Source organism: Myotis daubentonii, chromosome 2 (genome assembly GCF_963259705.1).
Source record: "Myotis daubentonii chromosome 2, mMyoDau2.1, whole genome shotgun sequence".
NCBI classification, from domain to species: Eukaryota; Metazoa; Chordata; class Mammalia; order Chiroptera; family Vespertilionidae; genus Myotis; species Myotis daubentonii.
The window spans coordinates 17,540,130-17,828,487 of NC_081841.1; the positions used below are offsets into that span (position 1 = coordinate 17,540,130).

Sequence of the window (288,358 nt, forward strand, 5' to 3'; positions counted from 1 at the left end):
TGTGGTGCATTTGTCACAATTATGAACCAATATTGATATGTTATTACTAACTAAAGTCTGTGGTTTACATTTGAGTTCACTCTTTATGTTATACAGTGTGTGGGTATGTCATACATGCATAATGTCATGTATCCAACATCATAATATCATACAGAAAATTTCACACCCTGCAAATCCCCTATGCTCCTGCTACTCATCTCTTTTCTCTCCTGCCCCCCCTAACCACTGACCTTTGTACTGTGTCTGTAGTTTTGCCTTTTCCAGAATCTCATAGTTGAAATTATACTGGCTTCTTTCACTTAACAATATGCTTTTAAGGTTCCTCCATGTCTTTTGTGACTTGATAGCTCATTTTTACTTTATCACTGAATAGTATTCATTGTATAGATATACCACAGTTTGTTTACTTATTGAAGGCCATCTCAGTGGCATCTGGGTTTTGGCAATTATGAATAGTACTGCTATAAACATGTGTATGCAGGTTTTCATCTTAAGATTATTTTTCTCCTAGATTCAAACTCTAAATAATGCTCCTCTTTTTTTTGCCTACTTATTAATTTATTTTATTTTTTTTAATTAAATCTTTATTGTTCAGATTATTACATTTGTTCCTCTTTTTTCCCCCCATAACTCCCCTCCTCCCAGTTCCCGCCCCACCCTCTGCTCTCACTCCCACCCACTGTCCTCATCCATAGGTGCACGATTTTTGTCCAGTCTCTTCCCGCATCTCCCACACCCCTTTCCCCCCCAAGAATAGTCAGTCCATTCCCTTTCTATGTCCCTGATTCTCTTATGATCACCAGATTATTCACTTGATTCTTAGATTCACTTGTTGATAGATGCATGTTTGTTGTTCATAATTTGTATCTTTACCTTTTTCTTCTTCTTCCTCTTCTTAAAGGATACCTTTCAGCATTTCATATAATACTGGTTTGGTGGTGATGAACTCCTTTAGCTTTTCCTTATCTGTGAAGTTCTTCATCTGACCTTCAGTTCTGAATGATAGCTTTGCTGGATAAAGTAATCTTGGTTGTAGGTTCTTGGTATTCATCACTTTGAATATTTCTTGCCATTCCCTTCTGGCCTGCAAAGTTTCTGTTGAGAAATCAGCTGACAGTCGTATGGGTATTCCCTTGTAGGTAACTGAGTTTCTTTCTCTTGCTGTTTTTAAGATTCTCTCTTTGTCTTTTGCTCTTGGCATTTTAATGATGATGTGTCTTGGTGTGGTCCTGTTTGGATTCCTTTTGTTTGGGGTTCTCTGTGCTTCCTGGACCTGTAAGTCTATTTCTTTCACCAGGTGGGGGAAGTTTTCTGTCATTATTTTTTCAAATAGGTTTTCAATATCTTGCTCTCTCTCATCTTCTGGTAACCCTATAATTCTGATGTTGGTACGCTTGAAGCTGTCCCAGAGGCTCCTTACACTATCTTCGTATTTTTGGATTCTTTTTTCATTTTGCTTTTCTGGTTGGGTGTTTTTTGCTTCTTCGCATTTCAAATCTTTGACTTGATTCTTGTGCTCCTCTGGTCTGCTGTTGGGAGTCTGTATAGTATTTGTTATTTCAGTCCGTGTATGCTTAATTTCTAGTTGGTTCTTTATTATAACATTGAGGGTCTCATTAGTTTTCTTGAGGATCTCACTACATTTATCGGCGGCTTCTAGACAGTTCTTAAGAGACCTTAAAAGTGTGGTTCTGAACTCAATATCCTCCATTGACAGTTTTGTCCTGTTTCTTTGTCTCTGCATTTTTTATGCTTTCTTGGTACACCCCCTAGTGGTCTTTGTGCGCAGTCTTGTTGTAGTTAAGCCTTGATTGATGTCGGCAATACCAGGGGTGATTTGACCTCCAGGCTAACTGGCTATGAGAATCCGCTGTGTCTGCAGTGGGAGAGCTTCTGTGCTGGATCTCTAGGGCGGGGCTAATCTAGCGTTTGCCTGAGGCTATCCGGCAAATGGCTCTGCGCAGGGCTTGGGCGGGGCGGGTCCCTGGGGATCTACAGGGCGGGCAGGAGCGAGCAGTTATGGCTGCTCTCAGTTCCGTCCCTAGGGGCTCTGCCTCACAGAGTCCCAGCAATGGCTGCAAACCTCGGAGAGAAAGCTGCCTTCGAGTTCCAACCGAAGCCAGACAGTCCCACTTCTCCCGTTTGAGTCTGGGTCCCTAGAGACTCGACCGGATCTGGAGCTCAGAGTCTGAAACTCCCTCCCAATTGAAAACAACAACCGCACCCTCCGCCACCAGCCCGCTCCGCGTGCGCACTCCGCACCTGAGTATTTCACTTCAGCACTGCGCCTCCTCTGAGTCTGGGTATGATATTCTCTTTCCTCCTAGTTGTAGAATTTCCACTCAGCCAGCCTTCCTTTGGTTCTGGATGATGTCCGTTCCGTCTTTAGTTGTTTTTCTGAAGTGGTTGTTCGAGGCAGCAATCTCTGGCGTTAACCTATGCCGCCATCTTGGTTTCTCCTCCAATGTGTCTCTCCTCAATAATGCTCCTCTTAAAATTATCTTCTGAACTGTGTCTTGCAAAGAAGAGTCAATAGGAACTTGCATTAACACCTGATAATTTTTTTTTAAGTAAAATTGCAATCTTTGCCTTCCCTTTTAGAGTTTCTTTAAAAGCCTAAGAGATTGGTTATGCCTTGATATTGAGGCACACTTTTAAGAAGAATGGTTTCTATGAATGATATATTTTGCCCCTTAATTGTACAATTGGCTGCTTCTTTCTTTTACCATGACAGCTTTGGAGACATTTACACATAAAATTAAAATCTAAAAACATTAAGATATTTATTTTAATCTGAACATAGTTGTTTAGTGATGCCTTTTATGTTACTGGTTGGGTTTTCCAGCTCAATTGGTGCTCGGAGACAGTCTTCATTTCTGAAAGGATTTCTGAGAGGAAGCGTCAGCTGTGGGACCCTGAATATGATGCCCTCTAATGTGTTCTCCAGATCACAGGACCTTCCCTCCGTCGCACCTCACCACCTCACACCATATAGGCAGACCTGGTTTTATTCCACTTCACAGATGTTGCATTTTTTGAGGGGTTTTTTTACAAATTGAAGGCAAGACCCTCCACCAACAAAAAGATCAGGATTCACTTTATTGTGGTGATCTGGAACTGAACCCAAAGTATCTCCAAGGTCTGCCTGTACAGTATAAGGTTACTCATGTCCGTGCCCCTTAGAAGGCAGGAACTGTGGATATTGTATCCCCTGAGCCTGCTGTATAATAACTATCTTATGAGGTGGTTGTGATGGTTCAATAAAGGAATGCCTGTAAGGGGGTCTCAAAACAAGTTGACCTCTTCCACCAAATGTTTGAGAAACAAATACGTTGATGGATAGATTTGCTTTGGATTACTTCATTTGTTTTTCTCCAACTATAATGCCAGTGTCCCAGTCATTGCTTTGGTTTTCTTCCTACACAACTTATAAGGGAGTATTCAAAACTTATTTCCAGTTGTTAGAGGCCATTGCCAAAAGGGGGAAAAATGAAGAGAAATTGTAGATACTTAGTGTATGTAATTTTGCAGTTCTATACTTTGAGGTGGTAATTTGTCCTTAAATCAATTGGGAGTTGCCTCTTTTAAATAATGTGTCTACAGAACTGAACTTTACAAAGCAGTAAGTTCATTGCTTTGGCCTTTCAGCACCTCTTTGGTATGAATAGCTCCCACTTCTAAGATTCCAAGAGGCACAATGTTCAGTGAAAGGAGGGATTTGCTGTGGCCAGAGGACGTTCTATTCCATTTTGCTTCCTGAGACTTACATATACCCCAACCCCCAGCCCTAAATTTTGCCCCAGGGCTTAATTGTCACTAATATGCAGGACTCTATCACTTCCCTCATTAAATATGTTATTAGGAAACATCTGCTTCTGTAAGAGGTAGGCCATGGTATTTCATGTAATACTCTCTGAAACATGACATTCTCTGATCCCATAGTTGATGGTTAGTGTTGTTCACAGGTATTTGTACTCAAGGAAATTTCTCTCTTAAAAAAGAAAGAAAAAGAAATACCTATTTTTAATGCAATAAAGTAGAAATCTGCCTTCCTGGTGTAAGGAAGGAAATATTTTAAAATTATTTTAAAGTCAGGAATAAACAAATCTCCCAGGGGATTTCGGTTTTAGAACCATTATTTCCCAACGGGCTTAGTTTTACCATAGTTCAGATTTCTTGTTGACTCTGTTCCCCTTATATGATTTTTAAACTTTCTGGAAGCAATTCTAGAGTTGAATTTTCCAGTATATAGATTTCCAAATAGCTGTCTGTGCTGTAGTTGAAGTGTGAAGAATCTTTCTTTTCTTTTCTTTTTAAGACTTTTTTTCTATGCTTATAAGGAAACTAATGGTGGAGAATGGATTGGAAAGCTTGAAAAAAAGTTAACTTTTAGAATTAGATGAAATGTTAAAGTAAGACCCCTTTTTCTTAGAAGAGATTCAAATTAAAGTTGTGTCCAGTTCTTCTGTCCTTATACAAACCCCTCAAATCCCTTCTATGAGGAATTGTCATTTTTAGAAATAATTTCAGGGACTACTTCTTAGGAACCAGCTGGGAAAAACTTATAAACAACGTTTTTTAAAGTCTCTGTTGCCCAAGTTTCCAGGAAGAATCAAATATTTTATCTTTCACTCTCTCCCAAATACTACACAAGTCAGGTGAATACAGATCTAAGCCCACAGATGTGTGTGTGTGTGTGCGCACGCGCGCGAGCATTAAAATAACACTACACATAAAGACACATCCACACTTCTAACTCTTCTAACTCTTTATTGCTGAGCTTTGGTTATGTGTACTTTTTGCTCTTCATATCCTAGTTCTTTCTTTTTTATTTTTGTTTTTATTGCTCTTATTAATGACTTTTCTCCCATATAATTCCCACTCCTGTCTTTAATTCCCACTTGTCTTAAACTCTCTTTCTGGATGTGTTGAGTCAGTTGTCATTGGTCCAGGTGTATTGCTCTGCTGAATGTTCATTGTTGCAACCACCATTTCCCTGCCATCCTAGCTTGTAGCACAGAGATTATTCAGTTACGCTCACAGATTTTTATTTGACTTGTGTTTTCTTTCACCAGTGGGGTGCTGTGCTTTAGAAAGCTAAGTGAACACGTTCATTCTCAGAATGACAGTAGTAGCTAAAATCTGTTGGTGTTCACTCATGCCAAGCACTGAATTATGTAATCCTCACAACAGCTCTATAAAGTAGATGCTCTATTACAGGCGTGGGCAAACTACGGCCCGTTTGAAATGAATAAAACAAACAAAAAAAAAAGACCGTACCCTTTTATGTAATGATGTTTACTTTGAATTTATATTAGTTCACACAAACACTCCATCCATGCTTTTGTTCCGGCCCTCCGGTCCAGTTTAAGAACCCATTGTGGCCCTCGAGTCAAAAAGTTTGCCCACCCCTGCTCTATTAACATACCCATTTTACAGATGAAGTAACTAAGGCAGAGAGGTTAAATACCTAGCCACACAGCTCAGAAGGGGTGGAGCTTAGACAGGAAACCAAACATGCCATCCTGATTCACTGCACTACAGTGCCTCCTGGAGGAAGGAGCTTATCAGTGGGTCCCTTTTTAAATTCAAGATGATCACACACACACACACACACACACACACACACACACACACACACACACATTCTTTAGTTGTACTTACAAGTGATGGGTTGAAAAGTCAGTGGGGTTTTTTCCCCACATATATACAATTGGCTTTTTTAACTTTAAAAAATCATCAATTTTTAAAACTTTACATTTTCTAATTACAAAAGCAATACATGGTCACTATTACCCAATTTTAAAGTAGAGATACAGAAAGGAGAAATAAAAACCACTGTAAATGTACCACTGAGAGGTGGTAAACACCTTGTTCACATGTAAATCCCCAGACCGATTATTTATGCATTTGTAGGCATCACTTTTCTACAAAAAAAATAGAAATACTCTGTGTGTTGTTTTATAATCTATTTTTAAACACAACAATATAATTTGAAGTATTTTTATTTTAATAAATATTCATCCCCAATATTACTTGTGGTCGCTGGTCAGTATTCCAGTTTATCACTGAACCAAACTTATTTAACCAGTTCTTCTCGTTAGGTCATTTCCCATTTTTTCAAATTGTAGCCAATACTGTGGGTAATGTCCCCATACCTAACTCTTTCAAAACTGGTCTGATTATGTCCTTAGAATAAGCCACTAAATGTAGAATAGCTGGTTCAGCGGGTATACACATCCGGAGACTGGGTAAGAGTTGCCAGGTTGCCTTCCAAAAAGCTTGTCCCAGTTCAGACCCCCAGAAGCAGGACCTGGAAACGTGTTGACGTTTGCTTGTCACATGTCACAGGGGCGAACACTTAATATCTCAGATGTGCTCCTGGGGAGGGAGAGCGGGGGAACTTTCATGGGAAAACTGTACGTCTTCAGCATGACCCCTGGGCTTATGGGCTCTGTCTGACCGACATCTATCCTAGACGTAATTCTACAGTCTGTCTTTATGAAGAACATTTTATACTTTCACAGCCCTTGAGAGATCGTGGAAGAATTCAATAACTCTTAATTGCTCTGAAGACCGAGAGCTGCAGTTGAGTGCTAACTAAGGGTTTTTGGAAATCACTTGTCAAGTGGAGAATAGTGTGTTTTGGTAAATTAACTTCTCTCTGACTTAATGTAGGATGCAGTTTACCTGCACAGCAGCAGCGAGCGGGTCTGACAGTGACTTCCCATCAAACTCATCAACTGCATTTTTAGAGCAGAAGTTCTCAAAGTGTGGTCCCCAGACTAACGGCATCTGGAAACGCGTTAGAAATACAGGATCCGCTCGGCCAGAGTGGCTTAGTTGGTTGAGAGTTGTCCCATGCACCAGGAGGTTGCTGGTTCCATTCCATGTCAGGGTTGGATTCCTGGTCAGGGCATATGCCCGGGTTGATGGTTTGATCCCCAGTAGGGGCCTTGCAGGGCACACCCAATCAATGTTTTCATCTCTCCTTCTCTGAAATCAATAAAAACATATTTCTAGCCCTAACTAGTTTTGCTCAGTGGGTAGAGTGTCAGCCTGTGGACTAACGGGTCTCAGGTTTTATTCTGGTCAAGGGACATACCTCGGTTTCAGGCCATAGGAACCCTGATACAAAGGCTGGGCGAACACGGCCCCGGTCAGGGCACATGTAGGAGGCAGCCAATCGATGTGTCTCTCTCGCATCGAAGTTTGTGTCTCTCCCCCTCTCTACCACTCTATAAAATTCAATGGAAAAATATTCTCAGGTGAGTATCAACAACAAAAAATACCAACTATAATAATAAAAGCATAATATACTAATTAGACCGGACGAGCTACCGGACAAAGCCACCGCAGCAGGGGCCAAGGCAGAGGCAGCCACTGTGGCTGCAGGGGCCAAGCCCCTTGCACAAATTTCATGCATCATTTTTTTAATAAATAGACTAGAGGCCCGGTGCACAAAATTCATGCACAGGTAGGGTCCCTAGGCCTGGCCGGCTATCAGGGCCGATCAGGGCCTTCCTTCCCCTGGCTGCCGGCTGGGGCCTTCCTTCCTTCTGCACCACCCCTGGTGGTCAGCACACATCATAGCAAGCGGTCAAACTCTTGGTCAGTCAAACTCCCAAGGGGACGATTTATATATTAGCCTTTTATTATATAGGATAGATAAATAGATAGATGAAAGAAAGAGAGGGGGGGAGGGAGAGAGAGAGAGAGAGAGAAAGAGAGAGAGAGAGAGAGAGAAGAAAAGAGAAAAGAAAAGAAAGAAAAGGGAAAGGGAAGGGAAGGGAAGGGAAGAATCTTAGGCCTTACCTCAGACTTACTGTCTGTCTGTTTGGGCTGCTGTAACAAAAATACCATACACAGGGAGAAATTTACTCCCCACAGCTCTGGAGGCTGGGAAGTCCAGGTCAGGGAGCTGGCAGATCAATGTCTGGTGAGAGCTCTCTTCCTGCTTCCTAGAGAGCGGTCTTTTCACTGCATCCTCAAATGGCAGGAGCAGCAGGGGAGCTCCGTGGGGAATCAGGAGGGCCCACCCGCATGTCTCGTCACCTCCCAAAGGCCCCACCTCCCAGGACTATCACATTGGGTGTTAGAATTCAACATGAATTTTGGTGAGACAACTATTCAGCCCATAGTCTGTTATTTACCGAGCCCTCCACGGGATTCAAAGGCACTGGAGAGATCGGGCACCACGGCCTTGGTCCACTGGGCACCCAGTGAGGCTGCTGATAGACAGGCTGCCCTGGGAGGATCCCTCTGCCACGGTGCCAGCAAACCAGCTGCAGGAAAGGAGACAGAGGCATGGCTCTGCGCTGTGCCAGATTTGGCCCGGATGTGAGTTCCTCTGGGGGACAGCAGCCGTGTCTAAGGCCGGAGGAGCAGTTCGCATGGCTGCTTGCCCACAGTCTGTTCATGTCACATGGTCTCCCACAGGCTCTGCATTCGCCCAGCCTCTGTATCAGAGTTCCTGTGGCCAGAAAAGCCCTTGAGAGGTCATTTAGCTGGTTTCCCAGACAAAGGAGACTGAGTCATGAGTGACAGGTAAATGCCCAAACTATCTCTAAGACAGCGGTCGCCAACCAATGGACCACTGGTGGTCCGTGAGGTCCGAAAGGTTGGCGACCGCTGCTCTAAGACCTCCCGAGGGAGAAGCTTCCCAGCTGCCCTCCCAGGAGGTCTTTCCTCATCTCAGCGCTCGCCATCGGAGCTGGATTTCTGTTGCGGAAATGAAGGCTTCTCTCCCGGAGGCTGGAAAATCACCAGATCTGTGGAGCGTTTGCCACCCCATAGGAATCTCCTGGTGTATCTTTAATCACATCTGTGGTTCTCCAAGTTCCTTCAAGGCCTCCGTGCCTGGCTCGGACACTGAGGTTCTCTGAGAGTTTGCTGAGCTCTGTGGAGGAGCTGGCACTGTGGTAACGTCGGCGTCGTGCTCATTACCATACATGAACTCATTTGCTCATTCATGTAACAGTCACGGATTTCAGCAGCTGGTACATGGAACCCTAGGAAACTGCTCCAAGTTAGCCATTTTTGACCCTTAAACATGGCAGTTTTGCCTGGCCGGTATGGATCCATGGATTGAGCGTCATCCCATATACCAAGAGGTCACCGGTTCAATTCAGCTTACACAAATAAATAAGGCTTAACCCTAGCCAGTTTGGCTCAGTGGATAGAGCATTGGCCTGTGGACCAAAAGGTCCTGGGTTCAATTCCAGTCAAGGGTACATACCTTGGTTGCAGGCTTCTCCCCGGCCCGGGCTCTGGTCAGGGCTCGTGCAGGAGGCAACCAATCGATGTGTTTCTCTCACATCGATATTTCTCTCTGTCTTTCCTTCTCTCTTCCACTCTTTCTAAATCTCCATGGGAAAATATCCATTGGGTGAGGATTAACCAAAAACAAACCACACAAAAAAACACACAAATAAGGCTTGGATTCTTAACATACACAGATGGGAGTGTGAACCCCCCAGCAAAGCTGCAGATAGATAGGCCCTAGAAACCGGTGTTGCCTGGCAGTGCGTGCTGTAACGTGAGCGGTGACCAGGTGCCGATGGGGATGCGTGGCCACCCCAGCACTGTCTGCCATTCACACGGGCCTGTCACAGCCTGCATCATCGGCACAGCACCCCAGCCTGCCTCCAGTGAGGAGACGGAGATTCTTGGCACCCTGGAAAGAAAAGGAAAGGGCCCTCCTTTATCTTTCCTTCTCTGTTCAGCTCCGCTGAGCAGATTACGTGGAATCTTTGTATCAGGACAGAAATCCCCGCTAATGCCTTCATTTCAGCCTGAGAGTGTGCCCTGACACGCTGACTGCCCCATCTCTCTACTCCCTTTCACGGACATTCGCTGTGTCCTTTGTCTGCTGCCACCGTTCTGAAGCGGCTCTTAATAAACTCAGCGACAAATTTTCTAGCTGCTAACGCCAGAGATTTCACCCAGGAGACCCCATAAAAGTAGCCGCTCCTCCGTGTGCCAGCCACTAAGCCAGGCTCAGATTTCTCGGCCTCTTCAGTCCTCAGGGCATCAGGCACTGTTCCCACCTCTGAAGGAATCTTCTTCTCGACTTCCGGCTCCCAGGCTGCTTCCAGCTCTGTTTCATGTGCTTTCATGGGCTCTTCTTCCTGCTGCAGCTGGTAAATATTCTCTTTCCTCACGGGTGGATCTCAGACCTCCTTTTGCTCACTCCCTCGGCTACCATCTCTTCAGCCATATCCTCTATGTGGGTATGTGGGTGGATTTCCAGATCTGATTCTTTTTTTATGTTTTTATTGACTTTAGAGAGAGAGGAAGGAGAGAGAGAGAGAGAGAGAGAGAGAGAGAGAGAGAGAGAGAGAGAATCAGTTGCCTTTCACACGCACCCTGACAAAGGATCAAACCTGCAACCTTAGTAAGATACGTGCCCTGACTGGGAATCGGACCGGCAACCCTTCGGTGCACGGGATGACACTCAACCAACTGAGCCACGTGGGCCAGGGCTCCAGATCTGATTCTGGTTTCTGATTTCCTCCTGATGATCAAACTGAGCACGTTCAAAAGGATTGTGTGCAAAAGCGAACTCCCCTCCAGTGTTCCTTATCCCAGCGAATGGCCTCTTTACCCGTGACGCCCTCTCGTTCTCTCACTCCGGGCGGATCAGTTAGCAGATCCTCTTGTTGCCTCCTCATTGGAACTGTGGCTCCCTGGTGCATGCTCCCGCGCCTCTACTTCATCCCGGCTGCTTAGGCTCTCTCGTTGGGTTCGTACCAGAGCTTCCTGCCTCCCTGCACTCAGCCTCTCCTTGTTCCTGTCCATCCAGCCATCAGAGCTATCTCTCTGCGACACAGATTTGACTGTCTCACTCCCTCCTTAGAAGCTGCCACTGGATCCTAGCTGAGCAGAGCAAGTCACAGTCTTCCAAACCTACTGCACCAGCATCATCTCCTACCGATTGCCCACAACCACCACATTCTTTCTTAGTTCCAGGCATATGTGTATGTGTATGTTGATTCTGCTGCTAAAACAGCCTCTTTTGCCACCTGGAAATTCCTACTTGTCATATATATATACATATATATATACATATATATATATATATATATGATTGATTTTAGAGAGAAAGAGAAAGGGAGAGAGAGATAGAAACATCAGTGATGGGGATGATCATTGATTGGATGCCTCCTGCACTCCCCCTACTGGAGATGGAGCCCACAACCCCAGACATGTGCCCTGACCTAGAATTGAACCTTGACCTGCTGGTTCATAGGTTTATGCTCAACCACTGAGCCATGCCAGCCCAGCTCCTATTTGTCTTTTAAGAGCCAGCTGGCAGGCAATTAGTGTTTGTTGAATGGATGAATGAATGAATGAATGAATGTCTTGCCCCACTCTCTTATGCAAACTGAGGCTTTGCCTGCTCAGTACTCTGTTGACACTTTGTTCATATCTCTGTCACATTAGTCAATACTTGTAGCCGTTCACTCTATCAGACCAGGCCAGGAATGTGCTGCTCTTCCTCTCCCTCTCCCAGGGCAACTTCATCCCCAGCCCTCTTTCCCACAAGCCCAGACACAGGCTCAGAATCCTTCTCAACACAGCCCTTCAGACAGCCCTTTTCAGCCAACTGCAACTAACACACAATTTGAGGTCTGTTTCATGTCCCCTGAAATAGATTCTAAGTTTTTCCAGAGCCCAATGAGCTGCCTAATATAACCACTAAATGAATGACAACTGGGTTTTTCTTGTTTTAATTTTTAATTTGGGAGGGGGTTTCTTAATTACTAAATAAATGTTGATATTTTAACCTTATGTGGTTAAATATTGTTTCATATTACCAATAGATCTGTTCAGGAGAATATGCCTGGTATTCAAGGCAAGAGATAGGCGAGGTGTTTCGTTGCAATCCATTGTTACTCTTTGCAAAAAATTCTTCACAAACTGCACATTCAGCCCACCAAACCCCTTCCCGTGCCTGCCATAGCCCTCTCTCTTTCCAGAGTTCAGCCCACCGCTTTTCCTTAAAATCAGCACACTGCACATCATTTCTCCTAGCCTGGCCTGTGATTTATCTTGCACATGTTTAAGAGTTGGTTGGATAAAGCATTAAAAAGGTAAAAATATCTAACCTTACATCCCAATTTCATGGTGTCTTTTCTTGGCAATCACAAAAGAAAATTGGTGAGTCTGGGTAATTTTAAAACTCGTTTAAAAGGCCCTCAAGTTCTGGCTGTGTTGCTCAGTAGTAAAGCACTGGAGGGTCTCGAGTTCTATTCCTGGTCAAGGACACATACCTGGGTTGCAGGTTTGATCCCCAGCCCCGGTCAGGGTATGTGAGGGAGGCAACCATTCCATGTGTCTGTCTCACACAGATGTTTCTCTCTCTCTCTCTCTCTCTCTCTCTCTCTCTCTCTCTCTCTCTCTCTCTCCCTCTCTCTCCCTCTCTCTCCCTCTCCCTTTTCCTTGTTTTCCTTCTCCCTCCCTCCCTTCCACTCTCTCTAAAAATCAATGGAAAAAAATTTTCTTCAGTTGAGGATTAACAACAACAAAAAAGCCCTTCAAAAGAGCTGCTTTTTCTATACTGTATGAAACACCTAATAAATACTAAGTAGCAATCCTCTTAGAAATCCATTATCTTTATCTTTGAAATGGGTATAGTAACTATCAAAAAGATGTGTCAAAATAACTAGGACAAAATCACTTTTGAGTGGCTCAAGTGAGAGAGGCAGTATAATTATCATATTGAGTTCAATGGCTATCATTCACACTACCCAACTAAAAGCTTCCTTTCATTCTGGCCCATTGTCAGAATTCACAAACAGAAAATTGGAAAGTACATGTAAACGAAAAAATCAAAAAAGTTCATATTGTCTCCCAACTCCCTCAATATACACAAGACGGCTGGTAGTGGACCGCTCACAGCGGAAGGTTCCTGCATGTCAGTCATAAGACTGTGCAATGCAACGAACAGAATGATGAGAAAACAGAAGACACGGAGAGACGGGTCTGTAAAGCCCGCAGCGTTCCTAAAATAACGGTTTCGCTGCGTCCACATAGAGCCATCAAGCCTCTTCTGTTTACTTTTTAATGAATGTATGCGGTTGGCGGATTACTGAAATGGTTTCCACTCACCTTTTTATGTGTTTTCTTTCCTGTTATGTTCCCACCTGTCTTGTCTGGAAAACGCATCAGGCTAACTGTCAGGTAGGTCCCTCTGGCTGTGGGATGTGATTGCTAGGGGAGTACCCATAGCGGGGAAGAAGTAAACAGACTGTCAGCGACCTGTGATGAGCGGTACAACCAAACGGAAGAGGCACATACTAAATTACGCAGAAACTTCTTGCAGACGCATGAAGCTGCAAGCTGCACCCTCTAAGTGTGTTTAGCCAGTGTGAGCATCTACCGTAAGAACTGGCCCTAAGAGAACGGAGCAGCTCTGAATGACAAAGTAGGTTACTTGGACCAGCCGGTTTTGCTCTGGCTCCGAGCACAGGCTGCACCCAGACGGCTTAGTTGTCACAGGCGGCATTACATCCTGTGTGGCCACAGTGATTCCGCTATAAATACACTATCAGCTGTCACGGATTTGGCCAGGGTCAAGAAAAATGCATAGCGATGTATTTTACATCCCTTTTTTAAGTGCGTATTTAGACAGACCTTGTGCCCTGAAGAAAGAGTGACTAGGGAAAAAGGAGAGGTGGTATATATTTTATTCATGCTAACCTCACCCTTGGAGATAAACCCGGCATGGTCTAATTCAAGTCAGAAGAATCGTCACTTGCAATCACCGTGGGAGGCAGTGCCATGCGTTTCTCCTTTAGGTGGGGATGGGGGGGAGTGAGTGTCCCTTCATCCACGTGACGCAGCAGAGCAAGCTCCTTCCAGAGCCTCAAGTGCAAGACAGACTCTGTATAAGCCCAAACCATAGCTAAGTCCAGGAGAAGGGAGACATAACATTTACATGAGAGTGCGTTTGGTGCATGCGTGTGTGTGTGTGTGTGTGTGTGTGTGTGTGTGTGTGTGTGTAGAGCTCATTTTTATCTTTCAAGAGAAAAAATTATGTGCTACAGTTGCCATGCAACACAAACTGCTCTAACCACTTTCTGATTTTAATTTCAGAAGTCCACCGAGCAAATGAAGAAGGTCCCTACTATTATTCTTTCAGTCTCATATAAAGGAGTCAAATTTATTGATGCAACAAATAAGGTGGGTACTGCACCTCTCTGTGGCTTAGATACCAGATACAGTCCTGAGTATGTGATCTAACATCCTCCGCTTCCCATCATGACCAATATGCCCCATGTTAATCACTCCCCACTCCCCGAACTTCATGCTCCCTAAACACAACTGCAGACACACTCACACGTGTATACAGAAGGGCACATTTCAGTTTGCGGACTTGTCCTAGGATTCCTATACATACTCTGCTTTCACGTGTCTATGGAGCCTTCTCTAATAGATTGTGGCCACTTATTATCTGGCTTGTCCCTTTGGATTTAGAGAACATTAGAACAGAAAAAAATGATGTATAGAATGAAGATGAAGCAATGTCATCCTCTTAGACATATGTCTTTCTATTTCTCTAGAGACATATGTCCTCTCATTTGATACATGTAATGAACACCTCACCAAGGAACACATTTTCTGACTTTGATATTTTATAAATGCGTTTAATTCTCAGCTGCTGAGATGGAAAAGAGAATTTCAGCTGTATTTTTTTCTTTATTTAATACTAGGGGCCCGGTGCACGAAATTCGTGCACTGGGGGGGGGGGAGTGTCCCTCAGCCCAGCCTGCCCCCTCTCACATACTGGGAGCCCTCAGGCATTGACCCCCATCACCCTCCAATTGCAGGATCGGCCCCTTGCCCAGGCCTGATGCCTCTGACAGAGGTGTCAGGCCTGGGCAGGGGACCCTCATTTCCCCCCATCACTGGTTCTGCCCCCAGCCCAGGCCTGATGCCTCTGGGACAGGCATCAGGCCTGGGCAGGGGACCCCCAGACCCCTCCGATTGCTGGCTCTGCCCCTTGCCCAGGCCTGATGCCTCGGCCAGAGGCATAGACCCCCATCACCCTCTGATCACCTGATCGGCCCCTTGCCCAGGCCTGACACCTCCGGGACCCCCATCTCCCCCCGATCACTGGCTCTGGTCCCCGCCCAGGCCTGAGGCCTCTGGCCCAGGAATCATGCCTGGGCAGGGGACCCCCATCTCCCTCTGATCGCTTGCTCCACCCCCCGCCCTAGCCTGACGCCTCTGACCCAGGCTTCAGGCTTGGGCAAGGGGACCATCATATCCCCCCAATCCCCGGCTCCGCCCCCCGCCCAGGCCTGACGCCTCAGCCAGAGGAGTTGACCCTCATCACCGTCCGATCACCAATCACCGGATCGGCCCCTTGACCAGGCCTGAGGCCTCCGGCAGAGGTGTCAGGCCTGGGCAGGGGACCCCCAGCTCCCCGCGGTTGCAGGCTCCGCCCCTGCCCAGGCCTAACGCCTCTGGCTGAGGCATCCATCTCGGGCAGCGGGGACCCGCAGCTGCAGCGGCCCCGCGATCGTGGGCTCCACTTTAGGCCCAGGCAAGGGACCCCTAGCTCCCGGGACTGCCAGCTTCGACTGTGTCCAGCTCCCATCGCTGGCTCCACCCCTACTTCCTGCTATCACTGGCCAGGGCGGCAAAGGCGCCTGATTCTCCAATCATGGCTGGGGGGCAGGGCAAAGGCGGCCCCAGGGCCGCCTTTGCCCTGCCCCCCAGCTCTTAGCTCCCCCCTGGGTTTCTGATCACTGTCAGTGGCAGGGGGCTTCTTCCTGCTTTCCCTTTCACCTCCCTGCATTGTGCCTACATATGCAAATTAACCACCATCTTGTTGGCAGTTAATTTGCATATAGCCCTGATTAGCCAATGAAAAGGGTATCGTCGTACGCCAATTACCATTTTTCTCTTTTATTAGTGTAGATTATTATTTTTTATTTCAGAGAGGAAGGGAGAGGGAGAGAAACATCAATGATGAGAGAGAATCATTGATCGGCTGCCTCCTGCAGGCCCCACACTGTGGAAACTTAATCGGAAACCCGGGCGTGTGCCCTGACTGGGAATTGAACCATGACCTCCTGGTTCATAGGTCGAAGCTCAACGATTGAGCCCCGCCGACTGGGCTGTGGTGTTTTCTTCAGAGACACAATCAGAAAAGAAAGCCAGACTGTGCTGGGCTCTGCGGGGACTTCGTACTCCCAGCGGGAAGAGTTGGGAGCCTTAGGTTTGAGTGCGGACAACTGGGTTGCATTTTACTTAAAAGGTGTTCTGCAGTTCCTTTCTTGGCGAAGATGACAGTGCCAGAAAGCTTGGATGTGAACACTGTCAGACTCCCTAAACGCAAAGTTGACTGGCTCCTTCTCACAAAACCCCCAATGTCCATGTGTTTTATTTCTACATCTTCCAACTGACGAAGTATAGAAGGAGGGGGAATGGGGTGATCCCCACTGGTGAATACCATTTGTTTTCTGGACTTCCCCACCCAGACCTCCCCCCTGGGAGCTGAAAGTCATGGAGCAGGTGAACGTATGGGTACCTTAGGGCCAGGGCAGCCAGATTCAGATACCAGGGGAAGTCCCATGGGCAGCGACCCTTGGGTGTCTACACTAAACCTGAGCATCTGAATCAACCCATTCAAAGTTTTCTTGATTTTTTTCTGTAATGAAGGAGATTGCCACATTAGCAGTCAGATATGCCCAAGCCCTCCAAATCTTAAGGAAACAACCTCCCAGGTTTAGAAACAGTTCTGAAAACCAAGCAGAAAGCGTATAACCCGGCATGATCATGCTGGCTGACAATCTCCAAGTCAATACGTGGAAAGTGAGTTTCAACTCTGCAATGTGTTGGTGACAGTCACTGTTGGTCAGATTACAATTGTGGAGACTTAATCAGAAAAATCCCAATTGATTTGCTTTTTTATTTCTGGGAAACATTTTTACTGGAGCATAAACTTGTGTTATCCCTTAAATGGTAGACAGTTGATTTTAAAAGTTCCCAAACTCACTGAAGATATCATTGCTACCGCTATGTCTAAATTTCAAGAACGGCTTTGGCATTTGGAGTTTTTTCTAACCTGAAGCAACTCTCCACCCCATTTGCATTTGAAAAACCATGAATAGCAATATATTTTCAGTGTGTGAGTTTGACACTGGCTTAGATGAACAACCTTAGCAAGCTTCAACCACCAATGATTAGGTAGATCTCTCCTCACAGATGACTACTCTTTGGAAGTATATGCACCAAGAAAAGAAAGTAACATATACTGCTGTTGAAAAAAAGGTATAAGCACCAAAAGACATGCAAAAGGTAATTTTGGGTGAATAGAGACACTAAAGAAGACACTAAATAAGTAAGTCCTCAGGGTGGTCCTCTGCATATTTTCAAATCTAGAGCAAAGGCAAAGTGCATATGCTGGTGATAGGTATAGCCGACCTCTTTATGACTATATGACTATGTGCCTAGATTTTTCCCTTTTTTTAATATTTTCTTTATTGATTTTGAGAGAGAGAGAGAGAGAGGGAGAGAGGGAGGAAGGGAGAGGGAGAGAGAAAAAAACATCAGTGTGATAGCAGAATATTGATAGGCTGCCTCCTACATGCACCCCCCCCCCGCCCCCCTGGGGATCAAGCCCACAACCCAGGCATATGCCCTGACCGGGAATCGAACCTTTTGGTGCATGGGACTGACACCCAACCAACTGAGCTACACAGGCCAGGGCTGTGCCTGGGTTTTTCAGTAATGTGGGGACATTGACCTCAACTGGCTATCCAGGGTCCCCCATCCCAGTGTCCTGCAATGTAGCTGATCTGCCCCAATCTGACAGCGGATTGGGAGAGAGCAGGGGACTCAGGACAATAGTCTAGGACCGTGGTCGGCAAACTGCAGCTCTCGAGCCACATGCGGCTCTTTGGCCCCTTGAGTGTGGCTCTTCCTAAGCCTTAGGAGTACTCTAGTTAATAACAATGTACCTACATATATAGTTTAAGTTTAAAAAATTTGGCTCTCAAAAGAAATTTCAATCGTTGTACTGTTGATATTTGGCTCTGTTGACTAATGAGTTTGCCAACCACTGCTCTAGGAGTTGCTGTGTGAGGACTAAAGTAGACAGGCAGTATTTGGAAGAGTAGAAAAAAGCAATGGTGCAATGCCACACTGGTGGGGTTTGACTGTAGAAGGCCGAGCAACACTACCTGCAACTAGGGCTGCAGGGCTGGTTTCAGAAGTCATGGAGGACCCACAATTGAAGGACCTTGACCCCTCAGGTTGTGGAGTGGAAGGAACTGTGCTCGGACACCTAGATGCTAGCAGTGTTTGCACTGGCATCTTTGTACGACACTCTGTTCCGTAGCAAATACCAACCTCTAATGCCCACAGCCGGGGAGGGGCAGGTACATAAACTCCAGAGTCCTGCTGTTGGTCTGTACCAGAGATTTCTCCCCTGGGAAGTGTTATCTTGGTGAGCACTTTGATTTGAAGAGAAGGACGTGGACATGTAGACATATTGGAAGACTTGGCATCTTTAGTTACTAGTGACCACTAGGCCTGTAATTAGGCTCAACCAGTCACACCTTAACATTTATATTTGATGTTTTCGTTGCCCTTTCTTCATAAACAGCCCTCTTGTAACGCATCTCTTTAATCCTGCCCTGGTACAGTCGAGGGGTTGGTTCAACCTGACCTGGACAAGTAGAGTGGTTAAGGGACTGTCCCGCAGTCACACAGCCAATTGATCTTGGAGGACTAAAACTTGACTTTCCCACCCCCTAGCCCAGTGGTTCTCAGCCTTGGCTGCACATTAGAATCACCTGGCAATCTTTTTAAAATCCTGATTTCTGGGCCTCATCCTCCGGAAATTCTATTTCTTTGTTATGGGGTGGAGCCACAACATTAGTAACAAAGAAACAGAATTTCCGGAGGATGGGGCCCAGAAATCAGGATTTTAAAAAGATTCCCAGGTGATTCTAATGTGCAGCCAAGGTTGAGAACCACTGCTTAGAACATGTGTAAGTGTGGGGGCTGAGCAATGTAAGAGTTCATTTTAAACTGAGGTGTGTCACCTGTCCCTCATGATGATGTCAGTGTTTCAGTAGTGAGATCCCAGGTCCTCACCACATTTTGGCACTGTGGATATATCAAGTTCTGCTAAAAAATACCTCCCTCGCCTGGCTGGCATGGCTCAGTGGTTGAGCGTCAACCTATGAACTAGGAGGTCAGGGTTCGATTCCGGTCAAGGGCACATGCCCGGGTTGTGGGCTCAATCCCCAGTAAGGGGAGTGCAGGAGGCAGCCAATCAATGATTCCCTCTCATCACTGATGTTTCTATCTCTCCCTCCCTCTCCCTCCCTCTCTGAAATCAATTTTAAAATTAAAAAAAAACAAAAAACAAATACCTCCCTACACAGGCCCAGGGCCACAATGCTGTCATACACCATTGAAAATCATCAAGCATGACATCTTATCATTTGGCAAGATTCAGGAAATTTAGTGCAATAAAAACCATGGGGCACTTTTCACTGTAATGCTTTCCCAAGAAGTTGACCCACTTTCTGCTGGTAAATGATCTCAAGAACACGAAATGGCCCTAACTGGTTTGGCTCAGACTGAAGGGTTGCAGGTTCGATTCTGGTCAAGGGCATGTACCTCAGTTGCAGGCTCAGTCCTCGGCCCAATCACTGGCTGGGTTGGGGTGCAAGGGGAAGGCAACCAATTGATGTGTCTCGCACATCGATGCTTCTCTCTCTGTGTCTCTCCCCCTCCCTTCCACTCTAAAAATCAATGGGAAAAATGTCCTTGGGTGAGGATTAACAAAAAAACAAACAAAACAAAAAAAAAACACCAAATGCCAATTTAGTTAACAGTTGGAGCCAGTGAATCCTGGACAGGTGAGACCAGATCCACCCAGACTTCTCGAGGTACTGACAGCCCCCAATTAAAATGATGGTAGAGGCTCTCAGCACCTGCCTCCATCGTACCTGTAGAGGCTTTGTAGATCTTACTATTTTTAAATTCATTTTAAGACTCACTCATTCCTAATTCATATTTCTACTCCAAGAAATGCTATCCAAATGCCAGAAGAGGCTCATGACCTCCCGTTTTGAAACTGTATATCTTGCAATAGAACGTTACTTGTTTATGGGATTCCAATTTCAATTTGAGTTATAGTTGACAGAGCACTGCATGTAATGTCAACAGACACGGCCCCGGTGAAGGATGTCTTAATTTAATTTTCTTTTATGTGTTAATTCTGTAATTGCTTCCCAGCGACACAGCTCAGGAGAGTGAGGGACATGAAGTCCTCGCTGGGGCTGCTGGCAGGGAAGGACATTTTGTACGTCTTTGTAGACATTGATGGGTATACATGGAACATTATATTGCCAACAGGTTATTTAAGACTGTGCAATTAAAACCCAATTAGGCTAACTAAAGTATTGAGGATTTTAGACCTATGACAACTGCAGAAAACATAAATGGGATATTACAAGATAAAAAAATGATTGCAAGATTATGTGAAAAAAAATTTGCTTTTTAAATACAGTGGGACCTTGACTTACAAGTTTAATTCGTTCCATGATGGAGCTCATAACTCAAATTACTCGTATGTCAAATCAAAAGTGAACGAGTGAGACACGTGATGCTGGGCTGATGTTGTGGTGTTCACTGTGACGTTCGCTGCGCCAACTAGCGGTGGGGTATCTGAAGCTGGCTCATAACCCGAATTTTAGCTCGCAACTCAAAGCAAAAAATCGGCCGAGAGACGGCTCGTATCTCGAAAAACTCATTAGTCGGGACGCTCGTAAGTCAAGGCCCCACTGTACATCTGTGTATCAAAAGAAGTTTCTAGCAGGGGTCTGCAGCCAAGGATGCTCCTTAGTCATCTCGTGCTTCAGGATAATGGTACTTACACCTTTCCTCACTCATCTCCCACCAGTGATCCTCAGAGGCAGGTTGGGATGAGGGTGCTGGCAGAGAGATGGCATAAAGAAATGCTACAGAGAGAAAAATGAAATTATGTTAACCCAGTGAGAGCTGGGTAGGGATGAGGGGCATCAAAATTATTTGAAAGAGCCCGGCCAGCGTGGCTCAGTGGTTGAGTGCTGACCTATGAACCAGGAGGTCACAGTTCAATTCCCAATCAGGACACATGCCCAGGTTGCAGGCTTGATCCCCAGTGGGGAGCATGTACACAGTGTCACCCCCAAAACCCCACCTCAAACAAGGCATCCAAGGCCCAAATAGTGCAGTGTGGTCTTTCCTTCATCCCACCCCTACACCTTAGCCTGCACAGAGTCAAGAGACAGCACCTTGTCCTAGCTGGGTGGCTCAGTGGATAGAGCGTCAACCTGCAGACTAATGGGTCCCAGGTTCAATTCCGGTCAAGGGCACATGCCCGGGTTGCAGGCTTGATCCCCATTGGGGAGCATGCAGGAGACAGCCAATCAATGATTCTCTCTCATCATTGATGTTTCTATCGCTCTCTCCCTCAACTTCCCTCTCTGAAATCAATAAAAATATATTTTTTTAAAAAGAGAGAGAGACAGCACCTTGATACTTCTGCCTGCCTGCTGCCTTCTTCTGCACCGACTTTGGCCCTGGGGCAGGAGGGGCAGGGAGCAGACAGGGGTGGGACGATGGTGCGGATCAGCCTTCCTGGGGCAGAGTTCCTCCCAGCGTGCAGACCGGGGCAGGAGGAGGCCGCCCTGCCTACCCACAGGTGCCCGTGGGGAATGGAGACAGGAAGGTGATTAGCAATTACTCTTTATAAAGAAGCGGCTGCCACCCCAACTGCTTCTGTGCGCAGCACCTGGTGAGCACCGCTGCCCCAGGATGTGACTATTTTAGGTTGTTTTTAATTAAACGAGCACATGCCTTCCAGACCTGGCATACACTTACTACGGAGAGTTTGTTGGATCACTTTGAATGTTTCTGGTCTAGAACATTCTAGGAAGGGAGAAAGCAGCTGCTTCTCTGGTCATTTGCCTTGGTTCTAAAATATGCTGGTTTGTGCCCTGGCTGGTTTGGCTCAGTGGATAGAGCATCAGCCTGTGGACTGAAGGGTCCTGAGTTCGATTCCGGCCAAGGGCACCTTCCTTAGTTGCAGGCCCCCAGCCCTGGTCAAGGGCATGTGGGAAACAACCAATCGATGTGTCTCTCTCACATCGGTGTTTCTCTCTGTCTCTCCCTCTCCTGTCCACTCTCTCTAAAATTCAGTGGAAAAAATATCCTTGAGTGAGGATTTTTAAAAAATAATAATAAAATAAAATATGCTGGTTTGCAAAGGAATGCAATGGTCATTCGTGTCATTTCTTCCAGAACATAATTGCCGAGCATGAAATTCGTAACATCTCCTGTGCCGCCCAGGACCCGGAAGACCTCTCCACGTTTGCTTACATCACAAAAGATTTGAAGTCCAATCACCACTACTGTCACGTGTTTACCGCCTTCGATGTGGTGAGTAGCTGCCCTCTACGGACAGTTTAAATCTTTTCCCAAATGTACCTGGAATGTATTGAAAGCCCAACTTGCCATTAAGCTACTTGGCATGTTTACCCAAAATTAAGGTATACCTAGTACAAGGTACTGTGCAGACTCAGTTTTCCTGAGTTTTTTCTGTATCACTCCACTTCTACCTGGTGTCGAAAATGTTGTTGCTCAACTACTAACTTCACTTTTCAGACTTGATGAATCCCTTTCTTTCTCTGGTATCAAAATATAGGAAATGTCTTCCAGCCTCCGGTTCCTTCACTGTGCCTGTCCGTTTCTCTGGTTACTGTTTCTAAATAGTAGGACATAATAGTCTGGGTTTGTTTGGGTGAAAAATAAATGTCAGTGCCTCATACAATATCTGTGGCTTTCTATTTTGAATAGCAGTCAAATTAGACACCCACAAAAATAATTGGGAACACCAACATTTGGCCCACTGGCTTAGTCCAGTGGTTCTCAACCTTCTGGCCCTTTAAATACAGTTCCTCATGTTGTGACCCAACCATAAAATTATTTTCGTTGCTACTTCATAACTGTAATGTTGCTAGTGTTACGAATCGTAATGTAAATATCTGATATGCAGGATGGTCTTAGGCGACCCCTGTGAAAGGGTCGTTCGACCGTCAAAGGGGTCCCGACCCACAGGTTGAGAACCGCTGGCTTAGTCGGAGGTTAGTCTTATAATGATGCCCTCATGGTGTTGTACCTCTTAGAGTCCTATTTGTTATTAGGTCTAAAAACTAACCCATATATTACTTGGAAAATGAAAACCATTCTAGAAAACAACAAGTGTTCCCGTAATACACACACATCTTCAAGATGATACAAATTGAATGGCATTCTGCATTTGAAGCAGATAGAACAGATATGGCTGTAACCAGAAATACTTCGGAATCAGGAGAATTCTAAAATGTCACTTTAATTTGACAGTTCTCTGTTCAGTGTGTTTGAAATATACATAAAGAATTGTATCAACCCTAGCCCATTTGGCTCAGTGGATAGAGCGTCAGCCTGCAGAATGAAGGTTCCCGGGTGAGATTCCGGTCAAGGGCATGTGCCCGGGTTGCGGGCTTAATCCTCAGTAGGGGGAGTGCAGGAGGCAGCCGATCAATGATTCTCTCTCATCATTGATGTTTCTATCTCTCTCTCCCTCTCCCTTTCTCTCTGAAATCAATAAAAATATTTTTTTAATGGTTTCTTACCCCAAAAAAGGAATTACATCGATACTGCAGTGTAATACATTCTTGGGAGTTCAGTGTCAGGGATAAGACTTCTTGAAACAGTCTGTTTGAGTTCTGCCAACCATGCATGGACCACAGACCACCACAATGCAAAATTTACACCATTCTGAGGTATGTCAGACTCTAAGCTAGATCATGCTAAGGTATGACCCAGAGCATGGATACCCTCTGCATGTGGCTCATGCCTTTCAGCTTTTGAGGCTTGAGTGTTCATGTGCCTTTAAACAATTCCCTCTATTTTAGGAGGCCTGGGGAGACTAGTATAAAAGTTACATGTGGTAACAGTAAGGGCTGCAAAGCAAAGCCCTCAGAGGCGGCTCCTAATATCTCTGGATGTGTTTCTTTGCATGGAATCGAGCGTGATGATTAAAGTCATTTCAGGAGTAGGTTTCTGGTGACGTAAGCATATTCTTGTGAAATGCGGTTGTCTCTTTAAGCAGCAAAATTCCATCCTATCCACCTATATTTTGGTTTGCAGGAAACCCCTTTTCCTGTGGCAGTCGGACTGCTGTCATGGGAAGAACAGGCAGGTCAGAGTTCACACCCCCTCCAGCTCCCCGTTCCCTGGTCTTAGACAAGCTGTAGGACTTTCCTGAGTTGCTATCCTTGGTATATAAAACGGGTCCAAGGATTTACACCTCATAGGTTTTCATGGGGATAGAAATGAAGGAACATTGTAGAGTGCCTCATAAATAATAGGTGTTGGACGTGAGCTCCATTTCCACCTGTCTGCTCTCCTCGCCTGCCGACATTACCACTGACAGACAGCCTGGCCCCTTTTTCTGCTAAGAGACATAAGATAGAATTGCCGGAAGTGTATTTATGGTCCAAAGTTTTCCCATTGCCCTTGTAAAAGAAATGAAAAAATAGGAAGCAATACATAAATAAAACAGGACTCATAGAAAACATCGACTCTGCAGGCCTCATACTGGCATATTGCCTCCATTTGTTTTCACTGAATGTCAACATTAATATTCCGGTACTTTTTAGGGTGAAGTCCAGCCTTTCCTTGAGTATTGTAGCATTTTTTTTCTAAATTAAAAATATTTAATTTGCCTTCATAAGAATATCCAAACGTTATTCTACATTTGAACTAAAAATGATACCCATGGACCATCTGCCCCCTTGAGGTTTTTAACTATATGTGTACGCGACAAGAGAATACTGGGATGAAACATGGGGGAAAAGTAGTTTAGTGTTTCGTTTTAAGATCAACGTGATATCCCTGATCCATTTGGAAATCGTGTGGAGAATGGCTTCGTCTTCTATGTCTTCGTCCAGGTGTTTGACTTCATGTAGATATTCACTAGCTTAGGATTCCAGTATCAGCTCCAAATGATTTTCATCTCCCACCACAAAACCACCGTTTCCGTCCTCTGAACAGTTTGTCTGACTTCAAAAATAGTAAAAAGGCCACCAGCCTTGACCTGGGCCTTTGAGCGATTCTGAGATGCAACAAGCTTTGCTGGAGCTAAAATAAGCCTCTTTGAGCATGGATTTTGTATCTTTATGTAGGGCAGCTCCATATCCAGTCCAGTCTTGAAGCCTTAAAATTCTTTTGATACAAGTCAGTCCTCTGGGCTGCCCAAATGGCAAAGAAGGGAGGGAAGAATGGAGGGAGGGAGGAAAGAGAGATAGAGAAAGAAAGATGGGGGGAGGAGAAAGAAGGAAAGAAAGAAAGAAAAGAGGCAGGGATGGGGAGAGAGGGAAGCAAGAGAGGAAAGAAAATACTTTGAGTATGCATTTAATCTTTTAGCTGACACGTATGAATACATATACATTTTTCATTGCAAAGTTATTGCCACTTTGACCTTATAGACGTTTTATGGGTCGCATGATGTTTTTGAGTGTCTGCTACCGTCAAGAATATGTAGTGGCCCCTAGGATGCTTCCAGTTCATGGAGAGTTAGATTTGAAATTCAGAGCATTTTCCCACAGAGATCCTGTGACCTGGGAAGGGAGGCCCAAGCCCCCTACAAAAGCTAGCATGTGAGCTGAACATACTTCACTCACTCTGGAGCATGGCCGAGCGTCATGTGCTCAGACTCCGGAAGGGGTGCAGTGTGCCTCTGCCCAAGTGCTTTCGTTAGGCAGCCTTTTGGGGAGAGCACCTGCAGGGGTGGCGTCCTGCAGAACACACCTCAGGAAGTGTTATACCTACTGATCTCTAAGCCTGTTCCCATTTCTTAGACTCTGTGCCCATTCCGCTTGTGGTATTTTCAGTTTTAGATGACAGGTGGATGAAAAGACTAGAGCAAAGATGGCATGGGGGTTCCCAAGACAAAAAGCCAGCACCTCGCCACAGCACGCACCAGGCCTGCTTTGCCTTCTAGACTCGCAGTCTTGTGGCAGCTGATCTCCATTCACATGTCTAACCTGCCGGCCCGGAGCAGACCGCATAGAACAAAAGGCTTCCCACCTTCCTGGCAGGGGAAACTTAGGGGAAGAGGGAGCAGTAGGATTGGGTAGAAACGAAGGGGGTGTTATGAGACTAGACGTGTGGGGTTCAAAACATGGATTCAGCAGTGCTCTCCGCCACTCTCATCTCAAACTAGTGAAGGGGTGTTCTCTGCTGCTAGGATTACAGGGGGGGTGGGGGGCTGAGGATTTCAGTGGCCACCAGATCCCAAGGCTGCAGTGATCATCCTGCGAAGGCCACCATAGGTAAGGGACATATATATATATATATTATCCTATATAATAAAAGGCTAATAAGGTCACATATGTAATACCTTAATCAATAAAGAAAAATAAATAAATAATAAATAAATAAATAAATAAATAAATAAATAAAATACCTAATATGCAAAGTGACCAAATGGCGGAATGACCAGTCTCTATGATGCACACTGACCATCAGGGGGCAGACACTCAATGCAGGAGCTGCCCCCTGGTGGTCAGTGCACTCCCACAGGGAAAGTGCCACTCAGCCAGAGCACAGAGCTGGGCTCAGGGCTGGTGAGTGCAGTGGTAGTGGTGGGGAGCGGGCCTAAACTGGCAGTCGGACATCCCCCAAGGGCTCCCAGACTGCGAGAGGATGCAGGCCGGGTGGAGGGACCACCCTGCCCCGAGTGCACAAATTTTGTGCACTGGGCCTCTAGTATATGTATATTACTCACTCAGTTAGTCCAATTTCTAAGTCATAGAATCCAGGTAGATCAGAGAGACTTTGATGCATTCTCTGTGGGAGTATTGGGTCTATTTTTAAAAACTGGGAAGGACCTCATTCAGTAGTTTTAAAACAGGCACGGTTGTTTTTTAAACTTTGTTCATAGCCAACATTAAAGCCGTGATTGTTGCTAGACCCTCGCTAATTCTCACCTCTCTATAAAGAGTCTGTCTGCAGTCCTTCATAGTTTAACCATGCCCATTTTCCTCTTACTTGCAACTCCCAAACCCTGTAACCTTCAGTGTGCAGCACGCGGTCGGCCAAACAAACGGCCAGCCCACTGGGACGTGGGGGTGAGCCATGGCACCACCTGCAAACAGGGCCTGGGTTCTGCCTGGAAAACAGTCCCCAGCCCTCTCTGCGAAAGAATGAGGGGGCACTAAACCCCAAGGTGGCAGGTAAAGAACAAATAAGATTCTTTCGAGCTAGATTTTTCTCACGCTTTTAATTATCAAAACAGAAAGGCATGTCCTGTTGATGATAAAATTATTCATCTTCATTTGAATAAAGTTCAAAACGTACAAAGAAGGAAATTCACCCACAGTCCCCACGCGCCGTGGAAACCACTGGTAACACGTGGATACATCGTACCTCTGTTTCCCACGCACGTGGACAGATGCCACCCAGTTTTGGATGTATACATATGTTTTCGCTTACAGTCTTTTCTCTAGTTTTTTTTAAATGACTCAGTTTTCATTTGAAAGGGCTGCCCCGTGTTCCACGTCGAGGCTCTATGCAGAGTACTTAGTCAGACCCCTACTAATGAAAAATGTTAAACGCTATAATGAATGTTCTTGCAAACATGCCGTTGAACCCTTGAGTCCAAAAGATTTTCAAACCAGGAGTTTCCAACACAGACAAATCCTAGTGGTGCCCCAGTTTATATAAATTAACCATCTGGTGGTCAGAGCTTGTCCTAGGGAACAGATTTCCCACGGTCTCTACTGCGGTTTTTCTTCTTTTTTAAAAAATTTTTTTCTTTATTGAGTAAGGCAGGGGTCCTCAAACTACGGCCCGCGGGCCACATGCAAATACAGATATTGTATTTGTTCCCGTTTTGTTTTTTTTTTACTTCAAAATAAGATATGTGCAGTGTGCATAGGAATTTGTTCAAAGTTTTTTTTTAAACTATAGTCCGGCCCTCCAATGGTCTGAGGGACAGTGAACTGGCCCCCTGTTTAAAAAGTTTGAGGACCCCTGGATTAAGGTATTACATATGTGTCCTTATCTCCCCATTGCCTTCACCCCCCACTCATGCCCTCACCCCCCTGGTGTCTGTCCATTGGTTAAACTTATATGCATGCATACAAGTCCTTTGGTTGACCTCTGCCCCTTACCCCCACACTTCCCCTCCCCTACCTTCCCTTTGAGGTTTCACGGTCTGATCTGATGCTTCTCTGTCTCTGGATCTGTTTTTGTCGTCTGCTGTGGTTTTTCTAACGCACCCTCGGTACTTGGGTTCTCACTAGGAAAGAATTCAGAGCAAGACCCAAACTGTAAGAAAATCTTTATTTAGTAAATTACAAAGGCAGACGAAGTCATTCCTGGAAGAAATGGGCTTCGGAAACAAGTGATGGAAGTAAAAGAAGGGCCCTTGCAGCTTGGGGGTGAGGAAGCGAATGGTAAAATGCCTGGGGCTGGGGGCGGGGAGGGAGAGGGAAAGGGAAAGGCGTGGCCATGCTCCGGAAGGGAGAGCTCTGGGGCCTCCATCCTCAGGGTTTTAAGGGTGATTTTAGGGGCGGTCCCAGGGAAAGACCTCCACAGAATATTCAGCAGCTTTCCAGGTGTGTCCTTGCAGGGTTGTGGTCTCCCCTGTATTGATTGGCCGGCGCCAGGGCAGGGGGTCAGTATTCCATGCAGCTGGTCCTGACCTCAGCCTTGGCTGGTTTCATTGCTCATCTCGGCCTGGAGCTGAAATACAACCTGAGGCCTACATGTTATCTCCAGGGAGGAAAGGCCAGGGGGTCCAAACCACATGCCCAGCCATATGCTAGGGGAGGAAAAGTCACCCTGGGGGCGAGGTCCCCCCCTACAATTGATTTTCCGTTGCTAGGCACCCGGGGCTTTTCACCCTGGTGACCTTCTATACCTGGCCCATTGTCCTTGCTCTGCTCACGTCTGTCCTACTGCCTACAGCAGGTACAGCCTGTGACTGGGACACAGGAGGACAAAGAGGGGGCGGGAATCTCTCTGTCTCTCTGTAAGCCTCTCCTACCTGCCCGCGCCCCACCCCCACCCCCCCATCATTCAGCAAACACTTCCTGGGCCCTTACTGCAGGCCAGGCCACAGGGACTGAGCCCTGACACAGGGGGCAGCTCAGCCCGCATCCATGGGGAGGTTCAACTGCAGTCCTGCCTGCCTTACGGGCCCACGGCAAATACAAGCAGCCCACACAGTCTCCAGTTTGCAAAACAAAAACAAGGTTGCATCCCTGGATGATAATCAGGATCTATCCTTAAAGCAGGATGGCTCCTCAGCTTCCTCTGCTGTAGCAATTCTTCATCCACCGATTAAAGTTCCTGGTGGGGGGAGGGAAGGTCAGTGCTTCGGTGGGCAGTTGTCCCCATTAAATCATGACTCAGAGCCTCTGCTGGACACAGTGTTGCCTCAGGAAGGGCCTGCAGGGTGAGAATCCCTGTGCTGGTGGCTCGTGTCCAGTCACAAAGGACACCCTTCGCTGTTGGCTGCCTCTCCACTGGTCCTGACGTGAGACGCAGGCAACTGGCATGCCCTACCCCAACCCAGATGCATCGATCTCCCGGAGCTTCTGGGTTTAATGTTTTCAAGTGGTCTTTTTTTCTTTTTTTTTACAGTTTGCAGAAGTCTTTCAGCTTAAGCGTGGTTCTAAGCCAGTGGTTCTCAACCGTGGCTGCACATTAGAATCACCTGGGAATCTTTTTAAAATCCTGATTTCTGGGCCTCATCCTCCGGAAATTCTGTTTCTTTGTTATGGGGTGCGGCCACAGCATTAGTAACAAAGAAACAGAATTTCCGGAGGATGGGGCCCAGAAATCAGGATTCTAAAAAGATTCCCAGGTGGTTCTAATGTGCAGCCACGGTTGAGAACCACTGTTCTAAGCTGTAGTGGCCAAGAGCAGGGCCTGCCAGAACTCCTGGACTCCAACCCCAGCTCAGCCAGGTGCTGGCTTCATGAGCAAGTTATTTAACCCTTTCTAAGCTTAATTATCCCACAGGCAAAACAGGAATAATAGTAGCCCATGGCATGGGGCTGTTGGGATTAAACGAGTCCGCCTGTAGAGCACAGTAAATAGTCAATGTTGTCTGGTATGGCCATTAAGTAACTGTTGCCCTGAGTGATTCTCAGAACAACCCAGTGAGGTGGGCACTGCATATATCATCCCCGTTTTAAAATAAGGAAACTGAGGCTCAGTGCTTGCTCTTCCCAGTAATCACCCCCCACACCTGCACCAAACACCCCCGTACCAAACACGCACACACCTGGGCCGCCTTCCTTCCTGGGTGGTCCATGGAAGGTAGAAAATACTCAAGGCCAATTGCCAGAGTAAGTGTGACTCTGGAAAGAGACTCACTGGAAAGGCCAACGCAGGAATTTTCCAATAAGCGAGGAGGGGCAGAGGGAGCGGAGCCATGGTCGGAGACAGCCGAGTCTCAGCATTGGAGAGACGGGAGGTTAGTGAGTTGAGCCTGGGCCGGGATGGCTGCTGTTGATCCCCGGGCAGCCTCCCCACGGCCAGCTCGGACGTCCGCGCAGCGTTGAAATCTCAGGTGTTCAGACCTCTTACCTGTGGCTGGTTGCCCTCAGAGCGAGTGTTCCCAGAGGCCCAGGCGGAAGCTGCCAGACTCCCTACAATCCAATCTTAAAGGGCCAGCGTGTCATTCCTGCTGCATCCTGCTATCTGGGAGCCAGCAAAGCGCATTCAGATTCTAGGAGGCAGAGGAGCAGCTGCGCCCGCTCAGCGGGGAATGTGGCAGCCGGCTTGGAGACCAGCGACCGGAAGGGAAGGGCTAGGAACATGGGCTTTGTTTGAGTCACAAACATCAGTTCATTCCACAGCTCGGTAACCTTCTAGCTGTGTGATCTCAGGCAAGTGACTTAACCTCTCTGAGCTTCAATTTTTTTATCTATAAAATAAGGATAGTGATATTCTACCACAGATGCTTATGGTAATGTTACAGAAGACCAGAGAAAAACCAAGCAACGCTTAGAGAAATGGAGCTACACTTTATTATTATTTTGCAGAAAAAAATGTCTTTCAAATTCTGAGCAAACAAAGGAAGAAGCATTCTCTTTTTATATCTTTTCAGGCCTTTGTGTATGTTACTTTTGCAGATAACTTGTAACCTTGAGTACATATTATATCTAACAAACACCTGGCATGAGAATATTATCAGTATCAGCGTATCAGCCCCTTCCGTTAGCTGGCTAGCTTGCAAGGTCAGACAGTTAAGTTTTTATCTTTTTCTATTATTCAAACTAAAACAGCTATTTTACAGAATAAGGGACTATCTAAAAATAACAGAGTTTACAATGACAGAGTTTATAGGACAAGGGACTATCTAACAATAGCAGAGAATTTCAGATAGCAGTTTTTATACAAGGTGGAGGTTACTGTGCTTCAGTAAGACTTAAATGAGATCATTGCAGGGCTGTGCACAGTGTCTGATACCAACGGAGTTCTCCCTGCGCAGTAGGCCCACTACGCGGAGTAATAATGTAGTAGTGTTACTCCTCTGGTTTGCCACTTTGCTATTCCTTCATTCTGCCAGCATCTGCTAGGTGCCTGCAGTGTGCCAGGCACAGTCTCGGGCTCGGGCCTCCCCACAGGGGCAAGGACAACATGTTGCAAGCAGAGACCAGTTGGGCTTTCAGGTTTTTAATTAGTTCCTGGTGTTAGAAAGCGGTGTCAGTGGGCTAGCCAGTGCCAGCCGGCATCGTTGGGGAAGCAAGGGCTTGTCACCTACACCTCTCGGCTATTTCAATATTATCTTTGGCCTCATCCCAGTAGACTCTCCTGCTCTCTCCCCTTTTTAAGTGTGGAGGGGGGGGGGGCAGGCTGTTACTAAGGAGAAGCAGGAGAAATGAGTCTGCCCCCCCGCCCCCGGATCGGAGTGTATCCCAGGTCCCATCTGACCAGTGTGTGTCCGCTCAGGGCCCTGGCATGTTGGTGGCACAGCACTCAGCATGCCACCAGCTGCTCCTTGCACCGCACATCCATGGGCCCTCCCTGACCTCCAGAATCCATACCTCACACACTGAGAAGAGAAAGTATAGGAAAGGTAACAATGCCCTGTATCCGATACATAATCATGAAAGAAGAGCTCTGCAAAGCATTCTAAAATAAAGCAGAAAGCAAGACGTCAGGGAGAGTGCTGGCCAAACGAGGAGAGGCCATTTGGCAGGCAACCTCCGCCCCACAGTCTGGTCTCCGTGTCTTTATTTGAGCAGCTTTCTAACACCAGGAACTAATTAAAAACGAAGGGGCAGAGCTTCTGACCCAGCACTTTTCGCAACCTTTACACGTCCCATAATAGGCCTGTGGAAAATCGCACTTGCTCAAGTGACCATCTTTGACTTTCGCGTGAAGACACTGGAGCTTTAAGGAGCTCCCACTTGGAGGAGCTTGTTTTTAGGTTAGTGATAAAGGAGTTCACACTCACGAAGCTCGCTGTTCCCGCATCTGAAAGCTGATGGAGTGGAATCCCTGAATCGCCGGCTTCCCCTGACTGACCCAGAACACAGATGTCTGCTACGTATCCCTGACAGCTGGACTTCAACCATCGCCATGGTCGACGACCAAGTCCAAGAGCCCACGTCTTCCTGCGGAGACTACAGATGTCAGCAGCCCCGTTCCGCCTTTCAGAGCCCAGGAGTGTAGGCAGTGGGAGGGCTCAGCCCTCCTCCACTATCATTTGTTGGTGCCTTACTCATTTTCCAGTCTGACTCATCCTTGGAGGCAAACGGCTCAGTGTTCATTGCAGGAAGTCCCTGGCCGGCTGTGTGAGGTTCACCGTCTCCAAGCAGCCCACACCTGTCCTGTGGGGCCATCATTTCCCAACAGGTAGCTCCAAGGAGAAGACATTCCCTGTCCAATTAACTCTCGCGCCCAAAGGCGTTTCTCCCGTTCAGGTCTAAGACCCAGCCAGTCTGGCATTGGTCGGAAATGTGGTCGATCCAGAAACCCATGGCCCTTCCTCCACGTGGCTTCTGAAAGCCGTCCTGCATTGCCCACTACGTCTCATCAAGTGGGATCAGCACCGAACAGTCCTGAGACTCATGGGAACTAAGTTATTCTCTGTGCTCAATTGGGGGGAACGGGGGAGGAGGGGGAGGGGGGGTAGATTGCATAAGCAGAACACTCTTTCTGTGGTTTTGAAAAACTATGGATAGATGTCCAGGGACATTCATCAGAATGAAAACTTGGGACAGACTGACAGCTCTCTGTGACCAATGGACGCCTCCTTTGAATGGGCTGTGACCTCGGGATGTTGTCCAGACCCTGCCTCTTTGGGGTCAGACAGTGTCCTGTTTTCTCGGGGAGAGCAGGCAGGGTGGAGCTATTCTCAGAAGAGAAGGCAGAAATCAAAGATTCACACCGGGAGAAGAGAAAGGGAAGCTGGAAGTCGCCTGGAGGGAGTGATTGAAGGTCTGAAGGAACGAGCCTTCCTCCCAGCCCGCCTTGGCACGGAGCTGGGGCCTAACAGAATCTCCTGTCTCTTGCTGATTTGATGATAAAATATGGAGTGGACCCCCCGGGAGAGCAACCGCCTGGAGAAGTAGATGGATAATTGGCTCTGCTGGCGTGCTCGCTGCTGGGCCTGTGAGCCGCCCGCCAGCATGACTAACGCCTCTCCCTCCGCCTAAATTAGATTCTGATTGTGTTTCAGAGATGTTCACTGAATCGCAGATGTTGGAGGTAAAAAGACCCAAACTTCTGAGGAACACCTCCCGTGGAGCATGCGGGGTTGTCACAGGCACGGCTGGGCACTCTCAGGCATCAGGCCAGAGGCGCCCCCTCCCTTCCCGGCCTGGGGAGCGAGCCAGCTGCCCACGGGGGCTCTGAACGGAGCGGGCTCCGGGCCCGCGGGTGGGGGCGGGGAGAAGTGGCAAGTAGGCTCCTTAGCTCGGCCGTAAGCAAGTGCCCAGCCTCGGTGACTAAATCCTGGGGTAGACCCTGAGTTGGGCCCGGAGTGTCCCCTTCTCCGCACATCTGCAGACTCACTGCCAGGGCAGGTGGAGTGGTTCAAGGTCCCCGCTGGTTCACCCCCCCTCCCCCCAGGCTCCTCAGCCACTGGACTTCTCCAGTCCGCAGTGCCACCATCGTGAACGCTTCCTGGTTTCTCTTGCAGAATTTAGCCTACGAGATCATCCTGACGCTGGGACAGGCCTTTGAAGTGGCTTACCAGCTGGCACTGCAGGCCAGGAAAGGGGGCCATTCCTCCACGCTCCCAGAAAGCTTTGAGAACAAACCCTCCAAGCCCATCCCCAAGCCCCGCGTCAGCATCCGCAAGTCCGTGGTAAGTAGAAAGGACACAGCTGCTGGGGAAACCCAGACCAGAGCGGGAGGGGCTGCTCCCCGGGTGCCTGCGGGGAGGGGTGCCGGTTAGACTCAGGGCCTGCCTTTCTTCTCCTTTTCCTTGGCCTCCTCCCGGCACATGTCTGCCATCCTCTCAGCCCAGTTCCTGGAAAGCAGGGGGGACCATCTGCCTGAACCTGCAGGCCCCCGAGAAAACACCACCCCCTCTGTCTCCGCTGGCAGCCAGGAGGGGCTGGGCCCTGCTGCTGTCCTTGTGAATCTTTTCCGAAGGTCCCAGTGTGGGAACAATGTTCCCTGAGCCTCCGGGAGCCATCCCACCCGGGGAAGCCTCCTCGAGCCCCTGGCCTGTAGGGAGGTTGGCAGAGGTTCGCGGTGAAGGTGACTCTACCCAGAGGAAGCTGGGTGCACAGGCCTTGGGCAGTCGGAGCAGAGCTGCACCGACTTTTGAGTTTGGGGTTTTGGGAAGTCTAGATGGCTGGCCCCTGGCCCCTCCTCCTCGTCCTCTGCCTTCCTCCAGGAATCTTCTCCCCTGCCCTCCCAGGAGCTCTGCAGACACCCTGTCTTACGGACTTGCATGCCTTCAGAGCGCCCTCCTCTGGTAGTAGCAACACCCAGAAGCAGAATGCTCCCAACCGGCTTCTGCTTCGTATGGCCTCCTAGAAACGCAGAGCAGGCCTGTCCTTCCATCTGTAACTCCCTCCCCTCCCACCAACCCTGGCCCCAGGGCCCTGGGGGAGATGCAGGATTTCTAATGTGTGTGGAGAGGCACCTCTCTTTGTGACCTTGTGATAACCTTTGTGACCTTGTGGGTTCTTGTTGGCAATCTTCTTTTTGGCCTCTGCTCCTGTCACCATTCTCGGCAACATCCATGTCCCTGGGGTGGTCCCTGCCCCGGGCCTCTGTGTTCCTTGCCAGCTCACTCTGGGACTCCACCCGCCTCAGCCATCACACCATGCTCAGCCCTCCTCGCTGATCATCACCAGGGACTGGGCGCCTCTGAAAACCTGTTCTTCATGCCCTGCCCCCTGATGCCCTGGTCCTCCCTTCACAGCCCTTCCTCCCCTTTCCATCCCGGTCCTGACACACTCCCAGAACTCAGAACTCCAGACTCACAGGATCAGATTTCTTCAGCATTTTACAGACACCTGAAATGGGGTCTGTCCAGGGCAGGATGGTTGGTTCTCCCCTCGAGATTGTTTGTGATCTTTCCCAGCTCAGTAAACGACACAATTATCCCCCACGGTGCTCCAGCTGTAAACCTAGATGTCACCCTGGACTCCTGGCTTCCCCTCGGCCTGCGTCCAGCCCATGAGCAGCTTCCGTCCACTCAGCCTCTAAAATGTGTCTCAGATCTGCCCACTCCTCTCCATTCCTGTCACTCTTCTCACCCCGGGAGGGTCCAGCACCGCTCCTCCCTAAAACAACAGGAGTACACCTCCTAGCAGACCCCTGGTCACCACACGGCACCTAGGGTCTTCTCAGATCATAGATCAGAGCCTGGCAGGTGTGGCTCAGTGGATTGAGCGTCACCCCATTCACCAAGAGGTCACCGGTTGGATTCCTGGTCAGGGCACAGGCCCGGGTTGCAAGCAGGCTTGATCCCCAGGGGGCGTGCAGGAGGCAGCTGGTCAATGTTCCTCTCTTATCAGTGTTCCTATCGCTCCCTCTCCTTTCCTCTCTTTCTAAAATCTTTTTTAAAATATTAAAAATAACAAGCCCATAGGTCAGATCATGGCACCACTGCCCAGCTCCCTAAAGCCTGACTTCCCACTGTACTTCTCTCTGACGCTCAGGCCTTTCTGTTCCTGGGAGACTAAGCTCACTCCTACCGAAGGCCTCTGTCCCACCTGGCCTCGTGTCCCCCTGATTTCCACGTGGCTGACTCTGTCATTCAGATCTCAGTACATGAGGGGGCTTTTTCTGTGCCACGCTCCCTCGTCACACTCAAGCTTATCTCCGGCTCTTAATTCTGTGTAGCATTTATAAATGGAGATTTATTGTCTCTCTTCTCCTACCAAAAATATGAGTTACGTATCCAGGAATTTTCAGAATCCTTTTGTGGTTTCTCTTAGACTAGTCCAGGGGTCCTCAAACTTTTTAAACAGGGGGCCAGTTCACTGTCCCTCAGACCGTTGGAGGGCCGGACTATAGTTTAAAAAAAAACTATGAACAAATTCCTATGCACACTGCACATATCTTATTTTGAAGTAAAAAAAAAAAAAAAACGGGAAAAAATACAATATTTGTATTTGCATGTGGCCCGCGGTCCGTAGTTTGGGGACCCCTGGCTAGTCTATGCATTCTCGTGTGGGCTGTAGACCAGTTCTGGGCAGGTGCCTCTGGTCCCCATAGACTCTGCCGGAAGAGCACTGAGGGCTGGGCACTCTGCAGGCTCATGGAATCCACCTGGGAGCGTCACTGAGCAATACGAAACACACAGTGACAGCACTGATGTACGTTAAGGGCCTCAAGGCCTCCACCTGCACCTGGTGTCCGTGCTCCATGTCCCTCGGCCCCAGTCGTTTATTGCTGAGAAATAATCCGTGACTCCTGAGAATAGGTGGCCTGCTCCCACAGCCTTATGGAGCTGCAACCAAATCACGTGGGAAGGTCAGCGATGGGCATGGATCTCACCCTCCACAGGTTTCAGAGCTCACTGTGCAAGAGCAACGGGACAGGCCTCCCCTCCTCGCCCTTGCCCAGGGTTGCTGAGCAGAGCCGGGGGCCAGAGCCAGGGCAGACAGGGAAACACCCTTTGGTGCTTGGTGAAGAACTCGCCCCAGGCCCTCCTGAGAGCTCATGGCTATGCATGCCCAGGGCTAGGCCAGCTTTAACCACTCTCCAGCTCAGCCTGACCTGGCCCTGCTCACCTCCCCCTTCAGGTGTCTCCCCTCCTGTCTCCCGCTCTGTGAACTGACTACAAGCCCTAAATGGGCCACGTTCCCTTCCCTCGGGGACTTTGCCCATGCTGTTCCCTCTCCCCTGCCTTGGCCAGGCCGGCTCTGGCTTTCCTTCAGCTCTCCATTTAGACGTTATCCCATTCTTTTCGTGTTACCTGTTCAGCAAGTACGTATGATGTGCCTACTGTTAACTGGGTTGCCGGAGCTTTTCTAGGTAGTGAACAGAACAGACAAAGCCCCATCTACATGACAAATAAACAGATGCGATAGGATGTGTGTGGCGAAGGATTACACAGCATAGTAAGAGGAGAGCCAGCAAGCTGGGGCGCTGTTTTGGATGGGCCCACGGTGAGGAGGGGATGTTCGAGCCGCCACCTGAATGACATTAGGACATAAAGCAGGCAGGGGTCTGGAGAGGAGCAGACGGAGCAGCCAGAGCGGCAGAGGCCCTGGGCGAGGGCTTAGTGCTGGGGGAGCTGCAGGGGGGCCGGTGTGGCTGGAGCGAAGCAAGGTAGGCAGGCAGGGCCACCTGCAGGTCACCTGAGGACTTTGGATTTATTCTGTGATGGAAACCATTGGAGGCTTGAGAATCAGGGAGTGGCATCACCGCCTCCTGCAAGTCCCCCTGGCTCCCTGACATGGTGCCCGTGGCTTTCCTGCGGGCCCACAGAGCACCCTTCCCCCTCCCATCTCGCTTCTCAGTGTTGAGTGTTGCCCTGTCCGCTCCCCAACTGTGTGCCTTCAAGAACAAGGCCCGCATCTCATTCCCCGTCCCTTCTCAAGTGCCTTGCACACGGTCCATATGCACTAAATGTGGTCGAAAGAGCAAATAAATGATTCTCACAGCCAACAGCCCTGAAGTCCTGCTGGGGTGGTGTTGGCCTCTGAGTAGCGGTAGGTTGTGTGATCCCACCCCATACAGGTACCACATAACAGGCATCAGCCTTTCTCTCTCAAAGCAGATCGACCCTTCTGAGCAAAAGACTCTGGCCAACCTGCCGTGGATTGTGGAGCCGGGACAAGAAGCCAAGAGGGGGATTAATACCAAGTATGAGACCACGATTTTCTGATACTCACCGTCCTCCCGCCCTCGTGGTGCCTTGCACGCCAAGCAGCCCGGAGCAGGCTTCCCTTCCCGCCTCCGTTCCCACCCAGCCCAGGAGGGAGACTGCTCTGTTTGTGTGGCCTTGTCACAGGCGAAAGGCCACTGGCCATTCCTGGGGACGTTCTTTCTGCACCAGTGACAGAAAGCGCAGCCGAAACCCTGAGAGGCACGAGCTGAGATTTCCGCGGGCTCCCGACTCCCCTCCCTGTCACCACCCACGGTATTTCCAATGACTTGGCCCCCACACTTGCTTTGCTGTCGTTGGGGATAAACATCTTTTTTAAAAAGTGCAGGGGATCTCTAATACTGCCTAAAAGTATAAAAATCTTGCGTTTTTCACTGTCCACAGTTTTAAAGGTAGAATCAGAACAGAACAGCCCCCACAAAGCATCTGTAAAATCATTCTATCACTGAGCATCATTTCATGCAACCAAAACCACCCTCCATAGTGGCCAGGAAACCCTGCCTCCCAATTTCTATATTTGTGGTTTTTTATGTCATCAACTATGTCAGCTAAAGAAAACCTTCACATCTACGAACTGATTCAAAATTTACGAATGATTTAAAGCAGAGAAATTTATTATGCACAGGAAAATGTGTCTTGTATTCAATATTTTTACTAAAAAGATGTTTCATTAATGCATTGATAAGCAAACGAGGTTAGTTGTGAGGGATGTTTCCAGTTTCGTTCGTTTCAAGTAACTAAATCTCTACTGCTACAACCAAGAAGGTAGGCTGAGCGTGGGAAGGTCCTGGGACTCTCCCCAGGGCAGGAGATTTGGGCAAGCAGACGGGGGTCCCGCCCCCAAGTGCTGACGCAGCCACACACCTGCAGAGATTGTTTTTTTAAAATCTTCACAGTGTTTTAAAGAACATGTTACAATAAAAACCTAGGGCTCCTGCTGTCAAGATTTCTGTCATGGAAAACTTGTTTGAGAAAGGTGTTAATAAAATTCTATTGCAAAAATTTGTTTTCTAGAAAAAATAAATACAAAAAAAAAAAAGAAGAGATTCCAAAGTAATAAAACTCTTTTCTTGACACAGAAAAATAAATAATGTTTGCTTACTATTTGATTAAATAAAATTTACTTACATTTCATTAAGCTATTTTACTTTTTTTAATGTCTCTGTGGAGTATTTGTATGATAAATACCATAATGTATATTTATGTAGAATCAAATTATATACAGTACCAATATCATTATAGAAAAAAATAACGTTTTAATGTATATTGTTCTAACTGACCATATTGTGGATCACTTTGAAGTTCACTATAGAGATATTGATAAATTGTGGGACTGTCTTAATGTTGCTTTTTTTTAAAAAAAAATTAACCAATATGATTTTAAACCTGAGAATATCAGTTACATTCATCAGTTGGTGAGTTTTGGAAGATAACTACATTTTATTTCAAACTGACACATGTATATGGTTTCAGTTCAGTGTGGAAGAATTTTAATACAATATTAAATTACTTGAACTGAACAGTTCCTTGTACATATTTTGCCTATTCACTGTCGATATGTATGTAGAAAATGGAAAGTAAAATATCACATCTATGGTACCAAAAGGAAACTGTATAGAAGCAAAGTGACTAGTAGCTTTGCCGAAACAGAAACATACCTGTAAATATGCTTGGGCTTCCAGTTATAAATTTTGTAATTTTTGTCATTATTTATATCCTATAAAAAAGCACACAGAATAAAAAGGAGATTGTACAGCCGCCAGTGCCTGGCATTGTTCTGTGAGCACTTCCTGCTTCCATTTAGGAGGGGAACCAGAGGGCCAGCCCTCTCAGCATGCATAGCCGAAGGGATCTTTACACGGGCACAATAATTGAGGAAATCTGCTCATCTCCAAGTTCAACCCGTCTGAAAAGATACAGTGGCCTTCACAGCTTGAATTTCAGCCAAAAAGCCCCCGTTGTCTTGGTTGAAATATTAAAGTGGGCTGTGAGGAGAAATTGCCAAAACAGAAATTTCTAAAAGAGGAAGTGACCACGAACTGGGTCACTTTTATAGGATCACAGAGATGGCAGGTTGGGTAAAGCATCTGCGTGTTTGTCTTAGCTCAGGCTGCCATCATGAAATACCATAGTCTGATGAGCTTAACCAATGCATTTAATTTCTTCCAATTCTGAAGGCTGGAAAGTCCAATGTCAAGTCCAAGCCCGCACAGTGGTTTTCATAGAAGGCACTTTCTCTTGGCTTGTAGGCGGCCGCCATCATGCTGTTTGCTCACATGACCTCTGTGCGTGTGAGCCCAGGTGGGGAGCAGCAAGCTTGCTGGTGTGTCTTCTTACAAGGGCACTAATCCCATCATGAGGGCCCCACCCTTATGACCCCATCTAACCCTAATTATCTCCCAAAGGCCCATCTTCAAATACTATCACATTGGAGGATTAGGGCTTCAACATGTGAATTTTGAGGGGACACCAACATTCCATAACAGCATTCATTAATCCTTTCATTTTTCCTAAAACACATGTGCCAGCTGTGAATTGAGTAATAGGGCCATGTTAGAGACACACTGGGGAAGATCAGTGGTTCACATTCCATACCCTGTGGCTTTCAGATCTCTCCACTGCTGGATCCAAGTCTGTTACTCTGCAAAACACATGCCAAAGCAAACTTGGGGCACTCCCAGCCTGACATGCAGAGGCCCAGGGCTTTGAACCCCAAAGAGCTAAAACCATCCTGCAATGGGGTGGCATTCACAGAGGCAGAAGGGCGGGTTTCCTGAGGAAGGTTTGGTCTGGAAATTTAGATGGTAATGCTTCAATTGAGCTACTTTGGCCCTTTATCTTTGCTAACCAAAGGTCAGTATTGCTTTTATTCATTATCTCCATGGATCGAATGCTTATTTGCATCAGTTACGGCCCCAGCACAAAGCGGATGGCACACTCCAATTAGGATCATTTAAGAGTTTAATAAATAAAATACTTACATAGGTGTTGGCAGCCTGTAGGGTAACAGAGGGGGTAGAGCAGTGTCCCTGGGCTGGTGATGGGCTGAGAGGGAATGGGAGAGGAGGGGGCTGCATACAGGTTGAGGAATGTGGCCTGGTGCAGGGGCCCTCAGCAAGAGAGCCAGGGATTAAAATACTTTGATCTCAGCCCTGGCCGGTGTGGCTCAGTTGGTTGAGTGTTGTCCTGTGTACTGAAAGGTTACTGGTTCAATTCCCTGTCAGGGCACGTGCCTGGGTTGCGGGTTCCATCCCCGGACTGGGTGCGTATGGAAGGCAATCAATGTATGTTTCTCACATTGATGTTTCTCTCTTTCTCTCTCTAAGCGGGTGAGGATTAATATATATTTATATGGCCCTGACCAATTTGGCTTAGTGGATAGAATGTCGGCCTGTAGACTGAAGGATCCCAGGTTTGATTCCGGCCAAGGGCACATGCCTGGGTTTCGGGCTCAATCCCCAGTTGGGGGCATGCAGGAAGCAGCCAATCTATGATTCTCTCTCTCCCTCTCCCTTCCTCTCAGAAATCAATAAAAATACATATGTATCCTGATCTCACTCTACCTCCATTCTGCATTACCTGAACCCAGGGATGCCAGAGGGTGGAGGCCCACTGGTATGGTCTACACAGGGCAGCCTCTAGCCACCAATCAGGACTGGGAACAGGGAGGCGTGGATCTAAGTGGCAAACAGAGAGCGAGCCCCCACGTATCAAAGAAGGGATTTGGGCTAATTTTCTTGAAGGGGAAGTCTGACAAGTTGGTAATTGCCATGTCCATGGGCGTGGGGATCCTTGAATGCTATTATTATTCCAAAAAGGACTTCAATTCAACCGCTCCATTAATTTTTTTCTCCTTAAATTATATTCTATGACAAATTTGGGTAAATGAACCCTATGAAAATTATTCCTGGTTCATTAATAAGTCATGGAAGTGATTTTTCTCAAGACACCAGGTTTTTTGTTGGAATACTTGGGAATATTGCTGGTGCATATATCACGTCTGGATGTGATCGGGCGGGAGACAGGCTGAAAGAACAAATGGCGAAATCCCCAAAAATCAATAAAAATTCACACTTGGACCAAATGACATTGCATCTAAGCTATTTCTGAAAAGAAATGAAAATTTGGTAAGTGGGTGAACCTCCAGAGTTCTTGTTTCTTCACTGAATTGGAATATGATGTCCGTGTTCAGAAGGCTATATGGAATAAAGCCTTTTTTTTAAACATTAAGTTTTTCAGTTCTCTTTTTTTATACAAGCTCTTCACAGAGTATGTTTCTTATGAAAATTAAGCAATCTGACCATTATAACACATTTTTTAAATTAAATATTTCTTGTTGAAAGTATTACATATGTCCCCCTTTTTCCCCCATTGACTCCTCCGAGCCTTCCCCTGCTTCCCCCCACCCAGGCCTTCACCACCCTATTGTCTGTGTCCATGGGTTATACATATATGCATACAAGGTCTGTGATTTCTTCCTACTACCCTACCCCGCCTCCCCTCCGAGATTCCCCAGTCTGGTCTATGCTTCTATGTCTCTGGATCTATTTTGTTCATAAGTTTATTTTGTTCATTAGATTCCACATATGAATGAGATCGTGTGATACTTGTCTTTCTTTAACTAGCTTATTTTACTTAGCATAATACCCTCGAGGCCCCTCCATGCTGTTTCAAAGTATACACATTTTCATAAAATAAGATTGGGTAAGCGCCCAGCACAGGCCAGCAGTCGCGCTGCACCATGGTGCTCCATCAGGTACCCTCACTCCTGGACCCCACACCCATTTGCTGCTGTCAGAGCAAATATGTGAACCCAGGCATCGGCCTGCCCCAGTGGCAGAGTCCTGCTTCCACAGAAACCAGCTCCAAACAGGCAGAGGATTTCCTTAGCCCCGTCGAGTCATGACCATCGTGCACACTGTGAGCTTCCCTTGGTGCCCTCAAATCAGAACTTTCTTTTTTTGTTGTTGTTAATCCTCACCCGAGGATATTTTCCCATTGATTTTTAGAGAGAGTTGAAGAGCGGGGTGAAAGAGAGGAGAGAGAGAGAGAGAGAGATCAATTGGTTGCCTCCTGTATGTGCCCCGGGATGGAACCTGCAATCCAGGTATGTGCACTTGACCGGGGATCAAACCTGTGTCCCTTCTTTGCTAGGGCCAATGCTCTAGCCACTTAGCAACATAATCCAGGGCAACCAGAACCTACTTTTGGTGGTGGGATTAATCCTAAGACTTTGGTGCTGACCTGGGGAACACCAGTTCTAGGTAACTGTTTCCTGTCTTCATCTCAAGCCAATGTACTCACTCAAAACTCACTCTGAGCTCAGGGTGGCGCCACAGTACTTAAAGTTGTGAATGCAGAGCCAATCATCCCCACCCAACATACTGCACTCTGTGTGTAACTCCTAACAAATCACACCTACAAATTACCGCCAAAACAATGTCTGCTTTCCTCTCCAAAACCCCAGAGACCTATGTAGTAAAAGCTGCACAGGCATTCCAAGAGTAATGACCAGCAATGCAAAGACTTACACATACATCACACTGAATAAAGATTCTCCAGGGGCGTCACCCAGCTGAAGGTTACAGCTGAGGTTTTGGGGGGTTTTTTAAAAAATATATTTTTATTTATTTCAGAGAGAGGAAGAGAGAGAAACACCAATGACGAGAGAGAATCATTGATTGGCTGCCTCCTGCATGTCCCACACTGGGATCGAGCCTGCAACCTGGGCACATACTCTGGGAATCGAACTGTGACCTCCTGGTTCATAGGTCGACGCTCAACCACTGAGCCACGCCAGCTGGGCAAGCAGCTGAGGTTGACCCATTGCTTGGCTCAGACGCCTGAGGGGCACACGAGTCGCACACCAGACTTCATGAGCACAGCGGAGCTAACATGCACCTTCCAAGTCCTGCCATTTAGGAGGGCTCTCAGTGCCACAGTGAGAGTAAGCCGAGATGGGTCGCTCACAGCCAGTCAGCTCTCAGCCTGGGATGACAGCTGGGCAGAGCAGTCCCGGCAGTGCTCCACTGAGCTGGCCTTGAGTCTGTGGCCTCCATGGAGCACCCCTACAGCTGCTCCTGGCGAGCCTGCCGCCCCCATCTGACTGCCTCTCGTCAATAAGACGCCTGAGGAGGGAAGTCAAGACGCCTCCACGTAAGAAGCAACATCAGCTGATTTCTGGCATTTGAGAAGCTGATTTCTCGCCACTTCTCAAACCTGCATGCTCAGTTTTCCGAGACAAAATAAAAAACAACACAAAAAACCCGAATGTGCTAAGTGATGACTCAGGGGAGACTTGGAAAAAGGCAGGCACAGGAAATTCAGGAATCCCATTTCAGCAGGCCATTTCTGAGGAGTTGGTCTGCGGGGAGGGGAGAGGTGGTAAACTCAGACGGCTTCAAGGCCACGCAGGTAACAGGAGTGGAGGGAGGCTATGATGACCCGCAGAGCAACTGCCTCATCTGGGGTGGGGGGGATGGCTACTCAGTTCCTGCTGATTCTTGCCAGCCATGGTGGCTCAGTGGTTGAGCATCAACCTATGAACCAGGAGTTCGCAGTTCAGTTCCCGGCCAGGGCACATGCCCAGGTTTTGGCCTCGATCCCAAGTAGGAGGCGTGCAGAAGGCAGTCAAATAATGATTCTCTCTCTTCAATGGTGTTTCTAGCTCGCTCTCTCCCTCTCCCTTCCTCTCTGAAATCAATAAAACACATTAAAAATTTTTTTAAATGTGTGTGTCCAGTACAGGGCCTGACACATAAAAGGCCTATAAAAAGTAGTAGCTCCCCCTTCCTTCCTCCTAAAAATGATTTATTGTCTCAGAAAGTTACTTGACAGAGTGGGGCATGTCGACATAAGAAACGTCCAAACCTGTAGAGACTTTTCCTATGAGTTTATTTGAACCGCACTGACAACATATGCTGCTGGGGAGCAAGACCTCAAATGCTCCGGAGAATAACAATTTTGCAGCTGCTTTTATGCATTTGAAATTAATGTGGGAACCTAAGGAGGAGTACATGAGAGTGGGAGAAAGCAAGGCGGGGACTGGATTACAGGATAGTTAAGATTATGGGCTCTCGTGAAACCTAGGTGCACAGAAGCAGTGGAGAGGGCTTGCTTACGGCAAAAATAAACCTTTTGCTAAAAAGCTATATGCCTGGGGCATGACTCCCACCAGACCTGCCCAGTTAGGAATTTATGATCAGATCACCCTTTGAGGTTACTTTCCCTAGAACTTTTTTTCATCCACAGGCATATAAACCCAAGGGGAAGGGTTCAGAATCACTGCTAACTGAAGATGAATCCAAAAGGAGAAAGATCTCAAATGCATTCTCCAGCTAACCCTTACACAGGTGTCCATGACCCCAAAAGGATTCCACTTCCAATTGCAACTGACACTCCACTTGTAGCCCAGTGGTCTGGGTCTCTCTATAAAGAACAAATCCTCTCTCTCTCTCTCTCTCTCTCTCTCCTACTAGTAAGCTCTATGGGCCTCTGTAACTTGTTTCCTGAGCCCACGCACCCAGCTGGCTCACTTTTTCTACCTCTGTGACTTTCCAAATAAACTTGCATTTGTATTTGATAAAAGAGAAAGAAAAAAATCAGATTTGTATTCTGGCCCTGGCTTTGATACTGATTAACTGCCTGAGGTGTGGTTCTTCCTCTATAAACTGCAACTGCATAGTCTGCAAATCCACTCGTAACTACTGTGAAGATAAAATAAGGGCTGGGCCCAGCCAGCGTGGCTCACTGGTACAGCATCTACCTATGAACTAGGAGGTCACAGTTCAATCTCCAGTCAGCACACATGCTCGGGTTACGGGCTCAACCCCCAGTGAGGGGTGTGCAGGAGGCCGTGACCAATTATTCCCTCCCATCACTGATGTTTCTATCTTTCTCCCCCTCTCCCTTCCTCTCTGAAATCAATAAAAATATATTTTTTAAAAAATAAAATAAGGGCTGGGCAGTACCCTGAGTGGGGAGGGGATGAAGCTTTGCATGGATGAATGTGAACATTTGCTCCAGCTCTCAGAGCAGCCACCTGGGTCCTAAGCAGCCGTCTCCACTCACCTGCTGGGTGTTTTCCAGTTTGATCTGTTGCTCAGAACCACCGGGCACACACTCGGGCTTGGAATGCTCTCTCTAGTTTCTTATTCTAGCCCTGGGTGATGGGAAATCACAGAGGCAGGTTTTTCTCTCCACTTCTGTGGGATAAGCAGTATTCCCTGTTCTGAGAGCCTGGCCTCATGAGTGAATTTACAATGAATAACAGCAACTCATTTTCCTGAATCATAATTGAAATGAAAATGTCCTAACTTTCGGTCTCCTCACATCACCTGATTCAGAAGTCAGTCGCTGTTGATGCCAAATGACTTCAAAAGCCCGGTCTCTGAGGAGTCCCAGGTTTGATGCAAATTCTTCTGCCCCTTCCACATGCGTGCACACAACTACACAACAATTCTGTGGTTAAACTCACAGCCGAACAGCAGCTTTTTTCCTAAGGCAGGAATATTAATAACCGTACATCGGTAATCTTAAGGAGAGGGTATAGGCAAGGAAATCTATTCATGTGACTATCCTCAGAGACTAAGAATTATAAGAAAACCATTTTCTCCTTTTCTAAAGGTCAGAAAGTAAATTATGGTAACATAGAGCATTTGCTGAGTCATAGATTGCCATACTTGCCAACCTAAACACTCCGGGGATATGTTTATTCATTTCATATAATTTGGAAGCAAATCTTTTCTATCCAAAGAAAGTTTTACTTTTCCCTAATGCTGCTTCACCATAAAATGTCAAACTAACCTGGAAGGTGAAGAAAATGCTGGTGGCGTGCTACATCTTAATCTGACAGCCCCATGGTGCCCTAGTGCAGAGAGAACACAGCACGTGCTCTGGGCGGGCAGGCAAGCAGGGGCTTCAATCATTCAGATACTTATGGAGGCTCCAATGGAAGCCAGGATTACGTGAGACTCTGGTATAAAAGACAGAGACCTGGCTTTCGTGGAGCTTCCGACCTAATGGGGGACTCCAATAAGTAAGCGACACAGGGCAACAGAAGTCATGTAAGAGAAAAGAGGGCGCTACAAAAGTAATCTCAAAGAATTTATGAAGAATAAGGAATTAGAAGAAAAAATAGGGGGAAAAGGAGTATTATGGAAGAGAGGGCAACGGAAACAAGAGAGCACACAGTAGGCCCAGGGTTTTAAAGAGGTAAAAATCATGCAGAGGGCAGGGCTGATGCACAGATGGCAGTTGGGGACCTGTTGCCAGGCAGATAATGGGACCCAAATAATGGCAAGCATTGTTCACTGGTCCCAGCTCCGAGATAAATACTTTGTGAGCATTGCCTTACTAAATCCTTACAACCCTGAGAAGCATTTTACAGGTAAGACAGCTGCTGCTGTCTTCCTGTTTTCTTATTATCTATTGTCCCTAATCTTCCTCCAACAACTAAAATGTATTTATTTATTTATTCCCTTGGCTGCTGCTTAAAATAGTGCTTGGCACACAGTAGACTCTCAAGGCATATAAGATAGATAGGTGGCTGAATGAACAAACTAACAAAGGAATTTTGGTCAAGGTTCCTTCACCCACACCCACTATATTCACTATACTTACCACACTAACTTGCAATGTTTAGTCTTTGATGGTCCTTCTCAGCCCCTGTGCTGGTCCTTCAACTCATCAACCTGGACCTAGTCCCGGGCCTCCTTGACATCCATTTCGCTGCTGATCTCTTTTGGTTTTGTGGTTTCAAGTGTCACGAGTCACGATGACTCTCATGGTTTCTATCTCCATCACAGATTTTTCTCATGAGCTCCACACCCTTTTATCCAACCAGCTACTCAACATCTCCACTTGAATGTCGAATGGCCACTTCAAATGTACTATGTCCGAAAATCTACTCCTTTCATTGTCTTCTTCATCTCAGTTGTGCAAGCCACACAAGCCCAAACTTGGTGTCATTCTGGAACTGTCTTTCTCACAACCTTTATCTAACCCATTAACTCTGATCTTCAAACTATATCCAGAATCTATCACAACCTCTACTGCTGCTACTCTAGACTGGCCGCCTTCATTTTGCCCAGATTATTGCAAAAGTTTCTCATCGGTCTCCCTGCTTCCGCCCTTGCCTGTCAGCTGGTTCCCACTGCCAGAGTGATCAAGGTAAAGCTTCAGGCAGATGCTGCACAGCTTAACCCCTCCTCGAGCCCCTGGAGGCCCTCCACAGTGCGCTCCTATTATACTCCCCTCACCCAGTCTCCTCCAGCCACACTGACCTCCTCCCGGTTCTGGAACAGACCAACCCATCCCACTTTCAGGCCTTTGCTTGCTCTCCAGATACCTGCATGGCTCAGCCCCTCTCCCTTCAGGTCTGTACTCGTGTCACCTTCTCAATAAGCAACTCCATCTAAGACATTAACCCTCCTCCTCCCTGTGTACACCCAGTATTACAACTAATACACTACAGGTTTAACTTATTTACTTTTCATCCACTTCTCCCTCGCCCCCAACTGCAGTACAGCAAGGACTTTGTTTTGCTCATTGCTATCTCCCTACAAATATGCCAGGTACACATGGTAGATCTCAATACATATTTACTGGATGAAAGAATGAATAGATGAATTCATCCTTTACAGGATCTTCTCCAGGCCAGCTACACCAAGCAGCGATCAGACAGACTGAGGAGACAGAAAATTTTGGTAGAAGTGAATTATACAGAGCTGATAACACTTCATCAAAAGGTTGATGGTTGATGGATTTGGTGTGAAGAATCCTTCACATTTGTTTTCTAATCAACAAAGAACAAGCAAGGAGTATGAAACAATCTGAAAATGTTTTTCAAAAATATTTTTTGGAATTTTATTTTTATAAAAATTTTTCTATTTCATGTATTAAAACGTATACCAAGGACAAAAAAAATCATGTAAACTGTATTATAGATACAAAACATACAAGACACATACAATGTAAAAAAATCTTTATATAAAATGCAATGTAATTTCCAATACAAAAAATAAAATAAAATAAAAAAGCAGGGAAAAATGCATATCACAAGTACAAAGCAACATCCTCCCCTTCACTGACCACCTCAGCTGCCATGAAATCTGCAGCTACAACCTCCTAGCTTCTCCTCATCCCTCATGTTACCTAGTCTTTCTTCCATTTTCCTTTTTAATTTATTTTTAAGACAAAGGCCATCAAGGCCTTTTAAGAGCTGATGTTTGTTGTTACACTTTAACAGCCAAGTAAGTTCAATTCCAAAAGTTAATACTTCACACTCTGAGCTATAAAAGAGTTCCTAAACATTGCATGCAGATAAAGTTCTAATAAGGATACTCTAAGCAGAACATGCCATTTACATAAATTTCTTTTATAAAATTATGACTGCACATCACATTTGTTTAAATCACAGTAAGTCTATAACAAGTTCCTTAACCCATAAAAAAAAAAAAAGAACCTCCTTAACAATGTAAAAGATTTTATTCACTCTATTTATGGTTCTCTGAAAAGCTAAATAGAAATATCTAATCTAAAATACACCTGGAGTGCTTTAGTCCTCCTGCCCACCCTATTATGTGATAACAATAAAAACTGGGTCATGGCCTACCTGCTACTGACACTAATACCCATTTGATTTAGTCCCTGTTACAGCAATAAATTTTTAAATTTTGGTTATTTGTTTATGTAGCAACCATATCTATCATTAATTTATCAGCATATCCCTTAACAATATATTTCTGGGAAAATGTTTAGATTTAAATTGCAATTAAGGTTCCTAATCAAGAGGTCAAAAAAGCTACTTATTGATGCTGATGTGCTTTTTCCCTGTCAGAATCTACCTTTTCTGATTAACCTCCCAGGGAAGCAGGGAGGAAAGGAAGCAGATAAGGAGAGAAGGGAAGGGAGACAGACTGGTTGGAGGGTCAAAGGGAACACCATCCAGAGTCCCGATGACTCTGGTTCTGAGAACTCTCCTAAATTCACTCAGAGAACAGCACTGACATTGCCATTCATCTAAAAGTAAATGGAATTCGAAGAAAATCATTTTCTACTATTCTATATTTCTTAGGAAAATTCTGTTATTAAAATTGGCTGCTTCTCCATCAATCTGATTTACTAATATCTAACTGTAGAGCAAACTACTTTAAAAACAAAACAAAAAACAGAAAAATAGTGAAGATTAAGGAAGGTCTAGTATGTAAAGAAACAGAGAGCAGGACAGTGCCCAGCTAAGAGGCTGACCACAGGAGTCCGTTAGGGCACGAGCTGTCCTCAACTAGTGAGGGAAGGTAGACCAATAAAATCGACTCTGCAACACATAATTTTCACTCCACAGTAAGAATTTTGAAATCCAAGACACACTGATGTAGTGAATTAAAGGAAATATTGCAAATTGTGCTCACAGACACAATATTTTTAAAGCTAATTTAAGGAGTGCAAATAAGCTCCAAGGTTGCATTTGGGAAACTGTACCCCGGTGGGGTCATGTGGCTCAGAAAGCAGGCCACTGCTACTCTGAGGCACAACTCGCATAATGACAGTATTAAAATACATATTTCCTTCCAGTTATCCTCATTAACTATGTCAACCAATTTGAATGTATCAAGAGAGAATTTTACCAACAGTATAACAAGGTACGTATTTACATTTTCATTTGCATCTTAAAGACAAATTGTTAAAAATAATGATGATTATGAAAAACAAGATTAAAGGTGTGTTCACGGGGGGGGGGGGGGGGGGAGCTACATTAGTATCATTCTTCAAACCATAAACAATTCTGTAATGAATGCAATACTGTAAAACAATTCACAGCTTTATAAAAAGTTGAAATACAGAGTTCATCACAATTTTTTCCAATTCAAAATTTGAGTTCGACTTATATTAATGCTTAACTATTTTACTCTAAAGTCTGTAAAATATATAAAATACCAAGATTATCAGCAGTCACATATGTCTTGAAGTCAGGGGACACATGTATTTTCATCAGATTGGTTCCATTTGTGTAGAAGGTCTGTGAGGATTCCCCAGTGATGACATTCCACCACTGTTCAGAGAAAAATAAAATTCCCATTAGATTGGTAATTACACTGTGTGACAATCATAGTACAAACCAGACCCTTCAACCTATCACCTCCCCACACCCACACTTCAAGCAAACAGCAGGAAAGAAGTCTACAGTTAACGCTGAATACAGTTATCAACCAGGTCAGCCTCTCTGACCAACCCTGGTGACTGTCTCACAGCGACCCTACACCTCCCTCCAGTGGGAGAAGCATGCAGCCTGTTGAGAGTAGCAGACACAAGGCCACTCGATGTCCATTACGGCCATGGTTGGGCTGAGCTCGTCTGCATGTCCTTCTCAGTGGAATGGGCAGAAGAATGCCCTCTCTCCTCTAAAAATGCCCCTTTGCAGACATGAACTGGCAGACACCAAGGCTATTCATAATATGGCTACAGGATAGAATGTCCTCTCTACTGAATCTTCCCTTTCAACAGGAGTAATTCAAGAGCCGATGACCAAGTTTCTTTATCAACTCTTGTCATTCATACATGGATTTGCTAAATAAATACTGAACATCTCAAATGTAGCATGTGCTCTGGCCAGGTCCTTCCCTTCTACTCCCAATCACTGAATTCACTAAGATTTTAACAATATTTATATTCACTTATCGAATGGAGGTCATAGAGTTTACCCATATATCTCACGGCTAAAATGAAGGCAAGAGAGACACTGTGCATGAGCCTCTTTTGAAAAGGGCTCAGGTACATCAAGAGTCTGAGTGTTATGAACACAATAATGGTGTCACTTTTGTATCCGTGGAAGTGCCTCGCCTTCTGCCTTGCGCATGTGACTGAGTCAATTTTTCATGTTCGCTATCAGTAATAATAACTGGTACAAGTACACCCCATGGACTTTATAAACCTCACTGAAGCAACATGCACTAACGTGACATTTTCCAGAACTGACAATTTTGCTCTGTAAAACAGCAATGTAAGCAAGATGGCAGAGGACACATTCCTGTTCTGAGTTGCTAGGGGCAAACGATAGAGGTAGCAGCCCCTTGGAGGTCACCCAGGAACTGCCTCACCTTACACAGAAGGAAACCAAGGTTCTGAGAGAAGAGAGGCCCCGTCACCCAAGACCACCCAGCTGGCAGGTGGCAGAGGCACAACAGTTTCCGGCTTCCTCGTCCAAGGGATCCCACTGCCACCTTCCCTCTATTAAAACAGACCACTCTACTTGGAAACACTACACTAGTCACTAATTTGAGTATGGACTAAAAAGCAATGATGGTAGAGTGGTAGCTTATACAGGGGATTTTTCAGGCAGTGAAGCTATTCTGTATGATACTGCAATGGTGGACACATGCCATTTGTCAAAATTCACAGAACGAACACCACCAAGAGTGAACCCTGATGTAAACTATGGGCCTTGGGTAATAAGGATGTGTCAATGAATGCTCATCAATTGAATTAGGTACCACTCTGATGGCAGGCCATTGATAGTGGGGGAGACAGGGCATGTATTGGGACTCTGTACACGCTGCTCAATTTTGCTGTGAACTTAAAACTGCTCTAAGAAATAAAGTGAATTTTTTTTTCTTAAAAAAATTGCAGCTAACGTTTACTCAGGGTACACTATGTGTTATTATGTATAAATGCTTTGCATGTATTAATTCTTTTAATGCTCCCAACCCTGAGGTCAAAATTATTGTGCCCATTTTACATGCCGGGAGCCGGTCCATGCTTGCTGTTTCAAGGGACCTGGCATATATGACATACGGTTCTTAATATGTTTGCTCACCTTCTTGGGGCTATGTTTTAACCAAGGTCACCTCTCCGAGAAGGGTTGAATCCCCAGGTAGGGATTTTCCCCTGAAGTTAGGGAGGGAATAAAACCCCTCAACTAAGTGCCAGGCGGGTAATTAATCCCTTTAACTACGAACAATCATGCTTAAACTACATAATCTTTTCTCCCTGGAATGGAGATAAGAAACGCCCTAACCTTTGTAATAGAGATTGATAGGATTGAATCAACTGGTATAAATACAGTTGTAACAAGACAGAAACACTCAGAACTTGGAACACAGAACTCAGGAGACAGAACTGAGAAGAGAGAACCTACAGACAGAACCTACACAGAACCTACAGACAGAAGAACTTTGCTGGAGAGAACATGGCAAAAGATCCTGGACTGAACCTGACTACAGAAATATGTCAAGAGAACCTGACTAGAACCTGGTGACCGAACCTGGCTGGAGATCCTAAGCAGAACCTCTCTGGAGATCGAGACCAGAACTTGGCTGGAGATCCTGGCTAGGCTGCTGATCAACTGAACGCTGTCTCCGTGTCCTTCCTTCTTCGCCAACTCCGTTTACACCTTTGGGAACCCCTGGACCCGCTGGGGCTGGACCCCGGCATTTACAGATGAGAAAACAGAGGCACAGACAGTTTAATAATCTTGTGATTAATAAGGTTATTAACTTAACAAAGCTATTGAGTAGCAGAGCCAGGCTTTGAACTCGGGCAGCCTGCCCCAAGGTGCCCTCTCCTGACCATCACACTCTGCTGCCTCTAAGCAACAGCAAACCTGCACTTACCTCCCTGTATTCCACATTGCAAACCAGCCTTTCTCCTCAGGAGTATGAATTAATGCGGATTTCTTGTCATTCTAACAGTATACATGCCCTGTGGCATAACAAAGGTAGACAGCTCAATTATATCATTTTTAACTTAGAAATAGGAACAATTTTGAAAGTTAAGAGCATTTTAGCTACTGGATACCTACTTTTTCTTATTGACATTCAATTTATGCAACTTGGATTCTAGAGTAAACAGACTCAAAAGGCCCATTTTCTTGGACACTACAGCAGCTGCTTCTTTTTACATTTAATTTGCTCTGTGCTTTGGAGAGTCTCATTACCAAGCTGGGTAGATGCAGGCTGGGCTGCATCATAATCAGCTTAACCAGAGGGAAGAGCAGCCTGATTGTCACTTAAATAACAGAGACTGAATATACAGGGTAAAGGTTCTCCCACCCATGAGGCATAACCCCTACAGCACAGCTATCTACGCTGCAGCTTTGTTTCAAAGTTCCCCAAGAACTCTGGAAACCTGGTCATTGATCTCTATCCCATCTTGTAAGCCAGGCTCATGAACATGGACGAGCCTTCGAGGGCGCCCAGAGCATCAAGTGACATGGTCTCTAGAAGCTCTGTGCCAAAGCAGCTTTTAGCAGTTAATAAAGATCAAGATTCCCAGCTCCCAACACAAATAGCAATGCCGCTCTTCTCAGCATCATCCTCAGAGCAGTAAGGGGGAACGAGTGATGACAGGCTCACAATCCCTAATAACTAAATAAAGGCAAGCCCCAAAAAAGTATAGGTTAATGCAACATCTTGCAAACAGCATGGGATTTTTAAAAAATCTTTTTTATTGATTTCAGAAAGGAAGGGAGAGGGAGAAATAGAACATAAATGATGAGAGAGAATCATTGATTGGCTGCCTCCGGCATACCCCCTACTGGGGATTGAGCCTGCAACCTGGGCATGTGCCCTTTCTCCAATTGCAGTACATTTTGGGTGTGTTTTGCTTCCTTGTCTTCTAATTCACTTATTCGGTCCTCCGCTTCTCCTAGTCTACTGTTGATACTTTCAATGGAGTTTTTCATTGCAGCTATATCACTCTTCATTTCTTCTTGGGTCTTACTTAAGTTGTTGATTTTTTCATCTGTTTCTTCTAGCTTCTTCCATATGTTATCGATTTTTTCATCTGTTTCTTCTAGCTTCTTCCATATGTTATCGATTTTTTCATCTGTTTCTTCTTGCTTCTTGAAGAGGTTGTCGATTTTTTCCTCCATCCGGTTTATGCACTCTAGGAACCTTATTCTGAATTCTTTATCTGTCATGTTGCATGCCTCTGTATTACTTAGCTGCTTTTCTGGAGAGTCCTCCTTCTCTTTCCTTTGGGGGTTTCTTTGTCTACCCATGTTTGATCTCACTGACATATCTAGATGTTGAGTCGTTCAGTGGTTGCTCCCTGGGTGGCAGTGACTCCTTGGTCTGTGGTTGCTCTTCGGGCGGTTGCGGTAGCTGCTGCTCTTCAGTTGGCAGCAGCTCCTCTGGTGGGTGCTGTTCACAGCTGTGGTGGCTCTTTTGGCTGGTGGGGCGAGGTTTCACGTACAGCTGCTGTTCCTCAGCAGAGGATGTGGTGCTCAGGAGGTTGCTGTTGCTTGGATCTGCTGCATTGATTTAAAGGCACAAAATACAACACAACAAGGCACCACGTACCAGGCACTATACACAAATATATTCACGATATTAATAACTCCAAATAAAGGTGACCACCTGAATTAAGAGAATTAGGGGATAAGGAAGAAGGAAGAGAAAAAGATAAAAGAAAAAAAGAAAAGAAAAGTAGGGACCAAAAAAAGGAGTGCAAAAATGAAATCGGGAAAAAGGAGGGGGGAAAATAAAAGCGAGAAAAGAAAAGAAAAGAAAAAAAAAGAGCGAAAAGAGAGAATGAAGTGGAAGAGGGGAAGAGACTTTTTATATGAGGAGAATACTCCTATAGAACAGCCATTAATCCCAACAAATTCCAGCAACAGCTCCCTGGATATGAATGCAAACTAGAAACAACCAATAATATAACAATGAAAATAGAATGGAGAACACTAATCCCAAAATAAAATAAAGTGAAAATAAAATGGCACTTTAAAAAATGGTAAAATGGTAGCAGTAATAATACTGGTTAAAAAATAAGAAGGTAGTAATTAAAAGGGTAAAATCAGGTGATGGAAAAAGAAAAAAAAAAAAAAGAACAGAAAAAAAAATAAAAAAAAATTGATTTCTTAGTTAAAAAGTGAAAAAAGAAAAAAAAAAATGCAGTAGTGAAGGTCCTTCGGTTCTTCTATTCTTCAGTGTGGCTCGCCTTAGACCTTCCAGGTATTCAGGAGAGTGTTGAGTTTCCCTGCGATATACTGTTCCTCTGTGTTGTGAACCACAGTCCTTATTTTAAAGCAGGTCACATTTATTTCCCAGACTGCCTTATTTTGTGTTTAGCAAAGAGTCAGTTTGTGGGTCAGCCTCTGGGTGGCAGTGTTCTGGGGTTGGCCTCTGGGGCTATAGGGCCTCTCTTTCCAGTGGAAGTTCACTGCCCAGAGCTGACTGCGTAATAGTTAGTTACCGGCGCTATGTTGTTGCTGGGATTGAAAATCCCTCTATAGGCCAGACCCTGTTAACTCCCAGGGACTGATAAGGTTATTTTAATCCTTGATCTCGTACAGGGTGGAATCTGGGTGTGGCTGTGCTCCTTGTCTGGGGGCCGGGGGGGAGGAGCCTCACTCTCTGGAGAGAGTGGCTGCCCCAGTCTTGGGCTCAGGGGTGTCTCAGCACTCAATTCGCTGCCACCTCTCCCGGCTCCCCCTCTCTCCCCAGTCTCTCCCCAGATTCCACTCCTCCGCACACTCTCCCTCTCTTCAGCACAGGTGAGTGTCTGTATCCGAAATGTCCCATGAACAGGATTCAGTGAAAACAGACAAACAAACGCCGGCCACGGAAACGGGGAAGGCTTGGTTTCTGTAAGCTTCTTCTCTTATCGGGACTGTATGGTCAGGTCAGCTCTTCAGGCTGCCCCCTTTAGACTCAGTCCTCCGCGGTCACAGAACCCAGCTCTCAATTTCCCTGGCGGCGCCAGGAATCCCGCGGTTCTCCTTTCCCCCCGTCAGGGGCTGTGCCTGTCCCAGGGGACGCAGCTGTCTGCCACGCGGTCTCCCTCCGACTCTCTGGGCTCAGAGGTCTGGCAAACTTTCCTGCCCAAATCCCTGTTTTTTTTACCTTTCCAGGGGAGTTCTGCTCTTCCCGGCTGCAAACCCTCTCACCAGCTGAGCAATTTCGCCAATTCGGTGTGGGTGTTACTAGTTTCAGCTGTTCATTCCATTTGCTCCGGGACACGACCTGGGACGCGTCTGCCTATATCGCCGCCATCTTGGTTCTCCTCTGGGCATGTGCCCTTGACTGGAATCAAACCTGAGACCCTTCAGTCCACAGGCAGACACTCTACCCACTGAGCCAAACCGGCTAGGGCAACAGCATGCTATTTTAAATGCACACTTGTAAAGGGACCATATGTACATCCTTTCATAGAACTAAAAACCGCCCTCTTATTTACCGTTTTTATAAACTAGGTTTTTATGTGGAGTAAAATTACAATTACATAGGTCCCGTGTAACCAAAAACTTCATTCGTGCCAATATTTTTTAACATCTACATTGTGTTAGACAGAATCATCTCCTACACTTGAATGTCTTCAGTCAGAGATAACAGTATCATAAAATCTAATGTATTAGGGAGCTATTGTAAGTGGTCAGTACGCTACTCAGTATCATCTCCATCTTCTAAGTAAACCACTATTCAGAAGCCTCCCCTCAGCACCCCCTCCACAGGAAGCCTCCGCTAACTCCCAAAGGTAGAACTGTTCTCGCCTCTCCTCGGGGCTCCACTGTCCATATGCAAACAGATCAGAACCCCTCTTACACTTCAGAGATGTTGTTTGTTTACTGTCCGTCTGGTCCCCCCATAGACTGTACGCCACCAAAGGCAGGAACCACATAGCAGTGTCTCAGCACACAGTGGCATTTAACACATCCATATTGAGGGGACGGATAAACAGATGCAAGCACCAAAAAATGACCCCGAGGCACCACAACACACAGCCTTGGCCACAGTGGTCACTCATAGTAAGTTTGTATACAGCAACTTATTGACTGCACAGTTTTAGGAAAGTCACCACTCTCCATGAACATCAGTTTCCTCATCGTACACCAAATATAGTAAAATTCAAGCCTCAAAACACTGGCTGAGGAGATGATGTAAGTAAAGCATTTTGTAAACTATAAAACAACTAGAGGCCCAGTGCACGGATTCATGCACAGGTGGGGTCTGGCTGGCCCTCCCCGATGGGGGCCCATCAGCTGGGTCAGCGGGGGGAGGGGCTGTGGGCAACTGGCCGGCTGGCCCCGCCCCCGATCAGGGTGTTGGGGGCTGATTGGGGGCCGGGCCAGCGGAGGGGGGGGACGGGGGGGGGGGGGGGGAGCGGCGATCGGGGCATGCATCAGGCTGGTTAGCTGCCGCAGTGCACGTCATAGCCACTGGTCGTTCTGGTCGTTCCACTGTTCTGGTCGCTGGGCTTTTAGAGATATGGATATGCTCCAGCCATTATTAATACCACTACCACGGCTACTAATACTTAAGAAAATTTCAGAAAAGTGTTTAAAGACTTTCAACCAAAATAGTTAATAATTATTAGGTAGAAAATAAAACTAAGTTAAACACCCCACTCTGTAGTCACTGTGACCCTCTAAGACTTAGTACAGGGCCGTGTGAGCTCCGGACTGAGAACATCCCCCACACTGCCACCAGAACTTCCAACAGATGTGACGAAGGTGGCCTTGCACCTCTCAGCCTCGTCACTGCAAAACAGGATAATAGGAATTGCCCTTGCACTCTGTCGGGTTATATGAGGACACACTGAGAAATAGGAAGGGAAACAGTAGGATACAGGCTGTTCTTTTCTTTCAGTCTTTAATGAACTCTTACCTTAAGGTAGCCTCCAGCAGAGACCAGCATTTTGCTATCTGGAGAAAAGCAGAGGTCGGTCACCCAGCCCCCATGGGTAGCAGCTCCCTCTTCTATGGATATCGGAGCACACAAATGAAGAAGCACACCGCTTGAGACATTCCATATCTACATAAACATGATACAATTCATTAACAGGGCTGCCCAGAAATTCTTTATAAATAGCTACCTCATCTGAAACATATTTGGAAATCTTTCTTAAAAATGTAATTACAATTCAATGATACCTTAGGGATTTTTTTAGATTGAGTTCTCTCTTGTTCAAATTTTTTAAAAACACTAATTATACCACAAATGTATTACGTACAATATTTATCATTAACTGTACTCCCAAAAGTAAAACAAAAGGACTTAGAGTGATTGATTAGAATACTGTGACTCTCTTCATTTAATAAAAAGAGAATAATGGGAGAAAAAAGGAATAAACAAAAAAGACGTAGCATATAAACTACCTCAAAATAAAAACAACAACAAAGAAATGTCACCCCAACAAATTATTTAAAAAAATAATTCTACTCTAAGATTAACCACTAAAATGTTGACAAATGTCATTCAAATATGTAAAGCGTATATATTTTAAACACAAAGTCAAAAAAATCTAGAAGTCCTAATAAGGTTCTAAATATACATGATTATTTACTAGGCTCTTATAAACAACCCAATTACTTACAGATGTTAATATTCCCATTTATTTCAAGTGACACTTAATATATAAGCAGTACTCTAATTTTTCAAAGAAATGCATATCAGATTTTTTTTAAAAGCCCGACCAGAATGGCTCAGTTGACTGCCAGTTCAAGTCCTGGTCAGGGAACATACCTGGGTTGTAGGTTTCATCCCCAGTCAGAGAGTATATGCAACCGATTGATGCTTCTTTTTCACATCTCTTTCTCTCTCTCTCTTCATCTCTCTCTCTCTCTCTCTCTCTCTCTCTCTCTCTCTCTCCCTTTCTCTCTCTCTCCCTCCCTTCCTCCCTCTTTCTAAGCATGTCCTCAGGTTGAGGATTTAAAAAAAAAGATTATACAGAAAATAAAGTCTAAATTTTAAAAAATAGAGGCACTGCCTAGCCAGTGTGGCTCAGTGGTTGAGCATTGACCTATGAACCAGGAGGTCATGGTTTGATTCCCAGTCAGGGCATATGCCTGGGTTGTGGGCTTGATTCCCAGTAGGGACATGCAGGAGGCAGATGACTGATGATTCTCTCTCATCATTGATGTTTCTATCTCTCTCTCTCTTTGAAATCTAAAAAAATTAAAAGTTAAAAAAAATAGAGGCATAAAAAAATCAAAAAGAATTATATGGAATCTAAAATAGTCAAACTCACAAAATCAGAGAATAAAATGATGATTTTCAGGGGCTAAGAGGAAGAGAAAATGGGGAGGTCAAAGGTTACGAAGTTTTTTATACAAGATATATATACTGTATTGGGTATTAAAAATTTGCTCAGAAGAGGGTAAACCTTATGTTAAGTGTTATTACCACTCACAAAGAAAATAATAATAATAAAGAGGGTGGGAGGGAACTTTGGGATGTGATGAATATGTCTAGGGCCTGGTGGTTGTGATGATTTTAAGGGTGAATATATATACCCAGACTCACTGAACTGTATACATTAACTATGTACTGCTTTTTACATGCTAAGCATACCTCAATAAAGTAATATTACTGAATGAATGATAAATAAACAAATAAGGCCATAAAATTACCCAAAAAAAGAATCAAATGGAAAAGCTCATTAGAAAGAATTCCATAAGATATACTATAGAGAGGCAATTTTTTCCTCCAGGGTTTCTGAAAAATGAAACATTGCCCCATAACCAGTAAAGGAACCCTTTCATCCAAGATGAGAACTTAGAGCAAAATGAATGTCCCACACAGCCACTTCAGCTGGCGTGGCATTTATGAGAACGGTGTAGAGAAGACTGGTTACTCAGTGCTCAAGCAGGAGAATCTCCCTGTTCCTGGAAAGCCTATCTGCTAACGCCTGCCAACTGCAGACTCTCTCATTCTTCTGCATTATAGACCTACTCCTTGAATTTTAAATTCTTTTTTTATAAAAAAGAAAAAGAAAAAAAAACAAGACTCTCCTCGAATATACTGGTTACCATAGCAGCCATCCCCAGTGCCCAAACCTTTCCCATCAAGTGCCCACTCCTTCCAACAACCAGAGACAGGCAGCGCCATGAGGCCTGCCATAGGCCACACTGTAAAACTTGACTATCTAATGGGTATGATGCTAAAGAGATGTTTTCTTTCAGTGCTGGAAACAGCAAAATATGCAATTCATTTATAATCTAGATAATGACTTACGAAATTATTTTCCCCAAGTTCTGCCACTAAAAACAACCTTTGGTTCAGGTCCAAAAATTAAGATGACTCATTCTCAAGATAACAGCAGAGAACCAACTGCAAATAACTAGGGCATCTGCCTCCTCACCTACATAGGAAATGCTTCGCTCTAAAATGAATTCTTTCTGCAATAGAGTGCAGCTGTGAACACAACATGCACAGAAAAAAACAAAGAACCCATCCATCCAGAACCCAGCGCTTCCCGGTCCCATTAACAAAGGTCCCCAGTGTGGTGCAGGGAGCTTGGCCCAAGCTACACGAAGAACAGTGTTTCACGTCACAAACACCCTACCCTGATTTCCCCATTGTCATCTCCAGTCGCCAACAGGGTGCTGTCCACAGAGAAGGCAGAGCAGCGCACACAGCCTTTGTGGCCCTTCAATTCATGAAGAGGGGAAAGGAGTTCAAAACTCCAAATCTGGAAGGCAATTAGAATTGTTTAGCAACAGTAAATACATTCAAAATAAGCATCTGCAAACCCTGTCTTGAGTGTTCGTTAACCACAAACTTGATCATATGGAAGTTCATAAACCTTCTTGAGAGGCCCAAGTTCCCACTTGTAACCTTGTTCCTTGTTGAGTTTCCCTTTAATTATTCAAATTAACTTCAGCTCAAGGATCAAAGGTCTTAACTTTAGATATAGAAGAAAGGACAGTGAATGAGTAAAGACCAGTCTGTGCGTATGGCTCCACTATTTACTAGTTCCTTGTGGCCTACGACAATACACATAAGTTGCTGTTGCTTTAATTTCTGCATCTGCAAAATGGGGACCAAAGTACTGATGATGTGAAGATTAAATGAGATAACAGAGTGACATTCCTAGCACAGGGCCTAACATATGACAAGAGTTCTTTAAAGGTTAGTCACTATAATACCTTAGAATCCTGGCAGTCAAATACAGTTCTTTCTTTCCAATATTCTCCCTTATGATCCTGTCATCGCCATTCAACAAGCATAGACTGAAAACTACCATCTTCCAAGCACTGTGAGCTAAGATCTAGTGATACAAAGATGAACTGGATATAGCCCCTACCCTAGAAAAGTTTGTAATTTAATCAGAACGCTGGCTTATGAATGGCGAAGTGAACACCGGTATGAAGTAAAGCTCTAATAAATGTGGAAACATGGAATGGGCATACTGAGGGTGAAGCAGCTAATCTTGCCTGAGGGCAAGGAAAGGGCTCACTGAAGAGTTGGCACCAAATCTAGATATGGAAGAATGAGTCAAAATGCTTCGGGGTGAAAAGGAATAGAAGGTTGTGTCAAGCCACAGTTACAGCATGCACAAAAAGTCGGAGGAAGAAGCAGCCTGGACAGAGGGAACAATGGTGGTGAGGGCCTGGGCCGGGGGCAGGGGCAGGCTAGAAGGGGTCAATGGAAGGGGGGGCATTCATAATACTTTTAACAACAAAGATTTTAAAAATAAAGAAAAATAAAAGAAAGAAAGGAAGGGAAGGAGGGAGGGAGGGATCGAGGGAGGGAAGGAGGGAGGGAGGGAAGGAGGGAGGAAGAAAGGAAGGAAGGAAGGAAGGAAGGAAGGAAGGAAGGAAGGAAGGAAGGAAGGAAGGAAGGAAGGAAGGAAGGAAGAAAGAAAGAAAGAAAGAAAGAAAGAAAGAAAGAAAGAAAGAAAGAAAGAAAGAAAGAAAGAAAGAAAGAAAGAAAGAAAGATAGATGTTGCTGAGCTAAGGAATCTGGCTTACAAACTATCAGGTCAGGGAGGTGTTTCAGCAGGGACTCAGACCGAGGTAGGGAAGATAAACTGGAGGAGGCACAGACCAGAAGCAGGCCCACCAATGAAGGAAGAGAGCCTGGTCTTAAGGGTGGGGGCAAGGAGGGGAAGAAGGATCCAAGAGGTATCGAGAAGTAATCAACAGAGCATAAAAGACAGTAGAGTCCCAGACAATTCTAAGGTTTGTAGTTTGGAAAGATAGGTAGATAATAATGCCATTAACAAGATGGATAAAAAAGAAGAAAATGGAGTATTCAATGTCCCCAAATAGGCAGCACCATTTCAATGAAATGTGATTTTCAGAAGCATCAACTTATATCAATTATATAAAAACCTACTGTGGGTGTGCAATTAAATGTAAACCCTTTTCAATGCTTTTTATTGCCTATAATATGCAGCAGAGATTGCACTTGCTTAGTAACGACAAAAGTAATCAGTAAGGGAAAAATCAAAAGTCCTTGATGTTATTCATGTAATCTATCTGACATCAACTAAAGGCCGATGGGAATCCTCCAAAAACTCACACAATAAGACAGGCATGCAGAAGAAACATATTTTTCCACTTTACACATTATTTGAACTCATAATACAGGCAGTCCTCTGGTTCCGTCGGACTCGACATATGTCGTTTCATGGTTACGTTGCCATCTCCCATTTATTTATTAAAAAAAAAAAAAGTTCCGTCACTTTGACGTATGTGCATATGTGCTTTATGTTTTTTATTATTTATTTACCACAAGTAAAGATCAGGAATTGTTATCTTTCTTTTAATTTTTTTTTACTGTTTCACTTCATTACTGCTGTGTATGTGCTCCATGTGTGTGCCATAGGTGCTTATGTAGGTGGGTTCCGACTTATGGCGAAAATCTAACCCGAGGACCTACTGTACATAGGACTCATAATACATAACTGATACCAAAGTTTGATGCATGCACATTTCAGCTGACCCACCTACCTTTGCAGTGTTGTCAGCAGAGGTAGATGAAAACTTGGTGGCATCAGGAGAAACATCACAAGAAAGTACTGTATCCTGGTGACAGGCAAAGTCTTTTTCTATTCGTCCAGTGGTGATATTCCATACCTTCAAAGAAAAACTCAGAAGTTGACACTTTTAAGACCATTTTGTGTTTCTGAACATAATCAGCTAGAAGACAGGCCTATACAGTAAGAGTGCTAGCACACTGGTTGTTCTGACCCCTTTACGTGCCCTTTAGTACAAATGTTCATAAACACAGAGCACACATAGGTGACTGCAGTCAACTGACAACAACATGAGAACACAAGTTTGAAAATTAAGTAGTTACTTATCAACCATCTGCTTTTGGCTGTCACAATATCATCACTGCAACATTAGAATACTTTAAAAAAAAAAATCTGTGTTTCAAATTACCTTCACCGTGCCATCAAATGACCAGGAAAGCAGTCTTGAATTTTTCAAGAGCCTAAAGTCTTTCACTGTTTCCTGATGGGCTTGCAGAAAGAAATATTCCTCTGATTGCCAATTCCATACCTGAATATTAAAAAAAAATGTGTTATAACAGTCTCCCCATAACATCCCATTGGAGGGGTGGGGAAGAATGTGATCCCCGGCCTTAAGCCTTTTATCCTTGTGGCATTTCAATAAAACAAAGACAAGTACCAAGAAAGAATATGGTGCCCCATTTTACAGACAGAGAAAACCTGAGGTTAAATAACTTGACTAGGAGTAAAATAGAGTATGTTTCCTCCTAAATAAAATTTGTTTTCTTCAGTTGCTGGAGAGCAGTTAATTACACCAGAAGATAGAGAAAAGCCATCACATGTTAGTGAGCTCACCATCTGATTAAATTTCCCACAGAAAATTATCCTAATTACAGATTTCTGACCTCATAAGCCAGGCTAGTCTGGAGAGTCCAGCTCCACTAAAGCTACTGAATCCTACTGGCCCCTTCCTGGCAAGGTCAATTGGCCAGAGCAGCTTCAGACAAGGTCTCAGAATTTCCAAGATCCAGATATCTTAGCTATAACCGAATGCAATCCTCAAAAATGACAAAGGAAGTGATATATACATTATATTTCATTTTTCACATAGAGCTCCAAGAAAAGTTCTCAGGAAAAAGGGAAGAAGAAACTGAAATAAGATAAGTAATTGGCACAAAATAAGCCATACAAACTTATGTTTATATGTATACATAGGTAAACATATGTATATCTGAAACCTTCCTATACTCTTATTAACCAATGTCACCCCAATAAATTCAATTTTTAAAAATGTATGGACATATAGTAAAAAAAAAATGTAAGACACATAGGTGAACAAAACTTTTACTTCTATGTCATGTCCATGTACAGAACCCTTAATTACTAAATCAAAGCAACTATTAATTCTTGACCTGAAATTAATTTAACAAATATCTACTTAGCACCTATAAGTCAGGCAAATATGAAAGAAACAAGAATGTAGCATTAAGAAATCTAAGGGTCTAACAAAGAAAATGAGACGCCCCAAAAGCAAACAAACAGTAGAAGCTCTATTGATACAGAATAAAGTTCTGTGGAACTAGCCCTAGCTGGTTTGGCTCAGTGGATAGAGCATTGGCCTGCGGACTGAAGGGTCCCAGAGGTTCGATTCCAGTCAAGGACACATGCCCAGGTCGCGGGTTTGATCCGCAGTAGGGGGCATGCAGGAGACAGCTGATCAATAATTCTCTCTCATCATTGATGTTCTATCTCTTTCTCCCTCTCCCTTCCTCTCTAAAGTCAAAAAAAATAAATTAAAAAAAAAAGTTCTGTGGAACTCAAAAAAGCGATCCCTTAGGGACTTGATGGAGAGAATACATTCAAAGTAGGCTTGAGGCATGGTTTGAAAGTCTGATTCACAAACTGTGGAGGGCATTTCAAACAAAGAACATGAGTGCCAGCAGGAAACATGGACAGATTATAAGGTCCTGCTCATAGTCCACAATCTGGCTGGAGTACAGGACATGCAGAGGAACAGTAGGAAAAAAAGGATGGGAAAATATTTGACAAAACAGCCCAGAGCTCGATATCTGAGCTGTGGACAAGCAGGCAGGCTTCCACAGAATTTCCTTCGATTTTTAAAAATCAGCCACCACTACAGGTGTGCATATTAGTAATATTCTGGATCTGGTTTTGACTGGTGAAGGTTAAGAAGCAGAAATGTCTTTAAGGTTTTTCCTATTGGGGACTTAGGTGAAATAGTAACAGAAACGCCATCTCCCTTACCCCCTGCTTTCTTTACTCCTTTCTCCTCCACATTTAGCAGCCACCCTTCCTCCCCACCGAGCCCTAGATCTCAGATTCTCCCCGTCTCTTCTGCCTCGGAGTGCTCATTCACAGAAACAGGATAGCAGGGCAAAGTATCTTCTATGAGAGCAAGAGAAGCTGGAAGTGAGAATAACTTAAAGAGACTGAATTAGTAATTTCAGCATTTTAAGAACCCAGTGATATGTCAGGGGCTTCTCTGGCTCCCCAAATCATATCAGAAAGGAAAGGCACCTGTGCAATTAAACATAAAATATCCTATACCAGTGGTCAGCAAACTCATTAGTCAACAGAACCAAATATCAACAGTAAAACGATTGAAATTTCATTTGAAAGCCAAATTTTTTAAACTTAAACTTAAACAAGGTAGGTACATTGTTATTAACTTAATTAGGGTACTCCTAAGGCTTAGGAAGAGCCACACTCAAGGGGCCAAAGAGCCGCATGTGGCTCGCAAGCCGCAGTTTGCCGAACACGGTCCTATACCATTCTCACCAGACTTTCTGGGCTTTACTGGACTAGAGGATCAGTGGCTTTTATTAATAGCTCTTCCTGGTTGACGGGCACTGCCATTCCCAGCTGCGACTGACTCCATGTTCATTCCTGCCTTATGTTATATATACATACACACACACACATACACACACACACACACATATTGATTGATTTCAGAGAGGAAGGGAGAGGGAGAGAGAGATAGAAACATCAATGATGAGAGAGAGAATCACTGATTGGCGGCCTCCTGCACGCCCCCTACTGGAGACCCAGCATGCAAACCGGGGCATGTGCTTAGGTCAAGGCTCAACCACTGAGCAACACAGGCCAGGCCTTGCCTTATGTTCTTTCTGCAACCCCCCACATCAAGGAGTCAGAGAGCCTTCCTGAGCAGATAGAACAAAGAATTTAGCAATCACTGAGGGGAGATTGAGATACCCTCAGCAGACTGTGTTGCAGGAGCTTTCTGATAAGGCAATGATGACAGGGATATTTTTTGTTGTTGTTGGGCTCAAACATACTGAACTGGATCACCTTATATAACAGCTAAACTTCTACCAGCACTAGTCAAATATATTAAGGCTGAGTTTGGGGATGTCTCTACCATTAGGTATAATTTTTGCAATGTATTTACACTGTAGAATTTTTTCAAGTATATAAATAATAAAATTTAAATTTTAAAACATGAAGAATCTTCTTCTACCTCCAAAAAATCATACGTTCTCATACACTGATTCAGGTGAGCATGGCTGCCACTTGGGTTTTATGTACCTTAAGGTAAAGAATCAAAAACTACCAAGTTAGACCTCAATTTTCACAACTCTAGGTGCTAAAATCAGACAAGTTAATTCTTCCAATGTTGGCAATAACTTTAGTTCACATCAACAAAGATTTACTGAAACCGTTCTATATTCCAAGCATTAAGAATACAAAGATGATTAAAATAACCCTCCAAAATGGTAACTCTGCAGGGTGAGGATTTGTGTGCACATATAAAATCATCACATTGTATGTCTTACACATGTAGTTTTGTCAATTACACCTCAATAAGGGGGGTGGGGAGGACCTCCAATTAATTATACTAAAATACCAAAAGCTCAACTAGTCTATTCTTGGGAATACCTACCAAGAGTTTTGTTACATAAATGTATACTCACAAAACATTTTAAATGTAAAAAGTATTCCTAGTGAAGCAGAAAAAGAGGAAACACAACTTAACTTATATTTCTAAAAATAACCTAACTCCAATACCAAAGATATTCCTAGAAAATATTACTCCCTCTGGCTGAAAATATCTGATCTTTAAGCAGGACATAAACCCCTGAATTGAGCTTTTGACAGAAAGGCTATACAGTATACAATGTCTCAAAAGAATTGCATCAGATGTAGTTTAGTTCTACCCATTTCAAAGTCATCTGGAAAGGAAGAAGGGTATTTCATGGAGTTTCACAGCTAATACACCAGTACCATGGCAGCCTGTAATAAGTTTCTGTACTGAAGCCAACTTTCTTTCTAATCATATAGGACTCACAAAGACATAACATTAAAATTTTCCAAAATAGCCCAACTGGTGTGGCTCAGTGGTTGAGCGTCGGCCTATGAACCAGGAAGTCATGGTTTGATTCCTGGTCGGGGCACATGCCCAAGTTGCGGGCTCAATCTCCAGTGTGGGTCGTGCAGGAGGCAGCCAATTGATGATTCTCTTTCATCATTGATGTTTCAATCTCTCTCTCCCTCTCCCTTCCTCTCTGAAATCAATAAAAATGTATTTTAAAAAATTTTTTCCGAAATAGCTTTGAATAGTGTAAATTCTTCTTATTATTAAATTATTAATAGCAATGTTTTAGGGTAAAATAATTTCCAACTACATCTACTCAAAGGCAGAACTTTCCTAAATTGCATTAAGTAAGAAAGACATTCATAATACACTTAGTCTACTTAGTCATATATAACGTCACTAATGACCTAACCAAAATTTTGTTATACAGAGATAGTGAGGATTGATAAAAGGGTATATGCCTAAATCATAGGTAGGGTAAGTGGGAGAAGAAAAAAAAAGCCAAATTTTCATATAAGGAGGTCAGTAGATAAATCCTCAAAATAAAAATCAAGAATTAGCTTTATAATCATGCAACATGGAACATGAAGATAAATATCAAAAGAAAAAGCTAAAAGTGGTGCTTCTGGAGAATGAGAAATGGGTGAGTCTGTTTTTCATAATAAGCCTTATAGTACTACTACTTGAGTCTTAAAAGTATGTGCATTGAAATTTGATAAAAATAAATTTTAAAGGAACATATAGTAGGCTTAAGGCCTTTATAGCCACAATCATTCATTATGGTGAACTATTCTTTTTTCAAAAGATTCATCCCTATAATAAACATCTTCTCCTTAAAAGAGAATGAAATTATTTCAATGAGATTTTACTGCTATAAAGAAAAATAGAGATATTACATAAATGTGGCAAAAAAGTATTTATTGGTACAAATCCAAATACCAAGGCAGATGGGAGAATTCAAATGAATCCTTGATTTTCAAAATAAACAACCTTCCAACAGAGAATTCTAAGTTAAATTGCCTGCCTCACCTATAGAAAATTATGAAAAATAAATCGGTTTCACCTGAAACAATGTACATAGTCTGAATGTATGCCCACAGTAATATGATGTTAAATAAATGATTAAAATTCACACCAGATGTGAGCCATAATCAAAGTGTTCCTTTAATAGAGTCAAGAGTTATGTGTGTTAGGAGTTTATCCACCTTCTCACCTGAATTGTAGAATCATCAGAGCTTGAAATGAGAGTCTTCCCATCAGCTGTGAACTGGATGTGCCGTACAGTGTTCTTGTGCCCATTCCTGGATTGGAAGAGTCTGTTGTTTAGGAGTTCTAAAATCTTCAAAGTAGAAAACCACAGAAAATTAATACAAAGAAACTCAGCAAGACCCAAGCTTATCACCCCAAAGTTATTAAATCAACTACAGAAGGGTATAGAACTTCCATCTCATAGTGCTTTCAATTTAACTAAAGCCACAAATGAATGGTACATATCCATACATGCGCGCGCGCGCGCGCACACACACACACACACACACCCTAAATTAAAACACTCACTGGATGAGACACATGTGCGTTTTGTGAGTTTTTTGCTTAAACCACCTGTAAGACTCACTGGAATGACCACATGGCAGTAGGAATCAGTGGTCCTTCTCAGTAGTCAACTACCCAATTCATCAAACAAGTGGCAGTCTGGGCTCAATGTCCAAAAAGAAAATGACATTAAAGATGGATGAGAGACAAGGCAAGGTCATTATAAAACAACACAGAGACAAGGTAAGATAAAGGATAATGAGGGAGACAGGTAAGGAAAAGAGGATGTGAGTGGGCTGGAAGACATTGTACTGAGAAGCCTTAAAAGGGCTAAAGATTAATATGCCAGATTCAGAGATTAAGAAAGTGGTAGCATGTAAAATCAGAAGAAGAAAAAATGTGGTAGAAGAACTAAAATGACTATGTAAAAAGGTTTTCAAATGAACTCACCCCTCCCCAAAAAGTAAATATGGTTTCTTTGCCCAATGTACTCAAGGAAGCCTAAGGAAAATACAGATGATGCTAAAATAGGAGATTGTAGAATTTCAAACCTAACCTGCATGTCTGAAATAAGGTCCCGTAGAGAGCAAAGGGGATTGTGGGAATGAAAGCCTTCCTGGATGAGCAGGATAGAGGATCTCATAATTCCCCTGGGGGGAAGGCCTAATAGTTGAGCAGAGAAGCTCAGGGTTTGAATCTTAGCTCTGCCACTTACTGATTTTATAAAGTTGTGGAAACTAGGAATTCAGACATCTATCTGTAAAAGAAGAATAATAACTAACATCCAACGAGAGCATGTGACACAGTAAATACCTAATACATAGTAGCTGTTGTTATTTGATGTTACTAGGCTGAATCACATAAAATTGTCATTTTGTAGGTTAAAAACAGTTAAGTAGCAGTAATTTTACATTATTCACTTATGTTATTTATATTATTTGAATATTATTTGATGACTTTAAGGGGGATAAGGATAAGACTAGATAGTAAAAACAAAACGAATGTAGTGCTGGCAACAGGCTAAAAAAGAAAAGGGGAGCCCATAAATGTACAACCGTTCCTTGCTTAACAAACATCCACAATACACTTTTTCGGAGTAGCAGCCATCTTCACAATTGATAAATAACTTTTCAGGATAATGAAAAGAAAACCCAAAGTCTTAGCTCTGAATCCAAGCCACAACAGACATGACTAACATTCCATAACACTGACATCAATTTCCAAAAGCTTTCTTTTTCACTTTGTGTATGAACATATAGTCTCCCCTTTGTGGGTCAATATGAACAGAATATTTTGTGTAATTCCTCATAAAAATGAATAAAAAGTAACATAAATATAGCTATAAATATATTAAGAAATAATTAATTAATTAATACACTGAGAATGAATTCCAAAAAACTTGGGTGAGAAAAAGTTGAAGAAGCCAATGTTCTTTGAAAAACTATTATATAACTAGAGAAAATATGCATTTGTGATGAATTTCATCTGTGAGAAAATAATTTTTATCCAAAATGATTTTTGTTGACTATCTTTTTGTCATATAACCTGCTTTTATTATTTATTTGGTCTTGTTTGGTAAGTTAAGAATTTCAAAAGGTGAAGAGGTGTACAGAAGAACAGCAAGGGATGGTGAAACAGGTAAGCACAGGCAACCCTGCACTGATATTCCCAACAAACCTTATCAGTACCAAAATGGAAACAACTTATCCCTAAACAGCTGCACTTTTAAGAAGAGAAAAAAATGCTCTTTGCAAAGTAATAGAAGCTCTGATAGTATCTGATATACTTTGAAAACAGCAAAACAACTAAGTAGAGAATAAGGAACATAAAAAGACAAAAAGTATGAGAAACAATAGTAAAGGCAATCTGAAAATATACAACCAACAGAATTGTAAGAGTATCTTTGGTCTAACACAGATTTATGTAGTACATGTCCACGTGCCAGACCCATGATTAATTTTAAATAAATAACTATATTGCACAGATTGACTGGAGTCAAGAACTGAATACCTTAATGGTTCCATCGTGGCCTCCAAATGCGACGTACTGAAGATGCGGACTTAAGCAACAGCAGCTAATTTGAGCTTCAGTCAAATAATCAATCTGACCTGTTTTTCCATTAATGAGCTAATGAAAAATAAGACACAATCAGTTATTAGTCTGAAAGAGCAGTTTTTGTTCCTTAGAACAGAGACTTCAATTGAAAAATAATAAAAACAGAGAAAATAACCAACAAGAGTGCCCAAGGGAACAACAAAACCCTTTCCTAGTCTCAGCAGCTGCGTTTAGCACTTCACGCTGTCCTTCCATTTCACCTTTGCAGTTCAAATACATTTTCATAAGAAAATATGAGCTTTTAAAGGTTTAAAAAGCAGCTGCTGTGCCCGCCACCTCAGACACAGCTGTCTGATTTCTAACCCCACAGCTAGCTCCCCACCCTGTTTTCCATTTCTTCGCAGAGCCCGTTTTAATAGGGCCATCACTTGTAAAAAGACACTTTTCTGATATTATTCAATGGGGTTGGTGAAAACAAGACTGAGACAGACATAACATAAAAAGGCAAATTAAAATTAAAATGGGTTTTATAATCTCCAAATCACTCACAAGGCAATATAAATTATTTTTTCCCGTTTTTTGGGGGGAGGAGGGAGCACTGGAGAAGAAACCATGAGCATTATGTGGGTGGCTGGACTTGTAAACTGAAACTAAAAGTACCCAATTTCATAACATGTACCAATGCTAATTATTATTTTTTTAAACCCCCTAATAAAGAGAGGTTATCACACAACTAAAACATGTGACCTAGGAAAGTATTTCTCAAGCTTAAATCAATTGTCAGATACCTCTCTCTGACAGTGTTACAACCTCGATGTCTTGAGTTATTTTTAAATCTATAATAATAAAAGCATAATATGCAAATCAACTGAACACTGACAGAATGGCCGCTCAGACATCCTTCCGGACAACCTTCTAGATCAGTGGTTCTCAACCTTCCTAATGCCGCGACCCTTTAATACAGTTCCTCATGTTGTGGTGACCCCCCCAACCATAAAATTATTTTCATTGCTACTTTATAACTGTAATTTTGCCACTGTTATGAGTCGTAATATAAATATCTGATATGCAGGATGTATTTTCATTGTTACAAATTGAACATAATTAAAGCATAGTGATTAATCACAAAAACAATATGTAATTATATATATGTTTTCTGATGGTCTTAGGCGACCCCTGTAAAAGGGTCACTCGACCCCCAAAGGGGTCACAACCCACAGGTTGAGAACCGCTGTTCTAGATGAAGCAGGGGCTGCAGCCACAGGATCGAGGCAGCCGCCGTGGCTGCAAGGAAGGGTGTGATCAAGGCAGCTGCCTCAGCTGGGAAGGCCTACTCTTCCACGAATTTCCTGCATCAGGCCTCTAGTATGAAATAAGCAGTAATCTTTATTTCAGGTACAAGATTATAGGGTCAATAAATCAAGGTAGCTTTTTCTTTACAGTATTTTACCCAGCACATCCTGATCTAGTAGACATTCAAAATAAAGACGGAACTTCTAAAAGTTTAATATCTTCTCTCAAAAATCGATTTTTATATTTTTTAAAGAAGTGACTAAAAAATGTTTTGTTCACTTAAAGCAACTATTATTTGTCCCTAAATGGCTGAGCTTCTAAGAAGAGAAAAATACTATCCTCAAAAGTCTCCCACAATCATTGCCATAGAATAAAATGGCAATAGTCAGACTAGAGGCCCGGTGCATGAATTTGTGCATGGATGGGGTTCCTCAGGCTGGCTGGGGATTGGAGCCAATCAGGGCTATCTCACCCAGTCCTGATTGGGGCTGATGGGGGCCGGCCGGCCAGAGGGAGGGACTGTAGGAGGTTGGCCAACTGCAGGATGTTGGCTGTGGGAGCACAATGGCCACCAGGGAGCAGCTCCTGTATTGAGCGTCTGGCCCCTGGTGGTCAGTGCACATCACAGTGACCGGTCGACCACTTGTTCGGTCGACCAGTCGTTCGGTCGACCAGTCGTAACAGTTGCTTAGGCTTTTATATATATAAATAACTTTTTTTAAGTCTCACAGTAATGATAACTGTTAAAGAAAGGTTGCAAAAATTTAATGAAGGAAATAGAAGCATGAGAACACTGAAGACAAAAATACTGCAGTGAAAAATCTCCCAAGGTGAAGAACCAGTTTGCTAAATTAATGAGGAATTCACATTCAACCCACATCCCAATCCATCCCAGAAATACAGGGCATCAGGTGACCCGCATCAACATATTAAGGACGAACATAAAATTTGTAAAATACAGAACAAGCCATTATGTAGGGGTATCTCACAGCTTGACTGACCTCCACAGTAGATAAGGAAAAACTACCACATACCATAGGCAATTTACTCCCAGGTACCTGTCTCCTGGATTTAATTCCACCTTGACCATATAACCAACTCACAGACTTCTGAAAAAAGTGAGGCTCAGAGAAGGGATGCAGTTTACTCCACATCACAGAACTAGCTAATGATAATATAGCCGGGACTTGAACCTGGGTCTCCTGAGTGAAGTCACTGTTCTCTCCACTACATCAAGCTGAGCTTTGCAACATTAGAACATGTTCAGCTCTGGCCTACTCTCGGCCGGTCTCTGTCTAAAGCACTTGCTATTTCTTTCTCCTCTTCTCTATTGTTTCTCTCTTTCTTCTAGCTCTGCTTCACCATCTCATTGCATTCTCTTACGTTTCTTGCTATCTATCTTAAACCCAATGATCCTGAAGACATCTGCTCTAAATTACCAGCACTCAAAACTCCTATCAATCCTCTGCCAATGGACCTGACTCTGGGGCTCCTTTCCTCATCAGCCAGTCAAGAAATGCCTTCCTCTTATGTGTCCCACTCGTTGAGGGGCAAGATCTAAGGTACATCTGTTTGGATCCCTAAATGATAGAGCCTTTTCAATTTTGCCTTAAAAACTTTTTCCTGCCCGGCCAACATGGCTCAGTGGTTGAGCGTCGACCTATGAACCAGGAGATCACAGTTTGATTCCCAGGTCAGGGCACATGCTCGGGTTGTGGGCTCAATCCCCAGTGTGAGGCGTGCAGGAGGCAATTGATCAATGGTTCTCTCTCATCAATGATGTTTCTCTTTCTCTCTCTTTCCCTCTCCCTTCCACTCTGAAAGCAATAAAAATATTTAAAAAAAAAAAAAAACTTTTCCTTTCCAGAAACATAAGAAGCATTCAAGAAATATTTTTGAACAAATGCGTGAGTAAATGAGTGAATAAACAGGTGTATTTCAGTATGTGAAGCCCAGCTCCTTCCAGCTTAGTTCCAATGGGTCAGACTCCTTCCTCACTTGATGTGATTTTGTTCTTCCAAAGACCCTGTTATCATTTCCCTGCAATAACACTCCCATTGGTATGCCCATCCCCCTTGCATACTCCAACAGACATGTCTAAATCACTGCTGTGGACAAGTTCAAGTTTGTCCTCATGATAACCTAGACTCCATGCAAATCAAGACATGTGACCACTGATACCAACAGAAGAGGAATGAGATGTTTCCAAATACTATCTGAGCCTCAGCTCAAGACCTATATACTTAGTCAACTGATACCTGAGCATCTGTTGGATACTAGACAACTGTGCCTGAGCCCAAGCTCAAAAGTAAACAAGAAAAATTGTGAATTGTGAGTTCAACCAAGAACCTTGTATGCATATATGCATGGCCCATGGCCACAGACAATTGGGTGGTGAGGGCCTGGGGCAGGGGACTCAGGGGAGGGCTAGAGGGGGTCAATGAGGGGGAAAAAGGGGACATATGTAATACTTTCAACAATAAAGACTTATTTTTTAAAAAATTTTCTAATTGTTTTCTAAAAAATACTTACTTGCAGACGTCTTATATTGTCAACTGCCAGAACCATCACTTCATTTTCTTGAAATACAACATCTATTTCTTGCTTTAACACTATAGCAGAGTTCTCACAAACTTTCTTTGTCTCCCAGAGCTGATTAAGAGATTTTAAAAAACAAAATAAGATTACTGTATCCTCAAAATCTTAATAAAGACAAGCCTTAGCAAAATACAAAACAAGCTTCACACTCAAAATGCCTATCATGCTAAAAAATATTCAATCATTTGATTATAATTCAACAATAAACATTTATTAATTACATGCTCTAGTAAGAAGCAGTTAGTATTGAAGTAATGGGTGCTAGAGCCCAAATGCCTTAGTGTAAATTCTAGTTCTACCTGTAACTTTGGATAGATTAGGTAAACCCAGTGCTATTCAAAGATAAGAACCTTCTGCTGGTTCTCAAACTGTTTCATACCAAGATAAGGGGCTTGTACCAGAATGTAAATCCACTCGACTACACTACACACTGTTAACAGTGTACTTAGTGATTTTTTTAAACAAGACTCCTTGATGAAAGAAGCAGTGCATGGATTATCCTTCTGGCTCAAGCTTATTGAGACGGGCACTTTGTGTAGCACTGACATAACCTTTCTGTGGTGTTTTCCTCAGCTGCACAAAAGACTGTTGTGAGGAGAGAAACCAAGCTGGCGGCATAGGTAAACACCGGAGTTTGCTGCCTCGAACAACCACTTCAAAAATACAACTAAAAGATGGAACAGACATCATCCAGAACCACAGGAAGGCTGGCTGAGTAGAAATTCTACAACTAGAAGGAAAGAGAAAAGCATACCGAGACTCAGAGGAGGCGCAGTGCGGAAGTAAAATACTAAGATGTGGGGGTGCATGCGGAGAGGGCTGGCAGCTGAGGGCACGGTTGTCATTTTCAATCGGGAGGGAGTCTCAGACTCTGAGCTCCAGTTCCGGGCAAGTCTCTAGGGACCCAGACTCATAAGGGAGAAGCCGGACTGTCTGGCATTGGTCAGAACTTGAGGGCAGCTTTCTCTCGGAGGGGCTTGCAGTCATTACTGGGACACTGAGAAGCAGAGCCTCTGAGAGCAGGATTGAGAGCAGCCATAACTGCTAGCCCCGCCCTGTTTATCCGGTGGGACCTGCCCCACCCAAGCCTTGCATCGAGGCTTTTGCTGGATAGCCTCAGGCAAAGGCTAGATTAGCACCTCCCTAGAGATCCAGGAGCCAGGAAACCCAGAGGTCAGAGTGGGACCATCCAGTTTGCAGCTCCATGGAACCATAAAGGACAAACTCAGGGGGCAGACTCAATGAGCACCAAAGCCCCATTGAAGCAAGTCTTGCCCCAGAGGGGTGTCTCCAGCACAGAAGTTCTCCCACTGCAGACACAGCTGATTCTCACAGCCAGTTGGCCTGGAGGTCAATTCCTTCCAGTGATAACTACAACAATCTAGGCACAAAGGCCACAAGGGGGTACAACAACAGTGTCCTCCTCAGGTAATTGGGGAGGCTAAACCACTGGGCCCTAGAGGACACCTAGCACACAAAGCCACTCTATCAACACAGGGAAGCATAAAAAATGCGGAGACAAAGAAAAAGGACACAAATGACAGAAATGGAGGAAAGCAAACTATTGGACATAGAGTTCAAAACCACACTTTTAAGGTTTTTAAAGAATTTTCTAGAAACTGCCGATAAACTTAATGAGATCTACAAGAAATCTAATGAGACCCTCAAGGTTGTGATAAAGGACCAACTAGAAATTAAGCATACACTGACTGAAATAAAGAATATTATACAGACTCCCAACAGCAGACTAGAGGATTGCAAGAATCAAGTCAACGATTTGAAATATGAAGAAGCAAAAAACACCCAACCAGAAAAGCAAAAAGAAAAAAGAATCCAAAAATATGAAGAATATGAAGATAGTGTAAGGAGCCTCTGGGACAGCTTCAAGCGTACCACATCAGAATTATGGGGGTGCCAGAAGAAGAGAGAGAGCAAGATATTGAAAACCTATTTGAAGAAATAATGACAGAAAACTTCCCCTACCTGGTGAAAGAAATAGACTCACAAGTCCAGGAAGCGCAGAGATCCCCAAACAAAAGGAATCCAAAGAGGACCACACCAAGACACATCATAATTAAAATGCCAAGAGCAAAAGACAAAGAGAGAATCTTAAAAGCAGCAAGAGAAAGAAAGTCAGTCACCTACAAGGGAGTACCCATACGACTGTCAGCTGATTTCTCAATGGAAACTATGCAGGCCAGAAGGGAGTGGCAAGAAATATTCAAAGTGATGAATGCCAAGAACCTACAACCGAGATTACTTTATCCAGCAAAGCTATCATTCAGAATTGAAGGTCAGATAAAGAGCTTCACAGATAAGAAAAAGCTAAAGGAGTTCATCACCACCAAACCAGTATTATATGAAATGCTCAAAGGTATTCTTTAAGAAGAGGAAGAAGAAGAAAAAGGTAAAGATACAAATTATGAACAACAAATACACATCTATCAACAAGTGAATCTGAAAATCAAGTGAATAATCTGATGAACAGAATGAACTGGTAATTATGATAGAATCAGGGGCATAGAAAGGGAGTGGACTGGCTATTCTTGGGGGGGAAAGGGGTGAGGGAGATGCGGGAAGAGACTGGACAAAAATCGTGCACCTATGGATGAGGACAATGGGTGGGGAGTGAGGGAGGAGGGTAGGGTGGGAACTGGGTGGAGGGGAGTTATGGGGGTGGGAAAAGAGGAACAAATGTAATAATCTGAACAATAAAGATTTAATTTAAAAAAATAAAAGAGCCTTTGAACAGCAAAAAAAAAAAGACTGTTGTGAGGATTAGCAAATACATGTACAGCACTTTGAATGACATCAGGCATACAGTATATACTACATGAATTTTAGTTACAATCTGTACAAAACACTGTATTAGATGCTACAGAGAAAACCAGAGTCCCTGGCCTCAACAAATTTATCATTTAAAATATGTGCACAAGTCAGAGGAGCAACAGAGTATTAGAGGTGAGGAGTAAATCAAATGTATACTGAAGTCCAAGGCAGGATTTGGTAAGTACCATAAGAAAATGACTTAAGAGTTACAGTCCCCCAAATGAAACACTAGGAAAGGCTTCAGAGGAGTCTTGTGGCTTGTAGGACCGTTAGGATTTTAATAAGGAGAGGTAGGGAGAAGTCGGGTATTCCAAAGACAAGAAACCACATAAGCAAAAGTAAAGAGGCAAGGAACTATATGCTTGGGGAAATGTGAGCAGTTTAGCGTAGGTCACCTATAGAAATAAACTAGAAGACGGACTGCAGCAGAATGAGGCCATACTGTAGAAAAATTTGATAGGAGATTTAGTACACATTTACTTTGGTATGCAAAGGAGCCACTATCTGGTTGTTGTTTTAGCAAAAATGACATGGCTATATGCACATAAGGAAAATATCTTAGAAGCAACAAGTAAAAAACCAAGGCAGAATCTAATACAAAAGAGGCAACAGGTAATGAGTATTTAAACTTGAAATGGAAAAGTAGAAATAAATGGTAGAAAATGGAAAGGTAGGATCCATTGGATTTGGCAAGAAACTATATGTGGGAATTCAAGGTAGAGGAAATAGTCAATACTACTCTGAGGAATAAAATGTAACATATTTAAATTAAACAAAATACAGTTTAATCACTGGACTCCTCCAGCACCTGGCCTATAGTAATATTCAATGAACATGTCCTAAATGAATGAAACTGTTATGTCCACATAACAGCACTTTTCAAAGATAAATCTAAATGTACTGGTTTCCTATTTCATTTCCCCCAATACAGCCCATCAATTTCCTAATTTGTAGGAGGTTTAGCTTACCATCAATAAATGTCTAAAACAAAAATGTCAGTATTTCTCACCCTGATTGTTTGGTCATCAGAAGATGTCAAAAACGATGATCCATCAGGAGAAAACATCACACAATGAACCCAACTTAAATGTCCTCTGCAATCAGCCACTTTTAAACAGGAGTCCACATTCCACAACTACAGAATAAATACAGCATACAGGAAGTCACAATCACAAGCATTTTATATATGTACCAGAGGCCCAATGCACGAAATCCGTGCAAGGGGCTCAGCCCTCGCAGCCCTGGTTTCATCCAGAAGGACATCCGTAAGGTCGTTCGGCTGTTCAGTCTAATTAGCATATTACACTTTCATTATTATCCTATCTAATAAAAGAGAAACATGGTAATTAGCCATACCTCCGCTACCCTTCCCATTGGCTAATCAGGGCGATATGCAAATTAACTGCTAGCCAAGATGGTGGCCAGCAGCCAGGCAGCTTGAAGCTAACATGAGGCTTGCTTGCTTCAGTGACGGAGGACTCCAATGTTCCCCGCCTGCCTTGCCGGCCTCTGAGCTTGCAGTTTGAAACATTGTTACAAATATAGAAGCTAAACAAAACCCCAGAAACTTGCTTTCAGCCCGCCAGGATCTCAGAGCTGGAGTTGATACAGTGTTTCGATCATAGAACCCAAACAAACCAGATACCTGCTTTCAGCAGCCAAGCCTCAGAGCTAAAGCTGGCCCAGAATAAAAAAGAAAAAAAGAAAAAAAGGAGCAGTTGGGAGCTTCAGTCACCCGTCAACCTGAAAACAGCCCTCAGCCCCTCACCCAGACTGGCCAGGCACCCCAGTGGGGACCCTCACCCTGAAGGGTGTGTGAACAGCTGCAAACAGCCATCAGCCCCTCACCCAGGCTGGCCAGGAACCCCAGTGGGGACCCCCACCCTGATCCAGGACACCCTTCAGGGCAAACCAGCCGGCCCCCACCCGTGCACCAGGCCTCTATCCTATATAGTAAAAGGGTAATATGCCTCTCAGCACCGGGATCAACGGAGCCGCGAGGCCTCCCGGCACCGGGATCAGTGTGACAGGGGGCAGCGCCCAAACCCCCTGATCGCCCTGTGGCTCTGTGTGTGACAGGGGGTGGGGCCACAACCTCCCTATCCGCCCTGCTCTGTTCGTGACAGGGGAAGGTGCCCCAACCCCCTGATCGCCCTGCGGCTCTGTGTGTGACAGGGTGTGGTGCCCCAAACACCCCACACACACACACAGGCCCTGCTCTGTGTGTGACGGGGTAGAGCCATAACTTCCCCGTCGGCCCTGCCCTGATTGTGACAGGGTGCGGCGCCCCAACCCCCTGATCCACCCTGCTCTGTGTTTGACAGGGGGCGGTGCCCCAACTCCCCTATCGGCCCTACTCTGTGAGTGACAAGGGGCAGCGCCCCAACCCGATACGCCCTTCTCTGTACGTGACAGGGGTGGCGCCACAACCTCCCCATCGATCCTGCCTTGAGTGTGACAGAGGGCAGTGCCCCAAGGCCCCAATCGGCCCTACCCTGAGCGTGACTGAGGGAGGCATCGCAACCTCCTGATCCGCCCTGCTCTGTGCATGACAGGGGGCGGTGCCCCAACTCCCCAATCGGCCCTGCTCTGAGCCCGACCAGGGGCTGCACCTAGGGATTAGGCATGCCCTCTGCCACCCGGGAGCAGGCCTAAGCCAGCAGGTCGTTATCTCCCAAGGGGTCCCAGACTGTGAGAGGACACAGGCCGGGCTGAGGGAACCCCCCTTCCCGGCCAGTGCACAAATTTTTGTGCACCAGGCCTCTAGTGGATAATAAATGACTTGTGCAGACTATTCATTGATTTCATTATTTTATTTATTTATTTATTTGTTTGTTTATTTATTTTTATGTTCACCCTAGGATATGTTTATTAATTTGAGAGGAAGGGGGACAGAGAGGAAAAAACATTTATTATTGCCTCTGTACACATCCCAACTAGGGATAGGACCCACAACCTAGGTGTATGCCCTAACTAGAATCAAACCCATAACCTTTTGGTGCATGGGACAACACTCCAACCAACTGAGCCACCTGGTCAGAGCATTTTATTATTTTTTATCGCAAAAAACTGGAAACAACTCAAATGACCAACAGGACCAACTGAATAAATTACATATATTACCCATTGAATGGAATACTATGAGGCCAAAAACAGTAATGAGAAAAGCATCCTGATAACGACTAGTTTCTGGGCAATGCTGTTTACAAAAACAAAGCAGAGTATATATATTTCTGTAGAAGAATATATACATATATGTATATACACACTATGCAATACAAAAAAATAAGAAACGGTAAATATATAAATGTATACAAATGTGGAGATAAACAGTACGTATAAATACTTGCTTATATATGCAAAAAGAAACATTGGAATGTTAAACAAAAACCAAAATGGTTATCTATGGACAGGGGTGGAAAAGAGTGGACGGGAAGGGATAATGATGAAAGCAAGACTTCTCTGAGTATAACTTATTATAAAGCTTTGGTGTAGAATCATGCAAACGTTTTATGTGTTTTTTAAAAATCAATTTAAAAAAATAGATAAACACAAGAAGCTTCTATATTCAGACTATTTTCCACTGTCATCTAATCCTCATTTCAAGTGATTGCAAAATCCTATAACAAATGAAGGTACTAATTGTACATGTACACATTTCTCCTGCTATTCATGCTTGTTACAAATTGTCAGTGTCTACCACCAGCCTGGCTGTATTCTGTCCTCAGTACTGCTGTAAATGACTCAAATATATTCCAGTCTAATGAAGTACCATATGTGCCCGAGTTCCTCTCATTACACTCTGAATTACAGACCTACTTTATGATTTCAGAATAGCATGGACAAACAAGTGCTTCATCACATGCCCAGTGGTTTTCAATCAGTGAGTTCTATGGCTACAAATTAAGTACATGAAATTTTCTCTGCCTTATCTCTAGAGTCCAAGGTGGGACACAGAGATGAAAGTGGTTATACTCCTGAAAAATCTCCCTTGAAATCCTTCCCTCTCCTGCTTTTTAGTTCTCCCCCCATCGTTTCTTTGTTACCTGGAGCCTCCCAAACCTCATCCCTGTATTTCAAGAAGAAAAGATAATGTTCCCAGGAGCTTTCTAAGAATAGGATGAAGATTTTAGAAGTGACAGGAAAAGCAGAAAGATGGGTTGCATCTCCACACCTCCTAAAAATCCTGACAAAACCCAGAGCAGGCCCTAGCCAGGTGACTGGTTGGTTGGTGCATTGTCCCCTACACCAAAAAGGCTGCAGGTTCGATCTCTACTCAGGGCACGTAAGAGAGGCAACAGACCGATATTTCTCTCTCACATTGATGTTTCTTTCTCTCCCTTTCTCACTGTCCAAAATCAATAATAATAATGATTTGTTTAAAAAAAAACACACGTATATTCTCAGGTGAGGATTAAAAAAAAAAAATCCAGAAAGGGGAAATTTCCAACCACACCTACCTTGAGGATCTCCAGGTAAGGTGCAAGATTCCTAGCAGATCTGAAAATTTCAATCCAAGGCCTTTACCAAAGAGAACACTGCCCACAGCACCCTACTCCCCACTGTTTCAAATAGGACTGGAGTTTGTTCACACTCACTGCCTCTGCTCCCATTGGAACGATTCTTGGCAGGGAAATTCTAAGTCACACTGCTGAACTTAGAATTACGAGGAGCTTACAGAACTCATCCATCACTCTCATTTCATCTGTCTCTCCATACTGAACGCCTATAGTTCAGCAACTCTCTCTCTCTCACACTTACACACATACACATACACACAGACACACACACACCCACCCCTTCAGAGTAAGGGGCAAGATTGGCAAACTCACTAAAAATTGCTGAAATAAGCACAGAACACTGAAGAAGTGCTTGCAGTAGTCAAGCTTCCTTTGAAGAGAACCTGTGAACCAAATAATTTTCCAGATAAAGGCCCATCCTCATTTTCTTGGGCTGTAATCAGAAAGGACTTCAAATTACCTGGTAGTAAGAACCACTTAAGAAATGGGTAGTAACAAAGCATGGAAAAACCGTCTTTGGAGGAAAAATATCAGGGAATTCATTGCTTTTTTAAAAAATATACCAATTCACTGGGTAGGAGTCTTCCAGGGCCAGAGACACAGACTCTGAATATAAACCTATCACGTAAGTTCTAAATTACAAACACAAGGGTCATTTTATTCATTAGTGCTTAGCTATGAACATCCTACATTAACCAATTATAAATATACTAGAGGCCCAGTGCACAAAAATTTGTGCACTCGGGAGGGGGGGGGGGGTGTCCCTCACCTCGGCCTGTGCTCTCTCGCAGTCTGGAACCCCTCGGGAGATAACAACCTGCTGGCTTAGGCCTGCTCCCGGGTGGCAGAGGGCAGGCCCAATCCCTAGGTGCAGCCCCTGGTCGGGCTCAGAGCAGGGCCGATTGGGGAGTTGGGGTGCCGCCCCCTGTCATGCACAGAGCAGGGCGGATCGGAAGGTTGCGATGCCACCCACAGTCACGCTCAGGGTAGGGCCGATTGGGGGGTTGGGGCACCGCCCCCTGTCACATTCAAGGCAGGGCCAATCAGGGGGTTGGGGCGCCACCCCTTATCACGCACAGAGCAGGGCGAATAAGGGGGTTGGGGCGCTGCCCCTTGTCACTCACAGAGCAGGGCCCATCAGGGGGTTGGGGCACCACCCCCTGTCACGCACAGAGCAGGGCCTGCCGGGGTCCTGCCCCAGCGGGTCCAGGGGTTCCCAAAGGTGTAGATGGAGTTGGCGAAGAAGGAAGGACACGGAGACAGCGTTCAGTTGATCAGCAGCCTAGCCAGGATCTCTAGCCCAGATCTCCAGCCAAGTTCTGGTCTGGATCTCCAGAGAGGTTCTGCTTCGGATCTCCAGCGAGGTTCTGTAGCCATGTTCCCTCGCTAGGTTCTCCAGCCAGGTTCTGTCCAGGCTCTCCAGTCAGGTTCAGTGTCCAGGTTCCAGTCAGGTTCTCCTGTCAATCTCTGTAGTCAGGTTCAGTCCAGGATCCCTTGCCATGTTCTCCCGCTAGGCTCTGTCTCTAGGCTCCGAGGCCAGTCCCTCTCCAGGATCCTCCGGCATGGTCTCTCCAGCACAGTTCTTCTGTCTCTAGGCTCCGTGTAGATTCTGTCTTCTTGATTCTGTTCTAAGTTCTGAGTCTTTCTGTCTTGTTACAACTGTATTTATACCAGTTGATTCAATCCTATCAATCTCTATTACAAAGGTTAGGGCGTTTCTTATCTCCATTCCAGGGAGAAAAGATTATGTAGTTTAAGCATGATTGTTCGTAGTTAAAGGGATTAATTACCCGCCTGGCACTTAGTTGAGGGGTTTTATTCCCTCCCTAACTTCAGGGGAAAATCCCTACCTGGGGATTCAACCTTTCTCGGAGAGGTGACTTTGGTTAAAACACAGCGCCAAGAAGGTGAGCAAACATATTAAGAACCGTATGCCATATATGCCAGGTCCCTTGAAACAGCAAGGATGGACCGGCTCCCGGCAAGGGCCAATCAGGGGGTTGGGGCGCTGCCCCCTGTCACGCACAGAGCAGGGCCCATCAGGGGGTTGGGGAGCTCCCCCGTCACGCACAGAGTAGGGCCGATAGGGGAGTTGGGGCACCGCCCCCTGTCACACACAGAGCAGGGAGGATCAGGGGGTTGGGGCGCTGCCACTGTCACACTCAGGGCAGGGCCGATGGGGAGGTTATGGCTCTACCCCATCACACACAGAGCAAAGCCCGTGGGGCGGGGGGGGTTGGGGCGCCGCCCTCTCTCACTCACAGAGCAGGGCCGATCAGGGGGTTGGGGCGCCGCCACTCTCACACTCAGGGCAGGGCCGATGGGGAGGTTATGGCTCTACCCCGTCACACACAGAGCAGGGTCCGTGGAGGGGGGGGAGGGAGGAGTTAGGGCGCCACACCCTGTCACACACAGAGCGGGGCCGATCAGGGTTGGGGCGCCGCACCCTGTCACACACAGAGCCGCAAGGCGATCAGGGGGTTGGGGAGCTCCCCCCTATCAGGCACAGAGCAGGGCTGATCAGGGGGTTCGGGCGCCTTCCCCTGTCACGAACAGAGCAGGGTGGATAGGGAGGTTGGGATCTCGCCCCCTGTCACACACAGAGCCACAGGACTATCAGGGGGTTTGGGCGCTGCCCCCTGTCACGCTGATCCCGGTGCTGGGAGGCATATTACCCTTTTACTATATAGGATAGAGGCCTGGTGCACGGGTGGGGGCCAGCTGGTTTGCCCTGAAGGGTGTCCTGGATCAGGGTGGGGGTCCCCACTGGGGTTCCTGGCCAGCCTGGGTGAGGGGATGATGGCTGTTTTCAGGCTGGCGGGTGACTGAAGCTCCCAACTGCTCCTTTTTTTCTTTTTTCTTTTTATTCTGGGCCAGCTTTAGCTCTGACTCCAGCTCTGAGGCCTCTGCTGCTGAAAGCAGGTATCTGGTTTGTTTGGGTTCTATAATCGAAACACTGTATCAACTCCAGCTCTGAGATCCCGGCAGGCTGAAAGCAGATTTCTGGTGTTTTGTTTAGCTTCTATATTTGTAACAATGTTTCAAACTGCAAGCTCAGAGGCCGGCAAGGCAGGCGGGGAACGTTGGTTTCCTCCGTCACTGAAGCAAGCAAGCCTCATGTTAGCTTCAAGCTGCCTGGCTGCCGGCCGCCATCTTGGCTGGCAGTTAATTTGCATATCGCCCTGATTAGCCAATGGGAAGGGTAGCGGATGTATGGCTAATTACCATGTTTCTCTTTTATTAGATAGGCTCTTCCATCTTATCCTTCTCAGTGATCTAAGAAATCTGAACTGGACTCAGCTCTCATCATTACTTTTACAGAAGAGCGTATGCCTACTGTTTAAGAGATGCTTTGTTTCTGCTTCGAAAACCAGTGGTCATTCCACTGTTTCCTCAGACCATGGCACATACTACCCATCCAACAAATACTTGGTGAATAATACTGTCATCCCCAGTATGATTTGTCATACAGTCAAGTCTTTAACCTGCTAAAGTAATAAAGATAGCCATCTAGTTTAAAGCTACAAGTCATTATGCCATGAAGAAAATACAATTTCCCAAGCAAACATCCTCAGCAGTTAATGGTTTAAGCAGCCCATTCTTCATCATCCTTGTACCTCTGGAGACCCAGACTTCACAGCGTAAATTCAATTACTCACCTCCACACAGTACTGGGACAAAGCCACCACTGCCAAATGGTTATGGGGGGAGAAGTCACAGTACCGGATGGTGCTATTATGGCCTATATGGATTTCTGTCAATAGGCCACTGGTATTAATGTCAAGAAGCTGTCAACATAAAAAAGAGAGAAGCTATGAAAGTAAAATATTTTTAAAAATAAGCTATATCCAAACTGAATCGAAATTTATTTCTAAAAGAATATCCCGCCATTTCAAATATAAAGTGTAAATCCTGAAAATACACTATAATTACTGATAATTAGCATATTATTAACAGTCATAAGTAAGATATAAATCAATACATATATACTCTTAAAATATCACTCATCTTGAAACATGTTTCCTATAAAAGAAAGTTTATCACAGATGATCTCTCTGGCCTAGAGAGATACAGAACCCCTGTGGAAAAAAAAATGGAGTAGCCAAATTAACATATAGAGCAGTTCTTCCTAATGCTTGTTTATTCAAAAAAGAAAATGGATAATCACAAATGAAGATGATCAAAATAATATATTGCAGAGGCTTGCTAAAATGAAATTAGTTCAATCATTTCTAGTTCTCTTCAGAGCTACCAAATTACTCCATTACAATCAATCATTTTCCCATTTTTTAACCAAAGAAGAGCTACTTTTGAGTAACTCAAACTTCATTTCAATTTTTGAAATATTTTTAAATACTGAGTATACTCTTCAAAAATTTTTCCAAATGATACAAACACTGATACCAATATATATACAGTATAGCAATGTAAGGGCAAGGCAGTCTTACAAAGGGAAATAAGCCATGAAAATGTCCTGGGAATGCAGCATGCACAGATGGTAAGCAGCACAGCATCAGGGGTGAACCACAAAGGACAGGGAATCATACTTAAAATGCCTTCCAGGACATGTCATTTTTAAAAATTAATGGCTGAGAGTGAGAGAGGAAACTTGGCAAATATGATATAGCCAGCTATCCTGATTATTGAGTAGCAAAAAGAAGATACCTAATAATAGGTGTGAACTAACAACACAAAAGAGTTGGAAAGAAATAAGAGGAGGGGAATGGAGAGACCAAAAGTAAGAAATTGGGATCTACTTGTAGTTAAGGGCGATCTTAGGGTAGCTTTATTTTATTTTTAATATTTTTTTATTCGTGTCAGAGAGGAAGAGGAAGAGAGAGATAGAAACATCAATGATGAGAGAGAATCGTTGATTGGCTGTCTCCTGCACATCCCCTACTGGGGATCGAGCCCACAACCTGGGCATGTGCCCTTGACCGGAATCGAACCTTCAGTTCACAGGTCGACGCTCTATCCACTGAGCCAAACCAGCTGGGGCGGTAGCTTTATTTTAGCAGGTAAAATAAGGAACTGGTCTAGATTTTTAAACTAAGAAGGCATTTCATGCAATATAAAACTATTTTCCTCTCTCACTGTAACATATCTTCTAAAATGTTCAAATTCTGCTCAACACCATTATTCACTATGGAAATGCAAATTAAGCTACAATGGGATACCACTTCATGTAATAGGGTGATTATAACACAATAAAGGAAAAATAAGTGTTGACAAGGATATGGAGAAATTGGAACTCTTGTACATTGCTAATGGGGATATAAATGGTGCAGATGCTATGGAAAAATGTGGTGGTTCCTCAAAAAGCTAAGTACAGAATTGCCCTATGACCCAGCACTTCCATCTCCAGGTACATACACAAAAGAATTGAGAATAGAGGCTCAAACAGATACTTGCATTCCAATGTTCATTACAACATTACTCATAATAGCCAACAGTTGAAAACAACCCAAATGTCCATCAGCAAATGAAAGGATAAAATGTGATCTATCCACAGAATGAAAAATTAGGTAGCCATAATAGTTCTGGTACATGCTCCAATATGGATGAACCTTGAAAATAGTATGCTAAATGAAATAAACCAGACACAAAAGGTTCAATATTTTATGATTCCACTTACATTAAATAAGAATAGGCAAAATCATAGATTAGATTAGAGGTCGCTAGAGATTCCAGGGAGAAGGGGATATGGAGTTTTTATACTAGTTATAGGGTTAGGGTTTCTGTTTGGAATGAAAAATATTTTTAGCAACAGTGGTGACAGTTGTACACTGCTGTAAATATGATTAATGTCACTAAATTGTACATTTTAAAATGCTTAAAGTGGCAAATTTTACATCTATATATTTTACAACAAAAAATATTTGTAATCTTCAAGTTGTAAATATAGTGGTTTCTTTTCTGTTCTTATAGTCTTTCACAAATTTAAGACAAAAGGAGATATTTTTATTTAGTTTCCTGATAAAGGGGTATAAACCTATAAGCAGCCAAGATCCAAGGGTCACAGCTACTAGATCGATAATAATAACATAAACAATCCCTCAGTGAGTTTTTATATAACTACTAGAGGCCCGGTGCACAAAAATTTGTGCACTGGGGGGGGTCCCTCAGCCTGGCCTGTGCCCTCTCGTAGTCTGGGACCCCTTGGGAGATAACGACCTGCTGGCTTAGGCCTGCCCCTGGGTGGCAGAGGGCAGGCCCAATCCCTAGGTGCAGCCCCTGGTCGGGCTCAGAGCAGGGCCAATTGGGGAGTTGGGGCGCCGCCCCCTGTCATGCACAGAGCAGGGCGATCGGGAGGTTGTGATGCAACCCTCAGTCACGTTCAGGGTAGGGCCGATTGGGGGGTTGGGGCACCATCCCCTGTCATACTCAAGGCAGGGTCAATGGGGAGGTTGCGGCGCCACCCCCTGTCACGCACAGAGCAGGGCCAATCAGGGGGTTGGGGCACTGCCCCCTGTCACGAACATAGCAGGGCGGATAGGGAGGTTGTGGCCCCGCCCCCTGTCACACACTGAGCCGCAGGGCGATCAGGGGGTTTGGGCGCTGCCCCCTGTAACGCTATCCTGGTGCCTGGAGGCCTCGCGGCTCCGCTGATCCCGGTGCTGGGAGGCATATTACCCTTGTACTATATAGGATAGAGGCCTGGTCCACGGGTGGGAGCCGGCTGGTTTGCCCTGAAGGGTGTCCTGGATCAGGTTGGGGGTCCCCACTGGGGTGCGTGGCCAGCCTGGGTGAGGGGATGATGGCTGTTTGCAGCTGTTCACACACCCTTCACGGTGCGGGTCCCCACTGGTGTGCCTGGCCAGTCTGGGTGAGGGGCTGAGGGCTGTTTTCAGGCTGGGGGTGCCTGAAGCTCCCAACCGCTCCTTTTTTTCTTTTTTTCTTTTTTATTCTGGGCCAGCTTTAGCTTTGAGGCTTGGCTCCAGCTCTTAGGCCTCCGCTGCTGAAAGTAGGTTTCTGGCCTTTGCTTACAATGTTGTGATCCTGCTGGCTGAAGCCCGGCGGACTAAAGCAGGTTTCTGGGTTTTGTTTAGCTTCTATATTTGTTACATAGTTGCTTAGAGTTGCAGCTCAGAGCAGACGTTGGAGTCTTCCGTCACTGAAGCAAACAAGCCTCATGTTAGTTTCAAGCTGCCTGGCTGCCAGCCGCCATCTTGGCTGGCAGTTAATTTGCATATTGCCCTGATTAGCCAATGGGAAGGGTAGCGGTCGTACGCCAATTACCATGTTTCTCTTTTATTAGATAGGATATGGTATATTTCAATGTGTTCTTTAAAATGTAATATCTGAAATGAGGGCAAAAGGGATAAGTTAGTAAAAGAATATAGACTTTCAGTTATAAGATGAATAAGGTATGAGGATCTAATGTATAACATGGTGACTATAGTTAAGAACACTATTGCATAACTGAAATTTATGAAGAGAATAAAACTTAAATGTTCTCATCAAAAAAAGGTAAACATGTGAGATAACCCTTGTATTATTTTGATTGGGGGAATCCTTTCATAGTGTATAGTGATATATCAAATCATCACATTATACACTTCAAATATCTTACATTTTATTTGTCAATTATACCTCAATAAAGCTAAAAATAAAACTGTAATATCTCTTATTCAAGTCTTCTAAAATTACTGTTAGAATGGAATGTTGCTGAGCCATAAAACCTGGCTCTCCAAGTCATGATGTAACTTTGAACAAATTCCTTGGCTGTTCTAAACCTCATTTGTCTCATTATTATCATTGGGCAATTGCAATCTGCTTGTCCCTTGGGTATTTATATGAAAAGAAATTACAAATACAAGCTATTATTAGATTTGAAAGAGGAGGAAGGCATTTCCTTGTCTTTTACTTTTTTTGCATCTTCCTCATTTACTTCATAGAAATCTCACAATTGTCTTCAGGCATTGATGAGTATTTTTTGCTTATCAGTCACAAAATCACAAAATTTTAGGGGTAAGAAAGCACTTTGAAAATCACCTAAATCCTGGCCAGGTGGTTGGGGCGTCATTCTGTACACCGAAGGGTTGCAGGTTCGATTCCTGGTCAGGGCATGTACCCAGGTTTCGAGTTTGATCCCTAGTGTTCGGGTGCTTACAGGAGGAAGCCAATTAAGGTTTCTTTCTCTCTCTCTCTCTCTAGCTCTCTCCTTCCCTCTAGCTCCAAGATCAATGAAAACATGTCCTCAGGTGAGGATTAAAAAAAAAGTTTTAATCACCTGAATCAACATATTCAAAATTTTAAAACAACAACAAGAAGTGATACAGAAAGTATTCTATGCTCTTAATAAATCTGAGGAACACTGGATTAAACAACACCAATTGTTTCTGTACTGTAGGACTTCCTGAAGCCTTAAATAGGTTAGTACACACTAATTACTTATAAGAGGGAAGCAATACATGCCATTCCTAAACCTGTATGACCATGGAGACCATTTCTCACAAGGCCTATTGACATCCCCTAGAGCACAGAGCTAAATCATGTAGCTATACTTTATTTATTTCAATAAACAATGTAAAAATGCAAAAATCAACAGAAGTTTTAATTTTCTTTAAATTTGGCTTTTTAAAATATTGGTACTTACAAAGATTTTATTTTTTGCTGCCACCATTATCTTAGAACCGTCAGAAGACCACGAACAACATTTCACGATCACTTCTATATCCTCTTGAGGCTCCTCCGAACTTAGGAAGAACTGCTTCACATTAATGCTTTTCCTCTCATTTGCTGATTTCACATCCCAAAGCTTTAATTACAAACATAACCAAAACATTTTAAGTTTATTTTAATCTCAAATCACACCTCTAGAGTGCCACCAGGATTAAATATCCCGCAAACTACTCACTTTACCTAATGATTACTTTTATTTATTATTTTTATAAAACTTTTAAATTAAGAACTCCAGTTTCATTCAGTATATTCCTAAAAAGAAAACAATTAGAAGCACTGCCTGAAATGCAGAATGGAAAACTAAATAAAATGTTCAAAGAGCCTTGCATGTGTGGAGAAAGCTGTGTGGACAGTAGGATGAGCTTGGAAGAAAAGTGAGACGAAGACAAACAACTTGCGACTGCTGCCCTCTGCTGTGCCACGTGTGAAATGCGCTTCACATCTACTGCATGACAGCATGCAGTAGATGTGAACACAAGACCCAGTCCAAGCCAAGTTATAATCTAGCATCCAGAGAAACCATTCTGCAAAAAGGGAAATTAGAAGATATGCTGAAAGCTCTGCCTGGAAATCTCAGAACTTGTCAGACAGACATACTCTACAGATAGAAGACTGAAGATTTTTCTCTGAATACCCGATCAGATCAACACAAAAGATCTAAAGAGTCTGACATCAGGAGTTCAACATTAAAAATGACAGCCAGGATAGCCACTTGGCCTGGAGGTCAAACCCTCCCTGGAATTAGCCACAACAATCAAGATTTAACTATAAGACTGCGAACAAAGACCACTAGGGGGTGCACCAAGGAAGCATAACAAAATGCGGAGACAAAGAAACAGGACAAAATTGTCAAAGGAAGATATAGAGTTCAGAACCACACTTTTAAGGTCTCTCAAGAACTGTTTAGAAGCTGCCGATAAACTTAATGAGATCTACACGAAAACTAATAAGACCCTCGATCTTATATTGGGGAACCAACTAGAAATTAAGCATACACGGACTGAAATAACAAATATTATACAGACGCCCGACAGCAGACCAGAGGAGCGCAAGAATCAAGTCAATGATTTGAAATGCGAGGAAGCAAAAAACATCCAACCGGAAAAGCAAAATGAAAAAAATCCAAAAATGCGAGGATAGTGTAAGGAGCCTCTGGGACAGCTTCAAGCGTACCAACATCAGAATTATAGGGGTGCCAGAAGATGAGAGAGAGCAAGATATTGAAAACCTATTTGAAGAAATAATGACAGAAAACTTCCCCCACCTGGTGAAAGAAATGGACTTACAGGTCCAAGAAGCGCGGAGAACCCCAAACAAAAGGAATCCAAAGAGGACCACACCAAGACACATCATAATTAAAATGCCAAGAGCAAAAGATAAAGAGAGAATCTTAAAAACAGCAAGAGAAAGAAACTCAGTTACCTACAAGGGAATACCCATACGACTGTCAGCTGATTTCTCAACAGAAACTTTGCAGGCCAGAAGGGAGAGGCAAGAAATATTCAAAGTGATGAATACCAAGAACCTACAACCAAGATTACTTTATCCAGCAAAGCTATCATTCAGAATTGAAGGTCAGATAAAGAGCTTCACAGATAAGGAAAAGCTAAAGGAGTTCATCACCACCAAACCAGGATTATATGAAATGCTGAAAGGTATCCTTTAAGAAGAGGAAGAGGAAGAAAAAGGTAAAGATACAAATTATGAACAACAAATATGCATCTATCAACAAGTGAATCTAAGAATCAAGTGAATAAATAATCTGATGAACAGAATGAACTGTTGATTATAATAAAATCAGGGACATAAAAAGGGAATGGACTGACTATTCTTGGGGGGGAAAGGGGTGTGGGAGATATGGGAAGAGACTGGACAAAAATCGTGCACCTATGGATGAGGACAGTGGGTGGGGAGTGAGGGCGGAGGGTGGGGCGGGAACTGGGAGGAGGGGAGTTATGGGGGGGGGGGGGGAAAGAGGAACAAATGTAATAATCTGAACAATAAAGATTTAATTAAAAAAAAAAAAATGACAGCCAGCCCAGCTGGCATGGCTCAGTGGTTGAGTGTTGACCTGTGAACCAGAAGGTCATGGTTCAATTCCTGGTCAGGGCACATGCCTGGGTTGCAGGCTCAGTCCCCAGTGGGGATGTAGAGGAGGCAGCCGATCAACGATTCTCTCTCATCATTGATGTTTCTATCTCTCTCTCCCTCTCCCTTCCTTTCTGAAATCAATAAAAATATTTATTTTATTAAAATTAAGAAAGATTCAACCAGAGGATCAGTATCAAGAGAATTTACCTTGCTATAATTTAGGAGTCACCTAGTAGCTTTAACGTATCTCCTTTTCTAGAGAATCTAACAAAAAAAGTGCCCAAAGGGGTTCAAGTATTTCCTTGGAAGAGGTATATGCCAATACAATGAATTGTTTGCATGTTTTAAGTTTAACTGTGTTCTACGAACATCAAAGAGATACAACAAGAAGATGACAAGGTCTCTGCCAATCATAAACCTATATTCAACCTTACCAGAGAAATACAAGACACATGAAAATGAACTAAACAGAAAACATTTACAAGTAGAAATCGGAAGACAAACCAAGCAATTGCCTTTCTTTCTTCCTCTCTTTCTTTCTTCCTCTCTTTCTTTTCTCTCTTCTTCCTTCCTTCCTTCCTTCCTTCCTTCCTTCCTTCCTTCCTTCCTTCCTTCCTTTCTCTTTCCTCCCTCCCTCCCTCCCTCCCTCCCTCCCTCCCTCCCTCCCTTCCTTCCTTTTTCTTTCTTTCATTTATCTATCTACCTACCTACCTACCAACATAGGTATACAGATAGATACATACATATATACTCAGAACCAGATGGATGTTATAAAAGAATACTTTCTGAAGAAGGCTTTGCATAGTTTTAAAGGTCATTAAAAACTATGGACAAGTAAACTGTAGGCAAAAAAACAAAACCCCATAAAAACACTAAGAACTAAAAGAAACATATATAGAAACACTAGCTGAAATAAGCCCTCAAAATTACCCTGCCTAGAAGTGACAATTAGTGCTTAATATATGGGAGGGAGAATACAGAAATTTGATAGGAGATATGAAGCTGTATTATAAAGCTACTGTTCTCAAAGCTGCCTGGTACTGGCACAAGAACAGACATATAGATCAATGGAATAGAATAGAGAGCCCAGAAATCGACCCGAACCAATATGCTCAATTAATATTTGACAAAGGAGGCAAGAACATACAATGGAGTCAAGACAGTCTCTTCAATAAACGGTGCTGGGAAAATTGGACAGATACATGCAAAAAATTAAACTAGACCATCAACTTACACCATACACAAAAATAAACTCAAAATGGATAAAGGACTTAAATGTAAGATGGAAAACCATAAAAATACTAGAGGAATCCAAAGGCAACAAAATCTCAGACATATGCCGAAGCAATTTCTTCACCGATACATCTCCTAGGGCAGTGATGGCGAACCTTTTGAGCTCGGCGTGTCAGCATTTTGAAAAACTCTAACTTAAATCTGGTGCCGTATCACATATAGAAATTTTTTGATATTTGCAACCATAGTAAAACAAAGACTTATATTTTTGATATTTATTTTATACTAGAGGCCCGGTGCACAAAAATTTGTGCCCTGGGGGGGGGGGGTCCCTCAGCTCGGCCTGTGCCCTCTCGCAGTCTGGGACCCCTCAGGGGATAACCACCTGCTGACTTAGGCTCGCTCCCTGGGGGATAGGGCCTAAGATGGCAATCAGACATCCCTCTGGCAGCCCAGCAGCCCTCGGGGGATATCCACTTGCCAGCGGGGAGCAGACCTAAGCTGCAGTCAGACATCCCTAGCGCTGCTGAGGAGGCAGGAGAGGCTCCCACCACCACCACTGTACTGGCAGCCATCAGCCTGGCTTGTGGCTGAGCAGAGCTCCCCCATGTGGGAGCGCACTGACCACCAGAGGGCAGCTCCTGCATTGAGCATCTGCCCCCTGGTGGTCAGTGTGTGTCATAGTAACCAGTCATTCCCAGTCTTTCTGCTGTTAGGGTCAGTTTGCATATTACCCTTTTACTATATAGAATAGAGGCCTGGTGCACGGGTGGGGGCCGGGTGGTTTGCCCTGAAGGGTGTCCCGGATCAGGGTGGGGGTCCTGCTTGGGTGCCTGGCCAGCCTGGGTGAGGGGCTGATGGCTATTTGCAGCTAGTCAAACCCCCTTCAAGGTAGGGGTCCCCACTGGGGTGCCTGGCCAGCCTGGATGAGGGGCTAATGGCTGTTTTCAGGTTGGCCACACCCCCTTTAGGGTGGGGGTCCCCACTGGGGTGCCTGGCCAGCCTGGGTGAGGGGCTGAGGGCCATTTTCAGCCTGGCCGGTGACTGAAGCTCCCAGCCTCTCCTTTTTTTCTTTTCTTTTTTTTTTTTTATTCTGGGATTTATTTACCTTCTATAATTGAAACTTCATTGCTGTCACTGGAGCTGAGAGCCGGCTCTAGCTCTGAGGCCACGGCCTGCTGAAAGCAGGTATCTGGGGTTTGTTTAGTTTCTATAATTGAAACTTTATTGCTGTCACTGGAGCTGAGAGCCGGGCCGTGACAGGCGGGGAACCTTGGGTTCCTCCATTACTGGAGCAAGCAAGCCTCCTGCTCGCTTCAGCTGCGTGGCTGCCGGCCGCCATCTTGGTTGGCAGTTATTTTGCATATCACCCTGATTAGCCAATGGGAAGCATAGTGAAGGTACAGTCAATTACCCTTTTTGCCTTTTATTAGATAGAATATTTAAATGCCATTTAACAAAGAAAAATTAACCAAAAAAATGAGTTTGCGTGTCACCTCTGACACGCGTGTCATAGGTTCGCCATCACTGTCCTAGGGCATTGGAAACTAAAGAGAAAATAAACAAATGGGACTACATCAAAATATAAAGCTTCTGCACAGCAAAAGAAACCATCAACAAAACAACAAGAAAGCCCACTGCATGGGAGAACATATTTGCCAATGTTATCACCGATAAGGGTTTAATCTCCAACCTGTACAAGGAACTCATACAACTTAACAAAAGGAAGATAAACAATCCAATCAAAAAATGGGCAACAGACCTAAATAGACACTTTTCAAAAGAGGACATTCAGAAAGCCAAGAGACATGTGAAAACATGCTCAAAGTCACTAATCATCCAAGAAATGCAAATCAAAACGACAATGAGGTACCATCTCACACCTGTCAGAATGGCTATCATCAACAAATCAACAAACGACAAGTGCTGGAGAGGATGTAGAGAAAAGGGAACACTCGTGCACTGCTGGTGGGAATGCAGACTGGTGTAGCCACTATGGAAGACAGTATGGAGTTTCCTCAAAAAGTTAAAAATGGAACTTCCATTTGACCCATTAATCCCACTGCTAGGAATATATCTCAAGAAACCAGAAACACCAATCAGAAAGGATATATGCACCCCTATGTTCATAGCAGCACAATTTACCATAGCTAAGATCTGGAAACAGCCTAAGTGCCCATCAACAGATGAATGGATTAGAAAACTGTGGTACATATACACAATGAATACTATGCTGCTGTATAAAAGAAGAAATTCTTACCATTTGCAACGGCATGGATGGAACTGGAGAGCATTATGCTAAGTGAAATAAGCCAGTCAGTGAAAGAAAAATACCACATGATCTCACTCATTTATGGATAATAAAGAGCATTATAAACTGATGAACAAAAATAGATACAGGGGCAGAGCAGCATTAAACAGACTGTCAAAATACAGCAGGAAGGTTGGGGAGGGTTGGGGGGTGGGGGGGTAAGAGATCAACCAAAAGACTTGTATGCATGCATATACGCATAACCAATGGACACAAGACACTGGGGGGTAGGGGAGGCTGGGGGAAGGTCAAGGGGCAAAAAAAAGGAGACAAATGTACTACTCTTTGTAATATTTTTTTTTAAATATATATATATTTTATTGATTTTTTACAGAGAGGAAGGGAGAGAGATAGAGAGTTAGAAACATCGATGAGAGAGAAACATCGATCAGCTGCCTCCTGCACATCTCCTACTGGGGATGTGCCCGCAACCCAGGTACATGCCCTTGACCGGAATCGAACCTGGGACCCCTCAGTCCGCAAGCCGACGCTCTATCCACTGAGCCAAACCGGTTTCGGCTCTTTGTAATATTTTAAGCAATAAAAAAAAGAGAGAGAGAGAAAATACCTTAATCATCAAAAAGAAAAAAAAGAAATTTGATAGGAACAGAGGCAGCAGAATGATGGAAGGTGAAGAGCCTTCGAATTAATACCTAATGAACCTGGGTTATCACAATTTATAACATGGTACCTTTTCACCCCAGCTAAAAGTGGCAAGATGAAAATAGAGGTAGGGAGGATTCTCTAGCAGCTCCGCACTGGGCTAAGGAGGAATGAAGAGTGCATCTTAGAAAGCTGCTATTAGACATGAAGGATGACTGCAGGAACCCACAGCAAACACTATAGAATGGGAGGGGAAAGGTAGACCAAAAGACAAGGAAGTCAAAGGTGGGTTGGACTTTTTTTTTTTTACCATATACAATCTTTTTTTTTAAATTTTTAATACATTTATTATTTTGCAGCACCAGTTTTCCACTGATGAAAACGACAAAGACATAATATAAAAACAGGTAATGAGTCATAGTGAAATAGAATATATTAAAATCAATAAATTTTACCAATGGAAAATACAAATGTGACAAAGTTTGTAACACGTTCATTGCCAAGACATAGAAGCAATTCAAATATGTTAAGAAAAATTAATAAAAAATTAACAAAGGAAGAAAGGAGAATCAATAAACAGACTAGAATGATTGTAGAAACAAGAAAAAAAAAAGAGTGAGATTATTGGAGAAGTTAGGTGAAATTTTAAGGAGGAAGAATTTAGGTTTTTTAGAACTATAATTTAGGGCAGCAGTCACCAACCTTTCGGATCTCATGGGCCACCAGTGGTCCGTAAACCACGGGTTGGTGACTGCTGACTTAGGGGACTGAACTAAACTTTTTTCGAATTTATGAACTTTAAAGCATAAGGTAGTAAACCATGAATAAACAATCATTATGACAAGCAATTACAGTTACATTAAATAAGGTCCTGGAAGTTGAAGCTCTTTCTGCAGAAATGTGAAACAAGCCTAATTCATAACCCAATTCTAAGGCTATAAAATTACAACCCATTTTAATGATAAACAAAAGCATACCTTTAATGTTCCATCAGCTGAACAACTAGCCAAAAACTTATCATCTGGTGAAAATCTGCAGTGATTGACTGAATTGGTATGGCCAAACATGGTATTTCGACATTGTTTTTGATCCAAATCCCAGAGCTATTTGAGAAAGATAAAAATATAACTAAAAAACTAATACTGAATGGAGGAAAGTTAGAAGTCATGTGAAGTTCTTTCTTCCATTTCACTTAAGCTTTTCCAGTTACAGGCAGATGTTCAATTTGCAGTAACACAAAGGGGAACTTGTGATTAACAAGTAATGGGGCAACCCTTAGGTCAGCACCTAAATCCACTCAGGGACTCAAGGCTCGCCTGGACTTTTAGTTTGAGCACTAAGTAACTGAACAATTATTGCTTATTTTAACAAGGTGGTTTGGATTCATTATTATTCTACTCAGTTTTATAATAAGTAATATGCAAAATAAATCACCCCAAATTCTTTTAGGTGCTAGATTACCCAACTCAAAAAGTGGTCATTTCTAAGATTTCCCAATGCAAACCTTGAGTGTGCTAAGTTAAAATCTATTAATGCTCTAAAAAATGACTCAAAAGTACAAGGATAGCAAAGATAGATATACTAGTAAATATATGACAGGAAATATAAGGGGTTAGAAGAGTAAATTAAACAATACTCTCAGGAATCTATCAACCAAATTCAGCATGTGGGACATTACACAGGATAAATGATTCAATTTCTCTAACCAAACAATGGCATAAAAAAATAGAGGCAGAGAGAAAGGGGAACTTTTATAGAATAAGCAAGACTTAAGAGGCATAATAACAATCAAATGCCACCTGAACTTCAGATTCTGACCCCAATCAACCCATGGTAGAAAGATATGTTTTGAGATTAATGGGGAAATGTGTACATGAAGTATTTTGGGGTGATATGAGATGATATCTAGGATTTGCTAAAAATGCTCTAGTCCAAAAAAAAATTGGGGTTTGTGGGAAAATAAAATAAGATTGGGAAAATGTTGATAATTGTTGGAGCTAGATGGTGGATAGCAGAGGAGTTCATTACTGTCTCCTCTCCTTTTGGGTATAGTTGAAAAGTATTTAAAAATGCAAATAAAGGGGACAATAGTAATCTCTGGTGATTTATGCCAACTAAACTAAACACAAAAGGGTAAACCAAGTATCCCCCACAATTAATTTAAATCTTTAGGAAATGATGAGTAAGTGAGGGAAGTCCTGTTCTTCACGGTCATCTCCATGCTTGGTTCCTTTATCCCAACCAGTACCAGGTGAACCCAGTTCCTCAGAGGAGCAAGTTACATGGGGGCAGCTTTAGACTTACATATTTTCATTGGCTTCTCTCAGTTCAAGAATCACAAGAAGTGAGTTCTAATAGCCCTCAGGATAATGCAGGTGTGGTGTGACAGGTCTTACAGTAAAACTTGTTCTTAATTAAAACTTTTGACTAACCAATAACCCCTTCCTACATCTTAGAGATTTTAGTCTACATTTAACAGAAGGAAATATATTGCCCTGGCCAGTGTGGCTCAGTTGGTTGTCTCATGCACTAAGAGGTCACTGGTTTGATTTTGGTCAAGGCACATACCCGGGTTATGGGCTTGATCTCCAGTAGGGGGCATGCAGGAGCCAGCTGATCAATGATTCTCTCACATCATTGATATTTCTCTCTATCCCTCTCCCTTCCTCTCTCTAAAATCAATAAAAATGTATTTTAAAAATAATAATAAATAGCCCAGCCAGTGTGGCTCAATGGTTGAGCATTGACCTATGAACCAGGAGGTCACGGTTCGATTCTCAGTGAGAGCACATGCCCAGGTTGCGGACTTGATCCCTAGTGGGGGACATGCAGGAGGCAGCCGATCAATGATTCTTTCTCATCATGGATGTTTCTCTCTCTCCCTCTCCCTTCCTCTCTGAAATCAATAAAAATATATTTTAAAATAATAATAAATAAATGGAGGAAATATAAACTTCCTCACCCTACAAAATGTTAACAATAACATCAAAATTAGTCACATATACTACAAAAGTCACCTAGTTTTAGAAGTGGATTCATTCAAATAGAGCAGAGCTTTTCTGAAATGGTACAACAGTCTTATTTTTAAAGGTGGTTTACTCAATAGGATAAGCTTTACTGAGTAAAAGTGATCTATAATGGTAAGATAATTTTATGCTACTATATTATTTTGATCCAATCTGGTGTTTTCAAATTGTGTCTGCAGGGCACAGGGACTCCAGAAACATGTCTGAAAAAGCACTGGGGGTGGGGTGGGGGGGGGGGGAGTAAGAGAGGGAAGAAGAGAGATTAGAAATGCAGGCCCATACCTCCACCTCAACACAAAAAAAAGTGGGTTTTATCTGTTCTACACACTGACCTCCTATCTAAAAGTTCTCTTTGGGCCCTATCAGTGGACAGAACATCGGCCTGTGGACTGAAGGGTCCCGGGTTCAATTCTGGTCAAGGGCATATGCCCAGGTTGCGGATTCAATCCCCAGTAGGGGGTGTGCAGGAGGCAGCCGATCAGTGTTTCTCTCTCATCATTGATGTTTCTATCTCTCAGTCTCTCTCTCGTCCTCTCAGAAATCAATAAAATATATACTCTTTAAAAATTATATCGTTATTTTAAAAAAAAAAAAAAGTTCTCTTTGGGAGGAAAAAAAAAAGGTTCAGCTTCCTGAAAAGGGGAGGGGGCAATTTTCAACAAATGTTTCCATATTTTCATAAATTTTTTTAATAGCTTATTTAAATGTCAAAACACAGAGTCTATGAGGTTTTCCAAACTGAAATGTTTTACCTACTTCACCAAAAAATGCAATGTCCCAATGCAAAAATGGTGTGACATTTACAAAGAAAGGGCATAAACCAAACCAAAAAAAGAATCCAAAAGAAGTTAGCAGACATTTCTGGGATCCAAGAAAATTTAATCTAGCTATCTTTAGTATGCCACTTAAGTGGGGGAAAAAGATAGACTCTTTTATAAATTGTAATTATAAAACATTATCAAACACGTGAAATGAATATCTAATGTTGGTTTTAGAGGGTTGTTGTTTTTTTACATTTTTTTTCCTATTGGCACCTTTTCCCCCCTTCTTCTGACAACAAAATCTCTCTTTTGAATCAAACCCCACTTATAACTCAAGTGGAGCTGACCTCACCTCATCTGTCCAATTTCTACATGACTAAACTTGTGATCCTTGGTCAATCTAAGGATTCCATCCTACCGGCTAGTAGGGTTATTTAAAAATGAGTATGTAACCAGAACCAGGTCAACTACAGCTTTCTCTAAAATTAAATATGCAGAATCTGGGAAAAAGCAAGTTTCTCTTCCTCTGTGATTATGAGTTGTAAGACCTATATAAGCCGAGCTGAGAATAGCTCTATTTCCTGTCACACAGAGATACCATGCCTGAACCAACAAAAAGGAAGCCAAGTCTAGATATGGACAGGGAGTTAGAGCCTGCGGACGTAGTCTAAGCGTTTGGAATCAGCTCTGTCTGAAGCCATGCTCCCTCTAGCCTTTCCAGTTACATGAGCCAATAATATCTTTTGTTGCTGTTGAGTGAGCTAATATGAAAGTCTGTGTCACTGCAACCAAGAGCCCTGATTAATACAATGTACAAGAAAGTCAAAGGCGATGTCCTGATGGGTCTACAAATGTATCTACATCATTCTCATTATCCACACTTACTTTGAGGAAGCAGTCACTTGACCCAGTGGCTAAGAGAAGGTGATGTCTGCTGTGAGTAAAGTGGCAGCAGTTGACTTGCTCTGAGTGCTCATCATAGCTTTGTACCAGTTGCCCAGTCACAGAATTCCAAATCTAAAGAAAATTTTAAAAATAAAATTTACCACTACCTCTTATTTTGAAATAAAGCAAGTAAAATAGGAACTGCTTTATGGATGCTATCCATTCTGTCTGTCAGATTTCCTCAGGCGTAGATGATGCTAATAAATACCTCCCACTTCCCTAAAACATGTCAAATAGCTTTTGTTAATAAAGCTTATTTTGCAAGTCTATACATGTGTCTTTCTATAGCATAAATGGAATCTCCTCAAAACATTAGTCTTCAAGGGCAAGATTTCAGATGTTCATATGAATGAAAGCAGGCAGAGAAGTGCTATATGCGAATGGAATAATGGGCTTCGCTGGGAAGGATGAAATCCAAGACCTGGCTATACCACTTTTAATTTAAGTGTCCCTGGGCAAGTCCTTAATTTTCCTGCACCTCAGTTCCCTCTTAAGGAATATGTATACCTGTCCCACAAGCATGGTATCAAATGGGACAAAGGGTATGGTAAGTGTTCTGATGACCTCAAGATACCAATAAGTAAGTATAGGCAGATGGCTCAGTGAAAAAAATAGACTGTAGATTCTGAGGGAAACCTAGCTTTGAACCCTGGCTCCAAGAGTCTGGGCAAATAATTTCATCTCTGAACCTGTTTCCTCATCTGAAAAATAGGATCAATACTTACTTTGCAAGTTGTAGAGTGAAACTGATCATTTAAGAAAATGTATAGTATAAAGCTTCATGCAGTATTGAGTTCACAATAAAAAAATAATCATCATTCTGATCACTATGTAAGACGACTAACTAAGCATGTCTACTCCATCTACAATAAACAAATGAAATAAATTACCTAATCACTCTTCACTGGGCTTTGGACTTCTCAGAGGTACTAATGTCCCTCTCATAGCATTTTCTTTTTATCTCATCAAAGCACTCCCTAGAGGTCCAGAGAGTTTCCTTTATTTTGAAGTTCTTTTAATTTCTGTCTCTTGCTTTAAATTTTGAATTCTTAGGAAAGAGAAACTTGATATTATTTCCTTTTACTCCTTATAACTTTGACTTTGGAACTGCTCAGAGTGGCCAACTGCAAGTCTGACTCAGAGTAAAGGTTACAGAGTAAATTAACTAGTTGGTTGTAAAGTCACCTAAGAGAGTCCAATATATCAAGAAATAGATTTCTCCAAGATCTCAATTTGGTCTGGATACTCCAGAGCATTATTCAAGTGGATAGAAACTCCAGGAAAACTCCTAAGCCAATTATATTGTTCCAAAGGTCCACTCCACCTAGCCAAATTCAGCACTCCACAACCCTTTGAAAAAAGCCTGAAGTGAAATTCCCCCTCCATTTGTCATATAAAACATTCCCTTGGACTTCAATTTATCTTATATTCTGTATAAACGCTCTAGCTAAAAGCCAAATTTAGGCACAAGAGACAAGAAAGAAAATTAACAAAGATAAAAACTCCTTTATTTATTTTCCTCTATTTACTTTTTAGACTAGGAAACTAATTATTAATTTGTTCACCCATCTGGTTTTGCACTGAATATAAGCCAGTTCATAAAGGTAAAAAATTCGGGTTGCATTTCATAAATTATAACAGAATCCAATCTCAGATAGTAATTTTGTACAGTAACAGTAGACTTGACTTTTAGAATTTAAATATATTCTAATATGCACAGTATTGGGTATGTGCCCTTTTCAATTTTTCTCAAGAGACATATTTTACCTGTAAGGTTTTATCAGCTCCACAAGAAGCTATTCTGTGACCATCCTCAGAAAAGCAAGCATGGTAAGCAAGATTTAAACTGATATTTAACCCACAGACCAGTCAATAAATGGCAGGCAAATTCTTAATTTGTAATTCTTTTTCTCAGCTGCCTGGTAAATATCTCAGACTGAACAACCTGGATATTTTGCTGGGACTTAAATATAAAGGTTTTTCAGAGAGTTCATTTACAATGGATAAAACTAATTTACCTCAAGTTAGTAGATTAACAGGCAAGAAGGAGTCCTTTAAACCCTTCTTATCCTAGTCCCTCTATTATGGAAAAAGAAAATAAATTCTGTGGTGATTACAACTGAAGAGGAAAATGTTTCCTTACCTTCACTTTTTTATCCACTGAGCAGGTTGCTATAAATTTGTCATCTGTTGAGAATGCACAGCAAAGCACTTCATCTTCGTGACCCTTGATTTCTAGAAGTTTCTCTCCTGTTTCAGCTTTGAACACCTGCACAAGCAACAACAAAATCTTTTTACTATGTATCACTTAACCATGAACCATCTATTTAAGAGCCAGGGTCCGTAACGTCCAAAATGACTGAAGGGACAACCGAATGCCAGGCTTCACGCGCAGCAGGCTCGGGTGGGCAGGGACTGGTGAGCAGGATGAACTGCTGACCTCTCAGTCCCTCCCCTCCCCGGCTCCCACGGGCACCCGCAGCAACCCAGCACTGACTGCCGCCACCACGGGTGCTACGGCAACCCAGCACTGACTGCCAAAGGGGCTGTGGGCTCTGGAACGCCACAGCGCTGAGGCAGGAGGGGGCTGTGGGCCCCAGCTGGCCAGGGCGAGGTGGAATTCTGTGTCTCATGCGATTGAGGGAGTGGACGGCCTACAAACCAAACCCTGACAGGAGGGAGAAGGGAGCCCCATTCCTCGCAGAATCGGCAGTTGGATAGCTTGCTGTCAGCGGCCTGCCAGTCAGGAATCCCATTCACCCACACCCCGGACCCCGGCGATCAGGCCGGCAGAGGCAGTTAGAGGCAATCAGGCCAGCAGGGGAGAGCAGTTAGGGGCGAGATCAGGCCGGCAGGGGAGGGCAGTTGGGGTGATCAGGCAGGCAGGCAGAGACAGGGGCAATCAGGCAGGCAGGCAAGTGAGTGGTTAGAAGCCAGCGGTCCCAGATTGCGAGAGGGATGTCCAGTTGGAGAGGGTGCAGGCTGGGCTGAGGGAACCCCACCCTCCACAAATTTCATGCAGCAGGCCACTAGTCTATATTAATAAAAGGGTAATATGCTAATTAGACCAGATAGACTGGACATCTTCCAGACGTCCTTCCAGACAAAGCCACGGCAGCTGCGAGGGCTGAGGAGGGCCGGCAGTGGCAGCAGCAGAGGGGCTGATGGGGGTGGTGCCTTCCCCTGATCAGCCCGGTCACCTCCCGCAGAGGGAGGTCAGAGGCAGTAGCAGCAGTGAGGTGATGGGGGAAGCACCTTCCCCTGATCAGCCTGGTCGCCTCCCACAGAAGCAGGGAGTGGGCCTAAGCCGTCAGTAGGACATCCCCTGAGTGCTCCCAGACTGTGAGAGGGGGCAGGCCGGGCTGAGGGGGACCCCCCCCCCCCGGCAGTGCACGAATTTTCATGCACCTGGCCTCTAGTTATTGAATTAAAACCTTTCCTTAAAAGATCCTAATCATTGTTATTTGGCAACAAAAATGGACCTTGGAAAAATCACTCCAAAAATCAGAATTTGTGTCAGAATCTGTATGTTTTAAAATAGAGAACTATCCATTGTTAAATGTTAGTAATATTAATAAAAATAACTAACAGAGTATAGTTTCAGTTCGTGAGAATAGTTTCACAAATTCTTAACAAGCAAATAGAAAATATTTCATGCAATATAATTTCTTTCTGGGGCTCAAAAGACAAAATTAGTAATAAAGCACACATAAGAATAAAGGTTATAGTCATAATCTTACAAAGACTAATGCTATCATAATTATAAAAGTTTTAACTAATTTGATCCTGATTCCTTCAAAATCCAAAAGTTAGAGCACAAGTTTAAAGTAAAGCACTCATTCATATTTTCTAAAAACAAATGAGAACTTAAAAGGAAATTCCTTCAGGCACCTTAGGAAACAACCTAGCCCAGTTCCATTTATCGCCAGAAATCTATGCCTGAGCTGTTGATAAAATAGGTATTTTACTTAATCATTGTTTTTCAGTCAGAGCCCTGCTCACTCTGCTAGAAAGTCCTATGTCTTTCAACAATTATCAATTCCTCATTACCTTTAGCTGGCACATGGGTGATGACAACTGACTGGCAGGGTAAAAGGCACCTCTATGTCACTTACCAAGTTTAGAATTATGGAGAAAAAAAAACAAAAAACACTACCATATCTTTAAACACTACCATATCTTTAAAATCGCTAGAGAAAGCTTTTATAAAATGTTCAAGAGATTCAGTTTCTCTATCGCTTTGTGCAATTTACTTGACTTTTAGAATTTAGATATATTTTAATACACACAGTATTGCGTACATGCCCTTTTCAATTTTTCTCAAGAGACATATTTTACCTGTAAGGTTTTATCAGCTCCACAAGAAGCTATTCTGTGGCCGTCCTCAGAAAAGCAAGCATGGTACACAGCATCTGTATGGGGGCGGACAACTAAGCGAGAGAGATTCTTGATGTTCTTTTTGTTTCTAAATACAAGGAAAAAAGGAACAGAAACCCAACAAGTGAGAATAAACTTCAGTAATAAACTGTCTTTTAGCTTAGTTATATTCCCCAAAATACAAAATTCTTAAAATTAAATTGCCAACATGGAAATGACAGCATAGAAGATCACCTGAAGGAAAAAAGCATAATATAACAAACTTGGCATTTTAAGAGAAGTGCAGGAAGGCCGGGGAGGGTTGGGGGGTGGGTAAGAGATCAACCGAAGGACTTGTATGCATGCATATAAGCATAACCAATGGACACAAGACACTGAGGGGTATGGGAGGCTAGGGGAAGGTCAAGGGGAGAAAAAAAAAAGGAGACATATATAATACTCTTTGTAATACTTTAAGCAATAAAACAATTTAAAAAATAAAAAAAAGAGAAGTGCCACCCTATATCAAGCAACCTGTCATGTGTTACAAATGTCACTGAGTTGGAAGAAATCTAGTTAATCAGATACACATCACCTTCTATTTTCCTTTGATGCTTTAATAATAATATGTACACCTGCCATTATGATGATGTACTTTAAAACCGCTCTTCCCAGAGGAAGAAGAAAAAGGTAAAGATAAAATTATGAACAACAAATACACATCTATCAACAAGTGAATCTAAAAATCAAGTGAATAAATAATCTGATGAACAGAATAAACTGGTGAATATAATAGAATCAGGGCATAGAAAGGGAGTGGACTGACTATTCTCGGGGGGGAAAGAGGTGTTGGGGGTGCGGGAAGAGACTGGACAAAAATCGTACACCTACAGATGAGGACAGTGGTGGGGGGGTAAGGGCAGAGGGTGGGGTGGGAACCAGGTGGAGGGGAGCTATGGGGGGGGGGGGGGAGAGGAACAACTGTAATAATCTGAACAATAAAGATTTAATTTTAAAAAAATGCTCCAAAAATAGAGCAGGAGATTACCCAGAACTGTGAACTAAATAAAAAAAATAAAAAATAAAAAACCGCTCTCCTCTAAGTACAATTATTCAGATATAGAGAAAAAGTAAATAAAGCAATGTTATTTTCTGTGTATCGTAATCTACTGAATACTAACTATCCCACAGGTATAAATATTATATTATTTTTCATGGGCTAAAGAACAAAAGGGTAATGGAATATAACATATACTTAAAATGAGAAAAGTATCAGAACAGTCAGGATTTCTGTGTCAGTAACTCTCAGTACAAGAATATATGTTAAATGGTTTCGTGCTTAATTTAAGAGTCAAAGTTTGGCCCTAGCCAGTTTGGCTCAATGGATAGTGGGGCCTAAGGGTTGAAGGGTCTCTGGTTCGATTCCAGTCAAGAGTGTGTACTTCAGTTGCAGGCTCGATCCCTGGCCCTAGTTGGGGCTCATATGGGAGGCAACCAATTGATGTGTCTCTCTTTCACATCAATGTTTCTGTCTATTCTCTCTCTCTCTCTCTCTCTCTCCCTCTCTCTCCCTCTCTCTCTCTCTCTCTCTCCCCCCCCCCCCCCCGCTTCCTCCCTCAGTAAGGCACGCAAGCCTAATCAAGTCTCAGCCTCTGTGCCTGTTTTCTCATTTGTAAAATAGGGCAAATAATATTTAATAGTACCTTATAAGGTTGTTCTAAAGATAAAATGAGTAAGATGTGAGCTTACTGTATATTACAGGCATGAAAAAGATGATATTTTAGCTTTCCTTTTACTAACTGATAAGATTAAGATTACTAATTGATAAAAGCAAAACTGAATGGCGTCTTTTAGAAGTTAGAAGAATCATGATTCAGGGAAAGTTTAATAAGGACTAAGTGCAAGACAAAGTGCTAATCCAGCGGTTCTCAACCCTTTGGGGGTCGAATGACCCTTTCACAGGGGTTACCTAAGACCATCGGAAAACACATATATAATTACATATTGTTTTTGTGATTAATCACTATGCTTTAATTATGTTCAATTTGTAACAATGAAAATACATCCTGCATATCAGATATTTACATTATGATTCATAACAGTAGCAAAATTACAGTTATGAAGTAGCAACGAAAATAATTTTATGGTTGGGGGTCACCACAACATGAAGAACTGTATTAAAGGGTCGCGACATTAGGAAGATTGAGAACCACTGTGCTAATCATTTTATACCCGATATCTCATTTAATCTTCAAAAAAATTGTACTTACCTAAAAGGACTGTTATCTCTATTTTACTTAGGAGAAAGGAGAGGAAGCTATAACTTGTTCAAAAATCATAAAACTGTGATTTTAGAAAGGAGACTCAAAAGTAGGTTTGTGGCTTCAAAGCCCATGTTCTTCACTACTTATTGTATTACACTAAGTAAAGCATTTGGTGTGAATATTTAGAATGGCTTGTCAAAATGCCATACAGACAAGCATCTATTTCTATGGACTCTTTGAACATGTATGTTTCTCCTATGCTTACTTCTCTAAAACTTTCCAATAAGTAAGAATGCTTATTAAAAGTTCCAGCCTTTCTGAAGAACTGTAGTTAAATCTTCCTGGAGTGAACTTATTCACTACCTGAAAAAATAATGATATAATTAGCACACTGTTCCCTTTGGTCTCTCCTAACCTACTTACATCCACTCCAGGTAAAGCACTCCGTTATCGACCTCCTGCTTGGCCTGCAGCTTAGCTTGCTGATAAACTTCTGAAGTTTCCGGCTCACAGAGACCCAACTGTACAATACTAGGAAATGGTTGTCGTCCAAGAAGATGTCCATTTAAAGATAAAAACTCCTGGAAATTCTCACAGACTGCATAATCCTATGAACAAACTGAAATCTCTTAGAAACATAACCAGAGCCAACATTTTTCTGTTTCTGTGATCTCATCACTTTAAAGGTTTAAATAACGTATCTCTATGTGAGCTAAACTTGAATAACCAACCACTTAGGTAACAAATATAGACTTTTAAACATAGGATGAAAATCTCATTATCAAAGTACTACTTTCTTAATACATTCTTTAAAAACAATAACAAAAAAAAAAAAAAAAAAAAACACTGAACACTTTACTTCTTCAAATTTCAAAACTCAATCCTACTCACATTCCCAATAGGCTAGGAAGCAAAATAATTAGAATAATCAAAGGTCAAAATAAGAAAATTCTCTTTCTTCATTCCTTTCTATTCTGCTCGTCCCCACTATTAAACCCTAGAATTAAATGTCAGAAAAAGCATGTCCTTTCAGGACTTACTTGTTGAATGAATATATACCTTTTCATCCAGTATATCCCTGTATTCCACAAATTCATGAATCAGATGAGCAGGGCCTACAAGTTCTGTTTTTGCTTTAATCCAATCCAGGGAAAACATTAAAGCACAAAGTTCCTTTTAAAAAAAAAAATAATAATAAGATCAGGAGCCCTGTTAAAGAAATCAGAGAATTTTAAGTCTACCATCATTATCCTAACACTACTGAAACTTAGCAGTCACTCAAATTTAAGGACAAAAAGGAAACTATTGAAAAGAAAAACAGCCGAAACCGGTTTGGCTCAGTGGATGGAGCATCAGCCTGCGGACTGAAAGGTCCCAGGTTCGATTCCGGTCAAGGGCATGTACCTTGGTTGCGGGCATATCCCCAGTGGGAGATGTGCAGGAGGCAGCTGATCGATGTTTCTCTCTCATCGATGTTTCTAACTCTCTATCTCTCTCCCTTCCTCTCTGTAAAAAATCAATAAAATATATTAAAAAAAGAAAAGAAAAGAAAAACATAACTAGCCCTGGCCGGTTTGGCTCAGTGGATGGGGCGTCGGCTTGTGGACTGAAGCGTCCCAGGTTCGATTCCGGTCAAGGGCATGTATCTTGGTTGCGGGCACATCCCCAGTGGGGAGTGTGCAGGAGGCAGCTGATCGATGTTTCTAGCTCTCTATCCCTCTCCCTTCCTCTCTATAAAAAATCAATAAAATATATTTAAAAAAATAAAAATAAAAAAAGAAACACATAAATAGTTCCAAAGAAACATAAAATGGACCTCACACCTTAACTCAAAATAAATTTTAGTTGGATTAAAGACTTAAATATAAAATAGAAAACTTCAGAAAAAACTAGAACAGATAAATATTTCTATAAGCCTGCAATAAAGGAAATGTTTGCAGACATGACACCAAAGTAAATTACAAAAAAGAAAAATGGTGTATTTAATAACATAAAAACTCAAACCTTCAATATAGTAGAAAACAATATAAATAAATTTGAAGACAAAAATATAAACCAGGAAAAAAAATTTTATAACAGGTATAATAGATGATAGTATTAATAGACTAAAAATGACTATTCATTCAGTTTTATAGAAAATTCTTCAAAAATAAGAAAAAGATAAACACCCCAATATAAAAAACAGGTAAAGGCAATGAATGAGAACCAATTCACAAAATAAAAAGCACAAATTTTTTTTTCTACCACCACCAGGCTGGAACCTTAGTTTCTTCATTTTGTAAATGGAGATACTAGTAGCCCTATCTCACAGGGTTGTGATAAAACTTTAAATGAGTTAGTATGTGTAAAATACTTGGAACAAATCCTGGTGCATAGTAAATACTTAGTAAATTTTAGCTGTTATTATTATAACAACCCTATCTCAATATTTAACCATTACCATTGCCTTCATGGAATATAATTTATCTCAAGCAATAGCTAATTCCATTTACCTATCATGGCTCATAGGCAGTTATTTACATGAGCAAGGATAAAGACTGGGACAAATTCAACCTAAAGTATTTCAATGAGAAAGTAACATGTTATCTAAACTCTCTGTGCACATACTTAATTACAAAGTCATTACTTAATCCTCTACCTCTAAACTCACTTTAATCTTGGATGGGAACATTGGTACCATTTTAATTAATTTTAAAAGATGAATAAAAACTTTTTAAAGAATTCTTTTTCATTGTGTTTTCTTAAAAGAATCTTTGAAACAGGGTCTAACTTGGTGAAAACTTCAGTGTTGGGCTGCCTGTGTAAGACTTACCCATCACAAACTATTTTTTAATATCAGATTTCTAAAGACTAACAGAAATGATAAGAATATCAGCTGGAATCAGAGCAAATTAACACTGTCTTACACTATTGGTAGTGATGTAAGTCAAAGCAACCCTTCTCTAGAGTACAGTTCAGCAGTCTGTATTAAAATTAAAAGTGGCCCACAAATTACACTTACAAATATGTGTGCTAAGACAATAATCAGATAAGTATGCTTATGCAAGCTAATTGATCAACTGGTTAATCATAATGTAGCTACACAATGAAATAGTATGCAGCTTTAAAAATTATGTCGCTCTACATAAATTGACATAAAAAGATGACCACGTAATATAATTAAGTAAAAAATAAAACACAATAGCCAAAACCGGTTTGGCTCAGTGGATGGAGCGTCGGACTGAGGGGTCCTGGGTTCGATTCCTGTCAAGGGCATGTGCCTTGGTTGCGGGCACATCCCCGGTGGGAGGTGTGCGGGAGGCGGCTGGTCGATGTTTCTCTCTCATCAATGTTTCTAACTCTCTATCCCTCTCCCTTCCTCTCTGTAAAAAATCAATAAAAATATATTTAAAAAAATAAATAAATAAAAAATAAATAAATAAAACACAAGATAGTCCGGCCGATGGTTGAGCATTGACCTATGAACCAGTGACCTCCGGTCAGGGCACATGTCCAGGTTGTGGGCTTAATCACCAGTGGGGGTTGTGCAGGAGGCAGCCGATGGATGATTCTCTCTCATCATTGATGTTTCTATCTATCTCTCCCTCTCTCTTCCTCTCTGAAATCAATTTAAAAAAATTTTTAAGTGGAGCTTTTTTTAAATACTTGGACCTATTAATTCCACTTCAAAGAATTTTCAAAGGAAATATAGGTACAAAGACAGAATACTCATTACAGCATCATAAAAGCGAAAAAACTGAAAACAACCTAAATGTTTAACAATTATAGTTTGGTTAACTAAATTAGGGCATTGATATTTATTGGAATACCTTAAAAAAAACACCATGCCCCAGCCAGTTTGGCTCAGTGGATAGAGTGTTGGCCCATGGACTGAAGGGTCCCGGGTTCAATTCCAGTCAAGGGCATGTACCTCAGTTGCAGGCTCAATCCCAGGCCTTGATCAGGGAGTGTGTGGGAGGCAACCAATCAATGTGTCTCTCTCGTATTGATGTCTCTCTATCCCTCCCTCCCTCCCTCCCTCTCTAAAAATCAATGGAAAAATATCCTCAGGGAAGATGACCAAAAAAAAACAACCACCAAACTACAGCACCATTTTTGTAACCAAGAAATAATGTACCTAAGCAGAGAAAAATAACTCATCTTGGCCAGTAGTTCAGTGGTTAGAGCATTGGCCTGAGCACCAAAGGGTCTCAGGTTTGATTCCCAGTCAAGGGCATATACCTTGATTGCAGGTTTGATCCCTACCCAGGTCAGGGCATGTACGGGAGACAACAAATCGATGTGTCTCTCTCACATCAATGTTTCTCTTTCTCTCTCTCCCTCCTACCTCTCTCCCGTCCATGCTCTCAAAAAAAGAAAATCAATGGAAAAAATATCCTCAGATGAGGATTAATAAACAAAAAAATGAAAGAAAGAAAAGAAAAACTACTCAAAGTTTTCCAAAATGTTAACATTTTTAATAGTTAGCTGATAGTTGACTTCAAATATCATCTGTGTGTTAATGGTTCCCAAATGTTATCTTTAGTCCATAATCTTCCCCAGAAACCTTGATTTATACATCCATCTACATCAGGAGTGGGCAAACTTTTTGACTTGAGGGCCCCAATGGGTTCTTAAACTGGACCGGAGGGCCAGAGCAAAAGCATGGATGGAGTGTTTGTGTGAACTAATATAAATTCAAAGTAAACATCATTACATAAAAGGGTACGGTCTTTTTTTTTTTTTTAGTTTTATTCATTTCAAACGGGCCAGATCCGGCCCACGGGCCGTAGTTTGCCCACGGCTGATCTACATGCTTAATATTTCCAGTTAGATGTCTTAATGAGTATCAGATTTAATATACTCAAAATGAGTTCTTAATCTTCACCCTGCCCCCAAAAATACTTGTTCTACCCACAGACATCGCCATCTCAATTCATGGCAACTCTTATCCTTCTATTGCACAAACTTGAAGTCATCTTTGACTCTTCTCTTTTACAATGCCTATCAAATCCATCAGCAAATGATGAAGATTCTACCCCTATATCATCACTTTCTTTCTCCTACATGCTTTTTTCTTCTTCTGAGCACTTACTGCCCTCTGACATAGTATGCATTTATTTGTCCACTGTCAGTCTCCCCAAGAATGTAAGTTCAATGACAGGAGGGACTCTGTAACATAGCCTCACAATGAATAACAATAACAGTATATAGCAGGCATTTAATAAATATTTTTGTTGATTTCATAGAGGAAGGGAGAGGGAGAAAGAGATAGAAACATCAATGATGAGAGAGAATCATCGATCAGCTGCACCCTGCACGTCCCCCACTTGGGGATAGAGCCTGCAACTCGAGCATGTGCCCTGACCAGGAATCGAACTCTTACCTCCTGGTTCATAGGTTGAAACTCAACCACCAACCCACACCAGCTGGGCTAATAAATATTTTTTGAATGAATGAATATACTTCGCCACCCTCCGTTCCCTCTCAAAACTTAAAAACAAATTCATACTGCCTATAAAGAAAAGCTACTGGTAAGAAAAAAATGAATTTTCAGGTGGTTTATTTACTACACTTACTAAGGTACCTTTTTTAAAAAAATCACTGCAAGTAAAAATAGTAGCAAAAACAAAAATGCTTACATAGTCTATAATTCTATTTTTATAAATTAAAAAAATTCTAAACATAGGAATAAATAAAAGTGAGATAAAAGAAAATAACTTTTAAGTCAGTCCTCTTACTTTGTGCATATTGGCACTGGCCATATGATAGGCCAGGAAATTGTACCAGTACATGCAGTCCTCCTGATCTGGTGAAAGAGCGTGTAGCTGGTGATGTCTCTGGAACTGCGTGATTATCTTCTTATGCAGATCCTGAAACACAAAGGAAACGTTTCAGAGGACAGAAACAATTTCATAACCTAAACAATACAGAAACACCAGCTTTCAAAGCTATTTAAGAATATACAGAAGCCGAAACGGGTTTGGCTCAGTGGATAGAGCGTCGGCCTATGGACTGAAAGGTCCCAGGTTTGATTCCGGTCAAGGGCATGTACCTGGGTTGCGGGCACATCCCCAGTAGATGTGCAGGAGGCAGCTGATCGATGTTTCTCTCTCATTGATGTTTCTAACTCTCTATCTCTCTCCCTTCCTCTCTGTAAAAAATCAATAAAATATATATAAAAAAAAGAATATACTGAAAATATTTCCATAAGATACTTATTAATTACAAAAAGAAAAAATAGCAGCTTTACAGTGGAGATACTGGTAGATACTACTTTAATGAAGTGATCAATGGTAACATCACTGATATAAGATGTATCAACACCCTGATATGATTCACCGAGAAGGACATAATTTCATTTCTGTGGTATTCTTTTTTTTTTTTTAAATTATTAGTTAAGGTATTACAAATGTGTCCTCATCCCCCCCATTAACCCCCAACCTCCCCCGCCCCCCCCGCCCCGCACACTCATGCTCCCATCCCCCTGTTGTCCATGTCCATTGGTTTGGCTTATATACATGTATACAAGTCCTTCGATTGATCTCTTCCCCTTACCCCCGCCCTCCCCTACTTTCCTTCTGGGGATTGATAGCCTGATCGCTGTTTCTCAGTCTTTGGGTCTGTCCCTTTTCATCAGTCTATGTTGTTCTCTATAATCCACAAATGAGTGAGATCATGTGGTATTTATCTTTCTCTGCCTGGCTTATTTCACTTAGCATAATGCTCTCCAGTTCCATCCATGCTGTTGCAAAAGGCAAGAGTTCCTTTTTTTTTTTTACCGCAGCATAGTATTCCATCGTGTATATGTACCACAGTTTTCTAATCCATTCATCTGCTGATGGGCACTTAGGCTGTTTCCAAATCTTAGCTATGGTGAATTGTGCTGCTATGAACATAGGGGTGCATATATCCTTTCTGATTGGCGTTTCTGGTTTCTTGGGATATATTCCTAGTAGTGGGATCACTGGGTCAAATGGGAGTTCCATTTTTGGTTTTTTGAGGTAGCTCCATAACTGTTCTCCACAGTGGCTACACAAGTCTGCATTCCCACCAGCAGTGCACAAGTGTTCCTTTTTCTCCACATCCTCTCCAACCTTGTTGTTTGTTGATTTGTTGATGATAGCCATTCTGACAGGTGTGAGATGATAACGCATTGTCGTTTTGATTTGCATCTCTCGTATAATTAGTGACTTTGAGCATGTTTTCATATGTCTTTCGGCCTTCTGTATGTCCTCTTTCGAAAAGTGTCTATCTAGGTCCGTTGCCCATTTTTTTATTGGATTGTTTATCTTCCTTTTGTTAAGTTTCATGAGATCCCTGTAAATGTTGGAAATTAAACCCTTATCGGTGGTATCATTGGCAAATATGTTCTCCCATGTATTGGGTCTCCTTGTTGTTTTGTTGATGGTTTCCTTTGCTGTGCAAAAGCTTTTTATTTTGATGTAGTCCCATTTGTTTATTTTCTCTTTAGTTTCCATTGCCCTAGGAGCATTATCAGAGAAGAAATTCCTTCGGCATATGTTTGCGATTTCGCTGCCTGTGGATTCCTCTAGTATTTTTATGGTTTCCCGTCTTACGTTTAAGTCTTTTATCCATTTTGAGTTTATTTTTGTATATGGTGTGAGTTGGTGGTCTAGTTTCATCTTTTTGCATGTATCTGTCCAATTTTCCCAACACCATTTATTGAAGAGACTGTCTTGACTCCATTGTATGCTCTTGCCTCCTTTGTCGAATATTAATTGGGCATAGTGGTTTGAGTCGATTTCTGGGGTCTCTATTCTATTCCATTGATCTATATGTCTGTTCTTGTGCCAGTACCACGCTGTTCTTGCCAAAAATATATAACCTTGCTCTAGTCAGAAGAAAATATAAGATAAACCTAAAGACAGTATGCAAAATAACTATCTAGGTATGGTGAAGGCTTGGGGAGGGGTAGAAGCGGGGACGGGGGATGTCAATTGGGGAAAGAAGGGGGACATCTGTAATACTTTCAACAATAAAGATAATTTTTTTAAAAAAAACTAGCTAGTACTCCTCAAAAGTGACCATGAAAGATAAAGAAAACAGGAATTTTCATAGATTTGAGGAAAATAAGGAAACATGACAATTTAATGCAATATGGGATCCTGAATTGGATTTGGACCACAAAAAAAGACATTAGTGGGAAAGCTGGCAAAAGTCAAAGTCTGTGAATTAGTAACATTATAGTTACATAAAGGTATTAATTTTGGGAGGAACCTGGTGAAGGGTTTATGCACAAAATCTCTGTACTATCTTGTAACTATTCCGTGTCTAAAATTACTTAAAAATATTCAACAATAAAGAATTATTTTTAAAAATAATAAAATACAAACAAAAAAATTATTTCAAAATAAAAAGCTAAAAAAAGAGCATACAGAGGTGCAAGTACCTGAAGCTGGCTGCGGTTTTGCTCTGTAAGGAAATCTACCTGAAGATCATGCAAATAGTAGCAAAATGATTTGCCATTCCGATCACAGAATAATAGAGACTTATTAACAAACTCTTGCAGTATGTCTTCAACTTCTTCAGTCTCCATGTCCCAGAGAACACATAGCACCTAGGAATCAAAATAAAATGAGCAGGACTGCAGACAAGGTGTAAACACACCCAAAAATCGTATCTCAAAGCCCTGAAGAAGAATCTATTTCATAAGAAGCAGCTCAACCATTCCTCAAGATAGAAAAGAGAAAGAAGCCAGCTGCTTCTCCAGCTTCACAAGAACCACTGAAAATTAGGTAACCCGTTCCAGTTCAACATCAAGCCCTTGATGGAGGCTGAACCTTCCACCCCACCACCTCAGTCACATGGGTCTTATCTTTCCAGTATCCTCTGTAACAATATCCTTGATACTGTATCCAAGGTTGCATGCCATAAATACCCAGTGATGCGGATTCTTGATCCTTTTATTACCTTCGTAGGCACCTTAACATCCTTCTGAAAGATGGAAAGATCTGTGTAATAACTTTTGATGTCTTCTCTGAGCATGTCAACACTTATAGACATGGCTTCATCCAGAGCCTCATAATCATAAGATGAAGATTTCCTTATCCTCTTAAATTGCTTATTCTGAAGTTGCCTGAGGTAGTACTCCCAGCGTTTGGGAAAATCACGTAAAAGTGCACCAATTAAAGACACTACAAGAGGAGAACCTAAAAAAAAAAGTCACTGTGTTAATATCGTCTCATTTCAGAATCACTACTAAGTTAAGAATCAATTTATTGCTGCAGGTTATCCAAAGCCTTAAAGTATTTTTAACTCTTGGATTCATTTTAGGTATTTATTGTAAGGAAGTTATTAGAAATAATCAATATTTCATTAAGCATATTCATCACAGAATTACTTAATGACAAAATCTTAACAGAAATGACTGAATTAAAGCATGTCACTGGTAAATTCTTTTCAAAAGATATTTAATGGCATTGTAAAATGCTCAAGATTTGTTATGTAAAAAGGACAAGATTTTAAATGATGTATACCACATTATAATCTTGACTATTTTTCCAAAGTTGTATGTCCTAAAAGACTAGAAAAAATACTCTCATGACACTAATAATTATCAGATTATGATAATTTTCTTTATAGATTCACACAGTTCCAAAAGGAATATGCATCAGCTTTAGAATTATACAAATGAAGTATTTTTTTCTAAGTTTAAGATTTTTTTTAAAGTCAATTAACTCAAAACCAAGTATCTACTTAATGGCAGAAAGAAAAATAAGAAGGTATTTCTATGGAGTAACAACAATGGAAAAAGTAATCTTCAATGCTGATTTGACTACATAAAAGTTTCAATTTCTGGCCCTAGCTGGGTGGCTCAGTTGGCAGGAGCATCGTCTTGTACACCAAAAGGTTGTGTGTTTGATTCCCAGTCAGGGCACATACCAGTCGGGGTGCACACCGGAGCAACCAATCAATGCCTCTCTCTCTCTCTCTCTCTCTCTCTCTCTGTCTCTCTCAAATCCATAAAACATATCCTCAGATGAGTATTTTTTTTAAAGTTTAAATTTCTGTATTTGAAAAAGACTATAAATGAGATTTAAAGGTAGACAAAAAACTAGGGAAAATATTTTGGGGGGGGGAAACATGAAAAAAGGCTAATAGCTTCAATAGAGTACCTAAAAGTCAATAAAAATACTTATATCACAAAAGAAAAGCGAGTCAAGAATAATTTATTAAAATGCAAAAATTCAATATATATTGCCGAAACCGGTTTGGCTCAGTGGATGGAGCGTCGGCCTGCGGACTGAAAGGTCCCAGGTTCGATTCCGGTCAAGGGCATGTACCTTGGTTGCAGGCACATCCCCAGTGGGGGGTGTGCAGGAGGCAGCTGGTTGATGTTTCTCTCTCATCGATGTTTCTAACTCTCTATCTCTCTCCTTTCCTCTCTGTAAAAACTCAATAAAATATATTAAAAAAAAATCAATATATAAGTAAAAAAGTTAACTTCATAAGTAAAAAAATGTAAATTAAGAAGACAAAACCAGTTTTTACTTTAAAATTAGAATACTATTTTTATAAAATCACAACCAAAAGAATTTTAAGCTCTCGCTATATTTTTGTTCTTTGACAGCAGAAGTCACGTCTTTATGCTAAGATGCTGCAGGTGTTCACTTAGTATTATTTTAATGAATGAATGAATACCAAAACATCATGACACATTTAGGTTATTATACATTTAGGGTATCAGAGAAGGACCTAAAATACTAAATATTCTAGTAAAGTTTCTGGATGTTCCTGTGCTAAATTGTCATTTTCATTAACTTAATTTACACAACAGGGTAAATTAACATTTCTAGAACCCCCTCATATACAAAATAAATAACTCTACCTTTACATTCTTTTATAATACTATGGGCTTCTTCTGGCAAATCTGCTTTCTTCATATTTACAAAAAGGGATAAAATTTCAAGTCCTTTTTCTTTTCCTAAGCCACTCTCCACAGAGACTACATATTTTGGACCTGCAAAATCACAAGGTATGATAAATAATTTGGTGTGCCACATGTATAAATGTAATTGAATTAAAACATAAAGGTAGTAAAAACTAAATTAACAATCCTTACCCATTACTGAATCGGTAACACTCTTGTCTCTGGTTGTAAGGAGAATCTGACACTGATTGTCAAAAGCCTTCAATACCCAAGGATCCCAAACATCATCCAAGATCAACAGAGACCTAATTAAAAGAACTATATTGAGTCACTAATGACATTTTAAGCTTCCTTTAAAAAAAGAGAATGCCACTACTGCCATATCCCTTTCACAATACAGGGATAGGCCAAAAGTAGGATTACAGTTGTGAGTACATGAATGTCTAATCTTGTATTATTATTTATTAATTATTGTATTATTTTCCATACGAAAATAAACCAATACTTTTGCTCACCAATGTATTGATTCAAATAAGGAAAAAATTTTTGAACCTTCCCCTTCCTCCCACCTTCAAGGCATATTGAAATTAAGGGCCCTCTAAAAAGAGGGCTCTAAGTATTAGAAATCAGCAACCTAGTGCCTAAAAAGACTATCCATGTAATGGGATGTTTCCTATTCAGTCTTTAAGCATCAAAAAGAAATGGCAACTAGGCTCAGGTTAGCACTAGACTTAATCATAGAACAATGATGATTTTTAACCTTTTTTACTTACAAAACCAGCCATTTCATATGTTCCAACCTAACAGAATATACTAGCAAGATTACTTTTCATTTGGTTCACTAGTGGGGTGTTTTCCATCCAAGAAATCAGTTCATAATGACAAAGAACCTCTGTGTCAATTCCTGACTGGTCTCTCCAAAAACTTTTTTAAACTCACCAGAACAAATGAGAAAAAATGCAACTAAAACCTGATAGCATAATTACACACTAACATTTTTGTCTGAATGGCACACTACTTCTGAACACTACAAAAAAAGTACATACACAGGTTGGAAAATTGCAGAAGCATAAACCAAAATAAGGCTGAGAGAAAAACAAAATGATTGGTATCATAAGCCATGTCCGATACATCTGACAGCAATTATAATGTTTTCCTAAACACAAATCACTTTCATTTTGCAAAGGGAAGTGGTATTAGGAAGATACTGAGCAAGAAAAAGAGAAACGGTTAGTGGTCTCAATTCTATTTTCTCGAAAAGAATAGATACCAGTGACTATCAAGGGGAAGGGGAGATGATAGAGCAGGGGTGGGCAAATTTTTTGACTCGAGGGCCACAATGGGTTCTTAAACTGGACCGGAGGGCCGGAACAAAAGCATGGATGGAGTGTTTGTGTGAACTAATATAAATTCAAAGTAAACATCATTACATAAAAGGGTATGGTCTCTTTTTTCAATAGTTTTATTCATTTCAAACGGGCCGGATCTGGCCCGTGGGCCGTAGTTTGCCCACAGCTGTGATAGAGGGAACTGGAAGAGAAAAAAGCCAGAAAAAGGAAGCTTCCCTCAAATAAGTAGCCATCATAATCATCTAAAAGAAGCTTTCTCCAAAAATTAATCCTCTCACCTGATATCCTGATATTAATCCCCTTACCAATTTGAAAATCACTGCCATACTCAGCAACTGTTACATATGACAGTGTATGTACTACATCATCAAGTGCATCTGTACCATCACTTAATTCTCACCCAATTTACTGTTACACTCCCAAGAATGCTTTACTCATCTCTGTTCTTGCAGCACTGACCCAGGCACAAAACTCAATGCTACTTAAATGAGCAAATGAAAGGAACGGCCACTAGATCATGGAAATTAAACTATTGATTGAATCTCCAGCTATCCCTTCCACACAAATAGCAACTGAGCTGCTGTCTCCCTTCTGGTTTAGTGAAAACTGTGAAATAGCTGGTAACAGTGCCTAGCACATAATTATATTGGTACTAGAGGCCTGGTGCACAAATTCGTGAATCAGTGGGGTCCCTCAGCCTAGCATGCAGGATCGGGCCAAAACCAGCTCTCCAACATCCCTGGAGGGTTGCTGGGTTGTGAGAGAACACAGGCCAGGCTGAGGGACCCCACCAGTGCACAATCGGGGCCGGGGAGGGACGCGGGAGGTTGGCCAACCAGGGAGGGACTGTGGGAGGGCTCCAGGGCGTGTCCAGCCCGTCTCACTCAGTCCCGATTGGCTGGACCCCAGCAGTAAGCTAACCTACCAATTGGAGCGTCTGCCCCCTGGTGGTCAGTGCACATCAGAGTGACTGGTCAACCAGTAAACTGTCTGCACCCTGGTGGTCAGTGCATATCATAGCTAGTGGTTGAGCGGCCTTAGCATATCATTAGCACATTATGCTTTGAGTAGAGGCCCAGTGCATGAAATTCGTACATGGGGGGCAGTGTGTGTGTAATCCCTCAGCCAAGCCTGCACCCTCTCAAATCTGGGGCCCCTCAAGGGATGTCCGACTGCCCATGGGATAGGGCCTAAACAGACAGTCGAACATTCCTCTCAATCCAGGACTGCTGGCTCCCAACCGCTTGCCTGCCTGATTGCCTCTAACCGCTTCTGCCTGCCAGCCTGATCACCCCCTAACCACTCCCCTGCCAGCCTGATCGACACCTAACTGCTCCCCTACTGGCCCGATTGCCCCTAATTGCCCTCCCCTGCCAGCCTGGTCACCCCAACTGCCCTCCCCTGCTGGCCCAGTCGCCCCTAACTGCCCTCCCCTGCTGGCCAGGGTTCCCCCCCAACTGCCCTCCTCTGCCAGCTTGGGTCCCCCCAACTGCCTTCGCGTGCAGTTCTGGGTGCCCCCAACTGCCCTCCTCTGCCAGCCCAGTCACCCCCAACTGCCCTCCCCTGCTGGCCATTTTGTGGCAGCCATCTGTGTCCACATGGGGGTGGCCATCTTGTGTGTTGGAGTGATGGTCAATTTGCATATTACCTCTATTATATAGGATTGGTTGAACAGATGACTGGACACAGCATATTAGGCTTTATTATATAGGAGGATTTGTTGAATGAATTAATGAATTATTAAAATAAACAAATAAAATAAACTCAAAGTACATGAAAACAGACGAATTACATGTATACCCCAAAACTAATTCAACACAATAGAAGGGTCCCAATTAAAAAAAAAATCCTTCCTGACTCAGTTGCTTAAATTTATTCTGTCTCTTGTTCTAGATTTATTGTGCCTCTTGTTAACCCCTTAGAAACAATGCTCAGAGTAACAAGCTTGCATTTTCTAGCAAAGACCACTCATCTACTTAAGAAATATTTCTTGAGAGCCAACAATCCTATTTAACACATTGCGTACTGCATAGAAATCTCTAAGACATACACCAGGGACCGCACATTTTTGGGCAACTGCACATTATTTAAATCATCATAATGCACTTTAGGTGTTGTTTTTCAATAATTATAACATTCTGCCGAAACCGGTTTGGCTCAGTGGATAGAGCGTCGGCCTGCGGACTGAGAGGTCCCGGGTTCGATTCCGGTCAAGGGCATGTACCTGGGTTGTGGGCATATCCCCAGTAGGAGATGTGCAGGAGGCAGCTGATCGATGTTTCTAACTCTCTATCCCTCTCCCTTCCTCTCTGTAAAAAATCAATAAAATATAAAAAAATAATAATAATAATAATAATAACATTTTTATTTACAAAAACAATTAAACAATTAAAGTTCCTAATACTTTTTTAACGTATGGTACTGCGTAAAACATTTTCCTCTATGAAGAGGGACCAAACAAAATTTACATAAGTATCTAGATTCGCTCCTTTTTCCATGGGCGTGAGAAAACGAGAACACTTGTGAGCGGTCCTTAACAGATGGCGCGCGAAACACGAGAAAACTCCTGAGCGGTACGAAATGTGTTAATAAAGAGGTAATATGCAAATTAACCCTTACCCCCAACACGATGGCTGCCTACGGCCAGCACAGTAGGGGGGTTAGTGAGGGACAACCTAACGACTGAACAAGCAGGCTGCGTAGGGCGACCAGGCCGGCAGGGGGCTTAGTGAGAAATGACCAAACAGTGAAACCTCGCCCCACCAGCCAGAAGAACCACCACAGCTGTGAACAGCACCCACCAGAGGAGCTGCTGCCAACTGAAGAGCAGCTGCTACCGCAACCGCCCGAAGAGCAGCCACAGACCAAGGAGTCACTGCCACCAAGGGAGCAACCACTGAACAACTCAACGTCTAGATATGTCAGTGAGATCAAACATGGGTAGACAAAGAAACCCCCAAAGGAAAGAGAAGGAGGACTCTCCAGAAAAGCAGCTAAGTAATACAGAGGCATGCAACATGACAGATAAAGAATTCAGAATAAGGGTCCTAGAGTGCATAAACCGGATGGAGGAAAAAATCGACAACCTCTGCAAGAAGCAAGAAGAAACAGATGAAAAAATCGACAACATCTGCAAGAAGCAAGAAGAAACAGATGAAAAAATCGATAACATATGGAAGAAGCTAGAAGAAACAGATGAAAAAATCAACAACTTAAGTAAGACCCAAGAAGAAATGAAGAGTGATATAGCTGCAGTGAAAAACTCCATTGAAAGTATCAACAGTAGACTAGGAGAAGCAGAGGACCGAATTAGTGAATTAGAAGACAAGGAAGCAAAACACACCCAAAATGTACTGCAATTGGAGAAAAAAATTAAAAGACAGGAGGAGAGCCTAAGGGAGCTTTGGGACAACATGAAACGAAACAACATACGAATAATAGGAGTACCAGAACAACAGAAGGATGAACAAGGATTAGAAAACCTATTAGAAGGAATAATATCAGAAAACTTCCCTGAGGTGGGGAAGAAAAAAGTCACACAAGCCCAGAGAGTCCCAAACAAGGTGAACCCGAAAAGACCCACACCAAGACACATCATAATTACCATGGCAAATGTTCAGGACAAAGAGAGAATCTTACAGGCTGCAAGAGAGAGACGGAAAGTTACATACAAGGGATCTCCCATTAGATTGTCAAATGATTTCTCAACAGAAACACATCAGGCCAGAAAAGAATGGACTGAAATTTACAAAGTGATGCAAAGCAAAGGACTGAATCCAAGAATACTCTATCCAGCAAGGCTATCATTCAAACTTGAAGGGGAAATAAGAAGCTTCACAGACAAAAAAAGGCTAAGGGAGTTTATCACCACCAAGCCAGCAATGCAAGGAATGCTAAAGGGACTGGTATAAAAAGAAGAAATAAAAAGCTCAGAAAGAAAACAGCCACACACACACAAAGAAATGGCTACAAACAAGTACCTTTCAATAATAACTTTAAACGTAAATGGACTAAATGCTCCAACCAAAAGATATCGAGTGGCTGAATGGATAAAAAAACATGACCCATACATCTGCTGTCTACAAGAAACCCACCTCATTACAAGGGACTCTCACAGACTGAAAGTGAAAGGATGGAAAAATATCTTTCAGGCAAATGGAAAGGAAAAGAAAGCTGGGGTAGCAATATTTATATCGGACAAAATAGACCTCAAAGTGAAGGCCATAACAAGAGATAAGGAAGGCCACTTCATAATACTAAAGGGATCAATACAACAAGAAGATATAACCCTGGTAAACATATATGCACCCAATGCAGGAGCACCCAAATTCATAAAAAAAACTCCTGGAAGATATCAAAGGAGAGATCGACAACAATACAATCATAGTAGGAGACTTTAATACACCACTGACAGCACTGGATAAGCCCTCTAAACAAACAATCAGCAAAGATACAGCAATCCTAAATGACTCACTAGATCAGATGGACTTAATAGACATCTTCAGAACACTTCACCCCAAAGCCAGGGAATATACATTCTACTCAAATGCTCATAAGACATATTCAAAAATAGACCATATATTGGGTCACAAGCAAAGTATCCCCAAATTCAAGAAGATTGAAATCATAAAAAGCGTCTTCGCAGACCACGACGGCATAATATTAGAAATAAACTACAATAAAAACAACCCAAAATACTCAAATACCTGGAAGCTGAATAGCATGCTATTAAATATTGATTGGGTTACCAATGAGATCAAAGAAGAAATTAAAAACATCCTGGAAACTAATGACAATGAAAACACAACAATCCAAAACCTATGGGATGCAATGAAAGCAGTCCTGAGAGGGAAGTTTATAGCTCTACAGGCCTATCTCAAAAAACAAGAAAAAATGGTAGTAAATCATCTAACTCTACAACTCAAAGAATTAGAAAGAGAGCAACAAGAAAACCCCAGAGTGAGCAGAAGGAAGGAGATAATAAAGCTTAGAGCAGAAATAAATGACATAGAGACCAAAAAAACAATACAGAAAATCAATGAAACCAAGAGCTGGTTCTTTGAAAGGATAAACAAGATTGACAAACCTCTAGCCAGACTCACCAAGAAGCAGAGAGAGAGGACCCAAATAAATAAAATCAGAAACGATAGAGGCGAAATAACAACAGACCCCACAGAAATACAAATGACTGTTAAAAAATACTATGGACAGCTCTACTCCAACAAATTAGACAACCTGGAGGAAATGGACAAATTCCTAGAAAAATACAACATTCCAAAACTCAATCAGGAAGAATCTAAAAAATCTCAACAGGCCAATAACCATGGAAGAAATTGAAGCAGTCATCAAAAAGCTTCCATCAAACAAAAGCCCAGGACCAGACGGCTTCACAGGGGAGTTTTACCAAACATTCAAGGAAGAACTAAAACCTATCCTCCTCAGACTACTACAAAAAATTCAAGAGGAAGGAACACTTCCAAGCTCATTCTATGAAGCCAGCATCACCCTAATACCAAAACCAGGTAAAGACAACACAATGAAAGAGAATTACAGGCCAATATCCCTCATGAACATAGATGCCAAAATCCTCAACAAAATCTTAGCAAATTGGATCCAGCAGTACATCAAAAAGATCATACACCATGACCAAGTAGGATTTATCCCAGGGATGCAAGGATGGTACAATATCTGCAAATCAATAAACGTGATACATCACATAAACAAATTGAAAGAAAAAAACCACATGGTCTTATCAATTGATGCAGAAAAAGCATTTGACAAAATTCAACACCCATTTTTGATAAAAACTCTCACCAAGGTGGGAGTAGAAGGATCATACCTCAACATAATAAAAGCCATATATGACAGGCCCACAGCCAACATCATACTCAATGGACAAAAACTAACACCATATCCCCTAAGAACAGGAACAAGACAGGGATGCCCCCTCTCACCACTCCTGTTCAACATAGTACTGGAAGTGTTAGCCATTGCAATTCGGCAAGAAGAAGAAATAAAAGGCATCCAAATTGGAAAAGAGGAAGTAAAACTGTCCTTATTTGCAGACGACATGATATTATACATACAAAACCTTAGAGATTCCATCAAAAAGCTACTAGAGCTGAAACCGGTTTGGCTCAGTGTATAGAGTGTCAGCCTGCGGACTGAAAGGTCCCAGGTTCGATTCCGGTCAAGGGCATGTACCTTGGTTGTGGGCACATCCCCAGTGGGGGGTGTGCAGGAGGCAGCTGGTCGATGTTTCTCTCTCATCGATGTTTCTAACTCTCTATCTCTCTCCTTTCCTCTCTGTAAAAACTCAATAAAATATATTTTAAAAAAATTAAAAAAAAAAAGCTACTAGACTTAATACATGAATTTGGCAATGTAGCAGGATACAAAATTAACCCCAAGAAATCTGAGGCATTTCTATATACCAATAATGAACTTTCAGAAAGAGAGATTATAAAAACAATCCCATTTACCATTGCACCAAAAAAATTAAGCTACCTAGGAATAAACTTAACTAAAGAGGTAAAAGACCTCTACTCAGAAAACTACAGGACGTTGAAAAAAGATATAGAGGAAGACATAAACAGATGGAAGAACATACCGTGTTCATGGATTGGTAGAATCAACATCATTAAAATGTCCATACTACCCAAAGCAATCTATAAATTCAACGCACTTCCCATTAAAATACCAACAGCATACTTCAGAGATCTAGAACGAACTTTCCAAAAATTCATCTGGAATAAAAAAAGACCCTGAATAGCTGCAGCAATCCTGAAAAAGAACAAAGTAGGTGGGATCTCAATACCAGATATCAAGTTGTATTACAAAGCCACTGTTCTCAAAACTGCCTGGTACTGGCACAAGAATAGGCATATAGATCAATGGAATAGAATAGAGAGCCCAGAAATCGGCCCAAACCAATATGCTCAATTAATATTTGACAAAGGAGGCAAGAACATACAGTGGAGCCAAGATAGTCTCTTCAACAAATGGTGTTGGGAAAATTGGACAGATATATGCAAGAAAATGAAACTAGACCACCAACTTACACCATACACAAAAATAAACTCAAAATGGATAAAGTACTTAAATGTACGACAGGAAACCATAAAAATTCTAGAAGAATCCAAAGGCAACAAAATCTCAGACATATGCTGAAGCAATTTCTTCACTGATACAGCCCCTAGGGCACTTGAAACTAAAGAAAAAATGAACAAATGGGACTACATCAAAATAAAAAGCTTCTGCACAGCAAAAGAAACCATCAACAAAACAACGAGAAAACCCATTGTGTGGGAAAACATATTTGCCAATGTCATATCTGATAAGGGCCTAATCTCCAAAATTTATAGGGAACTCATACAACTTAACAAAAGGAAGATAAACAATCCAATCAAAAAATGGGCAAAGGACCTAAATAGACACATTTCAAAAGAGGACATTCAGAAAGCCAAGAGACATATGAAAACATGCTCAAAGTCACTAATCATCCGAGAGATGCAAATCAAAACAGCAATGAGGTACCATCTCACACCTGTCAGACTGGCTATCATCAACAAATCAACAAACGACAAGTGCTGGAGAGGAAGTGGAGAAAAAGGAACACTTGTGCACTGCTGGTGGGAATGCAGACTGGTGCAGCCACTATGGAAGACAGTATGGAGTTTCCTTAAAAAACTGAAAATGGAACTCCCATTTGACCCTGTGATCCCACTTCTAGGAATATATCCCAAGGAACCGGAAACACCAATCAGAAAGGATATATGCACCCCTATGTTCATAGCAGCACAATTCACCATAGCTAAGATCTGGAAACAGCCTAAGTGCCCATCAGTAGATGAATGGATTAGAAAACTGTGGTACATCTACACGATGGAATACTATGCTGCTGTAAAAAGGAAGGAACTCTTACCATTTGCAACGTCATGGATGGAACTGGAGAGCATTATGCTAAGTGAAATAAGCCAGTCAATAAAGGAAAAATACCACATGATCTCACTAATTCATGGACAATAGAGACCATTATAAACTTCTGAACAATAATAGATACAGAGGCAGAGCTGCCTCAAACAGATTGTCAAACTGCAGCGGGAAGGCCGGGGAGGGTTGGGGGGCAGGAGGTAGGGGGGTAAGAGATCAACTAAAGGACTTGTATGCATGCATATAAGCATAACCAATGGACATAAGACACTGGGGGATAGGGGAGGCTAGGGGACTGTCTAGGGCGGGGGGATAAAATGGACACATATGTAATACCCTTTGTAATACTTTAAGCAATAAAAAATAAATAAATAAATAAATAAATAAATAAATAAATAAAAGTAAAAAAAAAAAAAAAAAAAAAGAAATGACCAAACAACTGAACAGCAGGCTGCATGGGGCGACCAGGCCAGCGGGGGGTCCGTGAGGGGTGACCAGGCCAGCGGGGAGGGCGGTACAATTGGCAGTGACCAGGCTGGCAGAGGGGGGCAGTTGGGGGCAACCAGGCCAGCGGGGGAGGGGGGGCAGTAAAGGTGACCAGGACAGCTGGGAGGCGCAATTAGGGGCAACCAGACCAGCGGCGGGAGGGAGGGCAGTTGGGGGCAACCAGGTCAGCAGGGGGCGGCAGTTGGGGGCGATTATGCTGGCAGGGGGGCAGTGAGGGGTGATTAGGCCAGCGGGGGGGGGGAGCAGTTGGGGGTGACCAGGCCAGCAGAGGGGGGCAGTTAGGAGCAACCAGGCCGGCAGGGAGGGGGCAGTTGGGGGCGACCTGGCCAGCACACAAAGGCAGTGAGGGGCGATCAGGCCGCCTGGGGGGCGGGGGCAGTTAGGGGCAACCAGGTGGACAGGCAGGTGAGCGATTAGGAGCCAGCAATCCAGGATTGTGAGAGGCATGTCCGACTGCCGGTTTAGGCCCAATCCCAGACATTCCCCAAGGGGTCCCAGATTGGAGAGAGTGCAGGCTGGGCTGAGGGGACACCCCCCCCCCCACCGTGCACATATTTTGTGCACCGGGCCTCTAGTGGGACATAAGAGATGATGTGGTATATAGGAGACAAAGAAGAGAAAAGTAGCAGTTTTAGGCCAGTGAAAGCCACTTTTTTTTTTTTTTTTAACACAAGAGAGAAGAGCAGGAAAGCAGTGGTTCTTTCTTAGATCCTCTACCAAACAGCGAGGAAAGGGTATGATGCTCTCAAAATGTCCGTAATTAAGTCTCATTGGGACTTCAAACGCCGACTACATTTGACCATCTGTACCTTGGGTGTTTGCGCAGCATCAGAATGCGGAGGCGGTCTTTAGCCTCTTCAATATTAAGTGGGAGCCTCTGGGAGAAACTCTCATCCTGATCCAGCCGCGTACAAAGGTTCTGCAGTTTCATCAGAAGCCCCGATTTGTCTTGTTTCCCAACTGAAACCCAGTGCACACCCCCTGGGAAGCAACCTGGTGAGGACAAAAAGAATAAATTAGGCCTCTGGACATGCGTCCTTCTTTCAAAGATGTTACTGATAAGCAGCAGATTTGTTCCAATCTTCAATCTCATCACATCTTCCACTTCTTTTGCTTACGGGTATAAATTTTACTTGTAGGGTATTACTGAGCTTTATAGCCTGAATCTAAGAAAAGTTGAAAATACGGAGAAATTGAAGTTGGAAGTAAATCTGCTTTATATATATATATATTTTTTATTTCAAAGAGGAAAGGAGAGGGAGAGAGAGATAGAAACATCAATGATGAGAATCACTGATCAGCTGCCTCCAGCATGCCCCCTACTGGGGATCGAGCCTGCAACCTGGGCATGTGCCATTGACTGGAATCGAACCTGGAACCCTTCAGTCCACAGGCTGACGCTCTATCCACTGAGCAAAACCAGCTATGGCTAAATCTGCTTTTTATCAGTAAAATCTTACCAAACAAAATTGTACAATCTTTTTCCTATTCCATCAATCATCACTGTACAGCAGTTTCTCAACCTAAGCCCTTGAGACATTCTGGACCAGACAATTCATTGCTGTGAAAGACTGTCCCGTGCACTGCAGGATTTTTAACAGCCTCCTGGGTTCTATCCAGTAGATGCTAGGAGCACTCCCCCTCCCTAGTTACAATCACCAAGTGTCTCCAAACATTGCCAAAAGTCAGTTGCGAGGTGAGGGGGCAAAATCACCCCTGATTGAGAACCAATAATGGCTAGAAATGGGTAACTCACTCATTATGGTTCTCATATAGAGACTTAAAGTAAAAAGTTAGGTTCAAGTCTGGCTCTAATGCTTACCAGCTATGCAATCTCTGGCAAATCACTTAACCTCAGTCTCATTCATTATACTGAAATAAGACTGCTTACCCTACCTATTTCAGAGTTACTCTGAGAAATTAATGCTATAAAATATGTGAATTTGCTGTGTTAACTGTAAAGGGCTGTAACAGACTTTCTTAGTGATATAGATCTGAGAGCACCTTACACATAGTAAGCTGTGAACTAGTAAGCACTCTAGAAGAGTGGACATTATTATTACTGTTCTGTCAACTGTTATCATCATCATTATTGTCAATTAAAGCACAGCATTTCTTAAAGTATATATTTTTACTTGGATATGACTAGGGGTCAAAAACCTTAATCCTTCATAGACTATACTTAATCAGTTCCCCATAGATAGAAAAAAAAGTAAAATATGGGGAACAGTAGCATTAGATCATATCAGTGGCAAGATCAGAATTTGGCAATGTACTGAGAATCTAAGAGAGAACAAGTGACCAGGAGACAAAGAACTCTGTGATAACTGAGTTAAAGATGGCTCCATGAAGCATGGTTTGATGATCAGTGCCACTGTCTTAGAAGAAGCTGGACAAAGTCCTAAGCTTTACTCCTAAAAGCTTCATGAGTTCCCTTATGCTTCCTTCAGAGTAAGGCAACAGTTACAAAGCAGTAAATCCCTGGTTTCTGTTTCACTTTCTGGCTCCACCTAGTGTTGTAGCTGTGTTCTGTGAGTGCATATGTTTGTAAATGCACAGGAAAAAGTTTGAAAGAATTTACTGTAAATTGTTAACCATGACTATCGCTGGTGAAGAATTTAGGAGAAAGGGGAGAAAGGTAAGTGAAAAAAATTTTTTATCTTCTTTTTAAATGAAAATATTACTACTGTAATAGTTATTTTTTAATGTATCTTTATTGTTGAAAGTATTACAGAAGTCCCCTTCATTTGTTTGTTGTTTTTCCATTGACCCCCTCCACCCTCCACCAGCCCCCTCCCCCAGGCCTTCACCACTCTATTGTCTGTGTCCATGAGCTTTGCATATACTACTGCAATATTTAAAACAAAGTTTTAAACTACCTGTTGCTCCTACAGTTCTTTTATTTTTTAATTTGTGCTTTCTATTTTTAAAAAAATTTTTTAAATCATCCCAGGATTAAAGACAAGGCAAAGAAAGTACCCTTTCTTTGATATAGCTAGCTAGTAAACTTTTTAGATTTAAATTTAACTACCTATTACTTACACCAAAGGTCTTTCTCTCCTAAATTTAAAGCTAATAAATGAGGGCATTATAAACATACGCAAGAAAAAAATAAAACACTACTAGCTTTAAAAATATAGATCAAATGACCTACTGATCTGAAAAACTCTTACCATCACAAAATGACAAATATTGAAGCATTAATTCCACATTTCAGAAAGAACCTAAACATCTTGATTATGGGCACAAGAGGGAGCAATTTAGCCTTGTATGATTTCTATAATTCACTCAGAGAAAAAATGCCTTTATTCGGAGAAAATTAGCCCCATCCGACTTTCCACACAAGGTTTATCCTGGTAGCAATTAATAATATAATAGCATCAGGGAACTTTTGGAAGGACAGAAGCAAATAGGCAGGCAGCCTCCGGAAAAAGCTTCCATTCTTTAAAAACTCAGGGGGAGAGAGGCTGGAGAATGAGTTCAATCCCCAATAACCAGTGATTTAATCAAGCATGGCTACGTAATGAAGCCTTCATAAAAGCCCAAAAGGGTGAGGTTCAGAAAGTTTCTGGCCTTGTGGACACAAGGAGGTGGAGGGAGAACAGCACACAGAAGCTCCACACCCTTCCCACATATTTTGTCCTTTTGCATCTCTTCTAACTGGCTGTTCCTGAGTTATATCCTTTTATAAGAACCCAGTGATCCAGTGAGTAAAATGTTTCCCTGAGTTCTGTGAACCGCTCTAGCAAATTAATCAAACCAAGGAGAGGGAACCCCTGGTCAGAAGCATAGGTAACAATCTGGAACTGTGATTGGCATCTAAAGGCAGGGTAGCGGGGAGAGATAGTTTGAACCTTTAACCAGTGGGATCAGACGCTATCTCCAGATAGACAGTGTCAGAATGGAATTTAAATCATAGGATACCCAGCTGGTGCTGAAGAATTGCTGGTTGTGTGGAAAACTCACATGTGGTGTCAGAAATTAAGTAGGGTTGTAGTTGTGTAGAGGCGACACATAGGAGGAGTGTGTTTTCCCTTAGAAGCGGGGAAGGGAAATGAGAATGAGAAATTTTTAAAAGGAAATACACACAGCAAGAAACTACAGACCTAATATGATAAAGACTATGAACTAACCCAGCCAGCATAGCTCAGTGGTTGAGCATCCACCTATGAACCAGTAGGTCACTGTTCGATTCCCCATCAGGGCATATGCCAGGGTTGCAGGCTCAATCCCCAGTGGGGAGCATGCAGAAGGCAGCCTATTAATGATACTCTCTCATCATTAATGTTTCTCTCTCTCTCTCCCTCTCCCTTTCTCTCTGAAAGCAATAAAAATATATATATTTTTAAAAAGACTGTGAAATAAAAAATATAATTAATTCAATCCTCTGTACCTGAAATCTCACAAGAGCATATAAGGAATACGAATTAAGCTCACTATACACGGGAAAATTGCAACTGTCGCTAACATTTTCCTAAAACAAAATATTTAAAATCTATTCCAACAGCACAGTTTACACAATATGATTCCTGGGCAATTAATACCATAAGTTGTTAGTCAATTTTAACTGCTAAAATTGAAAATTCACCCCAATAATTGAGTGATTTCAACTGAGTTGAGGGTACACTTTTAACCCTATAAATTAGCACATTATAAATGTATATTTTATAGGAAATTCATCATAATATTGAAAGAAAAACCCATTTCTTCATACTAAAGAAACTTAATCTGATTTCATCCTGAAAAACCTTGGTGATCAATTTTGCAGAAGATAGATAGATAGATAGATGGATAGATAGATAGATAGATAGATAGATAATAGATAGATAGATAAAGATTTACATAGAGCTAAGTCCCAGGAAACTTCTTTATAATGACAAAGAAGTAGGAATTGGGCATACTTTCAACAAGAGTAAGACCAACACTGCTGACAAAGGCTTGAAGTATAAATAAAGCCACGTGTATACAACAGGAGTGCCCTAGCCTTCACATTTCCAAATCTCTCAGAGGTTTAATATTTATTCCATTCATTCTGTCATCTCATCATAAAGGATCTTAATGACTAACTATGCATTAAAAATAAAAAAATTACTAACAACCAGAAGTCAGGAACTGTCCTTTACTTATCCGAGAACTCACTAATGAATAGAGGCAACCAATGGGGAAGCTGTATAACTATTCCTGACAATACCCTGAGAACCTATCAGACTCATTAAAGTCAGGAGTACACCAGCCAAGTGTCCTAAAACCCTTTTCTGTACAGTTTGCCCTTCCCCACTCCAGTAACTACCCAATATCCTTCCCACTTTCCCTACTCTCCATCCCTACCCACTCTGTCTGACAAACTTCTAGTCTTCCTCCAAACTCTAGCTAAAATGCCATCTCATTCAGGAAGCCTATCCTCTTTCCCTATAGACATAATGCATCCGTCCTTCGTTCTGACTTTGTACCTTATACTTGTTTCTACTGGTCAGTTTATCACAAATATCATAATTTGTTTACATGTTTATCTCCCCTACCAGAACGTGAGTGAATCCTTATTAGATAAACAAACTGTGCCTTCTTTCTGTATTCCCAGTACCCACAGCAGTGCCTGGCACCACAGAATACCTAAAGCAAGAAAAGTCAGTCACCAGATACCGAATGTATCTATAAAGTCCCCCTACAAAAACCTACCAACTCCCAGAAACCTAGTCAACTCCCAATTTTTCTTCTTCTTGAGGCTTACTATAGACAAGTTACTAAAGATTTTTATTTTTAAAGATAAGCAACTGATAAAATTATAGAACTAGAATTAGTAGTTTAATACAGGATGCAAATTCATGGGAGAATCACCTACTGGGACAGGCATTAATGGAACTGAGTTTCCAAGAATCTCTTGCACTACAGCATTCTGCCAAATAAGACACTGAAATAGGAAGTTTTATCAGAAAGTCTACTACTGCCTGAAAAGCAGGGATATAATCTTTCAAGATCCTTTTTCTTTTTTTTTTTTAATATATTTTATTGATTTTTTACAGAAAGGAAGAGAGAGAGAGAGAGATAGAGAGTTAGAAACATCGATGGGAGAGAAACATCGATCAGCCGCCTCCTGCACATCTCCTACTGGGGATGTGCCCGCAACCGAGGTACATGCCCTTGACCGGAATCGAACCTGGGACCTTTCAGTCCGCAGGCCGACGCTCTATCCACTGAGCCAAACCGGTTTCGGCTCAAGATCCTTTTTCAACTCTACAGTCCCTTCATTGGTAAGATACAAGGGAACTAGCTTCATTCCAGTGATAATAAGTGCCATCTGATAATACATGAATTTACTGGCCTGGCTAGCCAAGCCTCATTGTGATGGCCTAGGTCGAAAATATATTCCCAATGTAACCATAACTGTGGTAGGCAGAATAATGTCCCCCTCAAAGATGTCCACATCCCATTCCACAGAATTTGCAAAAGTTACCTTCCATGGCAAAAGGATTTTGAGATGAGATTATCCCAAGATTACCCTTGTGATGATGGAGTCACAAGGGCCCTTATAAGAGGGAGGAAAGAAGGTCAGAGTCAGGAAGGAGATTCGATGACAGAAGCAAAGATCAGAGAGAAAGAAAAGGTATGAAAATGCTGGGCACTGCCAGCTTTGAAAATGGAGGAAGGGGCCATGAGTCAAGAAAGCAAGTCACCTCTAGAACCTGGAAAATCCAAGGAAAAGAATTCTCCTTAGCCCTAGCCGATTTGGCTCAGTGGCTAGAGCGTTGGCCTGTGGACCTAAGGGTTCCGGGTTCAATTCTGGTCAAGGGCACATAACGGGATTGTGGGCTTGATCCCAGGTAGGGGGCATTTAGGAGAGAGCCAATCAATGATTCTCTCTCATCATTGATGTTTCTCTCTCTCTCTCTCCCTCTCCCTTCCTCTCTGGTATCAATAAAAATATTTTTTAAATAGATATATTTAAAAAGAATTCTCCCTAGATCCTCAGAAGGAACTCAGTCCTGCTGTCACCCTGATTTTAGCCCAGTGAGACTTATTTTGGACTTCTGACCTCCAGAACTGTAAAGATAATAAATCTGTGTTATTTTAAGCCACCGAAGTTTTGGTAATTTGTTACAGCAGCAACAGGAAACTAATACGATGCCTAGAGAACATCTGCTTTGCCAGCAACACATGGTAATCAAAACTTACTTTCTAAGAGGTCATGATCACGAACAGCTTCTGCAGCTAATACAGTCTTCCCACAACCTGCCATTCCATATACAGTGACCCATCCCGGTTCACCATTCAGTTTGAAGAGCTTCTGTTGAATTGCATTCACCAGCTTCTTCCTAGTAACAAAAACAACTGGCCTCTGTGGTACTCCTCCTTCACACAGGACTGTTCTTACTGAAATCCAAAACAAAGCAAGCGTGAATAGAACTTCGAAATGACTACTCAAATAATATCATAACAACCAGGGAGTATAAAGCTGAGGCCTTAAATTCAGAATTTCCAAGAGAAGAAAATGTGGCTAGCATATTAACTTCAATTTTCTGATTTCTCAGAAAACTCAGAACAAAAGCAAACATATACCTTCCAAGATGACTATAGACACTGGAAATCTCCATCTATATCTGCCCTTACCCTATTTCTCTCTGACTCTCCAATCTCTCTCTCAGATTAGACTGGAGAGGAGAGTGTAAAGGGACACATATGGAATTCCTTTCAACAACTTAGCTTCCTAATCAGTCTTATTCTTTCCTATGCATGAACTTGATAAACACAGAACTGGAGAAGAACTTAAATAAAGGCCTATAAATTATCTTATTGTCTCTAAAAATTAGGATATATTTATTCTTACCTCAGAGCAGTAGATAGCCCACTGAGCAAAAAGAAAATGTGAGTTAATATAGATGCAAATAAAAATATTTAGGTTGGAAAATAATTTTTTCACACACATTTTTCAGCGAACTGATTAGTCTCTTCAGCAGACTCCATCTACAATAAGATAAAACTGCAGCAATGTGGCCACTGTGATAGCAATGTGATAGAAGGTGCAAGTGTTATGCATACAAACCATAAGAAGTTATTCCACCAACTGAATCTTTGCCATTGGAAGAAGAGATGACAGGAAGACCACCGTGGAGAAGGACAGCAAGATCTTTATATCCTTCATGTAGTAAAGCATTGTAGAATGATATGTAGGAATCATTATCTTTTTTAAGTATCATTTTAATTAGCATAGCTGCTCGATGCTGTTGAGTGGGCTAAAAAAAAAAAAAAGTAGCAGTTTAGTGTACTATAAAGAATATGTTTGCAACAAATCAGTGGAGAACAGTGCAAGTTCTGAAATAAATTCTAAAAAAATTTTTATTTTTTTAAAATTTATCTTTATTGCTGAAAGTATTATAGATGTCCCCCTTTTTCCCCATTGACCCCCTCCACCCTATCCCCACCTCCCCCAGGCTTTCACCACACTATTGTATGTGTTCATGGATTATGCATATAAGTTCTAATTTTAAAGAAAGCATAGGCTGCCTAAAAGGACTTTACCTCGTTTTTTACTTTTTCTTCCTCCGATGGTGTTAAAACTCCATCACTAACCATGTGATCCATTATGTAGGGTGTTTTGATGTCCTTTTCCAGGGCTTCTCTATGTTGAAGCAAACAATTTCGAGCTTTGGCATCCATTCTCCCTCAAATTTTTCTTTCTCTGAGCTGTTAACCATGAGCTACAGGCAAACATCAAAATATATGTCAGGGCAATAAATATATGAAAGATGTGTAACCTCGCCGAAACCGGTTTGGCTCAGTGGCTAGAGCGTCGGCCTGCGGACTGAAGGGTCCCAGGTTCGATTCCGGTCAAGGGCATGTACCTGGGTTGCGGGCACTTCCCCAGTGGGGGATGTGCAGGAGGCAGCTGATCGATGTTTCTCTCTCATCGCTGTTTCTAACTCTCTCTCTCTCTCCCTTCTCTCTGTAAAAAATCAATAAAATATATTTAAAAAAAAAAAAAAAGATGTGTAACCTCACTGGTAATCAAGATATTTAAAGAAAATAAGATTTTATTTTTTGTGAAGATTTTTTTAAATGGACAAAATCCAATGCTTTCAAACGTGTGAGAAAATGAGTATTCTTATGCATTACTTGAGGTGAGTACAAAATGGATGCAACTTTTCTGGAAGGCAATCTAGGATACAAAAGTGTTCAAAGTAAGCATTCTCTTTAACCCAGAAATGTCACTTCTAGGAATTTATCACAAGGAGACATTCATATATGTACACAAAAATATTCACAAAAAGTTAACAGAGTGCTCAGCTGATAAAGAAAAGATGAAAACAACCAAAATGCCAACCAATCTGAGTATGGATTTTAAAAACTAGAGTATATATATACGATAGAATCCTATCTAATAAAGAGGGAATATGCTAATTGATCCTCATGCCGTCGCAAAGATGGCGGTGCCCACAGCCAATAAGGAGGGGATATGCTAATTGACTGCCCCGCCCTCAAAAATGGCAGCACCCACAGCCAATAAGGAGGGAATATGCTAATTGACTGTCACGCCCTCAAAGATAGGGGTGCCCACAGCCACAAGATGGCAGTGCCCAGTCCCCTCAGCCCTGCTGGGGCAGCAGGTGCACAGCAAGACCGGGCCAGCCCCCAGGCTGGCCCGGCCGCTCCGCGTGCCTGCCTCTGGAGATCCCCAGTCCCCTCAGCTCTCCAGGTGCCCAGGACTGGCCCAAGGCACAGGCAAGCCTTGGATGGCGGCTGCCCAGCTGACACCCAAGGTGCAGGCAAGCCTCAGATGGCAGCTGCCTAGTCGCCCAGGGCTGCCCGAGGCACAGGCAAGCCTCGAGGCTCAGGTAACCAGGGCCGGTCGAGGCTTGCGCTGCCGGCAGTGGCAGCAGCAGAGATGTGATGGGGCGTCGCCTTCCCCTGATCGCCAGGTCACCTCCTGCCCCTGAGGGCTCCCGGACTGTGAGAGGGGGCAGGCCTGGCTGAGGGACCACCCCCTCCAGTGCATGAATTTTAAAATAAAACACAGCTCACCCTAACCAGTTTGGCTCAGTGGATAGAGCATTGGTCTGCGGACTGTAAGGTCCCAGATTCGATTCTGGCCAAGGGCATGTACCTTGGCTGTGGGCACATCCCCAGTAGGAAGTATGCAGGAGGCAGCTAATCGATGTTTCTCTCTCATTGACGTTTCTAACTCTCTATTCCTCTCCTTTCCTCTCTGTAAAAAATCAATAAAATATATTTTAAAAAAATAAATAAATAAAACACAGCTCCATGTACTGACATGAAAAGATGCTAATGACACATTGCTGATTGAAAAAATTAGAAATATGATCCCATGTACAGCACAAAATATGTATCATGTAACTATATAGGGAGATGTTTCAAAGTTTGTTCAACAAAATGTTTGGGTTACTTCCAAGTAGCAAGACTTTGAGGTTTCCCCCTCTCTTCTCCCCCTGCCCTGTCTTTCTTCTGTACTGCTCTGTATTGTCTTAATTTTTTTTCAATACACATTATCACTTTTACAATAAAAAAACTTCCTTTTTAAACTAAAATTTTATAAACAATAATCATACTGAAGTCCTCATGTTTAAAAAACTTTTTTTTTATTGATTTCAGAAAGGAAGGAAAGGGAACAAGAGAAACATCAATGATGAGAGAGAATCATTGGTTGGCTGCCTCCTGCACGCCCCCAACTGGGGATCAAACTTGCAACCCAGGCATGTGCCCTTGACCAGAATCGAACCCAGGACCCTTCAGTCCCCAGGCCAATGCTCTATCCATTGAGCCAAACCAGCCCGGGCTATTTAAAAACTTTTTGTTTTTGCCCTAGCTGGTTTGGCTCAGTGGATAGAGCGTCGGCCTGCAGACTGAAGGGTCCCAGATAGTGGTATTGTGCAGGGGTCCTCAAACGTTTTAAACAGGGGGCCAGTTCACTGTCCCTCAGACCGTTGGAGGGCCGGACTATAGTTTAAAAAAAAACTGAACAAATTCCTATGCACACTGCACATATCTTATTTTGAAGTAAAAAAACAAAACGGGAACAAATACAATATTTGTATTTGCATGTGGCCCGCGGGCCGTAGTTTGAGGACCCCTGGTATTGTGTAATAGTTCTCACACAAGGTGTATGTCAGCTCTCTGTCTTCAATGATAAACATAGTTCTCATATGCTCACTCCACTAATGTTTCTGCTGAGCTGCTAAGTATGACCAAGCAACAGGAAATACACTCTGATGTCATTTCTTGGATTAAGAGACCACAAAGAAAGAATCATATTCTTTACAGTATTATACTCTTAAGTTTCTACCAACTTTATTTCAAATATAATGCAAACTTTTCCATGGGTATAAAACCCAGATCAGAATGTATGCAAGTTTTAGGACAGTAACAGAACTCCATCCAATGTATTACAGTGAGTGTCTAAATGTGTATATTCATTTATTCATTCAATAAACATTTGAGCCTCTCCTTGTGCCAAGCCCTGCATTTACAGAGAAGATTAAATCATATCCCTGATGAAGTTCACAATCTAGTGGGAATTAAAAATAGATAATTAGAATGTTATGTCTAAGAACAAAAACAGGGATAAACACAAGTAACAGGAGCACTAACCAGTAAGTTTCAATTATCCTATCCTATATAGTAAAAGCATAATACGCAAATCGACCAAACAGCGGAATGACCATCTGGCCCACCATCCATCCATACGACCCATCCAGGGCCACACTATGACACCCACTGGCGCCAGGCCAGCCAAGGCGGGTGCGATGCAATTGGTTGGCCCAGCCATCACTCCGTGATCGCCCGCAGAGGGAGGCCCAGGCCACCAACTAGCGGGCTACAGCGGGTGGACGGGCCTCCCTCTGCAAGGGAAGCCTGGGTCCGGGGTGCCGCAGGGAAGCAGGTGCCAGCAGCGGGGGAAGGAAGGCCTACTCTTGCATGAATTTCGTGCATCGGGCCTCTAGTGACTATATGTTTTTAAAGGGCCACCAAGTGTGGCACTTGTAAATATAGGGAAGTAGAGCATTTGCCTATGCTTGTCAAGTTTCATAAAATGCCCAGGCCTGGAACGAAACTGCTAAAGAAAACGTTATGATTAGAATCACAGCTATCAGATTTTTAAAATGTTAATAACGTTTTTATGATCTCAATTAAACGTAAAACATCCCTTAACTGTAAGCAATAAAACTCGATTTGACAAAACAAAAATGAATTTTTAAAATCATGTCCAATTGCCTAGGCAAGTAGACATTCTGACAATCTGAAACTAATTTCCAACTAATTTCTAATTACCTAGACTTATTAAAAATACGTAAAATTTGAAGTGCACAAATTGAAATATCCTGAGTAAATTCTCAGTGCCCCATCTTTTGTAGCCACACCAAAACGAAAAGTCAAAAGTCTTCATAGATGTAAAATCCCTTATTCTTTCTAAAGGAGGGCAATTTCATCCAGAAAACCCGTTAATAGCTGACTACTTCCTCTTTAGATAATTTCTCTTCCTGGTAGAGAAAGTACCTTGTCCCAGAATTCTGAGTCCCAAAGACCCGGCTTGGGGAGAAAAACGAGGCGCAAACTCACCCAAACCTTCCCACCAAGATCTTACTGGGAAGAGCAGCCCTGCGGGAACAGACTTGGAAACCAAATTGGAGGGACCGGGTGGGGGAGGGGGTGTCGGTAACAGGGACTTCCGAAAGGGAAAGCAGGACTCGGAGCGCGGCCCGGACTAGTCCGGGTCTGCCAGGTGCCTCACCTGGGCTGCCGCGGTCCGGGGCGCCGAACACCTCCCGGGACCTGCGACAGGCGGAGATGTAGGCGCCACCTCCCCAGGCAGCCAACACAGTCCCGGGGCGCGAGGTGAGGCCCGGCCCGAGGCCCGCCCCGCCGATGAACCCCACCCCAGACACAAAGAAAGGAGGGCCACAGTCGCTCCTTCCCCCGGACGGCAGCTGCACCCGGGGGGCCAGGGCCACTCTGGATGCTGCCGTGGCTATTTCAAGTCCTCGCGGGTCGCTGTCGGCCCAGACTGCTCCCTCACCTTCGGCTCCCTCACCCTTTCGGTGCAGGAATAAGGCATCCGCGTCCACCTGAAGCCGCCTCTTTGCCGTAGGACCGCGGAGCAGTCAAAATCCGCGGGACCCGCCCAGCCGGACGGCGCGCGCCCGCGCATGCAAATAAACACACTCCAAGCCCCAAGGCGGGCGGCCGCCGCCGTGCGCGCTCCCGCTCCGGGTTTAGCCCGCGCACGCACAAGGAAGCGCCCTGCGCCCCGCCCACGGCGGGGGCGTGGCTTGGGGCGTGGCTCAGGCGGGGGCGTGGCTCCGCCGCGGGGGCGCGCCGCGTTCCCGTGAGGGGAGGACCCAGGCGGCGGCGCGCTGGACTTGGCGCGCATTGCCCCGCCCCGCCCCGGCGTCCCCGCGGCCCGCGCGCGCCCGCAATCTGCGATTTCCTGGGGTTTGCAGCATTCACGCTGAGGAAGCGGGTAGTGGGGTCACCGCCCGACCCAGCTCGAGGAACTAGGAGACGGGAGGACCCCGCGAAGCAGCGAGGATGGCCGGGAGAGGGAAGGGCCTGGTTCGTGGGCGGCGCTAAGTCTGGGCGGGGGCGCGGTCACCGCCGCGGCTTCCAGCGGAGGCTGAGGCGGCCACGTCCCACTCGCTCTGGGTGTAGGGGCCGCCCGGAGTCTGCTGTCCTCCGGACCTCCAGACATGTCCGAGGTGAAGAACCGGAAGAAGTCGGGGCCCAAGGGAGCCCCCGCGGATCCCGGGAAGCGGAGCGAGGGCGGGAAGAGCGCCGAGGCGCGGGACGGTGGAAGCGGGGGCTGGGCGGACCCCCGGACCGGCGTGAGCCTGCTGTCGCTGGGCATGTGCCTGGGCCTGGCCTGGTAAGTGGCGCGAGGCCGCACGGGCCCCGAGTCCGGCCTCCAGCGGTCGCCCCGCTCCTGTCGGAATCCCGCCCTGGCCCCACCCGGCTCGGCATCCACAGATCTCCAAACACACACACACACACACACACACACACACACACCCAATTTTGCGGCTTCTGTTCTCTGCCTCGACCTCAAACAAGGGACAACCCAGCTTCTTCTTCCTTTCACTCTTCCTGTAACTCGTTTTAACTTTGCGCCAGGATCGCGCCCCGATCGCTCAACTGCAGTTGAGGGGGAGGTTTGGGACGAGTCAGCCATTTCTTAAGGGAGAACAGACTCGGCCAAACTTTTTTTTTTTTATCCAGTGCCTGCTACACTTCAGAAGCTCGACCGTTTCCATAAACACGTTATTCCAGTCCGCTATGCATGCGTCCGGGACAGATTCGCCCCGCCCTGTAAATGCCTGGTGGCCACGTGTGCAACCTTGAAAGAATTCATTAGGATCGCAAAGCAACAAACGTTAATGATTATATCAAAGCTGGGAGGATTTCTCATGTTCTGATCCGCGTGCATGCGTTCATGTGAATGTGAAGTCTGTTCCTAGGCTGCAGATCGCATTTGGGTTCCGGGAAGCTACAAAAGTATGTCGTAGCACTTGTGACAGGACACACTTTACATTAGACTTTCCCTCCATTTTTTCATTGATTTTTAAGGTATTTAGAAGATAGTTATTCGTCTTCGAGAGTGATCAAATTCTAGGAGGGGCCCTGGGCATCCTCTAGTCTAGAACCTCTTTCACGCTAGTGAGTTAAGAATTGTACTTTAGTGGTGACTCATCCTAAGTTGAACTTAATAAAAGTTTGTCACAGTGATGTGAAATGTTGATTATTAAATGGTCTCTTGATATATTGTCATTTTACTAATGTTATGTTTATGGAATATTTTATTTTGGCCTCAAAGGAATAAATGTACTGAATTTACTGTTTTGAAAGCTGCTCTTATATCTAAAAAATGCCTGGCCTTCTTTAGGTAAGTTAAAACCCTTTTTGTATTGGGAAGGTTATTCAGGGATAGAATTTAGTTTGCTCAAAGATAGACGTTGCTTTTCTCTGGAACCTGATCAACTGGTTTTACTTACTGAATTTATCTGAAGATACATATTCATGGGAGCTAAATTATATCACAAATTGTTCAGTTTTTCAAAAATTTAGTTCCTGTTCTGGGGAAAAACACTAATAGTAATCTGTTGGCATAAGAAATGTACAAAACCAGAGAATTTTTATTAATAGTTTATTTGAGCCAGAACTGGTGACAGTTGCTGGGAAGCAAGATCTAAAAATGCCCCAGAGAGTAACAGTTTTGCAGTTTCTTTTATGCCTTTGAAATTAAGGAGAGAACTTAAGGAAAAATATATAACGGTGGGGAAAAGCAAGATGGGGATTTGATTATAGGATAGTTAACAAGATTAATTCTCCTGAGGGTGGTTATTCATTTCAAAGCTGTGCTAACCTAGATAACAGAAACAGTGGACAGGGCTTGCCTAAGGCAAAGGCGAACCTTTACTAAAAAAGTTATATGCCTGGGATGTGACTACTCCCGTGAACTGCCCAGTTAGGAATATATGACCAAATTACCCTGTGAGGTTACTTTCCACAGAATTTGTTAGTGCCTACAGTAAAGACCCAAAGAAATTACGTTCAGTAGGAAGATTTTATTTGAACTGTCTTTGCAAAATGACAAAACAATATCTAAAGCTTTTTTCTAAAACAGGCAGATTCTATGATTGTTATTAAAATAGCTGACTGTTAATTGCTCTTGTAAAATCTTTTGCCACAAGAGTTGGAAGTAGAAATACTTCAGTCACTGTTTATAGCAGAATATTTATTCATGGTAAATTCGGGAATGAAAAATTATTCTGGTAAGACATTTGCAAGTATTTTCCAAATAAACATTTGGCATCTCAAAATACTAGAATTACAACAAAGCCATTCGAGATTTTTTTACCTCTAGAACACATGCTTCAGCATCTACAGGTCAGTTGGTCAAATACTTAATGCTTATTGTACTGACATTGTCCTGATTGTTAAAATACAACATTGAACATGTGCCTGTCAACACAGTTTATCCATCTTCTTACACTTAGATTAAATTGGGAGGGGAAGTTTAAACCCTTCCACTGCCTCAGGAGGATTTCAAGACATCTCTACTTACTGAAGGCCTTTAGGCTTGGAACTCTTGTTTAGAAAGTGAATAGATAATGTGTAACAGATAAAGTCCTGACTTGTCAGTTTAACAATAAGATGTTGGAGATAACAGTTGCCCAAGACTATATGGCTTTAAGTGTTAACTTGCATACTGTTTGTAGACTCTTAAGAAAATTTTTGAAGAAATTCTGCTTTCAAAAAGTTTAAAAGTTGTGTAGTTACTAAATAAGACACAAATGATACTTTACAAACTTATTTAATTATGTAAATTAAAAACCAGAAGTTCCAGTGTAAAAAAAAAAAAAGTGTTCTTGGAAGTTTCAACAGATTTCTAAATTGCCTTTTATAAATTTTTTTCAACACATTTGTGATAATTATGTATAAGAAGGCAAAAGCTCTTTAAACAGCCAGCTAACTCGGGGTTTTGTTGTCTATCATCTAACACACTACAAGTTGTATACAGCAAAATCACGGCTAACCCCCTTTTTCAGCTTTTTGTTGTTAAAGAAGTTTTGTCTAAAAGATAGTTTATTCTTGCCCCGCCGGTCTGGCTGAGTGGTTGAGCGTCGACCTATGAACCTGGAGGTCAGGGTTTGATTCTTGGTTAGGGCACATGCCCGGGCTGTGGGCTCGATCCCCAGTGTAGGGGGTGCAAGAAGCAGCAATCGATGATTCTCTCTCATTATTGATGTTTCTACCTCCCTCTCCCTTCCTCTCTGAAATCAATAAAAATATATTTTTTTAAAAAAATGGAATATAATCAATGTTTTTCTGACCATTCAGTATTATGCTGAAAATGAAACAGGACTAAGGGGGTACTGACCCTTGCTGTAGCCCTGAAACTTCCTTTCTTGCTGAAGGTCCATAATAACAGTTTCCTTTGGTTATTTGCCTCTTTCTCATTAAGTTGAAACAGAAACAGGGAAACTCCTATAAAATATTAGTCCTCAATCAGCTGTCTGCCACCATCAGAGTCTTAAAGGTGCTGTGCAGAGGCAGCACAATGTGGAAATGCAGTTTAATACTATAGGGCCCTGGATGTGTATGAAGTCTCTATAGACTGCAATGGATTATGGAGTCAGAAAGGTTCCTTTTTGTAAACTCTACTATGGTAGCCAATTAACATGGGTCCTTTTCTCCTACATTTCCAAGCCTCCAAGACCTTTCTTTATATATATATTTTTTTTTTCTTGATTTTAGAGAGAAGAAGGGAGAGAGATAGACGAGATAGACATATCAATGAGAAAGAAACATCAACATCAATCCGGCTGTCTCCCGCAGGCCCCCCCACTGGAGTGAGCCTGCAACCCAGGCATGTGCCCTGACCAGGAATCGAACCAGCGACCTCCTGGTGCATGGGTCAACGTTCAACCACTGAGCCACACTAGCTGGGCTTCAAGACCTTTACCTATATGATAAGGAAAAGCGGCCCAAAACAGAATAAGAGCTATTCTCTTTCCTGTTCGAGGTCTCATCCATTCAATGCATCCTTCATTTGCTATAAACCCTACCCTGGTTTCAAAGCAGGGCAAGCCTGGGGTTTCTATCACCCACTATAGGCTTGTCAGAAGGATGGCAAAGTAGCTGCACAGTGCAGTCCAAAAGAAAAGGCAAGGGTATGAGAGAACAGCTGAGGTGTTACACTCTAGGCCAGGGTTGGGCAACCTTTTTGTGAGTGCGTGCCAAAACCAGCAAAATCTCTGACTCAAAATTCTTCTGCGTGCCAACCCTAATTTTTTGAGAACATCTTACGCCTACTTGATATCTCTTAAGGTGTACGTATGTGAAGAACCTTGAAGTGCCGGGAGCCGGTCCATGCTTGCTGTTTCAAGGGACCTGGCATATATGGCATACAGTTCTTAATATGTTTGCTCACCTTCTTGGCGCTGTGTTTTAACCAAGGTCACTTCCACGAGAAAGGTTGAATCCCCAGGTAGGGATTTTCCCCTGAAGTTAGGGAGGGAATAAAACCCCTCAACTAAGTGCCAGGCGGGTAATTAATCACTTTAACTATGAACAATCATGCTTAAGCTACATAATCTTTACTCCCTGGAATGGAGATAAGAAACGCCCTAACCTTTGTAATAGAGATTGATGGGATTGAATCAACTGGTATAAATACAGATGTAACAAGACAGAAAGAGACAGAACTCAGAAGAGAGCCAAGAAGACAGAACCTACATGGAGCCTGGAGACAGAAGAACTTCACTGGAGAGAACATGGCAATAGATCCTGGACTGAACCTGACTATAGAACATGGCAAGAGAACCTGACTAGAACCTGGTGACTGGACCTGCCTGGAGAGCCTGGACAGAACCTGGCTGGAGAACCTAGCGAGGGAACATGGCTACAGAACCTCGCTGGAAATCCGAAGCAGAACCTCTCTGGAGATCCAGACCAGAACTTGGCTGGAGATCCTGGCTAGAGATCCTGGCTAGGCTGCTGACCAACTGAACACTGTCTCCGTGTCCTTCCTTCTTCGCCGACTCCGTCTACGCCTTTGGGAACCCCTGGACCTGCTGGGGTTGGACCCCGGCATGTGGCGCCCGAACAGGGACCCCTAGGTAAGCGCCCTGCACTCGGGACGGATAGGACTCCACCATAGGAAAAGGGTGGATAGTCTTCGCCGACTCAGTCCACACCTTTGGGAACCCCTGGAACAGGATTCCCTTAGGTAAGCCCCCCCCATTGAGAACCCCACACTCGGGACGGATAGGACTCCACCAGGGTGCTACAGACCCCCCTATAGAGGATAAGTAGGGTAAGAAGGTGGATAGTACAGAACTTAGATTGAGAAGATGTGCCATACTGAGTCCAAAGAAAGAAGACTCTGTATTGATTCTTAGATTGAGAAGATGTGCCATACTGAGTCCAAAGAAAGAAGACTCTGTATTGATCTTTAGATTAAGAAGATGTGCCATACTGAGTCTAAAGAAAAAAGACTCCGTATTGATCTTTTAACATATATGCTTGTTAGCAGAGGAATTAAGGTTACTCCCAGTCAGACAGAACATTTTATACAAGAAATACGTCCATGCTTTTCTGAGGAAGGAAAGGTGCCGGAAAGGTAAATGTAGAGGCATGGGAGAAGGTAGGCCCAAGGAGCCTTATCCTTAACCCCACTGCAGCCTTTCCACCCCGGGAAAGTGCAGGATTGGCAAGCTCTCCCTGGGGTGATAGATCAGGACTCAGGTAATAGCAGAAAGCGCCAATCCTACTCTTAAAATGGATAAAAGAGAGCGTTTGAGGTTTTTCTTTTTAATGCCTGCTTTTAAAAAATAAAAAAGGGGGAATTTGCCGGGAGCCGGTCCATGCTTGCTGTTTCAAGGGACCTGGCATATATGGCATACTGTTTTTAATATGTTTGCTCACCTTCTTGGCACTATGTGTTTTAACCAAGGTCTCTGAGAAAGGTTGTTTTCCCCAGGTAGGGATTTTCCCCTGAAGTTAGGGAGGGAATAAAACCCCTCAACCAAGTGCCAGGCGGGTAATTAATCCCTTTAACTACGAACAATCATGCTTAAACTACATAATCTTTTCTCCCTGGAATGGAGATAAGAAACGCCCTAACCTTTGTAATAGAGATTGATAGGATTGAATCAACTGGTATAAATACAGTTGTAACAAGACAGAAACACTCAGAACTTAGAACAGAATCAAGAAGACAGAACCTACACGGAGCCTAGAGACAGAAGAACTTCGCTGGAAAGAGCATGCCGGAGGATCCTGGAGAGGGACTGGCCTCGGAGCCTAGAGACAGAGCCTAGCGGGAGAACATGGCAAGGGATCCTGGACTGAACCTGACTACAGAAATTGGCAGGAGAACCTGACTGGAGAGCCTGAGCAGAACCTCTCTGGAGATCGAGACCAGAACTTGGCTGGAGATCCTGGCTAGGCTGCTGATCAACTGAGTGCTGTCTCCGTGTCCTTCCTTCTTCGCCGACTCCGTCCACACCTTTGGGGACCCCTGGACCCGCTGGGGTTGGACCCCGGCTTTGAAGAAATAATAAAATTCATTCAAGCGACAAAAACAGTATATAATGATGAAAAATACATGTATTTTTTAATGTATACATGTACACTGATAATCCGACAGAAAACTTTATGATCCCGTTTGATATTATCAGTGGGACTTTTGCTGCTGCATCACTGATGACAAAGATTTTACATCAGGTTTATATTTCGTGACCTTCAGAGATATGCACGAGCTACTACTTTCATCCATCAGGCTACTCCTATTACGAGACTTAACAAAATTCATCACTGAGAACAAAGATTCACAAGCATATGTGGATGAAACCAAAACACTGGTCGGATCTAGGAAGGCAGGGAGAGTTAAGGCAGAGGCATAGAAATTGCTCTTCCCCTCTCTCGTCAATCCATGTCTATGGTCTTTAAGATAACTTGTTATATAAAATTATTTATCTCAGATGCACCTACACTGAATTTATCTGAAAAAATAAAAAAAGTCGATATTAAGAAAAAAATTGTAAATGGAAGATTATAAGAGAGGGTTTCGCATGCCAGCAAAAGTTACTGGCGTGCCATGTTTTTCACGCATGCCAGGGGTTGCCCACCCCTGCTCTAGGCACTGTCTAGAAGTTTTGTAAATCAGAACCTATTTAATCTGTACAACAACCCTATGAACTCAGTAGTAGTATCCCCTCTTGACAGATGAGGAAACCAGCAAAGATAACTTCAATAGCTTACCCAGCGAGGTTATATAGCTAGTAAATGGCAGAGCCAAAGTTGCCCAAATCCACACTCAACCAGTATTATTAATCTAAAAAGAGTCAAGGCCCTAGAGATAGAAATCTTTACTCCAGAACTACTTATAGTTCTTTCTTCAACTACAAGCTGTAGCCCTTAGCAGACCCTAATTGTTTGTCTCATCTAAACTAGGGAAGATGGGTGTAAAAAGGCTTTGAACTGCTCCTGTTAAAAAGCCCATTTTAAAAATTAGTTTTTCAGAATTAAAGTCCTTGAAATTAGATGTATTTTTTTAGAATGGTCTCTATCCGTGGTCTATTGGTCTCAGATAAGCCTATACTCTGAAAAGAACCTCTTAAAAGCCAAGAATGAAACAACCAATCAAAAGAGAATTAAATCTACATATCCATCTTTAAAAATTAGGATAATGGCATTTTCTAATAACCAGAAGTTTTATTTATTTTTTTTCAGAAGTTTTATTTAAAAGTTCCTATTAGCACATTCAGTGTTATAGAATGGATGGGAGCCATCACTAAAATAAATTTATTTCATCTAACATTGTAAACATTTGTTTAAAAAGCAAAAAGTCTATTTTAGCTTTGAACAGTTTTATAGAAACAGCATAATGATGACATTTATGAGTTTGAAATATCACCACCTTTGCAATGATGCACAAAGCTCATATCTTCTACCCCTCCATTGAAGTTTGGGATCTTTAAATGTTTGACTTTCGAAGTCAATTTCACAAACCAGTGTCAATTAGTGGTTTTTACTTGGCTGAGCATTTGGATAACCTGGCAAGCTTTTAAATTTTACAATATCCAAGTCAAATCCCCAACCAATTACATCAGAATTTCTGTGTGTGTGACCCAGGCATCAGACTTTTTTAAAACTGCCAGGTGACTCTAATATGCAGCAAAGCTTTTGAACCACTGGTCTATGTACTCTGATTTAGATACTGGCTTCACAGGTTTTGCTCCACCTGCCTTTTTTATTTTTCAATCCTCATTCGAGGATATGTTTTTATTGATTTGAGAGAGAGAGAAGCATTGATTGGTTGCCTCTTGTATGCACCCCATCCAGGATCGAACCTACAACCTAGGTATGTGCCCTGACCAGGAATTGAACCTGCAACCTTTTGGTGTACAGGATGATACTCCAGCCAGCTGAGCCACCTGAACAGGGCTCCACTGCCTTTTTTTTTTTTTTTTTTTTTTGTACTAATAGCAGAAATTCATTAAAAATTTAATATGATAGAAAAATGGCTGGCTGTGTCATGCTATTATTCTTTTTTTCTTTTTATTATGGACAGCATTACAGATGACTCCCATTTTCTCCCTTTTTGTCCCCCTCCTCTCAACCCTCCACTGCTTTTTGATACATCAAACACACGAAGAATTTCAACTGCTGCTTCTTCAGATCCCAAAGAATTGAGTCAAAGTAGATAGGCCAGAATGGTACTATATTCAAAGCGTGTCTTTTGTGCTTGCTCATTTCAAGTTCTAAACACAAAACAGTCCATTTATAGTTTTTAAAACTGGGATAACTTTTTCATGCTTCTACCCTGTACTATCTGCCAGATGGAAAAACACTCCAATTTTAGGACATCCAAAGTACATCTATATGACGTGTATTTCTTACTATAAACAATTGTATATATGATACACCTTGCACTGCATATGTGTTCTATTGTCACTTTAACAGTGACTCTTATGTTCATCCCGTTTTGAGTCTGGTTATTTTGCAACTTCTTTTTCTTTTTTATTGATTTTTTACAGAGAGGAAGGGAGAGAAATAGAGAGTTAGAAACATCGATCAGCTGCCTCCTGCACATCTCCTACTGGGGATATGCCCGCAACCCAGGTACATGCCCTTGACAGAAATCGAACCTGGGACCTTTCAGTCCGCAGGCCGACGCTCTATCCACTGAGCCAAACCGGTTTCGGCTATTTTGCAACTTCTAATCACCATCATGTCTTCTTCCTTCCACTCCACTGCTTGCTTTTTTTTCTCTTTTACATTTTCATGTAAAAATGCTTTTTTTTTACATAGGCAAAATAGTAGAGATCACATTTCTTTGTAAATAATTCTTTATTGCCCTAACTGGTTTGGCTCAGTGGATGGAGTGTTGGCCTGTGGACTGAAGGGTCCCAGGTTCAATTCCGGTCAAGGGCATGTACCTTGATTGCAGGCACATCCCCAGTATGAGGTGTGCAGGAGGCAGCTGATCGATGTTTCTAACTCTCTATCCCTCTCCCTTCCTCTCTGTAAAATAAATAAATAAATAAATAAATAATAAATAGACAAAGACTAAGACCTTTAAAAAAAATAATTCATTATTTCCTCCTTCAAGATATTTCTTCTGCATATATCTATTACAGCTATCACACCGTCTTGCTCACTGAGCTAGCTGTGAACTTGAACAGGAGCAGTTTCATTCATCTTTGCATGAGTAGTATCATTTAATGACCACCTACCTAAATGTTATTGAAATAAACTAATAAAAGCTGCCAGTACCCATACCAGAATTTATGTCGTCCTTACCAGAAGTGGGTATAAAATACTCCTTTAAAATTCAGACTTAAATAGATATGAATTAGGTAAGATAGTGATTTTTTTTTCTTTTCCAGGTTTGTATTTCAACAATCGGAAAAGTTTGCAAAGGTGGAAAACGAATACCAATTACTGAAAATAGAAAAAAACGAATTCCAAGGCCTTCAAAGTAAAATCAGTTTAATTTCAGAAAAGGTAATTATTAATTGTCTTATTTGGGAAGATTTTTTTCCACTTTCCTTCCTCCTATCATCATTCTACCCTAGTTCATAAGTTCTTTTTTTTTTTTTTTTGCCTTTTAAGCAATGCTATTTTAACTCTCACAGTCTCCCTACCTTTTTACATTCTCCCTTCAATCCAATTTAGAATTAAATTACATTTTGAAAGGAAAATAATTTTTTAAAATACAACTACTGTTATTGTTTGAAAAGAATAACATGCTAGCCGAAACCGGTTTGGCTCAGTGGATAGAGCTTCGGCCTGCGGACTGAAAGGTCCCAGGTTCGATTCTGGTCAAGGGCATGTACCTTGGTTGCGGGCACATCCCCAGTGGGGAGTGTGCAGGAGGCAGCTGGTCGATGTTTCTCTCTCATCAATGTTTCTAACTCTCTATCTCTCTCCTTTCCTCTCTGTAAAAACTCAATAAAATATATTTAAAAAAAAAAAAAGAATAACATGCTCATATTGAGGTGACCTCAATTTTCTATTTAAATATCAAGTGTATATGCTTGATATTTTGGTATAAAATTAGAATAGGAAAAGCATTTGTTGGGCAAAGTTTCATCGGTGTTTTATTCTTCCTGCTTGATAAACATATATGTGTGCATATAAGACTGATTAACCTAAAAATAAATATTGATTTTGTAGCCAAATGAAAATAGAAATCCATGTCTTTGTTGTGTTTCTTCAAGCTGCAAATGCAGATGCATTATTTCTGTGATTCTTAGAAATGTGCAACCGATTAAAAAAAATGTTAGCTACTACACTTCTCAGGAGAGGGTCTGCTGTAATCAACGAGACATCTGTGGGCCTTGCCTGGCTACTGGGGACCAAGGTATCATTGAGAAACGTATCTTGTTTGTTCATTTCTTCATGCACTATATCTTTACTTAAGTCATAAGGTAGTTAGGACTTGTGCCTGGCACCAGGGTAAGCAAGAATGTTATAAAAATAAACAGGAAAAAAAATAGAGGGTCTAAGTTCCTGCAGTTTCATGCACAAAATGGGCATATATTCCCTCAGAAGGTAAAAGCCGTGGATGAAAATCATACATCCCCTCGAACATGCCAGGGGATCGAATGTGAGCTTAGGGGCCTCTGGGAAGGAGCTGCAAGAATTGGTATTTTGACGTAGAGCTCAAGTTGGAATCTGGTTATAATTGTTGGAGGCCCCTCTCATCAGGGGGAAGATGATAGAAAAAAAATGTCAAGAAACAGAAACTAAATGTGCTTAAAAGCAAATTTTGAAAAAGATTTCCTTTTTAAATGAAAAAATTTGGTAGCAAATAAAATGCTTTTTAAAGCAGATTTTTTAACTATTAAAATATATATTATCGCCGAAACCGGTTTGGCTCAGTGGATAGAGCTTCGGCCTGCGGACTGAAAGGTCCCAGGTTCGATTCCGGTCAAGGGCATGTACCTGGGTTGCGGGCACATCCCCAGGGGGTGTGCAGGAGGCAGCTGATCGATGTTTCTCTCTCATCGATGTTTCTAACTATCTCTCTCCCTTCCTCTCTGTAAGAAATCAATAAAATATATTAAATAAATAAATAAATAAATAAATAAATAAAATATATATTATCATAGGTTCCAAAAATATTCAGTCTTTGCATTGCTCTTTCTCTCCCAGTCTGCCTAGGAGTAGTTTAACAACAGCTGCCTTCTCACAAAGCTGATCCTCATGGCTAGCGTAATGCAGTAGGAGGAAAAAAACTAGACCTGGACTCCCATCACAACTACATCACCTCAGAAAAAAATCACCTTAACTCCTCTTGGCCTCCGTTTCCTCATTTATTAAATGAGAATAACAAATTTTTATAAGGATTAGATGAGATACAATACATATGTAAACTTTGAAAACTTTCAAGCAGTAATAAATTTAAGGTATTCGCTCTCTGTAAAAAAATGTAAAACTATTAGAATATATTGTCAGCCCATAAATGACAGCTGTTGTGGTATACTAGTCGCTATATATGTTTGCAAATTAAATCTTGAAACCTTGTTATCCTGTTGAACTTTTGGGACTCTTGAGATATATGCCTCAGAATATAGTGATGCTCTGATGAACAGTCCAGGTAGGAAATTACCTTGGGGACGATAAGCTTGCCTCTTCAAAACGCTGCTAACAAGACAACTAAACCTAGCAGTATTACCAATGTACAAGTATTTCTCAAAATTGGCTTTTAAAGGAACTTGTATTATGGCTGCATGTGTGCACTGAAGATAATTTGTAAACAAGGTTTCAAAGTGGTCCTATTATATTATTCAGTGGGTTGCACATTGCTCCCAGCTGTCACCTGGAACTGCTTCAGGTATGATGGGGGTGGGCCCAGAAGGTTTATGGCCATTCTTCTTTCTTTTTCTTTTTTCTTTTTAAACAAATTTTTATTGATTTCAGAGAGGAAGAGAGAGAGAGAAACATCAATGATGAGAGAGAATCATCCATCAGCTGCCTCCTGCACGCCCCCCACTGGGGATTACGCCCCAACCTGGGCATGTGCCCTGACTGGGAATCAAACCGTGACCTCTTGGTTCATAGGTCGATCGATGCTCAGCCCCTGAGCCATGGCGGCTGGACACCATTCTTCTTCCTAAACATCAGGAAACATGTTCTTTATACCTCGAGATACGGGGACTACAAAAATGTACCAGATATGCTCTCTTCGCCTAAGGAATTTAGGAGCTCTCCTATCTTCACTGTCTCATTCATCAGTCTGTTAAGGGGTCAGATTTCCGAGTCACTTCCTCAGCCTTCCCTCACTGAGATCCAGACTTCTAACCTCTCCTTAAGCATCCATTCTCCCGTGCTAATTCTGTCATAACACAAGTCATTATCTATTGTGATTTTGTTGTTGTTAATTGACTCCTTTACTGATCTTTAGGCCAATCACAGTGTCTTGTATCTCTATATTCCTATATCTCTATATAATAATGGAACAAAGGACACTCAATAAGTCTTACTGGAACTCTAGAATATAAAAGATCCAAATCTCTATCTCCTCTGCCAAATTGTGAAGCCAGGGACTATACTATATCTATAATTTTATGTCCAGTGTCTAGCACAGGTCCTGCCCAGAGTGAACACTCAAAAATTCTTGAATCATATGTGCTGAGTGCCAAATAGGTGGCAAATACATAATACAGTATGTGCTGCTGTACAGGAGTTTGGGCTGTCAGACTAGGGTTATGAGAGAATGCTGCACTGAAGAGCTGAGATCTGGTCTGAGCCTTGAAGGAAGGACAGAACTCAGCTAAGCAAAGAGGAAGGAAGACAAGTTAGAGAGAGGTTATAGAATTTGGGACTTGAACCTAGAAAACATCATATTGTACCAATATTTTAGGAACCATCATATTGTACCATAATATTCATAGCAGTTCCTAAAAGCTTAATTTGACTGTAGTGTGTAGGATGATTTAGGGAGGAAGTGATTAGAAGCAGATACTAGATAATGCTTCTAGAATACTTTCCTTGATCATCAAAGTCTCGTTTGGGTGCCCCATGTAAATGCTTCCATAGTTCTTCCCCTATCAGAGTGTATATAGACTTGGCTTTCACCCCAATTACACTAAGCTGCTTAAGGGCAGAACTGTGTCTTGAAAAGTATTAAGTCTTCAACACAAGGCTGCAAACATTTGATAAATTAATATTCATTCCTAGTCCTTCCTGTGTGTCTAAGGCTGTTATCTTTGTAAGTGTAGACTAAGAGAGACGCACAACCTCATCTACCTATGTTCCGGACACATGAGGACATGCCAGGAGCTTACCATAATTTACAGATATTTAGGACACTTTGCTGTTTGACATAGTTGTCTCACTGCACTAGCTTTTTCTTCATTTTGCCTTTGTGATATTTGTAAGATCTGATTCTGGTATCTTCTCCACAAAGGTCGGTCAACCAACTTTTTTTCAGGCAGAAACTCTTCCAGAATCATTGGATTTAGAAAAGTGAAAAAATTTTATAACTAACTTACAGTTTCTTAAAAATTCAAATAACCATAGAAATAACAACTAAGTTACTTTCCATTGGAGTAAAAAAGAAAGAAATATGCTATACTCCAGGCTCCCTTTAGCATTATCTTTCAGTTGAATATCCCTCTATGAAAATGTGCAAATATTTAGGATTATAAGGTCAGGTATATTTCTCTGCCGTAGTGCTAATCTATTAAATTTAAATACGTTAAAACAACGTGAAAGTAATAAATGTTTTTGCCAGTATGGCTCTGATATACTTGGTATTTTAGACATCTTCAGAATTTGAAATTGGCACGTGACTGTTAAAGTGTGTTTCCCTAATATAAAAGTTATTAAGTAGCCTTGGGAATTGTTTTGTGTTATAAATGCAGCTTGAGTCTACTGAAAGTATCCTGCAAGAAGCTACATCATCCATGTCTTTGGTGACCCAGGTTGAGCAGGAAGTATCCAGCCTCCAGCATATCATGCATGACATTCAAATTAGTGAAGAGATGCTCGCTCAAAAGATGCAAAGCCTTAATGAGAAATTCCAAAATGTCACAAATTTCTGGGAGAGAAGCCTGGAAGAAATGAATGCTGACACAGACACTTTCAAATCAGAATCAAAGCATATGCATTCGCAAGTGACTGTCCAAATTAACGCAGCTGAACAAGGAATAAAGCTGCTCACGGAAAGGCTAAAAGATCTGGAAGACAGCACACTCAGAAATATCAGAACAGTGAAAAGACAAGAAGAAGAGGATCTTCTGCGAGTCGAGGAGCAGCTGGGCTCTGATGCAAAAGCAGTGGAAAAGTTGGAAGAGGAACAGCATGCTCTCTTGGCCAGAGATGAAGACCTGACTAATAAGCTTTCCAACTACGAACCCAAAGTTGAGGAATGCAAGACACATTTGCCAACCATTGAAAGTGCAATTCGCTCTGTTCTCAGAGTCTCTCAGGATCTGATAGGGACAGAAAAGAAAATGGAAGATTTAACTCTTCAGATGTTCAATATGGAAGATGATATGCTGAAAGCAGTATCTGAGATCATGGAGATGCAGAAAACTCTTGAAGGACTTCAGTACGACAACAGCATATTAAAGATGCAAAATGAACTGGACGTTCTGAAAGGAAAAGTTCATGACTTTATAGTATATTCAAGTGCAGGGGAAAAGGGAACTTTAAAAGAACGTAATCTAGAAAATAAAGGAATTGGTAGTGACCTTTAAATGCACTACATTTATTCTGATGAACCATATTACTGTACATCAATTTATTAGTTCCATGCTTCTGTGTTATTTTGATATGTCTCACTTACCCTACATTATTGTGAAAGAGGTGAGATGTCCACAGAAGTGTATTATCCAGACAATCAAAGCTTATCTCTAAGCAATACAACTTATTTCATTTTAATCATTTTAAATAGAAATAATTCTAATTATATATATACTTTTTAAAAAGTAATATCCTTAGTATTTTTCATGTTTTTCTAATAATTACTGGTCATTATTATGAATTTCACCCATTGGACCCAAATATATTAGTATCTCTAGTAGCTAATGAGGGGTGTTTACCTCCTCACTAAGTGACCCCAGTTTGCTATTTTTCAAACCTTATGTCTACTTATATCTCTTCTGTCACCTGAAAAGGTGACCCACTGACCTGTTACTGTCAGGTGGGTCGGTGAAGTACCAGCCTCAGCCGGGCCTTCATTTCCTTTGTAATTTACTACAGGCTAAGAATCCAGACCACGGAGTTCATAGGAATTTTGTCTAAACTAAAAAAATAACATGCCCAAGAGCAAGATTGGGGTATTTTGTGATGAATTAATATGCATTTTTTGAAAACTATGGAGCCTTGGAAATGTTTTTACTTTTTGTTAAGGTTCTAAACTGTGTTATAGATATTTGTAAGAATTTTTAAATAAGAGTAATATAGAGTGGGGCAAAAGTAGGTTTACAGTTGTGAGTAAGCAAAAGTTTATTCTTGTATTATTATTTATTCATTAGTGTATTATTTTCCATACAAACAACTGTAAGCCTACTTTTGCCCCACCCATATGGTTGGGTTTTTTTGTTTTGTTTTGTTTGTTTTGGGGTGTTTTTTTTTAAGGCTTTTCCTAGGAATGACATGTATATGCTTTTAAGTATGGACTTTTGGAATATCTCTGTATAGCTGGGCTTTTTATTTTAAAAAAGTTTTGACTGTGTTACAGATTCCTGAGTTTGCTAGATACAGGATCTCTAGGTAAATTACTCTATTGAGAACATACAGCAATAAGCCTGTGGCCTGTTTTAAAGAGGAAAAAGCAGCAAAACGAGAAATGAGAGCCAGCCTGCCATCTCTGCTTCCCCTTTCTGGGGACCAGTTCAGCTTCCCGCCATCTCGCAGCTCTCCAGGCATCCCCTTCACTCGCCTTCCCCAAGCCTGAGCGGGTACTTTCTCATCCAGAGGTGCAACCTTCGGCCTCTTCACACAGGCACAGGATTTGATGAAACAAATTTAAAAGGTTCTGCTTGCCCAGCTGGTGTGGCTGAACCTATGCACCAAGCAGTCACCCATTGATTCCTAGGTGGTCAAGGCACATGCCCGGGTTGTGTGCTCCATCCCCAGTAGGGGACTTGCAGGAGGCAGCTGATCGGTGTTTCTATCTCTCCCTTTCCTTTCCTTTCCTCTCTCTAAAAATCAATAAAAACATATTTTTTAAAAAATTAAAATAAAAGGCTCTGCTTTTCAGGCTCTGCTCCACCCTCTCTCCTTTGCCCCAGGACCACTCCCCACAGTGAGCCAGGTACATAAAAAATAAACATTTAAAAAAGAAAGAGAAATTATGACAATTAGGGTAATTAAAAGTATGTCATTATTTTAAAGGGTCCCCAAACTAATTGCCCAAACAGATTTGTTTCACATAGTGATTTATTTTACTCAAAATTACGTAATAGAGTCACAAGGAATAAGACAGGCATACCAAGGTGATTAAGCAGAGACCTAGCCGTATTTTTCTAATAACGATAATCGAAATGTGCAGGACTGGGGGGAACACATGAGACTTTTATTGGTAAACTGATATATCAGAGTGTCCAGACTTGGTGTTGAAAACTGAGACTACTGTATATGGAAGTACTATTCTTATTCATTCTTGCCAATAACCAACTATAGTCCCTTTTTGTAATGCAGTTTCAGTGGAATTAAGCACAAACAACTTGAAAGCAATCAGTTACAAAAGGTAGTATGGTCAGGTAGCTGTACTATGTAAACTTGCACATTTTGGGAGAAATCCCAAATACGTTCTACTACGGTGGATAGCCGTGGGTCATAAGAATGGAAGAGTCTTTCTATTAAAAGTCACAGCATTAATTTCTGGAATCTTAACATAAATTCCTCGAGTTCTGAATGTCTAAGTTCTTGTCTGTGTGCACTGACAAAATTGTATTTCTTTGTTTTTATTTTCGTACTAATAAAATAGATTATAAAGTTAGCTGGAGTTTGTTCTTTCAACCTCCATCCTGTCAAAGAGATGTGATCTCTTGTATCCTTCATTTCTATTTACTTAATTGTTTGGCCTATCACCATATTTGATACATCATCATGATTTTTTAAGATATATTTTTGTTGATTTCAGAGAGGAAGTGAGAGGGAGAGAGAGAGAAACATCAATGATGTGAGAGAATCATTGATGGGCTGCCTCCTGCATGCTCCAGTGCCCTGATGGGGAATGGAACCATAACCTCCTGGTTCTTAGGTCAATGCTCAACCACTGAGTCACGTCATCCAGGCACTTGGCATGTCTTTTTTTTTCTTTTTTTAAATTGAGTTTATTGGGGTGACATTGGTTAATAAATTTATATGTTTCAGAGGTACAATTCTATAATACACCATCTATATATTGTGTGTTCACCACCCTAAGTCAAGTCTCCTTCCATCACCATTTATCCTCCCCTACCTGTTCCCACCCCCTTTCCCTCTGGTAATCACCATACTGTTGTTTATGTCTATGAGTTTTTGGTGGTGGTGTTTTTGCTTAATCCCTTCACCTGTCTCCCCCAGCCCCCCTAACTCTTCCCCTCTGACAGCTGTTAGTCTGTTCTCTGTATCTATGTATTTGTTTCTATTTTGTTTGTTACTTTATTTTGTTCATTAGCGTTCTCACCACAGCTTTGCTAACTATGACCCATTTTACAAATGAGGACATTGAGACTCAGCAAGATTAAGAATCTTGCAAACAAGCTTTTGGGTCTGTCCAACTCCAGAGGCCACTGACCTCACACTATTCGATGCAACCCACTGCTGTTCAACCAGGGGAGGGGAAAAAATCACAAGGAACCTGTCAGTAGAACTACCCTAAGGATTCAAAAAGCTGTAATTCAGCCAAACTTGGTGGTAGCCAAGTAATGATTACCATATCGCTATTAAACTAGACTGTGAGTCACTCAAAAGTTGTAACTGTGACCTAAAATTGTTTGGGCCTTGGGCATAAGAAGGAATTAATCAATGTTTAGGAAAGAGTGAGAAAGCAGGGGAGGAGAAAGAACCTTAGTTGGGAATCTTCTGACCTAGGCTTTGCCACCAAGTGTGTGTTCTTGGGCACTTGATTTTGAGGTTTTTAATTTATAAAATGAGGGAATTGTACCAAATGATATGATTCCTTCAGGCTTAAAATGGTCTTAAATTTTAGAGACATTTTCCAGGTCGTTTAGTGCAGTTCAAAGATTTTTTAGCAAAGTTTTTGGAAAGCCAATTGGACCCAGAAATCATTCCATGGAACCATGTTGTTATGTTTGTATACCCAGACAATATTTATCATTGTAGGCCAATCTAGCTTAGTACTTTGCATCTATATAATAAAAGCCTAAGCAACCATTAACGGCGGAACAGCCAGAATGACCGGTTACTATGATGCGCACTGACCACCAGGGGACAGACTCTCAACGCAGGAGCTGCCTCCTGGTGGTCAGTGCACTCCCACAGGGGGAGCACCGCTCAGCCAGAAGCCAGGCTCACGGCTGGCGAGCACAGTGGCGGTGGCGGGAGCCTCTCCCATCTCTGTGGCAGCGCTAAGGAGCAGCGAGCCAAGCAGTAAGGAGCAGCGAGCAGGCAGGTGGTAAGGAGCAAGGGGTCCCAGACTGTGAGAGGGATGTCCCCAAGGGCTTCCAGACGACGAGAGGGCACAGGCCAGGCTAAGGGATCTCCCTCCATCCCCCCACACGAATTTCATGCACCAGGCCTCTAGCATATATATAACTTGGTAAATATTCAAATTATTGGCTGAATCTTTTGAACTGCTACTGGTGCTGGTAGACTCTCCCTGTCTTCTGTACATCCTAACTAAGTAGCTTAAGCAAGCCAAAAGCAATTTTTAAAAATAATTCAGTAAAACAATTAGTAGACAATTCCTACAGTGTATGTATCGAGTTTATATTTTAGTAAAGGTCAGTGGAAGTTCTTGATAAATTGCTTTTGTAAGCTACCAAGTAAAACAAAGAGGCTTACTAGCAGCTTCTTAGTGATCTGATCCTTTAAGAATAAACTTAGCTCTTTCTGAGGTATCTTAATTATATGCTATTAAACAACATTTACAGAGTAGATACATTAATAAATGATAACCTACTAATGAAATAGGTGAAAGTAAGCCATCTCTTTTCACCCTTGGGGATCTTCTGTTTTAGCAAATACATTTTATTGCAAAACTTTCCCCTTAAAAATAAAATGTGGTTTTGCAATCACTACTCGATTTCCTTCCCATTTGTGGCTGTCCCTTATTGCCATAGCTGCAATGACATTTTCACAATCTAACTTCTCTATCAAAAAGGGGGGTGGGAGGGGCACCTCCCCCACCAATAATTAATGAAGCATAAACCTGTTGAGGAAAAGAATTCTAAAATATACACACATATATGATGGAGCAATTGGGTTGCTGTTTTGAATTAATTAACTGCCTCATTTTAGCTTTTTGTTTCTTTGCAACTACATAGTGCTCCTTTGTCTTCCTTTTTTTTTAATCCTCACCCAAGGATATTTTTTCCAATGCTTTTCAGAGAAAGTGGAGGGCGGCCTCGAGGGAGGGAGAGAAACATTGATGTGGGAGAGGCACATTGACTGGTTGCCTCCTGCACACACCACCGCCAACAACAAAAACAACTTGAAATAATGCCAGGCACTCAAAATGTTCATCAGCTAATGTGTCCAAGTTAAACCAAAAAGACAGTTCAGAAATATCAGTATACAGTGGATGGTGGGGGAGGACAATGGCATTGAAACATACCAGAACTGAGAACCACTTGTATTTGGAATCATGGAATTTTGGAACCCTGGAGATAGCTTTTGTTATTTGTTGTTTTGTTTTTCACCTGTCTGTCTTCTCTACTAAACCAATAAACTGAATTGAGACCACAACCTACCAGTGATGGCGAACCTTTTGAGCTCGGTGTGTCAGCATTTTGAAAAACCCTAACTAAACTCTGGTGCTGTGTCACATATAGAAAAATTTTTTGATATTTGCAACCATAGTAAAACAAAGATTTATATTTTTGATATTTATTTTATATATTTAAATGCCATTTAACAAAGAAAAATCAACCAAAAAAATGAATTCGCGTGTCACCTCTGACACGCGTGTCATAGGTTCGCCATCACTGGCCTATACTCATCTTTATGTCTCTCACACCTGGCATGCCTAATAACATATTAGGAACTTAAGAATTAGTTAAATTTAACTATTCAAGATAGATACCCTAGAAAATTATTCGTAAAAGTAATAGGACGATAATTGTATTTAAAGTGTCTTGGACATTCATTCTGGCAGTTGTTATAACTACACACAATTTATGTCTCAGAAGTTATGGTGCCTTGTTTGACCCTCCAATTCTACCAGTGCTCATCTAGAAGGCTCCTCCCTTCTCCAGCAACAGAAAAATAAGTCACTATCATTTAGCTCATTTTGTCACTGTACAGAGGATTGATAGTACAAAAATAATAACTGAAAAATGTCATTCTCAGTAACATTTTATATTTCCTTCATTTTCCTTCTCTTTTTTTAAATTAATTAAATCTTTATTGTTCAGATTATTACATTTGTTCCTCTTTTTTCCCCCCATAACTCCCCTCCACCCAGTTCCCACCACACCCTCCTCCCTCACTCCCCATCCACTGTCCTCATCCATAGGTGCACGATTTTTGTCCAGTCTCTTCCCGCATCCCCCTCACCCCTTTCCCCCCAAGATTAGCCAGTCCATTCCCTTTCTATGCCCCTGATTCTATTATAATCACCAGTTCATTCTGTTCATCAGATTATTCACTTGATTTTCAGATTCACTTGTGGATATGTGTCTGCAACAAGCAGAATCCGAAGTAACCGCTTGAGCTAAAGCTGACCCTCACTTGTGGATAGATGTGTATTTGTTGTTCATAATTTGTATCTTTACCTTTTTCTTCTTCTTCCTCTTCTTAAAGGATACCTTTGAGCATTTCATATAATACTGGTTTGGGGGTGATGAACTCCTTTAGCTTTTTCTTATCTGTGAAGCTCTTTATCTGACCTTCAATTCTGAATGATAGCTTTGCTGGATAAAGTAATCTTGGTTGTAGGTTCTTGGCATTCATCACTTTGAATATTTCTTACCACTCCCTTCTGGCCTGCAAAGTTTCTGTTGAAAAACCAGCTGACATTCGTATGGGTACTCCCTTGTAGGTGACTGACTTTCTTTCTCTTGCTGCTTTTAAGATTCTCTCTTTGTCTTTTGCTCTTGGCATTTTAATTATGATGTGTCTTGGTGTGGTCCTCTTTGGATTCCTTTTGTTTGGGGATCTCTGCGCTTCCTGGACTTGTAAGTCTATTTCTTTCACCAGGTGGGGGAAGTTTTCTGTCATTATTTCTCCAAATAGGTTTTCAATATCTTGATCTCTCTCATCTTCTGGCACCCCTATAATTCTGATGTTGGTACGCTTGAAGCTGTCCCAGAGGCTCCTTACACTATCTTCGTATTTTTGGATTCTTTTTTCATTTTGCTTTTCCGGTTGGGTGTTATTTGCTTCTTTGTATTTCAAATCGTTGACTTGATTCTTGCAATCCTCTAGTCTGCTGTTGGGAGTCTGTATAATATTCTTTATTTCAGTCAGTGTATGCTTAATTTCTAGTTGGTCCTTTATCACAACCTTGAGGGTCTCATTAGATTTCTTGTAGATCTCATTAAGTTTATCGGCAGTTTCTAGAAAATTCTTGAAAAACCTTAAAAGTGTGGTTTTGAACTCTATATCCAGTAGTTTGCTTTCCTCCATTTCTGTCATTTGTGTCCTTTTTCTTTGTCTCCACATTTTTTATGCTTCCCTGTGTTGATAAAGTGGTTTTCTGTGGTGAGTGTCCTCTAGGGCCCAGTGGTTCAGCCTCCCCAATTACCTGAGGAGGACACTCTTGGTGCACCCCTTTGTGGGCTTTGTGCACAGTCTTGTTGTAGTTAAGCCTTGATTGTTGTAGTTATCACTGGGAGGAATTGACCTCCAGGCCAACTGGCTGTGAGAATCAGCTGTGTCTGCAGTGGGAGAACTTCTGTGCTGGAGACACCCTTATGGGGCAAGACTTGCTTCAATGGGGCTTTGGTGCTCACTGAGTCTGCCCCCTGAGTGTGTCCTTTATGTTTCTATGGAGCTGCAAACTGGATGGTCCCACTCTGACCTCTGGGTTTCCTGGCTCCTGGATCTCTAGGGAGATGCTAATCTAGCCTTTGCCTGAGGCTACCCAGCAAAAGCCTCCCTGCAGGACTTGGGCAGAGAGGGTCCCACGGGATCAACAGGGTGGGGCTAGCAGTTATGGCTGCTCTCAGAGGCTCTGCTTCTCAGTGTCTGGGCAATTGCTGCATGCCCCTCTGAGGGAAAGCTGCCCTCGAGTTCCGACAGATGTCAGACAGTCCCGCTTCTCCCTTATGAGTGTGGGTCCCCGGAGACTCGCCCAGAACTGGAGCTCAGAGCCTGAGACTCCCTCCCGATTGAAAATGACAACTGCGCCCTCAGCCCCCAGCCCGTTCTGCATGCACCTCCGCACATTAGTATTTTACTTCCATACTGCACCTCCTCTGAGTCTCGGTATGCTTTTCTCTTTCCTTCTAGTTGTAGAATTTCCACTCAGCCAGCCTTCCTGTGGTTCTGGATGATGTCCGTTCTGTCTTTTAGTTGTATTTTGAAGTGGTTGTTCAAGGCAGCAAACTCTGGTGTTTACCTATGCCGCCATCTTGGTTTATCAGTTTTCCTTCTTATTCATTAGTAATATACTTAATACATCTTTTACCAAATGCTTTCCAGAGGAGCAGTGAAATTATGGTTAAAACTAACAAAATGTAAGTCGAGCCCTAGCCAGTTTGGCTCAGTGGATAGAACGTCAGCGTTCAATTCCAGTCAAGGGCAGGTACCTTGGTTGCAGGTTCCTCCCCTGGTTGGGGCTCGTACAGGAGGCAACCAATTGATGTTTGTGTTTCTCTCACATCGATGTTTCTCTCTGTCTTTCCCTCTCTCTTACACTCTCCCTAAAAATCAATGGAAAAATACCCTTGGGTGGGGATTAACAAAATTTAAGTTAAATTTTAACTGTTGAGATCTTAATCAACTTAAGTTACTGTCGTATATTTTCTTCTAGTGTCAGAAGTCTGAAGCTATCATGGAACAATGGAAGTCTTTTCAAATAATTGCTCATCTGAAGCATCTACAGGAGGAAATTTATGAGTTGAAAACTTGGTCCAACAGGATAACTGAAAAACAGGGCATATTGAACAACAATTTGACGACTCTTTCACAAGATATTACAAAAGTACACCAAAGTACAACTTCCACAGCAAAAGATGTTGGTCTCAAGATTACAACTATAAAGACAGATCTACGCCGTATTTCAGGTTTAGTAACTGATATAACATCCTTGTCAGATTCTGTGCAAGAACTGGAAAGTAAAATAGAAAAAACAGAAAAAAATACAGTAAAAAACATAGGTGATCTCCTTTCCAGCAGCATTGACCGAACAGCAATGCTCCGAAAGACAGCATCTGAAAATTCACAGAGAATTAACTCTGTTAAGAAGATGCTTTCGGAGCTAAAGAGTGACTTCAACAAGCACACAGACAGGTTGTTAAGCTTAGAAAGTGACAGAGCTAAAGTTCTGAAGACAGTGACTTTTGCAAATGATCTAAAGCCTAAGGTGTATAATCTAAAGAAGGACTTTTCCCGTTTGGAACCGTTGGTAAATGATTTAACACTACGCATTGGGAGACTGGTTGCTGACTTACTACAAAGAGAGAAAGAAATTGCTTTCTTACATGAAAAAATATCTAATTTAACAACAGTCCAAGCTGAGATTAAGGATATAAAAGATGAAATAACACACATTTCAGGTACGGATTAGTTTGATATTATTTAGGTTAGACTGAAGTAAGTTGTTTTTTAAATGGGACCTCTGTCATGTTATGAAGAGACTGACAAGTTAGAAATAATGAAATTCTGGAATAAATACCATTTTGTACATGATTCCATTTTGTACAGTAAAAATAAAATCTTGAAAAGGGTTGAGCACTTGATTTTTCAAAACAAGTATGCTAAAACATGTTATTGAAACTTTCTTTAGCAAGAACCTTATGCATCCCCCTGACACACACACACACACACACACTCAGACAAGTGGGGAGAAGCAGGATCTGCCAATCTAGCAATGGGAAACTAGATGGGGCAGAATTTGAATCCCCACTTTCCCTGACTGACTGCCAGGTAGCATAGTCTGTGTGGTTGGGGTCCTAACTGGATCCTGCCATCAGAATCAGGGTTGTTGCATTCATTATCTATTTAGCAGAGGTCCTCAAACTTTTTAAACAGGGGTCCAGTTCACTGTCCCTCAGACCATTGGAGGGCCAGACTAGTTTAAAAAAACAACTATGAACAAATGCACACTGCACATATCTTATTTTGAAGTAAAAAAACAAAACGGGAACAAATACAATATTTGTATTTGCATGTGGCCCGCGGGCCGTAGTTTTGAGGACCCCTGATTTAGAGGAAGAGATCGTTTTTTAGTGTTTTTTTTAGAATATATTTTTATTGATTTCAGAGAGGAAGGGAGAGATAGAAACATCAATGATGAGAATCATTGATCGGCTGCCTCCTGCATGCCCCCTACTGGGGATCAAGCCCACAACCCGAGCATGCGGCCTTGACGGGTATCGAACCCAAGATCCTTCAGTCCGCAGGCCGACGCTCTATCCACTGAGCCAAACAAGCTAGGGCAAAAGAGGTAGTTTTGTCCTTAGTTGTTTAATTCATTTGTTTGAAAATTGTTTGAGTGCTCAGTGTGTGCCCAGCACATGTGTAGGTGCTATGGGGGCTACATAGCTGGCTAACAAGTATTCCCTGATCTTACAGAACTTATAATTGGCTATGAGGGGGTTTAATCAGGGCTCTGGTTGCAAGAAACAATAATCCAAGTTATCTCATGTTGGGGAGGGGGAGACGTTTAATCTGTTAATTTCATGAGTATCCCAAGGGAAGAATTGTGCTATAACCAGTGCTCGTGGGATCTGGAACCACAAGGCCAGTACCAATAGAGACAGAGCTGTCTCTCCTTCGAAGAGACCAGAGCATCAACCTCACCCAGGCACTTGTTAGAAATATAGAATGTCAGGCTCCACCTCAGAGCTGCTGAGTCAGAATCTGCATTTGTAGTAAAATCCTGAGGAAATTCATGTGGATATTGAGAAGGATTGCCAAAGAGAAACTTGAGGGAGGCTGACCTGGTCAGAGGCTGCAACGCCTTGGGTGAAGGTGTGGTTTTGCCTGCATCTCCCAGGTTCTTCAAGGCTTACCGGTTTTTCTCAGTCAATACTACTATTCATTTTTTGTATATGTCCTTGCAAGTTTTTCTATGAACATATTTATTTTTTTAAATATATTTTTATTGATTTCAGAGAGGAGGGAGAGGGATAGAAACATCAACAATGGTGAGAGAGAATCATTGATCGGCTGCCTCCTGCATGGCCCTTACTGGGGATTGAGTCCACAACCCAGCAGGGGCCCTTGACTGTTCATGATACCAAATGAAGTGTAAATTATGCTCCATGGAATTATCTTGATACAATAATGCATTTTAGACATGAAAAAAACAATTTTCAGCATTTAAAATACAAATGTATTTGAAAATTCACTTATGAAGAATATTTGTTTCTATCAGTGCCAAATAAACAAGGCACTCATCTTATTTGGTGCTAGTTCTACTCATTGAAATAATGACTCACAAATCTGTAATTTGATAGCCATGCTGAGAAGGAACCCTAAAATCTGAATGTCACTAAGCTCATGGTCATGATTTTGTCTTCAAGTCAGATAGCTTCCATGGCAAATACAGGATGAAAAACTTTATGTTCCCTAACAGTAGATGATGTAAAATTATTTATTTCAATAATATATATGGTCTCTTATGAGGGAATGAGGGAGTCATCCTCAGCTGTGAAATTTCCCTGCACGAATATCAGTGAAAGCTTCAATTGTCAATATAATCAGTAAATCATTGTTTATCCATAAGTAAAAGTGAGTCACATTATATTTTCATATGTTAATGATGTTTTAATAGTTTTAATCTTGCTAAATACAACCCCCTGGGGTTGATTCATGGGTCTTCAAATAATATTGTCCTTCACATGAATTATCCTCCATTTTCAAATCTCGTATATACCACATTCCACAAAGAAAGCCAGCAGACTTGTACATCAAATCACAGTATTAGATAAGAATTACAGTATGTCTTGTGTTTTCATTCAGCATAGCCAGCATTTATGAAGTGACTGTTGCAGGCATGGCACATTAGTCCATAGAAACTCATGAAAACTTTGGAATTGTTGCTTTCTAGGAAACTCAAGTCACATTGTAATAACCCAAAGGTTCATAAGCTCTATCAATGATGAAGGTACACCTCATGGACTCCTATGACCATTGCTAAAAATGTGAAGGCAGGGCTGCCTTTTAAGAGATAAATGATTCAGTAATATCTGAGGTAAGAACTGTTGGGAGGAGCTGACTTATTAAGCTACCACATTATTATTTGATCTATCAGGAGAGGCATAGATAGCACTTTTGAGCTAGATTCCTTGAAGTTTGGAGTTTTTTCCTTAGCCATGTGGTATCTGAAATTTTTAACAATTATTTTGTGATTTATCTCATAAATGATAAAAATTATATGAAGTTATATAACTTTATGCTAAAGAAACAGTGTATAACTCTAATTTAGCAGCAAGACTGCCATGCACCAAACATATGGACACTTCTATCCCAAAAAGTTATCATGGAAATGTTAAACTCACTTTGAAATATGCTCAAAACACTTCATGAAGTTTTCACAAAATGGAGATTTAAGCTGTTACTTCTTTTTCAGTCCAATTGTTACTACATATGCATAATTTAGCAAAACTCAGGCTGGTTTTTTTTTTTAATTGACTTTTAGAGAGAAACATTGATTTGTTGGTCCACTTATTTATGCACTCATTGGCTGTCTTGTATGTGCCTTGACTGGGGATTGAACCTGCAACCTTGGTGTATCTGGACAATGCTCTAACGAACTGAGCTACCCAGCCAGAGCCAATATTTTTATGATTTCAGAGAGAAGGAAGAGGGATAGAAACATCAGTGATGAGAATCATTGATCGGCTGCCTCCTGTATGCCCCTACTGGGATCAAGGCCCACACCCAGGCATGTGCCCTTGACCAGAATCGAACCCGGGACCCTTCAGTTCGCAGGCCTATGCTCTATCCAGAGCGAAATCAGCTAGCTAGTCATAGGAGATTTTTAAAGAGCACAGTACACAATGCAAAAATTCGATTATATGCCAAAATCAACTTCTCAAAATATAATTATTTATCCATATTTAAATTGAATTAAATCAAATTTTTGAAAATTTAGGATGTTTCCTAAAAATATAGGAACTCTCTTGAGTGACAAAACCTGAGACATGACAATTTATGAGAAGGGATCAGAGGACTGAACCAACAGTGGTTAGTTTGCATTTTTCTCTGTAAGTTTTATACTAATTCTTTCCATTTTAGGATTAAATCTTTAAAAAACTAGTTTTAAAAATAATTATCAAGTCACACACAAATCATGACCAGTTGGATTTATTTCAACAGCAAATTTGAAACTCGTGCCTTAAGCAAGAGTACTACAGTAATTATATCAGGAATAGACGATTTCCTACACTGTCAAATATATAAAAGTTCCTTTAGCACTTCCGTCAACACTGACCAAAAGCGGATTCAGTCCGTATGTGCATCGATCTGTCTACTCAGTTAATCCAAGCTTCTTCTTCAGAGACTCTGGCATCTCAGGTGGAGGAGGGCGAGGGAGCCTGAAGTAGACCTTCACGGAGTCATAGATGAACCACTGTAGTGCAGTCAGAGTGCCGATCATGATGATACGGGCAAAGAGTCCCTTCCACACACCTGGTCAAAAAATGAAATATGAGTGAAAAATGGAATATACAAGGCAAGTGTTATTCTTTCTTTAGAGGAAGAACAATCCTACCTTTAAATCCAAGTCTCTGGAGGACCTGAGTAGCAGTGCTACCCTTCTCTTTATTCAACACAGACACCACAGAATCAGCAGGGTGAGAAACAATTGCACAGAAGACTCCAGCTGAAAAAAGTCAAGAAATATGATTCAATATGGGGTCAGTTAAGAAAAAAAAACAACCACACCAAAGCCAACAATATTGACATGACTAAGTAATAAAATTTTGTAGTTCTTAAGAACAAATCAGAATTAGAGTAAGACTGACAAGAAAGGTTATAAAGTGATCTACCCAATCTTTCAAAAGTTTTTATAGTCAGCTTTTAATCAAGACTTTCTTTTATATTTTTAAATCTGTTCTAAACAAAACAAACAAAAAACAAATAGGAGAGCAGTCATATCAATGTATTCCCAAGCTTAACCATGCAAACCATGACTCCTGAAGGTCATATGAAATGCTATGGGAAGATAACTTCTTTGGAGTATTTTTTCACAAGAGGTCAGTAATGAAAGTAACTGTCTTCCATTTCAGACAAGCGTGATCTAAGTAATTCGTACCTATGTAACCGGCCACAAATGTTACAACCAGCTGCTCTCCCTTGGTACATTCACTTCGGGGCTTAGGAACCACAAACTTGTACAATGCTTCAACAGTACGTTCAAAGCAGGCGAACTTCATCATGGTGTATGGTATCTGTCTCATCCACAGAGGAGCAACCCCCTTGTAGAATCTAGGAAATCACAGGACTTATTTTAGTCAGTTGCATATATTTATCTAGCACAATTTTCATCATTAACAGAAGTGTCCGCACACCAGTCAAGTCCTGATAATACAAAAATGGCAGCACAATGGCATGCCATTTGTATCAGAACCTAAGACTAACATGCAGGTATATTTATCTCACATGCCAATGACTCAAGCACCTTTGACTGTACAACCAAAAAGTTGCTGGATGTTTCTTGACTGGAACTACAAGAAACAGTCAAGTTTACAAGTAGAACTCAGTTCAAGATTGGCATCCACAAAGGTGGATCTAAGGAAGCATGTTGTGGCCTGACCATATGCAAATTCTTAACTGTGAACACAGATGACAGGAATTCTAAATAAAGTCTCCCCAAAAGTTAACAGTTAATGTTTATGTCAAATATCAAGTCACTTGTAGACTGACAAATGGTCCCTCCCTCCCTACTTTAGAGAAAATTCTTAATTCAGGGCTCAAACCATGTTATCAACTTATTCTTGCTCTTGGAGTTTATGTTCTATGTAAAGGGGTTGAGGGGATGGACATTAAACAAAAAATTTTTAAAGTCTGGTAGGCTTAATGCTAACAAATGCAGTTCCCTCAAATGCGTACCTTATACTATAAATTCAGGCAAATGTTTACTTACGCATTTAAGCCTTCTTCCTTATACATTTTGGGAGCTGCATCCCTTAGAGTGTTGGCATAACCTGGTTGGGTTTGAATTCGAACCTTAGCAGCTTCCATAGGAGCCAGGGCAATGTCAGCAAAGAATTCAGCACTGGCAGAGGCGGCCAAATACAGTGATGTGCGCCAGAGATAGGTGTTTTCCTAAGTGAAAAACACGAGGGAAGTGAATTGGCTATTTTCAATTTTACTTTAAGGGACAGTTCTAGGAAACAGTTAAATTTCAGACATTTTAAGTATTTCTCTATCATACAGTTCATGGATAATACACATGATATGAGACTGAATATGTTTACCTCTCAAAACTTCAACCACAGTGCAATGTGACTAGCTTTAACAGCGAGGTACCAAGAATGGTTGATCCCTGAGCTACACGAAAGAATCTGTGGAGGAGACTGTGCCATGAGTGACCACTGCTGGAACCTCATTCTAGATCCAGAACAGAGATTGCTTCCTGAAAATTCACCCAAAGACTGCCTGATGGACCTGTCCCTTACACCCCAGATGTGTGGGTTCCGTTGCTCTGCCACAAGCAAGCATGTAAGGCATTTTCCCTTTGTCTGGGGCAGGTCACATGCAAGTGTCCCAACCATCTCTCCCAGTCCTAAATAACTCCTGGTGCCTACCATGTGGTAGGACATCCATGCCTCGTCTTGCTGCCACCCAAGACATGCTTAATGTGTAAATTCCCTTAATAAACTCTTGACATAAACTCAAAATCCAACTTTTTGAAAAGCAGCGGTATATAATAAAAAGAGCACTGAAATATAATGATATATATATATTTTTTTCATCTTGTCGTTGCTAGAACAGACTTATGATTCAAAACATGTTGCTTACCATTTCTGAGACCATTTCCTCAGTTCTAAAATGAGGTGGGTCAGACAAAAATCTAAGATCCTTTTTGGTTTTAAACTTTAAGTTAAAAGCTCAGGACTTTCAATTGCAAAGTTAACTTACATACCTCTCCAAGCATGTTGCTATACAAGACTTTGAAGACTTCATAAAAGCCAAATTTGCAGAGCCCCTGCATAGAGTAGCCAATGAAAGTTGGAGCCCATCCTTTAGCCAAACCACGAACACCATCCTCTTTAAGTGTAACTGAGAATCCATTAAATATGCCTTTATACTTCTGGGGGTCCACCTATATTTAAAACAAAAAGAAAAAAAATGTACCGAAGAGCTAACATTTCTCATAAATACTTAATTTTCTTATTAGTTTTTCTTCCCATTTGGTTCTAAAATAAACTTCAGCAACTACACAAAAGGTAGAACAACACAAGATCACCACATGGTAACAGCTTATTATCTATAATTATCTTTGTAAATGTGTACATCAAGCATGTCAAATTTGCGACCCACAAGCCGCGAGTTTGACGTGCTTGGTGTACACTGAGGTTTATCTTTCTTTCAGTTAGACTTAAGTCTTGGAGGGTTAGTTCAGAGGGTAAAATGTCTACAATACAAAAATACATAACAAAACTGACTCTAAGAGAATTCTCACCATCCAACTCTAACATTTTAAAGATTTAGTTTCAAAACTACTGTCTAAATAACAGATAACTCTACAGGCATGCCTTAGAGATATTGCAGGTTCGGTTTCAGACCACTACAATAAAGATAATATCACAATAAAGCAAGTCACACACATTTCTCGGTTTCCCAGTGCCTAAGAGTTATGTTTACACAATACTGTTGTCTATTAAGTGTGCAATAGCATTGTCTAAAAAGACAATGTAAATACCTTAAATAAAAAATACTTTATTGCTAAAAATGCTAACCGCCACCCGAGCTTTTCAGCAACTCATAATCTTTTTGCTCCTGAAGGGTCTTGCCTGTATGCCTGTATATCTCTGATATAGGCTAGCCCATTAAGTAGATTACACTATAAAGTCAATAAAGTTTTGTGAACTTAATACAATCAAACTAAATACAAGTTAAAAAGGTACATCAACATAATGAGTGTCTTCTGACCTCAACTCACTTCAAGACACATGCATAAAAAATATTAAAGGTAAATTTCATATCCTTTCTATTAACTAAATGGGAAAAAATCTTATCTCACTATTTCTGCCAGTACTACAAGGGCCGGTATACATCACCTTCCTCTCCCTGCTAATATTTCACTTCCTTTCTCTTTTAGGTAAGTAGACTTCTAATCCTGTTTGGAACAAATAAATTTTTAGGGTTTGATTATTTTTGCTTCAATAATCCTAATCAAGATATTCTAATTATTTAAAAACCTTTTATGTAAGTGAATATATAAAAAGTTATACCCACAGAATTTTAATATTAAGATACATTTTTAAATCTACATAGCACTGTCTGCCTTAATCTTATCAATTAAGAGATATAAAGTTACTTCACATAATACACAAAGAATGATTACCCACTCTGACACATAACTGCTTATAAAATGACTACTTGGAACATAAAGAGCCAGTAGGTCTTGAAGAGGCACTCTAGCCAGAAATGAGCCCAACAGCAAAAAAGCATTTAGGGCCAGAGTCTGAGATTCAACAATCTACCCACATTCTTATTTTAAAAGAGGTATTTCTTGGATTTAAAACACTAATTAAAACAAAGAAATTCAGGTTTGGTTTCCTACTAAAGTTTCTAGCAGTTCTTCTGTATTCAAATTCTTCTCATTTGTGAAGTCCTTTAAGATTATTTGGAATTAAGTCCCACATGAAAGCTTTTAACATTGTTATCCCAATACAAACCTGCATACGGCATTTCACTAAATCCAGAGGAACGACGGCGGTGTGTGTGATACCACAACTTAAGACCCCACCAAAGCCACACAGTGCATAAAACTTCATGGAGCCATATTCACAACTGTACTCTGTAATAAGACAAGACACACCATGCATTTTAGTATAAAACTCATGTTATTACTGGTTCTCAACTTACCTCCTGGACAGTTAGGTTTCCACACAGCTTGTTAGTAGATGACTACATCTTACAACTTAGCCATGCGCCAACAATATGCTTTATTCAGTCCCACATGCAAAACAAACCTGCATTCTGCATTTAACCAGATCTAGAGGAACCAATGCTGTATGTGTTGTGCCACAGCTAATAATTCCTCCAATTCCACAAAGGATAAAGAATCTGCCAGATCCATAGTCACAGCTATACTCCTCTGATTGGGGGAAAAAAAAAAATCAAGTAAGTATTTCTTCAGATGAGGAAGGCCATGGGAATGAAGAGAACTGTTTCCCTGTGGGATAATTGTACTATCGCAACTGAACAGCTCTGGCCACCTGTTTACAATTAGGTTGAAAGGTGAGTTTCCACCTAGCTCGAGTAACAAGAAATTCTCGGTCACAATTAAAACAATCACCAAAAGATGATGAAGATTCCACCTGTGAGAAAAAAAGTTTCCTACATTAATGATTAAAATCAAACTTCCAATCATTAATCGCTGGTAAGAACACACTTCCGAGTACAAATCAAACTCAGAAGGAGCACTCCGCTTGCCATATCCTAGGCTGACCCCAGCCACTGACCAGTCCCACCCCCACTCACGGATCCCACAGCGCGCAGCTGGGGAAACACACATTCCTGCCCTCCAGCCCATGGACTCCGCCAAGGACGCCGGCTTCCCCTCTCAAATGGAAGGACGGAATGCCAGGGAAAGGGTTTTCTACCCACGCTAAAGGCTCAGCAACAGAAACACATACCCGATTTAAGAAAAACAGACCTGAGATTTTACAGGTACGATGTCACCGTGCTGGAGTTACAAGTGCGTTTTCAGGTTTCTCGCACAATTCACTTAAATGGCGTCTAACCACCAAGAATCCCCAGAAATAAGGCCAAAGGGATCCTATACCGATGACGTCCTTTCTACGGCCCAGATATCTGATCTGAGGCTGCACCTCGCCGCCTCCACCAGCCGCATTGAGAGAGACCCCGTTATCTCACACTATCCTGGGCCAACACCTAACGGGGGAGGGAGTGCTTTTCAGGAGAAAATTAAGGCCAGATCAAAGAACAGGTAATACCGTCGGCCCTGCAGGTGGCCAGGGGTTAGGAAGGAGACTTTACCCAGTGCTGACCCAGCGGACTTACGGCGGCGATAAGGGGCTAGTCAAGGCCTCTCCCCTCTGCTCCCTCGAGGACGCGGAGGTCACGGAGCGAGCCGGGTCTCGGCCTCCCACGCCCTTGACTGGAGGGAGGGCCAAGGCTCCGACACCCGGCCTGCGAGGAGCGGGCTGACATCCCCCCGCGAGCACCCGGGCGCCGTCCTGTCCTTCCCTGCCCTCCAGGCCCCGCGCAGGCCAGCGAGGCCCCGCGGACCGAGTGGGCATAACGAGCGTAGCGGGGCAGGGCCTGAGCTCACCTTCCACCGCGGCGGCTGCCAGGCTGCGGGAGCGGCGGGGCGGGCCCGGGGGCCCGGCGGGGCTGCTGGAGGGACCCGCGAGGCCATCGTGCACTAGCTGCAGGTGGGGCGCGTTGAAGGGGTTCGCCCGCGCCAGGTGCGCCACAGACGAGAACATCTTCCTAGGAAAGGAGGGGCGGGAGGTCAGAGGAAAGGCAAAAGGCGCAGTCAGGCCGATCCAAGGCACCGGCCGCCTGGGTCCCCGATCGGGGCCTTGGTTTTCCCTCCTCCGCGCCCTTGAGGAGGTCACGGCCGCCTCCCCAAAAGAGGAGGTCGGCCGGGCCTACCGCCAAAGCATCATCCCCCAGGGGCGCCGCTCGCCGCTGCCCGCCACCCCGCACCTGCCGCGCGGAAGGCCGGACCAGACTCACTCCTTAAGATGGCGAACACACCGGCGCTCCGCGGAAACGCAGCGGCTCACAGAGACCGAACGTCCTCCGAGCCCTTAGATGAGTGTCCTTCGCGTAACGTCAGCGTGACGTACGCAGCCAGTCACTACAGTCAGGCGACACCCATTGGCGGAGAAGAGCGCCGCGGCAGCAACGTCATCGCGTTCTCCTAGCAACCCTATCCCCGCCCCACGGGCCCCAGCCCTTCCGGTCCGGCTTCTGCGCAAGAGGATTCGTGCTGCGCAGGCGCGCGAGCGGGGCCGGCTTTTTGAGTGGTGTGGGAGTTGTGCTCGTGACCTCCTCCTCCGTGTCCCTTCACCTTGAAGAGTCTCTCCTTGACGCCGGGGCTTCCGTTCTTTTCCATTTAAGTGAGTCCCGGTATAATAGTCGCTTAAAAAACAAACAAACACGGAATGCTTGATGCGAATCGTTTCGGGTGTTGCGGTTAGAATGTCCCTGCAGTATTTAGTGTCACTTCCATTGACGTGACATGTAGACATGGCTGCAAGACTTTAGGAGAGGATTTTAAAAGGAAATGTGCAGCAAGAATTCTAAAGGTAGACAAAACAGCTTGCTGCTTCATCACTGTATTTTATGTAACATTAAAACATTCAAGACACGCCGTGTAAGCCCTGGGGGTCCACAGATGAGCTAGAGTGAAAGTGGCTGGCAGCAGATGTTTGTGCGTTGAATAAATTTAGAAAACCTTCATTAGATTCAGCTTAACAGAGAAGGGCCTACTTTAATGAAGGGGGAGTTTAGTAGAGGTCAAACCTCTGAGGAAAGAGTGAAAATAGGGAATATATAAAACCGAGTCCCTTTAACCAAGCCGCTAAAAGTAACATTATGAAGGTTGAGAGGCATGAGAAACCCATTCAATTCTTGTTCCAATGAGCCTGGGAACTTAAACTTTTGAACTTTCCAGTCCATGTATCTGGACATAACCAGGTCTCTGATGACCCCCTGAAAAGGACTCAGGGCCCAGGACCTGACAGCCATCATCCAGACTGCCTGACACCTGACTGATAATCATCCTAGTCTACCTTACGCAGTTTACACAGGACCCTGTGCTTGGTTTAATGCCATGTTGTCACCATTTGAAACTCTTAATAATTTATGAACATGTTAAAAAAAAAAAACAAACACAGGATGCAACCAAGTAAATTTGAAGATCTAATTGGCTTTATTAAGTGATTCATGATTCGGGCAACATCCCATCTAGCAACTAGAAGAGTGCCCTGAAGGGCAATACAAAATGGAAGAAGGATGAGCAAGGGAACTATCAACAAAAGAAAAGAATTCTTTTTAGACCCAGATATCTTCTTTTGGGATAAAGGAAAAGGCAAGGGTTTTAATCAGCTGATTGCCTCTTCTTTCTATGGGGGTGGGGCTGGGGTTGGGGGTGGCAGGGAGGAGATAGAAAGGGCCCATGGTACAGAAATACCTTACTGTTGATTAACCAGAAAGTCCAGATGGGTTGATTAAGATTATATTTCTTGGAGAGGTTGAAACTGCAGTTAAGTCAGGCATTAAATCTAGGTCTGATACATTGGGCTTTTAGCATGAGTGATGCCATTTTGGGCCTGTGGTTTTCTTTTTAGCAAACGAGATCCTGCATTTTTGGAATGGGCCCTGCAGATTATGTAGCTGGAGCTGGATGGGAATAATGCCTATCTTGCAGAGTTCATGAGAACTCAGTAAGATGATTTCTAAAAGTGAGCGTTTTTAGCTAAGGACCCAGGTTGGGGAGGGGGGTGAGTGGATGAGAAGTTACTAAGAGAGAGAGTAGGATAATTCTTGCTAAATTGGTCTAATAGGATTCTTGCTGAAGGCAAGCCAAGGTAATCAGATACCACTTGGGGGGAAGAATTTTATCAACTATCAACTAAACTGACTTGACAGAATTCTTGTTTCACCTGGGATCTTGAAGGACATGCCCAATAGCAGGCCTAGTGGGAAAAGGGCTCAGAAGAGCCTAACTAAAGTTTGTTCAAGGAGAGAGTCTTCTTACCTTCTTGGATCTCCTGCCATGGGTACTAGAAGCAATGGGAGGTGTTGACAATTAATTGATCTTGAGGAGGATCAGACCCTGCAAGGCAACCAAATCAGGGGAGGCCATTACAGATTTTACAGGTAAGGAGAGTCTAGGCTCCTCAGCAAGGGAGGAGACTCAGCAGAATTTAGGGGTTTGTGATACCAGAATCATCTGAATCTGCTCATCTGTTCCCATTCCGGTGTTCAGAGGCTCACTGCTCCTCAAAAAATGAAATAAAATAAATTCTCTACCTGTAACATGAGACCTGCAAGATTGGGAATTCAGTTGCATTCAGGATTAGATTTGGGGTTTGGTTTTTAGAGATTACAGCCTTGCAGATACTGGAAGGCAGTCATATAAACTTTCTGGTCCTTTATCTCATCTTGAACTGAGACTTTAAAGCCCTAAGCTTATCATTCTCTTTCCCCCATTTAAGCATAATTAGGAGAAACCAACCAACTCCACTCTATGTCTTATTTTCACTTAAATATTCTATGGAAGTATCTACTTAGTCACCAAAAACCTCGATTCTTTAGCTATCAATTACAGGTGTCCACCAGTGTGATATTAAGAAACTGTTTTGGCCGAAACCGGTTTGGCTCAGTGGAAAGAGCATCGGCCTGCGGACTAAAAGGTCCCAGGTTCGATTCCGGTCAAGGGCGTGTACCTGGGTTGTGGGCACATCCCCAGTAGGAGATGTGCAGGAGGCAGCTGTTCGATGTTTCTCTCTCATTGATGTTTCTAACTCTCTATCTCTCTCCCTTCCTCTCTGTAAAAAATCAATAAAATATATTTTAAAAAAAATGAAACTGTTTTGGCTGATGCATGCCATGGACAACCAGTGCCTTTAAATCCAATCAAATTCAGAGAACCCATTATTAACATTTGGCTCTCCTGGAATTATTTCTGTTCTAGAGTTTGACCAGAGAAGAGCAAAACCAGTCTGAGTCATATGCAATAAGAGATTTATTTTAGGGATTAGACCTTATGAAATTGTGGGAGCTGGCAAAGTTGCCTCTGTGCCTGGGGTTAGACCTAACATTGCTGTAATTGATAGGGCTTACAGTCAAGGCAGGAAAGCTGGACCTGAAGTGGGTGCAAGCAGGGACGAAATGGAACCCACTAAGACAAACTGGACCCCCTGAGCATAAACTAGACTGTGCCATCTGTCTTTATCACCTACATTGATGATGCAGGAGGCATGGTGCTGCACAGGCATCTGGCCCAAGACTCAGAGACACTGAAGAAGAAGCTCCAGCAGTTACTGAAAGAGTTCCACACCTGGCCGCTGCCCCACTCCAAGGTGAGCCAGCAGGTTAGCAACGATGTGCATGAGCTGCCATAGCACCTCATGTCCTATACTAATCTATTTTTATTTTACTTTATTTTCAGTGAAGTCCTAACAGGATTTCTTTTAATATATTTTATTGATTTTGCAGAGAGGAAGGGAGCAGGATAGAGAGTTAGAAAATCGATGAGAAACATCAGTTAGCTGCCTTCTGCATGCCCCCTACTGGGGATCAAGCCCACAACCAAGGTACATGCCCTTGACCAGAATGGAATCTGGGACCCTTCAGTCATCCGACTGATGCTCTATCCATTGAGCCAAACCGGTTAGGGCCTATACTAGCCTTTAGAATGTAATACCTGTTACTTCACTTCCGCCTTTGAAATCTTACACAAATTTCCCCTGTGGCCAATCCTCACCCAGAACTGTATTGTGGAGATAAACAGAATTTGAGATGCTAGAAAGATAGAACATCCGAGTGGAACTTTCCAACAAGCGTTTGTAAACTTAGAGCTAGAGGTCAAGTTTGCATTTAGGATCATCCCTTTCATGGGGAATCACAAGAATATCCTTAAATAATTCCTACCACAGCTAAGTAATGGAGGGATATAATAAATTATGGAAAGGAGACTGAAGTCCATTTTCATACCTGCCCTGAATAAAAAAGAATAATGTCACTTAGTTGTTGTCTTTTCTTTTTATTAGAAATCTTGTTTACTTTTTAAAATAAATATATCTTTATTGATTTCAGAGAGGAAGGGAGAGAGAGATAGAAGCATCAGTGATGAGAGAGAATCATTGATGGGGATCAAGCCACAACCCAGGCCTGTGCCCTTGACCGGAATTGAACCTGGGACTCTTCAGTCCATAGACCCAAACTCTATCCACTAAGCCAAACCAGCCAGAGCTTGTTTACTTTTTTTTTTTTTTAATATATTTTATTGATTTTTTGCAGAGAGGAAAGGAGAGAGATAGAGAGTTAGAAACATCGATGAGAGAGAAACATCGATCAGCTGCCTCCTGCACATCTCCCACTGGGGATGTGCCCACAACCCAGGTACATGCCCTTGACTGGAATCGAACCTGGGACCTTTCAGTCCGCAGGCCGATGCTCTATCCACCAAGCCAAACCGGTTTCGGCAACTTTTTTTTTTTTTTTTTGCATGTCTCTATTAATAGAGTAAGGAGAAATTTGTCTCTTTGTATCTAAAATAAATAAAATGGACTTCACCTTGGGGCCATAATTTTATTCTGGAAAGTTTTACAAGGTCAAACCATCCCCATTTTCTTTGGAAGGGTATCCTAGGTTGAGCCTAGAGTACCTTGGCTGTAAGATTAGGGGCAACCCCTCTACCAAAGTGCATCCCAATAAGCAGACCCAGCTCTGAGGCTCACATTCAGACTCTCAAAAGTCACCCATCTTTGTGCAGGGTATTGAAACTCTGAAAGTTACACATGAATATTAAGGTACATTGTATTTTATAGGAAACTAGAGGCCCGGTGCACAACATTCGTGCACTGGGGCTGCAGGGAGGGGCCTCAGGCCTGCCTGCGCCCTCTCGCACTCCAGAACCCCTCGGGGGATGTCCATCTGCCGACTTAGTGCTGCCTTAGAGGCAGGAGAGGCTCCGCCACCGCTGCTGCGCTCACCAGCAATGAGCCCGGCTTCTGGGGGAGCACACTGACCACCAAGGGGGAGACGCTCAACACAGGAGCTGCCCCCTGGTGGTCAGTGCATGTCATAGCGACTGGTCAATTTGCATATTAGGATTTTATTATCTAGGAGGATAAATGGCAGGTGAATTATTTTACCCAGTCTTTCTTCACATCTAGAAATTTCCTTCTTTCTTCAATTAAAATAATAAAATCTGGTTTGGCCCAGAGAGGAGAGGCTACCTAGATGTGACAGACCCTAAAATAGTCCACATTGAAGGTACACATACGTGTGGCAGCTTTGGTCACTCAATGGCTACAATCCATCACCCTGACAGCTTTTAAATGAGGCCTGTTCATCACAAATTAGAGGCTCCCAAATCTGGTTCCTCATAAAAGCACTGGAGAGTTTTTAAAACACAGATGTTCTCAGGTCTCAAAAGATTATACTTACTAAGTCCGACGAGGAGTCCTGGAATCTGCCATTTTTAAAGGTCCCGAGGTGATTCTTATAGACAGCCAGGTTTAGGAACTAATGCTGTAGGGAATTCAAAGATAAACATGAGCCAGTGGAATGAGCCTGCCACGAGTTTCCTATCTGTAAACTGAGACAATATCCTGAATTACCTGGTTTGCCATTGATACAAAGTGCTTAGTTACTAGAAAGGATCCTTGCTGATGTGGTTTGATCAAGTGCAAGAGCAAGGTGCTAGGCTGTGGTGTACACCAGGAGTGTAACATACAGGAACTTTGTTGTTGTTGTTTTTGTTATTGTTGTTTATGTATTTTGAGAGTACATTTATTAAAGCTGAGGACAGTGAAACAAGGAAGGGCTTAGGATAGAAGAAGCAACAAGGGAGAGACTAGGCAGGGCTGCTTTGGCTCTAGAAATGTTATAGAAAAGAAGTAAGCCAAGGAGGGGCCCATACAGGACATTATAGGGAGAAATGAAATGAAAAAGTGATGAAAATGAAATAAAGGGGTTAAGTTTTTGTTGTTGTTTTTTTTAAATATATTTTATTGATTTTCCACAGAGAGGAAGGGAGAGAGATAGAGAGTCAGAAACATCGACGAGAGAGAAACATTGACCAGCTGCCTCCTGCACATCCCCTACTGGGGATGTGCCCGCAACCCAGGTACATGCCCTTGACCGGAATCGAACCTGGGACCTTTCAGTCCGCAGGCCGACGCTCTATCCACTGAGCCAAACCGGTTTCGGCAAGGGGTTAAGTTTTATTAAAAGGAGTAGAAATAGTTCTGTCCATCCTTAGAGACACAGGACAGAAGATACCTAACACCTAAGTTTCTGTTTATGTCCTGGGTCATCATGAACTGAAATGTACTGTAGTTTTGTCGTAGTTCAAACTCATACCACTTGTGTGACATTTTTGCCGTAGGTATTAAGGGGCCTTCTCACAAATGAGCACAATTTAGGGCAATTGCAGTCAGCCCTAAATGAAATTAAAATTTGCAAACATAATGGAACCTCAGGAAAATATTTGTGTTCTGCTATGATATCTCTAAACTTGGAAGGTAGCCCATTGCGAAGGACCATCTTTAGGGAATCAAACATATCCTTTAGAGCAGCGGTTCTCAACCTGTGGGTTGCGACCCCTTTGGGGGTCAAACGACTCTTTCACAGGGGTTGCCTAAGACCATCAGAAAACACATAAATAATTACATATTGTTTTTGTGATTAATTACTATGCTTTAATTATGTTCAATTTGTAACAATGAAAACACATCCTGCATATCAGATATTTACATTACGATTCGTAACAGTAGCAAAATTACAGTTATGAAGTAGCAACGAAAATAATTTTATGGTTGGGGGTCACCACAACATGAGGAACTGTATTAAAGGGTTGCGGCATTAGGGAGGTTGAGAACCACTGCTTTAGAGAGCAATCACTTCAAATGTTAGTGACATTGACAGACTTGGTTCTTCTGAGAGAAACTACACATTGCTGTTACACAATTACAATTAACCTACATAACACTAGCAATCACTTAAATTTTCTATAATTTCTGATGACTTGAATCATTGTGGAAAAGAAACAGTATTTTTCCTCGATTTTAAGAACGTCAACTCTGAAAAATATTTAAATCAGTCATTTAAATGATAGAGTAGGAGAAAATAAAAATTAGAATTTTGTCAACAACCTAATTGATTTATCTAGGGCAGTTTATGGGTCAGCATAACTTGTTCCTGGGTGTTTGAATGATCAGATTTGATGTCTGAATTAAATGAAAAAGATTATTACTATTATTCATTTCATTGTAAAGTGGTATGGGTTGAAGCTTAGGAACTAATTTTCTATTTTTTAAAAAACATGATAAACACCTGAAGTCTGTGTAAATGGAAATGTACTCACTCTTAGAACTAAGTTGCTATATGTTCTTCATACATTGGTAGACACTGGGATTCCTTATACTGTGTTCTTGCACGTGAATAGTATAATGTGTTCCAATATTACTACTGTCTTTCAAACAAATTGTACCTAACCTGACTTGTTTTTATGTATTCCTGTTTTCATAACTTTCATTACATGAATTAATCTGAGTTATGTGGAAAAGCTTCAGTCTTAAACATTAAGAACTTCTTATACCTTCTTTTGCCATGACCTAGTCCTATTGGCTACTTGTTGTCATTGTTTTTCTAAGAAATCTCCCAATTAGATCCAATCTTTCAGAAAGTATCTAAGCATCATTCCTAAGTGCCTATTTGTCAACATATGTATATTAAAACTGCTCTATGTAATAGGAATCCAGACCATAGGTTTTCAACCTTTTTCATCTCGAGACACACATAAACTAATTACTAAAATTCTGTGGGACATCAAAAAATAGATTTTTTAACTCATTCACATCAGATGGCTATTGTTGTTGGCTGTTGTCATTATTTTATTTGACAATTTAAGGGAAAAGAGGTCAGTACCCGACTAAATAGTCAGGTATTGCATGTTTTAAAAATTCTTGCGGCACACCAGTGTGCCACAGCACGCCGTTTGAAAATTGTTGATCTAGACAACTTAAGTTTTTGGAATACCATTCACTCTTAAGAAATATTATTGAAAAAAAATAAGAACAAGGTAACATCACATTTTTTAAGATTGAAACATTTGAGATATTGCCTTAACATAATGGATTCAAGGGTAACTGAAAAAATCATAGGCATGTTTCAACTGTTAAAACATCTAATGTAGTATGATTGTGTCAATATGTGTAGGAAAAATGAGTGTCTATCTTAGTAGAATAATCTTAAAAAGTAATATAATAGCTAGGTTATGTTTTTAAATTATTTAATTTATATTGGACACCTAGTTTAGGGTACTGTGGATATTTCCAAAGTTCTGTCTTTGGCCTCCCTTCATTCTCTTCCCAGGAATCTCCTTTACTCCCAATGGAAATTAGCTTTTATCTTTGTGGGAAATTTTTCAGTATTTTATTTTTTATGTTTCTGGTATTGCTTATTTACTTTGTAAAAATCTGAAGTAATTTTACATTTATAGAAAAGATGCAAGAATAGTGCAAAGAATGTCTATAGACCCTGCAGTCAGATTCCCCGATTGTTAACACTCTGTGCCACAAGTGCTTCATCATTGTCTCCCATCAGTTTTCAGACACACATATAGACATGCGCATATACAATATACTTATATTATGGATAGATTACATACAGATATGCCCTTGTGTACACATATTTTTCCCGAATCTACAGGATGCCTAGTTACTTCTACACACTTAAGTGTGTATTTCCTAAAAGACAGAGCACAACCAACAAAATCTGGATATGAACATTGATATAATACTACCATCCAATTCATAGATCCTATCCAAAATTTCCCAATGTCATTTATAACAAAAAAATCAGAAAACAGAATTACTTTAAAAAGAAAAATAAAATAAATAAAACACAGAATTATTTTTCTTCTAGTCCAGTATCCAGACAGAAGCACATTGCATTTAATATTCATGTCTCTTTAAGCTTCTTTAGTCTGGAACAGTTCTATCTTTCTTTGTCATTCATGGCCTTCACATTTTTGAAGACAGATATGTTGGAGAATGTTAAATAATTTGAATTTGTCTGATGTTTTCTCATGATTAGATTTAATCATTTAGGGCAGGAATATCGCAGAAGTGATTCTTTGTTCTTTTTGGAGTATCATATCAAGGCATGTGATGTTGACTTGTTCTATTACTGGTGAGGTGGACTTGGATCACTTAATCAAGGTAGGGTTTGTCAGATTTCCTCATGGTAACTTACTCTTTCTCATCTCTAATTAATAAGTAATATGTGGGGCGATGCTTTGAGACTACAACAAACTTTCACCCACTAATTTCATATCTGTCAATGATTATTGCCCTAATCTATTGTGATAATTGCCAAATGGTGATTTTCTAACTCCACCAGTTCTGCATTACTATTGTACTGTAAGAAAGTGCTTTCCTCTCCTTTTTTAGTTCATTCTTCATTTATTTTTTAAAAAGTGTATTTTTATTGATTTCAGAGAGGAAGGGTGAGGGAGAAACATCAATAAGAGAATCATTGATCAGCTGCCTCCTGCACATCCCACACTGGGGATCAACACCACAACTCGGGCATGTGCCCTGACAAGGAATCGAACCATGACCTCCTGGTTCATTGGTCAACACTGAGCCATGCCAGCCAGGTGCCTTTTTCCAAATTTATGACTACCTTCTCTGACAGATATAAAATTGCTGTTCCATTATTTTCAATATATTGTCCCTTATTTAATCCTCACTCGATATTTTTTCCATTTTTAGAGTGGGAAGGAAGGGGAGAGAAACATGGACATGAGAGAGACACATCAATTTGTTGCCTCCTGCACACACCCCTTCTGTACATGGGCCAACGCTCTAACCACTGAGCAACCAGCTGGGGCCCGCCTCAGGTTTCTGACCCCCTCCGCCTGTGATCACACTTTGTGGTGTAGGCCCCTCGGCTTGAAGTAATAGCAATAGAAAACAAATATAGTTCCTATCACTCCCTAATCACATAACCTAAGCCTGTTTTCTTCATGGCTCTGTGTCTTCTGAAAGGAAGTGTTGTTCACCTGTCTCCTAGCCCCTGAAAGGTAACCTAGGAAGGCCCCACCCCCAAGACCCAGGTCCAGCAAGTGCCAGAGGAACCGACAGCACACGTGTTGAACGAGTTCCCGAGTGAAGAGCTTTTTCCTGATTTCTTAAAATTTTATTTTTGTAATAGAACTGATTCATTCACATAAAAATACATTATGATTTCTTAAACCTCTTTAGGCCATTCCAAATACATTCACAAATAAAAATTTATTTTTGTCAAAACCTGTATCTCAATCTTTGGTTCAGAAATGCAATTGGCGCTTTGTGAGCTGCCTCATGGAGGTAAAGGGTCCTCACTGCAGACCAGTTTCACACTAGGATTTGCCTCCTGTCCTTGGTCCCGCACTAACCAAACCTTTGGCTTCTGGTGGCCAGTTGACCTGTGGTGCTTTACACCTCGTCTCCTGTTCACCTGCCTGGTGGTGCTTCTAGTGAGGCAGGGGTACTCCCATCCCAGGGCTGTAATGGCCCTGGTAATCTTAGCTCCTTGAGTTCTTGTTCACTTCTTACTTGGGGACCAGGAATTGCAACCATTGGAAGTGGGGGCAACTTGGATGCCGTTTGCCCATGGCTACAGGCCTGGAAGGGGAGCAGGTGGTGTGGGACGGCCCCTCCTTATGCCCCCACTAGCCCTAGCTGGCCCCATGCTGCCCCCACCCACAGCTTTACTCCTGGTTCTCTTTGCGGTTCCTAGGGAGCCTTCCCTGGGGTTAAATAGATGCTTTGCTTTAGCCAGTTATTTTTGTTGTTTTCAGAGAGGGAGAGGGAGAGATAGAAACATCAATGATGAGAATCATTGATCGGCTGCCCCGTGCCCACCCCCAAATGGGGATCGAGTCTGCAAATCAAGCATGTGCCCCTGACTGGAATTGAACCCACGACCCTCCAGTCCACAGGCCGACGCTTTATCCACTAACCAGCTAGGGCTGAAGTAGGTATTTTCTTATTACAAATGAGGAGAGAATGATGCTCATAGAGGTTAAGAAACTTGCCCAAGTTGGCACAGCTGGGAAATAAGGGTATCTAAGACCATGCATGTTCATTCATTTCCTACGCCAGTTCTATTTAAGCCTTGTTCTCTGTATGACTTTGGTGGTCCTTCTAAGTTCCAAACCTCTAGGAATTTTTAAAGTTTACTTCTAATTTTAAGCCTATTTTCTTTCTAATTATAGTATATATATTACTATGAGAAATGCCAATTTAAATAAAATCACCTTTGGGGAACACATGAATGAAGAAGAGATAAAGGCACTTCGATCCTTGTGAACACAGCTCCATGATAACTATACCATAACAACATCTTTGCTTAGTCTCAGAGCAAGACTGTCATGCCCTAGCCCAGTGGTCGGCAAACTGCGGCTCGCGAGCCACATGCGGCTCTTTGGCCCCTTAAAGGTGGCTCTTCCTAAGCCTTAGGAATACCCTAATTAAGTCAATAACAATGTATCTACCTATATAGTTTAAGTTTAAAAAATTTGGCTCTCAAAAGAAATTTCAATCGTTGTACTGTTGATATTTGGCTCTGTTGACTAATGAGTTTGCCAACCACTACCCTGGTCGGTTTTGCTCAGTGAGTAGAGCGTCAGCCTACAGACTGATGGGTCCCGGGTTCGATTCCAGCCAAGGGCACATGCCCAGGTTGCGGGCTCGATCCCCAGAGTGGGGCGTGCAGGAGGCAGCCAATCAATGATTCTCTCATCATTGATGTTTCTATCTCTCTCTTCCTCTCTGAAGTCAATAAAAATATATTTAAAAAAAAAAAAAAAAGACTAACTGTCATGATGCCTCAGAAAAGTACTAAGACAGTAAAGCTGGGAAAGGGTGGAGGAAGATGACTGAAAAGAAGTAGTTTCTACATTGTAGAGAGAGAGAGAGGTGCCTCTTGTAAGCTTCCCTGTCATTCTCCAAGTACACATAATGGCTACATACTACTTACCTATGAATAAACAAGGACCCGATTACTACAATGATTAGAACAAAACATAAAGGAGCTGACTGAAAATGAGAACTAAAATGCAACAATCCATAAATATCACATAAGAAATGTTATCAGGACATTTTGTAATTTGTGCAATCTAAAAAGCATTTATTGCAATGACAAAACTAGAGGTTAACTATTTTTTTATTGTTGAATTATATTGTAAAGTCTACATCTACAGTTTAATTGGGAAGAAATGCTTTGCGTTTACATCAAGGACACATTAATTCTAGTCGAGTAAAACAGACACACACAGAAGACCAAATACACATGGGGGAGGGGGCGGGGGAGACTTTTATCCGGTCCTACTTTTGCTATTTTGGACCACACCTTTCCTATTAGAAAATTGATCTTACATACATATTAAGTCTGATTTATCATCCCACATTTTTAAACAGTAAATGCAGCTTCTCACAATTTCTAATTATAAACAAAAGATCGAAAACAAAATGGGAAACAAAGTTTAAAAACAAAGAAAGTGAAAGTAGACTGCTATTACCTTATGCAGGAAAGTTGAGTAAAATGTGCCCCCTATGTGGCTCATCTCAAAGAAACACTTTTACTCAAAGAGGCAAGCATTTCTGACCTATATGTTTCTTACTCCCTCAGGCCTATAAACATTTCTGATAAACTCCCAAGTGAAAAATGTCTACAAAATATCTAAAAGCTAAATATCAGAAAAGGGCTAATTCAAATAAAAATTGTTTGCTGGTCTAAATATACACCTTCAGCATTTTCCCTTTTGCAAAAGTATCTTTTTATTTCAGATGGCATTTAAAAATAACTTACATTTTTAGTGTGCTTATGGCAAAGACTGTAAAATTAGTAACTCAAATGAGTAAGTTTAAAATTTTTGTTTTACTTGATTCTGTTGAATTTCAATTAATTAACCAAGTTATACATGAGGTAAGTTTTAGCTAAAAAAAAATACATCAACCATAAGATAAAGTTAACCACTTCAAGAGTACACAAAAATCATAATGCCCACCTCATATTCAGAGTTCACAAATTTATGTAACTACTGTGTATCCAAGAAAAGTTTATGTAATTTAAAAGCTAATACTTTCTGCATTTTAAAATCAAATTATGTTGGGAAACAGGGCAAAAAAAACTTGGCAAAATTTGTTTTTAGTAACAGAAGACAATGCAATAAGGAATTCAAATGGAAACAAAGACAAGTGTGTAAAGTTTCTAATTTCTAAATAGACACACACCTATTTATCTAAAAAATATTTGGTAGCAAACTGGATTGACAATATTTTTAGCTGTAAATAAAAAATACAGGTTCCCAATTATAGCCTTCTAGCTAGCTAAACAGCTTTTAAAAACATGGATAGCCAGTTAACAGTTTTCTAAAACATATACATATAGGAATCTTTAGCACTAAAAGATTACTGCTAAAATTCAACTGTATTTAAATGGGTCTTACTGAAGTAGGACATTCATGATACTAGAAATTTTTTAAAAAGTGAGTACAACAGGGCTACACTAATAGCATTACTAGTAATAAAAAGTTACTGAAGGAATTATTGCCGTACTTTTCCCCATAAACACCATTAAATTTTGTTGCTGTTACAAAAAGTACAACTCCAAGTTACTTTTTCTCTTACCAAATTTCATGTTTCACATATCTCTAAAGTTTTTATTCAGCAGAGAATAATTCTTAAATCTTTTCTGTAAGAATTCAAAGTATTTAAATGTGTAGCTTCACATTATACATTTTGCCCTTCTTGAAACACAGAAACAATATACATTTTTCTCAAAAATGAAATAAGATGCCCACATTAAAAAAATAAAGTCTACAAAAAAGTTCCAGAGCTAAAAAAGATTATTTGTATGGCACGAAGTGATCTCCTACTAGTCCAAAGTCCAAAACATTTAAATGAAGTCCATTTATATATCGCTTACTTTTCAATGGAATACTACATTTGAGGTGAATCACATTATATTTAGCTCTTGCGTCAAGAAGTGTACACAAATTTTTTTATACAGTTATTAAAAATAGGAGACCAAGTTGAGTGTGCCAAAGAGATATCATTCAGTTGAGACGTTTAGAGTTGCCAAGATAAGAACCAGAGAATGGATTTACTTGGTTGGTTTCCATAGCTTGATAGACCAAAAACAAAAAAATGGCCACAACAACAAACAGCAAAATTTTTATCCACATGGGAATGGAGTGTCCCTTTTTTGTCTTTTCTGGCTTGACATCTGCCAAAGGAATATACTTAGGAATATATTTCGATGAAAAAGATTCCTCCATCCTGAAATCACTGAATTCTAATGGCCGCCCTGCAGCCCCTTTGATTGGTCTGCGACAACTAGCACTGTTGGGAATAAAAGGACAAAGAAAAAAATAAATTTTAGATAAAGTCATGAGTTACATAAGTAATACAAAATATCATTACCACTCTTTATTCCAAATGCATTCCTTGAGTTAACAGTAGGTAAATGTCACATATAAACAGTGAGGTCAAGCTATTTAAAACTTCTATACATTTTCCATTTAAAAGATGCATTATCTTTTATTAAAAAGTAATATTCAGAACATGGATAAATATTCACTAAACTTGCCTTCTTAAAGTCTTTTCAGAGCTAATATATTTAGGAGATAAGAGGAAAGAAATAAGGTAGTTTGGTTGTGATTCCTTCAGTCAGGAAACAATTCAACAGATATCTAAATATAGTCTTTTCAATCGGAAAACAGAATCTCTCAGTGAAAACAATGATTTCCTTCTTTACAAATAGGTAAATTATTTCTTTATAATCCTTCAGTTTAACAAAGTTAATTTTGAAACTGGCTCAATTTTCCAGAATATGAACTGATATCTTAGAAATCTTCCCAAAGAACAGTTTAATTCTGAGAACACAAGTATAGTTAACTTTTTGTGAAGAATGAAAAATTAAAATTCCCATTTATGTGTATTAAATAATCATGTTGTATACCCAAAATATATATAATTTTATGTGTCCATTATATCTAAAAAAAGGTGGGAATAAATAAGTGAATAAATAAAAATGCCCCCATAGAATACACTAATACTTGTTTCAATGTATCTGAATACCTAATTCCTGTTGGTGTAGATGCTTCAAAGGGAAACATTTCCTTAAGAATATCCCTTTCTATTCTTCTTTCCTCTGTTTTTTCTCCCACCTAATAAAAAACAAACAACCAAAGTTAAAAATTAGTGTAAATGTGCAACAATGAAAATATATTTTAAATGGAAGTTTCAGAGAAGAGAATGCACTTAAATCTATCCTAGCTTTTAACTGCTATTTCTAAATTCATTATCACCTAAGTATCCACACATTTCCAAATTTCTTCAAATTTAAGATGTTACTGTGATAATTGGGGGGGGGGGGGGGGGGGGCCCGCGGGGGGGAGTTTAGCCACACATTAAAAATTAACAAGTTAGCCGAAACCGGTTTGGCTCAGTGGATAGAGCATCGGCCTGCGGACTGAAAGGTCCCAGGTTCGATTCCGGTCAAGGGCATGTACCTGGGTTGCAGGCATATCCCCAGTGGGAGATGTGCAGGAGGCAGCTGATCGATGTTTCTCGCTCATCGATGTTTCTAACTCTCTATCTCTCTCCCTTCCTCTCTGTAAAAAATCAATAATAAAAAAAAATATATATATATATATAAAAAAATTAACAAGTTAAAGTAAAAGAAACAAAAATTCAGTGAAGCTAATATGGCAGTATAAGTTCCCCCACTGGATTTCCCATGCTTTTCATTAACATTAAGAGTACATTGTTTTTTCCTCCATTAAAAACTTCATAATAAGCCCGACTGGAGTGGCTCAGTTGGTTGAGCGTAGTCCCATGAACCTTAGAAGCTGCCAGTTTGATTCCTGGTCAGGGCACATGCCAGGGTTTTGAGGCTCAATGCCCAATAGGGGGCCTGCAGGAGGCAGCTAATCAATGTTTCTTTCTCATCAGTGTTTCTCTCTCCCTTCCTCTTTCTTAAAAAAAGTCAACAAAAACATATTTTAAAAAAATACTTTGTAATAAATGATCAAATATAGAAGATATCAAATTAATATGGACCTTTAACAAATTTCAGTATGTGTTTTAAAGCAGTCAATCTAATCTTCCTAACTTAAAAAAACATAAGATATATCCTTTTCAACAACCTGACTGTTTTGCTTGTTTGCCTTTATGCCCCGATCAAAATAACCTTTGGTAAAAATACATTAAAACTATAATACATCATGCAGTTAGTACTTTAAAGCTTAATGATACAGGAGTTAATCAAATGAAGCATCATACAAAGTCATTTTAAAGTCCCATTATTTGACCTTTCAGTGAAAGATAGTATAGCCTCCCATATTGCCCAGTTATACTTTCAACTCTCATCCATAACGAAGAGGAGAACATGTTATAAGCAGCACACAAATGACCACTCCCTTGAAAACTATAAGTTAAGAGGAACACAGTAGCAGCAAGAGGATAGTATTAGCACGTCATATTACATCGGTTACTTTTTATTGTCACTAGCCGAAGTATGTCTTTAAAAATATATGTGCGCGTGCACATACACACACACACACACACACACACACACACACACGCACCCCACCTAATAAAGCTCTGCTCCCTCCCACTTCTAAAAAACAAATATAAGTATTTCCTCTTTAAAAGATCAATGATAACATCGATCTAAATTTTATTCATTTACTTCAGCTCTTGTCAATGGTTTCTTTGGTGTTCTTCTGGGTATGTCTGAGAATTCAGTGATTGGCAGAATAGGAGCTGCATGCTTGAAATTTCCAGTCACCCTATTGACAACCTGCCAAGATTCAAATTATTCAGACTCAGAATTATCCAAACATAACAAAGACATGTGAAAAAAAGAAAAATATATTTTATTTCTACATTATTAGAACTTTCCCTTAATAAAAATTTAGGCAAAAGGACCCAGAAATGAATATATTCAGTGGTTCTCACATGTGAAGCCTTATTATGCTTTAAATATTTTAGCAAAAAAGTATCCTTTTAATATTTTGGATTCTTGCGCAATGAATTAAATTTATACATACATAAATTGGCTATATTGAAAATCTTAAATTTAGAATTATGTGGGGAATAAGTTTAACATATGTTTAAAAACATGTAAGTTTGATATTTGCCAAAAAACACCACCTCCCCAATTCTAATTAAAGGGTAGTTTACAAAGAATACAACTTGTATAGTTTATGAAACATATTTACTAAGGTTTCGTTGCTTGAAGCCATTATAGTTTCAGCTATGGGAGTACTCTCTGAAATTATTGCACCATCTATACGAAAATGTTCTGAAGTATCCACCTGTTAGTTTGAAAACAAAACAAAAACAATAAATATAAAATAATCACTAAAACCCTACCAATCTGAAAACCCAATTCTAAGCAATAAGCCTTGCATCACCCTTTTCCTCGGAGTTCTTCTCGACCCTCTTGTGGATTCCCTAGTTAATGCCTGCAGAGGTCCGCCTTTGGAAGATCCACTTGTCCATTCAGTCTCAGTTATTCCAGCTTGAGAATAGCTCTAATCAACATCGACACATTAAAAAGTCATATTCTAACATCAAACACCTTAATAATGGCCATATTAGCACAGATAGGCCATGAAAACTCTCCAAATGCCAGCATTTGCAAGCAATGCTATGCCCTCAATATATTTCTATATGTATTGACTGAACTGATATGTAGTTATCAGAAAATACTTAACGGATGGTAAAAATACATTCAAGAGTCCAACTATAGAAGCTCACAAATTGTAACAGAAACAAGGGGAGAAAAAGTGCATCAATTCATCACTGACTCCTTTTGTGACTGCTGTGTGCTATTTGCCTCTAGCATTGCAGCTGCATCTCTGACCGTCTAATCAACAAGCAGGCTGAGGCTGAGCATGAGAGACTTTCTTTGACTTATAAAAAAGTCATTTGTTACAAGTCAGAATCCTTTTAAAACAAAATACAAATTTTATAATTAAACATTATTTGTTTCCTGTGGTTAGGAATATTAAACTATTAAATAGAATCAGTTTAAATTATAATCCATACACAGCTATCTGAACTTAAAAATTCCCAGGTGTCAAACTCTTCTTAAAGACATTAAAATTAAATAGCAACAAAAACTTGGTGTCACCTCTTTCATGAACATGCATGCCTAACCTGTCACAGCCAAACCTCCCTCAATGCTATCCACTCCTCACTACAGAAAGATAATAGTGACACACTACTGTTTTACCTTCCAGTCCATGATTCATTTCTTCCTTGAAAAGCTGAGTAATATTCCCTCATTTAAAAAATTAAGTTACCAGTCCTTATAAAATAGCTTGAAAGCCATTAGACTAGTGCTTCTCAAACTGTACTGTGTGTTTCAACCAACTGCAGCTTTTGTTAAAATGCAGATTCTGATGTAGTAGCCCAGGTATAGGACCTGAGATTCTGCACCCCAAGCATCAAGCTATTCAACGTTGAAGCCACCATTACCAGATGATCCTTTAAAATTCTTTTAACTAGAAAATAGCCATCCATGATTAGCATATTAGAGTGCGCATATATGGTCACTTTTGCTTTCAAGCTAGTATTTTATCTAGATAAAGGGTGTTTCTTTATATTTGAGTCAATGTCCGTTAATTTTAAAGGTGAATATATTGCCCTAACTGGTTTGGCTCAGTGGGTAAAGCGTCGGCCTACAGACTGAAGGGTCCCAGGTTCAATTCCAGTCAAGGGCATGTACCTTGGCTGCGGGCACATCCCCAGTAAGGAGTGTGCAGGAGGCAGCTGACCGATGTTTCTTTCTCATCTCTGTTTCTAACTATCTGTCCCTCTCCCTTCCTCTCTGTAAAAAATCAATAAAATATATTTTAAAAAATAATATAAAAATAAAGGTGAATATATTTTACTCTTATCCTGGGACAAGAGTGGTCACCCAATAAGTATGCTTATTTGGTTGGAAGTATTAGTACCAAACCCCACAAGATACTGACAGTCTCATTGGACTGATTTTGTAGTTTCCCTTTGACTCACAATCTGAATCTCTGAGTCCTTTTTCCTGCTCTCAATTAGGAAATTTTTGCTGAATGCAAACTTAATGTTAGTAAAAAGACAAATCTGTGAACAAATTATATATACATATAATTAATGCTTATTAATAGTTAAGTTCCTGATTATTTGAATAGAAGGAACAACGGTTTCAATCTCAATCCTTAAAGCACAGTATCATCTGGGAGCTTTTTAAAAAAACATATCAATATAAAAAACATACCCCAACCCTACCTTAGACCAATCAAGTCAGAATTAGAAGGCCTGTGCATACTGAATTTTTATAGCTCCTAAAGGGAGTCTAATGTGCAGCCAGAGCTGAGAACTTGTTTAAGATAATATTATAACTGACTTATAATGCACCTCATTGTTTCCTCTTTAATAATCAATGCCAATATAAACAATTAGAAGTATTTTTAAAATATTCTATTTTAAAACAGTCTAGGTAAAATAGTCTATCTGGTATTATCAAACTCAGTATTTTAAAACTCTTCAAAGAATATAAAACTGCATCGCTTGAAAGGTGTAATATTTACCATTTATGCAACCGATACAATATAAAGGCCAAACATTTAGCCTATATTCATGAAGGTTGGAGGCTTGGGTAGACAATGTCTTTTTCCTTAAAATTAGTTAGCTACCAAATTCCAGGACTTCCCATGTTATGTTTTATTTTTAATAAATGACTAAAATAATCCCTTCATCAAAAATTCTTATGAAATATCTATTAAAACTATTATGGTTAATAAAAAGGGCTAAGTACCATTTAACGATTATTTTCTTCTATGGAAGGAAACACAAGAAACATATTTATTACCTGTGAGAATAGCTGGGAAAAGGGGTGGGATGGATACTTTTCTCTATAAATTATTTATATTTTCCTTTGTTCAACTTTATTGAATTCTTTGGTTGAGGACTATTAATCAGTTTTATTCTTGACTATCATTATCTAATTTAGAAGTAATCATCTTCACAGAAAACTAATACAACCAGAAAAGATATTCTGAAAATTATAAAGAATTTTTTCTACCAGAATCCACTATACACTAGTGACTTTGAGAAGAAAATAGAATTTAAAAAATTATAAAATTATAATTCAGTTTTATAACTACTTAGGAAGATGGACTAAGTAATATTAATTAAAAAGAAACTCACTGCTATATAAAATTAGTGGTTAATGTGATTGCATCCAGATTGTAGGTAGTCTCTAAATAATATTTTCTATGAAAAGGATTAGGGTTCTTTAGAAAAATGGCTGATATGGTAAGAGGCAGGAAATATATATGAGCATGGGTCATCTTACTGTGCCAGAAAACAAGAAACTATCAAAGACAAACAAGGTCAATAAAAAGAAACAGGATCCAACTTAGTAATCCCTAACAACTAAAGATGGCATAATTTGAACATGAAAAAAGAATGACTGCAATTGATCATAAAATATATAAAACCATACTATTTTCCTGGCCAGTGTGGCTCAGTTGTTTGAGTGTCGTCCAATGCATTTGAGAGGGTAATCAGTTCGATTCCTGGGTGGTGCTTGATCCCAGTAAGGGGTGTGCAGGAGGCAGCTGATCAATGTTTCTCTCTCTCCCAAATCAATAAAAACATATTAAAAGAAAAAAAGAAAAAATACCATACTATTAAAAGATATTTGATGATCCCTTTTCAAAGTAACTAGGGCACTTTGATTTGAAAAGTAGAAAATAAAAACAAGAATTAAACATTTATTCTGGCATTCCTATATGAGTTTTATTTTAAGGTAACTAAGCAGGTTCATCAGGGAAGAAAGTTCTTTATAAAAATTCCAATTATAGAGGTAAAGGAATGAGAGAAATCATCTTACAACCGCAAATGAAATAATGGATCTGGGCAATAATCATAAATGGCTGTCAGAACCATTAAATGAAAGGGTGATACAGAACTTTATAATGAATGGATTAGGCTTTCAACATTTGAACCCATTACTAATTTTAGCATAACCAAAGGACATCATGTGAAACGATGGAATATGAAGGCCACACCACCATTTATGAAATGTTCTTGTCAAAGAAACTGAACCTGAATCTAACCAACTCTATAATCTGTGCTGTCCAATACAGTAGTTACTAACCACATGTGGTAATTTAAATTTAAGTTTATAAAGTAGTTTCTCAGCCACACTAGTCACATTCCAAGTATTCAATACCTAAATATGGTTCAGGGCTACCATAATGGACAGCAGATACAAAACATTTCTATCATCACAGAAAGGTCAATTGCATTGCCCCACTATAAATCTCTAACTCCCAGACTACAGGAAATACAGGGTATAGAAGAACAAATTAAATGACACTTGAAGAAACAATTGCCAAATCCAGAATATGAGGAATTCTATATAGCGAACCAACATGATTTCTTCACCAAATAAATGGAGGGAGGAGAAACAGTTATAGGGGAAGTAGCTACAGATTTGAAATTAAAAACAACAACAAATAATATGTGGAATTTGTTTGGATCCTAATTTGAATAATTTAATCACGAGACATTTCTGAAACTGAAGGAATTAAACAGAGTAGATACGAAAAATAATTTTTAGGTGTGAAAATGGCATTGTGTGTGTATAGAAACAGCTATGTTTTTGAGACCTATACCAAAATTTTAATGTGTGAAATGACAAATCAGAGATTTGCTTTCATGTACTCTAGTGAAAAGCAAAACAAAACCAAAGAATTAAGTTAGAGTACATGTGAAGATGAAATAAAACTGATAAAATGTTGACAACTGTTGAGGCTCTGTGACTGAAGAGTCATTAAATTCGTCTCTCCCCTCTTCCGTATTTTAAAATTTTGTTATCTAAGGCCACTGTCTAATTCTGCTGTCGTCTCCTCAATCTACTCTCCTTTGATTATTTATCCTGTCCTTCAGTTTAGCTTCCCCAACGGAAACAATTACCCTTTAAACCATCTTTAATATCATCCTTCCTCCCTTCTTTTTCCCTGTTATCTGACCAGTCACACCTTCTTGCTAGCTCTATATCATTTTGCCTTCATACTCTGGGCCAAAATTATCCATGCTTGTCTATTTCAGTGTCCTTCACCAGATTTTCCTAGTTTCTACACTAAGTGCATCTTGCCTCACCAATAATAAAAAAGGTAAATTTTTATCTAAACAAGAAAAATGTGGTCTTAGAACCAGACTAAGTTCAGAGTTGAAGGAAAAGTCACAGAAGACAGGCAAAAGTAAAAGCAAAGCCAGAAATCTAGACACAGCCTGGCCAGCGTGGCTCAGTGGTTGGTCCTGAGTCACTCTGAACCAGGAGGTTCCGGATCGATTCCTGGTCAGAGCATATGCCCGAGTCGCAGGCTTGATACCATTGGGGGTCATGCAGGAGGCACCCGATCAATGACTCTCCTCATTGATGTTTCTCTCTCTCTCTTCCTCTCCCTTACTCTCTGAAATCAATAAAAAAAAAGAAAGAAAGAAAGAAAGAAATCTAGAGACAAAGACACAAATATAAAACCATTCCCTGCCTTTTACGGGGGGATAAAATGGATACATATGTAATACCCTTTGTAATACTTTAAGCAATAAAAAAAAACAAAACAAAACAAACAAACAAAAAAAACCATTCCCTGCCTTTTAAAGAAATAACATAGGAATTACTTAGGCATGTCCATCTTTTAAAATATTTCTTTTAGACAAATATCATATAATTTCACTTACAGGTGAAATCTAAAAACAAAATAGACAAAACAGAATCAGACTCACAGATGCAGAGAACTGATGGTTGGTTGCCAGATGAGAGGGAGCTTGGGGGACCGGGTGAAAGAGGTCAGGGGATTAAGAAGTACAAACTGGTAGTTACAAAATAGTCACAGGGATGTAAAGTGCAGCATAGGCAATTATAGTCAATAATATTGTAATGACTATGTATAATGCCAGATGGGTGCTATACTTACTGAAAGGATCACTTTGTAAATTACATAAATGTCTAACCACTATGCTGCACACAAGAAACTAATAAAATATTGAATGTCAACTGTAATTGGAAAATAAAGTTACAAAGATATGGTAAAAACTAAAAAAAAAAAAAAAATTTCAAAACCAGTATGACTGGCTTTGAACCATGCTTAGCACAGAATCAAACACAAATGAGACATTTATTAAACACACTTTTGCAGTAAACACAGGTACACTACTGATAACACAAAATTCAGATTTCTGATGCCATTTAACGAACAATGAATGAACAATATTTAGTGTGATGGAATCTGGGTGTCAACTATTAACCAAAGACTAGGACACAGGCCTGGAAACTACTTATACCTGAATACAGTGATCATAAAACTAAAGATACCTGATTGTGCTCAACTCTTCTTTGCTTGAGTGTTACGGGAGTCTTTGCTCTGCCCTTTAGTGGTTCTCTCTTCTCAAGCTTGAGCTCTATTTTAGAGTCTGGAAATAACATTTTAGAAACCATTACTTTTTGAAACATACAATAAACAAAACCATCTTAACATTAGTTTGAAATGCTGGTTTTAGGCACACTAATAAAACAAGTCATCTGTTATTACCTCAACAAACCAAAACTGTTTAACTGCAATTTTTGTCTTTTTCTTTTCCATTCTTATTTTATTCCATTTTTGTTTATCTCCCCCACTCCTTAATCTGATCACAACTTCATATTCTCTTTCCCTTTTTTTGGGACAAACAACCTGAAACAAAGTGAATTCAAACTGCTCCCATGGAGGCTTTTCACGAAAAACAATTTAGAGGTGGGAAAAGAACATTAAAATATAGTTGTTGCCATTCTTTTGTCCATACAGTGTAAATGTTTATTAAATTAAAAATTGAAATATGTAAAGGAAAAAGCTATAGGGAATTTTAAGAATGAAAAACAAAACAAACGTACCTATATGGTACCAAGCTTCCAATAACATTAAGTGCAACAATGTTAATACATAAGTGCAGTTTAAGTCTCTCCTCCCTTCTTTTTTGATGTGATTATAAGAAACCTAAGTACAGCCCTAGCTGGTTTGGATCAGTGGATAGAGCATAGGTCTGGGGACTGAAGGGTCCTGTGTTCAATCCCCAGTAAGGGGCGTGCAGGTGGCAGCTGATCATTGATTCTCTCTCATCACTGATATTTCTATCGCTCTCTCCCTCTTTGAAATCAATAAAAATATATTTTTTAAAAAAACTTAAGTACAACTGAGGAGGTAAGGAGAACTCTTGTTGGCAGAAATGTGCAACCAATCACAGGCCACTTCTCCACCTCTTCCCAATACAATATAACATTTCTTTGAAAAGAAGCTAGTGCATATGTATTACTTAGCATACCACCATAATAGTTATTAATGTTAACAACCCAAATAAATATGTATGTCTTTTTATAGGCTTTAATATTCCATTCCTCTATCACTTGAAGAGCTGGATTTATTAAAAGACTAATATAAATTTTAGTTAGCTTTCACATTTTGTGGCCATTTATTATCACAGAGCAAAATGTCAGTTGTTACCTCTAAAACTTGTTACCAAAAACTTTAGATTACTTTCGCACCAAAGAAGAAATGGAGTCAATTATTGAAAGCTTAGCTTTGCATGAACTCAATCCAGTTGTACTAAAAGTAGCCAAGGGAGCCATGTATCTTGCTAGCTAGTCTAGTATTAGTCAGTCCAATGTCTACTTGCAAATTTCCCAAAAATGAGCAGTGATTTTTATTTTCAGCATGCTAGCTCAAATAGTTCGATCTTTATTTAGGATTAAGTATCAACTCTATCCCCTACATCCCAAAGCTCCTATTAATAGATCGATTATATATCTGTATTTGGAACAATCCTTAACTTTATGAAATCTTAAGCTGTTAACTCAGAGTCTAAGAATTAGAAAACATCCAAAGAACTCAATAGTAGTTGAGCAGAAACTGATTTAAACAAATAAGGTATCTGGTTACAGATTAATTTCTCTTACAAATTTTAAATTCCAACAGCCAATAAAAACATGGTCTTTAAATATAGTAAAACTATATTTAGAATATTTTCAACTATACCACTCTAATGTCAAGTGAGTTTCAATGATGAAATGATAAAGGGATGTTCGTTCACAAATATCTAACTTATTTTAACTCCAAGAATAAAACACACATACAACATGTTGCTGGAGACCACACAAAACTGTTCAAATTTAACAACTTTATTGAATTTGCAGAAGCATTCTACAGTAATACATTTTTAAAGTCACACAGCACTTAGTAGGTACATGTATACATGTACATTTCAGAAGACAAATAACAAATAAAATTATTCCCAGAAAGCTGCAAAGATGGGCATGTATAGTCTAAGAATCTGCCTATGAGTACCCAAGGGACCATATTTTGCTTATACTTAATACTATTATTTTCATAAAAGTACAAAGAAGTTCGATTATCAAATGCCTCTACAGTTAGACTCTCATCTTACAATCATAGAAATGAAAACACAAGATAATATACTGTTTTATATAGACACAAAGATACTGGGGTATAGTATGATTTCTTATGACTTAAAAAAACACACCGCCCAACTAACTTAAATTTGCTTTTAGAATTTAAACCTATGAACTGCAACATACCTTGAAAGTGTTACTTTTAAATTCCCATCTTTCCAGTATGGAGTTCATCTAATAAACTACAGCGATAGTGAGAATGCACTATCCTAGAGTATCATGGTCTAGAGCAGTGTTTCTCAGTGTGGTCAACAAACTGTTTGCCACCAGCCCATGAAGAAATGAGGCACTCACAACAGAGTGTAGGTCTGCACACTGTTTTCTCTATCAATAAAATTTTATCAAGAAAATAAACAGTCATTAATCTGAAAAGTGTTTCTACAGTCAAGTTCTGGTGCATGCTTGTCTGTGGATCAGTAAGTCTGAAGACTGGCACACTGAGATGCAATAATCTAGAATATTATGAATGATACTGTAGACATAAAAACAAACAAAAGGGAGAAAAATGAAAGAAAAAAATGTAGAAAAGCTATAGAAAGTACAAAGATATTAAGACCAGCGAAGACTCTACTTATATTCTAGTTAATAGAATTAGTTTTGAAGAGTTGTAAAATCTTATGGAAGGGAGTGAACGATTTGAGATAAAAATGTAACCTACAAAGCTTTAAATTGTATCAGGATTTCTATCTGTGCAACCTTTTTTAAAAGGCAGTTCTATGTAGGCAATTACAGTGGGGCCTTGATTTACGAGTTTAATTCGTTCTGAGACCGAGCTCGTTAAGGAGCTCGTTAACTCAAATTACTCTCAACTCAATGCAAACATTGGCCGAGAGACAGCTGGTATCTCAAAAAACTCGTTAGTAGGGACACTTGTAAGTCAAGGCCCCACTGTACTTTTAAACTATAATTTGATGGGTTGAAGCTTGACACTTTGAAATCAGCCCCATCTGGAAACTAAAAAGACCTTAAAATTTTTTTGATTTAAAAGTACTTTAAATTTCTAGAAAATCTGCGAAGTTCCCTATATCAAAGATGGGCATTTTTATTTTTAACTTTATTAGTGTTTATTTCCACGCTTTTTTATTACTTTGTATACTTCTCCTCCAAATAATGTTCCACCTTTAAAGGGAGTAACAGCCAGCTTATTCTTAGAAGCTGGATTAATTTTGCAATCCTTCAACCAGAGATAACGGCGACCTAAAGTGGAAGATCCCATGGTATGGGCAGCCATCTTTACTTCATCAAATGCAGCTTCACAAAGAAACGAGGCTGCATCATATGTTTTGCTCAGAATCCCAAGTGCCTGGTGGCTACCACTAGGATCTGAGCTAAGAATTTGTGCAGCCTGACTAATGTCAGCCTGCATAGCCCGAACTACAAAGGCGGTATGGGTTGCAACCTGCAATGCTGATGCTGCAGCTTCATATGCTCTACAAAGTGCTGAGTCCAACTGTTTATCAGTTGAAGCTACCTGAATACCTGCTGGTGGAGTGGTTTCAGAAATAAACTCCAGGATTTCATCATCTACTTTTGGAACTGATAATATCTGTGTTGCCTCTTTGGAAGATATTGGATACTTGCATGCCAATGAAGGCAGCTGCCTGTCAATTTGCTGCCACTCCTCTTCAATTACTTTTAAAATAGATTCGTGGAAAGGAAAAGATAGTTCTGAGGCATCTACTTTATCATGCTGTGATTGCTTAGACATCTCTATGCCTAAGGTAGCAAGTGAGTGAGAGACAACAGTTGTAGCAAAAGAAGACATGGATTCAGAGCCACGTATATTTTGAAATTCCACAAAGGAACCTGAATCCTTTTCCTCTCCTAACTTTTTACTCAGTCTAGGCAATTTTCGTGGAGGAGACAGAGATTCGGTTTCTTGAAAATTAGATTGATCAATTCTCTTCCATATGTTTTCTATATCCAGTGAGGGTGTAGTGTTAGAAGTTCCAGGCAAACTACCAACCCCACTCTGGACCAACAGAGAATCGACATAATCTCTGATTGCCTGAGCAAGTGGTGGAGAAATTACTTGTGATCTCTCAGACTCTTCTAGTGTTTTCCTTTTACTGGACAGAATCGACTGACTTGAACCATGGGACCTCTCAGTACAAAATGGTTGAATTCCACTTTTCTCTCCACAGTAAATATTTCCTATGTCTTTATAGCAAGTAGTGGTGGTTTCTTTAATCAGTGAAGGAGAAGCTGCAGCAGAGACCAACATGGCAGCGAGTTCATGCTGAGAAGATGTCGAAGAACTTTTCTCTAAACGTCTATCATGGCTAGAACTGGAGGAAATAAACAAATTCCCTCCAGAGGCTAACTTGTGCAACTGTTCCCTGCCAGGCAAGGTTGTGGCAATAAGAGGTTCCCTAGGTGGGTCTCCCTTAGAAGAATGCACTTTCTTAGCTGCCTGTAGTTCAGTCCTGCCCAAAGGAGGACGGGGGGAGATTTCAGGAAAAGAAATACCCTGAAAAAATCCACCAGAGGGAGTAGTTGGAAGTTCAGAAAAAGGAACAAAATCCCTAGTGGACTTCACTTTCTTGTGTTCTTTCTTCTTTCCTGTAGAGGCAAAAGAGGCAGGAAGTTTAAGCATTACTTGTGTTTAAGCTGATTTTATTCTTTGCCTCTTTGCTAACATAGTGCTGTTGAAGGAAAAGGCTCTATATTTCATATTCGGAACAACCAATTTGACAAACTATGCCCTGGCAGGCAATGCTTAAGAGATATAAGTAATTTGGGTCAAATTAATTAATCATGAAATTATAAAACAAGTCATATAAATGAATTGAACATTTATAAATATAAACTTGTTCTTATAATAAATTTTAAAATGTCATTTCTTTCTTGTACTATTTTCAAAAATATTTAAATATATGGTCAAATTTTCTTAAAATAGTCCACTAAAATATCTGCTCTGAAGTTGCCTTGAAATCAGATTATCTAGCAAAAACTGTCAATTAAAATGCCTATAAATAGAGAACAGAGAAAACATGCCATATGTAAACACTACTGCTATTTACTAATTACAAGGAATAAAACAGACAAGTGATAAGTGACATCTTGGTAGTATAACAGAATAAAGAAAAGTGACAAGATTTAGCATGATATCATTTATATAGATCTTTTAAAGTACAAAGTAATACCATGTATTAGATAGATGCATATAAAAAAAACATTTTAAAATGGGCTGGAAAGATAAGCATAAAACTATGTCAGTGATTATTTCTATGTAGATGATACTTGGAAAGGGATAAGCGGGGAAACTCTGTCTTTATTTGTAATATTTTATTCTCTGAGAAAAATGAGATTTGAAGCAGAAAAGACACAGGTACTTAGGTAATTTTAGGTGACAGAAAACTAGACACTTGTACTTTTCTGTTTCTTAGAGTTTTCAACAAAAGCTATTTAAATCAAATTACTTGGAAAATTAATGATACAGTATAAAGAAAATGACATGTCTTGGTAATATCTTAAATTTTATCATCTGCATGGTTACTGTATCTTATAAGTCTGAAAAAAAATCACATATATTTGATTAACATCATTTAAAACTTTACCTTCTTCGTTGTCACTGTATCTGTCAGAATCATTACTTCCATTCTGTCTTGTATTTTCTGCTGAAGAAGAAATTGTTGGGAAAGGAGTAGAAGATCTTGAGTCTGTTCCTTGTTCCCTCAATTTCAACAGCTTTTTCTCATATAGTTTCCTGGTTGTTCCTGTATTAAGGCAAAACTCGCTTTAGTACAGTGGTTCTCAACCTTCTGGCCCTTTAAATACAGTTCCTCATGTTGTGACCCAACCATAAAATTATTTTCATTGCTACTTCATAACTGTAATGTTGCTACTGTTATGAATCATAATGTAAGTATCTGATATGCAGGATGGTCTTAGGCAACCCCTGTGAAAGGGTAGTCCGACCGCCAAAGGGGTCGCGCGACCCACAGGTTGAGAACCGCTGCTTTAGTACTTATATTGTCTTATTTAAGATAAGCTCAGACATTATCTTTAGCAACATTAAAATGATACTTTCATTCTTTCCTTTCTAATTATTTAAGTGCTTAAAAATGAAAAATGAATTCTTTTTAAAATAATTCTTTGTTTTTAATCTTTGCCTGAGGATGTTTTTATAGTTTTAGAGAGAAAGGGGAGAAAGAGGAACATTAATTGGTTGCCTCCCATATGCACCCCTACCTGGGAAGAGAACCCTCAACCTTTTGGTGTATGGACTCTAGCTAACTGAGCCATCCGGCCAGAGTTGTATAATGAATTATTTTATAAAAATATATTTTCATAGTATTTTAACACAAAATTACAACATTTCCTTTATAGCATGGGATACATAGTAGATTGCTATAGGTCCTTTTAGATAACCTACTGAAGAACCAGATAGGACTGAGTATTTTTGCCTCAAAAGTTTTAGAATTTGTATATTTTCTCCAGTACTACATAATAGTACTTGCCTTTGTAGAAAATCTATTTTTTATTAAACGATTGTACTCACCTAAATTACTGGGATTAATTTAACAACTTCCCCAACCAGAGTGGCTTAGTGGTTGAGCACTAACCCATGAACCAAGAGGTACTCCAGTTCAATTCCCCGGTCAGGGCACATGCAGGCTTGTTACCCCATTGGGGGTGTGCAGGAGGCTGCCAATGGATGTTTCTCTTTCATCGATGTTTCTATCTTTCTATCCCTCTCCCTTCCTTTCTTTCTAAGAAAATCAATAAAAACATATTAAACAACAATAACAAAAATAGCCATCCAGTTATGGGAAAGTACTATAAATCCATTTTTTTTAAATATATTTTTATTGATTTCAGAGAAGAAGGGAGAGGGAGAGAGAAATAGAAACATCAATGATAAGAGAGAATCATTGATTGGCTGCCTCCTGCTGGGGACCCAGCCCATAACCCAGGCATGTGCCCTTGACCGGAATCAAACCCAGGACCCTTCAGTCCACAGGCCGACGCTCTATCCACTAAGCCAAACCAGCTTGGGGTATAAATCACTTTTAAAAATGTAAATGTGCCGAAACCGGTTTGGCTCAGTGGATAGAGCGTTGGCCTGCAGACTGAAAGGTCCCAGGTTCGATTCCGGTCAAGGGCACGTACCTGGGTTGCGGGCATATCCCCAGTAGGAGATGTGCAGGAGGCAGCTGATCGATGTTTCTCTCTCATCGATGTTCCTAACTATCTCTCTCCCTTCCTCTCTGTAAAAAATCAATAAAATATAATTAAAAAAAATGTAAATGTGTTTGGCATAATGTTGGTCAGAAGATACAAAACTTCAGTTATGCAAGATGAATACATCTGGAAATACATAATTTTGTAAATTTAATGTTGAACCACATTTTATGAAAACTGTGTAACAGAAATTATAACAATTAGATGGCAAAGTAAAATTGAATATAAATAAACTTTTTGTTTAACCCTCATCTGAGGACATGCTTTAGACAGAGGAAGGGAGAAAGAGAGAAACATCAATGTGAGAGAGAAACATTGATTCATTGTCCTCTATACTTGCCCCAACCACATTGAACCTGCAACCCAGGTTTGTTCTCTGACCAGAAATTGAACTAGCAGCCTTTTGGTGCACAGAACAGTGCTCTGAGACACTCTAGATGGGCTAAAATAATTCTCAACACTTCAACATCAATGACAATTTAAAGCAAAAAAATTGCTTTTATTTTTTGTTTTAAACTAGCTGTATGTCTTCTCCTGATTTCTGTAAGATGAATAAAATGATAATGTATATTTTTAGAAACAACACATATCTCAAAATGTTATATAAGTAGTCTTGAGATGAACAGCTAGGGAGGGGGGAATGGGAAGATGTTGGTCAGAGGGTAAAAAAATTCAGTTATGCAAGATGGACAAGTTCTGGAAATATAATGTATAACCTGGGTCATAGTTAATGATGCTGTATTATATACTTCAAATTTGGTAAGAAGTTAAACCTTAAGTGCTTTCACCACACAAAAGAATATTATGTGAGGTGATAGCTATGTTAATTAGTTTGATTATGGTGATCATTTCACAATGATTATATATATCAAAACATCAAGTTACACACCTTAAATACATATAATTTTGTAAACTAAACCTCCATATAGCTGGGAGAGAAAAAGGAATAGTCTGTATACCAACCAACATGTAGTTTAATATATATTGACTAGAGGCCCAGTGCACGAATTCGTGAATGGATGGGGTCTGGCTGGCCCAGCCCCAATTGGAGGAGACGGTGGGCGATTGGCCAGCGGGCCCAGCCCCCAAATGAAGGTGGGGTGGGGGGAACGGTGAGGGGTCAGCGGCCGGGGGAGATTGACGAGCCAGTCCTACCTGATTGGTGTGTGTGTGTGTGGGGGGGGGGGGGGGGGAACATTGGGGGCAGAGCTGGCTGGGGGGAGGGGCAATGGGCTGATTGGGGTGGTGGGGGCCCACCAGGGGCAGAGCTGGCTGGGGGGGAAGGGTGACAGGCAGTTGACTGGCTGGCCCTGCCCCTGACTGGAGTGGGTGGGGGAGGGGCTGCAGGACATGGTCCAGACAGCCTCGCCCCCTATTGGGGTAGGGGGGGCGATTAGGGGTGGGGCTGGTGGGGGGGGGTTGGCTGGCTGTCCCGCCCTTCATCAGGGTGGGAGAAGCTGATCAGGGGTGGGACTGGCTAGGGGAGGGGCTGCAGGAGGTTGGCTGGACCCACCCCCTGATCAGGCCAGTTTGCTGGCCACAGTGGGCATCATAGCAACCAGTCTTTCTGGCTGTTACAATGTTTTGGTCACTGGCTTTTTATATATATACTAGAGGCCCGGTGCACAAAAATTTGTGCACTGGGGCGGGGCGGGGGGGGGGGGGGGGAGAAGGGGCCCTCAGAGCAGGGCTGATTGTGGAGTTGGGGCGGCGCCACCCCCAGTCATGCACAGAGCAGGGCGGATCGGGAGGATGCGATGCCACCCTCAGTCACGCTCAGGGTAGGGCCGATTGGGGGGTTGGGGCACCGCCCCTGTCACACTCAAGGCAGGGTCGATGGGGAAGTTGTGGCGCCACTCCCTGTCACTCACAGAGCAGGACCCATCAGGGGGGTTGCGGCTCCGTACCCTGTCACGCACAGAGCAGGGTCGATCAGGGGGTTGGGGAGCTCCCCCCAGTCACACACAGAGCATGGCTCATTAGGGGGTTGAGGAGCTCCCCCCTGTCATACACAGAGTAGGGCCGATAGGGGAGTTGGGGCACCGCCCCCTGTCACACACACAGCAGGGTGGATCAGAGGGTTGGGGCGCCGCACCGTCACACTCAGGGCAGGGCCCGTGGCGGAGGGGGGGTTGGGGCGCCGCCCTCTATCACCCACAGAGCAGGGCCTATCAGGCACAGGGGCGCCATACCCTGTCACACACAGAGCAGGACCGATCAGGGGGTTGGGGCACCGCACCCTGTCACACACAGAGCCGCAGGGCGATCAGGGGGGTGGGGGAGCTCCCCCGTATCAGGCACAGAGCAGGGCTGATCAGGGGGTTGGGGCGCCTTCCCCTGTCACGCTGATCCCGGTGCCGGGAGGCTTCGCAGCTCCGCTGATCCCGGTACTGGGAGGCATATTACCCTTTTACTATATAGGGTAGAGGCCTGGTGCACGGGTGGGGGCTGGCTGGTTTGCCCTGAAGGGTGTCCTGGATCAGGGTGGCGGTCCCGCTTGGGTGCCTTGGCCAGCCTGGGTGAGGGGCTGATGGCTGTTTGCAGCTGGTCACACACCCTTCAGGGTGGGGGGTCCCCACTGGGGTGCCTGGCCAGTCTGGGTGAGGGGCTGAGGGCTGTTTTCAGGCTGGCGGGTGACTGAAGCTCCCAACCGCTCCTTTTTTTCTTTTTTTATTCTGGGCCAGCTTTAGCTCTGAGGCTTGGCTCCAGCTCTGAGGCCTCAGCTGCTGAAAGAAGGTATCTGGTTTGTTTAGGTTCTATAATCAAAACTCTGTATCAACTCCAGCTCTGAGATCCCAGCCCACTGAAAGCTGGTTTCTGGGGTTTTGTTTAGCTTCTATTTTGTTACAATGTTTCTTAAACTGCAAGCTCAGAGGCCGGCAAGGCTGGCGGGGAACGTTGGTTTCCTCCGTCACTGAAGCAAGCAAGCCTCATGTTCAGTTTAAGCTGCCTGGCCGCCATCTTGGCTGGCAGTTAATTTGCATAATGCCCTGATTAGCCAATTACCATGTTTCTCTTTTATTAGATAGGATAATAATACAGATTTTTCAACATCTCCCTTTTGAATTTTAAATAAAATTTTAAAGGGGTATCAAATGTCTGCTGGTAATTATATTAATAGGCAAATACTATCTACTTACAGTTATTAAATATAACAAAAGAAAGGCGCATTCAAAATCCTTGTTTGCTCCTACGCCTATAGGAGAAAATGAGCCCACAAATCTCCGGTGTTCAAACTTTCACATAACTTATAAGATCAAAATATGTAGAACTTCCTCATCCTTAAGTTATATATTCCAAAGACCTTCTAAAATTAAGGCATACTCAGCCTTGCAAAAGTAACCAAATGATGGCAATTCAGTGTATTTAGTTCCAGGTTTTCTCTTTTTAGTTTGTTCAGGATATCATTCTTGAATTCTAACCAAAACAAGACTTTTTATGATTCTTCCATGTGCACATATTAAATTGGTTTTTACCCCATTAAAAATAAAAAGAGAAAAAAGGGTCCTTTTAATAACTGAAATGCTAAGTATTAATTAACTTGAGTTATATTAACAAGTCAATTACTAAATTACTGATTTAAATGACTTTGGCCAGTCATGTTACCTCAGATTTTCCTCCACTTACATGTAAGACACATATTACCATGTGTCTCACCAGGTAATACAATATGAGCACATATGAAACAATCTTGACACAGAGGTGAGGTAATCTTGGAGACTGTCTAGTCCAATTCCCTCATTTTATTTCCCTCATTTATAGTTAAAAAAAGGTAATGTCCTGGTCATAGAAATGATTGGCAGAGTGGCCATTAAAACCCAAAATTAACTGCTAGGTAAGAAGGAAAAACAATTTGGGGTACTACTTCATAGAAAAGATATTTGAAATTTTGTCAACTTACCCACAATAGGGCCAGGATTCACCCCATATTTCACAAGCTGATCCAGAAGATCTTCATTAGTGAGTTCAGTTACGTCTAAGTCATCTTTATCTTCTAGTCTGGGTTTATCAGTTTTCTTTGTGGCTTTCTGTAAACAAAGTCCAGTTATCATTTCAATATGAATTTTAAAATGTTCCCTCTATGTACAATCCTATACTAATAAAAGAGAAAAATGGTAATTGGCGTACGACCGATACCTTTTTCATTGGCTAATCAGTGAGATATGCAAATTAACTGCCAACTAAGATGGCAGTTAACCGCCAATAAAGATGGCGGCTAATTTGCATATTGCAGGCAGGATGGTACAGCGCCATCAGAGAGCAGGTTGGGGGTGTGAGTGCCAGCAGTCGCCCGAGACCTGATCCCGCCGGTAGACCCGGACGCGGGCCGGCGAGGCAGCTGCGGCGGTCGCCCGGGACCGATCACGCGGGGCTGGCGGGGTGGCTGCAGCGTCCGCCCGCACTCACGCCGCCAACCCGCGAGAGTGGGTTGGGGGCGTGAGTGCCAGCGGTCGCCCGGGACCCGATCCGGCCGGCAAACCGGGACGCGAGCTGGCGGGGCGGCTGCGGCGTCTGCCTGCACTCACGCCCTCAACCCGGGAGAGCGGGTTGGGGGTGTGAGTGCCGGTGGTCGCCCGGGACCCGATCACGCAGGCCGGCAGGGCGACTCGCCCCCAACCCGCTCTCCCGCCCAGCAGGGGACCCTCATTTCCCCCCATCACTGGTTCTGCCCCCAGCCCAGGCCTGATGCCTCTGTCAGAGGCGTCAGGCCTGGGCTGGGGTCAATGCCTGAGGGCTACTCCACACACACACACACACACACACACACACACACACACACACACACAGTGCACGAATTTCGTGCACCAGGCCCCTAGTGTATAAATAACACTATGTACAATAAACATGGAAATTCACCTTCAAGTTGATTTATAGTTATATTAAGCCTCAGCTATTTGACTAAATTAAAACTCATTGTTTGGAGATATTTTCTAAGTTTGGTTATAATTACACAAACCTAGAAGCCAATCAACTCAATTTTACAGACATTATTATTATTATTTTTATTGATTTCAGAGAGGAAGGAAGAGGGAGAGATAGAAACATCAATGATGAGAGAGAATCATTGATCAGCTGCCTCCTGCAGCCCCCCACTGGGGATCAAGCCCACAACCCGGGCATGTGCCCTTGACTGGAATCAAACCTTTAGTTCGCAGGCCGATGCTCTATCCACTGGGCAAAACCAGCTAGGGCCAGACATTACTGTTAAAACAGTCAATGTGGGCTAACCTGTCTAAAGAGGAAGTGATGGCATGAAAAATTCAAACCAGTAAATGGACCGAATTTAAATATTTTCATCCAGATAACTGTAAATAGAATTCACTACTGGCCTTTTAAAACATTTATAATATTTAAATGTTTAATTTAATCTAGGAGTTTAAGACTTTACCATAAAAATGTATAAAAATGATTTCCTTTAAACAAGCACATCAGAATTTACAAAACCTAAGTGAATATTCTTCTCATAATATAGTGACTTTAATAGCCAGTTTTTGACCCATGAAGGAAGTTAGGCACACCATTTCTGACAAAGCTTTTTTGCCATATTTAGTTCTATATGATCATTTCATTACGAATACAGTAGTCTGCCCTTATCCAAGGGATACATTCCAAGATCCCAGATCTATATGACCATCTCATTAAGAATACAGAAGTCTGGCCCTGGCTGGTGTGGCTCTGTTGGTTGGGTGTCGTCCCATGCATTGAAAAGTTGCCAGTTCGATTCCTGGTCAGGGTAAATGCTCAGGATGCAGGCTCAATGCCTGGTACGGTGTGTGCAGGAGGCAGCTGAATGACACTCTCACATCGATGTTTCCCTCCCTCTCCCTTAAAAAAAAAAAGAAAAGAAAAAAAGTCCGCCCTTATCCAGTGGGTGCCTGACACTGCACATAGCACTGAACTCTATACATACACCATATTTTCCCCATCCATCCATCCATCCATCCATCCATCCATCCATCCATCCATCTAAAAGCCCAGCCACCAGAATGACGATGGAATGCCTGGTCGCTATGATGCACACTGTGGTAGACAACCAGCCCAACTGGGGCCCCGATCATCCCCACAACCTCTCGCGGCCCCTCCCCTTGGCCAGCTCAGCCTGACTGGCAGCCCCAACCCCAATCAGGGGCGGGTGGCTGGCCAACCACCTGCGGCCCCTCCCCCTACCTACCCGGCCCGATTGGCCCCCATTGGGATGGACTGGTCAGACCCCACCCGTGCACAAATTTGTGTACCAGGCCACTAGTCCTATATAATAAAAGGGTAATATGCAAATCGACCAAACAGTGGAACAAATGGTCACTATGATGCGCACTGACCACCAGGGGGCAGACGCTCAATGCAGGAGCCGCTGAGCTCTGGTGACTTGGCAGCAGCAGCTCTCAGGTGATGCACCCCAGTACTAGAGAGGAGGGAGCCCGATTCCAGGGTGTGTCACCCAAGAACTGCCCTCTCGTAATCCAGGACTCCTCAGGGGATACTGGTTTTGGGCCAATCCCCACAGGACAGGCCAAGGGACCCCACCTGCCGGAGGGACCCGCTCTCTCCACAGACGCCCTTCAAGCTGAGGTGCCGCCCCAGGTGCAGCCAGCAGGGAGGGGCCTCAGGAGGTTGGCTCCAGGGCCTGTCCAGCCCTTCTCGCCTAGTCCCGCCCCACCCCGCCAGCCACCTTCTAATTAATTTCCTTTTAATGTGCACGAATCCGTGCACTGGGGCACTAGTACATATATACCCATGAAAAAGTTTAATTTATAAATTAGGCAAAGAGATTAGCAATAACTAAGAATAAAATAGAACAATTATAAGTACAGCATAATGAAAGTATATGAATGTGGCCTCTTAAAATATCTTAGTGTATTATTATATGTACTAGAGGCCCGGTGCACAAAAATTTGTGCACTCGGGGGGGGGGGGGGGTCCCTCAGCCTGGCCTGTGCCCTCTCGCAGTCTGGGACCCCTCGGGAGATAACGACCTGCTGGCTTAGGCCTGCTCCCGGGTGGCAGAGGGCAGGCCCAATCCCTAGGTGCAGCCCCTGGTCGGGCTCAGAGCAGGGCCGATTGGGGAGTTGGGGCGCCACCCCCTGTCACACTCAAGGCAGGGTCGATGGGGAGGTTGTGGAGCAACCCCCTGTCACACACAGAGCAGGGCCCATCAGGGGGGTTGGGGTGCTGCCCTCTATCACCCACAGAGCAGGGCGGATCAGGGGGTTGGGGCGCCGCCACTCTCACACTCAGGGCAGGGCCGATGGGGAGGTTATGGCTCTACCCTGTCACACACAGAGCAGGGCCCGTGGGGGGGGGGGGGATCCCCCCTATCAGGCACAGAGCAGGGTGGATAGGGAGGTTGTGGCCCCGCCCCCTGTCACACACAGAGCCGCAGGGAGATCAGGGGGTTTGGGCGCTGCCCCCTGTCATGCTGATCCCGGTGCCAGGAGGCCTCGCGGCTCCGCTGATCCTGGTGCTGGGAGGCATATTACCCTTTTACTATATAGGATAGAGGCCTGGTGCACGGGTGGGGCCGGCTGGTTTGCCCTGAAGGGTGTCCTGGATCAGGGTGGGGGTCCCCACTGGGTGAGGGGCTGAGGGCTGTTTTCAGGCTGGGGGTGACTTAACTCCCAAACGCTCCTTTTTTCCTTTTTTTTTTTTTTTTTAAATTCTGGGCCAGCTTTAGCTTGAGGCTTGGCTCCAGCTCTTAGGCCTCCGGCTGAAAGTAGGTTTCTGGCCTTTGCTTACAATGTTGCGATTCTGCTGGCTGAAGTTGGGCGTATTTGTTACAATGTTTCTTAAACTGCCCGTCTGAGCGGCAGGCGGGACGTTGGTTTCCTCCGTCACTGAGGCAACCAAGCCTCATGTTAGTTTCAAGCTGCCTGGCTGCCAGCGCCATCTTGGCTGACAGTTAATTTGCATATCTCGCTGATTAGCCAATGAAAAGGGTATCGGTCGTACGCCAATTACCATGTTTCTCTTTTATTAGATAGGATAGCATGGATACCTTGGACAAAGGGATGATTCATGTCCTGGGTGGGACAGAGCTAAACAGTGCAAGATTTCAGTCAGTATGCTACTCAAAACCGTGCAAAATTTAAAACTTATGTGTGAACTGTTTATTTCTAGAATTTTCATGTAATATTTTTAGACTGGCTAATCAAAGGTAACCAAGGGTAACTGAAACCATGGATAAGGGGAACACTACTATAGTTGAAAGAACATGGAACAAGGTTTGAGAGAAATTACAAAGGAATTTTTAAGAATAATTTAAGCAATGGCAGTATCTACTGGAAAAACTATGTAAACTTCCAATGGCTATGTAAATGGCCACAAATGTCAAAGTCAATGTAGGCCCTGATATTTAAGCAAAACAGTTAACACATGAAATATTTTATGCAAAAGGGCAAAAATCATAAAAGTTGTATAAACTGCTTACTTTCCAATGATTGGGGGGGGGGGGGGGGAGAGTGGGGAGGAGGGGAAATCACATTATTTGGCCATGGATTAGAATTTCTTTTTTAACCAAATAAAAACTTGAATACTTTAATCAAATAAAAATTTGAAGATAAGATTAGATTATGAGACATTATTTAAAGAGAGCTGCTAATAGGAGCAATGATATGAATTTAAGGTAAATAACAAAAATCTGGCTATGATAAGTTAGTGAGGGTACTTTCAGAAAGCTTTAATATACAAGGGTGGGCAAAAGTAGGTTTATAGTTGTGAGTATGCAAAAGTTTATTCTTGTATTATTATTTATTACTTATTGAATTATTTGTATTAAAATTTTAAACCTACTGTTGCCCACCCCTATACATACTGCACTTATCTTAAAGCAACCCACACCTTGGTATCAAAATAGTTGCCTAAAGCCTAAGAGTTCTATCAAAGCCCTGAAGTCTCTTTAAATAAAAGACTTTTAATCAAACAGACCTAATCCCGTGTTGATGATCTACTTGAATTTTCCAAAATGTGTGGATAGACTAGAAAGAAAAACTCTACTGTATAACATAAATACCTTAAAGAAAAACAATCAGGTACAGATTACTTGTAGATAATCCCTCCCACCATAAGAATGTTCAAACTCTACTATCAACAAAACATCCAGGATGTTTTACAGGCTCAATCTGCAGTGTGGGGCATGCAGGAGGCAGCCAATCAATGGTTCTTTCTCATCAATGATGTTTCTCTCTCTCTCTCACTCTCTGTAATAAATAAAAATATATTTTTAAAAGTTTTACCCCAGCCATAACCGGTTTGGCTCAGAGGATAGAGCGTCGGCCTGCGGACTGAAAGGTCCCAGGTTCGATTCGTCAAGGGCATGTACCTTGGTTGCGGGCACATCCCCAGTGGGAGGTGTGCAGGAGGCAGCTGATCGATGTTTCTAACTATCTCTCGCTCCCTTCCTCTATGTAAAAAATCAATAAAATATATTAAAAAAAAAAAGTCTTACCCAGTATGAGTCCTAATCTTGGGCCTGAGAATCTGTATTTCAATGAGTATCAGGTGATTTTTGGATGCAGCATTTAATAACATAGCAGAAAGCAAGAGTCATGTTATACTTATATTTTTCTCCCAAACATCTAAAATAAAGAGTGCCTGAGCCCTAGCCAGTTTTGCTCAGTGAATAGAGCGTCAGCCTGCGGACTGAATGTCCCCAGGTTTGATTCTGGTCAAAGACACATGCCTGGGTTGCGGTCTCGATCCTCAGTAGGGGGAGTGCAGGAGGCAGTTGATCAATGATCCTCTCTCATCCTTGATGTTTCTCTCTCTCTCTTTCTCTCTCCCCCCACTCCCTTCCTCTCTGAAATCAATGAAAATATATTAGGAAAAAAAAGAAAAAGTGCCAGACACAGGAACAGGTACTTGGTAAGATGTTTTGTTGAATGTATGAAAGTGTCAACCTGGGGAGAAAAAAAAGTCACATATTTTTAAAAATCCATTTAAAAAAAATCTTTATTGTTGAAAATGTTACATATGTCTCCCCCCTTCCCCCACTGAACTCTCCCCACCCACTCCCGCCCCCCCAAAAATCCATTTGTTAAAAAAAAATAAAGGCTTATCAAATCGAAGCAGGAAACCAACTCTCATTTTCTTAAAATAATGAAAAAACGACAGCTGCACAAAGAAATATTAGAGGTTAATACATTGGAATAAGGTAAGTTAAATTGAGCAGGGGTTCATAACAGGCTGCTTGATTTTTATTTATTTATTTTTAAAATATATTTTATTGATTTTTTTACAGAGAGGAAGGAAGAGGGATGGAGAGTTAGAAACATCGATGAGAGAGAAACATTGATCAGCTGCCTCCTGCACACTCCCTACTGGGTATGTGCCTGCAACCAAGGTACATGCCCTTGACCAGAATTGAACCTGAGACCCTTGAGTCCGCAAGCTGACGCTCTATCCAGAGTCAAACCTGTTTGGGCTTGATTTTTATTTTTAATTTGTAGGAAAATTTCAGAAAAGTAATGTCATTTTATGAAATGTCAACTTTAATAAGAATAAAAATTGGTAGACAGGTAGTGTGGTATACATAATTATCAAGCCAGCAGTTTCAGTGAGGAAGAAACCATTAGTTGTACTGATTCCTGTCTTCAGAAAGCTTTGTTACTTTTAATTAAATCATGTTAATCTCTTAGTTTCATTCAGTCAAAAATACTCGGTACCTCCAGTTTCTTCCCAACTACCAGGTGATCTCTAATATCCTTTTCAACTTTAAAATCCAACAGTTGGGATGGGAGGAGAAGGGTGTCCTAATATAAGGTGACAGGAGATGTGATTTTGGGTGGTGGGCACAGAGTGTAATATACAGATCTTGTAACATAGAAACCCATACCTGAAACCTGTATGTTCATGTTGACCAATGTCACCCCAATCAATTTAATAAATATATTTTTTAAATAATAAAATAAGCCGTAGCCGGTTTGGCTCAGTTGATAGAGCGTCCGCCTGCGGACTGAGGGGTCCCGGGTTCGATTCTGGTTAAGGGCACATGCCCAGGTTGCAGGCTCAATCCCCAGTAGGGGGCGTGCAGGAGGCAACCAATCAATGATTCTCTCTCATCATTGATGTTTCTATCTCCCTTCCTCTCTGAAATCAATAAAAAAATAAAATCCAGCAGTTGTAAAGTATCACCTAAGAGTTACTTATTTTAAAATCACTACCATTAGTAAAGATGCTGAAGTATAATAATTATTGTTATGAAACAGATTTTAGTGAATACTTATATACCAAGCTGTTTTCTAAGTACCTTGTATGTACTAAATAACAATAAAAATCCTATGAGCCCTAGCCAGTTTGGCTCAGTGGATGGAACATCGGCCTGCAGACTGAAGGGTACCAGGTTCAACTCTGGCCAAGGGTACGTGCCCGGGTTGCGGACTGGATCCCTGGTGGGGGCGTGCAGGAGACAGCCAATCAATGATCCTCTCTCATCATTGATGCTTCTATCTCTACCTCTTCCTTCCTCTCTGAAATCAATAAAGATATTTTTTAAAAAAAAATCCTCTAAGATTGCCCTGACCTGTTTGGCTCAGTGGATAGAGCATCGGCCTGCGGACTGAGGGGTCCCGGGTTCGATTCCGGTCAAGGCCATGTGCCTTGGTTGTGGGCACATCCCCAGTGGGGAGTGTGCAGGAGGCAGCTGATCGATGTTTCTAACTCTCTATCCCTCTCCCTTCCTCTCTGTAAAAAATCAATAAAATATATATTTAAAAAAAAAATCCAATGAGATAGATACTAATATTCCCATTTTACGAGAGAAAACTTAAGTACACTTCTGCATAATATGCTGTATAGTAACACTTGAATAGACTATGTATACATCACTTTCACAAACTTATCTCACCCAATTCTGAAAAATATATTATGGTAACACTGTATTGTTCTGGCATTAAATAAAAACAAAAAAGTTTGGAAATCATGTTATCCTATATAATAAAGCCTAATATGCAAAGTGTCCGACAGTTTGCTCGACCAGTCGCTATGATGCGCACTGACCACCAGGGGCAGATGCTCCGACAGGTAGGTTAGCTTGCTGCTGGAATCGGCCAATTAGGGCTGGGGGAGACGAGCTGGACATGCCCTGGAACCCTCGCCGGCCCCAATCATGCACCAGTGGGGTCCCTCAGCCTGGCCTGAGCCCTCTTCCAATCCAGGACCCCTCAGGGGATGTCAGCCGGTTTTGGCCCGATCCCCCGCAGGCCAGGCTGAGGGACCCCACCAATGTACGAATCCATGCACTGGGTCTCTAGTAGTAGTAGTAGTAGTAGCAGCAGTAGTAGTAGTAGTAGTAGTAGTAGTATAAATTGCTGAGCACTAGATACTTTCAGAAATGCAGCCTACTGTAAGCCTTAACCTAATTAAGGAGCTATTAGATTATTTCTATTTTCCAAATGAAAACCGAGTATCTAATGGCCAATGTTCATTAAAAGTCATCTAAATAAGCAGCTGACCTAGAATTTAAATCTATAACCCTGATTCAGAAGCCTGTACACTTAACACCTTATTGTAGAATCTGATGGCCAATTTATGATTTAATTAATATGTACCACCCTTAGCATACTTTTGTTGTTAATCCTCACCAGTGGGTTTTTTCCCCATAGATTTTTAGAGTGTGAAAAGGCGGAGAAGAGACACAGAGAGAGAAACATCATTGCCTCCCACCTGGGGATTTGAGCCTGCAAACAAGGTACATACCCTTGACCGGAATTGAATACGGGATGCTTCAGTCAGAGAGCTGATGCTCTATCCACTGAGCAAACTGTCCAGGGCACATAGCATACTTTTTAATGTGTTGTTTCATGTCTTCAAGTATTTCCTGGTAAGAATTCATAATCCTGACCAGAGGAAGATCATTCAAGAATGTTATGCTCGCCCTAGCTGCTTTGGCTCAGTGGATGGAGCATCGGCCTGCGGACTGAAGGATCCCAGGTTCGATTCCGGTCAAGGGCATGTACCTTGGTTGGAGGCACATTCCCAGTGGGAGATGTGCAGGAGGCAGCTGATCGATGTTTCTCTCTCATCGATGTTTCTAACTCTCTATCTCACTCCCTTCCTCTCTGTAAAAAAATAATAAAATATATTTTTTTAAAAAAAAGAATGTTATGCTCTACTGGATTCAAAATTGTTACAATGCTTTGCACCTTGGCAGTAACAGGTAGACTGCCAACTCCGTGAATGTTTATTTTTGTGACAACAATCTAGATCAGGGGTGGGCAAACTTTTTGACTCGAGGGCCACAATGGGTTCTTAAACTGAACCGGAGGGCTGGAACAAAAGCATGGATGGAGTGTTTGTGTGAACTAATATAAATTCAAAGTAAACATCATTACATAAAAGGGTACAGTCTTTTTTTTTTTTTTTAGTTTTATTCATTTCAAACGGGCCCGCGGGCCGTAGTTTGCTGACGGCTGATCTAGATCATCTCAACACCTAAAAATACTGGTAGTCACCAAAATGCATAAAAAAAAAAACAAAACCAAATTTTGGACATGCAAACATTTTTGTCATGTTACATCAAATTAATCTGAGAGACCATAGCGATGACAGAAAACAATTGCTCAGGTAGTTGAGTGTTGTCCCTTGCATAAAAGGTTGCTGGTTTGATTCACCATACGTAGGTTATGGGTTCTATCCTTGGTCTGAGTGCATATGGGAGGCAACTGATGGATGTTTCTCTCACTTCATCTCTCTTTATAATCAGTAAGAATATTCTTTTTAAAAATATTCCTCATAACCCCATGTTTAAGTGCTATGCCTTTGGCCAAATCCACAGTTTGGCTTCTTTTAAAATGTCACCATCTAAAATATTTGCCTTTTCTGCAACTCTCAAACATAATTTGGCTTTTTCACAGATTGAAAGTATTCTTTAAGAAATGTGAGTCTAGCCCAGCTGGTGTTGCTCAGTGGTTAAGCATCGACCTATGGATCAGGAGGTCACGGTTTGATTCCCCGACAGGGCACATGCCTGGGTTGCAGGCTCGATCCCCATGAGGGGCACTGCTGGAGTCAGCCGATCAATGATTCTCTCATCATTGATGTTTCTCTCTCCCTCTCCCTTCTCTCTGAAATCAATAATAATAAAAAAAGTTGCCCTAACCCATTTGGCTCAGTGGATAGAGCATCGGCCTGCGGACTGAAAGGTCCCAGGTTCAATTCCGGTCAAGGGCATATACCTTGGTTGTGGGCACATCCCCAGTGTGGGGCGTGCAGGAGGCAGCTGATCGATGTTTCTCTCTCATCGATGTTTCTAACTCTATCCTTCTCCCTTCCTCTCTGCAAAAAAATCAATAAAATATATATATTTTTTTAAAAGTTAATTCTTCCCAAGTTCCCATTAAAAAAAAGAAATGTGTCTATATTGTTACTATAAACAGGGATAACAATGACTAAAACATAAAATGTTATACACATAAAAGGAATGTTCAAAAGAGAATAATTTCGCTATTATAAATGCCAAGATGATTTTCCTATATATTCAAGATATTTTTCCTATGCCTGACAAACCTGTCTATTAGACTCCTAAGTTAAATTATAACCACTTTTACTTAATGTGCTTTAAAACAGATGATTGTAAATTTCTGCTCTTTATGATGTTATTGAGCAACTACCACTATTAACTTTTTTTTTAAGAGACCATTTTTTAAAAATATTTTTTTATTGACTTCAGAGAGGAAGGGAGAGGGATAAAAACATCAACGATGAGAGAGAATCACTGATCAGCTGCCTCCTGTACACCCCTTACTGGAGATCGAGCCTGCAACCCCGGCGTATGCCCTTGACAACATTTGAACCTGGGACCCTTCAGTTTGTAGGCCAACGCTCTATCCACTGATCCAAACCAGCTAGGGCCCACTATTAACTTCAAGTTGTTCACACTATTAAGCCTAGCCAAGGATACACATTTTTTTGAGTTTTAAATACACAAATAGAGAGGTCCTAAATCTATGGCTGTGAAATAGTTTTTCTCTATACGTATCAAAACGTGAAATGACATATAAAAGGCTTAGCATGCCACTGAACATAGTAGGTTCTCTTAAAATGTTAATTCCTTTCACCCAGAGTTTATTTACATAGTGCTAAACAACTTGGATAATATGGGAAATTTGATGATAACAAAAAAAATAACAAACATGATGATTATCATACAAAAAATAAAAAAAAATAATAAATTAAGGTGGTGGGCAGGGTCAGCAGAAATCCATCTCCAGTACTTAAGAGCATAAGAAAAGAACTAAAAAAATGTTGAGTAATTAAACTGAAATTTAGAACACAGGGTAGATTGGGGCATACTCTTCTAAAAAACGAATTGAAGAACAAACATCAAAACCAAGATGGTTGTTTTTGTAGAAAAAGAATCATCAAAATAAGAACAGTAGTGCTATATAACACTATATAATAAAAGCCTAATATGCAAATTGACAGAGGGGCAGAATGACAGGCCACTATGACATGCACTGACCACATGGGGGCAGTGGCTCAAGGCAGGAGCTGCCCCCTGGTGGTCAGTGCACTTGCTGCTCAGCCAGAAGCAGGGCTCAGGGCAGCACTAAGGAACAGGGAGCAGGTGGGCAGTAAGGAGTGAGGTCCCGGACTGCAAGAGGGCGCAGGCCAGGCTGAGGGACCCCGCCGCCGCCACCCCCCTCCCCAATGCACAAATTTTGTGCACCGGGCCTCTAGTCCTATTATAAAACATACAACCAAATACTTTTATGGTTCAAGAATATGTTTGTGACCTGACCAGTTTGGCTCAGTGGCTAGAGCGTCGGCCTATGGCCTGAAGAGTCCCAGGTTCGATTCCAGTCAGGGGCATGTACCTTGGTTGCAGGTACATCCCCAGTGGGGGGGGTGTGCAGGAGGCAGCTGATGGATGTTTCTCTCTCATGGATGTCTCTCTCCCTCTCCCTTCCTCTCTAAAAAAAATCAATAAAATATAATTTTTTTAAAAAAGAATGTGCCCCAGCCAGTGTTGCTCAGTAGTTAGAGCATCAGCCCACGGACATAAGGGTCTCAAGTTTGATTCCTGGACATGGGCATATACCTGGTTTGCAGGTTGTATGGGCTCTTGCAGGAGGCAAACAATATGTCCCTCTAACGACCTCACCGTGATGCTGCTAACCCCCAACTCTTTTCCAGACTCCCTCCCTTCCATTCTCTAAAAATCAACAACAAAATATCCTCCATTGAGAATTAACAACAAAAAAGAATGTTTGGCCCTGGCCGGTTTGGCTCAGTGGATAGTGTCAGCCAGCAGACTGAAGTGTCCTGGGTTCGATTCCAGTCAAGGGCACGAGCTGGGTTGCGGGTTAGATCCCCAGTAGGGGGGGTGCAGGAGGCAGCCAATCAATGATTTTCTCTCATCCTTGACATGTCTAGCTCTCTCCCTTCCTCTCTGAAAGCAATAAAAATATATATTTTTTTTTAAAAAAAAAGAATGTTTGCACACCAGGATAGGGTTCTATAGAAGACCTGTTTTTTGTTTTTTTTTAAGTGTGCTCATTTAAATGGAAAACATTTCTTTTTCAGAGCAACTGGGGAAAAACAGGTAAGTGATATGCTTTACTTCAAATGTAAATTTCTGGGTTTTTTTTTTATGGAAGAGTCAAGTGGCTTTTTTCAAATCCACAAAAACAAGACATCAGAAACAATAAGGTCAGTCTTTTTTTTGCTTATTTGTTTATTATTTTTTTAAATATATATATTTATTTCAGAGAGGAAGGGAAAGGGAGACAGACAGACAGACTGAGACTCAATGATGAGAATCATTGACTGGCTGCCTCTGGTACTGATCCATCTGCAATCCCATCAGCAACCGGGGCATGTGCCCTGACCAGGAATCCAACGTGACCTCCTGGTTCATAGGTCATCACTCAACCACTGAGCCATTCCGGCCCAGCAGTCAGTCGTTTATTTATTGAACAAATACAGACCTAGTACTACTATTTTCCAGGCACTGCTTAAGTTACAAGATTTTCAATTCTTGAAAGTCCAGGCTAAGATTTTCAATTAAATTTACATGTATCTATTACATCTTTCTTTCATTTCTATAGGGTAGTCCAGAAAGCACATGAGATCGATCTTTTAAAACTGAAGTTAAACAACATAACTTCGAAAGAAGTACTTCTGAATTATACCAATAATTAGTAGCAACAGCTTCAAGCTCAATATTCTAAGTCTTACAAAGCACTGTCCCTCACATCAATCACTACTTTGAACTACATTCTATTAGGATTTGAAGTCTGGTAACTAGATAGATTCTTACCAGCAAAACCAACTATAGAAACCCACCCAACAAAACCCCCAAACTGTTCTCAAACAAAATATCCATTTGCTGGAGCCAATCTGAGATATTCCAAACTGTGACACTGAAATACCAGAATGTCCTGAAATAAACGGGTCTCAATCATCCTAAGTCTTTGCTTTCCTCCTATAAAACTGACCAAAAAAATCCAAAACCAGAATTTTAAAATGTTTCAGTGTCTAAGATAACCGCTTAATGGCGTCTTTTTAAATGCTCATTTTAAGGCCCTCCACCAAAACAGAGCCTGTTACTGGAAAAGAATAACACAAACAAGAAAAACACAAACGGTTCAAAAAGCCCTCCAGATTTAAAAAAAAACAAAACACACACACACACACACACACACACACATAAAAAGGCGGGAATTTATTTCAAATTTTGGTTAGAAATTAGTATGCACAAATTGCCCTCCAGGGAGCGCTCCGAGACTCGGTTACCAGTCACCGCAGTTAAGAAAGCGGGAAAACGCTCGAAGGTAACCCGGGGCACTTTCGGGCTGACCCCCCCGAAGCGCTTTCGAAAAGGGCTCGGCAGTCCCCGGCCGAAGACCGCCGCGGCGGCCGGTCCAGCAACTCCGCGCCCCCCGCGCGCCCGCCGCCCCCCGCGCACACGCGAACTTCACGCCTCCCAGGCACACTCAGCCCAGACGCCAGCCCCGCGGCCCCGACTCCGGGGCTCTCCTCTCCAGCGCCCTCCCCTCCCATGGCCTGCAAGCCCGCGGCGCCGGGCCCGCGTCCAGCCCCGCCGCCGCCGCCGCCCGAGGGGGCGCCGAGGAGAGAGGACCGCGAGCGCGCGGCGGGGAGCGACAACCGCCCAACGGCCGCCTTTGTGGCCCGGGCCGGGCACCCTTACCCTGCCGACGGCGGCGCGGCCGCGGCCCGCGGCGGCGAGGACCGGGGTGGGCTCGCGCTCCTCGTCGCTGGAGAAGTCCGGGGGCCCTTTGCTGTTGGCGCCGGCGGCGAGCGGCGGCCGGTTGCGCGCCGTGAGGTGCTGCAGGTAGAGCTGCACGTACACGTCTTTGCGCTGCTCCCCCGCCGGGAGCGTCACATTGTTGGCCACCAACTCACTCTTCAACTTCTCCTTCGTCAGGACCGAGGGGTCTTCCAGGAACTCCGGCATCTCGGCGGCGAACCCCCTTCCCCGCAGCCGTCACTCCGGTGCTCAAGCTGCGCGATCGCTCCTCGCCTGGGGTGAGGGCTGCTGCCTCCGAGCCTCACGGCTTCCGCTGGGGAGCAGCGCGCGGAGGAAAGAAAAAAAAAACAAAAACGCGCACAGAAAGCAAAGCAAAAGGCGGACACAAAAGCCCCCGGCGCAGAACTGCGGACCAAGTGCAGCCCGCACCAACCCCAGCCCACACACGACAGCCAAGGAAAGCAGCCTGCTTCGCCCACGCCCCAAGAACGCGCGCCGCCATTGGCCGGCGGCCGAAGGAAGCGCGGCGCTGATTGGCCCGACGCCTCGCGCGGGTTCCATTAGCCGCGGCGCCCTGCGAGAGGCTGTGGAAACGCAGTTTAAAAGCCGCTCGGGCGGGAGCTCAGCACCGGCCCGTTTCTGTTTCCCCTTTCCCCACCCTTCCCCTGGACGCTGATAAGGAACCTGTCGGGCTGCTTTTGTGCGCCGTTTCCTCCCCCCCCCCCCCTCCCGACTGGAGAAGGAGCCTTCCTCCCCGGGGTCGGGCGCCCCCGAGCTGAGCTGCGGGGACCGCGGCTGGGCCTGCCTCACTCTCGGGACACGACCCGCCGAAGAATAGCCGCAGCCCCTCCTTCCCCAGCCGCTGGCCCCGAAGGGAAGGAGCAGAAGCGAGGCGGGTGTGCGGGCACGCATCGCCCTTGATTTGATTTACTTTCGAGTCAATGTAAAACCAACGCCTTCACGTCTCGGCTTGGGAACGCTTCTTTTGTTCCCGAAACTCGGGGAAAGCCGGACCTCGACTACGGGGAACTTCAGATTGCCCTTGAATTTGTGATAAAATTGTATTGTCAATTATCCCGTTTGCTTCTGACCCTGGAGGTTGGGGCAGTTAGCTGGGGTCCCGCTGTCTTTCTGGTGGGAGCCGTCTCTGAGTTACCCTCCACCTGTATCTGACCATAGTTTAAACCTGACGTTTAATAATCCAACAAAACGAAGGGAAACATTTCGGCATGCCTGAGTGGGCGGCTTAAGATAAGCGAGGTGGATGGATACACACTCGGTGTTAACATGCCCAGTGACTAGGAGGAGGCCGGGAAACCCTAACCAGTCACTGAATCAAATCAAAACCTGGCAGAGGCTCAGAAACGTGTTACAATTAAAATATCCTCCTCAGAAATGCCATTGATGGCAAATACCTGTATTTCTTAGGAACTTGTATATTTCACGATGCTTTCTTCCAAGAAAGGAAAGAAGCTGAGATTGGATCTAGGGTGTCTTAATCATTTACCCAGATTCTGATCTCCAAACAAGTTTATAAGCTGCTTTAAAGTGATTTTTAAACGTCTATCTGATTTCTGCATGGTTAAGTTCGAGTAGATTCAAACGCTTTCACTGAAAATGTTTCCTGTGGATTAAATCACTTTATTTTGTTCAAGAGGAGGAGACATTTCTTTTAATGAAAGGCTATTTTCCTAGAGGCAATTTTATATTTTAATTTTTTTTCTACAAACCTCAGTGTTTACATATATTTAAGCAATAGTATTAAACTTAGTAACACTAATTCAATATTGTATTTTAATTAGCAAGCTTCACTGAATACACTGAGTGGCAAAGGACCAAGCGCTTGCAGTACTGGTAACCTCACAAACGGAATGAATGCGTGTAGGGCGGCCCGAGGTGCACGGTGCCTGCCGCAGGTCGTTACATCTTCCAGTGTAGTCTCAAGTTGTAATGGGCAGAGCAACAAAGTACTGAGCATAACCTCCGCAAGCTGTCCTGCTAAACCGTTAACCCTGCAAAGTTTGGCTCCGGCTTACCTGTACTAATAGTTTTGAAGAGGTAGGTTTAGCTATTCTCGCTGAAAAGTGTCGGAGTCACCAGGGCTAGATTTGACCTGACGGGAATGGTCTCCAAGCTGCTATGGTTTGATAATACCTGGGCAGCTGGTTGCTGACGTGGATCCTCAGAGGAGGTGGCAGGACTGACACTTAAGGATAATATTCTTCTCCCTTCATATAAAGTGAGGAGAGTACGATGCGGGAGCCACAGCGCCACCCGAGAGAATCACCCGAGGGGACTACACGGGAACTCTGTTTCCATAGGGCCTTTGCACCAGAAATTTTCCAGACAGTGTAAGCTTTAGAGGCAGTAATTCATCCTATTTTTGCCACAAGCAAAAAAAAAAGAAAAATATTACCTGTTGCGTCTGAAAGTTGTTTTAAATAGACGTAGCACTGTGCCCTACCGGCCAGTATTAAAGATAACTCACAAAGAACTACATTCTAGATGCCTGAAGTGTTCCCTGAGCAAAAGCATCATTTTTCATTCCCTGTTATGGATCATCTCACCTTTTCTCTTCCGGGGACACTTATCAACAGGTTACTTGTGGACTCTACATTTCTCAGGAGACACAGTTGATGTCATAAGCTATCAGGCAGAGAGACTGCCTTTCTACATCATCCACAAACTCGAGTTATCAAATTCAGACTTGGTATCATCCTAGGTGCATCAGTATATCCCTTGCACTACTTTTTTTTAGGGATGAACCCAGGACCCTTGTCCACGGGTTGATGCTCTAACCACATAGGCACAAAGGCCATGGCTCCTCTACCATCTTTACTGCTATCATTTATCAACCTCTTGGCCACTCTCCCTCAGAAATTACAGACTGTTGCTCCTTGCTCTAGGTTTTCCTCACCATCTCTTTTGTCTACATTGTGTGTGAATTCAACATTCTTACAGATGACCCATACACCACCAACACTTGGCCTCTTGGATGCTTGATCCCTCCATCTCCAAAAATTTGTTCCTCTATTCCAGTGGTTCTCAACCTTCTGGCCCTTTAAATACAGTTCCTCATGTGGTGACCCAACCATAAAATTATTTTCGTTGCTACTTCATAACTGTAATGTTGCCACTGTTATGAATCGTAATGTAAATATCTGATATGCAGGATGGTCTTAGGCGACCCCTGTGAAAGGGTCGTTTGACCACCAAAGGGGTCGCGACCCACAGGTTGAGAACCTCTGCTCTATTCCAGCACATCCATCCACTCCAGTGGTAAGAATCTAAACCTTGTCATCAATAGCTGTTTTACCTTTTAAATCTCAATTTCAAGCATGCCCCTTGTCAATTGCTATCCTTCTCCCTTTGGCTCATTTATTATACTGTCAATGACCTAATTGAGACTTCCAATCCATTAACTCCAACACGTTCAAAAAATCTATTATTACTTCTGCAATCATATAATCATGTCTAACTCATCTTAGATTCCCTGATCAATTCTTGAAACCACTCTTTTACAAACTGTTTTAACTCTCTTACCCCAATGTCTCTATCTTTCTTATTTGGAAGAACCTCAACCTTGCTTGGACTGAACCCTGCTGGAACCAACTTTCTCATTGCTTACAACCAAGTAACAAATATTACTGGAGAAAATCATACAACAGGGCTGGCTGGTTTTCAGTTATGATGTCAGATCTCATAGGAGCACTCAACACTGGCTGGAAAAGCTAGTCATCTGGATTAATCACTCACACCTTCACTTCTCTCCCGCAAATCGTTCACATGCCTTTCCCCAACCTCTCCCCATTTTCAGCTGGTGGCCTTGCTGCATACTTGAGGAAATAGAAACCATCTATAGGGAATGCTTCAACTTCAGATGGTTAAATCTGCAGTCATTTTCTCTTGCATCTTTCTTGTTTCAATGGGAGAGTTGTCCCTCTATCAGAGTGAATTCCACCACTTGAACTCTGGATCTCATACTTTTCTCAAGAATTTTATTCTTTCAGTCATCTCCTGTGAAATTTCTGAATTAAAAAGAAAAAGATTGGCGTTTTATTTTGTTACATTCATCCAATATAAATAAAATTTTAAAATTATCTTTTATGTTAATACTGGCATAGGTTTTTTTTTAATCTTTACATGTTACAGCATTGATACCTAAAATCTTTAAAACAGTGGAAAGATATGTCTATGTGAAGCCATAGCTGTAAAAAGAAGTTGAAACCCTGGCTGGTAGTTCAGTTGATTAGAGCATCATCCCAACACAACAAAGTTGCTTGGTTTCATCCCAGGTGTTTCTCTCTTGCTCTCTCCTAAATCAATTTAAAAATTTTTTTTTAATTGATGTACTTTGTGAGAAAATTCTGCCAAAACTTTTTTTCTAAATCACTTGATAACTGCTTCCATTTTACTTTTTGAAGTTCTTAATGCTATTAAATGTACTGCAGACTTTTTTGTTTTTTTATTATCAAAACATTACATATAAAAATAACATTTTGTTTTGCACAGGACTTAATTGTGAATTTAAGGGTGTCACCTCAAACAGAGCAGATGACGAAACACTAAAGGTCATAAAAGTCATGTTCTTAAAATTTTTTTAATATGAAAGAATGTTCACGATACAGCAATAAGTAAAAAACAAACAGACCAAAAAAACAGAAAAAAATAGAGAACCAATTAGGGCAGTAGTTCTCAACCTTGGCTGCACATTAGAATCACCTGGGAATCTTTTTAAAATCCTGATTGAGAACCACTGAATTAGGGTAAGATCTCAGTTCTATAATGAACTAAAGTATGTATGGATATGTGTATATTTAAAATATATACAAAAAAAGATGAAATGAATATAGACCAAAATATTTCTAGTAATTTCCTCTAGGTGTTGGGGCACAATGATTTTTTATTTTTTTTCCTTACGTATTTCTATATTTCCCAAGATTTTTAAAATGAATACATGATTTTGTATCCATAACTACTTCTCTTTTTGACACAGTGTGAGAAATCAGGTAATCACTTCGCTTTTCAAAAAGGGAATCTCACAGTTTTGCATTTCCAAAGGCTCCATTTTATCAGCTCATCCAGAGTATATCAGTCTTAGGTAACTGATTAAAAATAACCTCAAAAGAGAAAGCGGGCATATTAAACAGGTGAAATAAATGCTCAAAGCATTCTGTACCAGTGAATAAATCCACTTGGAAGAATAAATAACAGACTGGAATTTTTTTTCGTGAAATAAAATAAAATCACATAGCTATCGTCAGGATTTGGTAATTCAAACATGGGTCTGTCTATTCCACAGCCACTTTCCTCACATCATTTCTATATAATGATCGCAGACGTTTAAGTTAAAATGAAGTGTTGGATTTTAGGTTGTTTCAAAGTTATAGCAAGTCAGCAAATCAGCCATTCTAAGAAATTACAGACATCCCAGTTTTAGAATCATAGCAGTATTAGTAATGAAATGTATATACACTGCTTTACAAGTTAGTCTTTTATTTGTTCTCTTAGCAACTCAGTGAGTTAAGTAGGACCTCCAGTCTGGCCTTGCTGTATAGACCAGTGTTTCTCAAACATTCGCTTCCATCAGAATCACCTGGAAGGTCTGGTTAAAACTCAGGTTGCTAGCCCCGTCGCCAGCAGGTCTAGGGTAGAGCCTGAAAAATTGCATTCCTTACTTTTCCCCAGGATGCAGGTCTAGAAACATCAACTCTAGGTGTTTTTTTTTTACATTCTTTGTAAAGCCACAGCCAACCATTCCACATTCTTGAATAATAGCTCAGCACTGCCTTCAGAATAACATCTAAATTAGGATGGTACACAATGAGTGATCTGAACTGTTTACCTGTACAGCTTTCTCTCTTTCTTCCTCTCCAGCCATACTGGAGAACTAGCGGTTCTCCAACAGAGCTGTATTAGTTTGCCAGGGCTGCCATAACAAAATGATTAACAACGTAATACAACCTGCTGGGACTACTTCACAAGAGTATGATTTTGTACAAATAGATAACATGCTCTGTTCAAGCTAAGATCAAGTATTGTTGCATGCAGATAATACGCTGTATATGCAAAGGTTGCTAGGGGGAGAAAGAACGTAAGTTTTGTTACAGACTAAGTTGTGTCCCCCTAAAATCCATAGGTTGAAGTCCTAAACCGCAGTACCTCAATATGTAACTGTATTTGGAAATGAGGCCTTCTAAAGAGGTGATTAAGTTAAAATGAGGCAATTAAAGTGGGCCCTAATCCAATCTGACTGGTGTCGTTATAAAAGGATGTAGTAGTACAGGGAAAGACTGTGCGAGGATACAGTGAAAAGGTGGCCATCTATAAGCCGAAACAGGTTTCAGAAGAATCCAACCCTGCTGTCACCTTGATCTGGGACTTCTAAGCCTCCAGAACTGTGAGAAAATAAATTTCTATTCTTTAAGCTATTCATTCTGTGGTGTTTTGCTACAGCAGCCCTTGAAAACTAATTTCAACCTCTATTTTTGTAGTTGAAGGAATCAGATCCCAGGAATATTAAGCGATAAGAGCTTGACTCAAGAAGGCATTAAAATATGTCCATTGGGTGGGTAAATGCCTTAAAAATCACATAGCAAACTTTTCATTATTTTTCTTTTTTTTTTTTTTTTAAATATATTTTATTGATTTTTTACAGAGAGGAAGGGAGAGAGACAGAGAGTCAGAAACATCGATGAGAGAGAAACATCAATCAGCTGCCTCCTGCACATCTCCCACTGGGGATATGCCCGCAACCCAGGTACATGCCCTTAACCCAGGTACATGCCCTTGACCGGACTCGAACCTAGGACCTTTCAGTCCACAGGCTGACGCTCTATCCACTGAGCCAAACCGGTTTTGGCTTCATTATTTTTCAAGATCTTCCATTATAAGGCCTTCTTGAACTACTCATAGCAGAGTTAATGTCCCTATTTTAGCACCATCACACCACTCTGTTTATGCTACTTTCATGGCACTTATCCCAAAGTATTTCATGGTATTTGGTTACTTAACATATTTGTCTACTGCTGCGTCAAAAAAAACACACACAAACCCATTTTTACTCAGTGTATCCTTTTCCTCAGTGTTTTAGCACAGTATCAGGCTCATCATACTTGGCGGTCCATAAATATCTGTTGAAATGGATGATCTAATCTCAATCCAACTAAATAGGGGAAGGAAGAACTAACCACACAAAGTGAAAATTCAGGGTCCAGCTCTACCTCTATATTAGGTTGAATCCTAAGAAATTAATATTTGGTATTTTCAAAACATTAAACAAAAAAAGTCAGGGAGTTTTATGAAACATATTAAATAAAAATCTAAAAATATTCATTTCTCATAGCCTTGCTATTTACTTTTTGTACAACAAATATCTGACACATGCCTGTAAGGAACTGTGCAGTACTAAAAGTTCTGAAGCTTACAGAAGTGGATGAGTAATACAGTAGTTGAAAGTGGCTATCTGACTTGGCACCGCTCATATGAAAACATGGTGCACTGATGTACCACTGAAATTCAACAGTGTATTTCCACCTTTATTATAAACATTTAGTGATGAGGGGGATCTGGAGTCAAGTCACCTGGGTTGTTATCTTGGGTGACCCTTGTTAGGTCACTCACTATTCCTGTGTGTGTCACAGTTTCATCAGTAAAAGTGGGGTATTGATCGCGCATGTTGTAAGGTTGTTTACAGTGTCTGGCACTCGGACTAAACCATGTAAACTATTATAATACTAAAAGTTAGAAATTATACTCTTTTTTTTTCTGGTTTTCAAAAGGCAAACGGGTCTAAGACCAGCTTTGGAAAACCATCTAGCACAGTTATATTGTACCGTGGACTGATGTGCCCACTAAAACACCCTAATTTTTACACATTATGTATGTTAAATGACAGAAAACTCACTTTCAAAGGCGAAACAGTACAAAAATTATGAGCCCTTCTAACCATATATACTGAGTCTTGTCTCCTTGCAGAGTAAGGATTACTAGGATAACATCTGAACGAGGAAGATTTAATTCTAAAAGGTAAAGGCATTTTCAAAAAATGGCGGGAAGACATCTAGGTTTATAAGACGCCAGTGGTTGAGGAGGCACACACACACAAAAAAAGCCATGACCCCGACGTGATTCGAACACGCAGCCTTCTGATCTGGAGTCAGACGCGCTACCGTTGCGCCACGAGGTCCTGCTGGGCTGTGGCTCGCGCAGATTCTTAGGACTCCGGTAACATGGCGCCTCTTTTGTACACCCCCCCGGTCCCTGCAGTTTTCCCCCTGCCCCTCCGTTACGTGTCGGTCGAAGCCCAGGTCGGAGGTGGAGACTGATACCTTTACCACCAAGAGCTTCCTCAAGCTACCCCCCCTACCTAGGTGGGGACGGAACTAGCGGAGGCCGGAGAAAGGGGTTTCCGTTTAGCCCAGTCCCCATGTCCAGAGGAAATCCGTCCTTCCTCTTCAGTAAGCGATTTCCGTTCTTACCCGCCCCGTTAGGGGCGGAGACTCCGCCCCCTCGCGCTCTCTCCCCTCCCCCCACGGGGCCCGCGAGCCTTGGTCGTGACCTTCCTCCGTTGTAATTTGGCGGGGCGCCACTGCGCACGCGCACGCCTTTGCCAGGGGCTGGGAGCGAGCCCAGAGGCCCGCCCGAGCGTTTTCTCCCCCGACTTCTTCCTTTGCCAACAATATAAAGCGTTTGCTCTCAGTGTAGGCACTTATTTCATGGTGAGACTTAAGCTTAAAAGTCATCATTTAAAAAAGACACACAAAGAAATTAACAAAAAATTTAGTCTCCTGTATTTGTCAGCGATGTCGCGCAGTTGAATTACAAGGGAAATAGGGAGCGGAGGGGATAAAAGTTGTCATTTAGAAAATATACAATTACCAAACAATTAGCATATTGTTGGAATTACAAGGAAAATAGGGGAGAAAAGGGAATTAGTAAAAGAAGCTCCAACCTCCCCGTCGGGGAATTGAACCCCGGTCTCCCGCGTGACAGGCGGGGATACTAACCACTATACTAACGAGGAGCTGTTGTTGCTGCCCCTCCCAGGTTGCTCTTTAAAGCTTATCAAGCTTCCCCCCGCCCTGTTCTCGTTTATCTCCCCTTCCGCCCGCAACCCGGAAGGGTCAAAACGCAATTACTCCTCTGCTAATTATTCTTTCTCAGTACTTTGGACTCTTCGGGGAAAAGAGTTAATAAATGGGCGCGAATAAGTGAAACAAAATGCGCTTCCAATTTTAGGGGTGGTGTATTGTTGAAAGTAGTTTTCCGGGTTCTTAATGTTCTCCGGATAATTTAGGCTGCAGGCAGGAGGTTTTTGTTTGTTTTAAATAGTGAGCAAGAAAAATAAAAAAAAAAAAAAAAGAAAAAAGAAAAAAAAAATAGTGAGCAAGAGTATATGAATTGAAGCAGAGCTTTACTTTCACACTCTTACATTCTCATTCTGAAGTCGAAGTTCAAGGATATCATATGGTTGTCAGATGTCCGGGTTGTCCCACAGTCCAATGCCTCTTCAGTTTGTAAGCTTTTGTGACACAAAAGGGCTCACGCATTTGACCAGCTGAAGCCGAATGAAATTTTATTAGCCGATTTTTCCTGCATTTTGGGCCCTTAGGCGTCTACAGTTGTTTGAAAATGACATATAAACACGTAAATTGTTAATATAATAGATTTAAATAATTCACAAGAATATACCATTGATTAAATACAGGGTTAGGAGAATGGGTTAATAGAATGATTAGTATCATCCTGAGCCTTTTCATAAACAGTCTCAAGCCTCTTGCCAGGGGGACCAGGAGGGCCTCAGGTAATATAAAGATTTCACATCATCTCTCAATAAGCGAATCCAAAGTTACAAACTGAGATAGCTGAAAGTTTTCATTATGGAAAAACTTCTGTGTCCTAAGTAAGTCATTCTCTGTAGTGTACTATGAAATAATACAGTTTGAGAGACCATAGGTTACATGCTATTTTCCATCAAATGAATGAGATTGTTTGCTGCAGACATTAAAATAGGAAAAATTTTGAGGCCACCTTGGCATTTTTCACTCTTAAAATTAAATACACCAAAAGCCTCAATAAAACTCAGTGTCTTGGAGTTTTCTTCTGTTTCTGATCCTCCAATAACCTGTGAGTTCCAACGGCACTATAATAACTATGCTGATGTCTCCTCCTGGTAAGATTGAAGAGACTTGAAGGGACTTGCTCCAGGTTTCTCAGTTGTCAAAGCCACAGGGGAGGGGGAACCTAGGCTTCCTGACCTGCTTGTGTGTCCCTGTCCCCCCCACCCCCTCCCAAGTGCCTTGCTTTGGTAGAGGAAGCTTAGGCTTAATTTGTTTTCCCCTTCAAAAGAGACTCCACCCTTTCCACCTAAGCTCAGGTGAAGCTATGCCCGTGTTCCTGCACGTGTTGTTAGTGCGCTTCTTTATTCCTCGCTAGGGAAATGAAGAAGCAGCCTGAGTCAGCAGAAGTCCTGGAGCCGGGAACTCAGCACCTGCTGTCCATTTTCCTAAAATGGAAAGGAAAAGAGAGTAATTAACCCGAACACGGTAAGGGAGCTGAGAGATTCCTCCCTGTCAGCTCAGGGAGAGGGTAAAGGTTAAAATCTGACTGGCGGTACAGAAAGCACAGAACTCTCCTTGGAAGTAAATAGCATGATGGCAATTGATGTTGTTGAAAGTTTCAAATCTTCCCCACCTAAAACTGTATGGCTTCTCACAGTTTGCAAAATCATTCACATTCATTTTATTTTCTCAACAACCAGTTAAGCCGAAAAGGAGTGAAAATTAAGTGAAGTCAATCCGGCTTTTCCCATTATTTCAAACCAGTTAAACCTGCAAGTGAGGACAAGCGTTTCATGTCTATTTTACAGATGGATAATGAGATTCATACAGGTAGGAAGTGGCGAGAGGCCAGGAACCACTCAAGCTGTATACATACAGGATGTCCCCCAAACTAAAATAAAGTATACAAAATTTGAATGATTATAAAGTCAGGGTTTATCAACATACCATTCATTTTAAAAATATAAAAGAATCTACAGAAATGAATACATTTTGTTATTGTTGTTAATACTGTTTTCAAACTGATGACTGTTCTGGTCCAGGCAGTGCTGATAACTCGAAGCAATGGAATAGCAAATATCAAGAATCATTTCGTTCGGTATTTGTGTGCCTTTAATTCATCGACAGTTACCAGTTTTGTACTGTAAACTTTATCTTTTATGTATCCCCATAAAAAAGTCTAGTGGCACTTTAGGATAAATTTTCTGTGTTCAAAGCTTAATCTGGCTTCACCCATTATTTCAAACCAGTTAAACCTGAAAAGGAGTGAAAATTAAGTGAGTTATCAGCTGCTAAAGTGTGTATACATTTTTTGGGACACTTTATATATATGTAAATATGTGCTATGGAGAGAAGAATTTTATTAGCTGTGTCAACATATGTCATATTTTTTCCTGTATTAATATATATTTAAAAAATATACTTTTATTGATTTCAGGAGGAAGGGAGAGGGAGAGAGGGATAGAAACATCAATGATGAGAGAAAATCATTGATCAGCTGCCTTCTGCACGCCCCACATTGGGGACTGAGCCGGCAATCCAGGCAGGTACTCTGACTGGAAATCAAACCATGACCTCCTGGTTCATAGGTTTACCCTCAACCACTGAGCTACACCAGCCATATTAATATTTACTAATCTCTAATATATAGCAGGCACTATAGTTATTCATTCACTATTTTTTTTAAATATTATTTTTATTGATTTTAGAGGAGGGAGAGGGAGAGGAAGAGAGCGATAGAAACTTCAATGATGAGAAAGATCATTGATCAGCTGCCTTCTGTATATCCCCTACTGGGGATCGAGCATGTGCCCTTGACTGGAATCAATCCTGGGACCCTTTAGTCCCCAGGCCGACATTCAATCCACTGAGCCAATAGGGCTTCATTCACTATTGAACCTACAATATGCCAGATACTGTTTTAGATGTATGGGAGGTTTTAATGGATAAAATTTGCTCTTGTGGAGTTTATATTCTAACAGAGGAAGATAGACACTAACCAATGAATATAATAAATAAATATATTAGATGGAGACAAGAGTGGAAGTAGAAAAAATAGCAAGGTAAAGGGATTTAGAAAGTGGCAAGTTAAATAGAATGGTCAAAGTAGGATCATTTTAAGAAGGTAACATTTGAACAGACTTGAAGGACGTAAGTGATGTGGTCATAAAACTATCTGGGAGGCTTGTAGGACCTGAGAGGCTACTGTAAAGACTTTGGCTTTGCCGAAACCGGTTTGGCTCAGTGGATAGAGCGTCGGCCTGCGGACTGAGAGGTCCCAGGTTCGATTCCGGTCAAGGGCATGTACCTGGGTTGCGGGCATATCCCCAGTGGGAGATGTGCAGGAGGCAGCTGATCGATGATTCTCTCTCATCGATGTTCCTAACTCTCTATCTCTCTCCCTTCCTCTCTGTGAAAAATCAATAAAATATATTTAAAAAAAAAAAAAAGACTTTGGCTTTTATTATCAGGGGAATTGGGAAGCTACTCTAGGGTTTTGAACAAAGAAATGACATGGCCTGATTTATGTTTTAAAGGGTTTTGGGCTGCTTGTTTGAGAGTAGACGGTAGGGAACAAGAGCAGAAGCAAGGAGACCAAAGAAGTGTACTGCTATAATCTACATGGGAGATGATGGCGGTCCAGGCTACAGTGGGAGTGGTGGAGAATGTGAGAGGTGATGATGATATATTTTGAAGGTAGAGCTAATAGAACTTCCTGATAGAGTGAATGTGAGATGTGAGAGTAAAAGAAGAATCAAAGGTGCTTCTAAAAATTTTGAGCTGAGCCCCTGGAGGGATAGAATTGCCATCAGCTGAAGTAGAGGAGAATAACGCACAAGTTCAGAGACACCATCCAAACTGATAGTCCACATGGAGGGCACGACTGGGGAGGAGACAGGGCACCATTCACACAGTGCCCTGTGGACGCTCCTCCTTGGAACTGAGCCACACGGCAGCTCTGCATGCGGAGCAGTGTTTCCAGGGACAATCAGCATTTCCGTTGGGATGTGTTAAGTTTAGGACATTGAGTAAGCAGTTGAATGTGATGGTTGAGTACTCATTGTGTAGGCTAAGGATAGTGCTGGGAGCTGGAGAGACAGTGATGAGCAAAGACCGACCTTGATCTCAAGGAGCTTTCATTTTAGTGCAGGAGACACATATCACTAATCAAAGGACAACAGCAACAACAAAAAGGTAAAACTACAACTGTGACAGTTACTAAGAAGAAGATGAGGAAAGAGCTTTCTGGGTAGATGGAGCTGGATGGGCAATGGTTACAGGAACTGAGGAATCATGGTAAGTAGGGGGGTTGAAAGGAGACTGAAGTGGCTAGGGAGAGTGAGGAGTATCATGGGAGAGATGAGGCTGAAGGCTAGTGGTGAGGGACAATGCAGGGCCTCTCAGGCTATTTTAAGAACTTTTTTTTGGCCTCTTACTCGTTACAATTAAATAAATAAATAAATATATAAATAATTTTAGGGTTTATTGAGGTATAATTTATGTTCTGCAAAACTCACTTTTTTGGGGTGTACTGTTATATGAATTTTGATTTTCTAGACTATTTCCATGACAGCCATCACTTTTTCTTTTCTTTTTTTTTCCAGGCCTACCCGAAAGGCCTCATTTTAACTTAATTTCCTTCTTAAAGAGCTTATTTCCATCTACATATAACTACAATTTGACATACTGGGAGTTAGGGCTTCCACATATGAATTTTGTGGAATTCATACCAGATATGAGTACATCGTTTTTTTGGGATTACCATTCAGCCCAATATAAATGTGTAACTTTCAATTGAAGTCATGAAAAAAAAAAGGTTAAATGTAATCTACCATGCTCTATTTACCAATATGGGCAAGTGTAATACATTTAAGAGGCAGTCTCATCAATATAGTTAAAATTTCAGAGAAAAGGAGTTGCTGAAAATTAGCTAGAAAAATCACTTACAAGGAATAGTTATTGTTAGCATATTGAAAAATTCCATGCTGATATTTGGGGACACCTTTTTTTTGGGGGGGGGGAGACACTTTTTTTAAAACTGTCCTTTTCATTTATGGATTTATAGCCAGACATGTGAAGATAACAATAGAGAAGAATTCTCCCTCAATTAAAGGGAAACATATAATTTAAGTGGACGCATAATTTATCCTATACACTGAAATTGCCTGACTTTAATGAGAAAATAAAGTAAATTCCAATATACTTTCCTGGGAACCATTCCAGCTCTCAATAATTTGCTGCAGTGGGGAGCCAGGAAGTGACTGTTCATAGAGAGATGGCCAAAAGTCCACATCTAAAAACACAAATAGGTTGCTTTCTTGGTAGCATTGTCTTTGATTAAAAAGAAAGTGAACTAATGTTAATATATATAGTTGCAGAGATATATCATGCACCTACCATGTTCACGGTACCAGGACATTTAAGAACATAAAAGTTACAAATGTTAAAGAAAATCACACTAATTTTACAAAATATCCCTGGTCTTGTCCTTTGCTTCAGAAAAATCTAAACTCTTTTTATATTTATCCCTTCTCCAGACCAGGAGCTCTTCTGCATTGCCCGTATACAGTGCTCCCACTTCCCCTTCCATTTTCAACCTGCGTGCTTCTTCCTTTTACCTTCAGAATTATGGGCATAGGGTTGGGCTTCAGGCATAACAGAAACTCATTCAGTTCACAGAGTTTCAGAATTCATGAGAATTTGAGCAAGTACCTGGTTGAATAATACCCCCCTCCCCAAAGCATGTCCAATTGGAACCTCAGATTGTAACCTACTTTGGAAGTAAAGTCTTTGCAGATGTAATTAGTTAAATTACAATGCAGTCATACTGGATTAAGGTGAGTTCAAATCTAATGCCCAAGGTCTTTATAAGAAGAGCAAGTAGGGCTCTAGCTGGCTTGGCTCAATTGATAGAGCATCAGCCTGCAGACTGAAGGGTCCTGGGTTCAATTCCAAGGGCACATGCCTGGGTTGTGGGCTTGATCCCCAGTAGGGGGCATGCAGAAGGCAGCCAATTAATGATTCTCTTTCATCATTGATGTTTCTCTCTCTCTCTCTCTCTCTCTCTCTTTCTCTCTCTCTCTCTCACTTCCTCTCTGAAATCAATACAAATAAAAAAATAAAGTGTAAATAGGGACATAGACACACAGGAGAGAGTGCCATGTTAAGGCAGAGTCAGATACTGGAGCGATGCAGCTACAAGCCTAGGAATATTAAGGATTGATAGCAACCGGAAGTTAGAACTCACTTTTTTTAGGTGTACTGTTATATGAATTTTGATTGTTCTAGACTACTTCCATCATTCCCATCACTTTTATCACAATATTTCCTTATGCCCCTTTGCAGTCAGTCCCCTCCCTCCAGCCCCAGGCAACCACTGATCTGTCTAGATAGCGGTTCTCAACCTGTGGGTCGCGACCCCTTTGGGGGTCGAACGACCCTTTCACAGCGGTCGCCTAAATACATCCTGCATATCAGATATTTACATTACGATTCATAACATTAGCAAAATCAGTTATGAAGTAGCAACGAAAATAATTTTATGGTTGGTGGTCACCACATGAGGAACTATAGTAAAGGGTCGCGGCATTAGGAAGGTTGAGAACCACTGGTCTAGAATGTCATATTAATAGCCTTTTATTTTATTTTATTTATTTATTTATTTTTTAATATATTTTATTGATTTTTTACAGAGAGGAAGGGAGAGGGATAGAGAGTTAGAAACATCGATGAGAGAGAAACATCGATCAGCTGCCTCCTGCACACTCCCCACTGGGGATGTGCCAGCAACCAAGGTACATGCCCTTGACCGGAATTGAACCCGGGACCCTTCAGTCCGCAGGCTGATGCTTTATCCAGTGAACCAAACCGGTTAGGGCATATTAATAGCCTTTTAAATATTGTTTCTTTCAATTAGCCTCATGCTTTTGAGAGTCACCCACATTGTTGTATGTATTACTAGTTTTTTTTTTTCTTTTAAATTGCTCACTGGTAGTTTATTTTTAAAAAATTATGTATTCTCATTGATTTCAGAGAAGGGAGAGGGAGAGGGAGAGAGAGAGAGAAACATCAATGATGAGAATCATTGATTGGCTGCCTCCTTCATGTCCGCTACTGGGGATCGACCCCCGCAACCCAGGGCATGTGACCTCTTGGTTTATGGGTAGAGGCTCAACCACTAAGTCACAAGCGGCCAGCCATTACTATTCTGTTGTATAGATATTTGTTTATTCATTCAGTAGCTGATGGACATTTGGGTTGTTTCCAATTTTTAACTATTGTAAATAGAGCTATTATAAACATTAGTGTATATGTTTTTGTGTAGACATATATCTTCATTTCTGTTGGGTCAATACCTAGGAATGGAACTGCTAGGGTCTTAGGGTAAGTGTTTGTTTACTTTATAAAAAACTGCCAAACTTTTCCTAAGTGGCTGTAACATTTTGCATTCCCTCTAATAATACATGACAGCTCTGGTTGTTCCACATCTTTAATAGCACTTGGTATTGTGCTGTACTTTTTTTTTTTTTTTTATTCAAGCCATTCTAGTAGATGTGTAGCGGGATCTCACTGTGGTTTTAACATGTATTTCCCTAATGGTTAATGATGTTGAGCACCACTTCATGGATTTATTTAAGCATCCAGATCTTTTGCCAGATTTAAATTGAGTTGTTTTCTTATTATTGAGTTTTGAAAGCTCTTTGTATATTCTAATTAATGGTCTTTTTTTAAAAATCAGATATGTGTTCCAAACCATATCTGAGATATATCTTGCAATATTTCATCACACCTCTATCTTGGGAGATGTATGTTCTTCTAAGCTGTGTTTTGTCTTTTCACTCTCTTAAAGAACTTGTGTTTTTTTATCAGACCATACATGACCTGATTTCTTGTGTTTCTTCCCTTTTTTCTCTATCATTTTCACTTCCTCAACCTAACCTTGGAACATAATGTAAACATGAACTTGGGCCAGCTCACTACACAACCTTCCTTCTTCCCTCCTCTCCTGCCCCATAATTAAAGAAGAGCCTAAATTGTTCCCAGGCAGTTTTGGATTCTATAATCATTCATTCACAGAAACATTATTTGCATTTATGAAAGTGCAAAACACCCCATGCAAATATGGGAACTAAACCTCCACAAACATTAATATTCAAAGTTGAATGTTTACGATTTGGGCCTGGAAGACAGACTTAGATGGGTACATGTTTATATTGTTAAGGGGGGGAAAAATCTATGAGGATGCTTATACGTCACTATTTCCTTTTGAAACAGGAATTTTGGGGGGTGAAAAAGACAAGCTTTAGGAAATTTTAGAAATTGGGGGGAATTTAGAAATTTAGAAAATATGGAGGAAGCACAGGGCTGCAGAGCAGCAGAAGGTATATTTCCATAGAATAGGGAAGCTGAAAAGCTGCAACAGGTTTATTTCCATAGAATGAGGGAGCTGGGAACAGTAAAAGGTCTATAGAAGAAGAAAGCCCAAAGGGAATAGGAAAATAATAAGGAAGGAGGGGGGAGAACTTCACATGTCCCATGTGAGGTTCGACCTTTGAGTCTAGGAGTTACTGTAGTAACCAGCCTAGGGCAGTGGTCGGCAAACTGTGGCTCGGGAGCCACATGCGGCTCTTTGGCCCCTTGAGTGTGGCCAAATTTTCAATCGCACTGTACGTGTGTGCCCGCATGTGGTATTTTGTGGAAGAGCCACACACAAGGGGCCGCAGTTTGCCGACCACTGGCCTAGGGGAATAGTGACCAATCAGAGGGGATATCAAGGCACTAGGATCTGCAGCCTTTATAAGCCATAGGGAAAAAGAACTCCGTGGGACCCTCTCCCCTTCCCCACGTGGGAGTCTGTACTTGTTCTTCAATAAATCTCCAACTTTGCTATACCACTTTCTGTCTGTGGATTCACTCTTTGATTCCGGTGGACAAATAAATAATCCAGGTTCCAGTCCAAAAATTCCATTTCTTATTTTATTTAAATAGTAACCCAAAGTTAAAATTGAGAGGCTAAAGTCTATCCCCCTCCACTTTAATCAACACTTTAACATTTTACTCTTTTCTTTTTCTTCTCATTCATTTAAAAACAAACAACACACCCCCAAATCTTTTTTGGTTTATTCTTTTGCCAGGCATTGGTGACAGAGATATAAGTAAGGCTCACTTCCTGCCCTCCAGGAACACAGATTTCATGGGGGAGGTGGGCTCTTTAACTGGTAGTTTTAATACAGTTTAAGTGCCTTGGTGAAGGTATAGTCCATGCTTATTAAGAGCCTACGGCGCGTAGACTCTGTTGTAAGTGCTTTACATTTGTAATCCTTATTACAATCCTGTGAATTTGATATGTTTAATAGTACTTTCCCCCCATTTACAGATGATGAAACTGAGGGACAGGCAGGTTGAGGCCACACAGGTAGAAAATGGTGGAAGTATGTGCAAAATACTATTGGACTTCGGAGAAGGAAGGACTAGTTCTGCTAGGGATTGAAAAAAGGGCCTGCTTTTCATCTGGGCCTTCAAAGGATGTTGAAGAACTTTGAAAGAGGAGGGGAAAGGCTCTCCAGCACCTCTCGAAGAGGAAGCAAAGGCTCAGAAAGCTCCTGTGGAGATTTGGAAACACCCAGGAGAAGGGCTGCTGGATTGCAGGAAATGTCTTCACCATTCATTATCATGCACATTTGGGGACAGTGAAATACCACAGATTAAGCAACTGGCAGGAGACTTCCAAGATCTTTCCGGCCCCTCCATTATACAGATAAGGAAACGGAGGCCCAGAGAGCGCCAGTGATTTCTCTGATGTTCTCCGGGCGAGAATATCACCACTCTTCCCTCGATGGGTGCAGTAATTCACGGCAGCAGGTTCAGTGATTGGGTGTCCCTGGGTGCCTCCGGGGCATCCGATCTTGCCATCATCTTCCCTGTTGTAATCTGCCTCTGGGCTAGTCTCAGCTCCTCCTCTGAGAAAACCGCCTGTGACCATTGGTCCCTAGCCTCAAAGTCAGTGACCTTCCCGTTCCTGACTTTTTTAAATGTCTTGTTGACCACCTGCTGGCCTGCCTGTGTTAGTAACTGTGTAGATTGGTCTGTAATGGCTCTGGCCTCTAGAAGAGGAAGGACCACTGGGCCCTGGTGGCTGACGCTCGCTGTCCTTGGGGTCAGTCCTCAGGCTCCCGCAAAGGACAAATCCATTCCGCCTATTTGGGGTCTGGTGACATCGTTTCTCCTTCTTTAGTCTTTACCTGTTTTAATCTAAATGTAAAGCAACAGAAACATTCCCGCTTCAAGTACATGCCTCGGGGCTGACAACTTGCTGCAATCTTAGGGAAAAAAGCTGCCTGTAGCACATTTGAAATCTCTTGCTTGTATACCAGGGGTTCACTCCTGTGATTAGCAAGGCTATGTTATCAGCGTTTGTTGATAAAAATGAAGAGGATGCAATAAATGAGAAGAAAACCAGCTCAGAATAGCATGCAGAGTCCTATTTTTCCATGCGCTTATAAATACTGAAACAAGCCTGGAAGGAAATCCGGGAAGATCTGGGTTTGATTATGTCTGTTCTTTTTGCTTTTCTATAATTTTTAAATTTTCTACGTATGTGCATAGGTTATTCTTGAACTCAGAAAAACAAACAATAAAAAATATTTTTAGTTATTAACATCAGGCCAGCAAATTGCTCAAATGTACACCTGTGATATCTTCCCTAAACCTATGGGGACTACTAAGTAATCTATTCGACTGTGATTTTGTTTGTTACTCGAAGATTCCATTATTTTGTAGCTGAAGTTGTTTATTTCTAGTTCCTTAAGGCGCGGAGATGGGCGTGGGATGAGGAAGCAATTTCACTCCAGTAAAACAGGGCGTGCAGCCTTTTTCTCCAAGTCTCTTTGTCTCCCGGGCCGCAGCGGTCCTAGCCTTTTGTTTTTCTCAGCACGGACTTTGATTCTGGATTTAAAGAAAAACAAGTGCCGGCCCTCCTCGCGCCCTCTGGTGCCCTAGGGAGGTATCGCCAGACATAACCCGCAAAGATCACTTTCATTTCCACACGGCGCTCTCCCCTTGGTGAGGCCTGGAGACAAGAATGTCTGGAATTTTAGGGGAAGGAATCACACACAAAATCTTGGCAGGTTAACTCTTCGAAACTATAGAAGTGTGGACACGGATTTTTTTTGAAAAAATTTAGAAGCAAAGTCACTTCTCAAAGCATTTGGCACAAGTTTCTGGGTTCAAAATCTATGGTCAAATTTTGTCCTACAATTTCAACATAAATCAATACTTTGGACTAATTGCAGATAAATTAGGTCAAGGGGGCTGGTTACATAAACTTTAGCTTGTTTACTGATAACAATTTCTGCCACTTTGAGCTCTATCCGTGTAATGTGAGAATTGATACTGAAGGTTCTTTATGTCTATAATTTACTTGTTTGTATTGCATTTTCATCAAACTACATGTTTTTTTGAGATTATATTTTGTTGTTGTTGTTGTTGTTGTTGTTAATCCTCACCCGAGATATTTTTTCCATTTCAGAGGGAGTGGACGGGATGGGGAGAGACAGAGAAAGAAACATGGATGTGAGAGAGACACATTGATAGGTTGCCTCCTTATGCGCCCTGACCAGTCCAGGGACTGAGCCTGCAACTGAGGAACTGCCCTTGACCTGAATCCAACCGGGACCCTTCAGTCCACAGGCTGATGATCTATCCACTGAGCCAAACCAGCAAGGGCTGAACTTACATTTTTAGTAAAAAAACCCCCACAAAACCCCCCTTAAAATCAAACCCTACCCTAATATAGACAAAAATATTTTTGGTTTAAATGTTTAAGGATTGATAGGATCCCAGGCATTACAGTTTTATTTGAATAGGTGTGGGGAAGGCAAAACTTTATCTTTTTAGGGTCTCCTACTGGGCCAGAGGGTTAAATTGACATAAGACAAATTAATAGGAGAAAAGCATACAGATTTTTATATGTACATGGGAGCTCCCATATGAAAATGAAGACCCAAAGAAGTGGCAATATCTAAGTTCTTTTTTATATTAAGTTGAACAAAGAGGCAATTGTGGGAAAGTAACCAAAATATATGGGGAGGATAAAGGAAGATAAGAGTTATTTTAACAAGGTCTGTGTGTACAGAATTCTCTTGGCCTTGATGCTTCGTCTCTGATAATAAGAATGTTTCGTTCCTCCTGGCATAGGCAGGGCACCTTTTACAATTCTCTGTCAGATTGGTCCAGCAGCTTCCCAACGTCATCAAGAGCTCTGGGTTCTTTCTTCTCTGCAAACCTTAGCAAACTAACTTTTTTTAAAAAAATGTTTTTATTGATGTCAGAGAGGAAGGGAGAGGGAGAGAGAAACATCAATGATGAGAGAGAAGCATTGATCAGCTGCTTCCTGCACGCCCCCTACTGGGGATCAAGCCCGCAACCCGAGCATGTGCCCTCAACCGGAATCGAACCTGAGACCCTTCAGTCCCCAGGCCAATGCTCTATCCACTGAGCAAAACCAGCTAGGGCACCCTATATTTCTTTAGCCACTATTGGTTCACAAGGAGGCTGGTAAAGTGACTGTCTGGCAAAAGGGAATGGGTAGTGATTATGCTATTGGTTTTCAGTATTCTAGTGTTCTGTGCTGTTTTTAAACAATTTCTTTTTTTAATATATTTTATTGATTTTTCACAGAGAGGAAGGGAGAGAGATAGAGAGAGTTAGAAACATCGATGAGAGAGAAACATCGATCAGCTGCCTCTTGCACATCCCCCACCGGGAATGTGCCCACAACCCAGGTACGTGCCCTTGACCGGAATCGAACCCAGGACCTCTCAGTCCGCAGGCTGACGCTCTATCCACTGAGCCAAACCGGTTTCGGCCTGTGCTGTTTTTAAAAATGTTCAGTATAATACTGTTTTTCCTTAATTTAACAGTAATGTTTTAATCAGTTTTATGTCTAGAGATATCCCCAGAAAATTATATATTGCATTAAAATGACAAAGATAACACACGTTTTGAAAGTATTCTGACCACATCCTTTCTCTATTTTTTAAATTTAATTTCAATTTTCCTCATGATAAGGAGGATGAGTATCTTTTCATATTTATCTGTTATTTGTGCTTTCTCCAGAGCTAGTTTGATTCTAATCCTCCCACCCCCCACCCGTCCTCCCCCCTCTGCAGTGGACAGACCGGGAGACTCCTGGTGGAATCACTGTAGAATGGAAGGGCATTGTTTAGAACAGCTACTGAGCCTGTGGCGCTGTCATCATTGTCCCAGGATTACTAGAGGTGACCGTATTTCTTAGTTTGCTTGTGACCATTCATCCCTTTAGCACCTGTGGTCCCGGTGTATTTTATTAATAGCACTCCATTCACTCTGATAAGTGTCTCATTTTTTATGAAAATTATATGGTCATCTATGTTTGGAACGTATATCAAAATATTCCAGTTGTTATTTGGCTCTGGAATCTCAATCAGTTGGTGTGAATTATCACAAAGACTGGGGTTTGGTCTTCTTCCTTCACTGTTGTATCCCCAGTGCCTAGAACAGTGCCTGGTACAGAGTAAATGCTTATTAAATATTAATGAATCCATAAATAAACTCATTGCTTAGAGTCTGGCATGTTGTCACCTGAGCAACTGTTAGCAAGGAGTATGGAGGAATGATTCGAGGTATATAACTAATGGTGCCTGCCAGAATATGCATTTTAGTTTTTTTTTTTAAATATATTTTATTGATTTTTTTACAGAGAGGAAGGGAGAGAGATAGAGAGTTAGAAACATCGATGAGAGAGAAACACTGATCAGCTGCCTCCTGCACATCTCCTACTGGGGACGTGCCCGCAACCCAGGCACATGCCCTTGACCGGAATCGAACCTGGGACCCTTCAGTTCACAGGCCAACGCTCTATCCACTGAGCCAAACCGGTTTTGGCTGCATTTTAGGTTTTTGATAGATAATGTCAAATTGATTTCCACAGGGGTTGAGACAGTTTACCCCAACCAGCAATATGGGAGAGCATCTGTTTCTCTAACCGTCATCTACATGGTGTTATCAAAATTTGTATCTGCCAAGATGGTAGTTTTAATTTGCGATTCTCTTATTATGGAGAAGATTGATCACCTTTTCATATGTTTAAAAGCCATTTGAAATTCTTTCCTGGAAACTGTCTGCTCATATCATTGGCTTATTTCCAATCAAATTATTGGTCTTTTTCTTATTGACTTTTATGAATGCAAATACTTGCTCCCAGGTTTTCTTGCCTTTTGAGTTTGTATATTTAGCTTCTTTCCTTTGATAGCTTCCATGTTTTGTATCATGCTCACAAAGGTTTCCTGTACTCCCAGGTTATAAAATAATTCTCCCATATTTTCTTCTCATACTTTCAGGTTTTCAATTTTTCACATTGAAATCTTGATCCATCTGGAATCTATTTTGGTGTAATGTTTGGGGTATGAATTCCATCTAATATTGTTTATTGAATATTCTACTTTTCCCCCACTAATGAAAACTCCAAAGTGTTCCCAATTTTTAGGGACACCATTTCCCAGTACTTTTTAAAGAATTCTTTATTGTTGAAAGTATTACATATGTCCCCCTCTTTCCCCCATTGACCCTCTCCAGCCTGGTCCTCCCCTCTTCCCCCAGTCCTTCAGCACCCTATTATCTGTGTCCATGGGTTATGCTTATATGCATACAAAGTCTTTGGTTGATTACCTCCCACCCACCTACCCACCCCATTTCCCAGTACTTTTAACACTCTAGTTAAAGTTCTAAGGAAAGGAATTCAAGGGCAAAGCAGTCAAGATGAAAAAGTAATCTGTAGTTTTATGTCTAACACTACCTGTACTAAGCACTTGTGTGTGAAGTATAATACACACAGAAGACTGTAAAGAACATATATGCAGAGTTTAAAGAGCTAATGGTAAAATGACATCTGTGTACCTGTCACCCAGGTTAATAAGCAAAACATTGCCAGGAACTTGGAATTCCTCTGTGTATTCTGCTTCATTCACATTCTTCACCCTCTTCCTCAAGAGGTAACCACTCTTGATTTTTGGTACTTATTTCTTGCTTTGCTTTATACTTTTACCACCCTCATGCACCTTTACATAATGCATTATGTTTTTGACATCTGAGTGGCAAGCACAAGCATGGTTGCAAAGCTCTCAAAAGATAAGCCAAACAGATTTCCGAGTCATGTTCAGCTTCTGTGTTCCTGAGGGTTCCAGGAGCTCCTTCTGGGAAGTCTGGGATCGGATGGAGGTTGAGTTCTGTGGAACATAGGATATTACTACAGTTGGACATCTGGTTGAGCTGTAGTTTGGGTCAGCTAATGTATATCTACAGAAATACAGCCAAGGAGTGGGTGGCTCTCTACCTGCTAGTTTCTCCTGAATGGCTGGAGTAGAGACAACCTTGAGGGTTGAACTTGGTTGCCATATATTGAAGACTAGAGGCCTGGTGCACAAAGTGCACAGGTAGGGTCCCTAGGCCTGGCCTGCGAACAGGGCTGATTGGGGTGTTCCGGCTGCTGGCCAGAGCCGGGGCCTCCCTTCCCTGGCTGCCTGCCGGGGCTTTAGGTATGAGCCCATCACTTAAGCCATTAACTGTACCTAGAGAGGTAGAATCGTGTAAAAACATATTATACTCTACAGCTTGATGAGGGTTAAATGACAAGCCAAAAGGATTGATACCAAGCCCTTTACTATTCCCTGTACTAGATATCTATCGCTGCATAACAAGTTACACCCAAACTTAGTGACTTAACAAGAAAATCTCACATAGCCTCTGTGGTTTGAACTTCAGGGCTGGTTTAGCTGGGTGGTTCTGGCTCAGGGTTTCCCCTGAGGTTGCAGTCATGATGTCAACTGGGTCTGGAGTCATCCGAAGGCTTAACTGGGCTGCAGGATTAGTTTCTACATAGGCTCATCCACATGGTGCCCAGTTCCTCCACATGCCGGTAGCCCCACAGGCAGCTTGAGTGCCCTCCAGGACACGGTGGCTGGCTTTTCCCAGGGAGCATCCAAGAGTACAAAGGGAAAGTCACAGTGTTTTAATGGCCCAGCCTCAGAAGTCACCCTGGATCATGTTTGCGATATCATTTTCATTATAGGAATCAGCTTTATTAAATGTGGGAGGGGACTGCACAAGGTTGGGAATCCCAGGAGGTGAGAATCACTGGGGGCCACCTTGGAGCCGTCTTAGGCGACCACATCCCCCAAAACACATCCTGGAGAATTGGTATTGTTATATGAAGAAGGGGATTTACAGTCAAGACAGTTTGGGAAAGGATATGTTAAACCAGGTTAAACAGGTTTCTTCCCTGCAGTGTCTCCATAAAGCTTTCAGTACGCTGATACCTGCTTTGAATTCCTGAAAGGGGAGTGAAGTAACAGCAAGGTTTCGTTCTCATTTTCCAACTTTTCCTCCAGTGGGCCCTTCTCCTCCATCCCCACTTCCTTCCTTCTAAACGCATATGGGAAAGCTGCCTGTCTCCTCTTAAAAATGTATGTTTCTGGCAAAGCAATACATTTTCATCTGGAGTTGCTCATCCTTGACGCTCCAAAGCCTTGCTATTCATTCGGGCAATGCACATCATGAAAAACAAAGAGTGATGAAAAAGTAAAAGAATGGAAGGAGAACAGGCTCATGGCTATGGACAACAGTGTGGTGATTGTGGGGGTGGCGGGTGGGGAGGGGTGGAAAAGGGCATAGGGGGGATAAATGGTGATGGAAAAAGTAAAACAAAATAAAGAAAAAATAAAACTAAAAGAACACATTTTCTAGTGAGGTGAGTGGTCAGCCTCTGAAGAGGTTCAGCAGAGAAGTTATACAAGCCTCTGTATGTTGGTATTGGGGGGGTATTGAGTCATATAATGACAAATACTGTTAAAGTGGGGGCTGGGTGAAAGAGGTGAAGGGATTAAGAAGTACAAATTGGTGGTCACAAAATAATCATGGGGATATAAGTACAGCGAAGGGAACACAGTCAACAATATTTTAATAACTACATACATTGCCAGGTGGGTACTTACAATACTGAGGGAACCACTTTATAAAGTATATGATTGTCTAACCACTATGCTAGACACCTGAAACTAAAACAATATAATATTGAATGTAAACTGTAATTGAAAAAAAAAATACTGTTTGAAGGTCAACAGTCATTTACACATGCAAGTTTGGGTCTTTTCTTTCAGATATATTTGTTGGCAGAAACATAAGGTCCTGATTAATAACATCTTGTGCTTTGTGTTTTTGCCAAGAAATACTAAACATTTTAGTTTTGAGAGCTTCCCCACCTCTAACTGGTTGTTTTTGTTGTTGTCGTCCTCATTTCTTTTGCTTAGGTTATTTGTCATAGCAATGGCCCCATTTATTTAAAGTGTTTTGTCACAGTTCTGCATGCTGGTTACACCATCTTGAATTATTTACCTCAGTATAAACACTGAGGTATGGATGTGAAAGCTCCTGCACCATATGTGTTTATGGAAATGTGCTTATTGAGATGTTTCCAAGCACAACATCTGCTCTTATGCATCTTTTATAATATTTTGCATCAAGCCCGTGTGATAATTGATTTTTACCATCTGATAATTCTTCACTTGTGACAGTTTCCCCTTATGTTTTTGATAAATGGTAATTTTTACTATTTTGGAGCAAAAAAAGCACCTAAATTAAAAAAAAAGAATGATCAATAAAAATGTCTTCCCTGAGATCTTTAGCTTCCATTATCCAGTTTATACTTTTTAGAAAAAGCTCAAGTCTGTGCATTTAGAAGAGTAAGGTCTTCTGAATATTCTCTCAAATGGAAAAAACTCAAGTTTATGCAACTGTAACCGGACAACCAAGGGGTCCGGGCTGCCTGGCCCTACTTGAGCCAATTAAGCAGAGGCAGGGTTGAATCATATATGAGTGTTTATTCCAATGATGCCGGCAGTATGGGAGAGCAGCAGGTCATCCACTAAAATCTGCTCTCCAGTTCCCCATAAGCCAGATGCTTAAATTGTGTAGAAGAACAAAGATTATGTGGGAAAATGGGAATTATGCGGGCTGGGGTGGGAGTCACAGAGAGCGGGCGCCTCTGGGCGCCCCAGAACCAGATTACAGGTAATAGGGGCTGGGGGTTGTACAGAGCAGGTGCCTCTGGGACTAGATTGTTCCAGCCAGGAGGCTGGGTCAGGAAGATGGACTGCATTCCGATGTTAGCTCTGGTGTGTCTCAGGGCGTACAAGTCCCAGCCAGGTGAAAATGTGCTTTCTCTAATCAGAACAGAACTGTCATGGTTAACAGAGCATGACTACTATTTCTTACCATTGTAGCTGGTCCCCAATATTCTATTTCTGCCCCTGAAACAACCTGCGATTCACATGGAAGTCTAGGTCACATAAAGGCTGCTGAGAATAATTTTCTCCTTTCCATTCTTCTCTGGATTGAAATGTTGGCTTATCCTGGGCTCCTGTTTATAGTGCTCTCTGGAATCCCGCCTTTGTGCTCAACATGGAGTTTCACAATGTCCATTGTTATCCAGTGACTTGTTTTAAATTGCAAATCCACCTTATGATCCTTTGGTTTTCTCTATGGAGATAAGACAATAAATCCCCAAACACAACCCTGCTGAGACCAGTACTTACACAGCTACTGATTTCAGAAAATAATGAATCATGAAATAAGCTTGGAGGGCAGTTGGGGGCAGGATCAGGCTAGCAGGGGAGGGTAGTTAGGGGTGATCAGACAGGCAGAGGCAGTTGGGAGCGATCAGACAGGCAGGCAGAGGGGTTAGGGGCGATCAGGCAGGCAGGCAGGTGAGCAGTTAGGAGCCAGCAGTCCCAGATTGAGAGAGGGATGTCCGACTGCCGGTTTAGGCCCGATTCTCAGGGATCGGGCCTAAAATGTCAGTCGGACATCCCTCAAGGGGTCCCTGATTGGAGAGGGTGCAGGCTGGGCTGAGGGAACCCCCCACCCCGTGAACGAATTTCATGCACCAGGCCACTAGTTATTAGATAACTGTGGCTCTATTCTCATTACATGTCCTTCCCTACTCTCAGTTGTAGAAGGTTGAATAGCGACCCTCTCAAAATTCATGTCCACACAAATACACTCAGAATGTGACCTCATTTCGAAATAGGGTCCTTACAGATGTAATTAGTTAAAGATCTCAAGGTGAAATAATCTTAGATTTAGGTGGGCCTTGAATCCAATGACTAGTGTCTTTATAAGAGAAAGGAGATTTAGAAAAAAATGGTCATGTGAATATGGAGGTAGAGATTGGAAGGATGTGTGTAGAAACCAAGGAACATCAAGAAGCTAGGAGAGGGGTGTGGAGCAGTTTTTCCTCCAAAAGGAACCAACCCTTCTGATATCTTTATTTTGAACTTCTGGTTTCCTGAACTGTGAGAGAATCAATTTCTGTTGTTTTAACCTATCCAATTTGTAGTATTTTTTTTTTTTTATGGCAGCTTTAGGAAATGAATACACTTAAAAATGTAATCTACAAAAAATACATGGTGTACAGAATGTGATTTCACAACTGTTGCTACGTAGACTGGTATTTCCTAATTTATTTAGTTAGTAGAAAGTGCACTGACTTAAAAAAAGTAAGTAAATAATCCCACAGGAGGAAGGAAGATGTTGCAAAACTGCCATGAGTGGCGTGTGAATGGGGGACCAGCTTGGGAGCATTGTGTTTGCAACAGGCTCCTTCCACTGGGAGCAGCATTGTGGGTGATCTGGGTCAACTCGTATCTCCACCCCAATCAACTCTGTGACTTTGAAATATTTTTATGGGTTTCAGAAAGGAAGGGAGAGGGAGAGAGAGAGAGAGAGAAACATCAATGATGAGAGAGTATCATTGATGAGCTGCCTCCTGCATATCCCCAACTGGGGATTAAGCCTGCAACCCGGGCATGTGCCCTGACTGGGAATGGAACGGTGCCGCTCAACCACTGAGCCACTCTGTGACTTTGGGTAAAATACAAATAATGGCCTTGAGAAGCCCATCTTCCTCAGCAGTAAAATAGGGACAGGAATAAATATCTCACAGAGCCCATGTGATACGATGAGTTCCGTTTCCCTCGGTGTTGCAATACCGAAACCTTAGTTATCTGAACCCATGTCAGGTTGCTGAATGTGGGGGTAGGGGGCGGGTGGCAGCTGGTAATGTACAAAAGAACATTTTGTAATCGGTGCCCTCAAATGTGAGTTGTGGGGAATAAATATACAGGGCTGAGCAATAAGGGGAGTGAGTTGCGGTTATGCAGTAGGAACTGCTACAAATGGCCCTTCATGAGTCACAGCTGAATCAACTTTCTATTCTCTCTGTGTCTTATTATGCACTTTATGAGTTATGATGGCCTTCATTTCTCCCTCTTTTCAACCCTATCATTTCAGAGTTTATAAAAGTGAGGAAAACAACACTAGACACTGCCAGAAAGTATGTATTTAAGAAATTTCAGAGAAATTTTGTCATTTGATGTGGGTCCCTGGAAATACCCTAGAATGGTGTCCTCCGCAGACTTGGCTGGTACCAGCGAGGTGTCCTGGTGTGGGTACAGTACAGCGTACTAGCCAATGGGTAGGCACTGTGTTAAATGCTATCTCATTTAATCAGTCCTGAAATTTCTGAGGTAGTTGTTACTATTATGTTTCTTATTTTACAGAGGGGGAAAACTGAGGCTTGGAGAAGTTAAGTAACTTGTCCCAGGTCATATAAGCAGAGGTTAGGTAACTTGTTTCCTTTCGCCAAAGAAGGCAGTCTGCCTCTAGAGCTTGCATTCCTCATCTCCTTATGCTGTGTAATGGCTTAAAAAATGTAGAAATACAGGAAGGGGAAGAATGCCTCTAAATGGTGCAAGACAAAGAACTTGGTCTTTGAAGTCAGAAGTGTCTATTATAACCCTGGCTCTGCCACTATTTGACCCCAGGCAAGCTACTTAAATTCTACGAACCTCTGAAAACTGGATGCAATAATGCATGTATCTTAGCATTCCAGTGAGTATTAAGTAAGATGTATCCAGTACAATGTGAGGTGCATAGGAAATAATACATTTTGATATCTGGTAAAGTAAAGTTCTTTTTTGAAAAAAATCTTAATTATTTTTAGGCACATCTCATAGATGAACTTTAGAATTAGCTTGCCAATTCTATAAAATATCCTGTTGGGATTTTGATTAAAATTGCATTGCATTTATTATTTAATTTGGGGAGCATTAAGTATCAGTATGATATTGAACCTTTTTATCTAGGAACATATTTTATGGCCATTAAAATTATATGGTTATCTTCAATAAAGTTCATACTTTTCCATTTAAAAAATATTTTTAATGAATTTTAGGGAAAGAGAGGAAGGGAGAGGGAGAGAGAGAAACATTGATCAGGGAGGCAGCCCCCTACCTCTGCCTCCTGCACACCCCCTCCTGGGGCTAGAGCCCACACCCTGGGCATGTGCCCTGACCAGGAATCGAACAAGCAACCTTTTGGTGTATGGGACAATGGCCAACCAACCAAGCCACACCAGCCAGCTCCTTTTAAGTTTTTTCTTAGGTAATTCAAGGTTTCATTGGAACTGAATATAGCTTTCTTCTCTACTACATTTTCAAATTAATTTGTGCTGATTATGGAGAAGCTGTAGATTTTTATGTTACTCTTGCTTCTACCTTTCTGAAGTTTTTAATTAGTCCATATAGATATTATGTGATTGCCTTGGATTTTCTATGTATATGTCTACTTTGCCAATAATCATGTTTTTTAAAAAATTTTTTCTGATATTTTTTGTATTGACCAGTAACTCTAGAACAAGATTATTGACCATAAAAGTAGGCATCAAAATATCTTGTTCCCAACTTTAATGATGATGTGGTCTAATATTTTACTCTTCAGAATATTTGGAAATTGGAAAAATGTTGATAATTGTTGAAGATGAGTGGCAGGTATATAGAGATCATTATCTATTTTCTCTGTGTTTGTGTATGTTTTAAAACTTCTATTATTAACAGTTAAATGAAAAAAATAGAGTCAAATTAAAAGAAAGAACAAATTATAAAATAGTCATGGGGGTGTAAAGTACAGCAAAAGGAATATAGTCAATAATATTGTAATAACTATGTATGGTGCAGGTGGGTAGTAGACTTATCAAGGTGGTCACTTTGTAAATTATATAAATATCTAATCACTATGCTGTACACCTGTAACATAATATTGCATGTTGACTGTAATTGAAAAATAAAGAAGAACAAGACTTGTTTTAAGTTTTTGGTAGTAACCTTTTTTCAAATGTTAGAGGTATCTTTTCCCCCCTTAGCTTATTGTAAATTTGGATGAGTATAACATTAAATGTGTCCTCAAAAAAATATTTTGAAAGAAAAACTTTAACAAAAATTGTTTTGAAAGAAAAACTTTTCCATCTCAAACGACCAAAAGAAAAAGTATGAGAATATCAATATAAAGAACTGAGAATTCATTCATCAAATATTTAGATCGGCTTCTTCTCTCTTTTCATCAAGCGTCAGTTTTCAATAAGAGTGAAAGTGCCTCTAGGGCCTGGCACATGCTGAAAAAACAGAAGGGACTAAATTAATAATGTATCATTGCTAGAAGGTTTTTTTGGGGAGAAAGATGTCTGTCGTGGAAGCTGTATTGCACAGCTGAGATCCCCTCTTCCAGGACGGAAGGATTTATCCCCCTGCTGCTGGGATTAGGGGTGGCTCACACTTTCCAGCTCCAATCCTTTCCAGGAGCTTCCCATGGCTGAAGAGAATCACCTTCCTCAAGTTTCTATCCTCATCCCTGGAGCACCTGCACCACAGACTGGCCTGCACCAGGCTGTAAGATCCCAGCACCCTTGCCCAGCTCAGGGCAGGTGTTGGCAGGGCTGGTTCCTCCTGAGGGCTGCGAGGGAAGGAGCTGTTCCATGCCTCTCTCCTTGGTTTGTAGATTCCCATCTTCTCCCTGTGTCTTTTCACATCAACTTCTCTCTACGTGTGTTTGCGTCTGTGTCCAAATGTGACACTAGTCACTAGGATTAAGGTACACCCTATTCCTGCATTACCTCATTTTAATTTAACAAATTACATTTGTAAGCTTCCTATTTCCAAATAATGTGATGTGCTGGGGTACTGGGTGTTAGGACTTCAATATATGAATTTTTTTTTGGGGGGGGAACACAATTTTATTGGTAACAAAGCATGATGTCAAGCTTTTCCTGATATCCTGGTCCCTCCTTTATAAGGTTTCTTTGCACCCCAGATATCCTCTCTCTTCTGACCTCTCTCTTCACATTATCTTCTGAACTTATCTAATCTAATAAAAGAGAAACATGCAAATTGACTGCACCTCTGCTATGCCCCAAGCCATGCCCATCAGCCAATCGGAGTGACTATATGCAAATTAACCCAACCAAGATGGCAGCCAGCAACCATGGAGCTGGAGCAAGCAGGAAGCTTGGTTTCCCCAGCAATGGAGGAAGCCAAGCTTCCTGCCTTCCCTGGCTGGCTGTGGCCTCCGCTCAAGGCAACAAAGTTTTTGTTTGTTTGTTTTTTTTTTGTTTTTTTTTGTTTTTTTGTCTGCAAGAGTGCCAGCTATCCTGAGGGAAACTTCGGAGGGAACCAGCTACCAAAGTTTTAATTATAGAAGATAAATAAATCCCAGATACCTGCTTCCAGCCAGCCTCCACTGGGAACTTGGGTGGCTGGGGGCCATGGCCAGCTGCAAACAGCCATCAGCCCCTCACCCAGGCTGGCCAGGCACCCCAGCGGGACCCCCACCCTGATCCTGGACACACTTCAGGGCAAACCAGCTGGCCCCCACCCATGCACCAGGCCTCTATACTATATAATAAAAGGGTAATATGCAAATTGACCCTAACAGCAGAACGACTGGGAATGACTGGTCACTATGACATATACTGACCACCAGGGGGCAGACGTTCAATGCAAGAGCTGCCCCCTGGTGGTCAGTGCGCTCCCACAGGGGGAGCTCTGCTCAGCCACAAGCCAGGCTGCCAGCTGCCAGTACAGCGATGGTGGTGGTGGGAGCCTCTCCTGCCTCCTCAGCAGCGCTAAGGATGTCCAAAGGCAGCTTAGGCCTGCTCCCTGCTGGCAAGTGGACATCCCCCGAGGGCTCCCAGGCTGCCAGAGGGATGTCTGACTGCCAGCTTAGGCCCAATCCCCCAGGGAGCGGGCCTAAGCCAGCAGGTGGTCATCCCCTGAGGAGTCCCAGACTGCAAGAGGGCACAGGCCGGGCTGAGGGACCCCCTTGAGTGCACAAATTTTTGTGCACTGGGCCTCTAGTCTGCATTATAAAAAGCCAGTGACTGTAACGCTGAAATGCCGTAATGACCAAACAACTGGTCACCAGGAGGTGCATTGATGGGTCTTGCGGAGTTATGGGTCTGGGTCTCATGTGATTTTTGTGTGCTGGGGCTCCAGTTGTATAATATTTGTGGACAGTTAAATTAGAATATATATATTCTTTTTTTTTCTTCCTTTCTTTTTTGGAGGTTTACATGGATATATCACAGTTTGTTATCCATCCACCAGTTGCTGGACCTTTGAGTTGATTCTAGTTTTCGGCTTATTATGAATAAAGCTTCTACAAACATTTGCCTACACATGTTTGTGTGGACTTATGTTTTCCCTTGAGAAAATTCCTAGGAATGTGATTGTTGTGTCATATGGTAAGTATATGTTCTACTTTGTGAAGGAATGGTATGCTGCTTTTTAAGACATTAATTCCACCCAATGAAGGAACATGAACCAATGCATACTATACTCCAAACTCTCACAAGCCAGGTAAATTTCTCACTTGGGGTAAGTGAGGGTTGGGGAGAGAGGATTGTAATATGACTTTATTGTAGTGACTCACAGCCCTGGATAATCATTAGAATCTCATAAGAAGCTTTTATAAAGTTTGATGCTAGTTCCCAACCTCCCTTTCAGAATTAATAAGTTTTGGTGAAACCTTCTATATTTGAAAGAGCCTCAGATGTTCCCAATTATAGCAAAGATTTAGGACTTCTCTAGTGGAAGTTCTCTCATGGAAAATGGTGCCTGTGAAATAGAGATGAGGCTTTTTTTTAATAACCAGGAGGCCATTTCCTTGATGAAAGTGAATCAGTAATATGATAAAATTGGTGCTAACTTTGATGGTATTATATGAAATGGTATGAAACCAATAACATTTTTGGGCTGTAAATATATTTAAAAAGTGTTATGTCTTGCATGAGTTTTTAAAAATGTATGTAAGAGAACTGTAATTCTAAACTACTTAGGACACTTTAAAATCCAATTTAAAATGTTTTTATGTTCTCATATAAAAACCTCAGCTCGACTGCACTTTTTCAATATCAAATATACAAGGAGACTTGCAAAGTTTTTTTTTGTTAACTCTGACAAAAATGTTGCCACTCCTGATCAGTTGAATATATTCCATAGGATAAAGATGATTCAGTTTTAAATGGCATAATTTCTTTGAGAAAATCTAAGCCAATTTTAGGTTTGATTTACAAAACAAACTACTGTTTAGTATATTTGATTTGATTAGAAAGAAATGCCTTTTAAAGCAGTTTTGTATATTATTGGATTGATTTGAGAAACTTCTTACCTGTATCATATTCTTTGGGCTTAGTTCTTTAGCTCAGAATGTCAACTTCACTCTAAAAAGTGATGAGTTGTCTGGATAAAGTGTTAATGATTCAAGAAAACATATCTGCTTTTCATAGATGCCTTTCTCATTGTATTTAGAAGTAAAATACAGACAGGCTACTTCAAGGTCCATAGCATGGGAAAGGGCTCCAGGGTGGTTAAAAGGATGCCTACTGGTTTTAAGGAGGGGCTCAGGCAAAAGCCAGACACCAGGGGAATGCAGTGGGGCCCACAAAGGCCCCTGGGCTCCAAAGGCTCCTGGTCATGCTTGAGGATGAGCCTTTTGAAGAAATACTCACCCAGCCCAGCCTGGGGCCGGCCAGCCTGCGGAGGTGAGTCAGGTGGTTGCCCATCTCCTTGATGAGTTTCACCTGCTCACCCAGGATATTGTTCCCCAGGAAGCCACAGAGCCGAGGGTCTGTGGGGGTAGAACCAAAAGGGCCTAGTTCAGGTTCCTCTCCAAGGCCCTGGTGGCTTCAATGCTGACCTGAGTGTCACCCCACTCATCCTGGGAAGGCTTCAGTACGTCCTGGAGAGAATGCAGCCACTGCGCTGGTTTTGCGTCTTTAGGAGATGCTCGGCGCCCTCGCGTTTCTTCTCCGCCAACCCATGCCCTGCAGAGTCACATCGTAGAGGTGGAAACCGAAGCCCAGAGAGAGGTAGGTGCTGGAGGCCCGCAGATGCAGGGGGGCCAGGCGGGTGATGGCAGTCTCTATCTCAGTGGAATAATTCTGACGAATTTGGGAGCTCACGGTTGTTCACCAATAGGAGTTAAGGTAAAAAAGCATTAACAAAAATGTTGGCTGGTCTCATAAGCTGAGGAGGGCTGAGGTGGTTCCAAAAGTGATGACTAGAAAAGAGGTTGGAGGGTGGTCGGAGGCTGGAAGAAGGGTCATCCCTGGGTCTGTTCCTTCCAAACACTGTTGAAGAGACAGGTGGGGGGGACCACTCCTCTGTTCTTACTAATTTTTACAAGCTCAATTTAATGTAGGCGGTAACCCTTTGCTTGTTTAATTATTGTAAATATTATTTAGTCCATTGTATTTCTTTCCAGTTTAGTTTTTGTTGTTGTTTAGCACAAGTTTTGGATTACAAAAATACATTGTTATTGATTTCAGGGAGGAAGGGAGAGGAAAAGAGAGATAAAAACATCTATGATAAGAGAGAATCATTGATTGGTTGCCTCCTGCATGCCCCCCACTGGGGATCAGGCACGCAACCTGGGCATGTGCCCTTGACTGGAATCAAACCCTGGACCCTTTAGTCTATAGGCCAAAGCTCTATCCACTGAGCCAAACCAGCTAGGGCAGTTTTGGATTTTTAATGATAAAATTATTGATCATTTTATTTGTAGTTTCTTCAAAACTTAGGAAGTTATTATTCCTTGCTGAGAACTTAATGGTAGTTAGTGGGAGGGGAGTAAGGCAATCAGGGCAGATAGAGCTAAGGTTATACAACAGTTGTATTGTTAAATGGTGTGTGTGCGTGAAAAACATTTTCCCACAAAGGCATTATGTTATCCTTCCTGAGAAGTATTGATATCTTCAGTATGGCTGGTACCTATGAGACCCAACTGTGTAGTAAGAATGTCGTAGGGAGTGTGGCGCTTTATGGGAAATTCAGCTTCAGGTAGGTAGCTAAGTAGTTTATTCACATTCAGAGTAATTTGTCTTGTTTTGGTTATTTAAGATGAATTGGGTGTAAATAGAAATCTAACTAAAACATAGGTCCAGGAAAGAGTGAAATCTCACAATGGTGCAATTGTTGCTAAATAATTTCCTACTTGCCCCCAAATTGACCAATTTCAGAAGGTTTGGGGAGGCCTCATCTTACAATATGCTATAAGAAAGAAGAAGGGGTTAGGAAATCATATTGCCTCATTGCTACATGCCTGGAGTACTTAGAATAACTAAAGATTTTTGGGGACGTCCTCAATTCAAATATTCTATTTTGTTGTTCCGTGTTCACTCCGACACTTGTCAGATCACAGGCTCCAACTTCTCAAAAAGTACAGTCACCAGAGAAATTTGGGAATAGATTCCTAGCTGGTATTCTGAATTCCATTCTTCTCTTCAAATCCATTTTGCTTATCTTTTAAAAAATATATTTTTATTGATTTCAGAGAAGAAGGGAGAGGGAGATAGAGATAGAAACATCAATGATGAGAGAAAATCATTGACCGGCTGCCTCCTGCACGCCCCACACTGGGGATCGAGCCCGCAACCCAGGTATGTGCCCTGACCAGGATTTGAACGGTGACCTCCTGGTACATAGGTTGACACTCAACCACTGAGCCACATCAGCCAGGCAGGATTCATATCTTTTCTATATAGAATGGCCTTTAACTATATAAAGCTATGCTGTCCTAATTAAATCTTCTCATCTGATGTATTTTCGACTCCCAAAGGATATTCCCACAAATCAATTACAATCCTTTCTACTTTAGTTGCATGGAAGCCTGCTAAGGAATGTTCAGTTTTTTGGAATGCCTTCAGCATGAGGGTGGGCCGGAAGTGATTGTGTAACTATTGCAAAAGTCTGTGGTTTGAATCTTTTCAAAAGTCTTATCTCGGCAGCCCAGACGCAGGACTCTGCCAATAGTCACAGCTTTTCCATTTCCCATTGTGTAGTCTGCAGATAGCCCTGATGAGGACTGAGGGTTATACGGAGGGCGTCATGGTTCGTTTTACGTGTAACAGGATACCGAATGGGACTTTTCATGGTCTTTTGAAATTTCATCTGAAGCCCCAAAGCTGAGAATAAAAGTTTTAAGTGTCTCCAGATTTCTGAATAAGTTACTAGCACTAGACATACCCATGCAGAAACTGTGAAAAGACAGCAAAACTGCCACAGTGATTATCAACCTCCATCACATAACTCCAGCTGATGCAGGAGAAGGGGATTCATGAGTCTTTGGGGGCCCTCAAGAAAACTGGGTCTCCAATGGTGCCCTGGGAGTGTGATAGAGCAGTGGTTCTCAACCTTCCTAATGCCGCGACCCTTTAATACAGTTCCTTATGTTGTGGTGACCCCCCAACCATAAAATTATTTTCATTGCTACTTCATAAGTGTAATTTTGCTACTGTTATGAATCATAATGTAAATATCTGATATGCAGGATGTATTTTCATTGTTACAAGTTGAACATAATTAAAGCATAATGATTAATCACAAAAACAATATGTAATTATATATGTGTTTTCTGATGGTCTTAGGCGACCCCTGTGAAAGAATCGTTTGACCTCCAGGTTGAGAACCGCTGCGATAGAGTAAGGTGAAAGAATTCATGGAGACACGGATATGTGTTTTCTGGAATTTAGGAACAGAAATGAATGGAAACTGGTGCTTGCTTCCTACCTGATGAGTCTGGAATGTGAGAGGCTGGTCAGAATCACCTGTGAATCCTAAATGAAGGAAGAGGGCAGCAGTGAGAGCTGTTTGCACAACCAGAATTTGTAATGGTGGGGATATGTGTCTTCCAGGAGTTATAATGGAAGATAGCTGGCTTTGGACCAGGGGCCTTGCTTATGGGGTGAAGGCACCCCAGCAGTAATCTGCTATATGGTATATGTCTGGGCAGGAGCTGAAAGGTTTGCAGGAAACTTCTGGGAGAAGAGGGAGGATGATTGACTTAGGAGGGGGGTGCTCTTTAGCAGGTGGTCCCCATAGTGAACCTCTGAAAAGCTCAGAAATGCATTCCTTTGGAGAGCCAGCATTTGGCTCCTTCTACATCAAGGCCATGGTCTACTGTATTATAATGGCACCTAACGTAAAAGACAAATTTGCTCCTCTTCCTCCAATCGCCATGCCCCTGGAGAAACTGAGGCAGCAGGGTGAGGGGGAAGAGGATGAATTGCAGGGAAAAAGGACAGATAGTACTTCCTTTCTCTGCTGTAGGGCTGTAGTCACATGCCATAGGTTAGGGTGGAACTAGGTGATGGGGGACTCTGAATTGGGTGATTTAAGTTTTAAATAGGACTTTTTAGTGAGTTTTAATTCTTGAAAGTATCTTAAAAATCTGTGAGATATGCCTGAGACATTACCCAGAAGTGATGAAGGGTGATTTGACAGAGCATGTTGGGATGGAGTAATTGGAGAAAAATAAAACTGTCTTCTGTTTGTATACCACTGAGTTTAGCTCATTAGATAAACTGATTAAATAAACAGTAATTTTAGATAAATTCTAGGGAGGCCAAACCCTAGGGATAGATGGGCAACAGAACATTGGTATTATGGACTCTTTGCTTTTCTGAAGGTTTTGATATTGCTGTTTAATTTTGTAAAAGGTTTTATTTTGAAATAAGGTTACAGCTACAGAAAAGTTGCAAAAATAGCACAGGGTTCTTTTATATCCTTTCTCCCACTTCCCCTAATGTTAACATCTTGTATAACCACAGTAGAATGATCAAAACCATAAAATTAACATTGAAACAACACTATTAACTGATCTATAGACCTTATTCTAGGGTGGAAATCTTAACAAAGTATGTTTTCAATACAAGGTTGAATTGGCAAGATTCCAATTGAACATGGTGACTGGCTAGAGGCTTCTGGTATATCTTCTAAAAAATAAGGCAATATATTTGCAAAAGTTAAAATAAATGCTCAGTGTATTGGTAGAATCTAGGAGACCTTCCATTTAATGAAGAGCCAATGGAAATGGATTGAGAAACACAACGTGCTTGAAATAGAGCAAGGATTTTTGTTTAAGAATAATTTTCATATGCTTTTATCAGTCTTCTACTGTCCGTACCATGGTCTGAAATGCAGGGTGTGTTTTGCCCTTACCTGCACAGTGCTGGTAGTGCTGGAGGGGAGGGCTGGAGTACGTTTCTCCTCCCTGTTCCCATGGGTACCTCTCTTTCCTCACAATCTTAGAGCCTGTTCCTTCCAGAGATGAATGGCAGGAAGCACAAAGGGATTGGTGATGGTACATTTCATTTTGTACAAGTTCAAGCTAGAACACTTTGCTTTTGTCAGCGAGTAAGAGAACCAGCAATGGAGATAGAGCCATACTAGATGAACGTCTGCTCGATTCTGGGAATCCGGTCAAGAAACAGTCAACAACAACTTCCCCTTCAGTGGCGGATTTCAGAGTCGAATTATCCTACCACCTAAGTGATGAAAAAGAGAAAAGCAGTTGCTGTCATCTAGGAAGTAGCCCTTCGTGTTGTTATAACTGGCCTGGAACTCACAACTAAGTATTGATGTGGTTGGACATAACAAATTTCATGGAACATCATCCAACGTCAGACAAGGCCACTCCATGACCACAATGCTTCAAAGCCCAAAGAAGAGCCCTCAGTAATCATGTCTGAACACAGACAATACATGAACAGTGCCCAAGTCATAAAGCACCAAACAGCCTCTGCTAGTTCAAATGAGGAATGGCTGCTTTCTTGCCACTTTCACCTATAGCCTTGCTATAGTCTGCCCTCCCTAGAAACTATAACCTTGCCTTCTCTAGAAATAAGACTTACCGAGATATGCAACTATAAAATTGTCCCTGCTCTCTGTCGATGCTCAGTCTACCATACCACCCAACCAAAGCCCAAATATTACAATAAGTCCTTTTTAACAGGCTCTTACTGAGATGCCCCTTCCTCTCTCATGGCATGTAGTCTCTCTCACTGCAACTCATAATAAATCCAACTTGTTGGACGTGTTACTGATGGTCTTTGGCTTGAAGGCATTGATGGTGGGCAGGGAGTGGGGCAATAAATATTTGGCAAATACTAATTAAAGATTAATCCCCCCCCCCCAAGATAAGCAAGCAATAAAATGAAACAAAACATGAGTTCTAGGGGGGAAAATACTGCTGAAAAACAAAAAAGTACACCACCCCTAGTTATATGTTTCCATAACTTTCATTTTTGTACTGTTCACCACAGAATTCCAAGGACACTGTTCTTTAGCAGGAGAATTAAAATCCTAATGGGAAGGATTAAGGAGCCAAACTGATACTGTGGAAAACAGAAGGAGTAACATTGACAAGAAACTTTAGAGGCGTTCCTAGAATGCAGAGAAAGATAAGGAGAAAGCACATCGTAGACATAAAGTGTTTCAACCCAAGAAGTATTTGTGTTTGCCAAGAAACTAGAGCGATTGTAATAGAAACAGTGCTGGGTGCTGTAGATTGGCTTGCTCAAAATGCATTCCTCTAGCAGTATGCAAAGGCTGGGAAGCCAAAACCAGTCTCCCAGCATTGCCTGCTGCTTCGGATCTGATTTAGGTTCTGCCAAGAGGATGCACTCAAGTAGACGGATTTAGAACTGAGTCACCCTGGGGAGTGGGAAGTTGTGGTGCATCCAGTTTGCTGGTGCTGATTATGGCAGAGACAACTCCAGAGGTAGTTTTCCAATGTAGCAGTCAGCTTCCTGGTGGGGGCAGGGGCTGCAGACTTCTGGAGCCATCAGGTGTAACAGTGGCTCCCAATTCTATGCGCCCTGACTGGGATGGAGCAGCAGCCCCACTGGCAGCCCAGTTCTCAGATGTGCCTTTGGGATCCGTCAAGAACAGTGCTGTCCTGCCTGGCTGACATGGTTCAGTGGTTGAGCGTCGACCTATGGGCCAAGAGGTCGTGGTTTGATTCCCAGTCAGGGCATGTGCCTGGGGTTGCAGGCTCGATCCCCAGTATGGGGCAAACAGGAGGCAGCTGGTCAATGGTTCTCTCTCATCATTGATGTTTCTCTCTCTCCCTTCCTTTCTGAAATCAATAAAAATATATTTAAAAAGAAAAAGAGACTCCTAAATCTAACTGTAAAAAAAAGAACAGTGCTGTCCTATAGAAATGTAATGTGACACACATACTAGTATGTGATTTAAAAATTTCTAGTAATTGCAATGGAAGAAGTACAAAGAAATAGGTGACATTAATTTTAATAATATAGTTTATTTAAGCCAACTAAAATATCATTTTCATTTGAGGTCAATATAGAACACTTTGTGTGTGTGTGTGTGTGTGTGTGTGTGTGTGTGTGTGTGTATGAAAGCATATCTCAATTGAAACTAGCCACATTTTAAGTCCTCAGTAGTCTCATGTGTCTCCTGTATTGGAGAAAACAGGTCTAAAGTCTATTTTTCCAGTTCTCCTGGTGATTTAGTAAATTATTTAATACCTTCTAATAAATCTTTCTCTGCTTAAACTTGTAGATTGTGTTTTCTGCAATTGAATACTGGCTGATATACAGAAGCAATGACCAGATGAGAATAAACATGAAAAGGATTCATATTTACCAGCAAAATTCATGCAGAGAAAATCATACCCAGACACACTCGGACAATTTTTTGAATTGCAAAGATAGAGAACTCGGAGGCATCCAGATAACCGCCTCCATCCCCTTTCAACTCATTAAAGAACGATATACAGGTTGGCCTCAGCCTTGTCATCTGCAAAGATAAATGGCAGAAGAAAATGGAATGATGGCTATGTATCTGGGGGATAAAAGGTATAGCTTGAGAGTTTTATACTGGGTCAAGTAGTTTTTCAGGTGTAAATACAGTAGAATGACATTTAGATACACAAGGGCTGGTGAAATACTATGCACAGAGCCTTCTTGAAAGAGTTATTTGCTGATATATAATTTTTTCTTTTTTTAAAAAAGATTTTAAATAGATTTTTAGAGAGAGCGGAAGGCAGAGGGGGAGAGAGAGAAACACCGATGTGATAGTGAAACATCAATAGACTGCCTTTTGCACACCCCCTACTGGGGATTGAGCCCAACCAGATTAACTGGCAACCTTTCAGAGCATGGGAAAATGCCCAACCCACTGAGCCACATTGGCCAAGGCATGTGTTTTTTCATATCAACCTGTTCCTATGTTGTTTCTGCCTCTTTTTGTTTCATATTTTTACTTTTTAAGCTGGCTATTTACCTTTTTATCTCTTTAAGGATAATAGACTATGTTTATTTTTTTAAAAAAATTAAAAGGTTTTTTTTTAAATTTTAGTGTAATAGTAATAGTGATTGTGATAGTGGTTGTCTTTCTTAACAATAGTTTTCTTCTCGTGTTTTGGATTTTAGTTTTCAGGTCTTCTTGAATGGAAGATTTTATTTCTTTATTATTCTATTTTCTCCCCTCCTGTCAGTCTCCCCATTTCTAGCATTTCTCCCCATTCCTGGTTCATGGAGTTCCTAGGTCTTGTATTGGCTGCTTGGTGCTCCCGCTCCACAGTGATATTGGGGTATCGCACATACAGCCACTGAGCCCTTAGATGACTTGTGTGGAACCCAAGGGGAGAGGCTGAGGCATCCCTCCTAAGTGTGCAGCATCACTGAAGCCGTGGTTGCAGGCAGCAATCAGTAGCAGACGTTCTCAACCTCCTTTCTTGATCTGGGGAGCCTCACCTTAGCCCGGTGTCTCCAGCCAGGAGCCCAGCCTCCTGGAGGGTATTCCTGTTCCTGTCGTTAGAGGCCACAGTAGCCAGTATGCTCTGCAGTGGCACTATTATTTGTTTACGGTCGGAGTTTGTTTTAATTCGTTGTCGAATTTATTCTCACTGGTTGGTGTCTGCCATGTTAGTTATCAATAGTATCAACTCCTGTTGCCACACAGATGCTGAGTTCCTGGCAACCTCAGATTGCCTCTGACCCAGAGCCCAGTAGGCCTGGAGTTTCTATCCCGCTTACTGCTTGGCATTTTTGTTCCAGTTCTGGGCATATGTTCACTTTGGTTTTGAGCATGGCTATGACCCCGCCACCCCCCCGCCCCCGCACCGCCCGTCCCCCCTCCCCCCCACCCCGTATTTTACCTTTTATGCAAAAGAGCAGAGGAGAGGACCTCAAAATAAATACTTGCTTTGTCATTTTGACAAGAAGTTTCTTAAAGGTGTCATCCAGATGATCAAGACATACATTAAAATGAAACTTAGAGTATGAAAGAGTTGGTGGAGAGTGCTGAAATTAAATAAAGTCTAACTGACTAGTTGTAGATACTTAAAAAACTGAATGTTAACATTCTTCTTTTTTTAAAAATATTTTTTTATTGATATTTTATTCCCATAGAGAGGAAGGGAGTGGGAGAGAGAGATAGAAACACCAATAATGAGAGAGAATCTTTGATCCATTGCCTCCTTCATGTCCCCCACTGGGGATTAAGCCCGCAACCTGGGCATGTGCCCTGACCAGGAAATGAACTATGACCTCCTGGTTCCTGGTTGATGCTAAACCACTGAGCCACATCAGCCGGGCTAAGTATTAACATTCTTTAAAGTGAATATATATTATTAAAATATATTTACTAACAATGTAGTATTATTATAATGTGATACAATAAACACTAGAACATGGAGGCAGATGAAGGGAAATCAATGCTATATAGTTAATACACCCACATTAAACAAACCTCTCATACACTTTTAGAAATGGGAGAAAAAGAAGAAGAAACAATTTAAAAAATTTCTGGTTTAAAGTGAAAATTAAAAATCACAATTACAGCCGAAACCGGTTTGGCTCAATGGATAGAGCATCGGCCTGCGGACTGAAGGGTCCCGGGTTTGATTCCGGTCAAGGGCATGTACCTGGGTTGCGGGCATATCCCCAGTGGGAGATGTGCAGGAGGCAGCTGATCAATGTTTCTCTCTCATCGATGTTTCTGGCTCTCTATCTCTCTCCCTTCCTCTCTGTAAAAAATCAATAAAATATATTTAAAAAAAAATCACAATTACAGATTATGTAGAACATACAGATAATGAAAACACCCTAAGGGATGAGACCAAAGTTGTATTTAGAAGCATATTGGTATTCTCAAGGGAATTCATTATTCAACAAGCAAGGATTCAACCTAACAACTGAACTAACTGAAGGAAAGCAGTATTAAATAAAATTTAACAGCAGTCTTTGATGGAAACATTATAGAATCGACAGACTAACTTAAGAGCTGATTCACTGAAAACTAATATCTTTGTTAGAATCCATACATGCATATATCAAACTATCATGATATATTTTAAATGTCTTATAATTTTATTTATCAAATATCCTATATAATAAAAGCCTAATATGCAAGTCAACTGAATGGCAGAACGCCCAGGACAACTGGTTGCTATGACATGCACTGACCACCAGGGGGCAGATGCTCAACCCAGGAGCTGCCCCCTGGTGGTCAGTGCGCTTCCACAGAGGGAGCACTGCTCAGCCAGAAGCTGGGCTCATGGCTGGTGAGTGCAGCGGTGGTGGCGGGAGCCTCTCCTGCCTCCACTGCAGGCAGGCAGTAAGGAGTGAGGGGTCCCAGACTATGAGAGCCCTGGACTGTGAGAGGGTGCAGGCTGGGCTGAGGGACCTGCCAAAAGTGCATGAATTTCGTGCACTGGGACCTCTAGTACCTCAATAAAGCTGAAAAAATATTGCTCCATTTAAAAAAAACTGATAGGGGAATACGTGAAGAAACATTGGCAAAAATGTTGGTTACTGTTGAAGCTGGGTAATAGTTATGTGGAGGTTCATCACACCATTCTCTCTCCCTTTTTTGTGTGCTTTAAAACATTAATAATTAAAACATTAATAATACATTTTTCCCACTGAAAAATTTATAAGAGAATGTTATGTCTGGCTCTATGCAAATACATTTGGAAATCTCCCTAATGAAGTGGATGGTTTTCTGAGAAAACACATTACTAAAACTGACGTAAGAAGTGTAAAATGTGAGTAGAACAACAACTCTGGAAAAAATTATAAGAGAATTACCTCCAAAAGAGACTAGGATATGATTCGTATGTTTTGTAAAATGTGGAGATAACGATACTATCAAAAGTATTTTATAAAATTATCACAATCTTTCCACTAGGACTGGATGTACGAACAACAAGAATATCAAAGTAGAGGGCAGTTTTATAAGAGTGCAAATATATAAGGGGAATGTCTAAGTGAATTAAAGAAATCAAACTCAGTACTCAGTCTCCACTTAACCAAGTCATTGGATTAAGAAAGAGCCCTCATTTCCTGTGTAAAAGGCACTGTCCGATGACCACGGAAAGATGAATGCTCATGACCAGTTTGCTCTGTGTGTTCTTGCAGTTTTCTTTTGACAATAACAGGTTTCCAAACCAGTTTCTAAACCAGTTATGTAGTCTAATTAAATATTCATGTACACTGATAAAATATGAGTAATGAAAAGAACTAGTCCTTTGCAAGTTAAATGGACAGTGTTGGAAGAACTCAGTACAAGTGAGTCACTAAACAAAGAAGATGAGACAACTACAGAATTCAGGGATTAAAGTCACGAAAGGTCTAGAAAAGTTCTGCAAGCATATTACTTTATGAACAACTTACAATTCTCTTCTTTAAAGAAACTAAATGGAAAATGGCAATGCATTATGGATTTGATTTAGGTAAAAAAGACGGTACAGAATTCTATGAGTAAACTGATACTCTAAAAGAAGAGGCAACACTATGTCGTAGGTAAGGAAACTTTAGCTAGTTAAGACAACATTAGTTGTTGTAATAGACAAACTCCCAAACCTCAATGGCTAATATGTTAAACAAAAATTAAATCTTACTCAAACCAGTTTAATAATAAAGGACAATTATTGGCACATGTACGGAAGATATGAAAAATGTTTAACAACCTGTGTAGCATGGGTATTAACCAGTTAGAATAGACACCTGAAAATATGAATGGATGCAAGCCATGTACAACCAGGATGGCTATTCCAGTGTGTACAAATGGGCTCCTGTCATTGAAAATCCTGAAGCAGGCTTCCTTCAGGAGGCTTGATCGGGTGGCTCAACAATATTCCAGAGAGAGAGAGAGAGAGAGAGAGAGAGAGAGAGAGAGAGAGAGAGAGAGAAAGAGAAACATCCACGTGAGAGAAAAATGGATTGCTGCCTTCCGTATGTGCCCCGACTGGTGATCGAACCCACAACCTTTTAGTGTATGGAATGATACTCCAACCAACTCAGCCACCTGGCCAGAGCAAGATACCAGGGAAATTTAACAAAATATGTAGTGTTGACCAGAAACACTTGGACTGTCACACTGGAGTTAAAAAATGCATAATATTCTACTTTTCCCACTGGAGACTCTATACCCACGTTGCTATAGGCAACCTAGGTGAAGACTTGGAGAGCAGAAAAGCTGTCACTCCCTGATCACGATGTCAGTGGCAACCTTTAAAATACACCTCTGTGCCGCCACCCTGCTATGAGGACTAAACACCTGCAACCAGAACCTGCAATATCAGTGTGTATAGTGAGGCCATCTGGTGGCTACTTAGAAAAGTTTCTGATTTCTGACACCTAGCATTGTCCATCTCTCCCTACACTGCACCCCTCACGTTGAAGCATGGCCCTGAAAATGAAGCTGCTATACAGTGGTGAGGACCTTTGGTATTTCCTGAAATAAACCTTCTGGAATGAGTCCAAGCTTCAACTGCCAAATCCGAATTCCATCGTATGTGGGCTGGTTAGTGTTGTAGAAGGAGTTCACGCTGTGCGAGCATTAGATCGCTGCACTGTGGTATCAGCAGCCTGTGCTTGTCTAGCTCTGTGGCCAGTGTGCACGCACCCGTCCTGCCAGTCACCTGTTCACAGGTAGGCTCGGCTATTAATCACCTCACCGAAGTGGAAAGTTGTAAAACACAGATTCTGCTGGAAACATAATAAGGAGGTGCTGTAACAGCAGCAGGGCCAGATCGGAAGGTCATTAAAAAGAGAAAAACATCTTTCTGGACTCTTCCTCACTCAGTCATCTGTGGATTATTTACATAGTCAGTTCCCAGAACATATTAACCCTTGTGTGGGTGAAAGAAAAATATTATTAAAATGTAAAGAACAAGGTAAATCGTATTTTTCTAAGGCTCTCTCTTTCCCCAGGCAAAGCCCTAGACAGAGATGACAATCTACTAGGTTTATGGCTTACCTTGTGAAAAGCAAATTTATCTTTGCTTAGCAATGATTTGCAAATACCTGGGACATCTCTTTGACCATTTTATCTCTCTGTGCTGTGAACTCACACCTTCTACTTGACTCTTCATTCCCATTAGCTTTATATGAATGGAATCTTTTTTCAACCATTCTTAAGCATGCAAGGTAGAATTTTCCTTTCCAATTCTCAAGTTTTCTTATTTTCTGTTTCTATTTTCTTCTCCTCTAAATCAAAATGTAAAATTTCTTTATAGACTAGAGAAATAAAAAACCCCCCCAAAACAAAAAGCGTATTTTGAACAAAAAGTGTTTTCCCTCCTTTCAGTCCCTTAAGCTTTCTTGGACTATCTTTTGGGGATGGAATACCACATACTGGCTTGAATAACTGTGAGTTATGAAACAGATGCAGATCTGTTCTTTGGCTACTTTGAGCTTGTGCAGGGAGATCAAAGGAACCCAAAGAAAAAACAAAGACCAAAGAGAATTACAATGCTCAGGAATCTGCCTGCAAAACATGATGCAAACTTTGGAATGCAGCACTGCAATATTAACCGCCTGTGCTTGTCTGTCAATTTCCAGTTTCTAAAGCGCTTTTATGCCCATTAGCTCAGAACCACCTTAAAGAGAAGGTCAGGACAAGCATTTTTTTGTGTTTTTGTTTCAAAGAAGAGCACAGACTTTGAAAGACAGTGGGTAACACGTGGCAACCCACCGTACGCGAATGATAACTGGTATCTGAAGCTGGGTCAGTGGACCCCAAATCTTAGCTTCTTTCTGCTTTACCACAAATTCCACTGGCTTCGGTTAACCCTGGAAAGGGTCACACATCTTCAGCTAGTAGGACTCAAGGCTTTTTTTAAAAAAGTATATATTTTTTATTGATTTCAGAGAGGAAGAGAGAGGAAGAGAGAGATAGAAACATCAATGATGAGAGAGAAACATCAATCGGCTGCCTCCTGCATACTCCATACTGGGGATGGTGCCTGCAACCCAGACATATGCCTCCTGGTTCATAGGTCACTGCTCAACCACTGAGCCGTGCAGACGCAGGCCGGGTGGATTCAAGGCTTGTGATCTTGCATTCCTGGGTCCCCTCCAGCCCCACACCCTCCATCTGCATACTGCAAATGCTTTTCCATGGAAGAACTCCAGATGGGGAAATATTTTGGAACTAGTCGTAGTAAATACCAAATCCTATTTGTAATTTCTGCTTAGGCTGTGATGTTTAAAGGTTTGACAATTTGACACAAAGGGTGATAATTGTGAGTCTAGTTGTCATCTCTTTTTGGGGCAAAGGGGAAGGGATGGAAAGTTAAAGGGAGTTAGAATTATCCAAGTGCCAGCTGAGCCCAGCTGCAGGGCCTAAGAGGAGAGCTCTGAATCGGATTTCAGTGGTTCCACCTCAAATGGGATTTTCTCATGGGTCTGGCAAGAGCCATGCTGGATTTATAGTGAAATTAAGCCGTGGACTCTGGGGAACAGCACAGGCGATTACAAATGACAGACGCTTGTCTCAATAGCCACATCTGGCCAAGAGGCCCAATCCAGGGCCTCTGTAATGCAAGGAATGGGGATATACTGGCATCCGGGTTTGAGCCCCTGGGGAAAGTTGTTTTAGAGCAGAGAGGCCACCAGGAGGTTTGCTCTATTTCTTTTTCTCTTTTTTATTGAATTTATTGGGGTGACATGGTTAATAAAATTACATAGGTTTCAGAGGTACAGTTTATAATACATCATCTGTATATTATATTGTGTGTTCACTACCCCAAGTCAAGTTTCCTTTTATCACCATTTCTCCCCTCTTACCCTCTCCTACCTCCCTACACCCCTCCTGCCCCCTGATAATCACCACACTGTTGTCTGCCTATGAGACTTTTTTTTTTTACTAGCCTGTGATCTTGAATCAGGCATACAGCTTTTCTAAGCTTATAGGAGAATAATTAGAGGGTAATCTACAGTAGTGTAATAAACCCTGTCTCTCACGGTTTTTTCTTTTTGGTATGTGTGTGTGTGTGTGTGTGTGTGTGTGTGTGTGTGTGTGTGTGTGTGAAAGGCATTTTGTAAATTATAAAGTGTTCTAGAAATGCAGTTTGTTATTATTTTCATTATTTATAGGCCTAAGTTTCCTGCAGGAAAAGGGAATAGAGACGCATAAGAAATAAGTGGGAGTACTGAAGGGAAGAAAAAGGAGCAGCGATAACACACTTAAAATCAATTTTTGAGTGTTTATAGGCACCTAGAACCATGCTAAGAGCTATAAAAATAGTGTTACTGAGGTATAATTGTTTATCCAAGGCTGTTGCATGAACTGGCTGGCACAAAGCTGATAGAGAATGGGGTAGAGCTGAGAGAGCGGGAGGAGCAAGAAGTTAACATCCACGCAGTGCCTATTCCATGCAAGTCACTGGTGGAAATGCCATTATCTCCTCAAGCCTTCACACGAAGTGTGCACTGACCTGACATTAGAGAGGAGGAAACCGAGACTCAGGGACACTGAGTAATTTGTTCAAGGCCATGTGGCTAGAAAGTGACAGAGCTGTGCCTCCAGAGCACACCCTCAGATGCAGACAGTTGAGCCAGTAAATAAAGTATCAACCAGGTGATGCACAGGATGTGTCATCAAAAAGGTAGCCCTGACAGCCGGGGTGACCAAGGCATCCCCATTTGCCCATGACTTCCTCCATGTTAGCAATGAAAGTCCCGGGTGCCAGTCCTTCCGTCTGGGGCCTCCTCAGTTCCATGCAAACTGGGACCATTGGTCATCCCACTAGCCAGGAGCTAGGTTCTAGCTTACTTGCTACCAATTGGGTCATGCTGTTCCCTTGGTAAATATAAGCAATTTCATGAGTATCCATATTAGATGAGGACTTTTCATGAATGTGGTGTAATAAACCAAAACCAAGACCACTCTGTAATTATGCCTGAGCCGAGATAGACACCATGAAAACCCCCAAAGTGACTTAACCCCCCCACTCTTCTGGCTAATAGGAGCGCTGCTTCTTCCATGACACCTTTAGCCCTGCCTCTTTCTTCCTGCCTATCAGATAAAAATTAAGATAATTAGTAAATTTCCCTACTTTCTGACAGCTCCAATTCACTTCCTTGAGCTCTCTCCCAAATCAACTAGTGCAGGCCCAACTCCTTGAACAAGCCATTCCTGACACCCAGTTTCTGAGACACTTCATGGATCCTCATGGTGTGAGGCATCCTCATGGTGTGAGGCATCCCCATAGCACGAAGCAACCCCACCGCTATTTGATCTCAGGTGTGTACCCGGACAGTCATTGACCAGAGGACATCGGTGAGACTTACACCCTTCACATGTGGTGCTGTAATTCTCTCTCTCTGGGCCATCTCTGAAGCTAGACCAGATGCTTCTTCAAAGCAGAATTGCTTACTAAAAATGATAAGTAGCATTTATTGAGGACTTCCGCTTGCCAGGCACCATGTGAGGCTCTCCCCGTGGACTGACTCATTTCAAGCTTACCTGTACTGTCTGAAGCAGGTGCTGTAATTCTCACTTTACAGGTGCCAAAGAGGAGGCTGAATGAAACTGTGGAGATTGCCCAAGTTCATACGTGACAGAGCCAGGATTCAGAACCAATGAGTTTGTCTCTAGAGCCCTGCTGGCACCTACAGAACCTTCGGTATTTGGGGGAATAAATCAATAACCAACTTGGGTTCAAATGGGTCTGAGGAGGTCTTGGAATAACGAGAATACTAAGGTCTCCTGCCCCAAGCTACACACTGTTTTGAACACTTTATATGTATTAACTTACTTGATCCTTGCTACAACTCCATCCAATTAATACCATTATTACCTCGATTTTACAGATAAGGAAACAGAGGCTGAAAAAAGTATATAAAACATTTATATAGAGCCCAGCTGGCATGGCTCAGTGTTTGAGTGTCGACTTATGAACCAGGAGGTCATGGTTCAATACCTGGTCAGGGCACATGGCTGGGTTGCAGGCTCAATTGTTTCTATCTCCCTCTCCCTTGCTCTCTGTAATCAGTTAAACATATATATGTAATAAAAGCTTAATTTTTTTAAAAAGGGGGAGCCTACTGTGCAAACATTTTACTTTTCTTATTTTCAAACCTCACCTGAGGGCATACTTAGAGAGAGGAAGGGAAAGAGAATTATTTTTGCCTAGCTACTTTCTTATAATGAAGAGACGCCGTGCCCTGTGGATATTTTTCAATAGCGTTTTGCTAGGAGGGCTGGCAGTAAGGCTGCCTGCAGTCCAGCCATCCTCCTCTGCCAGGACCTGGGAAGATAAAGCAGGTGAGAGAAGATGTTCCAAACTCTCAGTCAAAACTGGCAAGACTGGGAATCTGGATGGCTTTAAAAGGTTTTTGTGGAGAGAATGAGAGATGGGATGGATAAGTCAGACAGAAAAAGTTGCTAAATAGACCAGTGAACTAGAGAGAGAGATATTATGAAACTGAAAAAAAAAAAATAGAGGGGAAAATTAGAGATTAAAGGAAGAAAGAATATGCCATAGCCGGTTTGGCTCAATGGATAGAGTGTTGACCTATGGACTGAGGGTCCCAGGTTCGATTCCAGTCAAGGGCACATGCCAGGTTGCAGGCTTGATCCCCAGTGGGGGGCATGCAGGAGGCAGTCATTCAATGATTCTCTGTCATCATTGATGTTTCTATCTCTCTCACCCTCTCCCTTCCTCGCTGAAATCAATAAAACTATATTTAGAAAAGAGAAAAAAAAAGAAGAAGAAAGAATATGGCCTGGAAAGCATGGTTCAGTGGTTGAGTGTCGACCTATGACCAGGAGGTCATGGTTCGGTTCCAGGTTGGGGCACATGCTTGGGTTGAGGGCTCAATCCTTGGTGTGGGGCGTGCAAGAGGCAGGCGATGGGTGTTTCTCTCTCATCATTGGTATTTCTGTCTCTCTCTCCCTTGTCCTTCCTCTCTCTGAAATCAATAAAAAATAAAAATAAAAAACCCTAAAAAGTAATAGAAGAACAAATAAAACACTAGCACTAACAAATTGCCAGAGAGGCCTGGTACATTAAAAAATGGGAAGAGAAATAGAAAAGGAATAATCAGACAAGGAGAAGTCAGTAAACAAGATAGACAGTAACACAAGGAAATAATATTCCCATCTTATATAGGCTTTTAACCAAGAAGTATAAAGTTTTACTGCATTAAGGTTAAAGTACACCCACTTCTGGGAGGTGGTATGGACAGGGTGAGCTAGTTGTTGTTTGGACACGACTCACAAAGTAATTACAAGGTCTAACAATGCTGTTCCCAAGACTGAATCATTAATCACCATTTCCAATGATGTTGAAACCGTAATGAGAAAACCCATACCAATGTTTTCCAGATCAATTTCAAGCTGTTATAAGAGGTACGGGGAGAAATCGATGGCATATTATTTTCCTGATTCTGAGTCGACATTTCAAACAGCACAGCGTGAAAATATAAAGACAGTGCCCTTTTAAAGGTCAATAGTGATTTCCATTACAATCCTTGATTTATCATTCAGCTAGGAAGATTTATTCCAGGCTGGGATGTAACATACAAGTTTGCTCTACAAGGGGAAAAACAAAGCCACTCCCGTTACTTTCTGTCCTTTAAGCTAAAAAGGCAGGCACGTGAAAAGGCCAAATTTTCAAACATTTTTATTTGAGTTTTTCTCTCAGTTTTTGCCAAGCAAAAAGATGATCTTTAACCCCTCCACAGAAGCTCTCTCTGCTCCTGGGAGCCGGAGAGATCTGGCAAAAATACTTTTTAAAGCTTCTTCTATTGGAAAGTATTGAAGAAGTTTCTTAAAGAAGTATTCTTGAACAGTGTTCAGGATCTTTTCCTTGCTCTCCACCTGCCTTCCTCTATCTGGCCAGAGAGTACGGCTTCTGGAGAATCCTCAAGGCCCTTTAGTCATCCAGGAAAAGAATGATCTCAAAACAAGTTCTTATCTTCACTGGCAGCTCAGTGGCTGGGAGTGGTTGGGGCAAACCAGAGCAAACTGGCTGGGAGGCTGCAGAGTAAGCCACGTGGCCAAAACTGGATGGACCAAACGGGGATAGGAAGTATTATTTTGTAGTTTTTTTTTTTTTTCCTTATTGTGTGACTGGCCAGTAGTAGTATTGTAGGTCCCCAAACTGATGGAAAATGACTCAACAAATTAGGTTGCCTGGGCCTCTGGTTATTTGGTTGACTTGAGAGGGATGCTATCTGCTATATCTTCTAATCACTAACTTTGATCTGGTGGGCTTCACACATGTGGCCAAATTCAGAATCTCTGTGGAATAAATCCAAAAATAGGTGTATTTGAAGTCAAGGTTGGTTGTGGGAGAGGGAATACTTCTCCATTCCTGTGGTTTTCCCCCAAAGGAGAGGCTGGGCACCCTTAGTTTATTGGCCTCTCTGTTTCCTCCCTCACTCTCCCTTTGGGAGGTAGAGAGGTGCCTCTCAGCAGTGGGTATGGGGCCCAAACCCTGTGTCCCTTGCTCTTGGGGAGGAATGGTCCACAGGGAACCTGTGTTCTCCTCTGCTATTCTCTGCCATAGTTTTTCGTTTTTGTTTTCTCTTTTCCCTGTGAGTACCTCCATCTGGGAGAAAGCCGCCCCTGAGTTCCCGCCATGATGCCAGAAAAATATGTGCCTCACAGCCTCCCCCTGGTGCTGGAGCTCAGAGGAAGTAGGACCTTGTAAGTTCAGTGTGTGGTGCCAGACTTTTAAGGGGAACAGCTGGGTCTCCAGCAGCCTCTGTGTCACTGAGCTCCATCCGCACTGGTTTTTATGGACCGTAGTTACGGGGACTTCTTTTCCCAGCTCTGGGAGCCTGGGCTGGCGGTCTGGTGTGGGGCTGGGACCCCTTGCTCCTCCAGGCTGCCTCTGCAGAGACGATCTCCCTCCCGATTAAAAAAGTGGCACACGTGGGTGCTGGTCCAGCCCGTTGCACGCGTCTGCACCTCCTACCAGACTCAGTGTGCTCTTCTTTACTTCTCTAGTTGTAGGACTTCCATTCAACCAGCTTTCCAGCGGTTCTGGGTGATGGTTGTTCTGTATTTCAGTTGTAATTTTGATGTGGTTGGGGGAGGCGGTGAGTACAGGCCTTTCCCTATGCCACCATCTTGGTTCTCTCCATATACCATAATTTTTTAAAATATATTTTTATTGATTTGAGAGAGGAAGGGAGAGGGTGAGAGAGATAGAAACATCAATGATCAGAGAGAATCATTGATCGGCTGCCTCCTGCACACTCCACACTGGGGATCGAGCCTGCAACCTGGGCATGTGCACTTGGCCAGAATCAAACCTGGGACCTTTTAGTCTGCAGGCTGACACTCTATCCAGTGAGCCAAACCAACCAGGGCTATACCATAATTTTTTAAGAGAAGCTCCCACAACCCCAAGCAAAGACTGCCCAGAAATTAGGGGTTAACTTTATATGATTCTGAGGTCATTTCCCAAGTTCTTTGATGTTAGCTTATAATAAAAGTAAAATTTTGATTCTCTAACTGCCAGCTCTTTTTTTTCAATTCTCAAACTGGTTCAGAAAGAGGAAAAGAGTGCTATTTATTGGGCCCCCTTGAGGCCCCAACAAGGCTGACATTCTTACTTGACTTAACCATTGTGGAAGTTTAATACAAGGAGCTGATGGAACGCAGAAGTTCTATAAGATGGTTTGTTCACATGCCGGGCTTCACTCACTTCCAGAACACATGTTTCTGAACATCTACTATATGTCAGGAGCTGTGCCTCAGTAGTGAGCAAGACAGACAAAATCCCTGCCACCAAGAACTTCTAGTGGGACAAAAAAAAAAAAAATAACAACAACAAGAGGGAATTGTTATAGATTGTGATTATTCCTAGGATGAGAAAAAATAAAGGGCAAGAAAGAATAAGAGAGAATTTAGATAGACGGATTTTGTTGGTAGAACATTAATGGTAGAACAAGTTGGTGAACAATGGTGAAGGCGCGTTCACCTTGAATGTTCTACCATGAATTAAAGTTGCTCATGAAACTTGAATGGAGACAGATTTAGTAAAGTTGATATCTGGTATTACAATTTTTGATCTCCCCATAATTTACTGGCCTTATTACATACCATCATGCATTCATTTATTTGGTCAATGTATGTTTTATGCTAGGAAGGCAGAACCAGACATTCTTGCTGTCCCAAGGAGTAAACTGCCTACTTGAGAGAGCCAGTGACATAAACAAATAATTATACGATGGTGAGATAAGCTGTGGGAAGATCATGAAAACAGAGTAGGGAGTGATGTGGAAATTGGGGAATTTAAAGCTGAGTGGGTAGAGCATCTGCAGAGACACCAAAGCAATGAAAAGCCTGCTCATATTTTCACTTCAGCAGGAGTGAAGTGAGCTAAGGAGCGAGTGGGGTGAATGTACCAAGATTCTGGAAAAGTCAGAGCATTTTCAGCATACCTCAGGTCCCCAGGGCCTCACCTTTTGCTCTGAAACTGTCCTTAAATTTTGGCTTAATTATCCTTCTCATTTTAGGTATGTACATATGTATGTATTTTATAAATTCATATGATTCCTTTTTTATTTTTAAGAGATAATGAGCAATAAAAATGGTATTTGGACACTTATCTAACTTTTATTATATCCATTTTCAAGGCAGACAAACCGGACCTCAGGCAGTTGAAAGGATTTGGCCAAGTCATTCATTGGTTTGTAAGGAGCAGAACCAGGTTAGAATGACCATGAGCATAAAATGGATTCTATTAGTATTGATTTAGAGTTTATGGGAAGTCAGGGTTAAGATAGCTTTAAAAAGTATCCATCCCACAAAGTACACTTGCCTGTTTTGTGGAAAATTTCTGCTTAATCTCCAGAAAAGTCTACAAAATCCCACAAGAATTTAATGGTACATGTGGATTTATCCATGCCCCCTAATGAAATTATAATTTTTTTTTTGGAAGAAGGGGAAGCTATCCACTTAATTCTCAGCTGAAACCTGACAGACAAACTTTAAGAGTGAAAGGGAGTGAGATTTAAAAACAAGGAAGAAAGACAGTTTAATTATTATTTGGTTTTTGGTCTGAGTGCAATTAAGCTCTTGTCAGATACAGTAGAAGAAATTTTCTAAATATCAAAAGCAGCGTTTAGTGAGTTGGCCTTGGTATCTATCTAAGAGGATAATTAGAGTAAAGGAGGGGTTTAAAAGTGACCTGTGCACTATCTCCACTAATTATTTTTAATAAGGAGTGATTCGCGATGCAGTGGGCTATTTTTTTCCCTTCCCTTTGCGTGTCCAAAGCAAAAGCAATGCTTTATGTGTGCTGAGGCGTCTCAAAGCCAGGCTGAACCTTCCTGAGCAGGTCTGCTGGTTTGATGTGAGTTCAAAGGAAACCTCCAATCCCAAAGACTTTTACACTTCTTTCTGCAAAGTAAATTAGATGCAAAAAGCCGATATAGACCTCTCCATGCCTCTGCTTGTGAGCGATATAACCAAGTTGTTTCTCTCCAAAGTGTTCTTTGGAAATGCATGTCTTTTTTTTTATGTATTACACATATGATTAATTTATTATACAATCTATCAGCATAAACACAGTAGCCATATAAGAATGCATGTCTTTTTTTTAAAAAATCCTCACCCAAGGATATTTTCCATTGGTTTTTAGAGAAAGTGGAAGAGAGAGGGAAAGACAGAGAGAAATATCAATGTGAGAGAAACACATCGATTGGTTGCCTCCTGCATGTGCCCTGACCAGGGCCTGGGTGGGGAAGGGCCTGCAACTGAGGTACGTGCCCTTGACCGGAATCTAATCTGGGACGACACTTCTGTCCGCAGGCAGACGCTCTATCCACTGAGCCAAACTGGCTAGGGCTGTAAATGCATGTCTTTTACTGTGCATAGCATATGTTTATATGGTATTCAAAATGTGATCCAGTCTTAGAAAGATGGACCAAGAGTATGGGGGCTGCTGTTAACGGTGGCTCTGCTCATCTTTCCTGTGGCTGGCCCGGGGCGGGGCATGGTGGGATGATGAATGCATGAATGCTATGTAATGATTTATTCTCCACACTGAAGTTTTCTGCAGCACACATGTAAGCATGCCACCCCCTCTCCGCTGAGTGAATAAAGAAAACATCCTTCATTTGACCTCTGTTTCCAGAGCTTCAGTTTTACCTATAAGTGATTTGAACCAGGTGGCCTATGACATCCCCTCTGAGAGTCTATGTTTTCATGATTAAGGGGAAAGGGAAATAATAGGCTGAATAATAAATGACAAGTACAACTGACATTTGTATAGTTCACCAAGTTTGCAAGTCACTTTTATATAAGTTTTTATTAAATTTTAGCAATTCTGTGAGTAGGGGTCATTATCTCAATTTACAGATAAGGAAACTGAGGTTCAGAAAGTCAAGTGAGGTTAGCTACTCAGGAGGTTAGCAAATGGCAGAATTGAGATTCATCTTTCCAACACCTCACTGGATGGCATTTAGGGTTCTCTGAAATGTATTCACATTTGCATTATTATGTCTCTGCTCACTCCCTTTCTTTTTGCCTGAAATGTTCTCGCCATCAAAATGTCTCCTTCCAGATTCTGTCAGTCACTTTTCGGTCCTCCTAGATCCGTGGTTGGCAAACTGCGGCTCGCGAGCCACATGTGGCTATTTGGCCCCTTGAGTGTGGCTCTTCCACAAAATACCACAAAATACCACATGTGGGCGCGCACGTACAGTGCGATTGAAACTTCGTGGCCCATGCGCAGAAGTCGGTATTTTGTGGAAGAGCCACACTCAAGTGGCCAAAGAGCCGCATGTGGTTCGCGAGCTGCAGTTTGCCGAGCTGCAGTTTGCTGACCACTGTCCTAGAGCATGTGCTACAAATGTGCCACATCACAGTATTTGTCCCCTTATGATTGTCTCCTTTTCCCCCTCCATTGGAAAGTCCTTTAAGACAGAAGGTAGTTTTTATTTCTCTTTATATTCCTAGTTCCTATCACATCATCTGACACATAGTAGGTTCTCAAAAAATTTCAACCAATAAATGAGTATAAGTGATGCACATTGACCATCATCCTGGCTTGGTAAAGAGATGGATTTGAAGCAGTATAAAAATATTGGAGATTCAATAGGTTTTACAGTGGTCCACATGAATCATTGTTTTATATCTATACTAGTAAAAGAATAATATGCTAACTAGACCAAATGACCTTCTGGACATCATTCCAGATGTCCTTCCAGACAAAGTGTGGTGGTGGAGGCCAAGGCAGAGGCAGTTAGGGGCTATCAGGCAGGCAGTGGAGCAGTTAGGGGCAATTAGGCCGGCAGGGGAGCAGTTAGGGGGCGATCAGGCAGGCAGGCATGCAGAGAGGTAGGGGGTGATCAGGCAGGCAGGCAGAGTGGTTAGGGGCAATCAGGCAGGTAGGCAGAGTGGTTAGGGGCGATCAGGCAGGCAGGCAGAGGCGGTTAGGGGCGATCAGGCAGGTGAACGGTTAGGAGCCAGTGATCCTGGATTTGCAAGAGGGATCCCGGATTGGAGAGGGTGCAGGCTGGGCTGAAGGACCCCCCCCCCCCCCAACCAGTGCACGAATTTCATTGCACTGGGCCTCTAGTATTTATATATCTTCTATCTTTGGAATTTGTATAATACTTATTGAAAATTACAACATACCTTAGAAAATTTTTCTGGTCAACATTTTCAACATTGCATTTGGAAACAAAATTACATTTGAAGGGCTAAATTTGATGAATATCATTCAATTCCAGATATATCACAAAAAGAGACCAATACAAAGTGATTTTTTGTGAGTGATGTGTTCAATAGAGACCTTATTTCTGTAAGGCTTGTTTTTATTTCTTCCTTATCCTGGGCTTATGGGTCATTTATTTTATCCCCTAAAGGTTCAATCTGATGCTTGTTTTAGACTACTTTGATGGGATTGTAAATGTCATGGCTCTGCATAGGAGGAGTGATTCAAGGTTAATGAGAACCTAGTCCACACTGAGTGTAAATCTGGCCCTTTGGATTGACAGCCATGGTGACAGACACGGATGATTCCAGTGCACACAGTGGATGAGGTTTGACCTTTACCTTCGAAGGAAATGAGCGGACTCATTCTGATCCAGGTGGAGCTCTGCTGGGTTTAAAGTTTCAGAAAGATCAGTTTGAGAGCTAAAAGGGCCCTTGAGGGGGTTTCCCGTGAATATATGTATTTACATGTATATATGTACATATAGGCACTTGAATGTGTACATACATATGTGTATACATGTGTGCATGCATGCATGTGCGTGTGCATGCATGTGTGCATGTGTGTGTGTGTATGTGTGTGTAGCCATCCCTAGCCCCTTCTGTGCTTAATGTAGTGGCTTTGCAGAAACATACTTTTTTTTTTTTTAAAATTAAATTTTTATTGTTCAGATTATTACAGTTGTTCCTCTTTTTCCCCCCCATAGCTCCCCTCCACCCGGTTCCCACCCCACCCTTGGCCGTTAACCACCCCCCCCACACTGTCCTCATCCATAGGTGTATGATTTTTGTCCAGTCTCTTCCCACATCTCCCACACCACTTTCCCCCCCAGAATAGTCAATCCATTCCCTTTCTATGCCTCTGATTCTATTATATTCACCAGTTTATTTTGTTCATCAGATTATTTATTCACTTGATTTTTAGATTCACTTGTTGATAGATGTGTATTTGTTGTTCATAATTTGTATCTTTACCTTTTTCTTCTTCTTCCTCTTCTTAAAGGGTACCATTCAGCACTTCATATAATACTGGTTTGGTGGTGATGAACTCCTTTAGATTTTTCTTATCTGTGAAGCTCTTTATCTGACTTCAATTCTGAATGATAGCTTTTCTGGGTAAAGTAATCTTGGTTGTAGGTTCTTGCTATTCATCACTTTGAATATTTCTTGCCACTCCCTTCTGGCCTGCATAGTTTCTGTTGAGAAATCAGCTGATAGTCGAATGGGTACTCCCTTGTAGGTAACTGACTGTTTTTCTCTTGCTGCTTTTAAAATTCTCTTTGTCTTTTGCTCTTGGCATTTTAATTATGATGTGTCTTGGTGTGGTCCTCTTTGGATTCCTTTTGTTTGGGGTTCTCTGCGCTTCCTGGACTTGTAAGTCTATTTCTTTCACCAGGTAGGGGAAGTTTTCTGTCATTATTTCTTCAAATAGGTTTTCAATATCTTGCTCTCTCTCTTCTTCCGGCACCCCCATAATTCGGATGTTGGTTCGCTTGAAGTTGTCCCAGAGGCTCCTTACATTATCTTCATATTTTTGGATTCTTTTTTTCTTTTTGTTTTACTGGTTGATGTTTTTTGCTTCTTCGTATTTCAAATCTTTGACTTGATTCTTGGGATCCTCTAGTCTGCTGTTGGGTCTCTGTATAATATTCTTTATTTCAGTCAGTGTATGCTTAATTTCTAGTTGGTCCTTTTTCATAACCTCAAGGGTCTCACTAGATTTATTGAAGGTCTCACTAAATTTATCAGCGGTTTCTAGAAAATTCT

At 42.0% G+C, this 288,358-nt stretch overlaps 5 protein-coding genes and 3 non-coding genes across 29 annotated transcripts in view; 2 read left to right on the top strand and 6 right to left on the bottom strand.

Annotated features, from left to right (window-relative positions):
* The window catches only part of ANKS1B (ankyrin repeat and sterile alpha motif domain containing 1B), an 827,013-nt gene extending 786,869 nt beyond the window's left edge, over positions 1–40,144 (top strand). For 4 of the 7 annotated variants that reach the window (XM_059681893.1, XM_059681895.1, XM_059681898.1 and 1 more), the window contains 5 exons: positions 13,174–13,185; positions 14,101–14,187; positions 22,318–22,455; positions 34,229–34,396; positions 38,276–40,144. In XM_059681893.1, coding sequence (XP_059537876.1) covers positions 13,174–13,185; positions 14,101–14,187; positions 22,318–22,455; positions 34,229–34,396; positions 38,276–38,386 — 516 coding nt within the window. In that variant the 3' untranslated portion in view covers positions 38,387–40,144. The remainder of the gene's footprint in view (positions 1–13,173; positions 13,186–14,100; positions 14,188–22,317; positions 22,456–34,228; positions 34,397–38,275) is intronic. The other 3 variants (XM_059681894.1, XM_059681896.1, XM_059681900.1) reach the window with 1 other exon arrangement.
* A 9,081-nt stretch (positions 40,145–49,225) lies between these two features.
* APAF1 (apoptotic peptidase activating factor 1) lies at positions 49,226–143,370 on the bottom strand. Of its 7 annotated transcripts, none has more exons than XM_059681901.1 (27): positions 143,212–143,364; positions 138,702–138,880; positions 138,226–138,415; positions 137,358–137,555; positions 130,997–131,180; positions 120,592–120,704; positions 120,358–120,489; positions 118,440–118,678; positions 117,919–118,086; positions 115,247–115,378; positions 110,586–110,699; positions 109,950–110,134; positions 107,245–107,371; positions 105,050–105,175; positions 102,847–102,978; positions 99,152–99,277; positions 91,851–92,012; positions 86,911–87,039; positions 79,741–79,866; positions 75,837–75,956; positions 71,967–72,083; positions 69,637–69,762; positions 64,497–64,616; positions 64,062–64,187; positions 61,670–61,795; positions 58,990–59,136; positions 49,226–51,437 (listed from the first exon to the last, which is right to left on the bottom strand). In XM_059681901.1, the coding sequence occupies exons 2-27, from the start codon at positions 138,837–138,839 to the stop codon at positions 51,291–51,293; spliced, it is 3,750 nt and encodes a 1,249-aa protein (XP_059537884.1). In that variant the 5' UTR covers positions 138,840–138,880; positions 143,212–143,364; the 3' UTR covers positions 49,226–51,290. The 7 variants fall into 7 exon arrangements, with proteins under 7 accessions (XP_059537884.1, XP_059537885.1, XP_059537887.1 ...); XM_059681902.1 differs by lacking the exon at positions 143,212–143,364 and adding an exon at positions 142,927–143,205; XM_059681904.1 differs by lacking the exon at positions 91,851–92,012 and having other exon boundaries at positions 143,212–143,366.
* A 173-nt stretch (positions 143,371–143,543) lies between these two features.
* On the top strand, positions 143,544–168,217 carry IKBIP (IKBKB interacting protein). Of its 2 annotated transcripts, none has more exons than XM_059681914.1 (3): positions 143,544–144,057; positions 153,587–153,704; positions 158,072–161,157. In XM_059681914.1, the coding sequence occupies exons 1-3, from the start codon at positions 143,882–143,884 to the stop codon at positions 158,906–158,908; spliced, it is 1,131 nt and encodes a 376-aa protein (XP_059537897.1). In that variant the 5' UTR covers positions 143,544–143,881; the 3' UTR covers positions 158,909–161,157. The 2 variants fall into 2 exon arrangements, with proteins under 2 accessions (XP_059537897.1, XP_059537898.1); XM_059681915.1 differs by lacking the exon at positions 158,072–161,157 and adding an exon at positions 167,302–168,217 and having other exon boundaries at positions 143,551–144,057.
* A 3,570-nt stretch (positions 168,218–171,787) lies between these two features.
* SLC25A3 (solute carrier family 25 member 3) lies at positions 171,788–178,508 on the bottom strand. 4 transcript variants are annotated; one of them, XM_059681916.1, is made up of 8 exons: positions 178,377–178,508; positions 177,967–178,127; positions 176,642–176,766; positions 174,586–174,765; positions 173,584–173,765; positions 172,753–172,925; positions 172,210–172,320; positions 171,788–172,127 (listed from the first exon to the last, which is right to left on the bottom strand). In XM_059681916.1, exons 2-8 carry the CDS (start codon positions 178,121–178,123, stop codon positions 171,967–171,969), a joined length of 1,089 nt encoding a protein of 362 aa, XP_059537899.1. In that variant the 5' UTR covers positions 178,124–178,127; positions 178,377–178,508; the 3' UTR covers positions 171,788–171,966. The 4 variants fall into 4 exon arrangements, with proteins under 4 accessions (XP_059537899.1, XP_059537902.1, XP_059537901.1 ...); XM_059681919.1 differs by lacking the exon at positions 176,642–176,766 and adding an exon at positions 176,345–176,466 and having other exon boundaries at positions 178,377–178,504; XM_059681918.1 differs by having other exon boundaries at positions 177,967–178,123; positions 178,377–178,479.
* LOC132229046 (small nucleolar RNA SNORA53) lies at positions 172,996–173,243 on the bottom strand. The gene has a single exon (XR_009451616.1). It is a non-coding gene; the product is annotated as a small nucleolar RNA SNORA53 (small nucleolar RNA).
* A 12,069-nt stretch (positions 178,509–190,577) lies between the features above and the next one.
* Positions 190,578–227,917, bottom strand: TMPO (thymopoietin). Of its 6 annotated transcripts, XM_059681908.1 has the most exons (9): positions 227,275–227,815; positions 213,031–213,157; positions 207,503–207,661; positions 201,816–201,913; positions 195,856–195,975; positions 195,661–195,756; positions 195,129–195,239; positions 193,514–193,602; positions 190,578–192,775 (listed from the first exon to the last, which is right to left on the bottom strand). In XM_059681908.1, exons 1-9 carry the CDS (start codon positions 227,539–227,541, stop codon positions 192,490–192,492), a joined length of 1,353 nt encoding a protein of 450 aa, XP_059537891.1. In that variant the 5' UTR covers positions 227,542–227,815; the 3' UTR covers positions 190,578–192,489. The 6 variants fall into 6 exon arrangements, 5 of the variants coding, with proteins under 5 accessions (XP_059537891.1, XP_059537892.1, XP_059537893.1 ...); XM_059681912.1 differs by lacking the exon at positions 193,514–193,602 and having other exon boundaries at positions 192,632–192,775; positions 227,275–227,813; XM_059681909.1 differs by lacking the exons at positions 195,661–195,756; positions 195,856–195,975 and having other exon boundaries at positions 227,275–227,821.
* A 7,533-nt stretch (positions 227,918–235,450) lies between these two features.
* TRNAW-CCA (transfer RNA tryptophan (anticodon CCA)) lies at positions 235,451–235,522 on the bottom strand. The gene has a single exon. It is a non-coding gene; the product is annotated as a tRNA-Trp (tRNA).
* A 765-nt stretch (positions 235,523–236,287) lies between these two features.
* TRNAD-GUC (transfer RNA aspartic acid (anticodon GUC)) lies at positions 236,288–236,359 on the bottom strand. The gene has a single exon. It is a non-coding gene; the product is annotated as a tRNA-Asp (tRNA).
* Between the last annotated feature and the right edge of the window lie 51,999 nt (positions 236,360–288,358).

What these genes read in the sequence shown, in the direction of transcription:
- IKBIP (XM_059681914.1), top strand. Translation starts at nt 143,882, where the DNA reads ATGTCCGAGGTGAAGAACCGGAAGAAGTCGGGGCCCAAGGGAGCCCCC. An exon ending in ATGTGCCTGGGCCTGGCCTG is followed by an intron (nt 144,058 to 153,586) that starts GTAAGTGGCGCG and finishes TTTCTTTTCCAG; the next exon opens with GTTTGTATTTCAACAATCGG. An exon ending in TCAGTTTAATTTCAGAAAAG is followed by an intron (nt 153,705 to 158,071) that starts GTAATTATTAAT and finishes TTATAAATGCAG; the next exon opens with CTTGAGTCTACTGAAAGTAT.
- TMPO (XM_059681908.1), bottom strand. Translation starts at nt 227,541, where the DNA reads ATGCCGGAGTTCCTGGAAGACCCCTCGGTCCTGACGAAGGAGAAGTTG. An exon ending in GAATCCTGGCCCTATTGTGG is followed by an intron (nt 207,662 to 213,030) that starts GTAAGTTGACAA and finishes GCCTTAATACAG; the next exon opens with GAACAACCAGGAAACTATAT. An exon ending in GAAGAGTTGAGCACAATCAG is followed by an intron (nt 195,976 to 201,815) that starts GTATCTTTAGTT and finishes GATGTTGATTAG; the next exon opens with AGCTATTCTCAAGCTGGAAT.
- APAF1 (XM_059681901.1), bottom strand. Translation starts at nt 138,839, where the DNA reads ATGGATGCCAAAGCTCGAAATTGTTTGCTTCAACATAGAGAAGCCCTG. An exon ending in GTGCTTTACCTGGAGTGGAT is followed by an intron (nt 107,372 to 109,949) that starts GTAAGTAGGTTA and finishes CCTTGTATTTAG; the next exon opens with AAACAAAAAGAACATCAAGA. An exon ending in CTGATGACCAAACAATCAGG is followed by an intron (nt 75,957 to 79,740) that starts GTGAGAAATACT and finishes TCTCTTAATCAG; the next exon opens with CTCTGGGAGACAAAGAAAGT.
- SLC25A3 (XM_059681916.1), bottom strand. Translation starts at nt 178,123, where the DNA reads ATGTTCTCGTCTGTGGCGCACCTGGCGCGGGCGAACCCCTTCAACGCG. An exon ending in GGCAGCCGCCGCGGTGGAAG is followed by an intron (nt 176,767 to 177,966) that starts GTGAGCTCAGGC and finishes TCCCCCAATCAG; the next exon opens with AGGAGTATAGCTGTGACTAT. An exon ending in CCAGAGACTTGGATTTAAAG is followed by an intron (nt 172,128 to 172,209) that starts GTAGGATTGTTC and finishes TTTTTTGACCAG; the next exon opens with GTGTGTGGAAGGGACTCTTT.